This window comes from Gymnogyps californianus, chromosome 20, assembly GCF_018139145.2.
Source record: "Gymnogyps californianus isolate 813 chromosome 20, ASM1813914v2, whole genome shotgun sequence".
Lineage (NCBI taxonomy): Eukaryota > Metazoa > Chordata > Aves > Accipitriformes > Cathartidae > Gymnogyps > Gymnogyps californianus.
The window spans coordinates 3,658,417-3,861,659 of NC_059490.1; the positions used below are offsets into that span (position 1 = coordinate 3,658,417).

At 42.6% G+C, this 203,243-nt stretch overlaps 1 protein-coding gene across 2 annotated transcripts; it reads right to left on the minus strand.

The window, feature by feature from the left end:
• Window positions 1-293: 293 nt before the first annotated feature.
• Window positions 294-190,049, minus strand: SPNS2 (SPNS lysolipid transporter 2, sphingosine-1-phosphate). Of its 2 annotated transcripts, XM_050908904.1 has the most exons (14): window positions 189,885-190,049; window positions 189,621-189,803; window positions 102,592-102,657; window positions 74,002-74,138; window positions 53,098-53,249; window positions 50,788-50,854; window positions 48,019-48,161; window positions 46,689-46,841; window positions 44,896-45,085; window positions 37,899-37,964; window positions 30,264-30,362; window positions 18,833-18,996; window positions 2,545-2,591; window positions 294-627 (listed from the first exon to the last, which is right to left on the minus strand). In XM_050908904.1, the coding sequence occupies exons 2-13, from the start codon at window positions 189,733-189,735 to the stop codon at window positions 2,549-2,551; spliced, it is 1,395 nt and encodes a 464-aa protein (XP_050764861.1). In that variant the 5' UTR covers window positions 189,736-189,803; window positions 189,885-190,049; the 3' UTR covers window positions 294-627; window positions 2,545-2,548. The 2 variants fall into 2 exon arrangements, with proteins under 2 accessions (XP_050764861.1, XP_050764860.1); XM_050908903.1 differs by lacking the exons at window positions 189,621-189,803; window positions 189,885-190,049 and adding an exon at window positions 140,024-140,318.
• Window positions 190,050-203,243: the final 13,194 nt, after the last annotated feature.

The following is a 203,243-nucleotide window of genomic DNA, read 5'->3' on the forward strand; positions in this document are numbered from 1 at the left end:
CGTTATTCATCATCTGGTATGGTTGCACAGGCAGCTCCAGATTTTAAATGTTTAAATAAAAACTGTTTATCTAAATATATATATATATATATCTTTCATCTAATGTCTTCAGCAGAGATAAAGCATCTTATGACATATTTAAATAAAAAATAATAATCTGAATTGAGCCTTCAGTGTTAAAGAAAAGGTGATGTACAGAATAGGTCCCCAACTAGTGCAGTCTCTGGGTGTGGGAGTGCTGGCGGAACAGCAGCATTCAATAGGACGTAAGTTGCCCTACAAACGATGCGGACTTCGTTGGCTACAACTAAAACCATATACACAATCTACAGTCACTCACTTGGGTAGCGCATTTTGGGTCCAGTGGGCAGTTGCTTTCGATGCTCAGAGGAACCTGTGAACGTCCTTATGCTCAAGAAGTTCTTGTGTTCCAGGCTGCTCTGCTCATCTCCTGGTGCCTGACCCCACAGGCTGGAGTGGTGCGATTGATTTGGTGCTGGGTAAACCCTTCCAGGGTGGTGTGGAAATGAAGCATCCACCGGTTTCCAGTACGGAAGGGCTTCGAGCTTGAGATTGGTGTGGTGATGGTGGGAGCAGGAGTCCACATGTCGTTTCCTTCACTGGCAACTGCAAACAGGGAAGAGAAGGTGGTGGTTAACGGGGCAGTCGCAGGAATGGATTGGTAATGGTGAAGGCACGCACCCCAGATTTGTGGCAGAGGCCAGCTAAGAGACCCCTTGCCTCCGTGCAAGTTGGAGGCTAGCAAAGCTTGACCGGTGTGGAGACAGGACTTCAGGATGTACTGTAGGCTTTCGGAATGGGAAACACAAATACACTGTGATCCAGGCACAACCTGCTCAAGGAGGTGAACCAGCAGCAGGTTTAGACTCCTGTCCATAGTGTTTAAGGGCATTGACCACGTCTTGTTTATGTCAGTTGTGTAGGTACAGCTCTTCATGATGTGGGTTGAAACAGCTCAGCAGACAACAGGGTTAATTTTTGCTAGACTGTTTTTAACCCCATCCGTTTACTAAAGAAAACAGGTACTGCCTCTTGCCTGAAATTGTCATTTTCAAAACTGCTGTCCTTTGGAGAGCCCGGTTCAGGCGGTCAGTCCAGCATGCACATCCCCAACAGCAGAGCTCAGCTATCAGCCTTGCTGCTAACGAGGTAGAGCAGATACTGGCTTTCTCCCACCATGCTGGTGGTACACACTTGCTTTAAAGAGCAACATCAGCACATCTGTTGGCGGTGAGATACCACTTGTGCATGCTGTGGCGTATCTAAGCGGCCAGCAGCTTTCCTAGATTGAGTGGAAAGGATAACCAGTTCTCTCGCTGCAGGATTTCCTGTGCGAGGCTCTGTGCTCCATGTTATGCAGGAAATTGCCCCTGACCTTAAAAATCAGTGGCTGCTGGGTTATTGTAAAATTCTCTATAATGATGGCCTGGTTTCTTTCAACCTGTATAAAACTGGACCAAAAGAGAAGGAAGTACAGTGAAAAACCTAGGTGTGCACAGGACGCAAGTGTTCAGTGTTTTATAAGGCAAGTCTCAGCAACACCACTTAATAGTTCCTCCCAGATTTTTTGAGGCTTTTTAAAAAGAAAAACAAACAACTTTGTCTAAAAGCTACTGATAAATAATAATAACGTGTGAGTCCACATCCATCCCAGAGACTGCACGGTACAGGCAGGCCTATCATATCCTTAGCCTATAGCAGAATATACTCCCCTCTGTGGAAATAACACATCTGCTCTACTAGAGATTGTATTAAATCTTTTCCCCCAAAAGGCCGTTCTTAAGTGTGTTATTGAGTTCTGATTTTATGATCAGTCTTTCAATGCATTTAATTTATGGGAAAGAAATCTCCTCTTCAAAAACTTGCTTTAATTAATTTTGGCTACAGTAAAATGCTGGGAAGTGTTTATCAATCATTGCAGCTCTGAGCTGCAGTGCTGTGACTGTTGGTGAGTGATAAGAATAGCATGAACACAAGGGAGAAGAAAGGGCAGCGGGAGTGGGACTCTCCCTCTGGCTCGCTGCCGAGGCCTCGGCTCTGTCGCCCTGGATCAAGGGTTGCAGTGGGGACAGTCCTAGCAACAACATGCAAGTTCATGCGCTGCTAGAAAACATTTTGCTGCCGAAAATTTGCAATATGCTAGGAACAGTCATTTGATAGCGAGCAGATGTTGGACCAAGAGCAATGCAGCAGCAGGTTTTATGAACGCAAGATGCGTTCTAAGTTCTGGGCTCGGACAATCACACCTGCTGCTGGTCAAGTCAACAGGGGTTGCACGGTCTTCTCTGCTCGAAGAAGGGAGCACCAGGTTTCTGGAAGCAACTCAATACAACAAAGGACACTTGAGTTGACCCCTGGTTTCCCCGTTCTTGATTTGTGCCGATTTGGGTTGAGGGTAGCAAAGGTGCAGACCGTGGCTGTCTAAGGTTAACTTCCTTCCAATTTATAAGGAAAGAAATGGGTTGACAGGGGTTTTAGAGCGGATGGGTAGCTTGAAACCAACTGCTGGTTTGGGTCACTCACCGTCTCAGACTTTCACAGAGGCTGGTGGCATCACAAGTTGATTCACCCTGGTGAAGGGAAAACAAGAGTGACAGGTGAGAGCTGCAATTAGTGAAGAAACAGGCTCCTAAAAACCTACCAGCCTATTAAAGCCAGGTTCCTGTTGCCTAACAGTTTCTAAAGAGATAGGACATTAATAACTGTCCTGCACAATGGTAGAAAGCTGAAACCCTTTCACGCAGTGGCGTCTGATAGCAATTCTGACAATTGCTGGAACATGCCAAGTAACATTGCTGACGCTAATTGACAAGGATTTGGGAAGGTCCCAAAGGCATTCACACGTAGCAATTGTTTCCCTAAGCCACTAGCAAGACTGTTTATACAGTGGCTGTTGAATGGTGTCCTTCAGACTGACAGCATAAATGTAAACAGTCACCACTGACAAAAATTAAATTTAGAAAAAAGGAGCTGTCTTTCACTTTTCAGCTCCTGAAGACCTCCTGCTGTTCCAGACAACTGCTCCCAAGTGATGGATGGAGTCCAGCGGGGACTGCAGTGTCACCAGGCAGAAGCTGTTCTTGGCAACGTGCTGTCCTGCACCTCCTGCTACTGCGGGCAGCGAGGGGAACAGCTCCTGTTCGCTCTGTGGGGTGCCCAGGGAAAAGGCAGCAATAGTTTTACAAAGTTCATCCCTTAGACCTGCTCCTTCTCCTTGCAGTATGTGCCCTGTGCAGTTCAGCCTTCCTTGTCACCAGCTCTCCCGCTGCAGCAGATCACCTCTCCTTTCTCTCCCCCACGCTGTTCATGCCTTCCCAGACTGTGGTTACTCAGGGACGGGAGCAAGCTCCTTAGGTAGCGTTAAGCTCAGCAGGGCCCCTGTGTGGACTGTAAGAAAGACAAGTCACCCTCGGACTCTAAGACCTTTGGGACTTGCTTTCTATCTCATCTGGGATGCTCGCTGACCTCAGTGAGAACTCCCGGATTCTTACGACACTGGAAAACCCCCGCCTCCCCTAAGGACCTGGCTTGACGTCGCCCCGTTTGAGTGCTTTTACCCAAATGCACTCTAGCTGTACTTGGCCAACAGGAGAATAAATCTGAGTCACAAAGTAAGAGTCTTCTCATACCATTTGGCTGTGCTAACTTAAAATAACAAATAAACTGGAACAGCAGTATTTTATACCTTAAAGGATTGCAGCAGGATTTTGCCATCACCTGCAAAAGCCCAGCTTCTTTCTGAATCAGTGAAAAACTTGGGCAGATTTACAGGGAAGATCACAGAACCCATCAGTGCCTGAGGTCCTGCCAGGTAAGAACTTCTCAGTGAAACATCATTTTCCTTTGGAAAATGCTGATTCATTAAAACTCATCTGTGGCTTTTCACCAGACTTCATACCTGACCCAGGTATGACTCTTTTTCGCTGAAAAGGTATGATGCTGGATTCAGACAAGTGTTCCAGGATAAAAATTAACCAGTGGTTAGGGGACACCTTCCAAGAAATCTCTGCATCAGAAATTGGCCCAGTTCAGCCTACAGCCCTTAACTGCACACCGACCTCTCAGAAAATTTGTCTCCAAGATGCACAGAAGCCTCTGTGCCTTTTCTGCCTTTCCAGGCTATAAATTAAAATATTTTTGATGCAGGAGCTGATCCAAGTTTCTGCGTAGAATTACCATTCTTGGTAACCCTACTGCATTGGACATTACATGGTACTGAACATTGTTGTCGTGGTTTAGGCCCAGCCGGCAACAAAGCACCACGCAGCCGCTCGCTCGCTCGCTCCTCCCCGCCAGGTAGGATGGGGAGGAGAAAATACAGCAAAAAAAGCTCGTGGGTCCAGACAAGGGCAGGGAGGGATCACTCGCCACTTATGGTCCCAGGCAAAACAGACTCGATTTGGGGGAAAAATAAACCAATTTAATTTGTTAACCAAATCTGAGTAGGATGATGAGAAATAGAACCATATCTTAAAATCACACCTTCCCCCTGCCCCTCCTTTCTTCCCGGGCTCAGCTTTGCTCCCGATACCTCTGCCTCCTTCCCCGCAGTGGCACAGGGGATGGGGGCTGCGGTCAGCTCATCACACGTTGTCTCTGCCGCTCCTTCCTCCTCAGGGGGAGAACTCCTCACACTCTTCCCCTGCTCCAGCGTGGGGTCCCTCCCACGGCAGACAGTCCTCCACGGACTTCTCCAATGTGAGTCCTTCCCACGGGCTGCAGTTCTTTGTGAACTGCTCCAGCGTGGGCTTTACCACGGAGTCACGGCCTTTTCTGGGCCCAGCCACCTGCTCCAGCGTGGGGTCCTCCACGGGCTGCAGGGGAATCTCTGCTCCACTGTTAAACCTCCATGGGCTGCAGGGGGACAGCCTGCCCTCTCACCACGGGCTGCAGGGGAATCTCTGCTCCCCCGCACCTCCTCCCTCACCTTCTGCACTGACCTCGGGGTCTGCATGGTTGTTCCTCTCACATCCCACTCCTCTCCTCACTGTAGCTCCTCCTCTTCTTCTCCCATCTTCTTCTTCCTCCCCTCCTCTTTTTTTACTGTTGCTCTTCTTCTTCCTCCTCCTCCTCCATCTTACTCTCTCCCTCAGGAGTCTTTTTCCCCTTCTTAAATACATTATCACAGCGGCGCAACCACCGTCGCTGATGGGCTCGGCCTTGGCCAGCGGCGGGTCCGGGTTGGAGCCGGGGAAGCTTCTAGCGGCTTCTCACAGGAGCCACCCCTGAGGCCCTTCCCTCGCTACACAAACCCAGCACAGTTGTAACTGTGCTTTAACTATCAGAATATATCAGAGACATAAAATGTATTGCCTTGTAATGCTACAGTCAGCTTCAGAAGTAGGAAGTAAACTATGAGATGTTATGAAGCTATCACAGAATACTAAAACTCCAGACGTTTGAATGCACTGTAATGTTGTTTGAAAGTCATGTCCCTTAACACGTAATTCATTCCACATTTTTACAAGATACAGAATATATACCAAAAAAGTTAGTTTTGCCATTACTTTGTCTTTAGCACAGAGAACCCACCTGCATTGCTGACAGATGAACCGTAAATACACACACAACTTTCCTTCTTATATTAGTTATAGGCCAGCCTCCTATGGGGTAAAATGTACCTCCCACATAAGTACTTATGCTGTCCCCTAGTCATGAGAGTTACTCGTTCTTTGCATTTTAACACGTTTCTCTCAACTTCTGCTTTATCTCTGTTTTACAGATGGGAACAGAGGCCTAGAGGGGCCTGAAATGCATTTAGAAGATTTCACGGGAAATTAGACCCCAAATGCCTTGAGAACCTGCTGGGGAGAGAAGTGACTTTCAGGGATCATGCAGGAAGCCAGTGGGCAGGAGAGAACTGAAAGAGTCTCCCAAATTTCGGACAGTGCAGCCTTCATTCTCTCTGAAGCACTGTGTTGTAGACAGCGGTCGCTGGCTTATGCACAGCCTGAGTTCAGGGAGACTCAGCTTACAGGTGGCAGCAGGTCAGCTGTGAATATTTTTTTTTTTTTAAAGCAAAACCACAAATAATAAATTTTAGATTCTCTTAGGTGGTAAAATGTAGTACATGGACTTAAGCTAACAAGCTCAAGAGCATCTAAATCCCTGTTTAAGTCCCACTTGCCTTTCTAATAACGATAATCCCACACTGAATAGATTGTCGCTTCCGATTTGGTGATATCCGCTGACTAAACATTGGTTCCTAAATTGTTCTATTTTCTCTGCAGTGTTTTCTCAAGATTGTGAATGTTTTCATTCCTTGAAGAGAGCAGGGTGGGAACCACTCTGTTGTTTCCTGAGGGGGAGGAAACTTACCCAAATTGCCTTTCAAGAACAGAAGCTGCACAACTGTTTTGGTTGTTTTTACGGGCTCCTCCAGCAGTTAAAAATGTGGCTGACTCCTTCTAACCCCATCATTTCCTCTCTTGTCAAACCTAAATACTTCTCCTAGATCCTATCAAACCATTTCCATGTAGTGTGACAGCATCTATAATTCTGAAGTATTTATAAGACTGTCTGTTTAATATTAAACTACATGCTCTAGAGCTGTTAAATATTTATACTATGTAAAATGGATCTAATTTCACAGCACCTCAGCCGGTTAGAGAACTGCATAAGAAAAAGAAGACAAGTTTAAGGTAACAGATGAGTAGCCAGGATCTTTTACAGGTCAGCTATACTCTATTTCAGGAACTGTGCCAAGATGATTCTCCAAATGCTCTGTCCCTTTCAGTCTAGCTGGTCACCAAGCCAACAGATAATGGAGATCGCAGTTTGTAATACAGCCAGCGCTGCTGTACAGTTCCCGGCACAATCTGGGCCCTGTGACGCCTTTGAAAGAGTTTTTGCTGCCCACATCCAATCCAAGAATGCTCTGCTCCACCCTGTGCCAGCAAGAATAAAAGCCAGATCTCCCTTCTCACCTGCAGCTCCATCTGCTCCAACAATTTAGGGTGAAGTTGTGAGAAGCAGTGGCAGGACGTATGTCCCACTGACTTTCCATAACATACAGGCTACTGAATGTTTGAGCTCCACTCAAGCAAGTACCAGGACGTCAAGAAGGAAAACATGCTTTAGTATGTGCAGCACCGTCATGCACAAGACTCCAAGAGAAAGGCTGTGCTTATATAAAGCTTTTGTGAATGCTGCCAACACCGTTTAATGTTAAGTTTCAGACATAACTTAAACAACACACATATTTCAGTATCCTCCAGCTTTCTGAAAGCCCTGTTTTCTTGCTATCTAAACAAGTCAGGCTCTGGCTTTTGTAACAGAAGCATATTAGGAAATAACGTCTTAATTTTTACAGCCTGCTGTACTTGACATCACTTAACTTTTACAACCAACAATAAAATGCTTTCGTGGGGTCCTTCTGGCCTGCAAATAACTCATTTTTTGACTAGCAGGAGCTCATTCAGCAGACGAGAGTATTGGGGCTACAGGGGCAGCTAGATCACTGGACTTAGCAGCAACTCCTGCCCGTGATTAAGTATCCTTCTCCTTCCTTCATTTCACTGGAGAGAATTCTGTGTTTCTGAAGTACCATGCAATATGCTATAAAGTGCCTGTTTGAAGCAGCGCTTTAGGAAGGGATACGAGCATAACAGTCACTAATGGCACCCTTCAGCAGATTCCTCCCTGTCTGAACTTTCTCAGACGTTGCTGGGGGGGTAGACCTTTCCAAAAGGCCTTGTGAACATGCTGAAATCAGAAATTTTAGGTGATGAAATGTTTACATGGACAGACATCCTTGAAAGGTAATGGGACTTTATGGCCTTAAATCTATGAAAAACAAATCTCTTTTTCAAATACAGCTAGTTAAAGGGGTTTTTTTTTGGCATCAAAGCATTAGAGCCAATGACACACTCCGCCGGTGTATCAGCGATGATTAGCAGCCCAGGCAGGTGCAGCATTCTGCAAACCCAGCTACTGAAACTCATCAGTAGCATTCAAATCTAATGTTGCTGTCTGAACCCGTGCAAGAAAAACAGAGGCTGAGGATTATCATTTGTAGCTCCACACCTCTGTGACTTTCAGATGTAAGAGTGAATTTTATCGACTGATAAACACAGGAAGTTACTTGCACACAAGGTTAGCTCATGCTATTGTTATCACTGTATTCCTGCAGATAACCGACAAAATAGTTATGGGGAAGAAGAGCTGGGGCAGCCTTCCACATTGGATTTCTGGATCTCCAAATGCACACAAACTCAGGTCCATCAGGTAAGTTAAAATCCTAGGGTAGAAGAAATGCTGTCGGTGTGGTCTCCCTGAGACTTACAAGAGGACAAGTGTAGTTGCAGCTGGAAGGAGGAAAGAGATCCCTAAGGCAGAGGAGCATAAAGTGGGCTTAGGCACAGGGAAAGTCCTCTCTCTGCACAATAACTGCCTCCTAATTTACCAGCTGTGGTTCAGAAAGGGAGAATTGTCAGGAAAGGGTATGTTTCCCATACAGGGATCGCTTCATCCACCATCTTGTTACTGCAGGGATCAATTGCCTTAAAGAAATCCTTGCTGAAGCCAATTGCCAAAACACATTAACATTTTAGTAAACAAAAGAGGGAAATGGACACAAGTTTACAGACCATCCCACTCAGGTTTTGCATCACTGACTGCCTACTGTCAACACCCTCATAAACAGAGTCAGCTTCAAGAGGATATAAAGCTTATTGCAGTTGGCCTGCCAGCAATACAAACAGGTAACACAGGACCAGGAAACACCTTAAAAACACAACCAACCACCCCTCATCCGTTATCACACCTCATTCGTACTCTACGCAGACCCCACTGCTTTGTCTCAGTGGTATTTCAGCACACAGGGATTTATAGCTGCATTTCACTGGGATTTTGTCACATTTCCCTTGAGGACTTTGAATCAGTCAAACTCCATTAAAAAAACCCCGAGTTTTATCTAGTAATGCACCATGCCAACAGCACCACACATGTGGGCACGGAGTTCATGCAAAGATTTCTGCCCCCGAAACAAATCAAAGTCCATGGCTATTCTGCTTTCTCTTATTATTTTGCTCACTGCAGAAGCCAAACCCAGCTGTCTTATCTACTGCAGAGTTCTCTTTCAGCTTGGCTCTCTACCACACTTGTGAGCGTAACATACTGGTCCCAACAACGCACCACCTTTTTGCCAGACGCTTTACGAAGAGCAAAACCAGCAGGCTGGAGACCCCACTTCAAGTGTGTACCTTTTATGCCCTTCGTTATTCAGAGTTTTTAATCAAGCAGTGCAGAATGTAAATGTACTAGCCATTACTGTCCTCCAGTAACTAAGTACAGTTGCTGTTTTCACCTGCAGTTGGAAGGAGATGGCTTTGATGCCCCACTCTACAACAGAGTTCTCCTGGGATGCTGAACAAACTGCTAGGTGTGCTTGTGCCTCCATCTCCTCCCTAAAAAAATGGCTGCAGAACATTAAACCTTAGTACAGCCTATTACCTTCTGTGCAGGGTATAAGAACAGCCAAATCAAGGATTGCTTCCAGACAGCATGTCCTGTTTTAACTGAACTCAAGCTATTTTGATAGTTAAGTCAGTAACTTTGGGAAAAGACACGATTAACAACATGCATTACTGCAGAAACTCAGTGCTTTGATTTAAAAGGCTCCTAGTATGCTGCGGCTGAAAGCAATGACTGAAAGTGAAGATGCATGAAAAGGTGAGCAATAATAATACATCAACCTAGAAAGATCCCAGTGAGTGGTACAGGGACAGGACTGGCCCAGCTAAAAACAGTCTATGCGCTGACCTTCCTGATGCATCATAACAGGTTCATCCAGCCTCCCAGGAACAGGCTCTGTTTGATGAAGCTGAGGTCAGTTTGCTACGGGAAAAGGATGCTAAGCAGAATGCTAACAAAATTTAACAAAGAATCAGGCATAGGAGTAGCTTGCATTGGAGTAGGAAACCATTGCTTAATTTAGCTCTGCTGCCTGCTTGTGCTCACCCATTTCTACCCAGAGAGGAAGCCTGGGGCTTGTGTAAATCTGAAGCACTCCAAACCAAGGCTCAAACAGGACTTGGTTGTGCGCAGCCCTCCTGGCGGCCACGGGCATAGAGTTGCCCTTCCCTCTGGAGACAGGAACGGTGGATCAGGCTGTACGGAGCAGCAGCGCTCTCGGGGAGGCAGCCCGACGGCGGGAGCTTCGTGCTGGTGATGACAGGTGCTCCGCCAGCTGCGCTAAAGAAATGAATTGGCTTAAATCCCCTTTTCTTCCTGCACGTCAGTGGGTTTAGCGAACAGAATATGATAATCATGTACAGCGAATACATTTCTTTCTCTCTATTCGGTACAGCCCCTTAAAGCTGCGCAGACTATGTTAGTATTTTCCATCTGTTCATTTAATCTAGGTGCTGAGCATATTTGCCTCCAGAGGAAGAAACACAGGTCAGCTTCTATTTTTCCTCTTTCGCAGATCCTGACAGAGGAGAAAACTGGCATAAAGAAAAAATCAATAACCTTTCCTTCTCTTTTTCCAGGCAGCTGTGACAGAACAGATGTGAAGACGAGCGGTTAACAGCACTCATTAGGGTATCAAGGACTTGGATGGAAATGAACTCCAGAGATAAGTCTGCCTTACTGCTCTGCAGTGGTACGCTAATGTGGACTCCTGAAGTTAGCGAAGATGTGGGTCTCTGCAGCCCTCAAAACTTTGTGCCTGAGTCTGTCCCTGTATGTGTAATTCTGCCAGATATTGATGGGCTCAGAATTAAGGTGGTGGGATTTTTAGTGCCATGTACCCAAGATGTGGGCAACATCATATTCTTATATCCACTGAAATAAGGGAGGAAGGAGGAAGTGGAGGGTCTTGCTTTTTTCTTGGCCTGATTGAATGGGAAAGGGGGTAAAACATGACATAAAAAGCAGGTATGATCTAATTAAATCTTTAAACGGAAAATCCTGTAGAACTTCCTGATGCCACCTGATTAGAAACATACTTCTTACCCTCCAGAATAACTGCCGCATGATACAGCTCTTTTCACCAACCTCTAAGCTACCAGGTATGGGGAACCGTCCTTCTGTTTTGCTCTGCTGTAACAGCCTGGGCAAGCCCTGTCTGGCACGTGGTAGTGGTCTGGCAGCAACTGTAGGAATGATCAAGCCTTAAGACACTTAAGACATCCTTATTAAAGGACTGGAAGTAATACTCCAACAGCTTTGTCCCTGTTTCACTAAAAGATGCCATTCAGGCCAAGGACCCAACTACAAGTAAATTACTCTAACACACCTACAGTCACAGCTTGCTGAAAATCTGCCTTGCAGATTTCTCCACATGAAGAGGTCATCTACTGTTGGTAAAAGTCAATACCTTTGTAAGATGCTCTGTGACCGTGACAGGCTTCAGGAAACAGACTAACAGGGCTGAATTTTTCATGATTTTTTTCTATTTCCTTCTGTCAGAAAGGGTTTCTGGCTTGGAAGGCTGCCTTCTGTTCAGTGCTCCAGTCACCTGCGTGGAATCTGATCAGATTTCGTATCTCTGCCAGGGCAGCCCTAGCAAAGAAACTGTCTTAGCAAGAGTTTAAAATATCCTCCTGCGTGATAAAGTCCCTCCATGCCAAGAACTGTCCTTTGCAATGACAATGCAAATTGACATATTTAATCCATTGTAAGCATATGATTTAAGTGCCCCTTGTACCTTGTGGGCAAGTGCTTTCAATCCTGTTTTACAGCTGATGAGCATTTTAGGGACAGCATCTGAATTCTTGAAGGTCGCAGCAGAGTCGGTAGCCAAGACAGCAGTAGGACTCCAAGTAGTTCTTGATCTGGCGCTGCTCTTGGACAAGTAAGCTTTGCCTTCCTATAACTTCAGGCACATGGAGAAATTCCATTCTTGCTGTAGAACAGCACTTAAGTAGCTAGGAATAGTCTAGGAATATTGTTTTCCTTTCTCCGTGGCACAGGAGATTAACCTCAAAAGGTCAGTATATGTGGGGAATTGATGGGCTTGGAGAACCACGAAGTTCTGCCTGCAGCCTCTTCTGCGGCTTGCAGTTAGCAAGAGCTATGCCAACACCAGCTGGCTCAATCCTTCTGCCTGTACTTAAGCAAAGCTCCTGCTGCCAACAATTAACGTGAACAGCATATTTCAAATGCCATGAGCGTTTTGTGTAAGGACCACAATTGAGCTCAAAATGTCTGTGAACAACCAAACTGACCTTTGACATCTTCCTACCTAACCTGCAGGAAATCCGCAAGTTGACTAAAGCAACAGAACAAATCAGTATTTTTGTCTATATGAGACCATATTTTCCATCTGCATGAAACCAGCAGCTCCCAACTGAAGAAGCAAACCAGCATTTAAAATTCAGCCAGTCCCAAGCCGTTACATTCTTATATTTGCTAGCTCCATTTATGGAGTTACAAACATGGCTAGTAAACAGGGCAGGAAAAAACAAGCTCTACAAGCAGGCTTTTTCCACCAATAATAAAACTACTTACATTTTCACCACCTCTTCCCTTCGTATTCTCAACTCTTTGATTCCATATAAACCGTCTAATAGCCTACTCTCAGCTGCAGTCTATGCGTCTTTATCATGCCACTCTTGGATATTCAGAACACACTCCTTGCCTCTCTTCTACCATCATCACAGATCCTCTGCATCCTAATCTGGCTTTTTGCTGTAAATTCACATGCCTTCAAAGGCCAAGGACATCTTATCTGGGCTAAAAAAGCATTGTGAGTTTATATCACTGTAGGAAATGTTTAATTATTGGTCTTTTTTTGTAAAGTAAAAAACAAACAAAGCAATCATATTATTCCCCCTAAATAGCTGAATATCAGCAGAGAGTGAACTGTTCCTCAAATATCCCTTTATGGGAGTTGTTAAAATCCACTTGCTGGCCCTGAAATCCTCAAATCCAAACTCTGCTTCAATGCAACACTGAGACGTCTCTCTAAAGTAAGTGGCCAGCCTCCTTAAAAAAACCCTTGCAATACATCTTAAAATATTTCATAGAAGAAATATTCTTTTTAGTAATGCAGACTACCAGAATGGAACATGCTCAGTTATCAGTCTAGCACGCCAGTTTAATACCTGTGACACTATTAATGGAGGGGACTCTATCCTTTGCTGGCAACAACATGAGGTCATCTGACGGGTCCTTTCTGTCTCTAACTGCTGCCACAGAAAAATCAGAGAAAAAGAGGGTTGACAACTCTGCGAGTCCTTCCCCTGCCCCACATAATAGAATCTGCAAAGCAAAAATAAGGTCAGACACTTTCAAATTGCTGCAATAGGAGAACTGGGAGATCATTTTATATCTAGTTCTAGAAAAGGCTAAAAATAAGCCTGATGTGAAGCAGAAGAGAGAGTCTGAAAATGGATTATTCTCATTTTTCCTGTAATGTAATTTGCAGATGTGCCATGTTTAAGACAGCAGAAAAGGTGTATGGACGAGGGATTGTTCTTTTTGTGGCTTGCACTATCTAGTCTGTAATGAGTATTTTCTTTCTAGTGTTTGTACCCACCACATTCAAAATGAAATGTTAATCAGCACTGCTACTCAGCAAGAGTTTCCACACCTGATCAAAGGTGTTAAGAGTCATTTTTTTTCTTATTAAATGTTTAATTTTAATTTTAGGAAAGAAGAAAAACCTACTAGAGCTGTTTAAATAATGTGATTCTTGTCATGTAAACAAATGGGTGAACCATTTAGGCTTACAGGTCTCTGAAGTGCTGAGTGGTAACTAGTTAAATACTTAAATTCTTTTGTTCCGACCAGCTGCATCAGTGCAGCTATTTATTCCTGTTCGTGTCTGCACCAGGGATACACACTGCAGTTGCATCCTGCTGCCTGATCTGCATTGCTGTATCTTTGGCGAAAATATCCAGCATATATCATGCAGGATGCAGAGAGGGACTGAACAATTATAAAACTTGGATATCCATCCAGAGCATCTTTCTGTACCTCTGGAAGGATATGGGAAAAACCAGAAAACCTCATGCTTCCAGGTATAAAAACAGGGAATTAAATTTAAAAAAAAATTTAAAAAAAAAAAAAAATCCTTTGTGGGGTAGACTATCCGACACCTGCACAGGGTGGTGTTTCTCAGGAAAAATCTAGGTGAGTTTGGGTTTTCCCTCAGCACCAACCGGGAGTGGCCGTTGTTGGAGACAGGACTGCAGAACCGCCCTGTGCCTGCTGCCGGGCATCGGTGGTCCTACAGGTCCCTGCCGCTGCGGAGCCGGAGGGTCGCTGCTCAGCAAAGCTCCAGATGCTTAACGCTCACGCTGACTGCCCAGAAAAGAATCATGTTACCCGCTAATTACATTACAGTGATTTATATGCCCTGGCACCCAGAAGTTGTCACAGCTTGAGGAAAGGACATTTTTTTTTTTTCCTTTTCATAATAAAAAGAGCACGTTCTTCCCAATTACTGGTGAAGCCATTGCTTCTAATAAGTACCAGTGTAGGCATTTCTTCTGCAGCTCTCTAAGGTGAAGCTTTGTTTTTTCAAGTTATCTGCATTATGAGTGAGGAAGAGGACACAGACAGACCACAGACACAATTCTCAGCAGTGCTGAGCTTTTACTTCCAACGAGTGAAGTACCTGAAGTACTCCTGACCTCTGAAAGTTGCCTTCTGGCTGACAGGTATCAGTGACGGAGCTGGTGAATAAAAGTAAGGTCATCAGATTTCTGATCCGTTTCTGTAGGGCTCTGCCATGGCAAGACTGTACGTCTTCCAGAGGATCTCAAAGTATAGCTTGGGTCTCACAAATTTGCATTAAGCAGATAAGAGAAATACAGTACAGAGTGCAGTCACGTTTGGAAATAAAATATGACTGCTTTAACCCTCCACTGCAGTAGCACAGAACAGGAAAGGAGCAACAGTATAGTCAAGTGAAATCACAGCAGGAATTGTAGTTGAGTGGCTTAAAAAAGAACTGAAGTATTTATTATTACTGGTGCATAAGAGCTCTTACAGAAACCATTCTTAACCATTTTCTCTCATCACTTTGGAAGGGTGGGATTAAATTTGTGTTATAAAAATTGCACCAAAAATGATTGGCTTATATTACAGTGATATACTGTATCGTGTTCTCTGCTAGTCCTAAATTTACTAAAAGCCTCTTTAAGCTGTCAGACTTCTGAAGCAGTATGAAAATAGTTATAAAAGAATCGTGATTTAAAAAAAAAAAAAAAGAATTGCTGTATAAGGAAATTTTTCTCATGAGTGTTTTTGTAAGAGGGGCAGACTTACTGACTGGAATTCCTGTGCTAAAAAAGTGATCTACAAAATATGCCAGGAATTGTGGCAATGATAAAAGTAGTGTAAAAAAAGTCACGAGGCACTGAAAGCCTGGAAATTCTGTTTTTGAAAGGAAGTGTGGTGGAAACTGGAGGAAGCTTTACAGGAAAGAGAGGTTGCTATCCTGATACTCTGTCCTGCCTGGAAGAATAAATTATCTCTGAGCAAAAGCCCAGAGACCATTACACAAAAGAACAAACAAACAAAAAAATCCTAGCAACAAAACCCTGAACTACTTTTCACAGAAGCATGGAAATTAAAGCAGGGAAAGCTTAATTTCCATAGGCAGAGCTGCAGAGAGCAGCGTTACACTTCTTCGCTTCCGTATTAGTTCATTAGAGAGGTCTGCGACATCTGCCCTGCGTGCCCTGACCCTACTGGTGATGAATGGGTTTAATCTCTGGCGTGTGACACCAGCGTTTGTGATTCCTGCAGGTTAATTGATTTCTTTTGGCAAAGCACATGTCCAAGTCCTGTTGTCTGAGCAGCATGACTGACTGCAGAGGGAAAACAAGGCATCTTGAAAAAGAAATTCTCCGATACCCAGCAAGTAATAGGTAGGATACACGGGAGGACTGGCCAGGCAGAAAGCCATCCTTGCCAAAGGTGCGCAATGCCAAGTGCAGATGGCCTGTCAGATAGGTGGGAGCTGGACGTCGGATTTGGAGTCCAGCATGGAGTTTTAAGCTGCTAATAGCAAAATGCTCTGTTGTCTTTTCGCTCACAGGCAAGCATGCAGCTAGTAACAAACAAATCCTCCCCCATAAATTCTTCTGAGGAGACCACTGAACCTGTCAGCAACGGCAGACGGGACCCAACCGACAGCACAGACACCACTGCACATGGCAGGGAGAGAAGCCTTGCTCCGCAGTTGCCAACCTTATTAAAGATACTGTCTTACCGTTCAGTAATGTGTCAAATTTGAATTAAGCTGCACTTCTCCAGGAATCTGACTGTAGGATGCCAGGGTATTTTTAACGTGGGAGTGGGCATATCCCAGAGGCAGTGCACTAGAAGTCATTTGAGAGAGATTATTTTGTTAACCATTATTTATGACAACTGTTCTCCCTCTGTATCTGAGCCAGTTTGTAACATGAAAGATCCGTGGCTGAATAATATAAAATTAATAAACAAATGTGAATCAGACAGACCAGGAAAGGGAAGGATGCTGAAAGAGAGAGAGCAACAAAACCAGGCCTGAAGCCTGAATATGTTTCTTCAAAAAGTGGACCAGTGACTGGCTGGGAAGCTGGTATGCTTTGGACACGAACAGAGTACAACCGTATCGGCTCAAGCTAGACAGCAACAGACAGAAATAAACGCTTTTATGCAGGAGAAAGCAGAGCTGTGGGATGTGATCTCCCTCCCACAGTAACACTACTGCAAAGCTGGTGTTTTGGTGCACTGTAAAACAATCCTGTAAAACACACCAGCGCTGGCACCCAAGCACAGTCAACCAGTTAGGAACCAGCCTGTGACCTGCAGTGCCTCCTGAGAAAGCCCTCTTCCTTGAGAACTCCACTGGAGCTGTGATACCGGCTGGATACCACAGTGCATTGCCCAGTATAAAGGTCCAGGTGGGGTTAGACATGCTGGTAAAGATGGGAGTGACCTGGAATTCATCCGTACCTGAATACTGAAATCCTCCTTCACCACCTGAGATGCTGTCATGCCATGCTGGCAACACACGTGGTGCAAAGGGACACATACCTCCACCGTAATTACAAGTACGTGGTGCAAAGGGACACATACCTCCACCGTAATTACAAGTACGTGGAACAAGCGCTCTCCCCTCTGAGTACAGTGAAGACAAACACAGAAGTTTTCCTAAGAAGAGGTCGGGGCCCTGAGCAAAGGCTAACGCTATGGCTACACGAGGGGGATTTCATCTGCTGCGCTGTATCACTACCCTGTCACCAAATAGAACTTTTGGCTCCTCGCAGCAAAAAAAGCCACCCTGAGCACCTAGAAATTTACGTTCAGCTCGCCATGTCCCCAAGGGATCACTACTTTTACTTGCATGTACAGCTTATGTGCACAATTACAGAAATAGGACTGGAAGGCAGCCAGAGAGCAGTTCCCATCTTCCTGCCTCAAGACCGAGCCAGGGAGGCCTTCAGAAACACAGGACAGCTTTCATGTCTTCTCCAAATAATCTGCTGCAGCATTTACCTCTTTTTTCTCTTAGGAAGTTGTTCCTAACATCTAATCTCCCAATTTCACTTCTTGCAATTTAAAGCCCTTATATGCAGATAACAAACCAGGCGCACAGCAGTCATGTCACATCTCCAAAGCCACAGTGAAGTTCAACTGTGCAGGACTTAACCTCCTTACAAGATACATAATGAGGTCTTGTTTTTTCCCCAATGTTTAAACATCTCATTATAGGGGGAATGCATATATCTGAAGGCACCAGGAGGCAGAAAACCTTTCCTTTCTCTGGTATTTGTGCGTGTTAGTAAAAGGAAGGTAGAACTGCTCTTACAGGGCCACAGCACCATCTGTGGCACTGCTTCCTAATCTCTTGCATCCATCTGATATGATAGAGTGAGCCAGAAAGTATCTCCCAAACTGTTCATGCACTTACATCAACCTCCAAGTACCGTATTTTCCTTCTAGTTGTACTATGTCTAGTGACAGTGATATGCCAGGCCCTTCTCCTTAAGGTATAGCAAGGTATACTCTGCTCTCTTTGTCTGCAGAATTACGACAGGCTGTTAACGTCTGCATTGTATGTCTGCATGTCTCCCATTCTCCCAGTGGGAGAAAGGCAAAGGCAACTGATAGTCCACACCAGACTAGTCACCTACCCCCATATTCAGCATGACATTATACACAGATACTCTTATTTTTTGACAATTATGAGAAAGAGACTAACCCCAGAAGTTTGTATGTCATGTGGAAGCGTCTTCTGAATTACTGTGGTTGCCAACCGTGAGGTGGTCCGAATCGGTTTCTTTACTGAAAAACAGTAGCTTTTTTTTTACAAGCTGCAATAAGGGACTGGGAAAGACTATCTTTATTACAGCGACCCTTGAGCACGTATGTCCCCACACACAGCTTTCTTCCTTCTTGCCTGACATTCCTGTGTATTGGAGGTAGTGAGCGGGGCACAGGGGGCTGAGATGGGACTGTGGGCTCAACGTTGACCACCAAGCTCTGTAAAGTATCTCTTGCTCTTCACCTAGCAGTCCACCGGTTCCAGCACACAGCGAACCCTCACCACAGATGGCCTGGGCTGTGGCATGCTCACGCAAGGGTAAAAGGGGCCTGTGACCTCAAATACTGTGCTCCCCTCCAGGCCGTATGGCCAACAACCGAGATCCACCGGAGCAGAAGCATGTAAAGGATGCCCAGCCAGCATGACCCAAGCCCCTGTGCTTCGTGCAGCCTCATGCACTCTGCTGAGCCGAGGTTCTTAACACAGAACCCGACATCCTTTACCTGGAAGGACCAAGGCCCCGGGAACAGTACAAGCATAACGTTCAAGAGAGAAAACAGGCTGCGGTACCTCCCCATTTGCAATTGCCAGGTTACTCACTGTTGTTCAGCTTTGGCTCGGTCACTTAGGAAGAAGAGGGCTGTGGCCAGGAAAAACATCCCTCCTAGGACAACGACAAACGGGCAGAGCATGAGTGCATACCCCAAGCTGAGGAACTCCCAGACTGGGGACTCCTTTGTGCTTTGTCGTATCAGGTCTGAGATCTAGGAGAGATGGGCAAAAAAATTAGTCACTTAGATGAAAAAGAGACACAATCATGGTGAAGGAACACGATCCCCTAAACAACTACCCACTGAACATGTGCATGAGGTTTAAAATGGAACAGTGTGCTCAGTAAAAGCTGAATGTCCCTTGCATGCTTCAGCCTTCCACATGCCACTCTGGAGCCTGGGCAACTTCTGCTGTGAGCAGCTTGGCAGGGGTTCTCCTCTCCCTGTCGCTCTTCTGGCCTCATCTATTATTCTTCCCACAGCCCTCTCCAGCTTCTCCCTGGCTGCTGCAGTGACTGCATCCGTGGGTGTCTAACCTTGCTGTACTGACCAAGCCTCCTGGGGTGCCGGCAGGACCACACCAGCGTTGCTCGGTGGGTGAGGGAGTGATCCATCTTCTGCAATTTCTATCAAGTCCTGCTTACTCCTACACCTTACCAACCTTTCAGCAAAAGCAGGTATTAAATTCCATTTCTGTGTATTGAGTGGGAAGGGGGAAATGTTTTTCACAGAACAAAAAAACAGAGATCCCATCTGATTTTCAGAAATAGAACTTGAACATGTTTTTTTTTTATCCCTATGTCTGAGGTATGGGCCTCATTCCCTCTTCTAACCTCCTAAGCTTGCTGCACTTTGTGTAATTGTGTGCAAGATGTGACTGTGCCCCCCAGGCTGAGACAAGGTCTGTTGCATAGCGGCTGCGCTCACACCGAAGAACCGCGCACCACCGAGTTTATGGGCTAAGGCAACCTGCATCTTCTGACAGCCAAAAAGCATAATTATATGAAAGTGAACACAAGTTTGCACTTACATGAAGGAGCAGTGACATGCAATGGCAGTATTTAGTTCATTATGAAAAGCTTTTGCTAAAACTCAGTAATATTTAATGACTGTCTGTAGCTAAAACAATCACATTTTCATATTTAGTGTCCAGCAAACAACTTCACTCTCCATAAATCCAACAGAATGGTAGCAGCAGTAGGGGTGAGTCTCAAGGCATTGGGTATTTAAACGTCCAGTTCTGTTTTTATCTGTGTTTGTTGGGCAGAAATACTGGCTTATACCAAAAGACTGCAGGGAATTTGCAGCATAAAATCCTACTGCTGTGCACACACGCAAATCGGTTCCAGAAACAGTCAAAGCTTGTGCAGCAACTTCTAAACTGCTACATTACTGCTAATGAAAAAGGTGGCGGCAGACACAAACTACAAGCAAAATCTGACATTCAAGGCTTAAATCTTGACAATCAAGTGAGGAAATGTCACACGCAGGAGAAATCACCAATTCACAGCCCTGCAGCCAGCGTATAGCGACCTGGAAGGTAAACGTGTGTGAAGAGATGCCTCAGCAGAGGCCAAGCACAACAGAAGGTCACAGAAGGACGACACTCGTGGGGACTCAAATGAACAGGTCGCAGAGTGTGCTTTAGCAGGGAGACTCTGGAGCACTGGTGGTCTCAGTGCCCTAACATCCGTCTTGCAGCTCAGCCTGGCTCCTGCTAGAATGAAGGAAAGGAGGAGCGGCCAGCCTGATGCTGGAGGTGAAACCACTGCACACAGAAGAGCAGAGGACTGTCTTTCAGGGTGGAGCATTCTCAAGTAGAGAGGAGTGAATAAACACTGGAAGAGTGTATCTACAGAAAGAATTGAAGGTTTTTAGCCAGACTTCTCTGTTTTATTCCCTGCCCTAGAAAGGAGGAGGAGAAAATTTCAGTGCTTGGAATATAGCTAAGGAAGTGTTCCTGTCCTCTCAGAGAGAACTTTATTCACAGTGTATAACACACACAAGGAAAAACAAGAGTGTTATGGACAAGTCTTATGCGAGAAATGATGGCTAAAAAAGTCCTTAGACTGAAGGCAAATAACAGTGGCTATTAGTCTGAGAAAGTTCTTAAAAAATAGCAATGAGACTTGAATGTGAAAAGAATGCACCCACAGGAAATTAGCAGAACATGCACTGCACCCAGAAGACAGGGACATCAGCTGGTAATTTATTACCTCTTGTATCCAGACACCTTAATTCCCAACATTTCCCTTACTCTTCATTATGAACCAAAATTTGGCACTGAATCAGCCCCTTTGTGTGCAATAGCCAGAATTGAGGCTATTCTAAAATAGAAATTTAGAAATTCTAAACCACTTTTCATTTTTGGGAATAGATACAATTATCCTCCAAAAGGACCAGACAATAAATCACTCAACAAATTGACATGATAAATCAGCAGTAGAGGATGAAAAACCAAGCACGCGCTCCCGATTGCTTTCTCTTATGGATGACGTGACAGTCTAGGCTAAAACCAGCTTTGAAAACGTAAAGTCTCCCAACAAATAAAACTCCCAGTGCAGCTTGCCCCACACCTTCCCTTCTAAGGCATCGTGTTGACCTTTTACACCACCAAATCATGTTAATATTGAATCTGCTACCTTTTTCATTTTTACCCCAACATATTCTGTAAGTGCACATTTTAGAAAAAGCAGTGTTTCCTCCCATCCAAGGTATAATTCTTCCCACCAAGCCAGCCGGGCTTTCTCATCTAGGTTTCATATAATCCCCTCACCCACGTCTGCATCTCTTAACTCTAGAACTTTATCAGGGCCCACATATATGTTTTTGCTGTTAACTTAACAGTCACTACTCCCTGTTGTTTTGTTCCACTCAGTTACAAGCCACCTGCTAAGACTGGAACTTTGGCATCTCCTCTCAAGAGGACACAGGACATAATTACAGACTTGGGCTCCAAGAACAACATACTGTTTGCCAAATGGTCTGCTCTGTATTGCCCATTTTTGGCTTTCCAAACTCCCTGCAATGATAGCATCCTGAGTTGTCTGTCTGTGATTTGGCAAGACCCAATCTAGCATCATCTTTGGTGTCTTCTCTCTATCATGATTAATAAAAAGTGGGAGTTGCATGCACAGTCAGTGCCAGTTCTTCAGCATGGAGTCACGTGTGGGATTCCTTTCTTTGTTCTGCCAATTGGTAGGTGGCAAAAAACTTCAAAACATTTACCCAAAACGTGGGGGTGGAAAATCAATAATGCTGCTGCTTTGCAGTCTAATCAAAAGTCTGTGATAACATCCTAACTATGAAAGTTCACGTCTTCTTTTCCCTCACTGTGTAACAGATCTCAGACCAAGAGGAATGACTTTGCTAAATAAACTTCAGCTCATGGCATTTTTACAACAGAATACAAATGGCATGTATTCAGCCGGTGGCAGCCAACTGGATGGAGTCCAGCTAGAAAAAATGCCCACTTTCCGGAGAACGAACAGTACAGCTGCAGCGGGCATGATCCAAAACCCCAAAATCTCTGTTTGTGTCTCAATCTGAGCGCAGAAGACAATGAAGGAAAAAGGGAAACATCATTACCTTTCTTGGGAAGCATGTGCTGTGTGTTTTTGAACGCTGGACAGACTATTGATGTAATAAAAGCTCAGGTGGGCTGAAGCCCTAGAAAGATGGCTTGCTTCTGTGTTCCTGTCCCTCCTGAACACCATGAGCGGTTAAATTAAACAGATTTACTAATTAGACAGTGTAATGGTAACATCTTTGAAATCATCATTTCATCTACTCTGTCTCATTGCTGAGTCGAACATCTCAATTCCTCTGCAATTGCTTGGTTTTCTAAATTTCTGACATTGCCTCTTGGGCACAAATCTTGCTACATAAAAGGATATTTCCACTGCAGTATCTGGCACAAATACCTGATTTTCATGATTACAAATTTGATACAAGCCAGGGTCTCCCTGGCTCCTCTCTTCAGTACAGTTCCTTAACACAGTATTCCCTGTAACCCCACAGTGGTTTGGGGTTCACCCACTCTGAATTCAGAGATGCATGTGAAAGGTTTCTGTGATTTTTTTTTTTTTTTTAAATCTAATATGAATGCAAATGAAGACTGGAAACCAAAAATAAGGGATTTTATAAAGTAAAAGTAAACAATTTTCTGGGCCTGTGGGGGAGCACAAGCATTTATACTGTGCTAAATGGCATGAGAAAAAGATGAAGTAAACCTGACTATTTTATGATATTCGTTCAGAAAACTGCAGAAAGGTAAAAGCAATTACAGTCTAAGAGTTATTTCAATTTTAACCTTGGCGTGTTTGGATGTTGGAGCAAAAAAAAAGCGAAACGTCCTGTTAATCTTAATTGTGTCCTTTTGAGATGGCAAACAAATTTAATACTTGGCTGGTGACAATATCAATATCCTGCATTAGTGCGTGGTACCTGAGTTTGCCCCAGCAATACCCATAGCAAGGATTCCTCCCCTGGGGCAGGCTCATCTGTTTATGCCCTTGTACCCCCTCCCAGGATCACCAGGCTGTGTTAAACAAGTGGTGCTTCCTTGAAAAGGCTGCAGTAATTTAAAAGACTCAATCAAGGGTTCTGCTTGCAGTGCTAGCAAATGGACTTTGTACGTGTCTCGGTGTTAGAGCAACATTTGCTTCCAGACAGCATTTGCCCTGGAGAGGGCTGAAAGTCTATTTCCTTCATGTCATTACCTGCCTTTCTCTCCAGGTCTGGCCTGCCCAGGGATTTTCTAAGTGAACACTGGACTTTCTCCTGTCCCAGCAGGAGATGCCTTGTACCATGGGGAATGTGGAATTGAGGAACACGGCTACGTGATGGGGCAGAGGTACTTAAATGTGTAGGGATGGGGGGTGCCCACTTACATGTGGCACAGGAGCACAGTTTGGGAGCACACCCTTTAGCAGCATCCCTGTCCCCCATCTCTCCTTGCAGCACAGGTCCCTTTCCCTGGTGGTATATCCCCGGAGAAGGAAGTCATTCCCCCATGTTGCAGAAATTGGACACCTCGTTCTGAAAGGTGCTCAGCACCATGAAAACTCTGTGTCCGTATTGGGAGTGTACAGGGTCCTTGGCAGCTCAGAGAAAGAAGCCACTTACTTAATGAGATTTTTAGTGCGCAGGAGTGACACAGCAGCTGGGACAGAGCTTGAAATACTTGAGTGAAACAACGATAGCTCTGGATTTCTGGGCTTTCTTTAATAAGATACTTTTACATACTTTAAACGTCCGTTTATCAAAAATACTGAGAACCTGCACTTCTAACCAAAGTCATGGGAAATGACAGGTGCACAGCAGCTCTGGAAAAAAAACCAGAACAGGCTGTGAACCCTTGGCAAAGAGCGTTTTATATATGGGAAGTCATTTGGTTTTTTAGGGCAGATTTAAATCTTGTCTGTTGCTGAGTCATCAGAAGGGGGAAGCTTGTTAGGTCGTTGCAATGAGGAGATAAATCCTATGTGGATTGGTCTCCAGGTGCTTATTTCTCCCCTTTTCTTGCAGCTGACAGCCATGTCAAAGATTTGGCCTTTCCGTGCACTATGAGAAAGGCTTTTAATTACTCAGCTCAGCCAGGACCAGAGAAATCCTCAACTTAAAGTTACTGCTTGAAGAAACAGATAATAAGGCTGAGGGGCTGGGGGCTCTCACAGTATTTCCCTGACACATGTACATCAGATGTTGGACTGCAAGGGCAAGTCCCATTTTACCCACCACAATCTGGGTCATATGCAAGCACGAATGTGGGGGAAGATCTCCACAGGAGGAGTGATACCGTTAGCCCTACAGAACACCAGTCAAGCAGCTGGCACATGGTAAAGAAAAAACAATAAAAAACATAAATGTGTATCACATTTCACCACTATCTCCATCAGGTGATGGGAGATGCTGCCTATACACACTCATATATACTATATATATTAGAACATGTAACATGCTGCAAAAGGCAACAAGACAGAGACCTCCGTTCCATCCTTAATCCTGCAACAGCAGTGGAATATCTCCTGATAGTCCATAAAACAGAGAGTGATGCTAGGAGAATAATTTGCACATTTTTGTTACAGGATATGCTTGCCTTTTTGAACTCAAGTTCATTTCACACCCTGCTTTGGCAGAAGAGACAGTCACATAATGGGCCACGTTTGAGGAATGGCTGCACAGGTCAGGGACAAAACACCCAGACTGCAGCATCACATCGCAACCATCCACTTTATTCCACCACCCTGCTTTTAAGTCAGACAGCAGTGGATTTGAGCCCCAGCAGGCTGTGGCCTGTTTTAATCTAGCAAACTAAACTGGAAAAAATGTTATTCCAGAGTAAGCATGTCCACAGATCTACTCTGAAGTAGCCATAGCATTTTAAACCATAAAATATGAATTTTAAACCATAATACATGAATTCCACTTCCTCAGGCAGGCAAGTCTTTACATATAGAACTACTTTCTATACATATATATATTTACTTGGATGGGTAAACACCTTTGAAACCAAATCAACAAAAAGGCTGTCTCAAACTGGGACAAGAAGGCTGTGAAATCTACACCTCCGGTTATAACTTTCATTAAAGTAGTATCTTAACTGCTGCATTTACTACAGTTTTCCCTGAGTTGCTGATCTGCCTTCCCTGATACTCTGCACCAGTGATAATTAACACTGTTCTGCTAACTACTTGCTAAAGGAAGGTCATTAGCATTCTTGCTGTTTAAGTAGCTCATTAGATCTACTTTATCAACCTACTCACATAAGAAAGTTGGGGAAGGGCAAAAAATGATAGACTTATTCTTAAAATCTTTCCAGGTAATACTAGGAGCGGCACAAAACCCCTTCAAAACAGAACAGCTCAGATTTGCTTACATTTAATTACAAGGTCACTCACACTCAGACCTCTTTTTCGAAAGGAGACTGTTCAAAGAGAAGGTGCCCGTTCAGACACTCGTGATCGCTGCTGCCAGGTGAACCAGCGTGCCTGGGCACCCCAAACCGACACGGCGTTCAGTCACGGGGTCTGCCAAGGGGAAGGTGTCAGAGACCCAGCAATTCGGGTAATGCTGCCGTTTGCATAATTAGAGATGGACAGATGGGGGGGGAGAGCTTTTGCACGACCCTCCGCGCGCAGATGAGTGATCGGGGTCCCCCCTCTCACAGAGCCTAGTTGCCAGACTGTGGCATAGTGTCCTGACGCTGCTTGGCTGGAGTGGCTGGAGGTTGTGTCCCTCAGGGAGAACTGAAGGAGCAGCAGCCAAGGAGGTCAGGGCAGGTGGGAACCACCACCAGTGGAGTACAGGGAGTAGCTTTTAGCCCATCAAAAGGTGCTGGTGGAGGAGAGCTGATCTCTGGCACTTTAAAACGCCATCCTCACACACTGATGTTGCCAGGTGACAAGCAGGTACAGACAGGTTTCAATCCCTAGACTTGATGGACGGTTGCACAGGGCAGATGAGAAAGAATTTAATAAAGCAGACAGCTAACAGGAGAGCCAACAGCACCAGAGCAGCAAGGACAGCGTGTGCCCACAACAGCAATTTCCCTGGCACACACAGAGAGAGCAAAGCCTGCAGTAGGTGCCCGTTTCTCACCACAGCCAGGGCTAGATGCAAGGCAAGGATGGAAGAGGAAAGCCCTGCTGTGCTCAGATAGGAAGCAAATGACAGACTCAGAGGAAGGAAAGAAAAAGTACCAAGGCACAGCCCCAAAAGAAAAAAATCACTGCCTGTACTTGCTTTTCCTCAAGCAAAAGAGTACGTCAGCGAGCGGAGGGAGACGGCTGTTTGTGTGAAGGAACAATGTAAACCCTGAGTAGGGAAGACAGGTTCATGCATGCACGTGCACAGATGAACACAGAAGTGCAGACTCACTGGCACTTCTTACCGTTATTTAATTTTAAAGGGCAACAAAGATATAACCAGAATTAGTAATACAAAGAGCTGGAGCTATGATGCAGCCTGAGAAGAGTTAACTGTATTTCACATCCTGCTGCTAGCTACCTCCACTCAGCTCTTGGGAGTCTGAAATGCTGTCTAGGTATTAGGGCACAGGAAGAGCAGTTAGAAGACCTTTCTCTGATACTCAACATGAGTGGTGGGATTTGGGGTATTTCTCTTAACTGTTCTGTGCTTCAGCAACTGTGTCTGCATAGTGGGGCCTTTCACAGAGGGAAAAGTACTAGAGATATTTGGGTGTAATGCACTGAACGGGTGAAATTTCTCACTGACTACCTCAAGAATAAAGCATTCAGTTATACTCCAAGTTGTTACACAGGAATTATTTAAATTCTGCAGGTTATCACAAAGGTCCTGAAAAAGTTACCGTTATCTAGGAATAAAAACTGTCTCATCTAATGAAATACCGCAGCAATGCCTGTTCTTATTTGTGAATGAACAGGCAGCACTGATTTATAGTAATTGATCTCAGTGCTTGGCAGGCAGTAAAACCTTACACAAATTACAGCTGCCACCCTAAAACTGCATTTGCATAACTTCTTTGTAAGTCAATCTTAAGCCTTTTTACCATAATAAAAGTTATCAATATTTAAAGAGACATGAAAAATAACCATACATACATGCTTCCTTCCACTTAGCTTTTAAATACTAATGTATATTTAGTGCTTTGGGTGATTGTAAGGAACTGCGGGACGTTACAGAAGAATCTGAGTCTGACCTTCAACTCTTACGGCACACCACAGAGCAAGGGAGCAACCGCACACGTGAGGCTGCAGCTGTTAAGCGCACATGTTACGTTCCACATGAGGATTATAAGATCAATACAACATTTATTGGTATCCAGCAAACAGAGACAACTGCCTGCGACAGCTTAGTCCTACAAGGACACCAGTATCTGATTTCTTTATTAAGAGCACTGCTAGAGGGAATCTCACTACGAGCTCACCAAAACTATGTAAGATTCCAGCCATATTTGATCAAAACACTGCTCATTTAGTGAGGGAGCTTCAGGCGGATTTTGTAAGCAGTCAGAAGAAATGGCAGATCTTCAGGATCTCAGATGAACCCTGAGTGATCAGGAGGCTGAGTTTCACCCATTCTGAGCATACCTGTCACTGCAGTTCATTTGATTTATCCTGCCTTCTGCCTCTCTCTTTCAAGACCTACACCCTGCTCTTGGTCTGCTTCGTGGTAACTCTGGAGTAACAGCAGTGTGAGCTGATGTCCTCAGGCTGGGGATTTGCAGAAGGACTATGGGAACTGGGTTCCCAAATTTCCCTTAAAGCCAACAGGAATAGGTTGCTTAGCTCCCATAGACTACCTTGAAAATCCTAGTCATAATCCAAGCCACTTCTGTAACCTGCCCAAGTGAGATTTCAATCCTGCACGAAGGTCTCCATCCTACAACGCAGCTGGACAATTCCAATGACAAACACGTGCAGTTTTTAACAATCCAGTTGATTGCTTGTCCTAGCTCTGATGGAGAAGTTGGCTGTTTGTCCTTTCACTTTAAATAGTATTTGTTTTTCTGCGTTATGTGAAGCAGCTGACCTTTAAGTCATGGTAGCACAGGGAGCATGAGTCAGCCAAGCCAGGCCAGAGGCTACAGAAATGAATGCTGGTGCCTTCCATGACATGAGTGCTTCACTCCTGCTCTCCTGCCACAGAGCCTTGTACTTGAGCAGTCTCCTCCCAAATGAGAACTGCCCAACAAGTACAGCATTAGAAAAGAGTAATTCAAAATCATAACTAATGTTTTCCCAGTCTAAAGAAAGCCTAAGGCAGCTATTAAATTGGGGTTGAGCATATTTCAGGCAGGCAGCCTTAAATAACTCACAACTTGCTTGATCTCTGAATACCAGAAGGGCAAGGCACATTATTTTCTACAACCAAAGTCCTTTTTTTTAATCTGTGACACTAAAGAGCCCTAGGCAACTTTCAAGATTAATTGCAGTCATTCAGGGTCCTCGCCATTCCTCCCGGACATCCCTCTTACGTAAGAAAAAGAATGAACATGCAGCAGAGTCACCTGAGACAGCCTTGCCTGCATCTCAGACCCTGCCTCTCATCACTGGCGCCTGCCTTCAAAGCACGCCGGCCTGCTTATTTCGTTCTCCTACTTGACATTCCCCATGTCGCCTGCCCTGCACAAAGCAGTCTCTTCCAGTGATTCCTTTGTTCTTGCCACTTTCAGATAATTTCTAAAGTAAGATTTCTCCCTGGGTGCCCAGAACATTGAAGTAAATAAAGAGTAAGCCAAATTGTACATATTTATTCTCTTGAGACACTTCTCATTTCTTTGGTCCATTCAGCCTGATCTGTATCTGTCTCTTCATGTATGCTTCAGAGGGCTACAGAGCAACTATGTCATTTTTGGGAGCTGGCATTCGAAAGTAAATATTTATGTATATTTAAATCTATATACACAAAATTAAATATATATAAATAAATATGTATAGATACACACACCAGTGTCTATGGGATGAATAGCTAAGAAATGACGGTTTAAAAAAAAAAAAAAAGTCCACAGCACCCAGCAGCTGTGTCACACAGCAGTACCAAGCTGGAAGAGCACATCAGAGTTCTGTCTCTCGGGTGATGGGACTAGCGAAGATCCCAGTGACATCACTGGAAAACTGCAGCGCCTTCAACACAACATGAGCAGTGCCACTTAGGGCTTTACATGGAAGCTACTAGATTTTATAAATGGTGATCTGTGTTCTCTGAAACTTAATGCATCAAACTACAGAAGGGTGCAAGGGAAAGAAATTACCCCAGTATATCTAGATTTCTTTTCCTCATTAAATTTCCCAGGCCTTATATTTTCAACTGTGATGTTCTCTGATTGCCAAGTTTTGGAGCAGGGTCTTTTGTTTTGCTCTGCACTAGGATAATGGTGGCATAATAAGGGAGATCTCCAGTCAGACCAAGGCCAACAACTGCAACAGTAATAGAAAGGAATACCACTAATAAAAAACCAAAGCATACACACCAGAAAGGAATACTAATAAAACCCCCAAAACATACACACCCATCCCGCCATGGATTTTACACCATCATTTATTATCATACAAGGCAAGTTCAAAATATCAGCAGGTCAGAACAGCTGCATGTTGCTACCCATAAATAGATATTTGGTTTCTGAGACCAGATTAACAGTTAAACACGCACACACGACTCTGTTCCAATCTAATTTCTAATGGACCTATGTCCACACCACAGAAGTAACTGCTCTCCCTTTACAGGGCTGTCTATAAGCTTTACAAGTGCCCTAGGCTAAAAAGATTTAGAAGCTCACTTCTCGTGCCCAAGTGGTCCTTCCAGGTTTGAATTGGAGCCCACCGATAACATAAGCACGTAAAAAAGTTGCATTGCACTGCACCGCTTCCCATTCTGCTGATAAATACAGGCCTTCCTTCCCTAGCATGGTTTAACTTGGCATTTTAGATAAGCAGTTAGTAAACAAAAACAAACATGGGCACGCAACCCTGCCAAAACCTGCTGTGAGCACTTACAAATCCAATCAGATAAGGACTGCCAGCATCTCCCAGGAGGTGTGAAGTGAAACTCTGCAAGGCCACTGCGGTTGCACGGCGTGTTGGAATGACCACATACTGCAAAGAAGAAGGGGAAAGAAAAAAAAAATACGTAAGGAAACTGAAGTAGGAACCTGTCCAGCTGTCTTGTACTGCTCAGTTTATACCCAGGTCAGGACAAAGTAAACAAGCTCCCCAGATGTCGGTGGCAGACACAGCCACTGTCCGGTCCACGGGTGGCTCAAGCAACTGGGGAGCTCAGCTACCCTTCCTGGCTTTCTAGTACTCCTGATGGGAGGTGTTGAGGGAAGGAAGCTCTGTCCGGTCTGCACTCCTCTCAGCAGCACTGAATGCGTGAGTTTGACTAACAGCTTTGCCCACGAGACACTTTGCTATTGCTCCTCAGCCTGTATTTTGCTCGGCTGATGGGGAGAGCGAAGTTTGAGGTTGCCTGCAGCACATAACCTGCTCAGCACCACCAGCCTTCCAAACGAGGACTTTGCTGTAGCCTGGGATATTGCATTTTTTCCATAATAAAGATATCATTTTGTTTCCTAAACCATAAGCAATTCACATCAGTATGAAAGGTCATACATCCTCCCTCCCATTCCATCTCTAGCCACTTTATATTTTTCTCAAAAATTTGCAATTCCACTTGTGAAAAGTGACAAAGACACATTAGGAAAATTTTCCATAGCCAAGATATTGTAGTTTGGTCTCCACTCCTCTAATAGGACATGACACCCTCAGCCAGGTCATGCAGAATCAGTCTGCCTACACAGGATCAGTGAAAGATATAAATTACTTCCCCATTAAGGGACCAGAGCTCACAGAAAACAGAGCCCGAACCATGGAAGGGGATGAAAGATTAAAAAAGAAAAAAACCCAACAAACCCCCATCCTGTGGAATGACCTTAATTTTATAATACACATTTAGAAGCAGAAAAAAGTAATTGTCCCCTGCATAAAACTTGTGAAAGAAGCTGGCTAAGAACATCTGCATCAAGTCCACATATCCCAGTTTATAAATTGATCCTGTCTTGATTTAAAGGCTGTAAGTAATGAAGAATTCAACAGGTCTCTATATCCAAGTGAGCTTTGTTTCCACTTCTAAGCACTGAATCTTGTTCTGCCTTTTTCTGTTGCTGTGAAGAGCTATCTACCCTGCCAGAAATGACTCTCTTGTTTAGCTGTTTGTAGACCATGATCCCTTTTACTTGTCTGCTTTCTCTCTAATGGGCTGCCTTTAGTCTTTCTTTAGAAGGCATGCCTTCCCAGACTTCAACTCTTTCTTGCAATCCTTTCCTGAAGTAATTTATTAATTAAATGTGACATTTCAGGACTGGCATATCCCCAGCTAGCGATGCACAGAGATCAATTTACCTTAGCTGACTGAGGTAGGGAGAACTCACTGCTCAACAGCGACATATCACAGGGCACAGGATCTGAAGCACTGTTTCAGTGCTTTAACAGCTCCTCTTAGGGAAGGGGAGTTGCCCTGTCTGCAGTGGAAAGAGTTAGCCATAAAAAAAGGAAAGAAAAGAAAGAGCGTTGAGAAAATCCACACTAGAACTGATGCCTATTTAGAATGATCATCTCATTCCAAGCATAGACAATTAGGAACAATGGGCAAAATTAGATTAAATGCTTTTCCTTAGGGTTTTACCATGTGCTTTCAGAATGACCTGCCAGTTCTTTCATTACCAGTTTGACAAAGCTGCAAATGCACGCTGCTAATGCACTTTGATGTCACATATTAAACGGGTACCCTGTTAAACTCCTGTTGTGCAAGAGAAGAGCAAAAGATGATCAGATCCACAGCAGCCACCTGGCTACGGGTTAAACACTGTCCTCCTTTTGCATCCAGGAGCTCAAAACAGACTTGAAGGCTCACAGAAATCCCAAGAGGAAAATAAGGTCTAGATTTTTTCTGTCTAGACACAGAAACGAACTGAAGGTCACACTGTGAAACAGTAGGAGAGCCACAGAATTCATTACCATTCCCCAAAGATGCAGGGTAATGGGTGCAACCTGGATAGATTAGACAGAAGAAAAGAAAAGAAAAGAAAAGAAAAGAAAAGAAAAGAAAAGAAAAAAAAAAAGAGTTATTGTTGTTCTTCCCACCTGGCCCCAGTTCACACAGGTGCAATGGAGAAGCATTCTGCAAGAGCTGTTTGAGAAAGGGCATCTGAGAAGATAAAGTGAAATTCTGCCTATTTCAAGAGTCTAGAGTTGTGTGAAACAGGGAATTTTAAACTTATGTTAAAATATTTTTCTTTCTATAAAGTTTATGTTAACAAATCTGGAGAAGAAAGCCTGCCTGGCTCTATAGTCTATCCATTTTCTTAGCAAAATGACAAAGGAAATGGCAAATTTATTAAAAACATACCATTTTCAGGGAGTGGCAGTGAATTGGTGCCAACCGGAGAAAGAAATTTGAATGATACCTGCATCACATGTGTGTGTGCATATATGTATTTATAAACATGAATACACACACATATATTAAACATAATTTTGCATGCATATCTGTATTATGCATACATATAGTTTTGCAAGTAGCAACAGAATTTCCAGCAAGTTTTCAGTTTGCCTAGCTACAGAAGTTATTGACGGTTGAAACCATCAATATGGTTTGGCACTATAAAGTAAATTTAGTCTGGAATTCAAGTGACAAACACCCCCCGCCCCCCAAACCAAAAACCCAACATGTGGCAAGCAAATGAACATGAGATTTTTCCTCCTCCTCTAAAGAGATATTGGAAAGAAAAAAAGGCTTAAACCAGCATCTCCAAAACACCAAAAAATACTCCACCCTATCCCTACTTAAAAAGCATTTTATTCTGATGGAGAGGAAGTAGTTGGTAGCAAACATTATCTACTGTTCTAGGAAGACAGCAGTAAATTACAGCTCTAAATGGGCATTTTGATACTAAAATAGACCTAAATTCAAACCATACATGGCCTGGTTTGAACATTCCACAGAAACTGGAGGTGGGAGAGCCACAGCAGCCGAGGCGGAAGTCCGTGGGATCATCCCGGCTCATCTCTGACTCCAGGTTCAGAGGCAGGCAGCAGAGAGGATGGGCAGGGAGGCTGACCAAGCAGCTTTGGCAAACCTCTGCTCTTTAAATAGAGGTTCAGAAAGGCCGTGGTTTACTGCTGACATCCCCTTCCTGTAGTGAAACCAGCAGGATGAGTTGGTCTGAAATGAGTTAACCAGGAAAGCCAAGGAGAGATCACCCTTCTCCCAGTAAAAGGCCACGTGCCAAAGAGGTAAGTTCTGATGTTTATGGCTAATCTTTTGATAGAAAACTCTACTCTCTAAAACACTTTGCTACCCTTTCTGGGTCAGGCAGTAATCTTCAGGACAATGCATACCGGCCTCTTTCAGCACCAAAGGCAAAGAAAACACACGCTAACCCCCTTCTAGCCACTGCCAGAGCCTGGAAATAGTCCAGGCGTCCCCGTTGTAACTCCTGTTCACAAAAGGGAAAGGCTGCGATGCAGAGAAAGCAGCCCGAGAGAGACCCTCCACTCAAGCTAGGCAGACACTGTCTAAAAAAATACGTCTACATGAAGTAAAAGGAGGCTGACCTGGTCTCCACATCACAGCACAACATGGAGCAGTACAGTTCCATCTGCAGCCCTTGGCCCACAGAAGAACTGCAGAGACGCCCTTTGGCACCTCCTTCCCGGTCAGAGCTGTGCTCAAGTGTTTGAAGTGGGCTGTGTACCTTCATTCCAAGGCACTCCTCACCCTGCCTTAAAATCTGAACTACAGCACTCAGATTACTGATGTGCGGAGGCACACTGAGAGAAGCAACAATGAGAACTTCTGGAAATGCTATTTATCTTCGGCTGTAAAAATAGGGCAGTATTTTATACTACATAAATAATTGTTTGTTATTTATGGGGAGGGTAATCAGAACAAAAGCAACATTCCTCCGTGCCTACGGCACAGCTGAGCACCAGTCTATGCCTGTTTCAAGCCTAAAGGAAGACTTTGACTCTACAGCAAAACATTAAAGCAGCTCCTCCATGGCAGCTCATGACCATTTAAAAAGAACTAATGTTTTAAAAGAAAAAAGAAATATGCAGAGCATTTTTTTTTCATGAGTGTCAGGACTTTGCATAAACTGGAGGATGGCTTTTCTCAGCAAAGACCTAAAGAGATTGTGGTGGCAATAGCTGAGGCCCTTTAAATTGCCTACTGGCTCTTACACAGAAATGCCACCAAGCCTCTGTCCATCATCTTTATTTTTGAGATGTGCTATGGAGGAAAAACCCCACTATTAGGACCAGATTCCACAAAGTCCCAAGCACTCAGCATGTCTCAGAATGTTACACACTTGCCTGCTGCACTGAAGCTCATTCATTATTGCTGTTACAAGGCAGTTTTAATGCTACTTTGGGGTTCTGGCAATTTTGAGGCCAATTTGCAGAGATGGCTGATAAAATCTGTTTCATAATTAGCATGCTCCATAAGAAACATCCCCGCCTTCCCTAAGCACCATCTGAGCATGTGCCTGGGAGGAGATTTGCAGAGTTGTGCTCAGGAGAATAAGGCCTGTTTTGTACAAATTTGCATTTGGAACAAATATCAGCCTTTTAAAATCTCAGGCAGTACCTTCTGCAGTGCTGACAGTTTATCAAACCTAGCACTCAGCACCTTTTACTGCAGACAATTTGAGGAGCTGCACACCAACCGTTACACTGGCAAGAACAGGAGATGCAATGGAAGCACGAAGCTATGAAGAGCCAACAATTAAATTTGAAGATAATAAGTAAACATCCTTGTTTTGCCAAGGAAATCAAACTTGCAAAACCTCTGAAGATGCTTACCAACTTGCCCAATAGGGTTCTTAAGCAGTCATGAGATCTGTAAATCTTGGGAGAGCTATGATAAATCATTTGGGATGCAGTTTCCAAAAAGCCTCACTTCTGGCATAATGAAATCAATGGGAACAGTGTTCAGCCAGTACTGAGAGCTTTTTATCCATGAAAACAGGATAATATTTATGTATCTGATGAAAGTGTTGTTAAGCTTACACTAATAATGCTTTTAAACTCCTTACCAGCCTCAGGCAAGAACAGGCACACTTCTGATTACACCAAATAAACAGTAATCAGTAGAAATTAATTTGCCAAACATTTAAAGCACATCTCGCTAAAGCATATCCACACCTTTCTCTGGCTAGGACTTCTTATAAAGCTGTCTGTCAAACATGGTTATAACCCTGGCTCTCACCTATTGTCCGACTAAACATCCTCTCAAACCCCTTGTGTAATATGAATGCACTTCAGACCATCTGCTTACAGGCTTGCATTGATCTACGTGGATGTTTACATTTATTTGTATAGCACTTTTACAGGTCTACTCGTAATGATAAGGCATTACGCTGAGCATTATATATGACACTCAGTTCATTTTTCTAAACAGACAAGAGAACAGCTAGCTTAAGAGTTGGCATCAATTACCAAAATCCAATTTTTAACATGGTTTTAGTTTCTTTCCCGTGTTTTGCCCATTGGAACTAAGAAATTATTTCCAATTATTTCCAATCATTTCTTATGGAGTTCTTTTGCACTAAAGCAACATAAATAACTGCAAATGCATCCCTACAAAATGCAACTGACTGTAGGATGCTGGTAAGACAGATGGCAAACCCTATAAAAGCTATTAAAAAGCTACAGGATACTGAAGTCACATTGAAATCAACACAAAAAATCTCAGTAATTAAAATGGGACAATGATAGCATCCTTAGTACACTTGATATAACAAAGTAGTTGGTTGAAAAATGTCTTTTGGGGTTAGCTTGAGACAACGTAGGTCATGTTTCAGCTCTCTCTCTGGCACAGATTTTCTGGAGGACCTTGAACACGTCCGACAGGTACCCTCCCTCCAGCTGCGCTATGTTGGCAGCAGAGACGGCTACCTCAGCTGCTCTCTGAGAGTACTGCTGGAGGACTGCAGATGTGCTCCATGGCCAAGCCCTTACCCGTTTCAGCCAGCGCTAGTGAGGATATAAAAGATCTGTTATTTACGCCCATCAGCTAATTCTGACCAGAAAGAGTTGGGAGTGCTCCTGGGAGCATCACAGCCAAAGGCAGGATGCGACAGGAAGCTCTGGCAGGAGGCAGTAATGAGCAACTACAAATATTGTAGTAGAATTTCTTCCTCAACACAGCTGTCTGTAGACTGCACATCTGTCTAAGTGTTGAGATACCACTTAGTGAACGGCCACAGCAGCCTTGAACTCAGCACAAGCTCCAAAACCCATGTAAGTACAGAGTAACCACCCGTTCAGCCCATGCAGAGCTCTATCACACTAAAGCTAGACTGGTAGGAGGAACGAACCTCGGTAATTAAAAGCTATGTAATGCTACTGAAGTACACTGATAACCTTTGTTTCTCTGTGCTTTATTCACATCTGAGAGAAGTGGAATTAACCACCCCACCTCCCAAAGCGTTCTCTGCACAAATGAGTTAAAGATTGAAAGTTCATCAGGCAACACAGTTATGGCAACTACAGAGCTACCTTAAAGTAGAAACACGACCTTGAACTTAAATCATAAACAGAACTTAAGCAGAAGCTTGAAGTTCTTTGCTGAATCAATATATCAACACCATTATCTTTATATCTAGGAATACTGAGCCAGATTGTTTTCTCGTTGATGTTTGCATAAGCAACAAATACAAGTCAAGGGAGTTTTCTATTGATGCCAGACTGATTATGTTTTTAGTTCTGTCAACAAGCTGCCAAAAGACCTCGGGCAAGTCCTGTAATGGCTCTGTGCCTTAGTTTCTTTCTTTTTCATACAATAAGCAAGGAGTAACCTCCCTCACAATGGGATTTCAACATACAGTATGTTTGATAGGCTCTGTACGTCTCTGATGGAAGCATCTACAAAACATGCAAGGCTCTCTAACAAACGTCCAGACTATTTCATACGAAAATCTAGCTGCTGAGGTCAGCTTTCTGATTTGAAAGACTTAAAAAGCTCTATGGTGGAGAAAGAATGGAAAATGAAGGACATGAGGTGAAAAGTCCCTGACAGTTTCCTCTTGGACAAGGTGGACATAGTCCAAAAATTCTTTATACTTTCTTTTCCTCTCTCCTCTCCCAGAGGTGGTTTTCTATTGTGTATGTGTTGAATGGTAGGTTTGCTGGAGTTAAGCCAAAGAGAGAGGTAGATGGCTGCCTTTGTGGTCAGAGGAAGGAGGGAGGGAAGGATTTCCTATTGCAGAACAAAGCTGAGTTATTGATAACAAAATCCACTAATGTGCTGACTTAGGAAATGCTGGCCGATTTCTTTGCTTGTAAGGTTTTGCACAAATACTTAAAATTTGGAGAAACTATTTGAATTCAGTAATGGTGTCCTTTCTGAACATCTCCTCTCCTGGTGCTCAGAACAAAGGACAAGAAGAATGTTTTTTTCTTTCTCTCTCTCTCACTTTCCTTTTCAGCAAGTAAAAAAAAAAAAAAATAGAATAGGCTGAAGTAGGGGCTAGGCATTTGGAAGAAATTGTGAACTTCAGGTTGTTCTTGCAAGCTGACAAACTGCTCTGGCCCCCAAAAGAGAAAGATGCTGTTCCAAAGTACACTCACCATTAGTATGTCTGCTGTGATAGCCCAGTTTGAAAACAGAAGAGTTTCTCCGATAAAAATGCAAATCTGTTGTAACAAAACACACAGAAACGAGAATATTTATTCATTTGACATTCAAAGGAAAAATAACCTGTCACAAACTTTCCTTTGTTGCTTATTTGTCTCAAACCTACAGAATACACTCCTTGTTACTATTGTGGTTTATCCTGAATATTAGAAAACTATAGACTTTTATCAGAGCTCTAGAGGGTTGGCCTGCAACTTCGTTAGTGTAAACTGTTTATGATCCACAGAGCAGCTAAACAAAAGGCTGACACATTTGGTTACAGAAGAACATGAGAAGCCAGCAAGAAGAGACAGCCCTGGGCTTCCATACTTGCATCATTCTGTTCCAAAAAGCCAGTTAAAAAAGGCAAGAAGGCCACAACTCCCCAAAACACAGTCATTTTCATCACCAGGAATCAAGTTATGTGTTAAGCTCTGTAGCAAACCAAATTAGGTTCTCTACCCACTATGTGCAAGATCCCTTCCCTCCTCTGATAGCATATTGCTGTCCTTTTTGAGGGGGACATAGGTCTAGGCACTGTAACAACTCAACCATTACATTGGTAATATCTACGTACAGTCAAGACAAGACTTAAGTATGGGTTTTGCAACATTGGTGTCTTACGGTGAAATACAACTCTCGACTGTGGAGACGGTCAACAAGATACATTAAAAGCCCTGTGTATGTAGTGGGATGAGACCTTCTTTTTGTGGTTGTGTGGTATGAACAGTCATCACATATCCTTTCCACCTCTGGCACTCCCTCCTCACTTACTCCCATCTCATACTGCCTTCTCAGTTGTGCTGGTACAACGGAGCCAAGCAGGGATTCAGAGCAGGAAACTGAGATGGGGCAAAGAATCTTTTGTTGGGGGGAAGCAGGGGAAGAGGGGCTTGTTTTGCTTGTTTTTAACCCAAATCAGTTCTCTGGTGCAGTGCAGTTCACTAAACGGTTCTACAAACAGTTGTAGCAGTTGAAGAACTGGAAATGATCAAGAGGAAAAATGAATTTAACCTGGTCTCATCATTAAATGTTCATCAGACTGAGTCCAATGGAGCAAGGGTGGCACAGCTTCAGGAGGAACAGTGCCTCCATCAAAAAGCTTTTTACTCATATTTCAATCATGAACCTTTTGCTTTTATACTGTATGTTAACAATTTAGCTAAGAAATGCAGGTTCAATAGGATAAAAAAACAAGGGTAGAAAATCTTCCACACACACGTTTCCCTCTTCCTTTTTGTATTATGAAGAGCAGAACACATAGACGAAAAGCTCCTTAAATAACCAGACTTGTAAAAACCAGCTCCCCCATTTCCCACCAGTAAGAAGGCAAGCAAAACTCCCTTAATCTCCCCCAAAAGGTTGCTTTTTGCCCAGCTAACCCATTTCTTTTTGTGGCATCTAGAGAGAAAACATTACTCCTGGAATCCCTATTGGTAGTTGGGAATAACAGCTATGGAGACTTGGATTCTGATAGTTGAAGATTCCCCTTTCAATTGCCTTATGTTCAGTTTTTGCTATGCTGAATAGGCTCCAACTCATTAATGAAACAAAGCTGGCGAGAAATACACAGTACACTTTGCTCTGAGGAAACATTCAGATGGATGTCGTTTTGTGGTGTTCTTGTGAGCTTTGACAGGCTGACGGTCACGGCCACTGCCCCGGTCCCCGATGCTTGCACAGGCGCAGTCTGGGGTGGGAGGAGGAACTGCAAGATTGGCAGCTATGGCATGATGTGACCACTGCAATTGTCTTTCCCACACACTGGTTGAGATTGCCTAAACCCCTCAGACCATCATGTCACTGCCAGGAATAGTTTGCTTTATTTAGCAAGTCTTATGCATTGACCTGCAGAAAACTTCCTCTATTTGTTTCTAAAATTGTCTTTGTTGCCCATTCTCCCTCCCTATCCCCTCTTTCTGTGACTGGATCTGCTTCCTCTGTGATGGTGTCTGAGCCAGTCATTATGGCCCAGCTGCTCAGCTAGGAAATCTCCTCTTGCCGTTTTCCCACTGTCCACTGGTCTGCCTTGAACTTGGCTCTCACTGGAAATGACAACTGACAAGCTAAGAATCACAGAGCCAATGACTCAAGGTGCTGACAGGAGTTGAAGCCATGTGTCATGTAGCAAGGGCATACCGGAGCCCCAGGTGGGCTCTCAGGACCTGCTCCGAAATCTGTCCTACTACAGCTTTGCAGCTGCACTGTACCAGCTACTAAGAAGAAAATTAACTCTATCCCAGCCGAAACCAGGACAGGTTCTGTGGCTGGATAGATTAAATTGAGCTTGGGGAAGATGTAATCACACTTCTGAATGCAGCATCGACATGCCCTGCCTGTTCATACAGTATTGCAAACAGGCAACTGCTTGCCTTAAGGTTATATGAATTACATACACATAATACACGTATGAATTGTTACACGCAGCAAGTAAAACTTGCCCCCTTCTGCAGGAATTCAGCACAAGTCCTATAAATAAATCACTGAAATGCTACAAACTTCAGAGCGCACCAGTTTTGAATTGTTGAATGTGTATTTCACCCAACATGTTTTCATGAAACACGTGCTTAATATGTGGGTACTGGTAAAAGGAAAAGAGGAACAAGAGGAAGATCAAAAAGTAGGACAAAAGATACTGACATTAAAAAAAGTCTGTCCTTCAGCTGCTAATGGGGATTTATAAAAATGAGTTCATCCACTGCAAAGGGCATATGAGGATATGTGGCATTTCTGCTGGAGAGAGACTCTAGGGATGCTTACTGCAAATAGGGCAGCCTCCAGAACAGATCAATAGCTCCTGAAATGGTCACGGTTTTGACTCCTCACACACTTTTCGAAGCCTCATTTTACACGGAGATTTCAGCTCTACAGATATATCCTCTTCTGAATCCAGCTGTGTTGTATAATATCTCACCATCTCCATTTGGTGTCGAGCTGCTCACCTGTGATGAGCTGACAGAAGTTATGTCCCCCTCAAGTCTTTCTGTTTATGTGATCAGTTAGCAAATTCTGATTCCCAAAAATTATAAACAAAGTAGGTTTCAGAGTGGTCACACCAGCAGCCCTCACAGCAAGATCTAAGCAGGTTATAAACTCCTTCCACGGCTATTTGCAAACTGCATATCTGCCTACATCTTCATTATTTGTATTTCTCTCTGAAATGGTGGGTAAGACTCCCACATGTACTCTTGAGTTTGAAGCAAGTCTAACTCCACCTCAGTGTTGGGCAATATCAATGCCTCAGAAGCCGGTAAGTCACCAAAACCATGTCAACAGAAAGTCCTTGGAGCTGAGACTGAGATGCTGTAAAAGCTCTATGGCGAGGTTTTACCCTGGGATTTGCTGTTTCTGCAAGATCATAAAATGTCTTTGAGGAATTGAAATAGATGTTGAAATTGAGGTACAACAGGAACTTGGAACAGTGTCAAAAGGAAGGCCAAGCAAAGCATCTCTCTCCAGTCATTTGGAGATTTAAACTAGCGTAAAATCTGCTGTTGAAATGTCTGAGTAGTGCGATACAATGATGCCATACAGCTAATGGGTTTCAAGAGAGGTCTGAAACCAAACATTTCAAAGAGTACGTATTTCAGAAAGAGTGGGACCTAAAGATATGCAAATTGCTGTTTTAAGGAGCTGGACTACAAAACACATATCCACACGCTGCAAGGAAAACAGAATAAGAACTGCTTGGACTATACAGCCAAGCAAGATAGTAAAAGATAGAAATACAAGTGTCTGGGCAGCTAAGTGATATAGAATGCTGTTTTATTCCACCTTTCCAGCCACTTCCACCACTGCCAATAACTTACTGGATTAGTATGAAAAGACTGGATGGAAAAAAGAAGTCTGTCTACCTGCTCCAGGTAGGAGTGGCTGCTACAGAACTGCAATAGCAGCTGCCCTCAGGGACCAAAACCACCTGCAAGACAGGACTGAGCAGGGGAGAAAAAGTACGCACATTCAGGGGAGGAAGAGAGCAGACAGTTGACAGCCTGTAAGGGACAAGGTGATCATGCTAATGGATATGCAGGTCTTTTCCAAAACAAACAAAACCCCCAAAGCCACGAAATTAAAAAGCAAGGGCTCTGCTGATTCTTGCTGGAGTGCTGAACACTTCATTTAAGCTGATGCCAGTATCGCTTGACATTAAAAACTCTCGACTGTTAAGCAGAGCAGGGAGAGAGACGGTGATGTGGTGGCCACCACAGCTCAGTATGAGAGAACACCATCTCATGGGGACCCATCTACATGCTTGGAAGTGATAATTTTAAGGCTCTGACCCAACGAGGGGTCCAAAAACAGTAACGCTTCAATTTTAGCCCGGTGTGATCAATGACAGAAGTCTAAGGACAGTCACAATACAGAAGGTCTGCAAACACCACCACGTTGGGGAACAGACCAGAACATTGCTTTTGCCTTTCACAGTCATACAGAACTCAAGGATACTGTTTCAAGATGAGAGCCAGGACACAGCTGTCCAGGAAGCTATCAGAGATGAGAAAATCCACCCATAAATTTTACTCTATTCTTTCCGGAACAAGCTATTATGATGGATTTTGAGATAAGGAAGGTAACCTAGTCCATCATGCTGTCTACCATATGTAGGTGTTCCAACTCCAGAGCCAGAGAACAGTCTCTCCTTCATTTTGGACCAATGAGACTTAAAACAGAGAGCAATGAGAGACTCCTACACCATGCAACCTTGCAAGACAGGTCTCCTAGTGAAATACAGGGGATTTAAACACTCTGGAAGTCTGTAAGAGTGCAATAGCATTGAATGGCATGGGAAAACAAGGGCTCGTGTTTGAAACTTGCCTTGAAAAGGCAATTCAACTGATATACAGCACCACCACGATAATACCTTGTGTTATGAGACACTGGCAGCTCGAACATAGACCTGTTCTCTCAACGGGGTTAGCACCTATAACGCCAAACAGCAACAGCAACAGCTGTTGTGTCATTGGTTTCTGTTTATATTAATTTATAGTGGATGGCTTGGCCACAGATCATCTAACTCCAGGTCATTTACAAATATTAATGATCTAAGCTACCCTGACCCTTTGTAAATTAAGAATCCTTATTTTTGCAGGGGCAAAACAAAGTTAAATAACTTGCCGACTGTCACATGTGGAATCTATAGAGTTCAGATCTCCGATTCCCCAATCAGCACATTAACTAGACTCTTAATCTGCTTTCTGTGCATCAGGTTTCCAGCAGCAGAGAGAGCGTATTTAGGGCTACAGAGAGGCAGTGTTACCCACAACAAATGTATGCTTCAGCCTAACAGCATCAGCAAATAGGCTTATATTCCTCATACCTCCTCCATATGCAGATATAACTTCCTTTGCAAATCATTGACTCTATTAGATTTACTGTTCATGCATAATAAAATAAATTGTTTCTAAGATTGGTTAAACACTACCATCTATATTTATATATTTACACAATGCAGAATAGTCACATGGCTATTAAAAAAAAAAGGAAAAAAGATGAAAATGAAACCAATAACCACCTTTTCTTGCAAAATTTTTTAAAACAGTATTTCCAGCTTAGAAAGGGAGGACTCTCTGCATAAAGAGACTAAACACCACAAATGAACATGTCTGTCATCAGGTCTGAGAAAGGAGAAAATCACAGGTCTGGCTGCACATAGAGGTGGAGGGGAGGGGCAGGTGGAGGGATGTGACAGATCTCTGCACTCAGAGATGGCTGACAATGAAAGGAGGGTTAATGCTTCGCCAGCCAGTAACACCCTCTTACACGTTGTCCGAGGTGATCATTTTTTCTGCTGAATCAAAGATTAGTTCTAGACCATGCCACAAACCAGAGGACTGAATCTCCTTCTGACACGTTCTAAATGGCCAGAGTAGGCATTCTTGGGTCTGTCTTAATGCTTTTAAACTTTCACTCTTTCTTCTTGTGTTTCCCCATAACGAGGGCAGCTATTGAAATACTCAGAAAATAACCATGGCTAGGCTAGTGCTAGAAATACAGAGAAACAAGGAACCACAGATTGGTTGGCTGGTGAATTGTAAATGAATTCTCCTTGCTGGGTGGAGTGTGCACTGCTGTGTGGAAGCTAAGGGTGGGCTTTCAGAAATTATCCCACTGCTCCAACCATCTCATGCTTTCCCTTCAAAAACTTCTCACAGGTCCCAGGCTTCTCTCTATTACATTGAAAGGGAACCTGGGACCTGTCCAGTGTACTGGATTTCTACTCTCTACTGAAAGCAAGATTCTAGTCTCAGGCTGGATTATTATACTTGAGTTTTTTCTTTTCCCTTCAGTCTATTTGTCTAGATCTATCTGATGTCTTTTTATATACTTTGATTATAAACACTCAGGGAGGGGCCATATTTTAATGTGCATTTGTGCAGCATCAAGTATTGTGGGTTCCTGGGCTATGACTAGGACTTTCAGGTGCTTCGGTAATACAGATAACAACAAATTGAAATTACATGGCAATTAATATTGGTCTGCAGCAAGCTACCTAGTTATGGAAATTAATGGTACTTACAGGTAGCCAAAAGCATGCCCACAGACAAATTATACTGTAATTATAATTTGGTATCACTGCAGCTACAATACCCTTATTGCAAGGGAAGCGGCCAATTTTCCTGTACCAAAACATTAGGCAAGAGCAATAGAGGTATGGATAGAGGTATAGATAGAACAACCCAAAGGCAGGGAACTGTGGGTTTCCATGCACGCGCTAAATCCCCAGCTCTGAATTCTGATGACAGTTAGTAAGCAGAGATAAGCAGTTGAGATATCATTTTCCCTCCAGGCGCATCTAGATAGTGCCAAAATGCCGAGGGGCAAAATGAAGGACATTCAGAAGGGGAAAAGCAAGACCAACATCTCAGGCTTCCTGCAGGGGATGATGCACGTAGTCTTCTAAGAAGTTTGGTACAGAGAGTGAGACTGGCATATGCAAAGGATTATACTTACATAGGCTCCCACAATGCTGCTCTTGGCAGCAACGAAGATCAGACAGATGAAGATGGCTGATCCTAGCATGCCAACAGCACAGACAAGAGGATCAGCTCGCTGGGTTTTTAACCGGCACCATTTGGTTGCCCCTGCCCCTGTGATTACACCCAGGAAACCAGTGAAGCATGTGATTGCTCCGAAGATCAAGCTATTAAAAAAAAAAAAAAAGAAAAAAAGAGACAAGTTTGTTTTTTAGACTTTTTCCCAAAAATGGGCATGGTCTTTGAACAAATTATTAGGGTAAACTGACTAATGGAAATCTGCACATTGGCTTTGCAAATTTAAAATAAAACAAATGAGCTCCCCTGCTGAGTGCTTGTGATTTTAGCACTCTTCCCCTGCAATTAAGAAAAACACAGCATATGAAATTCAGCCTTGTACACAGGCATTGATCAACGTGCAAAGGGCTCATACTGCTTCTTTGTGTGGAACTGAGCTGCCTATAAAGTGCATTGTACAGCTAATTATGTATGCACAAAACTAAGTAATAACCTGCACATTGATCATGTAAGGGGAAATCATGGACAGAACAGGCACTAGGAAGCTTAAGGGAAAGGAAACCTAACAAGACTCTAAATACCAGTGACTTTCAACATACTTTGACTTTCTAAGTCCTTTCAGACCACTTCAAAGAAGCCTTCTTTTGCTGTTAGGTTACACATTTGAAATGTGTTAATTTAAATTTAAAGAGCCAGGAGCTGTCAAGGATTCTCCGTATTGTATGTGCAGGACTTGGATTACAGAGTCTTTGGCAGCTACATTACAGTAGCTCCAGGGCAGCTCAAAATATAGGTGACATCAAGGAGTGGAAAACTTCTCTTTGTAAACAGCAGATGGGCAGTCAGACTGGAGCTGTATTTTCTGCTCACTGCATTTTTGCAGAATAGATGGAGACTGCCCGCTGGGCGCTCTAGTTGATGGTACTCCAAACCACTAAGTAGTTTACTTGAGATCGGATTGTGTCAGCTAGAGCAAGAAGGTTTTCCTAATGTTATTTTTCCCTCACAAGCTAAAAAGCAAAAGAGCTGACAAAAGGCAGTTTTTTATATCTTTTATTCACCTGGAGAAATGCTTTTTTAGCATTTTATGTTTTGTGCCATCATGGTAAAGCACAAAACGATGAATTACTTTTCATAGCTTATGTGCTGCAAGTGATATTATATAACTGGGACTGAAAAACCAAACCACTGTATAACATCAAGCACTCCAGACCAAAGTGTCCCAGATCTCTGCACCATTCTTCAGCAAAACTCAGCATACACAGTAGTATACAGAGCAATGAAATACAGTGAAGTCCTCCCTCACGCAGAAACAAAAGCCTTCAGGGTTAGTCCCTGCAGCCTTTAGGGGAACTAGTCCACCCTCTGAATTCTAGCCACCACTGTGGCTGCCCAACCTGCCAGCTTATTCTGCTGCTATCACAGATAAGTATGGGTCTTAAGAAACCAAATTCTCAGCTCTCCAAACATCCTCTAAGACAAAGACAAAAGTCTCTTTTCTACTTCTGTAGCATGGCCTGGGAACTACGACAGAGCTGAGGTCATTGCTTCTCCCTTGGTTTGACTTCATGCAATGAAGAAGAGAAATAAAACCTAGTTTACAATCCCAGCATTTCCTATCATTGTTGCAAAGACCTAGAGGAAATTACAGACATTCTAGTAACCTGACTCCGTGGGATTTGCCTGTTTCCTCTGGTAAATAAGCCCCTACCCCCTTCTCCCCTCTTTAAAGCAGCGGACTATGAATCTCACCTATCTTTGGTGCCGCAGGGCTGTGAGCTGCAGGTCTCTGCTGTCTTCTGCACGACCTGTGCTCTATGAAGGTAGAGGGGGATCCACATGCCAAGTGCCCCTGTGGCAAAGGAGACAGCTGAGGTGGCCAACGATGAGAACACGTAGCTGCGGCTGTGGAGACGCAAGAGGCAAAACCAAGAGAAGGTTTAGTGGGACAAGTGAAAAAGCAGGAGCCCCAGGACAGGAGCCAGCGCTTCCCCCATACTCGCCACCTCCCTTTGCCAAGGGGCAGAGATAATACAAGGTACAAAGCAATGGAGAATAAGAGGCATGGAATACTTCTTCATACGTGATGCTCCATTGATAATAATGTATTTAACTCTTCAGAGGTGCTTCATAGCGACCATTTTTCATGGGACCGTTTCAGAAGACAATCAGTACTTAGTCACTAAGACATGCTGTGTGAATTACAGGGCTTTCACTGTAATATCACCTGTTTACCTGGATGACCAGTTTCACTTCTCCCTCCCCATCCATGCCACCATATGATTACTACTTGGATAAACTACCAAAATAAGTAATATAGAAATATCGATAAATTAACCATCATCACTTTTCATAGTCCTTTGATACTGGATGACAATACCAGGAAGGCATTCTAGTCAGCAGTTCTAAAAATGAAGGACACCACAAGTTTCCCGTCAGAATTCCGATGTAACGCTGAATTCACAAGTGCAAGTATTTGCATATTCACAGGCAAGCTTTCTGGAAGCAAGTACAGCTGCTTAAAACACTCGTGAGCATGCGATCTTTTATGCACATATACAAGCACCCAAGCACATTCAGTGCTCGTGCATTCAGTCACATGTGGCTGTATAAACATATATATTTAAACCTGCCATGTAGTGCAAGCTTTCGTGTATTTTCTCCTCTTAAATTGCTCTGGCATTTAACTCTCTTTTTTCCCCTCAGCAGAGTAGCTCTTTCAAGGAAGAAAAAAGATCTAAGCGTCTGAACAACAGTAGCACAACAATTAATACAGGAACACAGCAATTTCTACACTTCAAAAGCCTTGATTTGTCTGAAGTATGAGCCAAATAAAGCAGACTCTCTCTTAGATCTCAATCTTGGAAAGGTTACAGCAAAAGTTGGAATCCATCATTGTCACTGCAGTCGGTACCTCGTGAAAATGTAACTGTGATTTTCTTTCCTAGGTCCACAAACTAAGCTTCCTGCAACTCCCTGCATGTTGTCACTTTCCACTCTCACAGTACTAAGAAGTACAGGCCACTGGATGTTCCAATTAAGCATTAGAGGCAAAGCATGCTTTTTACTAGAGTGCTCTTACTTTCTAATCAGTGCTTTCATGTCTCTTAGCCATGAGGTCCGAGCCTTCAGCTGTCCCCCAAGTTGTTCAACATTTCCTCTTTTAGCAGCAGGTACAAATATCAAGATGAGTGTCCCTGTTATCACTCCCAGGAGTGGAGATACCTGCAAGAAAGGAACAGGGAATTAGCACAGGAGTCAGCAGGGTTTGCTTTGACTAGTCAATAAGAAGCAGATTACATTAGTTTCGTTTCAGCAACTCGATTCTTTACAGCTAGCCAGAATCTGTAAGCACACTGAGGCATCTGCTCCTTTCCTTCCTCCCTGTCATTCCCTGGACTCTCTTATCTCACTCTGGAAGTATGCAGCTTTGAGAATACTCTGATTAAGGCAGTCCATTTCTTTGTGTTATCAAAGTACCAAGATTCACCTAAATGCGGTTCTTCAGTGATGTTTAACTCTTCGGAAACCTACTCCCAGCTGGGCTAAGAGTCCAACTAGTTTCTGGGAGAGTGCAGAAGCCTTTTAAAGGCATTGAGGCCAGGTGAAAGATTTCTGGATGTAGGGAGCATGCTGGCTTTGAAAATCCTTGCTTGACATGCATCCCTCTTCCAGCTAACCCACAATGGCTTCTCATATTTAGGCAGCTTCCTCAGATTACCTCAGTGTACAGCAGACCAAGAAACATTGAAAATTCAGGCTGGAAGATAGGAAAACACCACATTCAAGGGTTAGGTTTCCCAGTTTCCAATCCTTTCTCCCAATCACTAGATAAAAATACAAAGATCTCACAGTGTTTTGCAAGCTACAAACATGATTCTTGTTTTGACACTGAAATTCCATCATTGTCAGAATGGAAAATAGCTCCGTTAGGAAAATAGGAACACGGATTTTCACTGAACTATCATCTCTTCTATATATGCTGTTTTAAAAATAAATTCCTGTTCCAAAAAAATATGCTTCCAATAATAACCTGAGAACGGCCTTTACACATAGAGCAGTGTTTCACGTCCAAAGACGACAAACCCAGAATTCTTCTAGGGAAGGGAAGACAAAAATATTTCAGAATTGGAAAGTCAGGAAAATCCCTCATCCAGGGATAAATGAAGCCTGATACAGTATCCTTATTACAGTTGAACACAAGACACAGCACTGGTAAAAAAAAAAAAATAAAAATGGAAATGCTGGGATTTTCTAGGGCCATATAATTTAAAGTCTCTTTGATTTTTATCTAAAGGCTTAATCCCCCAACAGGACAATATCCATTAATACTCAGTAATGCTCCAATGAAACACTGACTTTACTGCTAGACCCAGAGACAAAGCTGCCACTTGCCAATGTGCCCTTCTGTTTTCTTCAGCCCACTGAAGTACAGATTATTCCTGACCTCTCCTGGATTTGGAGACCACAGGAGATCACAGAGGGAAGCATCACCTAGGGGAATCTTTCACATCTTGCAAGAGCATAATAATTGCCACAGGGACGGAGGCTGCTTTACACTGATGTCTGGAAGCTTTCAACATGCTGTTTGACTACAAAAACTACGCAATGCTGTCCAAAGCAACCATCATAGAAGTCTGCAGCTTGTCAGATTCCCCATGATTTTGCACAGTCAGGGAATCATGCATCAATGTATCATTTATAGTGGAAATCATGACCCCATAAGGGGTACAGTCTTGCAGATAGCCTGGATTTCTCAGGACAACTATGGAGACTTCATCTGAAGAGAAAGATGCTCGTGAGGATTTCTTTGCACAAATTAATCATTTGGGTTTTCTAGATAGAAACACAAGAGCGCTCAAATGTATCAACCTCATTAAAGCCTACTGACCAGGAGAAGGAGCTTTGGGGTTTCTTATTCCTTGTGCTGGCCTCTGCTCAAAAGTTAATTCTACCCTTAAAGTATTTCTGCTACTGAATGAGGTAGCCATCCTCTTGGTGTGAAGCTGTAGGCTATTAAACTTTTCATTTCAGGTTCACAGCTGGAAACTACTCTCCACTCTCCTAGCTGCAGATGAACTGTTCACGGTGATTTTCCTGGCTTTGCTGGACAGGGAGGGAATGGCCTGTGTCACAGAATGGCACATTTGCTTGAGATGGGAACCCACGTATTTCATCACCTGCTGTTATAAATCGTGTTGGCCTGAGCTTCATGAGATTCATTGTCTTCATGAAGTGCCAGAGCCAGAGAATGCACCTCACGGGGGCTCATGCCACCCAGACTGCCAAAGGTCAGAAAGCAGTTCTGCTGGGCCACTTCCTCTCAGCTCTTTCAAGACATCTTTGTGTGCAGGATCTGTTTGTGTGTATGTGATTGGAGTGTATTATCTTTTCAACACATTTATCAAGGTCCCAAGAGGTTAAAATAGAAGGAAACTGACTGTCTCAGGGCAGAAAAACAAGCGGAAACTGGAACAAAGTGTTTTTTCCTCAAAGCAGGAAGCCATTCTCAGAGTTTCTTGACAGCAGGGGACTGAAAGACCGTGGAGTTGATTTAAGGCCAATGCCTCGTCTTCCCATCCCATCAAGAAATCATGGTTGACTGATAATACAGTGATTGGAAAATTCTTGCTCCCAGTCAGGGAAAAAAACAAGTACAATGAGCCAAAACCACATACCTTTCCCATTTGCTTAAAGAATGCATCTGCTATGCACCTAATATCCATAGATGTAATTACCAATCCTTTACCTTCTATATATAATAACAGGTTGAGGAATTGTGTGATAGAACTCTTCCTAACACTGATCAACCGATGCAACTGTTATTAAGATGTTATTAAGAGTGGCTTACCCGCAACGCCCAGCGCCAGTCTCCTGCAACCTGCTTCACACTTGACCCAGTGATGTATCCCAAGCCACTGCAAGAAATACAAAGATGAGAGTCACTCAGAGCTTTAACAGAGTACCACAGTCATAGCTGTTCTTAAACAAAGACAAAAAGAGGCACAATCAATTGTGTGTCCTAGGCTCTCTTCTCCTGCAGGAAGAAACATGGGGGATGAAGTGGATGGTGGCTAATATGTAACCCTTCCCAGCACTGTTGATCTAAAAATGCTCGAATCTGATGGAAATTTGGACACTGATCTCAAGTTTATAGCTGACCTTTCAATCTACAGCAGATGGAAACAAAGCCTCAAAAAGAATTTATTCCATAATTTAATTCTACATCAGGCCTTTCTGTGCACTAATATGAATACTTAACAATATTATGTTCAAGCTCCCAGTTAAGAAGCGCCCTTCAAGGACACACCATATTCCATCATTAAATTTTTTTCTTGTCATTTAATAGTATTTGGTTCTAATTACCCATGAAGACACCATTTTCCATAAGCTTGTAAGAAAACCTAAGAAGAATATGCAAGACAGTCTGACGGGAGAACATCAGACCCGAAGCTTGGAAATCCCCTCTGAAGATAAAGGAGCAACAGGACCTTCAGCCCCATGCTAAGAATTACACTGTGGTAACAGAAGGTGGCTCACAAGAGACTAGATAAAGGTGAACGTAGCCATGCTTCTCTCAAAGTGAACTGAATGGATGTGAATATCCTTTTTTCAAAACTGCTGCATTTGTTGCTGAGATTGCCTTGGCTAAAAGTTGCCAGAACTGCTGCGGGGCAGCTGGCAGCCATCACACGTCTTTATTGAAGTGTCTGCTAAGCTTTGGAGGTTGCCATCTATTGGGCTTTTTACAGAGACGGGCCCCAAAATCAAACCGTGGATCCACACCTCTGTTGGATATTGATCTAATTAAGTCCCAGAATCAAGCTCAACAGGATATTTGTCATTTCTTGCTAGCCATAGTTCACTGAATTCTCAATGTAAATACTTGGCATCCTTGGCCCTCTTGGGAAAATATTCTTTTCACCAGTTAAGGACTTGGCTATCTCTTTTTCCTCAAGAGCAAAGGGATGTTTGTGAGTTTCATCTCAGGGATAAGTGCTCTAACTTCTAAAACGCACCACCCTAAACCAGTTGTTTTTCCCTGAGTTGGGGAGGATTAAACTGCTGCCCATGTTTTCCCTGCTGGAAATGAACCCATGATGCCACTTTTGCACAGGATGTTGTCCAACTCTGGGAATCGGTATGCAAACTATGTCAACACACCCTGCCTACAACCTCACAATAGAGGGTCAGCCATTATTTAAAAAAAAAAAAAAAAAAAAAAAAAAATCACAGACTCCCTCCTGTCCCAACAATCAGATACTGCATTGGGTTGATAAGGGAACTCAACCGAAAGAAAGTGCCAGAGGAAATAATTACTCCAGATCTGAGTCTGCCTCTTACTTTCATCAGGCATCTATGGGCTTGGCTGTCCTCCACTTCTCTGCATTAAGACTAAGTGTGAACGATCATTACAGTTTCTCTCTTCAGCCTTGTTGTCTACACTAGACTTCACAATTTCTACTAACTGCTGTTTCAGTGGCAATAGCACTAAAATGGACTGGCCACTGCTATTGCAGCTACCAAGTCATCTAAGATTGGCTTAGCCGCATTTTCCAAACTTAGTCAGATTGGCCAAATTCAAGGTTGGGCAGAATTTGAGCTTAAACTAAAATTATTTTTTAAAGTCCAAATTTCAAATTGTGTATGTTATATAGCATATTCCTCTTGAAACCTCTGATATTTAGACTGTCACATAGAAGCAGGTACCCATTTGCTCACTTCTGAAAACTCAGCCCAGTGTCTTAACAGATTTTGATTTCACAGTAACCTGAAAGACACTGCCTAAAGAAGGCCTAGACCTCACATGAACTGAAGCAACGATTCAGAGAACCAATATAACATTATTCAAAACAATAGTATAATTTAATAATGTTGGGAAAAAAAAAAGTCAGCTAAAATATTTTGATTCCATTTCCACCCCATTGCTGTAAAAAAAAAAAAATCCTTCCCACCAATTCCCAAAAGTCACACATGAACCAGTAACAGGGCTAGAAAAAGAATCCAATTCCTGCAACTAATTAGTCACTGCTCACAGTATTTTCCTGCCTAAACCATTCCAACCAAAGACAGAAGAATTATCATTAGCAATTTAAGCTCTGTGTGAGCTTACTTTAAGAGAAAAGCCAAAACCAGATGAAAGAAGCATTATGTCACTTACCTGCCAAGAGGAATTGCAAAGTAGAAAACAGACAGCATAAGGGTCCTTGTGTTTTTGGTGAAAAGGTCTCCTATGATGGTTGGTGCAATAGTGGAGTAACTTGCTTCACCGATGCCAACGAAACCTCGTGAGAGCACAAGAAGCCAGAAATACTGAGACAAGAAATAAAAACACGTTAGCAGGTCTCCTTTTGTCTTTTTTAATTCAGGATGGACAACAGTGAAATCTGCGCAAACAGGGGAAGATAAACCCACGTGACTGGAAAGCGATCCCCTTGTATGCATTTATTTTTTAAAACCTCAAACTCGTTTCATTTGTCTTCTGCTGGGAGAAAAGGGACTATATTTTTTGTGAAGACTTATAGGCATGAAAGAAAAGCAATAATAATAATACGTGTTTACTCAGTGACACTCACGAAGATATTTCTAATACAGGCAGAAGACCCTCAGTTTATTCTCAGGATGCAGCTCGCTCTTGCTAAGCCCAAGGGCCAGCAACATTGCACTGACAGAGGAAGGTTTGGGGAGGCGGGTGAGTAACAAATCCTGCTCTGGGATCCAGAAAAAGCAATACCTGCTGAGCACAGTCCCAACCTCCCCAGCATGCCAAGGGACAAGTTAAGACTGGTGAAATCCTAAAGGCTCTTCAAAGCTGTGAAAAAGTTGAACCTGCAATCCCCCAAACTCTAAATTTTTTCCTTCATTAGAAGCTACGGAATAAGGGAAGTTTTTCAAAGGTGTTAAGCACCTATCTCACTCCGCTTTCCTTGAAAGAAAGCATAAATCTCCCCCTCACAACAGGAAGGCAGAGTAAGCCAACACTGAACAGTTCTGAAAAACCTCAGGTTACAATCTGAGCTGAGATGCACGGTCACAAAGAGAGAAGACTTGAGCTTTACTGTGAACCATAGGGACATCAGTGTGCTCAGGAAGGAGCACCACCAGGTGAACGATTCAGAGCCACACAAGGCAACGGCACGGGTTGCAAAAGGCATTAAGCTGCCCAGAGAATTACATGCCTTTCTGAGTAAAGGGCAATCCAACAGAACAAGGAGATGGACTTCACGTTCAGCACAACACAGCCTAAAATGGACGAAAAGGAGTTGTTCATCTAATAGAATTTTCTTCATGGCCCATTTCCCTGTTTCAGCCAACACTTTCGTAAACTGCAAGGACCTGATTTTCAAGCCGACCTCTTTCACTACACTTGCAGTTTTCTGGGTGCTGCTGTGTGAAGGCATAAGGCACAATACTTTGATGCCTAAATACCTGACACATGAGCACAATAGAGTTCTCAGACATCTAAGCAGGTTGAGCTACACCCAGAAGTAATTGCAGGTGCGGAAATTAAACAGTCAATTGCAGAAAACTGTAAGCACAGGGAAATCTATTTCTACAAATGTAACCTCTACAAATCCTCAATTTACTGTTATTATTCTATAGATCATTTGTGAGAAGAACAACAGGGATTATGATATATCCTTAAACACAAAAGTGCTTTGAGAACAATGAGCAATTACTGATTCCCCTTCTTCAGATGGGAAGAAGTTTACAGGGAAGTGACTGACTTTGTGCCATACAGCAAAGCTAAGCCAGAGTACAGGGCTCTCATTCACAAATATGGAAAATGCCGTGCAGACACCAAGCCACGTGCCTCAGTCATAAATATATCCATCAGCAGACAAAAATCTACCACTGACATGTCTTCATTGTTTTCCTCACTGTAATCCCTTGGTTGAAAAGAATTTCTTGAGGGTTCCTATAGTCACACAAAACATACTTTTGCGCACTCTTCACTTCCTCTTATTTTGAAATAAATTCTGCACCAATACCTATTTTCTGAGTGTATACAAGTTCCTTGTTTGCTGGCAGGGCGTTTGCAGTGTTGCTATCACTCCTGTATCTCCCATAAGCTGCACATACATAACAGACACGTGGGTGTATGCAGAAAGGGCAATACTGTGACTCAAGCAATTTAATTTATGCCAATTACCCAATGCTAAACCACTCCACTGCAGAAATATGCTGACAATCATTGGTGCACAGGTAACCAATGTATTTGGACTGAGCAACAGTATTTATAACATGCTGAATGACTTAGTCATGCAGAATTAGAAAGCAGGGGAACTGGAGGCTGATTTTGGTTTCTTAAGAGGTTCAGATCTGGATCACAGAGAGGGTGACAGGCAAAATAGCCATCTGCCAGACCTGGAATGAGTGTGTAGACAGTGCTAGTTACACCTGTAGAATGACAAGTTTGCAAATGCACTGGATGTTCCTCAAATTTGAAATACCTACATAAGAATGACACAAGTTTGTGCTCACCAGCCAGTATCACTCCCAGTGAATGCAACGGACAGGAATTTCCTCCAAATAGTGCTGTTACAAGGTACCTCTTACAAGCCTTGTGTAAAGCAGGAAAACTGTACAAGTTTTCCTATTGTGGTAAAGAGTGACTCGGTTCCATCAATACCATTGAATCAGAGTCCCAATACAATGAAATCATCTGCAACAAGTAACACATTCATTCTTCTCCCCCAGTGCCTCCTCGAATCCTCCTCCCTGGCTTATCCCATGCTTACACACTCCAAATATCTGTTTAATATTTCAACTATGTTCTCTGAAGCAGTGGTATCCAAATTGAAGTAATGAGATTCTGACTTCAGTTGGCAATAAAAGCAGCCTTATAAAAGCATAATCCACATAAAGACATGAATGGTATTGCCTTTCTGAGATGATATATTCAAGACTACAGACAATGCAACTATTTAGGTATAACGTCTAGGCAAAACATACAAAAGTCTAAAACAATATCAGGTAATTATTTATAATCAGCTCTAGGTTGTGCCTGGTTTTAGAGCTTTATATCTAGGATTAAAGAGCTAATGCCTCTTCTTATCCTGCTGAAAGATCTCTTCTGAATCTTTGGCTAGCATGCATTCTATTGGAACCTATACAATAAAACTATGCAGTAATTTGTTACAGTCAGCTAGAACCCCCAATCTTCCATCTCTAATCACAGTCAGTCGAAACTTATGTTTTTGTCATCTCTGAACAGGGACAGCTGGGTACCTCCCCGAGACAAAAAGTGGTCCTTTCCGAGAGAGGCCTAATCTTTTCATTTTTCATATAGGAAGAAAAAAATACAAACAACAAAACAACTCCAAAATTCTTATGCTGCTACTCATTTTGACCTCAGACATACCATGAACCACTTAGAAACTGGTCCCAAAATCACTGTGTGTGCAATACAGGCAACTGCTATTTTTTGTGTGTGCATTTATATACACATACACCCATATGCACACCTCTCTCTGAGTATATGCAAACATGACAACCAACATAAACAAATGGGAAAGTCAGGTATTACCCACACAGAGGAAGCATCATTCTCCTCCACAGCTGTAGCCGGACACTTCTACCATCTTCTCTGCACTAGATTTTCCCCCCAAGTGCTTCTTCCTCTTTGTCCTGCCCCAGGATTCTCAGCAGTTTAGTGAGACAAAAAGGGCTGACACCAGCCAAAGTCTTCTCTGTGTTATCTGCGCTTAAAAGCAGTACAGGCAGATAAGACTTTTAACTGAATTTCACTGTTCCCCAAGCAGAAATTGATATCTATTAAAGAAGCTTATTCCTTTCTACATTACTTTGGAGCTCTTCTGTAATTTGTTCATCTGTGCAAATAGTTCTCACTCTGGCAGGAAAATTGAAAACATCTGAGTCAGCTCTCGGCACCTGAGCTTATTTCTTTTCCATAGGTTAAGCCCAGCAACCTCAAGACTTCAATGTCTTTTTGTCTGGGTCAGTGCTTGCAACTAAAGTTTTTTGAAACAAAGAGCTATTGCAGCAAACCATTTATGTCTTTAATTTTGGTTAGCAGTCACGTCAAGGATGTCTGCACCTCCACGAGAGCTGCCAACATCTCCTGGTCTGTAGAGATGCAATGGTTTTCTTCAAATGACTGTATGGCAGAAATCCCTCTCCTTGCCTCTGCTTCAGCCTGCAGTGCTACAGAGACTATCACAGCCACAGCCACGCTGCAGCAGAGCTCCTAGGCGCCCACTTGAATGTGGACAGCTGGAGAGGGGTTATCATAGGAACACCTGAACCATACAATGCGACTGCTGTGAGCTCTGGGGGCAATTTAGGATGCAAAGGTGCTCCAAGTCCCTTTCTCCAACTTGTATGCACCACAAAGGGGCTGATGAGACACAAGCCAGGGAAGATTCCAGTATACAACAAACCATCAACATATGGAAAGAATGGTGGCTGACAGAGACCCAGAACTGCCACAGTCTTCCTGGGAACTTCCCTTCAAGAGATGCCATCACCAGAAACTAGTGCACAGAGAAAGCACTCATATGTATGTATGTGAGGTAGGTAAGGTCAATGGACCTGCTCTCTTCTTCCCATCTCCTAATTATATGGAAGGACAAACACGCTCTAGCTCTAAAGCTGAAGAATTTACCACTTTGTGATTTGAAGACTAACAACCCAAACAAAAAAAGAAACCCAATCCCCCAAAATAGGTATGAGTTTTGGAAGGGATACAAATCCTTATGCCTCAGGGAATGTTCCAATCGCTAATAGAAATACTCTACCTACTAATTCCTAAATTTCTTAAACTATCAGCAAACCGTGGTCAACAACAGTGATAGATCATGGGGTCAGATGGACCTGGTCTGATTACTGTTGCCAATGACACTACCCACTAGAAGCTCTAAGTGTGACACAATCCTTCCAGAATTTTCATCTGAAAAAAGCTTTCATGATTTGAGTTAAATATTTATAATTTGCCAAAAGATAGTTCAAGTATTTTCTCTGCAAAGTATGACATGGTTTATATTCACATTTTCATACCGACTTTACTCTCAATCTCATGCACACATAAATGTTTGATGGCCTAGGACACGTGACTAGCTTTAATCATGTTTGGACAAACCTCCTAATTATACATTTATCCTAGTTGTATAGACCATTGAGTGAGTAATACATGTTTTAATAGGTCTAATTACAGCTTTAACTTCTTTCTCTTTTTTTAATTAGTTAACAAAAGGAATTAAGCCACAGTTCCCTAAAAGATTAGCTGTCAGTGATAAACCTGTAATCTGTCAAATATGTGTACAACTCTGAACAACCAGATTTAATGTCTAAAGAATCATATGATCCTTAAGCTTCGGTTATTTGCATTTGAATGTGGAATAGCTTGTAAGGGTCTCATAAAAGAAGCTGAATACATGCTTCTTTCAGATTAGGGACACACGTACCGATGAGATCACACAGATATAGCCAACCTAGTACAAATTACTAGTTTGTGTGCTGTGTGTGCACAGCACCAGTGCAAGCCATGGTTTGAACTGATGTTGCTGGTCTAAAAGAAGAATCTTTTATACTGCTACAGCAACTGCACCTGCACCTTTTCCTATATGAGGATATTGAGTTAACCTCCTACGGATTCTACTTTTAGCTTCTGTAAAAGAGGGCTCAGCACCGTGAAATTCTATATTTGAACTGCTGAGGTTTGAATATGGCTGAGGTTTGCCATATTTTCCTTCTTTTATTCTATAAACATTATGCAACAAACAAGGATAGAATCAGGGTTTGCATCCTTGGAAAGAAGATGTGTATAAAGCCATTCCTGCCACTAGGCAGCTAGGACTGCCGCACAAAGCCTGAAATACATGTGTGTGGAATGACAATAAACTAAGGAGAAACCATTGGGATTGATTTAATTTCCCTGAGTTTCTAGAGCAAACTCAGTTGAACTATACTGCAGTTACACTCTTGTATTTCTACAGCTGGCAGAGTCTTGCACTGACAACATCCAGGGTACCACAGCAGTCACAAGTGATCAGTCAGATCAACTGAAGATAGATAAATGTGATACACTGTAGGAGTCAGCTGACCAAAGTAAAACCCACAGGGCTCAAATGCATCCTCAAGGGCTGCACAACAGTGGTCCCTTTTGACAGCTACACTCATGTGCGAGCATTTGCCTTTCCCGAGCAGAACCTGTATTTTCTGGCCAGGCAAACACCACTTCCTCTTGCACTCCATTAAGTTTTCCCAGTCGTATCAGTACTTTGCAGGGATCTAAGTGGTTGGAGATGACACACCACACCCTTCACCGCAGGTACGGCAAAGATGTACCATTAACCATGATGCAAACCAAACCAGGAACATGTTTCTGAGTATCGGTATTGTGACTAAGAGCATTGGCTCCTGTAAACTCACAGTTCAAATTCGAGCTCATTAGCTGAGAGTCACTAGAAGAGCTGAGCAATGGAATGGCATTACAAATGCAGGTGACATATCTGCTTAAATGCTAAACACTCCATTTCTCTTAGCCCTCCCTGTAATGATGGGGTCACCTTTAAGAACCTGAAAGTTTCCAAGTCAAACAGGGACACTGACATATCATGAAAGACAAGATGACATTAAATGATGATGTTCATGTTTTAAATTCCATCCTGTCTCTGGATGGATGCCAAAGGCTACAGCAGAACAGATAAGCCTAAATACATCTTCCACCTCTGTGTACCCCTAAAGCTTTACAAATTTTGAATACATATAACCAAGGCACCTGGCTTCCATTGGTGCATACAAGTCCTGGGTCCACACACTTGATAGGAATGGTGTGTCAAGTCTAGATACGGACCACAAAGTCACATACCCTACCTTCTCAAATGTGAATGGTTCAAACTCTCCTTTAATAAAAGCAGAATAAATATTGTAAAGAGCTAGAGAGGGGTTACATATTTCGTACTGGTGAATTGTTCCATGCCAGTTTCGAAGAACATGTCTTCCTGTGAAGTCCAGCCTAGACTTTTAAGTAACTGAATATTCATGCCAAATTTTGGCCATTTGGTATCTTACTGTCTGGGAGATCTTTGTGCAGGAACAAAGGAAGATGAGTATCTACCTTTATCTACAAGTAACCTTAACTAATCCCTCATGGAGATTGCCAGGAGAGAGACCAAAATACAAAATAAGATGGGGGCAGAACTGTTTACTGTGATGTTTTGTTGGTCAGTACTTTTCTCCCCCATTAATAGGTGGGGTAAGCATTGTTTTCACAGTTTCCTACAACCAAAAGGAGTTGATTATGTTTAGTCTCTGGGTGGCATACATAGCGACTAGCCAGGGTACGTGCTTGTGTGGAGTCTGCTTGGCGACAGGTTGATGAGTTATCAGCTCTGATGCAATGCTGTGAGCTATCACTATTTTATCTGTTTTCTGTAGAGATACAAGTGCACTTAGAGGTTCATGCTACAGTTATCTGTCTGATAAATGTAACTATAAACTACCCTTCTCACCTCCAACAAGATGTTTTCCCTTATCAGACGTGAGTCATGCTGGCAGGGTAGCCTGGGGGAGATTCACTGCAGTTGCTGGTTCTTTTGCCGTTTGGCCCACTGCAGAGACGTGATTGGGTTGAGAGTCCTCTTTTCTTCCCTCATTGTGTGTGTCATCACTTACCCATAACCACTTTTCACTTCCCACCTCTTTACAATCACAACTGCCTTTGAAGTCACTACTGCACACAACATTTCCCGTAACTTCTATCACTACTGGATTTAAGTTCTACAGTTTCCTCCCTTCAGATTGAACTCTTGATGCCAAGCCCATCTTTCATCACCATTTTCAAACTGCTCTTCTCCTTTGCATGCATGTCACAGAATCAGAGAGTAGTTGAGATTGGAAGGGACCTCTGGAGATAGTCTAGTTCAAGCCCCCTGCTCAAAGCGGGGTCAACTACAACAGGTTGCTCAAGACTATGTCCAGTTGAGTTTTGAATATCTCCAAGGATGGGGAAGCCACAACCTCGCTGGACAACCTGTTCCAGTATTTGCCCATTGTCACAGTAAAAATGTTTCTTCTTATGTTTAAATGGAATTTCCTGTATTTTAGTTTGTGCCTGTTGCCTCATCTTTTCAATGGGCACCATTGAGAAGAGTCTGGCTCCATCATTACTGCCTCCTTTCAGGTATTGATATACATTGAAGCAATATTACAGGCTCTCTAGGGATAGAAGCACAGTTCGAGAGTGAGGATGCCACTTTAGCAAAGGTAAGCTATTCAAAATCTCAGTTAAATCCATAGGGCAGACACCATCTCATCTACTGTGTCTCTGTTGCATTCACCCTAAACAGGTTTTTCTTCACTTGGCTTCCCTGAAGCCTGCCGGGGCATGGGAATTATACAAGTTTAAGTACTTGTGTCCAATGAAGAACACTTCTCTTACCCAAAGGTCTTCCCTGAACTCTGACGGGCAGGTCACTAACATTGCAGTGAAAATGCCCTGGGCCTTCCTTCAAGTAGTCACACATTTTATTCACACGTTCACATTCATTTTATTCACACATGCTTATTATATGCTGGCTAGAGGTTATAAACGTGTTACAGATGAGACCATTACACCACACCAAGATTTAATAGCAAGCTACTGAGTTATTGAAACCTTAGTACACTTGATTAATCATTTGGTCAAGGGTCAATGTATCAACCCTTTGCAATTAGGATGGACTTATACTATAGCTCCTAAAGCAGGTCTGATTCTTCTACAGCATCCATTTACACTCTGTCAAACACTTCAAAACTTCAGCTCATTTGGATGCATTAAGTGTCCCACCAATTCTGAGCTCTGAGCACCTCACCTTTGAACAATTCCCTTTTGGGAAAATTCAGCTGGTATTCAGAGCCTCACAAGGAGAAGAGAGACTACAGCAAGTAGAAAGAGAACAAAACATATATTTAAATATAGAAATTAGCAAGGGAGATGAAGCAAAGTCCACTCACCTTTCCTTTGATTGTCTCTAGTATTTGTTAATGGCTTTAGTTCTCCCAGGTGACCTGTTCAGGCACACTTAATTGAATGTGGAAAGTTTATTTGGAAATGTACTCAAGATTCTGGCTGATTAAAGCGTCCTTATTTTATGAGATTTATATTATTATTTAGTACATAAAAATAACCAATAAAGACTGTAAGATATTCCTTTTTCACTCCTCACACCCTTCAATCAGCAACTAAAGTGTTTAACAACTGGATACCTACAGATAGGCTCTAAAGTGAAGCACCTAATTAAGCACTCTGGAGAAAAAAACAAAAACAAAACCACCCTGGAAGTAGCAAGACTCCCACAGCGCTTCCCAGAGTCAGCAGGGAGCTGCTGTGTGCCTCGCAGGTACAAAAATCAGGGCCAAGATTTTCTTAGCTACTTGCAAATTTGGAATGTGAAATTCCCTTTCAACATTAAAATTGCAGCGTCTGAAATCCAAGTTCCCATCGCTGCCTTCCCTTCAAACCTGTGGCAGCTGTGAGAGACTCTTCTATTACTTTTCAGTCATTTTTGAGTAGCACAAAAAAAAAAAAAAAAGAAAAGAAAAAAAAAGAGTAAGCCCAATTCCCATTCTCCTTCCAATTAGGTAATGTAATTACAAGACACTGGGCGATGAAGCAGCACCACTGGGTCCTGACAATAGCCTCAGTTAAGACAAAGCAGCACTTCAGCATAGCACCTTACTAATTGAAGGGCTTTTCATCTGATTGACCTGCCTGTGGTAAAAATATTATGTGACACTCAAATGGTGGGATTTATGTTCTTCTCGGTTTAGTCTCTTGGTCATTAATATTGCATTAATGACAGGAGTCTGGAATGTAATTGGAAGAAATGTAACAGATTAGCTTGCTTATTCACCAGAACACCATCCAGCGGAATGCTACGTGAATAGCTACTTATAAAATAGACCTTAAAGAAAAAGGCTGATGTTTTCAAATAAATCATAGGGATCATAAAGAGCCCCATGTTACCAGTGCCTGCTAGAACATTGAGTTAAAGCACTTCTTTTCATCCTTGTGGCTCTGGTGTAAGACACAGAGGAGTCCGTAGCATTTCACATGGCTGAAATAGTGGTCATTTATCTGTGTTACAAAACCATTACATGCAGCTCGGCCAGAATGTATCTTCCAAAACTGTTCCTCTGAGAACTTTAATAGTTCTGGGTCGGAAACAAACTGTTGCTTTTTGTTCCAGATCTGTCAGGCGGGACACACTTATCAGCACTTGCAACAGGTATCTCTGGTATTAGGCCCTATCACCATTCCCTTCCTGAGACGTGCAAAGACAACCATAACATAATCACAAAACTAGGGATTGGGAGAACTACAATGTATTTTTGCAACTGTGGAAACAATGCAAGGTTCTTGACACACAAAAGTTTTCAAATACTAACAGCTGGAATATGGCCTGGCGTACACAAAACTATAGAATATTCACAGGCAGTAACAGGCTGCTGTGTTCCAGCCAGAGATGAGTCACAAGCGAAGACTGAATCCAAGCAACCCAGCTATAAACAGATACCAGATTTTTCAAAACAAATAGTTACAGGCATTGATACATAACACTAACAACATCTCCACCTTCAGTGACATCTATAGAAATGCGTGAGATCTAACCACATTAACCCGATGGACTGTCTCGGCTCAAACACTCTTTGGTTTGGACCAATTCTTAAACCAAAATTTAGTCAAATCCAACAGACGGGTCTGGTTCTTGGAGAGTACAACCCCATGTTCCTATCTCTGAAACAATTGCAGAAACTATGATTTCTCAGCACCCCTTGAAAAAAGCATCAGCCAACTGACTGAGACATCCAAGTGTGAATGTTTTGCCCTAACTATATGCATTTTCAAGGGTAGAACAAGTTTTGAGAGTCCATGAAAGACACATTTTAATGGAATGCCTCAAGGTTTAAATGAAATTACCACAAAGTTATAGTGCCGGCAACTTTACCTATACTGCTGGTCCCGCTGATTCTTGGCATATTTTACTTCGCATATGCTAAAAATTTAAGTACACCAGCAGGTCAGACCTTTTAGGCAACTTTGCTGAAAAACCATCCGAATCATTCCAAACTTTGAAATTTTTTCTTCCCGCTTTCTGTTTTCACGCTTCTCTGGCTTGCTGACTCAATCAAGATCCAGAAGCACCCAAGCACCGTGAGAAAGGCTGACCTTGCAGTATGTTTGGCCTACCTCTGAGAGATGTCCCATTTTTAGCATCAGATTTCCAGAGAGAAACTGATGCATCTACCAATTCCTTCTAACCTAGCAGCTTCTTCTTATTCACGATCTTCTCTGAACAATTGTTATATTGCTAGTTGAAGCGTAATTAATCGGCAAGGTTTTGTCATGCTGTAGCTTCATTTCATTCTCTAAATCCAGCCTATCTGACAAAATCACAATCCTATTTAACTATATTAAATGCATTTGCAGGTTTTGTCACTATCTTCTCATGAGACTTCTTCAATCATGTTTTCAGACATGATGATCAGCACTGTTCCCAGGGATTTCCAGCTCAAAATCTATTACATGGGTTTGAGATTAGTACTCTAATTCAATGTTATCTGCAAATATCACTGCAAATGCAGTGTTTTGTGTAGCATGTGAATTTTATGCATTTAAAAGAAATGTCAACACTTCAAAAGACCAATTTAGCTCCTGGTACTATAAGACATTTCCCATCTTCACACTATTTGCACGTTACTCAGAACACAATAGTCCTTTTTTCAGCCTTTATGCATGACCCAGGAGGCCACAGATTGTGTGTGCCATTGAAGAAGCACTTACACGTCCTATAGAATGACTGATGCTTTTGTATCAGGAGGCAACCAAGAGCTCAAGCAAAGAAAGGCTCAAATCCATACTTTTGCACCTGAACACAAGCCAGAGGCTGAATAACACTTTCCCTCTCTCCTGCATCCTGTTTTTCAGGACAACATGCACAACCTTCAAGAACCACCAAGGCCCTGCTAATACAAAGTTTAAATTTGTTTCCAGGCCTCCTAATGAGCCTAAAACTGGGTTGAATGAATTGTTTTCTTTGTCTGTGAGGCATCATTAACCAACCTCTCCTGAAGCATCATGCTTCTTTCCAAGTCATAAGCCTCAAGAACACAAACCATAAGCTGCCTCATTTATATCCATGCTAAGTGTGTGTCAGCTTACATCCTTAAACAAATGGTAACATTTCTCCAGACCCATATTTGAACATCCCAGTGAAGCATGATGGGACACGTTCTGCTCCACCAACTTGGCATCCTCTCGTTACCCTCAATACACAATTACCTGGGAAGGTTATTTCCAAAGGAACAGGATCACACCAACCCAGACTTCCCCACTGCTGAAGCACAGCATGCAACAGTGGAGCACTGCATCAGGAATGGCTTGTGTTCCTCAGCTCGCAACTACTACTGCAAGGGTCACGTTAAGCTGATAGGAAATTTTATAATTCCTTACTCTACATTTTAACATTTGCTTGGAAACTTACACGCAGCACTACTATTTTTTTTCCTTCTTTTTTTTTAATTCCCTTTTTTTTTTCCCCCTAGCTGATTCAATCCCGGTCTATTTAAGGAGCAATTTCCCTTTCTTCCTTTCCTGGAATGTTTTGAATGAGGCTGAGCTTAAGATGCTGTAATAATTATTTATAAAGCATAATGCTAAAGCATTGTAGAGACTTCCAATAAGACAGGGTTGAAGCAATAAGACATCCTTTTCGTGTTCCATCAGCATGTTCTGGGGTTAGGCCTCTGCTGCAGTATGACAAGCAGAATATACATTTTAATAGACAACACAAGAAGAAGGAATGCTTCCAAGACACACACAGCCTGGCAATGAAATAAATATGCCTGCTTCCCTCTGCCGCCTCAGCAAATAACTGACCCAGGTGAGATTTCCTCCTCAGGCACAATAAAAGCCGGACAGGTGGGATGATAGTTACAGGCAGGCATTGCTTCCAAACCATCCATTAACTGACACAGCGGCTGAACTTTCCTACTCTTCAACCTAGAGACTATAAATTCAGGTTTCTGCATAAAAATGGGACAAAGCTGTAAAGGTCTTTGGCCTGTAAAGGTCTTTCATGCCAGCACCACGGTCCCCAGCTGTTGTCTCTAGGCATTGTCATGATCCGATGAAACAGCATCAAATGTAAGCGTATTAATTTAAAAAGATGTAGGGTCTGACTCAGTTCCCACAAAGACACACAAAAGGTTCCCACAGGCTTCCAAAGGAGGGGCTGAATCAGAACCACAATCACAGATCCTATGATAATGATTTCAACATCTTCCAGTAACCTAGATAACCAACGGTTCTCTAAAAAAAGGATAGGCAATTACAGGGAGCCCTCACTGAGACCCACTGCAAATTAGCATTAAGCCTCAAGTCTATTTCTTGATAGTCTCCCAGCACAAACCTCTGTCCACCTGCTCTAGAAAATGCCTGAGCTCTGAGGAGCAGTTCTGACATTTCAGTGCAAATTCCTGCCTTCATTTTAATGAACCGGCAATAGAAGCCTCTGCAGCAGCATGCGTCAGTTCTGGTGAGTTATGACATTCAGCAAGAGAAACACCTTTTCTTCTTTCAGCATCCACAGTGTTTGATTCAGATATTGCATGATTTCAGACCGATTAATGACCCAAAAGTAGGCAGCAGAGGGCAGGAGGCACACTTATGAACATAACAGCACACGATTGGGGTGATTTGAGAAGTTTGAAGGGGAGGTGGTGCCAGACTGACCCTACTGGGGAAGGTGGGACTTGGGGGTGTAATCTTGATTGCTCTTGGGTCCCGGAGGGGAGAGCAGAACCGATCCTGTTCCAGACACACTGCAGACAGGAAATGCAATGTATGGTAGAGATATTCCTTATGATAGGTTCTTGAAGTTCATTTTTCTCATCACATGAATAAGCTTTCTGAGTAAGCTTTGGAACTATACTGTGTCTCTCTCCTGGCAGCCATCACCAGCTGTGTTTTCAATAACTCTTCCCAAATGCTTTACAGATACATAGATGCAGATACTGGAGGGAAAAAACCAACACTCAGAGCAGAAAATACAACACTTCAATTTCTGCTAACACCTACGAAAAGCCTCCTCCTCTCACAGATTGGCTTTTTGGGGCTGATGCTCTGAGAACACCCTAATCTATTTTTCATTTATAGTTTCCCTTGGAAGAGGGACAGGTAGACAGGGACAAAGTAGAAATATAAAGCACCTAGGAGACAAACACATGACAGTAATTCTGCACTCTATTTCAGCAAGCTGCAACTATTTCATCTATATAAATCTTTTCCCATCTGTTCTGTCCTAGGTCAGCAAAATCTGAGGGAACAATGAGGACCCAAGATTCAAGAGTTCGAATTATTACACTTGTCTATGTAAGAGAAGATGTTGCTCTTACACGAAAACAGTTTCCCATACAGTATTTGGTATCAGCTGTGCTGAAGATGCTAGCAGACTTGACAGATGCCCAGAATACCTTAAGACCAGCGAAGCCAAGGCTTCGTTATTGAAGGAATAAGAAATAGCGTGTTTTTTTCCTACAGTATGCCTCACATAATCCATGTTACAAAAAATGCAAGATAGTAAAACTTATAACTTGCTGTAAATAGCAGTGGGAAGGAGCAGCAGGTGCCTTCTTGCTGGAGAGAGTCTGAGAAATGGTGCCTTTCAATTCCCATAGAAACTCTCATACTTCCTTGTCCAGGGAGCATGGATTTTGTTATGTCTTGACCTAGTCCTAGCTAGAGCTGGAGAGTCAAGTAGCCATGAAAACACAGAGGGAGTTTCTCGCAGCAGAACTGCTGCAGGAACCTGACAACTCCTACCTCCCAAGAGCTGCAGCTTTGGAGATCTCAACCCCATCTCCAGCAGCCATACAGGTGTAGGTACATATAACCAGACTTGAGGTAGGTTCATCTCTTCTCCTGATGGGCAATGCCATCACCAGCACATTGCAGTGCAAGTAAGCCTTTTGCATAGCAGGCTGCTGAGAGGGGAAGTAGGTCTAAAGGGGGCTGTGGGAATTATCTTTCTTCAAACCATCTGCTTTCAGACATACGGGAGAGGGAAAGTGAGGCAGAATCAGTCCGTAAAGAATTTCACTCTGCGGTGTAAAGCGGAGATGAGAGCCCTTACCCTTTCCTTCTCTTCTGGGACTTCAGAGCCACCTAAATCCAGCACAGCATCCTCCCTCACCTGGCACCCACTGATCCCCGGCCCCCCCAGCACAGCAGCTCTCCTGTGGTGAGGAGGGAGCCCTGATAGCTGGGGAGAAGAAGAGACGTATAGATTGCTATGTCTCATCTTAACAGAGCAGAGGCAAAGCAGGAGTAGGTTACAGCTACCAGGTAGTGCAGCAGGGCACTATACCAGCATTACATGTACGGCCATAATAGTAGCACTTAGTCATTTGAGTGTTGACACCGCTGGCAGACAGAATATCAACACCACTGTAGTACATTACCCACCCTAATCTCTTCCTCTGTGATAAGAGAGTACGCAGTGCGCTATATTTTTCCTGAGCAGTCTAGCAAAAGGGCAAGCGTGCAGAAATCCAAATGTCAACAGCATATGCTCATCTGTAGGGTTCCAGTACCACATTAAACGCTGGCAAAATACACCAGAGCCAACTAACAGCCTTTGTCCATGAACACGCAGTGTTAGTTCCAGCACCGATTTCTGTAACAGCCACATGAACTGTCAGGAATTGCATGTGAGGGAAGGGATTGAATGGATGTGCAGCAGACTTCACAAAGTTGCTGGGAGAATCTCTTTCGCCTTCTTTCTAAAAGAGAGTTCTGCTCAAAAATAATAGGATGGAACAGTGGGATATAAACATTCCAGTAATTCATGGTGACTTCAAAGATAACACTCAGTACCCTTCTTACATACAAAAGGATGGCTTGGGGCTTTTAGTTTTGTTTGTTTCTGTTTTTCATATTGTGGATTTATCTCACACAGTGGAAGCAAAGGAACAGAAGCTGTATGTTTTATAATACAACTTCTGCCAGAGCACGTAAGACTAAAGGCTTTTTTTTTTCCTTGGAGTGAATCATCGTGTGTAGGGGGTGGCGTTGGTTTATGTTTATGTTTTTTAAAATTAACCCAGCTAACCATTTGTTCCATACTGCACATAATTTGTTGCTTCTCTTTTAGCACTCCTTGAAAGACAAGCTTTGGAAATAAATAAACATCTGGCAAGTCTGAAAGACAGGACTTTAGCAAGCACTGCAGGCTAACTGGAATTCCACAGTGGACTATTTGCTTCCTCTTTCAGAGATAAATCAAAAGGAGAGGAAAAGAAAAAGAACACTAATAGAAATACCTATCCAGATTAACTTGCAGTGGGAGCAAAAAGGTTTTATCATGTTAGCTATATCAACATTTAAGCAGAAATATTTACCAAGAACTGGAGGATTCAAAAGCACATTCCTGGTTTACCTTGTTAATTCTTGCTTTTCCATTTCCAAACTTTCTACCATCTGCAACTCTGATGTCTCCCAGCAAAGCCACATTACCACAGCCTGGTCTGGTTGATTATTAGGTACAGTTGGTCTCCCAGCCTAGTGGAGCCTAACTACTTAGCAGAATACTTTGCTCATCTGTAAAACAGCATCCCTTTTACACAGAAATATGCTTTATTCAAGATATTTACATGGGAAATAGCAGTATTTCACAAGACTGGAGAACCACCTGCAACTTTCCACCTCCAAGCTCTTTCTTGCTTTAAGATACTGGTATCTGCCCACGAGGGAGAGGGGTCCTGATCTCTCAGAAGTTTGTGCTAAGAGGGGTAGGAAGGCTAGCACCAAAAGCAAGGTTTCATCTAAGACAAATTTCTGGCCAAAGTAGTCAGCTGTGAGAACTATTATTATGACTAATAGATGTGGATATCTAAGCAGCCAGAAACAAACTCTCAGCACGTGGCCTGATCACTCCTGATAACCAAGTTGCTTCACATGAAACTGTTCAGAAAGAGAGAAATGGTGCAATTGGGATTACAGACTCTTTCCACTGACATCCTGGAATACAAACCAGCTCAAGATGATCAGTCACAACACAGGCAATCAGGCACTATGCTCATCAAAATGCTATCCAGAGAAAAAACTTGTTACTTATTAAATCAGAGTTTATATTGATACAGAGGAAGACAGACATATATTTAGCTTTTTGTGTGGATGGAAATCCATCTTGGTAAAGAAACTCCATGAAGATTGCGTGCTCAGTGCATTTCTTTGTGATATGACTCTATACTGCACAGCAGCTCACTTATTTTTTGCTGATTCATTACGGAGCATGAACCAACAACCAGCAAGTGTCTTCTCCAAATGCTTGCCAAAAGCCAAAAACAACACAAGAAAGGGTTTTGCAGGTGAAAGTACCAAAATTTGTGTACCTGCAGGTGCAGAACTGATTAAAAGGCATGCATAAAGGGAGGTGATTTCTAAGCAGGTGTTTGTACTTACAAAATACAAATCAAGATATATACATACTTTATTGAAGTTTCTATAAATGGAGTTAATCTAGAGATATGTCTAAATATGTACTAACTTTAATTTTAGATTAATGAACAGGTTTGTTAATGGTTTTTTTTATGCAACTTTTATTTTAGGAAGTGCTAAACAGTGTTATAGAGCAGAAATGTGCAAGTACCAGAGACAAAGTAGAGGAGGACTCATTTCTTATTTTTCTATAGAGAAATTGTGCACTAATACAAATTATCAAATCACATTATTTGACAGAATAAAAAGTGACCATTTCAACATTATCTCAGTCTTGTTACTTCTGACGATTTTCTTTCGTTAAATTTATCATTAGCTATTTTTATCCATGAAACCAGGTATATTTATGGAATTACTCTCTGATATGGTATTTATTCGGGTTTCTTATTTTGATTTGTTTTAAATGTAATTTAAGACCTCATGAACAGTAACCAAACATTTAAGTATCTAGTTGTCCTGTTTCTATTTTGCTATGCATGGAATTCATGCGTTGGTGTCTTCTGTAACTATCACCTCCTATATACTCTGGAACTATCCTTAAATTTCGGTCTGATTTTCTTTTTTCCTTGTGAGAGCCTATTATTTAGTTATTTAGTAGCTACTAGCAGATGAAAGATTCATTCTTCATTTATTTGACGGTCATTATTCCATGTTAAAAGCCCAAAGATATTTGGTAATAAATAACTAAGGATATTTTAGTAAGTGGTTACAAACCTTAATGCAGTGCTCTCTAGCAACTACATGTCTGCATGGCATATATATCCAATTCCCTGTTTTATCTGCCAGTTTTCAGTCACTATCTTTTTAACCCAAACAACATGAAATAGCATTTAGATAGTATCTTAGATGAACTGCTTCATTGTGCTCCAATCCTTTTTTCCAGATCAAAATCCATCTCTCTCAGGTAGTTTCTCACTCCATGTCCGTTTCTTGCCACATGAGTATTTCTTTATCGAACAACTTGACAGTAGGACAGGCAAGAATTAACGTGTCCTTTTCTGTATACTTGTCTGCACAATAAATTACAAATAATCTAGATATTCACTCAAATGCTAGCATTTTGATTGTTTTCCTTTAAGTGTTGAAATTTTAGCCAGGAACTAATATTACCAACACACTGCCAAAAACCTTTTCAAATTGAGTGCCTTCAGAGTCCACCAGCTCTGTAGCTGCTTTCTGCCTTTGTTAAGCTGCCTCTTTCCATTTACACTCCAAATTTGAACTATGCGGACGTGTACTCCATTTAATTACACAATGATAGCATGCATGAAGCACTAGACACTGTCAAAATTTGAAGAAAGGCAATCCCTGAAGACACAGTTTGCTATTTCTACTGAATGGCTATTTCATATTTCAGCTCCTAGCCTTCCTCCCCGACAAACACACATACTGTCTTACAAGAAAGAAAGAAAGAAATGTTGAGAGAAGAGCCAGTGTTTTGCTCCTCAAATGAATCCTAGAAGACAAAGCTCAAGAAAAATGGCCTAGTTAGTCACTGCATAAAGAAAAAGCTGCATCAGCTCTTCTCTGACCCTTCTTCTCATTAGCACTTCAGGAATTCACCTTGTTCAATGTGGCATGTCTTCCCAATTAGAAATCAGGCCTCCAAAAAGGATACCAAAGTGGTAGGGATACTATGTGAAGTTGGGATTATTCTTATGACCTTGCTCAACTGCTGCAGCCACTGGGTAGAGCACATCCATACAGCAGCTGCAAAATCTTCCATAATCTCGTGGAGTCAATGACAAGAGCTGGGCATGAGACCACTGGCTTAATAGATAAGTAGAGTTCTGGTAGAGTTGAGGATCGCAGTAAAATCAGGACAGGGGAGTTTTCTCAGTATTGGGTTGTTTTTTGTCCAAGGTCGTAGTTTGGGTCCAGAGTTAGTACTGAGGCAAATCCAGGAGGAGTTAACACAGGTCTGGCTATTTTGATCTTGTCTCTCTTGTGACTTCCAAAACATTGGGGTTTGGATTCCAAACATAATCCAGCTTTATAAACATTATTCTCCCTTTCTTTGGCTAACAATATGCCACTTCCACTCTGAGCTCCTGTATACTAATGACCATATATATTAATCTCTGAACTACTTCAGCTAATAAGCCCAAAATCCTTAAACTGAAAATCAACTCTGAAAACATAGATTACATCAGTTCCAGTGTTCCACTACTTGCAACTACGGGACTAGGTCCATTGCAGAGAGACCAATGAGAACCTGAGCATGAATGTGTGTTCATAACATGAGAAGTGTTTATAAGCAGGTAATTGGTTCCTTCATAAAACGCTTCCCTCTTTGGGCTCTGATCACAGCTGCTTTTGCAGAATGTTATGGGAGAGATTTAAAAAAAGGGAAACCGAAAAAGCCTCTTCATTTTAGACGGGAGATGTTCTTTCTCTGGAAAGGATGCTTCCTGGCCAATTATAAACCAGAACAATTTACTCAGTTAAGGGCTTCTACATTTGGCCATATGCATTTTTCTTTAGAAACGCAGCAACAATCAATCCAACACGAAAGCCAGACAGACATGTGACTGCCACTGCCCGCTTTAGGTGGAAATTCTCTTTTATTAGAAACAGCAAAGCATGTGGGTGGGCAGGAGGGAGCAGGGCGGAGAGGTTTAGTCCCTGGTTGTCATTCTTTAGGCGTGACCACAATGCTGCAATCTCTGGAACGCAGCTGGACAGAATGAGGAATGCCCCTGCCTCCCATGGGGAAATCAGTCTGATGATGCCAGGAGCTGTGATTTGTCTCTCCAGGAATGTTGCCACCTGCAGCAATTTAACCTCCTCTATAATATGATTTAAACAAGAGGATATTTTTCCCCAGAAACTGCCAGATCATTGCTTCCTCCAAGTGCCTCTGACAGGCAAGAAAATTAATGCAATGAGGAGTCCTCAAAATGGGGTACTGTGGTTGTCCTGAAAGCAGGTGGGGGATGCTGTGCATAGCTTGACAAAATTAAGTGAGCCTGACAACTCCATCATCAGTTCCCCAGACATATCCATCAGCTAGCACTACAGGAGCTGAAACTATGTCTAATCTCTATGCTATCATGCACCCTCACTGCCTGTGTTGGACAGGAAACAAAGCGCATGCGTAAAACCACTGCTGGACGCATTTCGTCATTCCACATACCACAAGCAGACTTCCCAATGAACTCTAATGGCTTCTGTTACGTATCAGAAGACAAGAGAACCACTATATAGCCATGGATTTTTTTTTCCCCAAGTCTTTTGTAAAGCCTTTTAAAGTTTCTTTAGGATCTCCCTCAAAACAAAGCCCTTATGTCAACAGAAACTCTTGCTTTGATATGCTTCACCTGTTATTTTTTACGAATGTGCATGATCAAAGAATAACAGCTTTCACAGCTAAGAAAACACAGTTACACAGATCACACTTCACCCACAAAAGGTCAGATAACGCAACATGCTCTATCTCAAATACACACCAGAGGGATACGTTCCCCTTGAGCACACTGCGATGGGGAGCGGGGAGTTTTTTAGGAACATATTGTCCATCTTTTCAGGACACCCTGCAAAGCGCCTTTGCAAAGATCTTACCTGTTCAGTGATGAAGGAGCTTGAAAAAGTGACAGCTGACCAAAAGAAGATCCCGCAGCTGAGAATGATCTTTCTGTTGAAACGGTCACCAAGGTAACCAAAGATAGGCGCCGCAACCATGAAACTACAGATGAAAACTGCAAAGGAGAGAAAAAGGAAAGAAACGTTTAATAAACATCAGGCCAAGAACATGAAAACTAATTTTCTGCAAGCCAAATCCTCTAGAGAGCAGTTCCATTTAATTAGACATTCTGCAGCCCTGACTTACAAAGTTGCGCAGTCTGATAGGCTTTCAGAAGTCAGTGTTTCATTAATCAAACAGATTTTTCATTCCCAGAGAAACTTCAGACCAATGAACTCGTGTTACATGTGAAAGCACCAGCCCCTCACAGTCCGCTGTGAGCTCAGAATCTGGGGATGGGCAAAACCAGCACAGAATAAATTAAGAGCTTCCACCTAAATGTCACTGAGAAGGTGAAGTGGAGGTTGGAAGGAGTTTCGAGCAAACAGAAAGCAAGCCAAGGGCTCCTTGTTGGCTCTTGCAGCAGAGACCAGAGAGAAATAGGCCACAGAAACTGAAGTTCTTTCATTTTTCCTAGCAGTATTTTAAGGCAACCATGAAACAGTGAGGAAAAACAGTAAACACTACTATCATCCTACTGGCACCAGCCCTGTAGTTAGACAGAAAACTCCTGTCTCCTCATTAGGTCCTTTCACCAGTACTGAACTTGTATTTAAACCCATCACTGAGCAACAATTTCACTGAAAGAAAGAGTTTTAACCTACAAAGCCCTAACAGGCCAGGAGTGTCCTCTTCTGAAAGACTACAAGTTCACCTTTCCCCTTTGCTTCCCCTCCAAAAAAACCCAAAGCATTAACCCAAGACCTTCTGTCATGTAGGAATGAGGCTCTTGATAGAATAACCTCTGCAAAATCTCCTCAACTTCAGAGTTCTCTCCTCCAGCCTAGCTCAAAACAATCTGGCCAGTGACACCACTGAAAACACTTGAAATGAGGCACTCACACCATATTCACGATTAATTTGGAACTTGGCAGAAATTGCCAGGTTTTAAGCTGATTTATACCTGGCTTTTGTCTTTCCACATTAGAGATTTGTAGGAGAGCAACTACATTGATTTTACTGCCGCGTAGTATGAACTTTTTGACTTCCACTGACTGTCTTGGGTTCAGCAAACCCAGAAGGATTTGGGTGGGACACTAGAATACCTGGAGATCCCTCTTTAGTCATAGAGTTATGACTCTCATTAATTATTGGGTAGTTCTTGGAAGGCGGGGTGGGCTTTTGGCATTGTCTAACCCCAGCCGTCTACTTTTAATTGTATAAAAGGGGGTGGGGGGGATAGAATAGGAAAAAAAAGGCAAGAGCAAAGGACACAAACCCCTTTGATTGGAATCCGTGCATAAAATTAAAGTGGTTAAGACCCAAATTATGAATCTTTCAGGGATGATGATATACGATAGCTCAAAAACATGCAGAACGCTGAACTATGAAATGATCTAAATGTCTCTTCTGTTTTAGTATATTAAGATGTCAAAGCTGCTTTATAAATAATACATACCCATTTGCATCTGTATTTTGTGAGCCATGATTGTGTGTATATCAACTTTGCACTGTGATATTTGATCAGAATAACAGATTGACTCTTTTTACATTTACAGTAAAATAAATGGAGATAATACAGAAATGTTAAGACATGAAAAGAAGCACATGCAACATTATATCACACATATTTCAATCGTAATGTTATGAACAATGTTGCTGTTAAGCTAGCACGTAAACCCTATTGACAGACAGAACGCTCAGTCCCTGCATCTATCCCAAAATCCTTGCGCAAACAAAACCTGTTGAATAAAACTACGAGCACTTACGCAGTGTTTTCATCTCTTGTGTTTTACAGAGAAACGACGCAGTTAGTCTGAAACCCAGCTTAGCACTCTATCCCCAGGAAACCAGTCCCCACGTGAGACTGCGGGGCTGGTACCTTTTAGGAAGACCAGGCAGCGCTGCTGCCCCTTCCCTGTAGCACACACACTGCCGGTGCAGAGCCCAGCTTTGCCAGACAGGGCTGTTGCATGTCTCCGGCACAGGTCTCTGCTCACGCAGGCTCCCACCTCCCGCTCCGCTGGTGCACGCAATGCTTGGGGTAGCCCAAGAGCCCCACCGTTCTGCTGACCCAGGTTCCCTGCTTAGTCACAGGACAGGGTCTCCCGGGGTAAATAAATGCTTTCTTTCCTACACAGAGGCATTTTGTCATGCTCACCCACCCCTGCAGCACAGTCCAGCTCCCTGAGCTGCACATCCCTGAAACCCTTGATCTCCAGTGAACTCAGCTCTAGTAGACCAGAAGTGGCTTACAAATCTCTACTCTGCAAGGGTACATCTGCCCTGGCCCCAGTCCAAAAAGGCACTTAAGCACACGCTTATATTAAGCACTTTAGAGTCAGCAATTCCATGATTAAGTGCTTTCCTGAATTAACACCAAAGTGCTTGGCACCTTGCAAAGCTGGTGCGGCAACCTGGCACGAAGGATATGTGACTGTTTATTGGGAATGAGAAGCAGAAAATGACTGACGCGTACACAGCAGTGTGCCCATTGCAATTTGACCTTACCCTTGGAAGGACATGGAAATTCATTCATCTCAGAATCAGATATTCTGCTGTTTTTATGATGTCAAAAGACATGAAGCTAAAAAAGCTTCCAAGGCAAAATTAGAAACATCCAAGTCATCATCCCACCATTTCAAATATCGAATAACCTGATTAATTCAACTTTGAGACATGGAGGTTGTGATCCAAAATTCACATTAATCAGTGGGATTATTTGCTTCGACGACCTCTGGAGCATAAATGCAAAGTTTAATTCTGGAATTTGGGCAAAAGCAGGCAAAAAGCACAAACCTCCTCTTTCCAATAAAACAAACGAAAAAAAGATCACCCAATGCCTTTCCAACAACATACATCTTGCTGTTACTCAAATCTCTGGAGAATTTATTTTTGGAAGGTTCTGAGCTGAGCTGTGAGCTTTGTCACCGGTAAGCAGCTGACTTGACAGCTCCACGAGGTGTAAAACGAAAGGACAACAGAAAGTAATAAATAATAGGTAATGGAACACAGCTGTCATAATAATAAATGCAATTTATATCAGAGTATTTATGACCCAAATATGCATCAGAGCATTGATTGACTCAAATAAATGCAGAATATGATGGCTGTGTGGTCTGTCAAAAGGATCTGCCTGTTACAGGCATTTCCCATGAATCAATTTTTGCAATTACGCCTGCAAATGACAGACGAGACTCCAGAACAACAGACTGGGTTGGCAGAATAGAGGTGAATGAATCTAGGGCATGTTACCAGGTGGGATGGAAACCCCAGTTCCTCTAGACCTGGAGTTGAGGTTCTGCGACAACTAAACACCATGATCTTATCCAGAAGACAGAAAACTGCAAGCACGTTCAGTTGGAGAGACGGGCAGCAGAAACATGATTAATTTGTAGAGAAAGATGGCCACAGCATAAGGCAGAGGGATGAATTCCAGTAAAGGAGCCTGGCACTTGCGCCAGCATCTTCCTGCCTGGCTCCTCTCCCCTCTTCCACAGCATTTTCCGCTCCTTGCACTCCCCCACTCCCCAATTAATACCGAAGTGACACCACAGCAGCTGCAGCTTTGGCTCAGCCCACTGCCACAAATCTTTTATATTAGGAGAGCGCTGTGACAGAGGCTGGCATTTCATTTGCCTCTTCCAAATCAACAGCTCCTCTTCCCATTTACACTTAAAGCCATCTCAGAATATTACGAACTCTTGAGAAAACATACAGTGCAAGCCAGGGCAGCGTTAGAAATCCATTGGGATTTGGGATGAGCTACTGAAAAGGTAGTGATCGCGTTCGGAACAGCTGTAGGCAGGTACAGCTATGTCAGTCGCCATTATGTATGCCATACAGCTAATTTCTCTTGGTAAATGATCTCCAACAGGGCCAGCAGAAGTGGCTCAGTCCCAGCACTGGGTGGAGCCGAGATATATTTCTGCAGGAGCAAATTATCATGTAAGCAAAGGATGAATAAACAGACACATAATGAATGCCATCCCAGGAGGGAGGCTCTTTTAAGTACAGGTATTTTCAAAAGGAGATCACATTTGTCTTTATACCTCCCTTTGTGGCTTAGCCGCTGAAATGCCGACTGTGGTGAGAAAGCAGGAAGAGTATAATTGCCGAAACAGGATGGCTTGGTGTCTATTTCTGCCTCTGAATGCCTGTCCCACCCTGTACAGGTGCACAAGCACCTTCCCAGCCAGCACTGCCCAGCTTTTTCTGTGCACGGCTGGAATTACAAAAATGTGCAGCATAAAAAAAACCCGTAAAAATCTTACACTTCCCTCCCTCTCCTCTGCCCAAAATACCCACCAGAGAAGGAAAGCATCCTCCCCAGCCTCTATTGCCTACTTCATGTACTGTAGCTTCAGTCATCTTTCAGGGATTATGGCCAGGGAGCTGCCATTCAGCCCATACTTTCCTCTCTCAAGAGCTGTCTGTGGACCCAGTGGAAAAGTCAACCCCCAGCCAGTGGAAGCAAAGGAGATGAGGGGAGAGGGAGAAACCGTAGACTTTATATTTAACAGTCACAAAAAGCTCCTGCCTACTGGAACTAGACTTCATTGCTCCCATTTTTCTCTTCTTTCCCTCCAAACAAAAATTTACCAGCTTGACTCTACAACTGTTCCCTGAAACAGCTCTGACCCATCAGCCTTCCACCCCTTGATTCCAAAGACACCGTTGCCTCTCTCGCACTTGCTCTTTTCTTACGGGGACTGATCAACCCTTTGTGTCTCAGAGAGGGGCTTCTCCTGCCAGCGGGTTGTCCATGTAGTATAACCAAGAAGGAAGAGAGGCATTGACAGAGAGGCACACGCAGAGGCTGCATTTCCTCAGTTACTGGAAGGTTGAGAGGATCACAGGCACCTCCAAGAAAAGATCCCTTCTTTCAGTTTTGACTTCAAGCACACAGGGTTTATTTTTTCCTATCAGGAATAATGCTAGAAAGGTTCAGGTAAAAATAGCTCGCTCTCTCTACGCAGGGATGCTCAACAAGAAAAAAACCAGTGGCTATCTTTGAGCTCTGAGTCAGCATGAAACCGTATATACACATCTAATTGAGTGCTGACAATGTGTTTGGCTCTGTGGAAGGCAAACCCAGACAGCCTCTGCCTCAAGGGACTGGCAATCCACTTAGACACAGCAAAGAACTATGTGCTGTGAGGTTGTTAATATTTTCCCAACAACAAATTTCCAAACAATGAGAACACCTAAACACCCAGCTCGCTCTGGATGGGATAATTTACAGGTGTGTACAAGCACAATCCTGCTCTTTCTGCATGAGACACTGCCCTGCTGGGATTTGTTTGAGCCACTTCTACTCCAGGGACTTTCGGTCCTGAATGCACGTGTTTCTCAAGCTGCTTACGGGACCAGCTGCCATCTACCTGCAATGGTGAATAAAGACTCTGCCAACAGCCCAACCAGCCCCTCTGATTCAAAGACATGTTTTTGCAATGCTTCTTTTTTTATTTTCTTTTTCATTATAGTTTTATGCTATAATACTACTACTCAGCACATACATACACAGCACATTTAATCACAGTGAGGCTTGGGACAATTTCGAAAGGAAGTTATCACTAATTTCTGCTTCAGGGCTAAGGAAGTTAAGACACAGGAAAGTGACCTGCCCAGGATGAACTACAGAAATCTTGAACCCATGCAGGTCTTCCAGCTTCAGCAGTGCCCTGTTTACAGGACCATATCTATGCTAAAGGTATTTTTGAAGATCTACAATCACAATTAAAAGTGAATTTTTTCTTACAGCACCATACAAGCCAAGCAAGAACGAAGATCCTTTCATGCTACTTAACCATTAAACCTGATAGAGTTCAGACACAACATGGTGATGTGACCAAGGTAAAAGTGATACCTGACTACGGGGCAATCCAAGGCCCTGGGAAATCTCGGCAATGTGACTTAAAACATTCATTCTTTGATGGAGATGAATTCTTACAATACAATTGCTTGTACAAAATATCACCCTTCAAATTATCATTACCACAAACTCTACTATAGGTCCGCTGTTACATCACTCTCTGCATGGACTTTGTTTTACTTCATTTCTAATTCAACACCAAACAGATGGATCGTGTTACTGCATTTTGCCAAGTGCAAAACACAAGATCACTGGGTTCTAGGCTATCATGCAGACTAGAAGTTTCTGACAAGTGTGAGGAGCTTTGAAACACACCATCAGTTCCGTATGTCGTGCAAAGCTGTCATATACTGACAGCATCGAACACAGGAGCATTTAAAAAAAAAAAGGCTTGAGAACACACCAAATCAATTGGACTTAAGTATACAAATGTTTGGTTTGGACATGGCCTGAAATGCTCTCCCAGAACAGACCACAGTACAAGACGAAATAGAGAATTCCATAACTGCCTCATTCCTGTGTGCTTGTGTCCCCTGCAAATTAATGAGGAGAAAAGCAGTGCTTTAAAAGGTGTGGACCTAATTACTCACACGGTTTGCATTTCTCTAGTATCTCTCTGTTTGGCAGTACACTCTAGATTGCATTTCCCTCACTGCAGATGCCACTCATCAGTATTCAAGCTCCAATTTTGTCTTCTCCGTAGGGAGCATGTTGCACCATGAGATGCCAGTTTTTTCCTTAGAGCAAACTGATATAAAATATAAACAACATGTTTAGGATGACTATATACACACACAGTTGACATACACATTTACATTGAGAAGGCGGCTGCTGTATGATACCACTCAATTTCATTTGCTGTGACAGGGTCAGAACTCAGTTACAAAAACACACTTACAAAGACAGACAAGGCCTGAATACAGCTTTCCTGGCAAGTTCATGATTGACTCAACAATACATAAGATGCAGCCCCAGAATAATTCAGTACTGATAATTCCACCCCTTCTCCTCACTGCAGAATCCAGATTTTTCCAAGAGTTAGCCCTTATATTCCCAGCAAAGGATATCCTGAAGGCTTGCTTTGTTTACCTTGGCCAACAAGAATAATTGCTTCAGTGGGAATTGCTGGGAAATCCACTCCTTGGAAACAGAAAATCAGATAAGAATAGCCAGAAAACCAGTCCAGTAACATACCGAGCTTTTTTCGCCACCTGAGCTTTGAGCGGAACTGTGTTGGGCAAAGAGCAACCACTATGGTCAAATGTAAGTAACTGCTGTCAAAACTGCCATAGATAGTACAGTGTATCAGTGATCCATACAGTGGTGAGTATGTGACGTTATGGATGCGAGAGAGTGAAGGCTAAAAAAGGAAACAAGCCTTACACATGAGTATTGTTGCCCACAGACTGGCAAAGACTAGAGTCCAATGGCCATGGCAGTTCCTTACATTGAGTAGGCTTACAGACAAAATCATTCAAATACAAATCAAACCATGAAACATTCAACTCAACAAATCCATCTGCAAGTACTGCTGCATGTCCAGTAATGGAAGTAAAACCACAGCTATAAGACATGAACTACTGTCATTCTGGTCTTCTAAAGAGCCCATTTTAAGGGCTGTTCAGAGGATATAGGACAGTTTGATCACCACCAGTGAGAGGTGACTATAACCAGTGAGCTGTCAACTGCTGACTCTGGCACTGCTACTGGTGGGCTGAGACAGGCACGTGCCTGCAGCCAGCAGTGTTATTGCTCATAACCAGAAGACAGAGAGAGACCCAGAAATGACCAGGTACAATGCACTGCAGAGAACACGAGCTCTGCCCTAATATATACTGCCTCCCATATAAACTTAAAAGAAAGACAATGTCTCCAGCCTACTTTCTATAGACCTAAGCCAGTATTTCTATAAAACTGATCACTCTACAGGCCTCGTTTCTATGGTCCCTAGCATACCAGTACTCCCTAAAGAATAGTAATGATGCTCCTCTCACTTAGGGCTTCACAAATACTGCTATGACGTTTCAAAGTTTGAAATCAGCCTTGGCTTCCTGATTGAGGCAATCAGCGTCTTAGAGGCAAGGCAAAAATGGCTTTGAATTAAAAGCCAAAATCTAAAACAGCACTCAAATTTTTCACTTTTTAAAAAAATTAATTTCCAGTATTATGTCAATTGAAGCTACATTTAAAGATTCAGCTGTTCATATCTGGCTTATCGCTAAAGCAATTAAGTAGAAGGTTATTCACAGTTATTATTTCACAACCATTTTCCGCATCCACTGAGGTCCAATTCTATCATGCTGTACTTCAAAATTTTTTATCTAAGTGTACGGTGGAAAAGCTAGCATTTTACTGTGCTGTTCAGTCTCTCTGGATGTCCAGCAAATTTACTTGGAGCAGGAGCTAACTTGCTACTAGATTAAATTTTGAGCAGCTGTACACAGACAACATAATTTAAAAAGAAAAGAGGAAAAACCCAAACCCACCTTCTGCTTTTCACTTTGGGAATTACAGTGATTACATTACCATTGTTTTAAAGGGATTTGGGCAACCTGAACATCAATAAACCAGTTACTGTGTTCCTAGAGATGTGCTTCATAATACAATGCTGCAGGCAGCAATCCAAAGGAACGGTTCCAGCGTACAGCTTACAGTCCACCGCTTCCCTTGCGCCTAAACTGGTGCTTGCCTGACCCTGCAGTGAGCTGATTCGGGGAGACCAGCAGATAGCCAGCCCTGATGAACATCTTTTGCAATGAAAGAAATAGTGTATTTGCTAGCAGAATGTCTTCTGTGGCTACAAAGTGTGTTTGATTGGGGGATTAAATTTACACATGAGAACATTTGAGGAGGAGCAGACACCACCTCTCCCCACCAATTAAAAAAAAAAAAAAAAATCTTCACATCTGGGTCAGTTCCACAATCTGGGTCATCACTTGGCGGACGAAAAGAGGGGGCAGGAACAGGAGGCTGTGGCAGAGTTTGCTTTCCATGGCAGTGCCATACAAAAGGCATGCAAATTACTGCCGAAGACAGCATTAGATTGCTGACACTTACCAGCAGAACCCTGAGAATGAGCTTGTCTGTCAGTGTTTAAACTCTGCTTTTGCATTTCTTACCATTCGGAAATGAATGATTAAATAAGTCAAGGCCACTTTTGTTTTATAGCCACTTCCACTTTGAGTTGTTTTTCTTGCAAAATGCTTTTAGTGTGGTTTGATTTAGACTCCTGACCAAAGTTGATGGAAGGACTCCCACTTGATTCAGTGGGTATTAGAGCTGAGTTTTTTGTTTAGATATAACTGCTTATGAATCCTCAATGGCAGCAGAGATCAGAAGCTCTCTACCAGTAAACACATTTTAGTACTTGTAAGTTTACTGCATCCCTGTAACATAAAAGGTTATTACTGGGAAAAGTAGAGAGAGCATCAAAAAGAATTGTCAAAAGGATGAAACAGGTCCTTTTACAGTAAAACATTAAACATACTGGAAAAGGAACAATGGATGTGGGATATAGAAGAGATCTAGCACCATGAGTAGCATGGAAAAGGGGAAAACTGAATCACCTCCTCTCTTAGAAGACTAACCAGGTGGCATCAAATAAGACTGGCAGCTGCAAAATTCAAATCAAAGGAGATATTTCATGCACAAAACTTAACTAAACACTGGGATTTTATCACAGGAGGCTATGGGAGCTCAGAGTTTATGTTATTTCAAAACAGGATTGGACAAACTCCTGGATGAATACTAATTTAAGGACTGTTAAAGATAACTCCTCTGGTTCAGAAAGTCCTCAGCTATCCAGTTGATAGGATATACCAGGGAACTATCACCATAATCTTGTCCTGTTCTTCCCCCCCCCCCCCCCCCCCCCCCCCCCCCCCCCCCCCTATATATGTGCTATTGATCACAACCAAAGACTGAATAATATACTAAAAGGAATTCTGGTCTGGACTGGTACAACTATTCCCATGTTACTCTGAAAAAAAAAAAAATTAGGAAGACAAAATTGCATCTGCATCATTTCTGCCAGCTTGATTAGGTAACGGCTTATTAACATGTTATTGAGTTGCACCTAAAATTATTTCTGAAAGCTGGAACGTGGTTCACAGTTACATTCCTAAAACCACAAGTGACTTTGACCCTGCACATGCACACTCACAGGGTAAAGTAATGAAATACCCAGTCAGTTAACAGAAGCTTTGTCCCCTCACAATTTCTTCTCCAATTGACTTAACTGGCTCTGACTGTTTGAGAACTTTGCCAGTTAACAGAGTGGAGCGAAAGAGGGCATCATCCCTTCCTGGCTGCAGCCTCGGTGCTCACACAATGCGTGACACGGGTCAGTTTGCCATTGTGCAATCAGTTGCAGGAAAACTTCATTAACTTAGCTAGCCAATTAGGATGGATTTGTATCCATTGTGGTCAATCCTGAATTAGACGTGAGATCCCAGAGGTACAGAGATTGGTCAATGGCTTTGCAGCACTGCAACATCACGTGTAACACTGCTACAAGATTGGTTTTGCCTCAACACGACTAAAATACACCTAAAACAATCTTAGCTGCTGTTATAGAAACAGCCAGTAATCACTCCTAGCACTCATGAAAGTCTGCATCTGAAAGAATAGCAGGTTTGCTTTTCCCTTTCTGTGCAGTTTTCCGGGACGTTCTGCACACGTGCCATCCATTTGAGATCTTCAAATAAAGCTCCAGGAGGGAGGAGGGCTGCTCTCATTTTCCAGGAGGATGAAGCACCCGTACTGTCCTGGTTTCGGCTAGGACAGGGTTGATTTTCTTCCTGGTGGCTGGTATAGTGCTGTGTTTTGGATTTGGTGGGAGGATAGTGTTGATGGCACACTGATGTTTTTGGTCGTGGCTAAGTAGTGTTTATACTGGGTCAGGGATTTTTCAGCTTCTCATGCCCAGCTGGCAAGAGGGCTGGAGGGGCACAAGAGGCTGGGAGGGGACACCGCCGGGGCAGCTGGCCCGGGCTGGCCAGGGAGCTATTCCATACCATATGACATCATGCCCAGTATATAAACTGGGGGAGCTGGCTGGGGGGGCGGATCGCGGCTCAGGAACTAACTGGGCATCGGTCAACGAGTGGTGAGCAATTGCATTGTGCACCACTTGCTTTGTATAGTTTAATTCTTTTAGTATTACTATTGTCATATTATTATTATAATTATCATTGTTTTTCATTCCTTTCTGTCCTATTAAACTGTCTTTATCTCAACTCACGAGGTTTTTTTCCTGATTCTCTCCCCCATCCCAGGGGTGGGGGGGAGTGAGCGAGCGGCTGCGTGGTGTTTAGCTGCCGGCTGGGGTTAAACCACGACATATACCCAGGGCTCAGGGCTAGAGAAAGTTGTCTTAAGAAAAGCATTTAAATAACTATAAACCCAGAGGATTTTTATTTTATTCTATTCCCTTCCTCTACTTGAGATCTTTCTTTTTCCATTGCAATTATGATACCAGGCACACACTATAACCGCATTCACAGAAGCCTTTGGAAACAAAGGTGAGATCTTCTAAAAGAACCAGTCAGACTCGCCCTTGTGCCAGTACTAGAGCTTGTGCGGCCATCTGGAGAGCAAAATGAGGGAACTGTCGAGGACTGAAAACTAAACTTGTCTCTTTTCTGGCAGGGTCCCTGATCTATGGCACAGCAGTGCAAGTGCCAGGCAGGCAGTATAAGCAGGTGGCCAGAAGCACGGCAGTTTCCTTAGGGCAGGAACACTTATGTGCACCTTTGCCCACAAAGCCTTTTCAACCACAGCGTGCACTTAAACACACCAAGAAATGACAGCCTAAAGCTGATAATGCAGAATAATCTAAATCCCTTCATCCTTGAAATCTGCATTGAGTACCATGAATTAGATTTAACTAGCAATAAAATACTTTAAATCTGTTATTCTCTTAATAGAATGCTACATCATTTGTATCTGGTGTAAAGAGAAATAATGTTCCTTGTTTCCAATTTGAGACGGAGGGGGAAGACTGTTTTCATCCTAAAATGAAGTTTACCATCCTTCTTTACAACTGCACCACTACTCCTGCATCCTACCTCAATGAACATTTTAATTTCAAATAATTAACTAGTGTGCAATAGGAGTTTTTCTGTCAAAGAGAAATCAATCTCAAAACCTACTTCCTGCAGCAACAGAGAACAGGAGGGAGAGGAGACACTTTGAAAGTACAGTGTATTACTAACAAATTCTTTGCTACGTGTAATTTACCAACAGCAGCAGCTTCCTAATAAAAACAATGCAATAGGAAGTGCTTCCCCTTCTCTTTAGAGTGGGAGCAAGAGCTTCTCGTGCCACAGTACTCAGGGAAACTTGCTAAAAGAAATGTTCATCTGACATATTCTTATCCTAGAGCTTTTGTCAGACTTCAGGTTTGTTTGGGTTTGTTTTTAAAAGGAAGTTCACAAATAAATGAGTATTCCACAGTAGGAATGCCTTGCTAATGTCTACACATGAGTTTCTAATAGCTGCTGGTTGCGTTTACAAAGCAGGAGAAACCCTGCAGTGACCAAACATATACTTCATAAATATGCCATACAAACAGCTAGAGCACAGTACAGTTAACTCAGTTACAGTTCCATTACAGGGCGAGGGATTCGGGGAAGGCCGGTGCACAGATGCTGGTTTTGCTAGTAGTCTTGGCCAGAGAGAGACCCTCAGCCATCGCCTTCCACCAGGGCCGCAAGCTCGGGGTGGATTTTGCAGCTATCAGTCCTGAGGGCTGTGCCGGTGGGAACTGAGGGGATGCTGAGAGTGACAAGGAAAAGCAACATCAAAGCCTTGCAAATCCACACGGCTCTGCTTTGGGAACAGGGGGGACACAGTTCTTTGCTGGCATTCTCCCCAGGCAGCCAGTGGGACTGATTGATTTCTTTTTAGTTATTATTACATACAATTCGTTAGGGGGCTGTTGTACCATCTATAGTGGGCTTGGCAAAACACATGCTCCCTCTTTTGAAGCAAAAATAGCCGTACTCTCATTTTAATTATGCAATTGGCTATCAACTAACACAGCACTGACAGCCTCCTTACAAACATTTTCTACTCTGGCCAGAACAGAGGTATGAAATGAGACTTTGCTCTCAAGCTTTTAATGTCTGTCACTGACATCCACCAAAGTTGTCCTACTGCAAGTTAAAACTGAAGACATATCTGTAGATTCCATGTTCCAGAAATTGCTCCGGAAAGCATATAAACACAGGGCAAATGGACAGGAAACGCTCTGGGGTTAACGAGAGACCTCCAGCGCACCCCAGATCCTGCTTCGGTGTTATCACCGAAGTGCAGGAGCAGAGCACCAATGTCTGGACAGGGAAGGACAAGGAATCATATCCACAACATGCGTTTGTACACGTGCAAATAAGTGTGTCAGGGTTTGGTAAGTAAACTCCTTTCACACCATTCTTCTGCAAAATTGTTACCTTTCCAATTCCAGCCATACATCTTCAAGAGTGCTTTTAGCAGACCAGGAAAATGGCATCTTTTAAAATCAATAAAACCTCAATAACTAAGAAAAGTATCAATCTGAAGGGAAAACTGCTGATTCATCTCTGCGAATTGTAGCTAACTTCCTTCACAGAGGTCAGTTCAGATCTTTCTAAATTTCTAAACAGACTAACTTCACCCTGGTCATATGCTGCCTGCCTCTAGTTATCTGGAGAAAGGCAAACATTTGTCAGATCAAACTGAATTTTAAGGGATGAAAATATATTACCTCTCATCACAAGAACTTTAAGAGGACATCTGAAATACCTGATTTTTATTCACTTGCTATAAGATGCAGGCAGCACCAACAAGGGGTATTGCTCTTAAAATCCTGCCATCTGCAGCCTTATGCTAATTCACTTTTTTAGGAATAGAAATCACCGTGGAATGGGAATATGCTAAAATCCACAGAAGATATGGATGCTAAAGCAATTGTGGGTAATTGCTTTTGTTTTATGCTAATCCAACAGCCTGGGATTGTCTTATTTTCCTCAAAGTTTTTCCTCCAACTTTACCCCCTCCCAGGGATCTTAGTGTTTGATATAGATAGCGTCATATTTATTTGTGGAGGAAGCATATAAATTTTTTAACTCTGCCCACCAAACCTTTACTTCTAAAAAGCTGCTTGCTGGTCACAGAGGGAATTTCAGTATTTTGTCCTGCTCAATTGCCTGCTTTTTTCTGAGTTGTCTGTAAAATACAATAGTGTCTTGTGCAATGACAGCTCTTGCTGTATAAGCTACCACCCATCAGCGACTGGACCAAAACCACACTATTTTTACAGAGGAAATTTCTATAGTGCTGACTGGGTTTCAATTCAAAGCAGCAACGCAGAAGGAGAGAAAAGCATCTCTCGATAGAATCTCACAGTTTCTCCTTAACAGCAGTGTCCATCCTTCTGCCTAAGGCATTGGCAGCATATAAATAATAACAAGTCCCCCAATAAAAGATCTTTCATGTAACCTCAGGAGACCACTTCATAAGAACATGAGAACAATGGCAACAGATCAGAAAACCATGTAGTCTTGCATCCTGTCTGTGACAGTGAGAGCAATCAGATCCTTCCGAGGAAAGTACACAAAATTCTTATACAGGCAGCTGAATTACTCAGATGCTGGCTTAAAACCCCCCACGAATTATAATGTCTTATCCACATAAAGATCTGGTCTTTTAAGCTCTGGCCCTGACAACACTCCTTGTGGCATTCATTTCCACAAGCAAACTGTTCACTGATAAGTTTTTGGAGTGCTTTCCAGCAAACTGACCTATACCGATTGTTTCTGCATTATGAGGAAGACATAAGGAAAACACACACCCTACCTTTTCAAGATGTTCATTACTTTATGTGCTTTTACTTTACCCCCCTCCTTATTTTTAAGAGCGAGCAAATTAATAATACAGATTATCTTTAAAACTAGTCCCGTAAGAAGGAAGTGAAGGGCATGCATGTGAAGACAAAATGTGAGTACGCACAGGGGCCGGGGCGGGCTGGCTGGATTGGACTAGACAAGTTGGCCAAGAGTGTCGTGTGTGTAAATGCACTTGCTGTCTAGTTTCATTGTGAGTCACAGATTCTCTAAAAGGCAAGGAAGGAACCATCTGCGCTCTCACTTACCCTGTACCCTGAACTAATTCTCATGTTTTATTACCCGAGTCATTACACTTGCATAGTCACAGACGCTGCGTGTTCAGACAAAAACAATTCACCAGTAGCTGCAAGGGCCAGGAAATAAAATGCCGAACCACTAACCTAGGCTGGTTAACAGTACAGTGCAGGTCAGGGAGGAGTCTGGATGTGCCAGACAGCAAGATCTACCTCTGGCAGAAAACAAGGCTCTAGCCCCTCAGCAGTTATCATGCTGCCTTCTCTTGCTGTTAAATACATCAGGTAACTCCTCCTATGCTTCTCTTAGGGACTGTCATCTAAACTACGAGAGGCTTTCCAGACAACCACCAAACCCCAACCTCCTAACAAGATCCATGAGCGAGCCAGAGAAGTTAAGAACATGATCTTACGATATCCAGAATACCCTCAACTCCCACAGCTTTGCGTGTCCAGCACGCTTTAGAGGGAGTCTCATCATCATTTAAGAAGCAGTGGTCTGAGCACAGGATAGGGGCCATAAATACTTCCTATCCAATTCCACATGATGCCCACCAGCACTTAAACAACTCTCTGCCAGGGTACAGAGCCACAGGCTTATCCATCCACTTTTTCAAATGCCAGCAACATTTCAATAGGCTTTTGTACCAGAAAGTAAATACAAAGAAACATTGCTATCAACTGCAATTTGCAATCACGTATTGACTAGTAGGACAAGAGAGCTGAACAAACAGCAGGCCACAAATAAACACCTACAATGACAAGCAGTCTTCATCCTACAATGAAGAGGGATCACAGAGTATGTAAGGAAGCCTCTCTCACAATTGTAAGTGGCTAGTGCTATTCGAGAGAAATTATTCGCTGATTCAATTTTGCTGGCAGTATTTAGAAATGCTTTTGGCTCTTGCTGTTATAAATGGCAATTTAGACAAAGAGCAAGTCTTTCAGAGTGGCTGAGTGGCCTTCAAAAAGGGATAAACTAATTTAAGGAAATTGTTGAAATACTGACGTATCCCAATGTTTAATTTGCCATGGTTTGTAAAAGGAAAAGGATCATAACTGCACTGGAGAATGAATCGGGTCTCTGTGTGTCTTACAGTTGTTATTTCTAAGATTATCACCCACATGAATTTCCGAAGTGCCATCCCTGACTTGCAAAAACACTTCAATACCAAGTTGAACTGCAGCTCCAGGAGTGAGCTTTGCAACTAAACTTGCATCTGTGGATAAAAGAACATGACCTCTGTAAAAGATCCCAGGTTAACAGTAGTTTCAATAGCCATGGTGCATGACTGGACCCTGTTCTAAGTAATCCCTCATTTTAAATTTCTTCCGACTAATATCTTTCTGGTAGAATGAGTACTAGTGGAAAACAACATACTGAAATGAATACTGCAATGCGCAAGGCTTGCAAATGCAATGCCTTCGTGCATCATCAATTACATTAATGGAAAAAAGGAAAGACAGTATTTGGTGAACCCAGGGATTGTTAACATATTAAAAAAGCCCATTTCAATCAGGCCTAAATATGTAGAAGGTGAGACTGATGACTGACCAGTGGCCCATCCGAAGTCAGTTTGTGTTCAGTGCCTATTCCATTCCACTCCCTAGAGACCACGCCGTCATAAATGTCCCAAGATGCCAGCTGAGCTTCATTATTAGCAGTCCTAGAGCGCTGAAAACTGAACCCTGGGGGAAAACTTGTCATGGTGTTGCCAGCAGTTTATTTGTCTGGTGACTTGACAATGGAGTCTAGTTTCTGGACTATGAATCCATAAAGAACAAGTTCAATAAGTACAAACCAGGAAAATTAACATGCCGTTTATACACAATGCAAACATTTTCTCAGCTCAGTGTGTCATATGCTGTATTGTCCAAGTCATTGGAAGGTATAACATGAGCAGCTGGTAGGAATATCTCACTGGGGAGCTTTTAGTGAAAATTCAACATCCATTGTATAATATCCTGTATTATTACCTTTGCTGCCATAAAACATCCTCAGTGAAAACAAGGGCAACTTTGGACAACTTGCTTTTCAGGAAAGTCTGTTCTCTTGCTCTGCATTTTTTTCCAGAGATATTTTCTTCTAATATTTTCTCTTTGTCTTGCCACCCTCCCCCCCAAATATGACATATTTTGTATCATACTTGCTAATAATTTGCCATATTATTACATCCATGGGTTTCAAAGCAGTTAGCAAACAGCATGATTGCTATGTTAGCCAAAAAGCTGGAAGCAACTGAAGACTCTGGATGGGTAAAACAGAAATGAAACCACCTGCAATTCTTGGGTGGTGATGCCAGCTGACAGAGGCAGGGCACTGTGCAGACCCACACCGCAATGGAGCATGAAGACCTCACCCATCAGCAGGTTAGATACACATTTGTGGATTTAGCCTCACTGGTCTTGTGAGGAGCTGGAAGGTCGTGTTTCCAAAGCTCAACTCTGTTTCCCTTCACATACCCAAACCTGAACGTCCCTTGTGAACAACAGGTTTTACACTAATGACTAATGGCCCAGGACACGGGACAGCACAAGAGCCAGAGCAGGGCACTAGTCTACTAGACTAGTCTACTAGATTCCACTTATTATTGTACCTACATCTAAACCATCTGTCCCTTGACAGTGACTCTGTAGCCAACAAACTCCAAGTACCTTCAGCATAATAGCCAACTTGCAAGGCTGGTGTTTTGACAGATCGTGACAGATACTAGGGAAGCTAAACATCTTGCAGAAGTAGGTTTCTGTATAAGAAGATCTCATCCCATTTTATAAGAAATGCAACAGAATAACCCTTCAAGACAGATCTTCTTTCTAGGCCCACATGACTAAGCAAAAGCAAGCACATAGCTGATGACAGTTTCAGCATCATGACCTATAACAACATAGTAGTACCTTAGATTTATACGTTCCAGCAGTGCTCCTGTGAGCCCCTGCTTGGGGGACATCATATGGGCAGCATTTTGATGGTGGAAGATGTCAATTTAAAAACAAAACGGGGGATGGGGGGGACCAAAACAGCAAAAATTATGAGACATTTTCATGTTCCTGTTGTGTAATTTTACCTTCAAGAAGATTGATAAAGGACATGGAGTTATCTAGTCAAACACTTGCATGGTTCTCACCATAATAACTCTTTACATCAGCCCTCCTGAACTAATATCTATTTTTAGTATCGGGTTTTTAAAGGATCCTCAACTCAATCACTAATTTTGAGCTTGCAATTTACCCTGTGAGCAATTTTGCTGGTGGAATTAATGCCACTTAACTACTTTGATTTGCAGGGACAATTAGTAAGTTAAGCATTTATATATCCTAAACTACACCTGTAAAATGGAAGGCTGCTTTTAAAAACAGCCCATATGCTTAAATTGAATGCAACTCAGTTCAATGACACATGGATCTCTAAAGTACCCTGCACATTCCAGAGTAAGCAAAAAAAAAACCTTACTTTTTTTTTTTTTGTGGCAAAGTTATTCTTTAACTCACCCATCTTTCTTACATGACCCATTCTAGTCACAAAGGGTCTCATGAAAGAGTACCTTTCTTTGTCAGACTTCGTCAATGATTTCTAGTGCTTGAAAGGTGTGACCAAGGGAACTAAGGCAATTTTATTGTTATTTATATTGCCAGGTAGGTTGGACAAAACCACAGGATGCTGAACATACAAGCACGGAGCTGATAGCTAACACCATCAATTGCTGTGGTGACCAGGACCACTCAAATCCCAGGGTGGGTAGAGGCAAGGATAAAACCAGTAACTGTGATTAAGGTGGAATTAAAAACAAAGAATTCGGAACATGTTTCAAACATCCTTCAAGGAAAACAAAACAAAACAAAACAAAACCAACTCCCCCCAAAAACACCAGACAGACAAATCTTATCGTGAAAATTTCACTCAGCCAAAACTCTTAACAGGGTCAGTTTTAAAAAGCACTTCATCACAGGCTTACAGGGTAGGTGATTGCCTTGCCTCTACAAACCGATGATCCAGAGAAGAAAGGGAACAGGGAAAAGAGCCACAGAAGAGAGCACTTTGGCCAGTGCCATCAGCAGAATTGTAAAAAGAAATCAAAGCTCAAACTGCTTTACCTGTACTGCCTCCCTAATTCACTTCCAAGTCTACCCCAATAGTAATTTATTGTAACCATCCATTTAAAATTAGTGTAGTTCCAAATAAGCAAGTTAAAGTTATTATAAATTCTTAGTTCTTTAAGGCAACTCTTGGCAGGAAAGGTATATTACTATTAATGCTCTCCCTTCAACACTACTGTCCCACACAAGAGAATAAATTAAGAGTTGCTACATCTCCAATTCAGCTCATCTACAAAGAGCAAGGAGAATGATGCAGTAGGAGAATATGTAAAATAAATCTTGCTTCTGTAAACATTAGTGGATGAAAAGGTTGGAAGGAGGAAATGGTTAAAACTGTCCAAATGTTTAATTAGGAATAACCTGATGTATAACTCAGTGGGGGAATAAAAGAGGTCAGAACCGAACTTCCCCTGGAAACATCCTTTCCAATGAAAACCAAAGCACTTTTTTGCTTGCAGCAGCAAAGAACACAAGAATGTGTGTGAACCCCTCCTCCTACTATTCATCCCATCAGATAACTGTTTGTTTTTCAGCTGAGATTTAAAAACCTAAGCCATCCTCAGTCATTTGACTAAAACTTGAAAACAACTGAAGAGAGTTTTAGCAAAAAATGTTTATGTACATTTACATTTTTTGTGAGAACTAACATTGAATTGGGGTAAGTGATGGACTACGGTCAGTAATATTTTCCCTCCAAAACCAGGTTCCCTGCATAATCTAAGCAGAAAATTGGTCTTTGCTCTATAACCTTACATCAGGATACAGGAAAAATCCTGGAATATGTGCAAGTATTGGGGGTAAGGGGAGTGCACTGGGAGATTTCTTTTGAATTGGTGCAACAATACACCATTCATGCAATTCAGACTTACTTGTGTTAATTGGAATCTAGTTCTGCAGGCCGGTAACACTACCAAATACCATGAGGAATGTTCACTTTTACATAACTGATGCCCTGTGTTGTGGTTTAACCCCAACCAGCAACTAAGCACCACGCAGCTGCTCACTCCTCCCTGCTCCCAGTGGGATAGGGAGGAGGGTCGGGAAAAAAAGTAAAACTTGTGGGTTGAGGTAAGAGCAGTTTAATAACGAAAGTAAAATAAAATATAATACTAACAATAATAATAATAAAAATACAATAATAATTGTAATGAAAAGGAATATAACAAAAAAAAGAGAAATAAAACCCAAGAAAAGACAAGTGATGCACAATGCAGTTGCTCACCACCCACTGACCGATGCCTGAGCAGCGATCCGCTCCTCCCAGCAAACTCCCCCCAGTTTATATACTGAGCATGACGTTCTATGGTATGGAATATCCCTTTGGCTAGTTCAGGTCAGCTGCCCTGGCCGTGCTCCCTCCCAGCTCCTTGCACACCTGCTTGCTGGCAGAGCAGGGGAAACTGAAAAATCCTTAACTTAGGATAAGCGCTACTTAGCAACAACTAAACCATGAGTGCGTTATCAACATTATTCTCACACTAAATCCAAAACACACTGTACCAGCTACTAAGAAGAAAATTAACTCTATCCCAGCCAAAACCAGGACACCCTGGAATTCATTTTCAAAGCCAGGTATATGTCTACAAATGAGTCGCTCCTCCTCAAGTGCGTATGGGTCTATACATGGAATCACTGCAGCCCGTACTGAAATGTAGTTGCTTCTGCCTGGAACACACCACCTGTTTCAGCAGCTTGTAACAGTTAAAGCCTATGGTTCCCAAAATTGTGTTCCACAAAGCGACAGTAAGTTTTTTGCAGCCAGCCACACAGCAATATTACTTTTATAGTGGTCTGATGATAAATCACTATAAAAATTTGATTGTACGGATGCAGAGTGGTCTGGTACACAGCCCAAAAGGTTTGAGCACTGGTTTGGAGGAAAAGCCACCTGGAACTCAAGACAGGACACATTAGAGAAGCAAAATGATCATATGGGCCGGTCTAGGACCCCAACATTCCCACTACTACAAAAACACCCTGGTACTTCCAGAGTCTACCAAATGCCTGCAGTATTACAACAACTAACAGCAATGCTCTTGCTTCATTGCAAGACAGTACCTTCAGTGCTCCAGAGCTCCTTCACACTCTGTCAAGGCTATTTGGTTTACCCAAATGATCTCTCTCTCAAATCAGACACCTCCTCCAACAGCAATGCTTCCAACCATACTGTATTAACTTCGAAATCTCCCAGCGGGCACAGACCAAGCCTGACCTCTTTATCACCTGATCTCAGATCCCTGTTTGAATATAGCTGCTTACATTTTTTACAACACAGTATGTTGTCCTGCAGAACTGTAGGTCTGTTCTCGAAGAAAACGAGAGCTCTTCAGGTGTGGGAAGCAAGACAAAACCAAAACAATCTTAAAATAAATCTTTTAAGAAAGAACACTTATGGCTCCCCTGGGATGAAGCACATTAAATATACAAAATGTACTATAAAAGTTAGTTCTATTTTCTCGCTCCCAGTTCATAGAAGACCCTGATCCAACTTCCCTTAAAGTCAAGGCAAAAAAACTTCCCCTCTGGGCTAACACTTACCTTTAAATTGGGCCCAATATGTATCAGTAGCAACTGTATGCACAGATCTAGATCAGGGTACAGAGAAGAAATACAGGGCTCCTTCTGATTTAGACCATATACAAACACCCCTCTGCTCACCACACTTGAAAATTAAACTTAGAGGCTCAGTGAAAAGCAAGAATTAAAGCTAAGCAGGTTTTCCACTTACTACCAAAAGCTTTTAGTGTGACTGCCGAGGGGGAGGGAAAAAAGCACACGAGTCATGAGGTACTGAATATAAGTACACACCTCTCTTCCAGCAACTGGTAGCCATTAGATGTCTAATAACGGCATTAAAATAACTGTTAATGTAACTCAAATGTTCATCTCCCTCTTTCAAAATTCCAAATATGGTGTTAATGAAAAAAGCAAAGGCGACAAGACTAGCCCTTCTGAACTATTTGTGCATGAAACATGCAATACAGTGCAGATGCCTGCTACGTAAGATTGCATAGCTGGTATTAAGAGGAAGTTGTTGTTTAAAAGAATTACACAATACCAACAAAAATCCCATCTTCCACCGTAAAGAGCTTGAATGAAATTCTGAGGTTTTAGGAACATGTGTAGGGGGAGATGGACAGGCTATGTTAAAAACTGTTAGGACTCTGGGTGGAATGATAACTACTTCTCTAAAATCTGTGGGAAATCTTTCCCCTCATTATTATAATAAATTACAGAAGTGAACGCAACATTGGCAAGAGGTGCTTGAACTACAGCCTGAGGGAAAATAGGCCAATATCTACTTACAGAACAGACATGCCACAGGCAGCACAAGTGCAAGTTTCTCTTGCAACAACCAGCCCAAGTACCTGCCCTGTCTGAAAGTCCAATAGTTAGGACAAACCTTCCTTCTGCAAAGCGGGAAGACAGGATGGGAAAATGAATTGTTATGTTGTGCTAATGGCCATGCAGTATCATAAAATCAAGATATTCATGAAGACAAGCCAGTCTGGAGAGTTTCCCTGTTCTAGTAGCCTGCACTCACTTGCTGACACGTACAATAAAAAGACAAAGTGCAACACTGGCTCAAGCATTTACCTCTTATCAGCAGGAGACAAGGACATCTTCCCCTCCCTTCCCTGCCCCTTCTCCCCCACCAAAGATTATTTACTTTGCAATCTAGGGCTGTCTAGTGAGAGTGCACACGGTAAACAGCATTTTTATAGTTTGGTCCTTGGTGTATGGGGGACTGGGCTAGGGCACAAACACATTTTCCTATAACCTGCTCACTGATTCGAGAAAATACTTTCATTCTTGATTGCAGAAGGATTTCCAAACAGGCTTAACTGCTTTCATGAATCAGACTCTCAGATTGCCATGACTTCTTAGCGTATCAGATACCATTCTAGCACACAGGAAAAAAGGACTGTCGGAACTTGTAAAGGACTTATGCAGGAAATAATCAGGCTCTGGACTATCTCAACTCACTCCACCTTGATAAGTAAAAGACCTACCCTTGTCACAACACTAATCGAGCAACACTGAACGCAGAGCCCTACTTTTTCACCTTTATTGCTTAAACTGGAGCTGTCCTATACAAACTGTTTAATCCCTAGATCAGCAGCATGCTACAGAAGGCTGGAGAAGTTCAGAAAACATGGTACAAAATCAGGCATGGAGGGGGAAATGAGGAAAAAGGTTTTGCTCATTGTTGATACGACTTAGAGGATCTCCTTCTGGCAGAAAGAGAGCTCTACCTTGTCCTGGTATTCAGAGCCCCAGATTGCCAGAGAAGTAACCTGGATTTAAGAATGTTTAGCACGGTTGGGGGAAGGGAAGATGACAGTGGCATGACCTGCTCTGGGTAGGACATGGTGGTCCAAACCATTTGCAGTCATGAATCAAGAAGAGCAACTACAAAGCATTCTGTCTCGCCTTCTGGATTGGACACCTGAGATACCAGGGCCTTGGGATGTGCTCTGGTGTAAGAAGTCATTCACTCAAAAGGAAAGCTCATGAATTTTAAATAGAAAACAGGAAAGTGTCCAGAATATAAGTTCCTCTGTTCTAGCAAGAAGAACAGTTAAGCAGGTGCAGTAGGAAGTGAAAGATGAAGATCTGATTCAGTTATGCATAGCACAGATGAGGAGCAAGACAGTATCTATTCAGGTAGAAGCAGGTGGTAGAAAAGAAACATGCGGCACCTGCAACTCGTAATATACACATATTCAATGTTAGCATCCAGAGGAGGCGGTCTCTGTGTGGAATAAATAAAAAATGTTAGAGCAGTATAAGCTGTCATCATAAGCCAGTGACAAGAAGATGGGAGTCAAAGGGAGTTGAAAGAAAAACCTTCAATTTAGCAAGTCTGATTTATCCCATCATTGCACTCCACTATTTCAAATCCCCTACTCACTGCACTTGCTTATAGCTCAGTTGGTACAACCATAGCACACCAGAGCTGCTAACATATTTGCAAGGTTGCAAGATAGTGCAAGGTTACACTAGGTCAGCTCAAGAGGTAGGGGAACTCGGGTAGGTAAAGGTTTCACTTTTCAAATGAACAGAGGTTTTAGTTGGAATTGACCCTTACAGGAAAAATGAGCCCACAACAAGACTTAAGAAAGTACCTGGCATTGCTAGGCTTCCTGGGAAACCAGGGGCTGAGAGGCATTTGGGAGAATGCCCATCTCTCTCCACGTGAGAAGAGACAAGTTCTTTCAGAGCCCCAGTTACCTATGATTATTCACCTTTAATGAGTCCTTCCAGATCTCTTGCTTCCTTACATTTCCTTGCTTCTGACTTTATGGTATAAACTTTTTGTTACTACGGTTTCCTCTAATGACACCCCTATGCTCTTTCTGAAGACAAACACTTTTCCCCTCTGCATTTCAATGGAATCCTTGCCATACCCTCCCTTTGATGCATCACCGTTTCTGCTTGCAGAAGTCCCCGCTGTTTTATGTGCCTTCCCCTGAGCTTGAGCTGCCTAGGCTAGAAGATTAAGGTACCCATTAACATGGACCAAATCTCTGGGTCTAAGCATTAACCTAGTTGAATACTGCGTGTTCAGGAACTGGACCGCAGTTCTATTCTGGCTCTGCCTCAGACCCGCTGTGTGACTTTGGGCAGGTCATTTCTCCCACCTGGCTTTCTTAGCTTCCTCATCTGTAGAAAAGGGCAAGCCTCATTATCCCTCCCTATAAAAAACATCCTGAGATCTACAGAAGATAAACTGTACTGAGAGCCAGGCACTATTATTATTAGAGCTCTGGTGTGCTAAATAGACACTAGCAAGAGACACAAAAGCAAAATAAATCCAAGGGCAAGGAAAGCAGACAGAGCGATAAAGCACAAAAATTGAAGAAAGAAGGGGAAAAAATCTAGTGAAAACCAGAGTACAGCACTGGTGGTCTAAGTATATATGGAAGGACAACACTATTTTGAAGCAGTTCTACAAATCCAGTTGTCCATCTTCTCAGCCTGTGTTTTTAGAGGCCTGTAGTCTTGGTGAGTCCAAACTGCTGCTCCTACCTAACTCCACACATGGGAAAGATTTTTTGTATGGCTTGGCTTATAAATGTATCGACTGACTACAGCTGTACAGCTCAAGTAGGCAAGGAGATGCTCTATCGCCTTTTGAAATCAGCCAGGATTGTCTTTTCTCCAGCTGGGAAAAGCAACCAGTAAGAAATGAAAAGCACAACAAAGCTTGGATGCAGACCCGTAGGACAGTTAAGTGAACTTAACTAATATTTGTATAACTGCGTATGTAGTGCCTTAAAAAGGAAGATCAGCACAGAATTACAGCATCATCAAGAGATAAGTGGGGCTCTGGAATCAACATAGTTATATGCCTGTTATTCTACAATGCTACTGAGCAAGCAGGAATTGCTGTCCATCTGTCAGTGTGTCCTTTGCTGTCACAGGATCCTTGCTGCAGAGACTACCACGTTCTGCTCCTTTCCATTATGGATGAGGCTGTAGTGTCCCTGTGATTTTGCTGTACAGGGAATTACAGTGCCCCTCTAACCAGTTTTCATTATATCTCTTAGGCAAAGAGCGGCTTGTACCTTGGGATTAATACAAAAGAAGACAAAAATTCAAATTCTGTCTTTGCAATTCCTAAGAAACCAGTCACCTTTGCTTTCCAGAGAGCAGCAGAAGCTGAGAGTGTATGAATTGGCTTTTGAATGTTTGGAGTGAGAGAGCTATGAGATTGGCTGTGCCTGCAAAGAATGGGTTATGGTATGAATGCAGGGTCATACATTGCCTTTGGTGGATTTCTTTTCCCCTTGCTGTTTGAGTTTTCAGTACCATCTCTTCCTAAAACTGCATGCAGCCTTGTTTCTCAGTTAAAAGGATTTTCTTTATTATTTTTTAAAGCCTGTTTGATGAGTGATATGAACTGCCAGTGAATACTACATTTCACTCCCCCTCATTAACATTGTAAATTAATTTAGGACTCATCTAGATGCAGGATTAACAACTTGAGGACTAATCCACTCTTTATTCCGAGGACATATTCAGGATGAGCAGTCTTTTGTCTCACATCACTCAATTAGTTAGCAGGACCATCTCTTGGGAATAAAATATTTCTGTCTCTCTGCTTGCAAAGGAAACGTTCAAGGTTAAGGCAGAGGTCTGGGAGACATCAGTCCTGGTCCCAGCTCTACTGTAGGCTTCCTCTGCAACCTTGGTCAAATGCTTTTACACTCTGCATCCATCGTCCCCAATTTGCACATCTAGAGAGGTCAGACTTAGAGAACAGGCAAAAGATTAGAAGTAGTGTTTATGGTGGTTTAGGCTAGCATGTTTTATTTCACCAGGGTTAAGGGTGCATGGGCCGTGGGCCAGCTGCCAACACAGAAACTTGGTAAGCTGAAGTAATACATTTAATAAGTTTTCAGTTATGTGCCCCTACCCTTACTTATGTGAAATGGTGTTTTATTTTGCGAGAACTCTTTTCCTGTGATGGTATTGTGATTAATACATTATTATCTATATTGCAGGGGCAAAGTCAAGCCCTCCGTTTTCAGATCAGCAAAAAAAACGAGAGAAAAATGTTGCTTTTCTTAAAGCAACAGCTATCACTTACAAAAGTCATGACACACTCGGCAGCAATCTTGCAATATCTCAGTGATGCTATTTTCAGATGCCCTGTATGTTTGCTAGAGAAATCAATAACATTTCTTGCAATTAAGAAATGAAATGCTCTGTTGGAGCTTAGCTCTTGCTTGCTGTCACTAAATCATCTGCAGAAGGATTTCATCCACTGAGAGGAATGAAGATTAAATATATGCTTTGGCAAGTGTCGTTTTCCACCAGAATATTTTCTCGAAGGCACTTTGTGTCTAATGATACATTGAGGACCTGTTCCTCTGAGTACAATAAATAAATATAAATAATTGCTGTAGAAAAGAGCCTGACGGACAACCAGTGCCACTTTGGGCATAACTGATTGATGCTACTTACAATCAGTAACACTTGTAAAGCTCAGGCCTTCTGTTCTGGACACGTGCTGCACACATCAGCTTAGCTGAACTCTGCCATCCCACAAGGAGAGCATTTTTAAAGCCCTAATACAAACTGTTATTAATTGTGTGTATTGCAACATTACCAAGAAGCTGTAACCACAGATGAGGACCCTGCTGTGCCATGGGTTGCAGAAAATAAAAAGGAGGAGATACTGCAGTGGTTCACACAGTTGAAATCGAAGGCCAAATCACAGAGCTCCAGAACATTCTCACCTCTAGTGTGACCATAAAGAATGAATGATTTTATACTCTTTATTGTTGGCTACAGTTTCATGGACAAGCTCCTGACAGGCATTTGGTATCCACTGTGATAGTGTAAGAAAAAAAAGCATGGAAAAAAAAAATGTCTTTCTGGCACACTATTTCTAATCTTAATTGAATTCTAATTTTTTCAGAGGTATAATTGTTCCAGTGTGGTTCCCTCAGACAGATGCAGTGACGAGACAACAACAGCACCACAAATCTGTGACTCCAACTAATAGTTCTGTAGGAAGTTTCCAAACCAGACTGTTTCTCTCCTTAAAATACTGCATTTGCTCTCTGGCTAGTCCTTTCAACTTTCCATAAAGATCAAATGTACTGTCATAACTACATGAGACTGCTACTCAATGTCATCAAATCCAGCCCATTGACAAAGGCACTCCTCTAAACCACCTCAGGACTAGAGGCCAGAAAAGCTGGGTTTGTCCTTGGGTTGTGCAGCTCTGTCTGCAGATGTCTGCAACATTCAAATGTCTGCTACGTTAGAAGGGCATCACAACTGCAATAATCCTTCTTCCTTAAACACAAGGAGGGAAATGTCTGAAGCTAACAGCACCAAAATCATAGGGATATTGTTAATCCATGAGTTAGCATGAATGGAATGATTGTTAGCCTTTCCTGCAGTTTTCATCCTTAGGTACTTGTCCTGACAAGTTTTACATTTTCATGCCACACTGTACTCCCAATTACTGTACGTTCAGCAGATTCTCTGTAGAGCACATGAAGGGCATCATACATCACACTTATTACCAACCTACAGAGAGTTAAGAGAAGTGAGAACAACAGGATCCTGCTGTTGGTTTATCATGAGTTTTCTGATCTAGGGGAAGTAGCCGTCTCCTATTTGAATTTAGTTGTCATAAATAATATTAGGTTTGTTTGCTTTTGGCCCATTCTGCACTCAAGTCATTCTGAGCCCTGATCTCCTGCCCACCAGCAAATCAAAACCAAAAAAACCCTCATCTTCACAGTAAGAGTATATTTCACAGCCCATGTGCCCAAGGGCCATGACTGAAGAAATCTGAAAGCACTCTTCTGAGAAGAGGAAGGTTACAAAAACCAGTGAGAAAACAAATACTCTTACCTGTCTGTAACAAGCCAGCCCCGCTGTCTTTGACTCCAAAGTGCTGCTGGATGTCTAGTAACACACCTACAAGGAAAACAGAGAGAAAAAACTCAGTGTCTTCAGCCTTTGAAAAGCATACAGCTCAAGCCTTTTGTGAAGCATCAGCAAGTTTCAAATTCCAGTAGTTTAGACACATAACTTCTCAAGTTTGCACATTGGCTTCTTTTCTATACATGCACACTCAATGATTTTGGGCTACTTCAGTAACAGCAGAGGTAGGTAGATATAACTTCATGCAAAGAGTTTGGGAATGAAATCCTCATGCATGAGAAACTGGTCTTTCCTTTCTACTTAAATAAGATCAGGGTTTTCTTTTTGTTTGTTTTCTGCAGAATCCAGATCCCTTCTGTTATTTTACAGAAATACAGGGAAACTGATTCTGTGCCTTAGGTGATTCAAATGGTTCAACAGGACAAATTGAATCCAAGACAAGTTTTAATAAATCTCTGTTGGGAGGAGATATGACATATTGATAGGAGCAATGATGGAAGTTTTCACATTTAACTAGTTCGGGGGGGTTCTCATTTCCAAAACAAATGCAGAAAATAAATTTAAAATAGCTTAGTAAAGGTGGGTAAGTGACCAAAGGCTTAGCTTTAAAGCAACTACAAGCAGAACCAAAACCAACCTTCTCTCTTCCCTGAACCCCCAATATATTAATTGGCATAAGCAAAATTAACAGGCTTTGTAGTATTTACATAGTCAGCTAGATTTAGCACCTGGGTATCAAACATACAAATACATGTAATGATGTCAGGTACATATGAACAGGCATGCTTTTGTAACCAACTAGCCAACGGGGAAAACCCACAGGAGAGCTTGTATAACTCATCTTGGAGGACACACGTTTGCCAAGCTGTAGATGGTCCAGTTGTGTCAGATACAGATCCATAGGCCTGAATGTTTGTCTATGGTCTAAACAAACTGCACTCTGACTTCTTGGGTCTGGAACAGAGACAGTAGCTCTCTTAATATCTGGGACTTCCTTATTTAGGCTACTGTCTTCCCCAAAACTGAGGATATGCAAGTTTCTTTTTTTAAAAACGAGAAACACCATTCTCCAACTATACTGAACATCTATGAAAGTTCACCTCCTGTTCAAAATTTGATCTGAGGCTTTATCCAAAGTGATTCTGCTCATCACTGCAGGTCACGGGAATCAACTAAGCACCAACCTGAACTCATAAATATCTTAGCTTTTGGGACTGCCAGGATCACACTAAATGACAAACACAGAGACATAAAAGACCCAGAGATAACTATTCCCGGAAGACACGGGACAGTGCCAAGAAAACAGACATAAATTAAAGGTACTAAAGGAAAAAAAAGATACAGAGAAGGAAGGAAAAAGCAAGAAAGCTCATTTGTCCTATTCCGTATCACTTGTACATCACCAGTTACTCAGGGCAGCATTCAGGCTGGCTTTAGACTACCAATATCTGCCCAGTAACATTAATTCAACCTCCTACAACAATCCCCACTTCTGTACTCTCTCTATCAGACTGTTTAGCCCCAAGCAGAGAAGGCTAGAGGTGGGGAAGGGTGTGAATCTTATCAATGCGTATCAATGCCTGATAGGAGAGAGGGTAAAAAAGACCGAGCCAGGCTCTTCACACTGGTGCCCAGTGAAAAGAGGCAAAGGGCACAAACTGAAATCCAGGAAATTCCATGTAAACATAAGAAAAAACATTTTTACTGTGAGCATGGTCAAACACTGGAACAGGTTGTCCAGAGAGGTTGTGGATTCCCCATCCCTGGAGATATTCAGACTCCAACAGGACACGGTCCTGAGCAACCTGCTCTAGCTGACCCTGCTTTTAGCAGGGGGCTTGGACTAGGTGATCTCCAGAGGTTGCTTCCAACCTCAATTATTCTGTGATTCTATAATTTTCTGAAGTATTAAGTGCCTGATTACATCCAGCCTGACACAGCGTTCCCCTGGCCTTTCTTTTCCTTTGGAGCATTGCTGTCTACTATAATTCCAACAGGAACTTCTTAGCTTCCTCCTGGATGGCAGATTTACCTCCATTTTCAAAATGCCCTGGCATTTCTTGGCTGTCCTTCCCTCATTTGCTCCATTAATAACTGAGATATCATTATCCAGGCAATATCTGATGAACAAAAATAAATTTTGCATTTGCCTAGCAAAACCCTCTGTGGCTTAGATGACTTACATACTCCCCTTGGTGTCCCACCCTTTCACAAAAAAACGGTTCTCTTGCAACACAACCTAGAAACCTTACTTAGCTTAACCAGCTCTGAACACCTTCAATTTGTGCTCCATTATTGGTTGGTCTCAGACTGCCCACATCATGTGAAGCTCAGCAAGTCAGAACGACTTGTGGGTACTACAATCCCAATTTTATAGAAGATAAACCCATCAACATTCTCAAGAAGAACGTGGAAGAAGGGATGAAATACCAAATACAATGTTTTCTTATGTTCTCCTATCGTCACTCAGTTGTGCTACACAGAAATGAAATACCCTACTAACTCCCTGCAGCTGAGCCCCAGACACTCCAGCTGGAGAAGCCAAGTCAGAGGGATCCAAGCTCTCCTTACTTTTACAGAGACATTCAATACAAGACTTAATCCGCGCAGGTACATCACTGGGTGGTCAAAGTGATGCCCATTCACCTCCTGATCCATGGGCAAATGGCTTCCTGGTGGATGCCATGCTCCTGTTCAGCCCATCAGCTTGCAGCTTCTTTTATTTCAGTAACAAAGGGCTAAGTTTTGCACCCACCTTTCTTTCAGGATGGGGCTACAACTCCCACTGACATGACGATAGATTTTCATTTTAATAATTAAAGTCTATGAAATAGGCTACAAGTACATTACCTAAAGGCTGCGAAGAAAAACAAAGCAGTGAAATACTAAACCAGGGACACTGCAACTGTACTGCTCCCAGCAAACGCTCTAATTAGGATGGCAGCTGATGAAAAAATGTATTCTGAAGCTGGTGCAGACAGACTACCTTGATGTCGGTTTCATGGTAGAAACCTCTGGGCTGAAGTGATCACCAAGCAGGATTCATACCTTCTAAACTAGCAGGTGCACAAGGGTCAAGAGCACCTGTACAAAAAGCAGAACAGCACAACCTGCTGTCCTGCCACAGGATACCAAAGGGACTGATTCAGGGATGGGAAAAGGGAGATGAAGAGCTGTAGTCCTGCCTTATTAAAACTGTCTGAGGAGGTAGATCCTTTGAGCAGAGGGGTTGGACTAGATTATCTCCACAGGTCCCTTCCTGTCTCAACTACTCTGGGATTCTGTGCTCCTAATCCCATGATGGAATACACATGCACGCCCCGAGCTCCCTCCACCACCCTGAAAGGCGCCTGCCCTGCCTACAGCAACATATTCCCAGCCATGCCAGAATGCCAAAGAGGCACATTAAACCACCAAAAGTTATGAGGAGCGGGAGTCTGTGATGTGATGGAAAACATAGCCTCAGAAAGAAGATTTTTTTGGATTTGCATCAGAAACCAGAACAGCAAGTGCAAGGGATTATAATGGTACCTACACAGTAAAGCAGAGGAGGTCTTCCAGTTCATTACAAAGAAATTATCCGCCCAGTGACAATGGCTTTACCGTTCTACAGTGCTTTTTTCCACGAGAGATCATAAAGTGTTCTACAAGCTTGAACGACTGTAGCCACAAAGGAAATACATTTAGGACACTGAAGTGCAGCCACCTTGGATTAAGCCTACAACTTTATTCTGGTGGTGGAGAGGGAAGTGGATTCTGTGGACAGTCAATGCAACAGGACAATATAGAACCACAACTGTAAGTCCTGTGTGAGCTTGGAAGAAGGTCTCAGATGATTAAGAGAGATCTGCATGTCTAATTGGCATGGATTTCCTACTCCAAGTCTATTTTATATTCTCTTTGGACTACAGGTGTTTTGATATGGGATTTAGAGCATTAAATTAGAGGCAGCAGCAAGCAGATGATGCAACACATCTGTGAAGTGATAGGAGTTTCTCTCTGCTGTGGGAGTTTTCCTGCTCAGCACACTCACATGGGAAGACACTCCTCCTCTCTTAAATTTGCTCAGCTCTGCTTCCACCTTACCATGGCAATGACTCACCCCAAACTTTAATAAGATTTAGGGATACAATTAAGCAATGATAGACCAGGGAAGAATACAGGAAAATGATAGAGCTTTTGACTTTCCCTTCTGCTTCTAGATGATTGGAAGGCAGAGATAGCTGGAGCCAGGCTCCAGACAATGATCATGTTGCTTGTAGAGATGTGCTCCCAGGTGTCTCACAACACCTGATGCAATCCAAGAAAGGGAAGACGCCACATGTGGCTGACAAGGCCTTTCTTGGGTTAAGGTTCATACCTACGTCCCAGGAGGATCTTAAAACAGCCATGAGCAGCTAACAGGCACCACTCTTCCTGAGACAGCCTCTCAGCAGGGCTGATGGCCATTGGGGATGTCTTTATGATTACACGGCACACGTTAGTGCTATCACCTATTATCTCCTAAGCACATTCGGCATTCTCAGGACTGAACAAACACACAGGAAACATGGTGCCAACCTTCCAAAGCATCTCACCAGCTGAACCAGACACTGTTAATGCTGATGTAGAGCTTGGAACTCAATGAGATGAAACACGGGCAGCACCTAGCCAGGAGTGCTGATCAAGATGGGCGCAGAGACAGGACTTACTGGGAAACCCAGACAGAGGAATGACTAGTTACTTCAGCCCTATCTAGGTTACTTTACTAGGCCTGCCACGCTAGTGTCTAAGTACCTGACAAAGACACCAAGGCAGTTATCGGATTTTTGCGGGCACTGGGCATGAAGAGGACTTTTAAGAGGAATTTGGAGAATAAAAGGTCTTTGGGCGTGCAGTGTTAGATAGGGAGGGAATGTCAAGTAAATGGGGAAGAGGAACGTGGCTGACCTCATCCACTCACAGTGTCAGAGGGTTTCTAGGATCTAGTGCAGGATCCAGAGTACTGTTGCCATTTTTAATGGCCATTTCACAAACAGTGACTATAAAAGACCTGATTCTGAGGCTTTTGGAATGCAGGTCCACATTTAATGGCCTAAGTTATCTCTGATTTAGGGGCAATGCTTTAGGAAAGGCGAATTTTCCTGGAAGTGTGCAGTTCAGGCTACAAACAGGGGGGTGGGTGGTACAGATCATGCATGAGGCAGGCTGCTTGCCTAGATAGGCTTTGTGTTCCTGACCAGAGCTACAACAAAACAAAAGTTGCAGGACTGGAAGGTCATCTGATATGGGGTAAAAAGATGCTCTGAACAGAAGGTCATCTTAGTACAGATGTTTCTTGTGTTAACCATCATTTACAGAACTACTCCATAGCAGATCTAGTGTGCAGAGTGCCTTGGTTATCCTTTATATTTAAAAGAAACATGGGCTCTTCACCTAACTACTGCTACCTGAATATATGAACAAAGAGTCGCCATGGTAAGAAACAGCGTTCATAAGCTAAGCCACAATGAAATCACAATTTCAAAGCAAACAGACATTAGAGCTTCCCTGGGAGAGCCCCATTTTCCACTCACCAAAACAAAACATCATGATTTGATTTCAAACTGCTTCCAAGGCAGGTGCAAAATACAGAGTTAGCCTGTGCACAGAGTGCAAAGCTACAGAAACAAAGCCACAGGTTTTCAGCTCACCAAGCCTTGCATCAGTAATGCCAATGCACATTCTTTAAACACTGCGTGTGTGCTGCAATACCACTGGCCAACGTAACTACTTAATTAAAAAGCATATGCAATTTTAAAGGTATCTTTTAATGGGGAAAAATTATGGTGCTTGAAAGGAACCAGCACACAGCTTTCCACACGATGCAGGCTGGGCACTGACTGCAATCTTGTGTGCCCCCAGCACCCTCTCTCCTGCCCCACTGCAGCCCTGGACTTGCACCTCTCTTTGGGGAAGCCTCAAAGGAGGCGGAGGAGAACCCAGACACACACTGTCTTGGCTCCCAAAGAGCCAGAGCAGACTCTGTACCAATAAGTCTTTTTCCTCCATTACCTGTCACTACCTACCTCTCCTCCTTATGAATGCATTTTCCTTCCCAGGCTATGCTCCCTGGTTCTTCCAGGACCAGCTCCTGCAGGTGGAGGTAACCAAGCAGGGATAGCCAAGCCCTGGCCTCTGAGCCATTAAAGGCACAAGCCACCTTCCTACCATCAGGCTCTTCCTCATGCCTGCAGCCATATTCAACCTGCTTCAAATAATGCATTAAGGAGGCATAGGAGTGGTGTACACACCTGTCTGTTCAGAGACATGTGAAAAGATTAGGTGGAGAGAAGTTTATTCTGAGGTCTCTGTGATTGTATCTTCACTGCAACCCCAAGGTGTGACTGCATTTCACACACAGATCCCTAAGCTTCAAACGAGCTGGCTTCAGCTCAGCCACCCACTAGCTATTAAACACCAGCTTCACAATTTGGACCCTATTTAAATACTCAGCTGCAGAAAACCACCATGGTGGCCCTGCTGATATTTGTACTTCAAGATAAATTCCCACTGCTACCAGAACTAGCAAGTCTAGAACTAAAACACCGTACCACCTTCTTTGGATTGCCATGAAGCATTCCGTGTCTTACATGCAAAAAGAAGCAGGCCTGCTCTTTAAGTATTGATAAATCAGTGGTGACGTCTTGCTTGAAAACATTGACAGGAGCTTCCTTAGGACATACACACTGACTTTCCTTCTGCAAAACTAATTTCCACTGTTGTATGACATGACAATATGCATTGGTGAAATAGTCTTTGGTTTTGAAATAGTGTTGCAGGATTAAAAAGAAACAAACAAAACAAAACCAGCAACGAGACAAATCAAAACAAGGGTTTCCTAAGATCAGCTCACACTGGCATGCAAGAAACTTGTGACCTAGAAAGCATTGAAAAGAAACTGCCAACACCCACAGCGCCATGTTCAGAAAGGGGTTTCCCTGAGTAATAAAGCAAAGCACTGCGAGGCACAGCACAGCAGTTCAAGCCGAAGATCAGAACGAGCCAGGGTCTCAGCGCCCAGCACTGCAGTCATTCACAGGCCGTGAAACAGCTGCTTAAAAATCTGCTAACAAAACCCCAGAGCAGGTAAGTGTGAGAGTTCAAAGCCTTCACAGACACTGATAGCCTCCCACTACCTGCACATACAGAAAGGTGACGGGGTGAAGGCTCGTCTCAGAAGACTGTGTTTGAAATGGAGAGCAAACCCATAAGGGCATACAGCTGTAGCTCTAACACACAAGAGGACTTGCTGTTTACCCTGAGTAGTATTTTCAGTGGGCTTTCATTAGGATAGGTGCTGTACACTCTGCCAAGCACACTACTGCTTGGGAAACGAAATAAAAATTTCTGTCTGCTTTGTAGTGACATTCCTATTCTGAATCGAAAACCAATGTTATCCTCAGAGACTTGCACCACCTGTCACACCCACTTTTTCCATTCAATGTTTTTATCATTATTATAATATCAGTGGGGAAGTATCTGAGCTATTCATTCATTCCCAAAGGCTATTGGCTTACCTGCACGGCATGTAACAAGTAATTAAGCATTAGGAAAAAAAAACCAAGGAATGCAATTAACCAAAGGCTTGGAGAAGAAAATATATTAAAAAACAACTTCTCCCTGTCTCTCTGGCAGGGGCTAGGTAGTAATAAATGATGGTTCCTCTAACATAGCTCAAACTCCCCTGTAATGTTGTATGCAAAGCCTTTACACAAAATTGCCTGCAAGAGTGGGAGGAGATAAAAAAAGTCCATCAGGTGTAGAATCAATTAGCACAAGGCATCATTAACACAGGGTCAGGGCGTCTAGGGAACGCAGTGCAGGACAGCTAGTCCTGCTCAGATTAAAAAAAATCAAAACAAAACAAATAGGAATTTGAATGCAACCATGGCTGCCAAATGCTGGGTGCCTCACTGGCAAAACCACACCCTAATCAAATCCTTCATCTCCCTAATTACAGTGTAGGTCTGTTCCCAGGACTATGGCTGGGAAGGAAGCCCTTGTCAAATGGGGAGCATGGGATACTCGGCCAACATGAGCCCAAGAGCTTAAATAAATTCCAAAACATGGAAGATTTTCCGTTTATGATCCAATGCAACAACAGTTCTCACCAGTAAAACTGCAAAATGACATGGGTCAAATCTGAGACTAAGCTCACAGTGTCACTTTGCTCTCCTTTCCACCCCTGCCATACGGCTCCCTACGAGATCCTTTATTTCACCCCTGCCTCATCTCACTTTGAGTCTCCTGCCTTAGCCTATCTTAAACAGGCTTGCAATTCCCACAAGCCAAGGGAAGACTTCAATTAGAGATAAATGACGTGATTTGGCTAAAAGGACAGGCTAAAATGAATTGGCACCTAGACCTGAACTTAAAACCAAACTTACTCATTGAGACTTGGAAAGATTCCTTTATGTGGAATGGTAAAAATCAGAAGCTGTTACAACTTTAAACAACCAACAGAAACATAAGTAGTAGCTAAGGTTTATATTAGCCATCCGAAATGACAGGAATCATTAACAGCTTTCAGATGAAGGTGGCCAGGCCTTTCTCCCATACCCAGCATCTCTATCTCAGGACTCAATTCAGACCCTCTTTCTAGTTTTTAACCCGCACAAACTAAGCAAGGCACGCTTTGCACTGCAATACCTCTGCTCTAACACAGAACGAAACACAATCTTTACTGAGGGAAAAGGCTACTCTTTTGACATTTTCAATCTAATCAGCAGCCTTAACAGATTTTCAGATCAAAGAGCAGAGCCTCAAAAAATAAGAACATTATTATTTCACTTATTCAAATCTTAGAAAATTCAGAGACTCCCCCCATTCATACTCTCCTTATGCGTGCTATGGTAGAAAAAAGTGGGCCTGCCACCAAAAGCTCTAGTTGTCTTCTGGCTTTCTAATCTTTACAGAAGACTAACAAGTCTAGCTAATTCATGCAATGACACATATCTCAGAGACTTTGTATATGAACTAATTAAAATAAATAAAAACGGTATAGATAATGATAGAGCAAATCAAGTGCATATGAATTCAGCCAGTGACTCACCACTCCCTTGTTTTCCTTATTGGAAAACTTGGCGTATCACCATACCGGAGTGACAATGAGTCAGGAAACTGGCATGAGCCACAAATTGCAAGGAAATTAAAATAAGCATCTACAAAATCTCTTTTGGGAGACATTTTGGAGATTTTTGCTGGCTTTGTACAGATGTGGCTATGGACTTCACAGCTCTATTCTCATGGTTTCTGGCCAGACAAAATCAACAAAGGAAAGTCATTTACAAGTTCTTCTAGAGACAATACATAATGATTAGGCTCTTATTCTCAGAATCAATTTGATGCCTTTACTTTTACCTCTTCTTGCTTATATTTTAACCAAATACATTTGAAGCATACTACCATATCCTACTGAATGCTCAATATCACCTTATCTAGTAAATACGCGGATACTACTCGCTTAGAACCAGCCAAAGTACATGCAAATATTTTAACAGTACTAAACTGAGAACTAATGGCGTGCATGACATGAGGCTAACAGTTCTCAACCTAATTCTGTGCAAGCGTAACCTCTAGCCAGTCACTTTGTTGCCTGCCTCGTTGACTGGTCCCTGCAGACCATGAGAACTTGCACTGTTATCTTCCAACACGGCCCCTGTCGGACTCGAGATTTTCAGGCAGGTTGGGAAGAGGAAGCCCACCAAAAAGCCTGTGCTATCAGGTGTACCTTCTATGTACAAGCAGCTATGTCTCTGGGGCTGTCACTAGATCACATTTCACCAAAAAACATTCAATTCAAAATGTTAAACTAAAAAAATTATTTAGAGAGAAATAAAAAATGCAGATTTCAAGGCTGTGAAGGCTAATGGAAGAAAGTCTCTACGTTCTCTAATGTCAGACTCTAGCGAGTGAGGAATTTTTATCCACTGCCTCCCCTTTTTCAGCCACACACGCTTTTGTGACACAGAAGACTAAGATATGAGTGAACAACTGGGGTAATTGGCGACTGATGATTTACAGCAGATGACAGCTAATTTCTCCAGTTAAGATTTCTATCAAATCTGTAGAAATATGCACTCAGATTGGACATACTTCCAAGTGACTGCATCTCATTTCTCATTTGCATTTTGCTTCTGCTTAGCAATGCCTTGAAGCTATTTTGGAACATCACAAGCTGTCCAGGGCACGCTAGTATACTTGTATGTAATTGTAAGGAGCTTTCTATTCTTTTTTACTACAAAGAATGTTTTATAAAATGCAGGGGAGATGCCAGATCCAGAGATACCGGGTACAGAGTGGTCTGCAGAAGAACAGCAGCCAGGTGGTAAAGCAGCCCGGCAGGGAATGTCAGGCACATTCCAGGCAGGTTTCTGCTGCCTGGAACTGCCAGTTTCTCCGTCAAAGCACGACATGTCTACTGTCATGGTCCTGGGCTAATCAAGAGTTCTGGTAATCAGCTTCATGTCAGGATGGGGGTATATGAGCACATCTCCAGCGCTCCTGCCAAGCTGCATACTGATTTTAAAAAGTGGCTCTGCAATGTTAATGTCCACTACACAAATCTCCCTCGGGGACCTAGATCTGGATAGGATCATGAGGCTTTAAGTGCAAAAGCAGGAAGAGCTGGAATTGCCTCTAGCATATCCTCCACAGATTAAAACCTGGATAAAACTGTGATGCAAACTTGGTGGTGCAGCCCACTTCTAAGATGACAAGAAATCTGTAAAAAAACCCCAAAGCCCTACTATTTCAAGTAGCTACCTAAATCTTCTTGTTTTAACTTCCAGATGAAAAAGCTTTTGGCTGCAGATAAAAATACCTACCCTAACTTTAGTAATCCTGCAATGGCCTTCACTGTTAAATATATGCTTTAAACATCTCTGAGACACCGCTGCTGAACATGGCAAGTAGGTTTATGAGTCCGTCAACCTGCCTAAAGAAAGGAGGATAAAGCTACTCCAAGGCCACCCTTGCACACTGCTCCCTTTCATCCACCTGTTTTCCCTGTTCTCTCTCGAGCACCATAACCAGCACTTTCTGGGTCTCCTCACCCATCTCCTGATCTGGAGGGCACTATGATCTGTACAGCAGCTTCTCATACCCCTCGTATTCCCTTCCTCCTTCCCTCTCCCCATTCTTGTATTCTCTTGGGGAACTCTCCCATCACAAGTGCATCGATCTACGCAAGAATCCTACTACATGTATGATGTAAATAAATCAAAAGGTCCTGTTTAGAGGAGCTTTTTTCATATCCTCACATGACCCGAGGGAGACATTTTTCCCTGCCAGTGAGGCTTGTGGGTATATTACCACACACTGCCAACATAGGCTCCTGGAACCCTCTTGTGTTTTCTTCCATAACTATTTAAAGCAGCCACTGCAGTCCTCTAATCACAGGCATTTTTTTATCTGTGTATGAGTGGAAATGCCCTTCTGTCATTGCCCACCCCAACATCTCCCACTGACTGAAAATACCTTTCCCTGAGCACAAAGCAATGTGACACTCCTCCTCTGCGCACATACGTGCACACACACGTGTGTGCATGCACCTCCCACAGAAATGCATTAAGCATTTGTATTTCATTCTGGGTCCTGGTCAAGCTGCGCTAGGAAACGATCAAGCATGGTGCCCAACTGTTGACGGCTGCATTAGTTATTCTAAGCAACATGTCTTTAAATTCATCTAGCTGACAAGGCAAGTGGCTTTGTACAGTTAATTAGCAAGGCACACAGGTATTCAAAGAAGATCGGTGTGGGGCTCAAAAGCTTGTTAAGGAACCCAGGGCTTACCCACAGCAGTATTAGGGAAAAAAGAAAAGAAACCAGCTTTGGAGTTATCACAGGAGATACTTAAATGCATCAGTCTAACTTCTTAAATATGACCTATTAAAGAATTTACTGTGTTCTACAATAGCTCTATAGCTGATATAGCAGTAAAATCTGTGTGTAAAACCTTATACCTGCACGAGGTTGTGTACTTAGATGAGAACAGAGTGCACTAAAATAAGCATGACAGCTAGGGCTTCTCTATAATTGGAAGGGGTCATTGGTGTAGCCATGAGACTACAGTGATACCAGGAAATCCTCATAGCACAAACAGGGCTTGCCCTGTTTTATTTATAGAGTGTTTTACTCAGTGCAAGTTGTAGCAATTTCTGAAGCTAAAACACCCTCCACAGCAACATTTTTGGTTTTTGCCTAGCTGCATTGCCACAGGACCTCTGTGAGAAGGGCTATGGTAACAGGACAGTGATGCACACTCCTAAATGACACACCCACGTTAGCAAAACCTGAATTCAACCCAGGCTTAAGGGACAGGACTGCTCTGTTCCCAATCCTGACACTACATCACTATTTGACCTTGGGTAAGTTATTTGATCATGCAGAATTTCATAGTCTGCATTAGCCTAATGAAGATAATAACAATAATCATGTGTGTCACAGATACAGTAGGGCTTGGTTATTATGTTCTTGTGAAGTGCCTAGAAGAGCCCCAGATGAAAGGGAAATTAGGAGAAGGAAGATTAATTATAAGACGTGCATCCCAAATAAAAAACAGACAGGAACATTTTTGTTGTTGCTGTTATTAGGAAAGAGAGTCTCTCTGATTTAGGGCAGCTTTTATTTCTATGTTTGTAAAGCAGACCCATTTTAACCACTTTCCATGTTCAAACTTTATTTGTAGATTGTGGGTAGGTGATAAAGGCTGCTGAGCCTCTGATATTGCAAACATAAAGGCCTTTGATCAAAAGTCTGATTTCACAGTAACTGGCATCTGTGATATGACAAAGCTGACAGGCCTGCCTGTGTTTTAACTGTTGCAAGGCAAAACAAGGAATCAAAAATCTACTGCCACTCTGAAGAAAAGACTAGGATCGAAGAAAAGGAAACATTTCCTGTGGATAAACACACCATAGTGAGCATAGCCACCAGTGAGAAATGTTGCAATGAAATTATATTAACAAGCACCTGGGAATTTAACAAGACTTGTGCAAATGGAAACGTCTCTTCTATAGTGCTTTTTATCTAGGAAGTACTAAGCATTTATCATTTAGGTCAGTATCATTACCTGTTTTAAACATGGGGAAAGGGACACAGTGAGACATATGGCGATACATCTGAGCTCACGTATAATTGAGCAGCACAGCCCAGAAAGAGACTCAAGCTCCCTGCTTTTTCCCCAAGCCTCAGCCTGGACTGCTATCCACTGCAGTAGGCTTCCTCCTTTGCCAAAGATGAACCCTAGTTCTTCCTGCAGCATGCTAGGAGTGTTAGATGCCATACTTAAATTCAACATCATCCAGCGACAAATGCAGTTCTAACTCTAACTTCATTGCATGAATTTCAAAGTGATACCAAATTCCATGAACTATCCCTCAGGGCATTCAGTAATGAATTTCTTAAAAAATAGATGAGTACAGGAACCTGGGAAAAAGATTAATAATTGTACATTCTTTCCAGGACACAGAAAAACGTTTCCTTCACCTTGCACAGAAAGTTTTCTGTTTTTAAAAAAAAACAGGGTGATATTGAACCCTTCATTTCTCAAGAGTCAGATTTTTTAAAAATTGCTGTCAGCGAGTCACCTATACTTTAATTTGTGATAATTAACAATGCAGTAGAAGAAAAAAAGGACGTAGCCTCCACTTGTTTCAGGAGACACTGCAATACAGCTAGCTAAAGAAGGAGTTTGCGTTTCCCCCCTTTACTATGAACAGTAAAAGGCTCTAATTTGTTAAGCTTCTGCTCGTGAAATGTGCATTAATTCTGTAATGACAGGTGCACCTCAGAGTCAGGACAGCTAATCACAAGATCAAGAGTTAACCACAGCACATAGCTCATAGAAGCCCACATCTTTTTCAAAGAAAGGCTTGGCAAGGTCCCACAAGCCAGTTCACAGCAAGTTTATAGCAGAAAGTTATTTCCTAAAAGCAGAACTAATGATCCCTGTTTTCCTATGGCTTTATGTCTAGAGACAGCATTCTCCAAGCTTTTTCAGAGGTGGCGGATGTTCAAGATCTTTTGCCTTTGCGGTTTCTTTCACATCTAATAAACATTAAGCTCATGTTACAGGGCCTCCCTCATTTCCCTGGCTCCAAATTTCTATGAAACCTCTAGCAGCATTGTATCTTTGAGAAGTCTTCCTTCTAGAAGTCTTCCTTCTTCAAGTGCGGCCAAAATTGGCCAACAGATTAAAACAGTAAGGGGTGAGGGGAATAAAGAATAACCTAGAAAGAGACTGGCTTACAAAATACCCTGTTTAAAAGAAACTGCTTCCATTGCAATTCATGTCTTCATTTACTGGAATTGCTGAAGTTCTTTTATTTTGGTCATAGTGGCCACATTTCATTCCAGAGAGACTTTCCTGTCTCAGAACAACTATATGTATTACAGATCTGAAGCCAGCCATAGTGGCTTTTCCTCTCTATACAGAAACAAAGCAGCAGCATTACTCCACTGTATCTATAGTCAGAAATGCATGCATTATCCCATGTCAGTTACAACTCTCACTTCTGTTAATCAACGTTATCAGTCTTTTAGTAAGATAAAACACCAAGCAAAATTTCTTGCAATGATGTTTAATAACCTGAAGTTTCATAGCCGGCCAATAAAACATGACTTTTGGGATGGACAGTCCCTAACTCTCATTCCTTATCTCAGGATGTTTTTACATGTGAAGTGGAAAACTGTTAAATCTTCAGAGATAATCAAGTTTGGACACAGGTGCTGCACATAAGGGACTATCACTGAAATAATCCCTCCCTACCCACACCCTACTTTTGCATAGAAGTTTCTAAACAGCTGAAGAGATGGGGTCAGGAAGAAAATGCTTGGCCACCAAACTTGTACAGAACATAAAAGGCAGAGCTCCCTTTGAAGAAACAGCCTGTTGGGGTCCTGTGAATGTGCTTTCTCACTGAATAGAGAAGAAAAATAAAAGATCCATTTTAAAATTAAAAGGCAACCCAGTCCTCAATCTGAACAGTAATCCACGCTCTTTGGTCGTGCACTTCAGTCACTGGTATTAAAGGTACTTCTTTTAGGACACACGTCAATCCTTTTGATCATTTATTCTTGATTTAGATGTTGAGCAGAAAATAAAGCATCTTAGTTGTATTCCCATTAGAACGCTGCATAATATAGAGGGGATGAAATTAAAAAAGCAGTGCCAGTCTGAGGCAAAGGGGAAAAAAAAAACCCTCAGTGCTGTCTGATTATTGAAAGTAACTCACAAAAGTATTGTGAAGTGCCTGTGCGGTCAGTAAATTTAAAGTAAATGAGGATTCAGGAAGTACTGCAAACTCTGAGCACCACAATCGGTGCTATCAGATAAAGTGATTCTCAGATAAAAGAAACTCGTCAAGCTTTCTGCTGTGGGGGCATACATGTTGCAGGTGGAGAGCAGGCTTAAGATCTTGCATAAGCGTGTCGTGCCCAAAAGCCTCTATTCCTTCTGCTCATGACATTGGCCGGAACCATGCTTGACTCCAAGTACCCACATGGTGTGCAAGATATTTGCTGGGAAGCTGGGCTGTAGAGCACCTGCTGACCACGGCTTATGTCAATCCCTCAGTGCTCAACCAAGAGAAGTTTGGTCTGCATAGAAGCGCAGAACACCCCACAGTACGGATATAGCTCACCACCGAACATGTTTTAGCATATATAGATGGTAGGTAAATCCACAAGGACCTGACAAGATAGATATGCGAGCTACCATAGCACAAAGAACTTTATTTTCAAACAGGCAAATGCCAAGCTAGCGAAGGCGCTTTCAAGTCAGTCCAACAGCCAGACATGAATGCCACCCAAACACCAGCAGATAGCTCTGTGCAGGTCTGAACAGGCACGCCAGGTGTTCCCAGGAGGTACGCGCTTTACCAAGAGAGCTGCAGCATTCCTCACCAACCTCCACACCGGAATGGTTTTCAGATGGGGTCCCAGAAGTCATTTACTCTGTAAGCTATTCCCCGCAAGGTATTGGGGATGATGGAAATGAAAACAAGAGAAAATTAATCTTTTCATTAATTTAGAAAGATGCAACTCATGACTCATAGCAAGCTTGTATAAATAAATGGCATTGTTTAAATCTTATTTGTAATTATACTCAAGCCAGAGACTTTCAGAGCTGCACTGAGAATATGGCTTCCAACTGTCTAATTTATTGTTATTTTAAGCAGGTACTGTATGCCCAAATTCCCTTGGCAGATTATATCTCAGCTTAAGTGTTTTGCTAGAGGTAATTTTCACGTGTTCATGACAGCAGCAGTGAGAGGAAGGAAATCAAACAAAAGAGAATTCCATCTATGCTGTCCAATTTCTTCCTCTCTCTGTGGCAAGCTGAAAGACTTGTGCACAGCTGCAAAGCTGTACACTGGCTGTGCTCTGCCTGGTTTGGCACTGAAGAGAAAGTGGAAGTGAGGAAGGACCAAATGCAACTGGTTTGGGAAAGCAAACAAACCAGCAGGCTTTCTTTACCTGCCATGCACTTCTTAGAAATATGAAAAACTGCTCTTTGTGCTACTTCTGCTCACTATATTAGCCACCTGTTCATTACAACAATGGTAATTAATAAGGAACAAAAACTCAGAAGTAGAACACCTTGAAAGTCTTGTTCATACTTCTTCATCAGACTCCTGCAGTCCCCAACCACAGACTTAAATGTCATAAGGACGAAAAACGTATAGAAAACTAGAAGTTACTGAGGGGAAAATCATTTGTGCTAATGCATATATAAATCTGGAACACCAATCTGCCTAGTAAATGAGTCTTATTAACACCTCGCTTGAAATACCCCAGGCATGCTTAGAAGGCACCTGGTGATCCTCAAGGAAATTGATGCAGTTTTGAGGAACTGTCACATAGCTGGTTGTTCTTGAAAAGTTGGACAGAGAACAAAAATGGTTGGAGAAGTGCCTATCACGTATCTACTGCTTTTTAATACCTATCGCAGTGCTGCAGTGTTGCGTGAAATCTAAGTCACGTAGCAAATACATGGAAAATTAGCAGCATCCTAATATATATCACTGCTAATAGCCAGCAGGATCATAGTCACCCATTTATTCGCTACAGAAGTTGAGTTGGGAAAGAGTTACCATCTGTCCTTTTCCCAAGGCACTGTTTTAACCAAGAGAGATTTCTACATGAAAGTATAACCAAATCCTAAAATGCGGTATCTACTAGGACTGTAAGATATATATATTCAGAAAAAATTGTTCCCTAAATCAGTTTAACTTTTTTTTTCTGCTGCTACAATATCTGGACTGCTCCTCCCTCAATTAAGAAACTTGCCTTTCATGTCAACTCAAATTCCCATGCAATGGATTTGATTTTGGTTTCGTCTCCTGCTCATTTTGCTCCCACTTTATGATGGAACTGACGGTGAGGAATTAGAACTGCTCCATGCACACTAGAACTGAACCCAAATATAGTGGTTTTTCCTTCTGTGTTCCGAAACACGATCAGCAGTTTGACTTTTATATGACCATTATTTAAAAATACACACATAACCCTGTCCAATCTTGAACTGACTTCACATTTCTTTCTTTACTTAGCTGCATTCCTATTGAGTGTCTGCTACAGGTAAGAAAACACAACTTGGTATCTGAAATGGCAGAGACTGAGAGAAATCTCTTGCAATTACTTTTAAATGACCTGTAATTTCAGAGAACACCATTAATTCGTCTCCTTGCAGGTGGGGTCACAAACTGCTGCTCCCTATCTTCTGATGCTCTAAGGGCCCAGGGAAGGACTGCAGATATTTGGGGACAACCAAAGATATTAGAAGATGCAGGTGTTAGAAATGACAAAGACATTTGTCAAATGCAGACATACTCCATCCCACTCCTACCTTCTTTTTTGTGTAATTTCCTAGTTTTTATATTGTTATTAATGCCACTTTTGGGGGGTGAGGAGAAAAAACAAATATTCACCTCAGGCACACCACCCTAGGATACTGCAAAAAGAAAAGACTGCCTAAAACATCTATAGACATAAGGATCCTGCTGTGTGCTAGAGGCATAATACATCTCCAGTCAGCTAAACTGTGCAACAGAGAAGTGAAGAAAAACTGCAGAAATTGCTTTGAAAACAAAAACAAAAAACTGTTTTCCTAGAGCCATCATCAGGTTTGCTTGTCAGATCAGACGCCTTTTTTTTGTGCTCCATTCAAATGCAAAGAAAATGCTTGAAGAAAATTGCTAGTTCTGATATTTACACCCTTCACATACGCAGCTGGAGTGAGATTTCTGCTGTGGTGGAGCAACAGCATCAACAAAATAGTCTAAACCTAATGGCAGTCATACTGCAAGAACTATTTAAACATATGTGCAAAAGATTTCTTGATTCCCTACTACATACCCTCTAATAAGCTTTATGCTTATATAATTTTTAAGTACTTATTTTTACAGCAAGTTTTAGGGAAATGGGCCAATTCAGGGTAAAGATTATGGTCTTGAAAGTAGGACTGAAGGGAGGAGCTTAATAAAGGTAGACAGAAGTCATGAGAAACCTCCCCACTTCAGCAAGGAAAGCAGAAGCTTCACAGAAGCTCCACAGAAGGCAAATCTTTTTGGAGTCACCAGCAGACATTTGTCTTGTTTTAGCTTCCCGTCTGACAACAGCATACACTGTGCCTCATGCTGCGGCTTTTTAAAGAAACACTTACAGAATCAGTCCTAACTTTTTAAGAAGTAGGATTTAAGAACTGCCATCTCCTGTGGAGTTTGTTTACCCTTGCGATATTTGGCACTCTCCTTAAAACAGCTGTTACTGCAGTTACTGAATTCTTTAAGACTAAACTCTACAAAACCGCATGGTTGTGCAGAAAATCCCCAAAACAGAAAAAAAACAGGCTCCAAACTCAGCATACAACTCAATCACACCCAAAAAGTACTTATTTCTAAGCTGCATGGCAAACTTGAAAGGCCTGCTCATTATTGTGGCCATAGTTGTGCAATTATTATCTGTAGGGTGTAAGTTCCCATCAGACACCACCATACTCCTTTTATTTATTTTCTGCAAACAGAACAATGATGATTCCTAACACAAAAAGCTTGCTCAGACATAAGACAAGGCCACAGGTTAAGAGAGACAAATGAAAGGAGAATGCAAGAAAACAACACATCGTTCCTGTCCCTCTGACAGGTATCCTGATAGGATGAGAGGAAACAGCCTCAAGTTGTGCCAGGGGAGGTTTAGATTGGACATTAGGAAAAATTTCTTCACCGAAAGGGTTGCCAAGCATTGGACCAGGCTGCCCAGGGAAGGGGTTGAGTCACCATCCCTGGAGGTATTTAAAAGACGTGTAGATGTGGCGCTTAGGGACATGGTTTAGTGGTGGACTTGGCAGTGTTAGGTTTATGGTTGGACTCGATCTTAAGGGTCTTTTCCAACCTAAATGATTCTATGATTCTATCCTGACCAAGTCAACACCCTCTTTTTCACGTAACTGCTGCAAAACAAGCCCTGCACCTGTACAACTAGGAGTAAATAAAATCCTGTGCCTTTTGCCTTGCTACCAAAATATTACTATGGCTATCTGGCCTGTTAAAGGACAAATTATTTGTCTGGGGTTTTACCCTCACAAAAATTTAATTGTTTTATCTTTCTTATCTGACCAGCACAATGTCCCAGTACCTTGCTTATCAGCTGCTTATTCCCACCTACCTGCCCTGCCCTGACCCACTTGCTGCTGCTCCCCAAGTCACCTGCCAAAGCAACTACTTGTGTGGCCATGCCCACAGTTAGAGGGGGAGCAAAAGCACCTGGAAGGGAAAGGGGAGGGAAAGGGGAATGTGTCTTTTTGCTTTACTTTCTCCTCCCTGCAGAAAACAATAACTGATTTGTCTTATAAGACAAAATTAACAATGCTACTGCCTACAAATATTCAAGTAAGCCTTCAGAAATGACCAAACACGTTATTTCAGCAGAAGCACATCCTAATCCTCGCCTCCATTGCTCCAGCTAGATACTGACTAGTTCCAGAGCCTCCTAAAGTGTTTTGAGTTGCATCAATTTCCTCTTCAAGTCCTTCATACTAATTGATATGCTCTGAATTACATCATCAATTTCTGTCAGAGTACAGGTATTCAAATGCCATCCATCATCATATTTTTACTTAAAAGCCCTTACCCTCTTTCTCCCTTTTGCACACATGCTCACTCTCTCTCAGCATAACGCAGGGAAAGCTTCATGTTTTAACACACACTAACATCAGCTGCAAACAAGAGGTGTGAAAGGAAATTAGGTATGCAAGTCAACTCATTCACAAATTAACTGCTTATTCATTTGCAGGAGCATGGTGCTTTGCCACACTGGAAAGCACTTGCCAAACAAGAGGTAGCTAGGGGAGCATCAGTGTTTTTGCAGCAGCTTGAAAACAACTGGAGCAGGTAGATGAAAAGATACCTTTGTTTCTCTGAGAAGCCATTTCAGGATCGACCTCTTCTAGTTGCTGTTCTCAGTTTCCAAACACAAGGCAGACATCAGCATCATCACCAACATTATGATATTAATAATAAACAACTAAGAGGACCACTGTGAGTATTGATTATTTGTGAGGAGTTCTAATATGCTAGACAGTCCTGCTGTGCTAGGTGGGAGCGCAGAGCTAGAGAGGCTGTGCCCAGTTATCCAAGAGCACACAGCAGGTCTGCAGGATGGTCACTCTGGAACACGGGCCATCTGTGTTTCTCATGTGTTCCTGCTGAAGTCCCCCTGAGGTGACTGAACCTCCTCCCTATCCTCTTTTTGCTGTCCTGCTTCCAGCACCACTTACAGGGATGCAGCAGGGTTAAAGAGCACAGTGACTTCTGCAATAGCATCCAGTCTTGTGGACCTTAGGACTCTGCAGTAATATAAACAGCAATACTTCATGGCAGTGTCCAAAACCTAGCTTGAGCTCTCTGTTCCTTCTTCCATTTATCCTTTCTAACACAGGAAAATAAAGTAGCAAAATCTTGATCTCAGTTGTACAGTATAAACACTCTGCAACTGCCCTATATTCACACTAACATGAAGAGACTTCAGCCCAGCTATTTTGCTTATAAACTTCACATTACTCAACTTTGATCAAGATATGAATATCATTTCCTTTCTGAAACTTTTCAACCCAAAATAAACATTCCTCCTTCACAATCAAACATTTTTATACAAACCCACTACTAACATTTCACAGCATGTTTGAAAAATAAATGGTTGCAGCCTATCAAGTAAAGCATTTTGCTTAAATTACACACTCTTCTTTCATAAAATTACAGAATGTGGTTTTGCCTTCTCGCCGTACCAGGGACGGCACAGAAGTGCACTGCAGCACTGTTACTGCTGCTGCTGCACCACATATGCATCCTGCAAACTGCTTAGGCCCAGTCTCCTGCTTCATATTAAACAACATAGAACCCCATTAATTTGTTCAGAAGCAGAGATAACAATGGTCAGCCTTATTGGTTGAGGGCTGCCAACAGCAGAGATCCCTATTATACGTAAGGAAAGGCTAGTGAAGGAATTAGCACATGTAGGTATGGCACAGGTGATCCATGTGCTAAGCAGAGAGCTCTGTTCTCCCGACCGTCTTCATTGTTACTCGTCTGCACAGAACACAGCATGACAGTGTCCTTCATTGCAATTCCTAACTGTAAATGGAAATAATACGTAATTAGCGTACAACCAAAAAGCCTTCCTCAAGCATTTCAGATTTAAGAAGCATCCATGACTACTTTAGTAAGCATCAAAACTCCCCTAAATTTTAGAGCTGAGCAGAAAAGTAAAAATATCTGGAGCTTAAAGTATCTTTGTACTTCAAGACTGGCCTCCATCCACAGGTTAGGTTACATCATAAGCCCTCGAAGATCTGAATAGTTTGGTTAATTGTATTTACTTGTCATGTCCTCTTACCTGAGAAATCCATACTAAGGCTATGAGTATAGTAACGGTTATAATAACAACAGGAGATGCCCAGAGGGTAAAACTGATGTAAAAAGCCAACAACAAAGAATCAGGTTTAATTTCTCAGGGCTCCTCAAAAACAACAACAATAAAAAAACACCAAGATGAAACCCAACTGAAATTACGAAAACCAGATGAAAGCGCAACTCAGATCCATCTCTCCTTTCACCTCAGCATTTCAAGTTTTCAGACTTTATAATAAATGATATATTCTTTCAGTTTATGACATAACAATTAAACATACGGCCTAAAATGAGAGACTGGTGCTAGCTGAAACTCAAAGCATGTAGCTAGTGATTTCAAACCAGCCAAAGACTCATAGCAGTATCTGACCCTTCTGCTAGCTGACAGGAATTAAAGAGCAGAGCACATTATTTGGGAGACTCTTGGATTTTCCATAGCAAACACCTCAGAATTTTTCCTGCAATGTGAGCTCTTGATCTCACATTTTGAAGTGTCCTAGAAGAGGACAGCCTGGTTCTCCAGCACATCCTTCTGCTGGACGGTTACACGGCTGCCAAAGAACACAAACTTCTCTCTACAGCCAGCATGCAATCCAAGCGCCTTCATTACACATACAGCAGGCACCTTCAGCACCCCAGCACCCTGTTCATCATCACTGCCTTCTCAGGGCTTTCTGTTACAGCACAACAGACAGCTTCTCAGTCCTCCCTGAGAGGCAAGCGTCTCCACCTAGATTGAACAGAAAAAGACCATGCTGAGGAGTTTAAAACATTCAAAATTCCAGCTCAGAAAGAGAGAGCTGCCAGTGGCCAACATTTCTAAGGGCAAAATTACAGCATGTGGGAATTACAGATCTGCAGACAAACCAGCAATTTGTGAGGAATTCAAGTCACCAGAAGCGACAAATTAGGACCACAATGCTAACAAAATTAGACACAGTCTCCTTTTAACCTCATCTCTATTTTTAAGGGCTTTTTTTTTTTTTAAGGTTTTGTATTTGTTTTATTGTTAAAGTTTCCATGAAATTGGGCTGAGAGCAACTGTTTAGGAACGAAGTTTCCCCGTAATTTACTCTCATTACCTTAGGATGTGTGAAATTATGCCTGTGCCTGTACAAGGAGGTTTCTCTCAGCCATTTAACAGAGTGACAGAGTCACTCACACCAGCAAAGATAAAACTCAGTAGCAACATGAAAATTTCCATAATCTTTGCAAATACGCTGCTTGACAGGAAGCTGTCAGCTGTAGGATTTTTTTTTTTTTTCCCTGTGAGGTTCCCTTGCATTCTTCAGTCTCCTCTCCACTTGGGGACACTGCTACAGTCAAAAGCAGCTCTTTCCCAATGTGACTCTTGCTCATCTACATGTCAATAGACTGAACTATGGAAAAACAAAACAAGATCCAAGCCAACTTCCACCCCCCTCCACTCAGTAACAATAAAATCACACAACAGCATCTTTAAAACCGTGCCTGTTCATTTTGATAATTACTCTAACAGTCCACCTAAGCATGGCCTCTCAGCCCCCTGTCTCCAAAGGAGAAACCAAAACCTGAAGGAGAAGGAGGAAACGGCTCATCTGCTGAATACAATGTTCGGAAATGTGAGGTGAACATTCCTCACTAAAGCAAGATGAATGTTCCCACTCAAGCACAAAGAAAGGGTTCATATTTCATATATTTTCCATTGTTTGAGCTTGCTTGTACATAAGTAACTACATTTAGCAATCACCAATTGGAGATATTTAGCAGCTAAAAAGATTAATGTTTTTAACAGTGCAATAGCAGAAGAAACAAGGCAGGCTGCACCCTGTTCAGTTCCACCAACGTTCTCCAATTCTGACAGAGATCCACCCTTCCGTGGGTACAGTTACCTCTGTAACACCCACCAGTGAGATGTGCAACATCCACTGCCCAAATGAAAACATTGCACCAAAATTATCCACAGTGAGGGGGGCTGCAGCAACGAACCCCAAAGGAAGCCAAATGCCACAGTTTGGTGCTTAGTCTAAGCAGGGGTCTTGGAAAGCTCCACTGCACAATGCTGTCTCAATGATTTTCAATGATAGAAAGAGAGTTGATACAAAGTCTGTGTGAAACCAAAGAATTCTGGATTGAAAGAAGTGAATACTTAGAAGTGTAAAATTTTTAAATGAGATGGCTTCATGACATAAGGAAATATCCTGCAGGTAGTGATGGAGGCAGTGGTTTCAAACTTCCGTATTGAAAAAGTGTTGGTTTGACTCGAAGGGGTTCGTCAGACAGTGAAAAGCATGGTGGAAGGACTTGTGCGGAGTAGGCAGACCTGGCAAGTCTCACAGCCCGACGGCCTTTTCACACTCGCATGCCGCTGCGCCTCGATCCTACTCAACAAAGTGCAGCTGCTAAGGCAGGCGTGTCTGGCACGTAGGGTCCTGCGTGGGGAAAAGGCAGCAGCTCTGTACCCCAGAGAAGGCCCAATGCCCAGAAGATCTGAACAGAAACACCAAGAGTGGCTTTACCAACCTACAGTGGGTTTCAAATAGAAGTCTGCAGTGTTCCACAAGTGACTGCTACTGTTTCAAATGACCCAGCATCCTTGCACCATTATCACTTGACACCAATTGCTGGTGATTTGGGTTGCTGCCTTTCTTTATGTATTTAACAGAAACCTCATAACACTGCCCTTTCTAGCTTTCGTTACATGCTCTGAAAGCACTCTTCAACTGGACCCTGTAAAAATATAATGCAGAGTGTTTATGGACAAAGACAAGCTTTAGAAGACTGGCAAGGAATTAAGTGTCCTTAAAACTATTAACTGAGATAGGAGGAACAGGGAACACTTATCAGCACAAGCTGCTGGCACACAAGGTCATATCAGCAGCCAGCAACGGCAGGTGCAAATGATGAGATCTGTGTGCAAATTCTAGAGGGACAGCTTTCTAACAGAGGAGCTCTTCTCCACTGGGGCTGGTGCCACTGTTTAATTTGATTACAGACAAGTGAGAGCCTGGGGGAGGGAGAGAAGGAAAGAAAAAGAGGGAGGACCCTCTAAGCACCCATTCTGAACTTAAAGGGCGCATGCAGCTGCAGCCTCAGCAGCAGGGGTACCGAACAGTGGTCCACAGCAAAATTACAGGGGGATCAGACAGCTGACATGGCATGATCCTTTGGTAGACAAAAAATTACTTGCTTTCCCCTCAGCAAACCACATGCCACATAGCAATTTTGACTGGAAAGATGCTATCCCAGATTTAAAGGGAAACAAATCTGCTAAAAGAAATACATCACAGAGCAGGAGAGTCTGGAAGCTCTGTGTGAACACAACACCACACACACAGACTGACACTTCATCCATAACACTTGCAGGTGCTACACTCTTTCAGCTTACCACCAACCAAGTCTTTTACTACCTGGCTTTTTAAGGGCTGCCAAGAGACTCTTTTCTAACCATAACTTGTAACCTAAAAGTACCCAAAGTGTGCTCTTGCTTCCCTCTTGCCCTAAAATCTTACAGAAGCACCCTGCGACTGTTTCTTTAAAAGACAGAACACTTCAGTGTCTATTGCATTCTGGGTTAAAAGGGAAAAAAACCCAAAACAAAAAAAACCCACCAGAGTCTAGGATCAGGTCCTCCAGACTAAGGCCAAGAATATCACTAAGGAAGAAAATTGCTCTTGTTGAGATATTTAGGTACAATATTTTTTTAAATCTACCTTAAAATTGTCATGACACTACCTACCAGAGTCTAAATTATACTTTCAAAATTATATGTATTAATATCTAAACTGTGTAATTATAAAGGAGCAGATATATTTTAGAAACATCATACTTATAAACCTATTTTTTAAAATAGTAACTTCCTGCATGACTGTAAGATCTGTATTTTAGGTCTCCTCTCTTTACTACTCAATACTAGCAGAGGCAACTGGAGTCCACATGTTCGAATGGAAGCTGCAAACAGTGATCTTCTATATTATGCCAATAGCATTGATAAAAAAAAAAAAGAAAAAGCAAACCTTACTCCTGCAGAACAAAACCCTGCAGAACCCCTGAAAACAGTGGAAAAACTGTGCTGCTAATAAATTTTCTTCTTACCAGCTTCTTCCACTAAAGCCAAACTCATGCAAGCAAACAGTTTTATGTCTTTGTTTTAATCTACCAAGAAAACTGAAGCGCTGAAAAATACTGGTTTTGCCAGCCAAAAGTCTGATTAATGAAAGGTACAAACAGCTTAATTATCAGATCAGTGATTTAAATCTACTAACTAGTGATGTCCACACTATGACTGATCCTACCTGTTGTTTTCTGGCAGTCTCTGCACAGAGACCAGAGGCTGAATGTCTGCAACTATCTAGACAAACCGAACTTTCCCACTGCTGGGCTTGTTCTGTGTGCACAAATCTCTTGCTACAGATAGCAACTGCATAGGAAATCTCTCCCACTCAAGATTGAAGCAGTTTGTACTTCAGTTGCACAAGTCTTCAAGGGAATAAAACCAAACATCGTCAGGTTACAAAGTCCAGTAATTCCTAAATGGGGATGAACATATTTCCTATTCACATAGAAAATGTGAAGGGATGGTATAACAGAGCTTGACTGAATATTTAAATCAAGACGGTTAAATCCTGATTCAGATTGTATTGCATGTGCTTACAGATAGAAACCTCTATCCAGCCACTCACATAACTTGTGTTTTTATTCAAACATTAGCTCTACTGCTAATTTATTCTTGTTAAGTAAAGTGGCTTTCAGCAATGCAAGTGATTTAAATGTACACTTGCGAGGCAAATGTAAGCTTGCAATGATGTACAGAGTTTGACATTTATACCGTTATATATTTTTTGAACATAATATGACTACAGAAGCATTACTAATTTTGAGTCACTTCCAAATGAGAAAAAGAAATTTAACAAGAACAATGAAATGCAGAGCAAAAGTGATTTACCTCTCTCTTCTTCAGCTACTGTTGCAATCCCTCTTGATCCACAGTCAAAAAACCCGATAATTTTGGTAGCTTTGTAATAACTTAAAGTAACACCTACTGCACCTTGAATAGCTGCCAAAAATGTGCCTTAATGTTACATGCATCTTAGCACACCTTTAAGGACAAAGGTAATTTTAACCCTACTCAGAAAAGTGTTTTAGTTTTTAAGAGCTTTACTGAAGCATGACATGAGACACTAAGAACGTCTGGAAGGGCACTACGCAGCAACTCAACAAATGTGTTTTCACTAGAAATAAGCTCCAAGAAGCGTAGCTGTTCTCCCTGCACTGCATCTGTAACTTTTGAGACATACAGGTTCAGAAAGATGCCCCACTTCTCCAGTGCCCCCAACCCCAGCGACTTAAGAGTATGACCCAAAACTTACTTAAGTAGTGAAAGGTCTACCCAATTTCATGGGTGTTAAAGCACATCTAAAACAGTGCACTAGCTTCTAAAACTGGTCACACATCTAAGCTTAGAAAATAACTGCGAGCAATATCCTTTTATGCCAAGCTGGAATTTGACAACATGTAAGAGGTGCAAATTATGACTACCTAAAAATACATGTTTCATGAAGGAAATAGCAAGTGACCCTAAATTTGAGCAGTTCTACCAAGACTCTGCTATAACGAAATAGGCAAAAGAAGCAAAATCATTAATTTTATTGCTTTTTCGGCACTTCTGTACAGTTCAAAGTACACCACAGAGCCGGCAAGCACACAGCAGTACGTGCTAGGAAAGCTCATGAGCATCCAGCACCTGCATACATATAAAAAGTAGATTAAATGAACACAGAGGTAAATGAAATAAAGTTGGTTATTCCCTCGACAGCTAAGAAATCCTGTTGGGGAGAAAGGCAGGGAGGAAAGGGCAGAAGGTACACTCGCTGTGTGGAGTACTAGTGGGTGAGTGCCTAACCTTTGGCCAGAATTAGCACCCAACAACCTCACGTTCTGACCAGTGACTCAAGGTTTTTCATTAGGGATTGTGTAATTGTTTATGCAGTCTGTATGCAAGCACAGATGAACAAAAACACCAGGACTCCTCTCATTTAGAGAGGGAAAAAAAAAATTATCTCCCTTGCCTTAATACCAGTTGGGAATAAAACACACGCACGCTTTTTAGTGCCCCAAACACCGTAGCTTAATTGATCATCAGAAGCTCAGGAATCTCAGCACATTGTTGGTTTCTAGTCATTGATTTTTTGTCTATAACAACACTTCAGTATTTTCCATATCTTGTTATAGGAAAGTCATCATCGAGAGATCAATGTTTGCACTTCCAAGTGCTATTACTCAGGTACCTTGTTTGGTACTTATGAGTTACAAATTCCTCAAAAATGGCAAATGAAAAGTCAAGTCTCATCTCCTAATACATTACATCGCTTTTTGTCCTCCCCCTTTCTCGTCCCCGCCAGAGAAGGAACTAACACATCCAAGACGGAGCTGATCAGGAACTGTCAGTTTTAATCAGAGCACTGTAGGTGTCAGTCACCAGTGGCCGTTGGGTATTTTGTTTCCTGAATATATTAAAGATTATCCTGAAAGTTAGTCAGCATTTCTGGCTGCTAGACGGAAATAACAAGACTATTATAAATGTTTTAACATTAGTATAGCTGCAGCAGTATTTGAGTTCTAACAGCTTAACACACAAACACAATGACCACTCTTTATGAGCCACACTGGTGCATTAGAAATCATTTTTCCTTATTGCATAGTTTGTTTACTAACTTACACAGTCAGCATTTATTAACAGTGTTGCAATTCTATATTAATTATTATTTAGCACTGACAGTATGCCTGGAACTGCACAAAATTAGTCCCTGCCCCAAAGTGCTTAAGCAGCCCTGATTCAGTGTCCCATAACCAATATTTCATACACCAACCTGCTCAATTACTAAAGCCTGGATAGCAGTGTAACTTGGTCAGCTGATGTCACATCAAATTATTTAACTTGTGCTGCTCGGGACAGCCAAGCCACAGTGGGTCTAGCTGGGATAAAGTTTACAAGCACAAGCCTGTTGGAGAAAACCACCCAACACTAAAAGGCAATGTAAAAATAAGAATCCAGTATCTTACGCAAAAAAAAAAAAAAAAAAAAATCCTGTCATAGTCTCACATTTTCAAATGAAAAGTCTCACTGAAGGGGTATACAGCAAGAGAACACAGTGGTTTGTAAACTTCCCAAACTGCACACCTTGTAGCAAAAGTGTGCTAAAGCAACTATATAAGCCAGCATAAATGCAAAACATCCAAGGTCATCACTACCACACAGGCACAAATCATGAAATAGAGGTGACAGGCAGAAAGAAGTGAAAATTGCAAATCAACAACAGGGCAAGACCCCCCCTTTCAGATCTGTACTGCTTTGTTGGCATACTCTCCCAAAGGATCACTTTTCTGAAACGAGAATATGCAGAGAGAGCAGATCATCAAATCATAGGACAGCCATATGAATCAAAGTTAACCTTTGGGTAGGTTTAATTCAAGCCCTGCAGGCTTCATGCAGACAGAAGTCCTGTCAGTTCACCCACTCTTGTTTTCCATGTTGCCAAGAACACAGGGCTCACGTTCTAAGACAATAATGACATGTTTCTAATACAAATAAAGAAAATGGGAAGCTATGAAACAAATAATTAACTGTGTTTTGTTATTTACATAATTATTGGCAGAAGCCTGAACAAGGAGTAAAATGGATTACTGCAATTTTGGTTCAATGCAGCCTTAAAATAAAAAACATCATCACATGCCAAGGCTGAAAGGATTTTCATTCCAGCATGTGGTTCTCATTCTGCCAGCCAAGCTCCAAGCTACTACTGCAGCTATTCTCCATCTAAACCCTCATCTTTTCCCTCTGCTGTTCTGTTCAGCCACTGCAGTTGCTGGCCACCAGCAGAAGCATTGGAAAGGTATTTAAAAAAAAAAAAAAAAAAAAAAAAGGCCTGTAGGAGATAATATTGTTCACCAGCAACATAACCCTGGCATGTTCATATTGCTGAAACCTGAATTTAGGTCTGGCAAGGCATAAAGCTGAGTTTTTCTTCTGTATTTCTCTCCCTTCTCTTCAGCTAAAATTGCTCTATGATTTCAGTTGTGGTAGAAGATCAACAGTTCTGGAGAAGGATGATTGATATTTATTCCCTCAAAAACAGAAGTACAGAATAGTTGGGAGCAGCTACATTGGTCTCACGACATGCTTCATTGCTGTCTAGAAGGATCAGCCTGACAGCAGAACTCAATGCCTTACTCTGTCATTTTATATTTTGAGAGATAACACGGTGGTTCCCAGCCATGTCTTGTGTGGAGGCTTTCATGAAACACACAGCATCATGAAGAGCAGAAAGAGACCACCAGAAAGTCCTGAATAGCTCATTCAAGAGCCTTCCAAAAGAAACCTTCAGCCACCCCTGACTGGCAACAGGTCCAAAGGAATGACCTCAGAAGTGAAGGATTCTACATCCCTTCAGTCATCCAGGATCCCTGAAGTTCTCACTTTCCTGATTATTTATACTGTTGTAAAACCAGAAGCACAGAAATTAGCGTTCCCTCCCTTTTACTTCCTTTCCCTGCAACCCTACAGAAATAGCTGGGTTACATAAGACAGAAACACCCACAAAATAACAATGAAAACAGATGTGTCAAAAAAAGAAAAAATGCGTATGAGATGCCTGCTGTGCGTGCCAATTCTAAGTAGTCGTCCAGTCTTTGAATAGCGTGGTGAACTACTTTAATTGTACCAAACTCCAAGGGAGGTTCTAGTAGTTAAGAGCTCAGAACTAAGGGTTTAGGGGTTTGTTGTTTGTTTGTTGGGGTTTTTTTATTTTGCCTGTACCTGTCTCAGATTTGCTTCTTGACTTTCAGACCAAGAATTTCAGACCAGTTCACCAAAAATGCAATTTTCAAGAGAGGTCCATGCCAAGTTCTGTACTCAAACTTCTCTGGAAACCACCAGGAGTTGTTCACCTCACTTATACCTCTCTGGGCTCTGAGCCCAAGCCCATTTTGCTGAACTCCCATTAACTTCCATGGCCCCTTAGGCACTTCACAGGTCCCTTATAGAATTCATTTTGAACGTACATTATTTTTTTCTAGAACACTCATCACCCTACATCCGTAGTGCCAATTTCCAGAAAACCCTCTCAGCCAGCAGAAGGGCATCATCCTCCATCATCCATTTCCAACAGACATCTTCACGCTTTCTCCTGTGGTGCTCATCACGTTTGGTAGACGCTGTCTGTAAACACTTGCTGAAAGCTACCGTTGTCTTCCCTCAAATCTCTCCTCACTCTTTGGCTATGCTGCCTACCAAATAAGTCACATCTGCTAATCTCCTAGGGCCCCTTACGCTAACCAATACTGTCTCTTGTCTCCTTCAGACTCTCCCATCCATGGCCTACAGCTCTCTGATATCTCTTGATATACATGGATTATAAGTACCTTGGGTGCACCATCTGATTCAGTAGAAGCTGCACAATGATGTCTTGGTCTATAATACACATAAAGCAATGATGATGCAAACAAGCAACTCAGCAAGAGTTCTGATCTCTGAATTTCCTAATTTCTATCTGTAAAATAAAATTACGGTTTCCCATTGAATCTCCTGAATAGGTACCGTGAGCCTTTATTAAGTTATAAGGAACCTCAAGACCTTTACAAACTTTACCTGATTCGGGCGACACGTTATAACACCTTTCAATCACAAGTTCCTCAGCACTTGAAAGCCCAAGCAAGAGCTATGGGATTTCATATTAGGGGAGAAGTCACCAGCTTTTAACAACATCTATTGAACTTAGTAGCCCACGATGCTACCTAATTGGCAGCTTATTTGCTTCTGATGTACAGTCTACCAGAAGCAATAAAGAATAAATGTATAATAATAGGAACAACTAAAACAAGCTGCCTGGTGGAATTTAACCCTATTACAGCTTGGCATGGTATTTGAAAAGTCCTGAAGGAATGATTACAGAATTCCCACACTTTTGACCAGAGAAGCTTTTCCACACAGCTTCTGATATTGACAGTCTCAGAGATCAAGGGACTAGTAAGATCATCACATTATTCTTAAGAACACACTTAATATTTATGAGGATCTTAACTCCATGTAATAAAAGCCACATTCACTGACTGTGATGACTTGGATGCTTTGGGGATAAAATTAATCAACATGCATGAAAGAGGATCTCAGAGTCAAACAGGAAAATCTGCACATAATAACAAAGATAGTTACTATCTGGCAAACTTACATCACAAGGAAGAAAAATACTATGATTAAACATAGTAAGACTTCACTTGAAATGTAAAATACTCTGGAACAAATCCTGCCAACTCGCATAAGAACCGGCAAACAGGAAGCAGCTGACTATGCAATAAAGCCCATCACACAGGGAAAACACGACGTTAGAGAACTAGATGCTACTACACAGTCCTTGTCATTGTGCTGCAGAGTGCCTTCTGTTGCCTGCTTTTGAAGTGCATGAGGTTCAGTCCTTCTAGCTTCTGCTCACAGTGCAGTACTTCTTGAATTTTGAGCCAGGTACAGGTACCTATTGTCCAAGCAAAACCTTGTCCTCCTTTTGCAAATTCTCACATACGTGAGCTAGTGGCACTGCTGGCTCAAGTAGGGTTCTGTCAATATTCTTTTCTAACATTTTCCAACATTACACTCCTTCCACAGCTGAGTCCTAGGTTGAGATTAGCTCAACAAGAGACAAAAAATGAAGAGCTTGCACTGCCTCTTAATGGTTTCCTCCCTGAAACTATAAGCACTGAGCATAGTCTTGCTACGATGGGGATAAGGGGCTGTCTTTGTCCCATTACATACATGAGTTCTCAGACTGCATGAAGGTCATTCAGTATCAAACATGCTATGAGGTAATATATTACTATCACAAATGTGAGCTCACAAGTAAAAAGAAGCAGTTTTGGCTTATAACCTCTTGAACGTCTTTGCACTTGAGAGTTAGTGTTGAACCTTTCCTAACCCTTCAGTTGTAGCTCGTACTACATATTTTTAAACTTGACTTTCAACTTTCCATAATCATTTGCATGTATGTATCTTCAAAGAATGGTATTTGATTTGCAACTGTGTTGTAATGAGAGGCTAATTAACACAAATATGGTTATTAGCAAGTTACAGACATTTACAGGACAAAAACAGCAAACCAAAGCCTATGGCATACTGTGTCACAGGGACAGAGAACCTCAAGGATGAACTAATACCACCCAAGACTCTGCCACTAACTACATTACCACAGGCAAATCGCCGACACTCTACAACTCTGTTTCCCCTTCTGTAGTGGGATAGTAAGACTCGTTTACTTTACTGGGTAGTTCTCCAGCTTAATTAAATCATTACCTTTAAATTAAAGGCACTACAGAAAGGCCAGGAAGTAGCGTCTGAATTAGAAGGTGGAGGTGACACCCTAATGAAGCAAGACTATTTTCATTGTCAACAGCAGGCATAGTAAAAGGTCATCCATGGCATAATTGTGAAACCACATTCCAAGCTTCTGAAGGTTAGATGACTTTTCCCAAAATTTCATTAAGGAAGAAGGTATGTCCCAGCATCACCAGATGGCTGAAATGCTGTAGTTTCACGGGTAATCTACAAGGGTTTCATTACTGCTAGTTTTCCCTTTTCCTTACTCTTTGCTTTCCTAATAGCAGCAAAATATCACGGCTCTTGAAAGAATGCTTTTTCCACAGGCAACTGTTTTCAGTATGATCAAAGACCTATTAAGAAAATTGCAGAGGATCATTTCCCTTCAAGTCAGTAATGTTCAGCACAGAGTTTTCAATCTTTTCTTTAGAAGAGCCACAGTAGAGGCACTCCCACTTTTTGTCTGGGACAGCTTCTCCCAAATATCATTATATTTTAACATCCCCTATACACACTGGAAATTTCCAACTCTGCATAAACATAAGGACATTATTGAAACATCCACTACTACTGTGCAGGCTTTTTATTTTTAAAGTATTGGAAGAAACTTATTCTTAAACCGTATGAAGCAGGCCAGTCCTCAGTGGAGGCCCAGTTTCATCATGCATTCCCAAAAGAGCTGCAACTTTGTGTCAGGTGTGAAGCTGTATATGTCCTGTGTCTCAGGAACTGCACTCAAGTTCTGGCATGGAACGTCCCAGGTACCAAAAGGCACATCCCATCCTAAACTCATGTAGTCCATACTGGGAAGTCATTAAACCAAAACTAAGGAAACAGACAGCTACTTCCTTGTTTGTTGCACCTGAAAAAAGATTACCCAAGAACAACTCATTATCCACAATGTCTTTGTATCCAGAGTGTAAACATCAAGACATACCACATTTGCTGTTTACTTTTTAGCAATGCAAAAGCATTTGCTTTCTACTTTTAGGAGCAAGATGTGCTATAGGAGAGGTCAGCCTAGTTCTTTCTATTACATAAGATCTCCTTGCATTGACTGGATGCATCTATATCTAGCTTCTCTGTGGTTATGTTAGAAAATAGTGGAAGATACCCAGGGAATTACATTTGCAACAAAGAACTCCATATATGATCTTTTTTCCTAGTGACTAAATATATACTTGCATATACTTACACATATACACTAAATATATACTTGCTTTTTTTATACTTGCATTTGTGACCAGGAAGACGAAAATTATTGCAACCAAGTTTTCAAGTAAGATAGAAGATGTACTTGTAGTATTGTGCCCATACCACTGGATTCTCTGTTTGCTTATGCCTGTCTGTCAGCTGCCTGCTAATCACTTTTGAGTCCACTGACCTGCTTTTGACTAAATTTGACAGCAGGAAGAAGTCCCAAAGCTCCCAACACTTTCATTTTAAAAAAATGGTTGGGTAGAGGAGAGATTCTTATAAAACAAGAAGAGAAAGGTTAATGACAAAGGTCAACTCTTATTTGACATCAGAGAACCCACAAGAGGGATCACCCTAGAGACACAAATCCTCAGGAACCAGTTTCCATTGGTATTGGTGCTCTTCTAACGCTTGTTTCAAATAGAGCTGGAACGAGAAATTAATTCCAGTTCTCACAACAGTTCACTGGCCTTAGGTAAATCATAACTTCTGATGCTACTTCCCCTGCCATAACGTGGCTAGTGTTAAACTCCCTTATTACGTTGCTGCAACAATTCATATTTGAAAGGTACTTTGAAGGTCTGAAGAGTTGTATTCACTAATTATTACCTGTCTTGAGACATGAGCTGAATATTCAAAGCGCTAGCTTGATTCATATGCAAGTGCACGTCACATAAGCATGTGGTATGCACTAAGACTCAAAATATAAAAGCAAAGATTGCTTTTAGACAAGACTTTATAATAAAGTCAGTTTTGAGCTCAAAACACGTCATTTTTATTACCACAACTCTTCTGTTAGACTGGATTTAAATTATTCCTTGTTTTGGATTAGCACTTTATAAAACACCAGTTTGAAAAGTAAATACCAATTGACAGAAGACAAAAAGATCATGCAAAATTTCATTCTGTCCCCAAAGGAGAGTCTGATGTCTGAGATCTTATATCTTTGATATCAAGCTGAATGCTAACAGATAAGTTCCACAGGGCAATTATCGAGCACTGTAAAACCAGAGCTTATCTTAGAAATACTGGCAATCATAGCGTTGGGACTGGCAATACTACATCACAGTAGGCAGGCATTTTTATCCTCTGTTTGGTCAGGCACTTTCCAGCCTTCCCAGAAACGAAGATGCTTCTCCCTTCCTCTGCCAGAGAATCCCACGCCTTCTGTTCTTGCAGGCAGAAAAATCAGATGACAAAGGTCTTGGTGAAAGTACTACAGCAAATAGGTGAATAAGACAGTGATTTAAAAACAAAAAGTGTGCACAAGTGGGGGGATAGCTTCCTGATAAGGAAGCTTACCACAAAGCACCATTTTCCTTTAATGCATGGAAAAACTCTCTACTAGAGAGATTCCTATTTGAGGGTGAGGGAGCAAACTACAATTTCCTTCAGTAATAACAGATCAGCCTTGTATCTTCAAGCTTCCTCCTGTAACACACTGACTACCAAGCGAGTACTCAATACTTCCCAATACTAGCCTTTACATTTCCTGAAGGAGCAAGCCCTGTCTAAAATTAATAATAAAAAAGACACAGCAGTGTCAGCTAAATTTTCGTTCTAATTCTCCCCATCTCCCTACTCCAGACAAAACAAAGCCAACCTGGCCAACTTATTCTGACAATAGTGACTAGATTTATGTCCCTTGCACACTATTACTGCCCTACAAACATATATTATTTTAATGTAGTATAAACAAATATCTGATTTGTTTAACAGCACATTGAGTCCTAGTGATTAAAATATGTATATGCATAGAGCAAAATTTATACATGCACAAACCCCTTTATAAGCTCTGAAGATAAAATTATCAGTATTGCCAAACACAGAATATGTATTATATTTTAATTACATGAGACAGTTGAATACCGACAAGCCTAATTCATTTCTAATTAGAAAAAGTTCAGTAATCATCTTCTTCCCTGCTGTTACTGCCTGACAAGAATAAATGAGGAGTCCCCTCCAGGGACTGTACAGTAAACATCCTAACACACATTTGTTTCAGAGCTGAGCTTCATAGTAGTAGTAATCACTGAGGCACATAGTACAGCTGGTAAAACACATCCGTCAGGGAGTGCACGATTTTAAAATGTTTACCTCAAGAAAACAGACGCTTTGCAAAGTGCAATGCAGCTGCCTTGCTGCTCCTTCTGCGTATCGCTCCGCTGCCAGCCAGCCAGCAGAAACTATCAGGCAGCTCTGTTGTCACCTACTTGTGAGTTCTGCAGAGAAGGGACCCTCCTTGGCAAAGGACTGAAGGACAGCCTGGTTTTTCAGGCTGGAGGGACTCGACAGAAACAAAGCAAAGGTGATTTGCTTCAGTGCGATTTTCACCCACAGAAACAAAAGTGATCGCATTCCTCTATTATTTCCCCCGTTTCACAGCAGACTGTATGTATCTGCCAGCAGCTGCACCTGTCACCCACAGCATCTATACTATTCATAAGATCAATAACGCTTCTCCCATCAGCCCACAAAATCACATAAAGTAACCTCCGCGTTTCCCAGCGCTACCCGGCACCAGTCCTCTCTGAAAAAAACCCCACCAAACATTTACTCCGCCATCGAGCCGAGACGAACAAAGGACACCTCCTTTTATTTTCGATAAAATTCGGACAAACTGGAGAACAATACCGGAGGGTCCGCACAATGGGCACCCGCCGCAGCCGGCCACACCGCATCCCTCACGACTTACTCCAGCGCAGGCACGGCGAACCGGAGCCCCCGGCCCGGCTCGGTGGGCGAGCCCCGCTGCCCGCCCCCCCCCAACCCCCCCCGCTCCCGGGGCAGCCCTACCGGGCGGGCGGCGGCGGGGACGGAGGCGGCTGCACCGCGCCCGGGCAGAGCCTGGCCCCGCGGCGGCAGGGGATGCCTCCCGCCCCGGCGGGCCCGGGCGCCCCTCACGGGGAGGGACGCCGAGGGGTGCCCTCACCTGCCACCGTGTACCGGTCCAGGTAGTTGAGCACGTTGCCCACGCTGAGGATGCCGGCGGCCGCCACCCGGGCCCGGCCGAGGCTCGGCGCCTTGTGGCGGGCGGCCGGGCGCTCGGGGTGCTTGCCGACCGCCGGCGGGTTCATCCTGCCCGACAGGGTCTGCACCTCGCCCTCGGCGCCCCGGCCGCAGCAGCCCCGCTCGCCGTCCTCCTCCTCCTCCTCGTCGCCGGCTCGGAGCCGCCCGCCGCAGCCCGGGCTGCTGCCGGAGGAGCCGTCGCTTTCCAGGCACATCATGGGCTGCGGGAGGCAACCGCGGCGCGCGGGAGCCCGCGCGGAGTGACCGCCGCCGCCGCGCGCTCAGCGCCGCATCCCGCGGCCGCCCCAGCCGCCTGCCCGCGGGACCGGCCGCCGCCGCCGCCTCTGACAGCTGCCCGGGCCGGGGCGGGGCCCGGCGCAGGCTCCGCCCCCGCCCCCGCGCGCCCCGTCCCGCCTCAGCGGCCGCGCGCAGCCGCGCGCGCCCCGCCCCAACGGCCGCCCCGCGCCCCGGCGGGAAGGGAGTCCCCTCAGCGCGGCCCTGGGGGCCGGCCGCGGCCCCGCTCCTGCGGGAGAGCCAACGTGGTGGGGCTAAGTCACCAGTGCCCTTGGTCCGGCTTTGTTATTCTACAGCGCTGCACAGCGGGCTTAGAACGCGTTGAGCGGCAGAGTTGTGTAGTTAGCTGGCAAAAGAAATACCGAACAAAAAGAAGGACTGAAGCAATACTGCCTTGTATCCAACAGTAAACTCCACGTGGGCCACGGAGGCCCACCCTCTGATCTGGTTTTAGGAACAAATCCGTACAGACACCTTGCCTACTTCCAACCCCCAGAACTGTCTACAGTCACACAAAGGCTGCTGTCAGGGAAGGGACGATGTTGTGAGGCAGGGTGAGGGCACGCCGGAATGTGCTACCAGCCTCGCAGCTTCCTGCTCGGCCCCAGACGATTTCCCTATTGCACAGAAGTTGCTTCAGGAACAATGTGCATCTTCAAAGGAAGTAAAATTGCTCCAGAGTTCCCCCCACTGAAAACAGTTTCATCCCGCTCTCTATAAAGTTCCACCTTTGAGTTAAGAACGGCCAAGAGAAATTTCATTTCAAAAGGAGAAGTCTTCAAAGAGATAAAAGCGTTCACAACCAGAGTGGCTCCAGCCTGTCCTACCTGTAGTAAAACTACAAAAGCTAACTAAAAACAGAGAAATAAAATGACTGCTCGAGAGCTCGCATGCACTTGTCCAAGAACAGTAGCTTACGATTTCAGACTTCTCTCAGTTTGATCTTACCTATGAAACTGTGTCATGATTAAAGCCTTTGTCTCCAGGATACACATTTAAACAAACTCCCCTCCCTGCCTCCCCGTCACCGACCTCCGAGGAAACCGGAGTTACTCACAGCACAATGTGGTGTGTGTGTGCTCAACATACCTGCCTTTGTCACACCCTTTCCTCAGAGCCCGCACCGATGACACCAGGGCTGGACTATGCGAGTAATCTGGTGAGATACTGCAAAAGGAACCCCCAGGATGCTGCCGGTGAAAAGGGCACTTTCTGGTGAGTCAGCGTGCAATTCAGGGCTGTTTGAGCAACGCGCCGTTGAGGAAAGGAGCAAGCACCGTTTCTGATGACGCACGACACTCCCACATAATGGTAAGTGGCGTTTTTATCTTGAATAGGTCTGCACAGATGTTCCAGAGCTAGTTTCGGTAACAGAAACAACATAGCTGGATTAACATAGGATAATGTTCTGGTTGACTTGTCGAAGTCTAGGGAATCATTTTTCACTCTATAGCAGCATCTGCAGTTCAGATGCGACTGACTATATGGTAAAGGTTATAGTAAGAAAACTGCTTCTTCACATTCCCACTAATTTCAGAATTCAAGTGGTGTACATAATGTGGTCAAGTGACAGCATGCACCCAGAATATTATATAGCCCAAGAGGGAAAAAAAAAAACAGGGTAGAATTAAACAGAAAAAGGAAAGAGAGGAAAGAGAGGAAAGAAGGGGGGGGGGGGAAGAGGAGTGAAATGGCTTCACAAAGACCACATAGCTTGCCCAGCAGCGGAGGCAAAACTCGTGCGTTAAGTTAGACATACCAGGCACTAAACACAGCTGAACTACAGGTTCAAGGAGTTCCACAGAGACCAGCCAAAGTAACCAGGAGCCCTCAAATGTGTATGGTCTGCTCAAAAGTCTAGTCCACTCTTTCTTCACTGTTTGGGCTACCCCTGGGCTTTGCACGCAGAAAACAATGTTCAGAAGATGTTAATGAGATTAAAAGGTAAGGCAAAATTAAAGACCTTAGTCTTATGGGACAAATGGTTCCCGTGAAAGCAACTAAAAAAGCACAGTTTTCTTAAGAAACAGAAGTTTAATTGAATTTATTTCTTTTCATTTGTAACCAATACCAAGCACACAAACACAGCTTACTGCACGTTAAAATAGCTGCCTAAAAAGGCTGGGGAGTGACTTCTCCAAATCTCCCTCAATCCAGCAAATCCCCAAGAAAAGAGAAACCAGCCCAAATACCAACTTAATATTAAAGGTCAACATATATGCTCCGAAGTTCGGGCAGGCTTCTGATGGCCATTGAACACAGAGCAATGCAGGATGAAGCTGAAGGGGCTTGCAAGAGCATCCTTTTATTTGTGACACAGAGAGGAGTTTCAGATCAGAGACATCTACAGATGCAGCAGAGAGAGGCATTGGTTAGGCAGTTACTTACATGGACATGCACGGTCTTACAGCCAACCCTAACACCTTCAGCTGTATGTGGAAACTCACAGACAAACAGAGCAGATGCCAGTGCATCCATGTCATGAGATTTATGTAAAGGAAAAGCAGAGGGAACTGGAAAAAATGCGATGGAATTGGCTTTACTGGCAGGATGATTCATATGACTGAACTGCTAAAATCACTGGTTACTACCTCTTAAGAGGAACAGAATAGGTTCTAGCTTAGAGACATTGCTGGGTTTTGCTGTTACAGGTTGTTGAGAGGCAATTTGATTACAGTGTGCAAGTTCTATCATGGGGAGAAAAACGCCAGTTCTAAGAGCTCTAATCAAGTGGGAAAAGGCATAGCAAGAACCAGAACAACGGCTGAGAGCTGGAGTTAGAAAAATCTAATGAATCATCTGGTTCACATTTGTTACAGAGTGATTATCCTCTGGAACAAAATGCTAAAGAAGGGATGTATTCTCTATCCCTTTATGTCCTTGGATCCAGGTTGACTGCCTTTCTAGAAAGGGCATTCCTGAACTCAAACATGAGCTATTGCACTCCATGCAGACAACTAGCTGTAATTTGATGATATAGGAGTCAGGCTAGATGGGTTAAAGTCCCAACCCTGAAGATATGAGTTCTTGCTCTGCTTACCAAGCATGCAACATTTTCTGCACCTACTTCAGTCGCTAGATTGATCAGAGCATAGCCCCTAGGAAAGCACATTACACCAACCTAACCTTGACATGGTGATTGCAAAACAGTAGTGTTCTTGTAGCCCAGGTGATAAAGATGGACAGCATCTTTCTAGAAACTGGTGATACTGTGTTCTGTCTAAAAGCTAGGAAGCTCCCTCACACTGGGAACACTACCAAGAGGTGTGTAGATACAACTAAAAGCAAGTCTAGCTCATCCTTCTGCCTCTTCCTGATTATGCATGTCATCTCTGCTCCAGAATGAGCTCTGGCCAGTTTCTGTAGATTCCAGCTAACAGATATTAGCTAGGGATAAGAGAATCAGCAGCCTTTCCGCAGACAAGTAATGTAGCCTTAGGCATGTCTCTAAAAGCACCTCAGCCCATACCACCTCACTGTCTTGTCCCAGTGGCCTCAAACACAGATATGCTGTCTGGATGAGACCAAGTGAAACCATGCACAAGTCCTTAACCATGCTCTGCTGAAAGGTACTTGCAGACGTCTTGCTGAGTGTTCAACGAGGAAAAGAACAAATTTACTTGTTAGTAGCCCTGCTCTCTCCCAGCGCAGTCAACAGAGTTTATCCCTTCAGGGATTATTTTCTTCCTTTCGTTATTTTGTTAGTATCTTAAAAGCTTGAAAATGTTTATTTTATCCTAGTCTGCACTTATTGATTTTTCCCCATCTCCAGAGTTCTAGAGGTGGTCAGTATGAGCAAAAGCACTTCTGTTTGACAACAGCTATAATTTACCTTTGAGGAAACAAAACCACAATATTAACTATGGTGACGCAGCCCAGTAGCTGGTCCATGGGCGAGACCTGGCCTATAGGAAGTTTATGACCAGCCTGCCACCTTCTCCCCCAAGGGCCGATGGCTGATCCTCTGGTGCTAGGTGCCAGCAACTGCCTTCTCTCTCACCTCCTTCCCCCTTGCCAGCTGTTGCTGTGAGGGAAAGGGAGGAAGGGACTGTTTGCAGAGGGGAATGGTGGGTTGGACCACCCGTGGAAGGCAAAACCCAGACCTGAGCCCTGTTGATAACCAGGTTGGACGTTACCTAATCTAAGCAGTTACTACAGCCTGAGGAACTAGACCATCAAGAGGACATGACATTGCTGTTTTGGAAATAATGAAAATTACAAGAAAATGCCTTTCCATCTCTAGCCCAGCTAGAGATTTTTCTTGGAAAAATCACTTTTTGTACTTCCAAAAGTCACAATAATCTCTAATACACAACTGTCAAAGGACTGGCGTCTCCCTGAAGTAATGCTTTACCAAAATGTACACCAGTCTAGCCACCACTGTTATCAGGAGCAGTAACTGCCTACAATAGTCTAACATGTTAGACTGTAAATAATTATGACTCAAAATGACTTTTGTCCTTTTCCCATGTTTTGCTTAATCTGGTTCAAAATCAGGACTCAAACACAGGGACACACAGAGTGTCTCACTTAAGAAAAATAAAGCTACACAGAACACCAAACTACAGGATCATAAACCCCAGATTTTAGGTTATCCAGATATAAGCCTTAACCTGACCAAATTTTATGAAAGGTCATATCGTCAGGTGGTCATCAAGGCTACAAGAGCCTGCAAGAGCAGGACAATGACAGAACTCTCCCTAGCCCTACCCATTGTTGGACTTCAAACAGATTGCAGCTCTGCAAGAACAACCACCCTGCAATTACACACCTACATTCCCCATTATGCCCACTGTATCTCCGGGCTTCTTTTTTCTTCAGAAACTTCTTAGCTGAATTAACTTGTTACTAACAATTGATATTACGCATTTACAAGCTCATCCAGCTCAGAGGTTTCTTGTGTGAGGTGCTGTACCAGGGAGACCTGCTGAGCATCGAGCAGGTCTTCCAAACCAGCGAAGGGGGATACACATTAGCATATACCTCCACGTTTTCCAGCAGTCACTCTCTCAAACAGGCTCTCTACCTTAAACTACCTAGAGAGACCAGCCTCTTAATTTAGCTGTTTAAGGTATGTGTTCAACACTCAGTGATGTGAATAACCCCCTGGTTACTGTCCTTTTCCCTCCACACTCATATATGACATGTCTCGCTGAGGAGAGCTTTGGGCACTGGTGTGCCGAAACCTGTTTGTGCAGGGTGCCATATGCACACAGCAACGCGGCCAGACCATGTCACCTTCAGAACAATTTCATTAAGCAGAGAAGAGATGAACAGTGTCCTGAGATGCACAGAAGTTTGAAAAGCTCTCAGAAGGCAGGTTAGGCTTAATCTCAATGTTGAAAGTGTAGTGGTGTTTTAATTCCTTGAGTTCAACAGAAACATGATGGAGGCAGAGGCAGTGAGTCAAAGGAAAAAATCCATGAACAGAAGCTGGCATCCCAAGGCCCAGTGCCTTTCTGACCCTTGTGCTGTAGTGCTTGAAATGATAAATTGGATGCAGAAGCAGCTGTATTTCCATGAAAACATTTAGCTTTTGCAACAATACGAGCAGCTGCTCTCACCCTCCCCTACAATCCTACATAAGTGCCTGAATATTTGTTTGTGAATTTTTCAGTTACATTTGTATAGCATTCCAACCAGCCTGACATATAATATCTCATGCCAACCAAAACCAAAAAAACCCTCCAAACAACCCCAAAACACCCTCCCCTCCCCACACCCAACAAGAAGAAACACATGCAAACCCCAAACCAAAAATCTATAGGCATAGCAGACTGCTCAGAATCACAGTATCCAGAGGCAGTTGGTACAGCAGGCAAACACCATCGCTGTCCTTCGCAATTTCTTGGTGAATGGCCTTCGATGTTCCAGACTATTGAATGTAGTGATCCATCTCCAAAAGTACTGACCTTCATTATACTCAGAGGAGTCTCAATGCTCCAAATAAACGGAGTTTGTGGTCTCACCTCAGGTCCCAACGGGGACTACAATTACTAGTATGCCACATTTTTGGCAAGTTTTGTCCCATATTTGAATGAAGGGTATTGAGCCTGAACTACTGCCTGCTCCCACTAGAGGAGTCAGATTCTGCAGATGATAACACGCATATTTGCTGTTAGCGTCCCTCTTCTCAGAACAGCTGAATACTTGAGGTCTGATTAACTAGCATTTAAGAATCCAGTGTGGAATGGATAGTTACAGAAATAGTAACTTGCACTACCCCAGCATTTTAGGAAGGGACTGCCAGGTCCATGTGGGAGCAGAGGAATCCCAAAACAATAAGTACAGGCCCAACAGTTACCAATTTATAAACAGCTTCCTGGCATCTTACAAAAGGGCTCAAGCCATGAGAAGGGGATCCTTACAAAAACAACATTAACAGAAACGGTTCCACTGTTTGTTTTTGCCCACATGAGGGCAGATAAAAGATGAGGTCACACAAAGTGGAACAGGCTGAAACTGTACAGCTCTAACTGCATGGTTTTCTCAGTCAAGTTGATGTAACTCATTTCAAGACCAAATTTCCTCGAGCAACTTTGAAAATTCCAGCTTAATGCTAGCAGCTGTAATTAGGGCTGAGCATCCATTGTCCCAGACATTGTCCCCAAAATTACAATCCCAGTCTCATAACCTCATGTGATTTATGTTAATACATCGTCAGGGTCACTTGAATTTATAGCACTCCAAGTGGGCTGAAGCATTTGCAGTTAAAAAAACATCTATAGCCTCAGCACCTGAAGGGCCAATCTGTGCTTTCAGAAGAGGGGTTTATTTTATTTCACATTTAGTAATTTTCTTGCCTTTTCAGCATTTATAGTGAAGCCATTTGGTTTATAAGAAGATATTGGGGATGCACTCATCTGGACTAACAGCAATTACATCCTTGAACTGAATGATTGCCTACAATTATATGGGACAGGATTTGACAACTAGGTATATAGGATGGAAGGAACCAGCTATTGTTCTTAGTGGTGCAACAGTTTCAAGCTCTGAAGTCCACACTGGTGACTAGTCCACTTGATCAAACAAAACAGAACATGCAGGGCGTGCTTCACTAGTGGATTGCCCTGCCCAGCTTGTAAAGAGACCAAGAACATTGGTCAAAGAGCTCTTTGTATATCACAGCAAATTCTATACCATGAGCATAAAAAAAAAGAAAAAAAAAAAAGAAGAAAAAAAGGCAAAGTCATTTTTCAGAGCCAAAGCACTACTCTAAAATTAGAAAGCTGAGCTAGGTTTCTACCCAAGGTAATGGTGGTTACAGGTACTAGTGAGATTCTTTGAAGGGATCACAGTTTGAATGTAGTCAAGATAGGGAATTTAAGAGCAATTTGAAGGAGAACATCCGGATTATTCTGAGATCACTCATGTCTTAAAAAGAAAGAGGAAGAAGGAGGTTCTCAATCCACTGCCTAGGTAAAGTAGCATGGAGTAGGTAGATTTGAACTTAAGCTTATCTTTTACGGGATGGGGAGCTAAGGGAGAGAAAAAAAAAAATCAGTGAGATAGATGCAGAGTAAAGGGACATGTGCTGCCAGTTACAAAGTTAACTGCAACTCTGTAAATTATTAGCAACTACTATTTCTTAGTTCAAGCAATCTTGTGTCCTAATCAGAGAAGTTTTAAATTAGGCTTCATTTTCAACACAAAAGGGAACTGATCACATAACTAAATGTTAGTTGTGATTCATGTAGGCGTGCTTACACCTGGATCATCTTTCTCATACGCAAACAGGATATAGCCAGTGAGTTGTTACCTGACCGGTGTATAGTGCTTGGTGTTTTAACAGGGACTGTTTCACAAAGCTGAAACAATCATGAGTCCAATTAGTCAAGAGAAAAGTTAGAGAATGATAACAATCTAGGAAGCCACTCATTTACTGAGAAAGAGGCTATAAAAACCACACTATTACCATAAAAAGGACAAATTTTTATAAATTGGAATCTAGAAATAAAACAAATTGATAATGAAGCAAAAGGACACAGAATATTCTGTAAGCAATATTTTCATTTTCAAGTCTATTTTAACATAAGAGTAGTGTTGACAGTATACTACCTCATCATTAGATAAAAGGGTAGAGCTGTCAACAACAGACTGGTGCAGTCTGAAGCTACTAAGGCCTAGACGCTTTTAAGTCAGAACTTCAGAGATGGTTAAAGGATGAGGGCTCTGTGGTCTGCTGACATGAGACTTGCTGATAACTGTTAACACAGAGAACTTCCAGGAGCCTGGAAGGATGCTCATGTTGTACCAATATTTTATAAACATAAATATAGGCCTGCCAGCCTGGCATCAGTCCTGAGTAAAATGATGTAAGGGCTGACATGGGACTCGATAAATAGAGAAACAGGGGGATCATATAATTAGTACCAATGAACAAAAGTTTATTAAAAGGTCGAACTTGCCAAATTAATTTGATTTTTATTTTAATGGGATCAAAAGTTTGTTTGCCTACTGAAAGGTAGCCATGTCAGTGTAATGGACTTTTCCACAACACTTAACTTGGTCTCATGTGACATGCTGATTAGGGATCCACAATAGTTCAGACTTACTGTGACACATGAATTGAATTAAACTTGGCTGTATAACAAGCCACAAAATATAATTATAAGCGGATATATTACTAAGCATATTTCTGAAGGAGTCTCTCAGGAACTTTAGCTCTGTTTGTTTTAATACATTGTCAGTGACAAGGAACAAAGCAGTCAACAACCACGTTTCCAATGCTATAGCATTTAGTAAATAAGGACAGCAGAGCTTACTGCTGGAATGATATAGATTGCTTCGCAAGTTGGAATAATACGTTTTAATGTCTAGGAACACAGACCATAGATCTTACAGGACAAAGGATTTTACTCTGGAAAGCAGTCACTTTGGAAAGGCGACCAGGCTGACAGTAAAAAGCCAATTAAACACGAGTTCCCAGTGCAGTGCCGTAGGCAAAAGGGCTATGAACACCACAGGAACCTGGAGTAGGAAGCAAGTGATATCACCTTTCAATTGTGGTGTCACATCTACTTCTGACAGCAAGTACAGTTTTGTGGACTACCAGTCAAGAAGGCTCTTGATAAATAGAAGAGCACTCAGGAAACAGCTGCAAGAAAGATGAAGGGGCTGGGAATGATGTTTTATAATAACAGATTCAAGAAGCACAAATGGGTTCAGATTCTTAGGCCAAGGGCTGATTTGCACAGGTTTTTGTGCATATACATAGGAAAACATTCAATTGTTACAGAGTCATCTGTGTGACAAAACTGTAAAAAAGCCCCTACTAGCTAGAGTGTGAAGCTACATAGATACAAACAACAAACAAGATGCATGTTTATTAATAAATGAGGATAATGAGCTGGACCAATTCACCAGCAATTGTAGCTGTTCTACTTTACCAAAAATTATTCAAGTCAAAATTAGATATTTTTCTAAAACCTGTGTACTTCAAACAGGAAATAATTTACAGAAGTCTATAGCTATAACATACAGGCTATCGGATTAAATAGTCAGAAAAGGTCCCATCTGCTCTGATAATCTGTTTTTAAATACAGTCAAACTCAAATGTATATACACATATGCCTATACAGGTATATATACATACACACATATACACACACATACATATAAAAATAAGAATAAAACTTAGGGCAAGTGTTTCTGTTTGTTCAAATGCGTTTTTTTCTTTGCAAAGGGCGAAAAAAAGAGGCTTTAACTACAGTGGCAATTGGTGCTACCGAAGCGCCTAAATGACAACTGTTCTTATCACTTGTCTATTTCTATGCTCATTGCAGCAAAACATAATGAACCACAATTGATATATGGCAAGAGGGCAAGTTTTATAAGCTTTGCTAAATAACAGAGAATTACAAAGTCAGAACAAAGCTAGAGGGCATTGCTTAAGTGCTTAATTCTCAGGAACACAACAAACTTCTTGGGACTACTGTTTCCAACTAGCTCTTTTTAGCAGCTAATTGTTCTAAGATACATACGTCAGCATAACAACTGTTTGTTTGAGCTGCCGGAGCTGATCGTCTCCGACCTCATCCTGAAATGTAACCTGCAGCAAGACCAGCATGCAGCTCTTCTTACATCCAATCACGTAACCATACAAGCCAAGGCAAAAGAAACAAGGTAATATTATGTCTACAAGTGTAGCACTGGAAACTTGTCACTCTCCTGCTGTTCAGGGCTAGCTGCCTGGACACCTGCAACAGAGCCCTACTTTTCTTCAAAGCGCCAGATCCTGGACACAGCTAAGGTAATGAAGCCTCCAACAGGTCAGTTCTTGCTACATCCCAGTTTACTAAAAAACCTTGGCTGTAGACAGAGCCTCTCTCTCTCTCAAAAAAAAAAAAAAAAAAGAGCACTAAGCATTCATTAGCAGACTTCTTCACTGTAAAGAGGGCTGGGCTGCATATTGGAAAAACCCACTCCAGCAGGAAGAATATTGTAAGGTCTCCAACCTGCATCATTTCCTAAAATGACTCAAGCAGCAATATTCACACAGATGTATCCTATGCCTTATTTTATGAATTCCATACATTCACCAGTATCACTGTAAAGAACATTAAAAATAAAACCTTTGCAAGTGAGGTCCGTGTCTTGCAGTTGAGGATCTGGTTGAATGCAACTGTAACTCACATTTTCCTGCCATTCATAAGCTGCACAAACTGCCATCAGCAGTTCCTTTAATTGAATTAGAGCCTGGTTGTAGAATCAGGAAATGTCTTTTCTACTCCGAGGGGAAGAGAACGTAAAGGGAGAGGCTGGCACATGTTCTTTCAGAATACATACGTTCAACATTGATTCACAGGCAGATCTGAAAGCATTGTAGCAAAATGTGTATTGGCCAGAAAGTTGTCCAGTTATCCCAAAAACCAGAGATGAGTGGCATTTGGTAAACACTGATGGAGATAACCAGACTCCACCTTAATGCTGCTCCTAAAAAAAGAGTTCAGTTCCCAGCCACCTAGAAAAAATTATTATCTCTTGATGGCACCTGGTGCTTTTAATGTCAACTAGTTCAGTTGTATCTGCATTATCCTCTCCATAAAACATGGGGCTGGTAAGGCCTTCCAGACCTCCATTTTCTAAAATAAGTTTCTTCTCCCCACAGCTCCAATTTGGAGACTCTTTTAAGCCTCCCTGTTCTGAAGATTATAAATTTTTGTCTTGTTTCCAGACTAAGTTCATTCCTGGCCCAGTCATACCCTTTTGCTCTTTGACTAATGCTATCCTTTGGTTTAAATATGTTTCTCTTCCTGTTGTTCATTCTGTAGCTTATTTATAGATGGAATCTTGTCCCTCACAGGGTGGACTCTTTCCTTCTCTCATAAAACGGGTTCCTAGGATGACTGGGAAATGGATAACCTTTTTCTGCACTTGTTTCAGAGCTAAGAACCTGATGCAAAACTCTAGGTGAGATTTCATTCCTGCTTTGTACAATGCATTAGTACCCCCTTATCCTTTCCCGATTACTAGAACTGCAATTGCATTTTTCCCACCTGGCAGGTCAGCTCCATCCTTTGACTGGCCCTTACATCTATTCTTCTCCCTCATCCGATTGCGCCTAGATGTTGTGTATAGCAGAAATCCTTGTTGATCTGTAGGTTCATAATCATGCATTTTGTCTTGCTGAATTTTATCCATTTCCATTACATTTTAAAATTCTCCATAAATGTAAACCAATACAAATGTTGAATAAGATCACATGTATTGTTAGGAACATCATTACTCACTACCCTCATCTCATTTCAATGCTGCCTGTTTTTGTCGCCTCTTCTCCACCTATATGGTCCTATTCTCAAAGGGCAGATTTGTTCAAACACTTCCTGCTGCTATATTCCAGTTCTTTCAGTATGCTGGAGTGGAGAGTCCTGTACTCAGGAGAGATCCTGATAATATTTGTACAACAGCTGGCAAAGAAATTCCAGACCTTTTCCATATTCTAGTATGTTGGTTTCCCTAATCAGTTTTCCCTTTGAAACAGAAAATCTGAATCGCAAACCTACTTTTGTTTATTCCTTTCATTTAATTTAAATAGAATCAATTTATGATCACCCAAGCTAGGATAATGTTTTTCAGCAACTTCTTTATCATATCCTTAACACTTGCAAGAATCATTTTTGAAGTCATATCATCTCTTGTTGATTCAGGCACATTTTGATGAGAAAAATCTTTTAGATATTATATCCAGGACTGTCTGACCTTACATTTAATAGCATTTGCTCTCCAGTCTATTATCTAGGAGGTTTGTCTTCGTATGCTAGTTCCCAGTAATCTATGGCTCTTTAATAACGCTACAAAGATTTTATGCAGATATGATTCTAATAAAAAGAGCACCTTCTAGCACCAACCTGGTAGAACCTTTTATCCATGCTGTCCCCTTCTGGTTCCTTACAGCCTGTCTTGTCATTAGCACAAGACAGAAAGGGGAGCAGTTGTCATACCTGGAATTTTCTGGATAATGCAGATGGATTTCAGAGAAGTAATTTACACAACATCCAGGTTGCAAGGAAGATCGAGAAGTTTGAAATTGCACCATAAAGCCAACCTTTTATGCTAGAAAAAACAAATAACACTGCGCCTGCCATTAGTTCTGTTTACAGGAGCATTAGACTGCGCCACAGCCAGACAACAGCTAGAAGGTAATAGCTGTGAAAGCTTATTTTATTATCGCTGTTGATCCCATCCACAAAACATTTTCTACCATTATGAAAAATAGGCTCAGCGATACCCTCGAATCTGAATCTTCAGCTTTTGCTTATAGAAGCAAAACTAAGGCCTCAGAAATATTACTGTTGAAAAAAGCTGCCAGATCTTTCTCTCTGAAGAAACCACAACTTGTTGAACTGCGAAGTCCTTCACAATACACAAGCCACAGCACTTTTATCACCACGAAGTAGCTGGCCCTTGATACCACATGAATGTGCTGTGGGTTTTCTTTTCCATATAAGTATTTTTAGCATTTGGGCTTTCCTTGATTTTTGGTGGACTGAACTCCCTGAGGAATGGGTGGTGAAACACAATGAACTTTCTCACATCTGAGCACCATGGGCATAGCCCTGTCCTCCTACACATCCAGCCCATGGAAAAGTGTGCCATAAAAACAACCTAATTAAGTAACCGACTGCTTAAAAGGCAGCTTTCCTTCCTAGCACTTTGGAAACATCCTCCTCCCACACAAACATGGTAGAGTTGATTTACAGCTTGTTTGGATCATACAGGTAGGAGCTGATCTGCTTTTGTCAGTTATCACTGAGAAGGTGAGAAGAACTAGTTTTATGGGAGGCAAAACCCGAGCTGACTCCAGGCCATAAGAATGCCCTGCTCCATCTAACCAGCTCACCGGAGAGGTGTGGTTTTGGCACAGCATTGGGAAAAATTATACCAGATAAATAAATGCAGTTCTGACAGACTCCATTGCTGTCCCTGGACAAGCCACTTCACTTCCTTTCTTCCTCCATCCACAAGTCACCAAGTAAAAGTAAAGTGTCCCTGAAGAGATAAGAAAGTAATACCACTTTGGTGGAAACATGGTAAAAAAATGAGGCTAGCCAAATGAGTGCAGGCCTTTGCACAGATAAACCCACAGAAGGCTCACTTGCTCACAGTCAGCTTTAAAAAAAAAATTCGTAGTGTCCCGTACAAGGCCCATACAAATATCTATAGGTTATACCTGTACAACTTTCTCATACTGACAATCTCCAGCTTATCCATGAGCATTTCCAAGGGGAACTCGATGTCTGTAGTCATCTTTGAAGTGATGCAGAAATACTCAAACGTCCAGACGGTCCAAATAAGTTTCTAGGTGAGTAGAGAGTTACTCTCTGCTGAGCTCTGGTTAGTCTGAGCAGCTGGAAAGCAAGTGACTAGGAAAGCTGTCACCACCAACCCACGTGGCAGGTGTTCCCCAGATAAGTGGTAATGGCTGTGGAGCCATCCCAGTGGCATTTTGCTTCCTTACATTGGAAATCCAAGGCTAGGGGACAACTTCTTCCAGAATCATCATCTAGGTTTGTAGATGTGGAAAGAAGGGATCCCTTCACAAAGGGCTTACCAGCAACCTGACTTGTCCTTCTGGTCTTTAATAGTGGCAAAGAGCTCCAGGTCGGGTGTTCTGCAATTGGAAGGTATTTACCCATCACGTGTCAGGCCTCAAACAAACAGATATATCTAGCACCAGCTGTGAGCCTATTTATTGCAAGGATCCTAAAAGCAGGAAGGTGAAAAAAACAAAAGAAACAGAGAAAGAGTAGCCAGCCCTCAAGGAGCTACCAGAACTCATTGCACTGCAAGACCTAGCATAAGGCTGTCAAATACAGCAGCCAGTCACTGACAGGTTCCGTGACAGCCTCCAGACAAGCCACTGTCAGCCTGTCCTTGCTAGCATCTAGAAGAGAGAATTCCCTCTGAACCCGCTCTCCACAGGCTGTTGCCCACCTGTTGCGGCATCAGCTTTGATAAAGCACAGAACATATGGGCGTCTTGCAGGGCACAGCCGCCAGCCCACACTCCTTGTACCTTTGGGTGCAACACTCCTTTAGTCAAGGCCTTTCACATTGACATCTTTACTTTTATTTTTCTGGTTTCTTTTGAAAAGAATTATTTCTGTGTGAGGGGAGAGGCAGGGTCTGCGTAGTGGAGAGGGCCTGAATCCTTTACCTTTGGGTGCAGCATGCTTCTTGTGGCACTACGATGACACAGTCTGCTCTGTGGGGAGGCGCTTGTTTCAAAGCACTGTGGGTGAGTCAAAGCAGGCTGCTTCCATGGTACTTGTTGCAAGGACAAAACATTTTATAGCTGCAGATTTACATACAGGGGCAGAGAAGTAGCCAGGAGTTTTAGTTAAAGTGTTTGAATATAAGATGTTTGATAAAAGAAACCGCAGCGTAGTCTCACAAAGTTTTGGATGAAGCAGTAACCTCTCAGGAAGTTAACCAGGACAGCTACTCCGGGGTCCTAATGGAGGAGTGCCATCGCCATGGCATGCGAAGGAAGGTGCAGCGTCCCGCCCAGCGGGCGTTGGAGCTATAACAAGCCCTGGAGCACAAACGTTTCTGTCATTGTGGGATTTTTACCTCACTGAGCAATCTGGTAGCGCTTCCAGTTTCTTGAAATTGCCGTGTTGAGACATCCACCTAATTTTCTATGCTCCTCCTGTAACTGAGTTCATACTGCAAGCCTGGAAATAGAGATAGACTCCACCAGGTCCGTGCTGCCCAGGGTTAAGTCTTCTCACACCTCCCAGTATGCACATTACCAGAAAGCACAAGAACGTGCTCCCATTTCCTAGCGGCAGCAGGACTTCAGCATAGCTTGCAAAACACTTTGCAAGTCTCTGATGGCAGGTGCAATAGAAACATTATTTACTACTATATTTTCCTGGCGGCTTTCCTAGATGTTCCTTGGAGCAGATGGAGAACGAGCAGCACTAACACTGAAGCTGTGGATGCAATCATTCGCACATGCCTAATACTCCTCTGAGTAGCAATCACTTCTTTCAGTATGGAAAAGTGTGCTTACCATTGGCACTACAACAGCCAGAGTCCTTCCCTTACACAGCAACCCAGAAGATACTATTCACAAGTGCTCCCCTAGGCAGTTAGGAAGGGGCTTGTTGCTGCCACGAGCTGTAAGAGACCAGGGCTGAGAATTACAGCAAAGGAGCAGTGATGAGGAAAAATATGTGAAGTATTTTCCTCCACCCCCAGGGAACAGGTCACAATCCTATTACCATGAAGCGGGGGGAAGAAGGCTTTGAGTATTGTAATCAAACAACCTTGTGGGAACAAGGAAATACTCTGTTTCTTGCAGAATAGTGTGAGCAACCAGATGCATTAGAAATCCCAAATCCTCAGCACACATGACTCACCTTAAAATCCCCTCCGATACTTCCTCACCTTTCATTTCACAGCCCCTAACAGGCAGCGAGAGCACGTGCCCTGTACGTGAGCCAGAGATGCAGTTTGCTCACCCTGGGAGGTCAGCAGCAGGTGCAGAGCATACCTTCATGGGGAATGCTTCTCTGGGTGTAACCGTACAGTGCCCTGCATGGCTATGCTCAACCTGGAACACAAGTAAGGCTTTCCTGGATTAGACCAAATTTCTTGTAAAAAGTGACAGAACAAATAGAAGGGGAAAAAAATACTCAAAGCAATTTGAAAATATTCGTATAGTGAAGACTGTTGTTAACCAGCTCAGTCACAGCAATTTAAATGCATATCCTGGTGTATGCTGGCATTCCTCTCCCACGTGGACAGGGTTCCCGAAGCTAATACTCTGCAGTATTCCTGTACCCACTGATTTTGTTGTGGCCATCCCAGCCAGGCGGGCAAGCAGAATACCAGTCACTTGCATTTGAGCCTCATTGCTTGGCTCTAAGGACAATGGTGGGAATAAAACACCTGTCTCAGCCTTGAAAAAGGCCAGCGCAAGATCTGTTCATGTTCTCTGCTTCCCTTCCCCCTTGGCCTCCCTCCAGCCTTTGAAGAAGCAGCTGCAGGTAGCAAACTGTCCTTCTGCAGGGAGGCGTGGGCCAGGGCATTGCCCAGCTCCTGCGTTCCCGTGTGACCGCATCACCGTGTCTGCTCCTTCAGAGGGCAGGCAGCTCCCTCTCCTGGCGGATGGCCATCTGCCACCTTCAGCTCGCCTATGGACGCGGTTGCGTGAGGACCAAGTTCCCCAGTCCCCTGTCTTATGCCCATGGGAGCTCATCTGGCAAGCGCAGACTGATTTCTCTGCATATAACCAACATGCTCCAGACGAAAAGCAAAAATAAAAAACAATAGAAGAGAGCGTCTGGTAAATGTCTTTCATCTATGTCAGATAGCCTTCACCCTGCAGTTGAACCTCAGGCCAGGTTAGTTTGCAGATATTTCTAGGTGAAGGAAATGCTTGGAGATGAAAGTGGTTGTGAGTTATCTGCATTTCAGTCAGCCCCAGTGGATGGTGGGGCCCCACTCTTCTCCCCCATACCACCTCTCCCCCATACGGTGAAAAAGAATCACTGCCACATGATGCTTCACGTGAATTAGGAAAACACAACATGCAGTAGAAATCCTCACATGACAGATGAGGGTCTGTGGCACAGAGCAATTAGATGACTTGCTAAAGGTCTCACTGTAAGTCTGTAGCAAAGCCAAGGACTGAATAAAGATGTCAAATGCCAGTAACACTCCTGTGCTTTCCCCAGGGGACTATCTAAAAATCAAGGCTATCAAAATTCACCTAGATGATACAGGCATGGAAAAAAATACCTTCCCTGCCAAATTCTATCCTTACCTCCATTTTTCAGAAGGTATCCCTGTCCATTCCTCCTCTGACCTCTAGTGGTTTAGGCTCTGTCCGAAGTAGAAGAGTGACTAAGCTGAAGTGAAAGTGACTGTACTAGTTCTGGCCCAGTAAAATGCAGTCTTTCTCTAGTGAAAACAAGTGTATAAACAGAAACTGAATCCTAACAGCCTCCAAGTGACATTTGGAACATTGTAGAGTTTGAACTAGACAAGCCTGGTTTGTTTTTACTATTTGTAAGCCTGTTTCTGCAGAAAGCAAAGGTTTTTCAGAGGAAATATTAACCTTGGTTTAAGCCCTTCCTAAGCTCAAGCATTTGCAGGTTTCTAAGGAATCGGTCTGTTCCTCTTGCAGACTAAACATGGGAGGGGGAAGAATTCAGGAGGTGCCTACAAACCCGGATAATACAGGGATATCAGAACTTGGGACAGTCTCCTCAGAGACATGCACCAGCATAGTGGTAGCCAATTAAAACAATCATGTTCCTGTAACCCAGATGTGTTTGCCTATAAAATATCCTTGCACGGGTGAATGGACAAAAACATATCATGCTTTAGTTTTGAGCTTTCTGGGTGGAGAGTGCCATAGATACACAAAATAGTGTTTGGCACTGCATTAAGTGTGTAGGATACTTTATGAAGAAATAAGGCTTGAACCAGAACGTGCCTGATATCCAGTTTCTTTAATGAATTAATGCACTGCTTGTAAAGACAACTACAAGGTCATTGTGCCTTAGCTCTAATTGCTATATGACACAAATATGGATATGCCAACAGAAAGCCAGGAGCTACTAAAGGAATGTACACATTTCCAAAAGGAGGATATGCCCCCATCTAATTGAACTTACCATTATAATTTGGGCCAAAGCCTCCTCTTCCATTTCATGTCTACATCTCAAAAAAACCCCCAACCAACCAAAAAAAAAAAGCCACAACAAAAAAACCAAGGAAAAGAACATATTCCACCTTCTATCCCTTTCTATACATTTGCCTCTGCAAACAGAGCCCAGACAAAGGAAGAAGTCTGGCTCACCTATCCAGATAACTTGGAAATAGTCAAAATATGCTTTTAGCTGCATCATATTCTCCTATTGCCTTGGTCTTCAGGCCATTCAGGGAGTGACTGCCACTGCTCTGTAAGGGATCCAATGCACACCTAGCCCTATATGCTAAATAATTGATACTCAACATGTTTACAAATTGAATTTTCCTTCTGCTGTCTCTATGTATTTCACTTATTGATGATGAGGGACCTCACCGGGCTGTTAAGTACTGAAACCTCACCCCGGCAGCTGACCTTGACAGCCTGCACTATGAGGAGCAGGGGAACACCTCCCACAATAAGTCTTACAGGAATATTGGAATTGCTCCCACTGGTGACGCTGCCTCAAACGTCGTGCTATATGGTCCCTGCCAGAACAGGGGACTAGTAGTCCAGGAGCCTGCTTTAGGTACTAAAGTGCTGTACCTTTGACAAAATACACCATTTCCTATCCAGTTTCCTTGGCAGCCTCATTTCAGGGTAAAGAACAATGAGGATACTTACCCTCTTCTAATTGGAAGATGGCAAGCGCTTTATATATGCTGCTGTATGCACTGGTAAGTGCTGTTTCTCTCCTGGGAGTGCTTCCTGTATGCCTGCTGTGGTCATTTAGATGGATGAAGGCGTAACCTCGTTTTTTGGAGCTGATAGATAGATAGATGAGCTTCCATTCACCTACATCAGCCTCTGAGCTCTATCTTCTCTTCAGGCTAGTGCCAGAATGAGAAGGCTGTTAGGTTATAGATAGCTAGCTTCTCTTTTAGTTAACAGAACCGGAAAAAAAAAAAAAAAAATTGCTTAGAGACAACCCAGCTTTTTTCATTTCTATTTTCCAGCAGAAAACTAAACCAAAACAAAATTTCAGTAGAACACATTTAAAAACTTGTTAAAGCTAGGTAAATTTCTCCACTACGCATTGTTTTCAAATGAAAAGTGTTTTCCGGCCAAAACCAAAAGTTCAGCAAAACTCAGACCTGCATTTTGAGGAAACAAGATATTTTCAGAGTATGCAACAGGAGTGTGATACTACTTGAGGGTTACATGAAGACACAGCATACTGCACACTAATTAATTTGTCTTAACATATCACACTAAGATATAATAAGGGTAGAGCATTTACAGCAGCATCTCCAAGTTTTCTCTGAATGTAAGGCCCCATTCTGCTGAGAACCAATAGTTACACTTCAGTTATTTTTGGATCAGTATGTTACCAACCATCTCAACAGATCAGGCAGAGCAAACAGAAGCATCTAGAAAAAGCAGTATGAGCAGATCTGGAATTCAAACTCAGTCCAATATGTAGTTCAGTGCCATATGAAACACTAGTATTTATGCTTTTTTGTAGCTTAGGAGACCTGTAGTGACCCTCAGTCTTCTGCATGAACAGGTATCTCCCCTCTAGTTATAGCAGGGGCACAAAGGTCTTTGGACCTAAGGAAAGAAAACATTAAAATCGTAAGATAAATGTAGCTTGCTATATTTGAAGCACCAGAAGGTCTCTGACTGGGTTACTGGCCTTGTGAGAGTAACTTTTGCTTCTCGCAGAAACACTTGCATGCCTAGCCTCCATTACCAGTGTTTTGGGGTAAAACCACAAGTGATGCTCTTACCCAAGCTCTCCTGTTTTTCCTCCCCTTCTGCCAATGCCAGCAGAGACTGCTCATTGCTCTCTCTGCTCCATTAGCTAAAGCAGTCGTTGCAAGACGAACAGGGACGTGGGAAAGATTATGGCAGAAATCGACTCTGCTTTTTCTAACCAGGAATAGTTCCAGGTGGTCAATGGCTCATAATTTGCTATTGACTTAGAAATGGATTTCCCATAATCTCCTTGTACAGAGGATGCAGTAAAAAAGCAAGAGAAAGGTGGGCAAAGGAGCCTGGAAAAGATGTTTTATTGCTCAGTAAGAGGCAAAGCAGGTCTTCCCTGTTATTTTTAACTCCAAGGACCTGCTCTCCTTCCCAGCTTCAAGTTTGGAGTTTCAGCCAAAAAACAGATCCCAGACTACCTTCAGAGCCCTTACAGGTGATGTCTAAAACATTAGGATAGCAGCAGGAGTCTTTGCATGCACTTGTCAGTAGTGCTAAGAATAAAACCATTTGCAGGAACAAGGATCCGTTTTGTGAACGGAAAGAGAGCAAAAATTTTCACCTAACTTTCTTTTCAACCAGTCTTTCAAACTCTCTCTGTTCCTGGCATCACACAATATTCCTTAAAGCAAGGAGAAATTATCTTCCACTATAAAATACATTTTCTGATATCAGAATAAAAGAGACACGGGTGGAAGCTGATGCAACAGCCATTCAGTTTGCTTTGAACTGCACATTAGTCACATACCTGCAGAACATCCAAGTGTCATACAGGACTTGGCAGGTACAATTTAACATCAGATATGTAAAAAAAATCATCCAAGCTACAGGCAGAGGGGTTGGGTGCATGGAGGAATACAAAGTGTTCCAGCTTTACTACAGAAATTCTGCTACCTATTAGAAATAGAAAAGTCACTTAAACTATTAGCTTTACAGCAATGCTTTTTTATTATTCTGCCTTCATCCATGATTGTTCCCAGAAGAGATTGCTATTTTCAACTTTCTTCTACCTAACCCATTCAGATAGGTAAGAGCAACCTTATTCTCCTAAAAGCTAAAATTTCTTCCACACAAGTTGATCCTCAGCCCAGGTTTGCAGGAGTGGAAGCACAGCCAGATCCTTCCGGGCATTTCCAGCTGACATTGTTCAGATCTGTCTGTATGTTGTGACTATCCTGTAACTTACTTTCCCTAGCTCTTGGATTCTGATGTACAAAAATTGCCAAATGCCCATCAGTCCCCGTTCCCCCTCAGACAAGCCCCCCTGCATCACGTGCAGAAACCCTGATAGCCACTTGCTGTTCCTAAAACATCTTATTCCTGCCCTAGTTTGTTATTGCAGCGCTGTTCTTGGCCATATGTGCCTTTTGAAAGGGACAAGACGACTCACAGTTAGGGCTGAGTGAGATTTTCACATGCTTTCAGTTTTGTTTTCTTGTCTGCTAATTTTTTGCTCAAGATACTGCTTTGAGGCAATTAAAATCATTTATTTGGGTTAAAAGTAACATCAATTATTTATATGGTTTTTTACATATCCTTGGCTTGAGTGAGGGACGGATAGAATTGTCACCACTCTAAGACCCACTCACAGTTTAGCAGCTGACATATGGCCCGGCTGCCTGCATCCAGTCCCCTGCCATGAGGGCAGACAACCCTGCACTAGACGTTCAGTCCAGAGGGATCCACAGTACTCATGTCACGCACCCCTCCAAGGCAGGCCCAAAATTTGACAAGGCCACAATTGTCATGTGTCACAAAGGCCACAGAAAAGGTCAGGTCACTGCAAGTGTCTTTGGTCCCTGAGAGGGCATTGTTGAATAAGGAGTGCCCTGACAGTCCTAGGAAATTGCCATGCTATAGGGGAGACATAAGCCTCAACAGTACCAGTTAACAGGAACATCAAAATTTGTTCCTAACCTGAAATCGATAATCAGTTTAACCTTGAATACGACAGAACACATCATCCATACCTAAAAGATTTTAGCATCACTCACAGCAGTAGCCTTTGCAAGAGGTTTATGGTGGGGTCTGTACACATTTAACTAGCCAGCAGATACCTTGATTTCACAAAGAGGATCCATAGAATTAGATCAGTTAATGCTGCCAATAACATTTCTCTGCAACAAATTACCAGAGACCCAGACACTGATCCAATCACCACATCTACGAAAAGACTCCCACTGGCCTCATTCTTTAAAGTCAGACAGGTTCCCTGAGACTTTAGCATGGGATTTTTCTAAATGCACCTAATGGGAGCACATATCAGTCATTAATGCTTTAGAAAATACCACTTCTCACAGGCCATTGCATTTTGTTACTAGACCTCATTTTCTTGCTGTTATTTACACGGGCTTCATTACCTTAGCTGCTGTCCAGCTCATGCTCTTGGATGTACTTAACCTCAGAAACACTCAGTGACATTGGTGTCCCCATTTTAGCAGGGAGGGCCCAAGGCATAATGACTATGTCTCTGCTGTATTGGGGAAGGAGTGAGGAAGGTTGTGGCAGAGTAGGGCTTCTCCGAGTCCTATGCAAATGACTGCCTTTAACTTTCTGCCGTAATTCCTTAAAAAAAAAAAAAAAAAGTCTTGGAGGAGAGCCTACCGAGTCCATTGAGGAGTTTTTCAGGAAGAGATTGCTGTCAGCTTGGGTGTCATTGTGGGGATACTGCTGTCTCTTCAACATGTACAGTTCGTCAGCACAGAAACATAGGAGACCAAAACCAACAGCCAGAATTAAGAATGTAGAGACAATTTCCTCCTCACTTTTCATACTCCTGGGGAGTTCTTGTTCAGATCTATTTTGACATGATTGCTTTGGGGTTTAATGCTAATAAGGATAAATTTAATTGCAATCTTGCTATTCCCTCTGAAATCATAAGGGATACATGTAAATAATTTGAAGGGAATAATCTTTTTCACTGCACTTTCCCATAAAGGAAACCAATGAGGGAAGAACCATCCATACATTGGTGTTGATAAGACATCCTCCAGAGAGGTGTTCACTTTATACCAGAAGGCACTGGATTAGATTGCATCCTCAGTAGTGTTAATTTACATGCAAGGCTCCCAAAGACTGGATTTGGGAAGTCTTCCAGCAAATGAATAGATTCCCTGCAGTCACTTCAAAGTGGTACACAGTGATTATTTTTCTTTCTCTTTCCCTGTTTTGATGAGACTGGGGTTACTCTAGGTATGCTGCCAATTCCCATTCATTTATCTTTTTACCATCTGCTTCTGGTAACTTTTGTGTGTGCCTGACACTTTGGATTTTTATTATCCATAGTTAGAGCAACTATCTGGGAGTCTCTCCCTGTCTATTCTCCCCTCTCTTTCTTCCAGTCCTGAGCAAGCTGTAGTGGAAAAGGAGAGAAAAGAAGAATGATCCTGTTATTCACAAGATGCCTTGACTTAGCATCTCTTACTTAATAGAATCTGCATCAACACATCATGATATACTATAGCATCAGTTATTAACATATCATGGTTGTATTTCAACAAGTTTCCCTGTTCATTAAGTATTTTTTATTAACCCTCAATTTTGTTGCTAACAGCCATAGTCCACAATCTTTCCACAACAAGTGGAACTTCTTCACGTTTACAGGAAGAGGCATAGAGTGGTATCATCATCATCGTCAAGACAGAGGAGACCTAAAGAAATCTTTCTTTTTTAAAGGACCCCAGCCACGGTATCTTTGAGACAGAAGTCAACTCCATGGCATGATTTTCTGCATTATGAAGGCATGGCTACAAGGACCCATAGAGAGACACCTTCCTAGATCAAATTAGCCCAGCAGAAAAAGTATAATAGAAAAAAATGTGTGAGGTGAAACAGGGCTGCTGGATCCACACAAGTGAGGAGGGGGAAGAAAAAAAAAAAAAAAAAAAGGTTGGGATATCCCAGTCACAGATGGAACACTGGCCACTGAGGGTGACATCGCAGGCAGTGCATGTTTGGCAGCTTTGTTTTAACACTTTGGATAGAGTCCACAGAGCTGCTCATATCTTTGTGCTGGCTGGAAGAAAGAGGCCCCAGTAAAGCAGCAGGCCAGGGCCAGTAAGAGGTACCAAGGGTGAACTCTTTGAAAAATAAACGCAAAATAAATATATGAAAAGCTTCTTCCTATATGTAATCTTACTGCCAGAGTGTTAATAGAGCAGAGTTAGCCCGCTGAGTGTCTGGTCTTTAGCTGGCAGTCCAGGCACCAAGCTGCTCCATCTGCTCACAGAGTGAAGGAGCACTCCAAGCCAGAGCAAGAAAAGCCTCTCAGATTCAGATCTGATGGAACTTCAGCAAGACCTTAGGGTCACTGCAGTGTTTTAAGTTCTGGAGAAGCTGCTGATCATGCCACAACAGACAGCTTCATCCTTCAACAAAACCCATGTGCAGACAGCCAGTGGAGCTGTTACATTTCTTAAAAAAAAAAAAAAAAAAAGGAAAAAGGTATAGCTGCATTTACTGGTTGAAAACAGCCCACAAGGCAATTCAACTCTAGCTTGCCTTCACTTGAAGTCTGCGAGGATGTTCTCACCCCACTAAAGATAAATAGAAACATTGCCATTGCAGAGCTTTACTCTGAAAACCAAGTCTGCAAAGGGATGCTAGTAGAACAGTAGATTTCTCATGGCATTTTGTTTTGATAACCTTTGTCTACTTAGTGACAGATATGACAGCTCTTCCTCAAGCTTTCACATAATAATGCATAAATGTAAGAGTAAAGTTTACTGTTCATTATGGATTTTTGGTTTGGTTTTTTTAAACAACACTGCTTACAAAGCTACTTCAATCAAAGCCAATTGGAAGCTGTGAAGTGCATGCATTTAACTCAGAAAGCATAGCTAGTATTGCAGGGCTCTTAATTCATTTGTGGGAAGTTATGGTGAGGATGCAACGTATCTTTTTAGGTGACAACGATACCCTACCCTCAATAGCCACAAGCATTCCAGACTTCCAAATCCCTCACCACTGCCCAGCAATATGATTCTCTTAGCATTAAGTACTGACATCGATGCAGTTTTGCTATAAAGAGAATAGCACAACCTACACAGCAAGCAAATTGTTGATCTTTCTTAAGAAAATCCTGCAAGTGTAATAAATGACGGTTAATTAGATGGCTAGAGGGAAGGCACAAGTAGTAGTCTGCACTGGGAGAAGAGAACAGAATTCCTACCTGGGACAGGGAATAAGAGAACAGTATGAGGACAGTTGTTGTCTTTTTGCTATTCTAATGGAAGGGAGGAGTGGGCAGTTGCCTGGCCATTTTACTGAGTTGCAGGGGAAAAAGGTCAGGGAAGAGAAGCTGCCTGGCAGACTACAGGTCTAGACACTGTGCTGAGTTTAGGTGTGGTTCCATGGTTAGCAGTACACCTCTGCACTTAACAGGAGGAGAAGTGAATTAGTAGAGAAGTAGAAAGGGAAGACATAGTTTGCCCTGAAGGCTAAGGCAGCAACTATCCTCTTTTGCCATACAAGAACCACAGAGGCTGGCAAGAGTGCCACTCACAGGCACAATGCAAAGATTTACAGAATACATGCTGTGGGAGCTAATCAGGGTTTTGCTAAAATATGTATGTGCACTAAATAAAATATCAAGTGATATAAATACATCTCTGTCCCAATTCATTCTGCTCTGTCAGGAAAGCACAACAGTCTATATAGCTTCACAAGGGCTTTCTTCTGCATGACACTGAACTTCAGTCCTCAGCTGTTTTACTCCTGACAGCTACATGACAAGAGTGTTCTGCTGACAGATACCGATCATGTTAGGTGTTTCCCCACACATCTGTCCCCATTAAAGTCCTAGGAGTGCTTCTGAGATTATACTCTTTTGCAGTTCTTTGCTTTTAAATGGGCCATTATGAGCCAAATGTGCAAGCTCTAACTTTAAAAATCCCTTCAATTCTCTGGTTTCCATGCAATAGGACTTATAAAAACAGCGTAACAGATTTGCATGGCGGGTTTTTAGTTAGGTCTCTTACCAGGTGAAGGTCAATACACATTAAGTAACAGCAGGTGCAAATGTCAAAGTGCTCCATTGCTCCGTTCACCTTCGTACAAAGGCTTATGCCATCTCAGTCCCCATACAACACAAGTGGGATTCACCACTCCTATGCACTTTCTAAATCAAGTCTGACAGGCAGCTGCCAAGAGCCACAAGCTACTGACATTTCACATCAGCTCCCTTTTAAGTCCCCGCTTGTAAGCAGGGGGGAAAAAGCAAGGCTAAACCAACTCTTACAGGTCCCCTCAGGCACAGCCACCATGTACCCAGCCTTTCGGTGACTTCCCCCACAGTGCTGCCTCCTTCTTTGGCCTCGTAGGGCACTTGCTAGGTGTCTGGGAGCGGCGCTCTCTCACACAGCCAGGGAAGCAGGGTGCTGCCAGACAGAAGGCAGACGAGCGCTAATACATCCTCCCTTGCAGAAAGCTATCTTTGCCCTTTCCCCAAGACTGAAGGCATTTTGGGTTAACAGTTCACTTCCACCAGGATCCTTCAGGATTTTTCAAACAAAGGTTATTTTAGGGTTCTAAGACATCAATTATCGTTTAGTTTCTTTTATGCTGACTGAAAAGATCTAGGCAGAACTGCACCCCCCAGCACACACTGTCCTCTCTCCCTGATACTTGTGCCGCCTTTGGCACGTGAGTTTCCAGCAGAGTCCAGACCACCTCTGACATGATGTTCTCCTAGCACTGTGTACCAGCTATCACTTAGGACCAGCAGGCTGCTACCCGCACAGAGTGAAGCTTAGGCATCTTTTCTTAGCACATTGGGGCAGATGGGTAGCTTTTGATCACTTTCACATATGCTCTATCCTCATGAAGCACACCCCAAAGTGGCTGTCCTTGCAGGAGGAGGGGAAAGGAGCTGAGTTCAGATTAAGCTGACTTTGCTCTTTCTTGATAGAAATAGCTGTCAGGGTCCATTTATGATTTATGAGCAGCATCAGTTTTACTATATGAAGGATTAAAGCCCATAAGATCAATAATATATGGAGACACAAACCCCATTGAAAATGGGTCAGTGTTTGTGGGACTAATAGTACATCTGGTAGAAAGAACATCACTCTCAAGCTAATATGTTATTTTTCTGTAACTCCACTTGGTTATTTTGGACAATACAGTGCCAGTCCTTAAATATCTGCATAAGTGTCATTCACAGGGAGAAGTGGCTGTTCTGATTCACTTTGTCTGCACTGTCATCTGTACTTCTCCAAGGCAGAAATGTGATGCAGAAGCTGAACATTGACTCTAGGCTCTATCTAAACTGTAAGTTTCAGATTGGAAAAATACGAAAAAGGCTTTTAAGTAGTTAGGAAGTCATTTTGTTGCATGGTGCCCATGCAGTTTTACATATGGATGAATGAGTAGATGAAGGCAAAAGCAAATCCTGTAAGACGCCAGGCAAAATCTCATGGATCTGACCATTTACCAAAACAGAGGATGATACAGCCAGGGCCTTTTTTCCCAGTGTTCAAAACTGGTAATGTCAGAACATTCTTGACAGAAGTATTCACCCCCTGAGCTTGCTTGGTATTTTTGATGTTACAGGGTCCTGTTCTCCTCTTCAGTAATCCAGCTGGCCTCAGCAGAACTTCACTAACAGCAAATTTGGCCCTCTGTATTTAACTGCAGATTCTCTGTTCTTCCTCTCATGCCCGGTCCCAAGGGCAATAACTGGTGTTTTTGTTAAGCATCTTTTGATCTTATGATTTGACTCTCACAGCTACAGCTTTATGAAACTGCAATTTATCTGGTTTTCCAACCCTTCCAATATAGGGGCATATTACAGTGTTTCACCTGATGTTTACTGCCAAACGTTATCCTTTTTAACGGTGGCTTTTGAGGGACTGATGAAGTCTAAGTTATTTGATGTTGACCGACATGAAAGTGAGCTTCCCAGTGTAATCAGAGGAGTGCCCACATACATCATGAAGTTCAGAGGCGGAAGGATTCAGATACAGCTTTTCTGTGTCAGAACTGGGATTCTCAAGGTATCTCCAAATCTTTTGAGTTCAAGTTCAGTTTGTGAAACCTCCAGAGTGCGATGGAAGAAGAGAGTTGTTCATATTTCTTTTTGTATTAGTACTTAGATAAGAAAATGTAGCAGGACTTAGTCACTTTGCCTCTCGATGCTCAAAGGGAAGCCATTTGCTGAATAAGAAAATGTAAGCTTTCTGTAGTCTATTTTCATAGAAGAATCAAAATGTAAGGAAAAAAAGTCAAATGAATTAGAGGGATGAATACCTTTCTGAACTTTTTTTTAAATCTAGACAAAAGCCTAACAAAAAAAAAAAATCAGTCCTCCCCATCAGTGAAATACAGGGAAGCAGTGATCTCTCTAATCTCTCTACGATTATCCTACACAACTCCTACATACCACGTGGAAACATGCATGTCTAGTTGTCCCCAGCCTGCCAGATTCTTTCAGTTTTCTGAAAGTAATGCTCAGTCATCCGTGCCACTGGAACAGGCTTGCTAACCTCAGCTCATTTGGGAAGAAACCCTGTTAATGAATCAGAGTGGAAGGGAACCAATCTGTGCAATACTGAGCCGTGCTTCATTTGAGAGTCTGTCATGGCACTGTCAGCACAACTGCCATACCAATTAGGTAACAACAGGAGCGTCCAGGTTATGCCTGGCAGAGATGGCTGAAGAACCCATACACAGGGCATTGCACTGTGTACTGAAGTGCTGAACCCGGCTCCACGTGTTTAAAGAGGCTTGCTGGCCACGCATCCAACCCCTTTGGCTGCACACAGCGTTGTGTTCATGCATCCCACACTCATTTCCACCTGTAATCCAGACCAAGTGCACTGTTAGATGTGTAACAGGAGGCAATCGCCTGCCTTGTCCCCCCACACCCCCAAAGGAGCAAAGTCTCCATGCCACTATGCTTCATGCGAGCAGGAATATAGTTGTGCAGGTTGCCCAGCTCCAAAGCACACGAAGAACAAATACCTCTGGCCACCTTCATCCTTACATCCCAGTACCCGAGAAGAAAAGAAAGCTGCATGAACATTTGACATCTGTTCTCAAAGATTCATGCAAAATAACTCCTGCTTGTAGTAAATCAGCTTTGCATGGCTCTTGTACACTCAGGCTGGGCAAGTATTACATTTGCATGAAGTACATCTATCTCCAAAGCGGATCATTGCCCTTCACATCACAGTTATCACTTGCTGCACTGACAATAGCTTGAATATTTCTTCTAGACTGTGAAGCCTCCTCATTTTGTTCAACTCTCCTGCTAAATAAATTGCAAAGAGAAGAACCTTTTGCTTTGATTTCTCCACAGATATGAGGCTGAACTGTTTTCATTATTGTCACTAAATTACAGAGCCCTGTAAAGTGGCTGCCATCCTTCAAAGCATGGAGACAAATTCTGTACTGACTTTACTATCCAAATAAATTCCTTTCAGCTGTTACTCATTCTAGCTAAATCAAAGTTAGGGTAGAAACACCCACCCAGACTGTCATCTGGGCTCAGCTGCTGGGAGTATGCCAAACCTGCAGCCAAACTCATTGACGCTCTGCTGTCAAAGAAACTGCAAAGGGTGTAAGGCAACCCAGAGTCCAACCCAAAACATTTCCTAGGCGGATGCATAAACCTTGAGTTTCAGTGACCGAATCGCCCATGGCGAACGCCATGCTAACAGCATAGGAGCATTACTACTCCTGCAGCTTTAAGGCTATGGGAAAGAAATGGTACATTCAGCCTGCAGGAACTGTTGAAGGCCTTGTACTCTGAACTCACAGATGCGTACCGTTACTGAACGGCACCTGGGCAAGGACAGCAAAAGGTTAAGAAATCCTGCTACCATTGGAATCAATGTTACCAATGATTTTCATAGATGCTGATGCTGAATGTTTTGAAGATGTCACACTCCTCCATGCCCATTTAGACCAGTTGGAAGGGTATTTTATTTCTTTGCACTATTGTCCCTAAACACCTGAACTGAGAGCCACAATCCGCATTATATAAATGAAAAAGGTGCCTAGTGTTCATCAGTACTGACTCAAGTTGGCTTTTAGTGGAGACGTAGATGTAAAGCTCACCATCAGCTAGAATGTCTGCTGCCTGATTGAGTCCTCTTCGGAGCACAAGTCTGAGCTACGAGGCTAATTTCTGAAGCCACTGAGAGGATTTTATCCGGGGTCTATTAGCCATTGTAGCAGCAGGAAGTACATTACCATGGAACAACTCGCAAGAAAATAGCTTAGATTTACAGTGCAACTGAACAAACTGGGAAATTAAGTAGCCCCCAGTGTAGCCCGAGTAAGCTCCTTGTAACAGGAAGCAAGACTGAGTGAAAACTAAGCAGGAATGTCTCCAGGAAGGCGTGTGTGTGTGTGTCATTTTCTTAGAGATTTAATATCTATTTAATATTAAGACTTGTACATTTTATCCAAATTTTTACCATAATCCTACGGGTATACAACAAATATGCTTTGACTCACTATACACATGGATAGAAATATAAATCCATTTGCAACTAATATTGTGCAGATACAGGAAATTACATTCCTGTATGTGAGCAATTCTTTACCAAAATATTTATGTGCGTGCTGTTGTTCATATGTGTCTTTACTACTGTGAAATACTAAGTCTACAATACACACAGAAACATCATCATGTGTGTGGATCACAGTCCTGCACTGTCATGATGACATGATGCTAAATGCTCGTATTGTGTTGAAAACTCAGTGAAGTGAGAGGTCTGGTTTACATACTTCTAGAGCAAAAACCAACAGGGGAAAAAGGGGGAGAGGGGGAAAGAGACACCCATAAGCTTTACTGTAGCAGTCAAGATAAAATAAAAAAAAAAATCAAGGGAAAGATATCAAGTGTGTACAGCATTGTGCACTAAAGATTGCATTACATGGTTGAGCAAATACAGTGCAATACTCCCAAGAGCTCTTCACCCTTCCTGTAGTGCAATCCACATCCTTGAATAACGTTCAGATATAGCTCCCCTGCGTATGTCTGCAAGGGAGAAAGCAGCTGGGAGGCAAACCCTTTGTCCTGTGCAGGAGCTACCTATATTGTAACACCGTTGGCAAGGTGAAGCATGATGGGGAGCTGCTGCTCCCAGCCCATACAGGCAGGGGAAGCCTGTGCATGTTGATTTCCTTTTCCACCTCACAGAGCTCACTGGTAACTCCTAAACTAGCGCAGATCTGGAAATAGCCTGCACTAGCAAGAGAGCCAGCATTGCTTACCTCTATTTGCAGCAAAGGACTCGGGATGATTAAACCACAGCATGATCCCTGCTCTGCCTCCAGGACAGCAAAACTGGCACCTTTTACCTCGGGCTGGACATCCTAACACAGCTCTGCAAGACTGTCTGAGGAACCTCCCTGCACATATCATCCCCAATGGCATCTTTAACAATCATTTACAGGCCGAAGGGGAAAAAGTATTCCACATTTGTCTCTTATACAGCATAACTGGCTTGTCCATTTTGGGAAAAAGCTAAATGATATTTTACTGCCATGCTTCCCCTCCCCATGTTTTGAATTTCCACATACATTCACAGATCTCAATCGCAGAATGACTGCACTATACCAAAACTCAGAGGCTTTTTGAACTAGTCCTAAAGTATTAGTTCTGCTCATGTCTGAGGTATAAGGCTAACAAAACCCAAACCCCCAAAACCAACAAAACTCCCCACCAAAATTTAAGTGAAGAAAAATCAGCACTACTTCACTACTCGCTAGTATTGCGCGGTAATTACTAGATTGCTGCACAGTACCAGGACAAGATTTGAGGGAGCCTGGATACTTCTCTCAGGTCAGAGGTGATGGGGTATATTAGCTTTGTCAGGTTTTTCTTATCTAAGAACTGGAGTGTGCCCGTCTAGAAGGGAAGGATGACCCGACTTACACACTTACGTTAGAACATTTTGTTCACCTCTCACAGGTCACAGAACAGTACGAGTCCAGCATCCCCATAAAGCCCACCTCTTTAAGTGTCTGGCTTTAGCCATCCAAGTTTCAAAGTGGCAACCTATACTGAGAATGTGTGAAGAGTTGAGCACTTCCATTTTTCTCTTACTCAGAACCATATACTGGAACAGTTTTACAGTCATAACCAAAGATATCAATCAATGGCCAGTTAATTTATGCATTTAACTCAAAGACTTGACCTGGAGATGGCAGGAAGACATGTACATTCTGCCTCAATTTCTGGAGAAAAGCCATTCCAATACCTTAGCACATAAACAATGATCTAGAAAACAAGTCTTTCTACTGTATAACATCCAAGTTTTTGGGGCTGCAGCTATGAAAAAATATCCACCGGGACTAAGCAGACTGACTAAAATCCAGGTTCTGACTAGACCGGGTGTATATAACCGAAATGCCTCACTGCGACGGAATAATCCCTTGACTTCTTGCTATAAGGAAAAGTGTGGACCCAATGTCTCTCTATAAAAAGGAAGCCTGGAAACTGTGTGCAAACTTGCTCTGTCTCTTTGTTAGATGAGAGATACCCCATAGGGCCAGGGAAACCAGTCAATAACACATGGTGTTTGTTCACTCAAAATCAATGTTCTGCCATCAGTGATGAAGGCATCCTCCATAGGAAGCTACAACTTCAAAGCAACTAATGGCATGAGTGGAAACCACAGTAAGTGTGTGTTTGATTGTCAAAGAGGTCACATAAAGGTCCTCCGATGCTCCCCTTCATACGACAGCGAGTTTGTGGAGAGATGCAAGTTGAGGGATGATGTAGTATCACACCTGCTTTAGTTCGGATTTTTTTTTCCCCAGTGTCTCTGCATTTCTAAAGCCAAGTTCTATAAATGAGCAAGTTTTTACTGTTCCTATTACATTTTGATTTGCATACAAACCATTACAAACAAAACCATTACAAGCTATTTACATACATAATATATGAAATTCCTCCATTGCATCTTCATGACCTTGACTGTTATCTGTCCTGCTTCTGTTACATAATCTGAATTTGTAAAGCCATATTTTTCATGCTCCAACTATTTTGCCCTGCCTAATCCTAAAGTATCTTATTTTCAGTAATGCATCTGGGGTCCCAACATGTAATTGACATGCGCTTTCGAGACAAATTTACCCAAGGCAAAACTGAAAATGCCGATTTGCACATCACGTAGCATCTCATCTGTAGTGCCAGGTCCATAACAAAGTTAAATACAATAGAGACATTTCTTTTCCAAGTCTGTGTTCCAAAACTCACTGCACTCACTGCTCCAATTCTGAGTTCTGTGCAAGGGAGCAAGCAAAACCTACACAATTATCCTCTTGAAATAGGCTCATTTATATTAAGAGCAAATGAAAGTACATCTGAGATGAGCATCCTTAGTCGGACAGAAGAACAATGTCTCTGCGTATTGGTAGTAAGACTAGTTGTTAAAAGAACACTGGTTTGTAATACGGTTCTTTATGAAAAAACTTACTGCAAATGCTGCTTAAATATGTTGACCCCTTAAAGGCAGTTGCTGACTTTATAATTACAGTTCAGATTGGTAATATATTGTGTTTAGCCTTCTGGGAAATACTCAGGAACAGAAATCTAATTGAAATTTTATGTCTTCTTACTGTACGTTCCTTGTGCCTTCCATTAGGAAAGCTTCAGTTCCAAGAAAACCTGGGGTGCCTTAGGGTGAAATCCTGCTATGTCTCTGATGTTACAGTCCCGTAGAAAAGGGTCTTGCAATGCACACGCACAGCTAAGCTGACTATAGTGAAGCTGAAAGGCAGTTTACTTTGGTACGAAAGAAAATGCTTCTTTACATCATCTAACTTACCTAGGGAAGTCAGGGTGGCAAAAGATTTAACAGGCATTAAGGAAAAACAGTAGATCTATATAGGCAAAAATAAATTCTTCACGAGATAACCAGAACAGTGTCTAGGTGAGACAAACCTGCCATAGTTCTCCTTTTCATTGGGGCAAAATGAATCTCTTTTGCAGAAGAGCTGAGCAAGTCTGTTCACCCCTTAGGGTTACCTCACCGATGGAAGCATTCTGCTGAAAATTCTGGCCTTTTGTTTGGATCCTATCCAAACTTGCATCCCTTCTTATGCTTCATAAGCTGCTCCAGCAGGGAGTGTAGGAAGAACATCCACGTCTGTCACTAGGGCATAACAATCTCTTGGAGAAATCATACTTCGGGTGGAGTTACAGAATGGACTGTATTCCCATGCCATCCTGTAACGATCTGTAGTGATGCAAATACCTTACACATGCACGGCTGCATCCTCACAAGACTAGTGAAGAATATTGCAACTTTATGTGTAGAGAAGTCCCAGATATCCTTTAGCAGAACTCCCCTGTGTCTCTACTGGGATTGTTTCACTTAAAATGTGATACACCCAACGGTCTCCTGCCTTGCCTCCACCAATTATGACCCACCAGGGACGCCAAAATTAAGAGCAGCAGTAAACAGACAAAGAACAGAAAGCACAATTCAAAGAAATGCCCCTATCACATCACAAAGGTTTTATTCTCATCTCATTCTAATGCTTTGTTGGAAATCACATAACTCCCTCATCACAAGGAAGACAGAGGCCTTGGTCAGGACTCAGATGATTGCTCCTTAGACATGGTTCACATTACAGTAATGCTCAGTCAATAAAAGTCTGAAATGCCTGTGTGTCACAACATTTAGCCAGTCAGATGAATGATATATTTAATAGCGTGATCCTATTAGGAGGCAGTAAGGACTAAGTTACAAATAAATACAATGGGAGGGAGTTTTTCCTGCAGCAAAAAAATCACTTCAGATTGCAATTCTAGACATAATGCAAGTATTCTCAAATGCTCAGTATTGCTCGTGATGGCAAAGTATTTACACATGGCAGATGAGAAGCAGCTGGAAGGGAATGACTTGGCTGCTCACAGGCTTTGCAAATCAGGGCACTGGTACAAAACGAGGCGACTTCACTGTCTTACCAAAACCTGGCTGCAGTCAGACCTCCCAAGCAAGGGATTCCCAGTGAAAGGCATTGCTGGAGTCAATGGGATGCATCTTGAAAACTATGCAGAATGAAAGCACGTCAGCTCCTATTGCTCTGCAGGCTATTGTCCCATTGCAACCTCTTCAATCCTGTAACCTCCAGGGGTTGTAGTACAAGGAAACGCAGCAGTAGCTCAGCTTAGCATCCTTATGAAAATACTTACTGTTTATGTATTCTTTCCCCCTTCAGATCTTCAAGTGCTTTCGCACATTAGCATTGCAACTCATCTTATGTATGGCCAAACCACAGATCTTTGTTTTCTGGCCAAAGTCACACACCCAGTTCCCTGTCCCCTGGTACAATTTGGGTATCTTCCTCTTGCTCAAATGCTACACACATGGCACACGGCAAGAAAACCGCTGAAACATTTCACCTGGAAACATGGAGGATACCCAGATATAGGCCTTCCTTTTCACAATTTGGAGCAGCACAATTCCAAAGAGAGAACCCTTCCTACAGGACTGCTGGTAAGAAAGCTTGAGCAAATCAGCCTCGGACACATCCTATCCAGGGTACAAGACACATTTCTGACAGAAGCTCTCAAAACCACATTGTTTAATATCAGAAAATGAAGCTTTATTTAAGTCTTTTTCCATTGGTCTCTCCCTGTGAGACTTTGTCCTGGGTCTCAGGGCACTGCCTATTAGGAGAGCATTCAAGCATTGCAAAAATCACTGAGAAAACACAGCAGGAACTCCTTGGACCACATCTTTCAGATGTTTAAAACAACCTAGTTATAGCATGGAATCAAATATTCACTGTGCCCTGGAAGGATGCGTAGGGTCACATTAAAACATCAATAGGACAGTCGCTCTGTCATTTAAGTAATTACTTCATTTCTCTTGCTACTGTCTGGAAAACAAATCCTTCAGCAATGATGGACCTAAACTTTGCGCTTTATCAGTCAGGACTTTAATTCTGTTGTTTTCTCGCTCAGACTTTACCTTGCTGCTCTACATATCATAGCCAAGGTTTATCCCAGAGGTCACTGCATTTTTAATCAGCATTTCAAAATCTCTGCGAATGGAAAACACTGCATAAAGTGTCAGGGCTTTTTTTCTGTTGGGTTTTTTTTTTTTTTTTTTTTTTAAATGAACTGCTATTCTGTTTCTTTAATAGGTTTAGTTCTCACCAGTGCCCAATTCTTACTGATTTCTTAGGTCTAATTAGTCAGTATTCAAATGTGCCATGCATTAATTTGGACACTGCTCAAATCCCACACAGATTTCATATGAAAATGGATTATTTGAATTTTAAACACAGTCTGTTCCACCAATTCTGACATATTAAGCAAGCTCACAAGCCATTAAAGCCATAAAATGCCAGTTGACCTAACAACCTGCAACGGCAGGGAATGAAGAAAGCTATTTACTTTGTTAACTGATGCTCAGAAGCAAGAGCTACATGCACAGGCTGATTCTGTACCCTTTGTTTTCTCCAAGATTTGGGTGAAGTCCAGGTGCTAGACTACTGGAGTCTCTGCACAGAACCGTTGGCCATTCCAACACAGAAGCAGAGCCTCGAGATTCCCCAGTGCCAGAAAGCACTCCAGCCTTCTCAGGCTACAGCCACAGAATACAAATCATCCTGCCTGCTTCACCTTTTTAATATGATAATTAAGTCATTTTAGCTAATGGGCTTTAAATACGTCTTTTAGGGTAGTCTAGACAACTCATGGAGACTACTCCTTAGCATTGTCTTCAGAGCAAGGAGGTACCTTTTCTATTTCTGTGCCAGTTGGTGTTGGAGAAAAGGCGCAGGCTGATCAGAGCTCAACGTAACCAGTTAAAGCCAAACATAAAGCCCCACTCCTCCTCTCACTGATGCTAGCTGCAGTCAAGTTTACCAAGGTTTTGCCTCCGCTAGGATTTCTACGCTTAGAAAATTAAAATTCTCTTTTTTGAGGTGAAGGAACAGTCACATACGCCAGCCTTTCAAGGTTCACCCATTGCCTCTGGCGCATAAATCTATGGACATTAGCTTGTCTAGACTAGGAATGTATGGGGTGGTAGCTAGACTATTGACGTTAGCATAGGAAAAGAAAAGTGCATTTTAACACATGCATTAAAGTATGCTCTACCCCTGCTAATGCATTTTAGCAATCTAGCACAGACACTGCCTCTTGAGTCAGTCTAGACAAGGCCATAGAGACTCTTCGGAATCTGGGGTGAGCACTCGACGTTCGTTCCCCAGAATTGCAATAGCTTTATTTTAATTCAGCACGATAGCACCTTCCAAACACAGCAACCTGCGAAATAAATGTTTCGGGGTTCATATCATAGCCCGACTCCTTTGGCAACACTCCCTCCTCCAAATAAGTGCACAAATTATAGGAGAAAAGTAAATCCACCCAAATGATGGCAACAATCCGGGACAAGAATGATTAGTAAAATGACCTTAAGGTGAAAAAAAAACATAAACAACACAGGACTGCTAAGATCTTGGTAAATAATAAGCCCTGTAATTCCACCTCTGAAGCTTCCATAAGGCAGCAATATTCAGAAAGGTGATAGGATCCTCAAATTATGCAATAGTAAATGAAAGGGAAACTATTTCAGCTCTGATTGTCTCTCCACAGAGTATCAGGAAAAAGCAAAGGAAAACCTCAGAGAAAAGTAGGGTTGTTTTGTCTTGAGACATAACTGACTTGGTAGTTCTTTTCAAAATGAACGTGGGACCAGGTAGAGAAGGGGGCTTGGCAAAGCATCCACAACACGTTTCACAACACTGCCCCGGCAACAGGATCAGTTCCATATATCAGCATGGCATGAAAACTGATTAACTTCTTTAGGTCCTATGGACCCAGAGATGAGCAAATAAAGGGTTTCTTCTTTACTTCAATAGCAGAATTGCACATACATATGAATTTGGGGGGTGGGAGAGAGAAATTTCAGGGTGGGGAGGTGGAGAGAGAGATTTGCTTTGAGATAAGCAAGCAGACAAGTTTTTCCAGGTGCACAGAAAAAAGCCCTTAGCTTTTGACCAAAGAGCATCTCTCTAGCCCGAATGAAGTATTTTACTTTGCCTTTACAATATGTAAGACTTAAAAAAATTAAGACTGATATTTTTTCCATTTCAAACTTTACATTTCCTAAGTGAAGGTCAGTTTTTCAACTCGAAATCTTAAAGCAAAATGCTTTGGTATTTTAAAAGTGCTGTCCTTTTTCCTTTTGTCATTTTTAGCTAAAATTATTTGCAAACTGCTTCACTCTTTCCTCAGTAAATTTGAAAGACAGCGTAGCTGGTCAGGCATTTAGTGCTGAGCACAGCAATGGTGTTCTTATTGCAACTGTGCCCAGGATTAAGGCACATTGTAGTATGGACACATCCTTAGTAATCATGTCTGATACCATTTCTTAAGCTGTCAAGGACTACCTAGTATCAACACTCTATATCCTAGGAGCCCCTTGCAATTCCTGGTTTGGTCTGTCTTAAATCTTCTGGTCAGCACAACAGGATTAAGAAGCCTGTACATAAGAGGAATGACAGAACGGCTAAAGCTCCCTATGTTTGAGCGCATCTCATTGTGTCTTTACTGTCCAGGTTTTTTCCGCAACAACTGTCCCTCCAGCATAGTCTTTATCTGGATATAATTAAGCTGGTAAGTGGCAAAGAAGAAACTGAAGAGCTCTGTCTGATCACGGCAGTGGAGATTAAACAAAAGCCGTTGTATAGCAGGCGACTGAATTTTCTTTGCACAGGTGCCAGCTGTGAACACTTCACCAATGCCCGATTTCTGTACGCAAGGAGTGAAGACATTCTCTCAAGGGTTTGGTAATTTTTTTCCAAGAAACGGACAGTGACGAGACAGCAGAGACATCGCTTTGTTGTGCAGTTCCCTGCCAACTCCAAGTAGCTTTGCACTGCGGCGTTGACCCAGAAGATGACCGCTCAAGGGAGCAAATCACCAAGTCACGGTGCCTTCTGGAGCATCGCGTTCACTCATCTGCGTGCTACTGAGGCACAAGCCACAGCTTTCCTCTCAGCGCTGTCTGAGCTGCTCCAGGGTCGATTTCCCCATGAACTGTAGGAAAATACACACCTTTCTGGGCAGAAGGAAAGAGATTTGTGAGAACTCCTTAGGAGACTATGAAATGATTTAATCATTTCTCCTGCAAAGTGGAAGGATACCAACCTTCATGATACCAGCATTTTGGCACTTGCCATGCCCTTAGTATGCCAGCCAGTTTGGGCTGAAATCACCTCTTTTAGCTCACCTGATAGCTGAATGGGAAAGGGACTGCACCCTTGTAGGGGCACGCTTATGCACCAAAGGCAATAGTTGTAAGCAACTGGTCAAGCAGCTTCTATAGCTCGTTGGATGGACACCTTGATGGCGATGGTCTGATCCACACATTCTCTCTGCTGCTGCTGTTTGCAAACACCTGATTGCTGTGGCGCCAACTTATCTGTGGCTGAGGAGCAGCTCATCAGAATCATAAGCACAAGACAGAGCTTCAAAAATACTGATTTTTTTCCCTTCACTCTCTGCATATTAATGAAGCATTTGGGAATGCTGATATCATAAGCAGAAGGAAAAAATCTTTCCCTTCAGAACAATCACAGCGGGAACCATCTATGTCTCCCTACGAGAAGAATTGCTTTTATGTTATGCTTAATGACTGAGCAACCACACAAGCAATGCAACAGGCAAGAGTCATCTGTTGAGATAACAAGCAACAATCTCCACGCTTTTAGATTCTCCACATCTCAGACACTTGCTAGCTTTCATACTGTTCCCAGTGCTGCAGAGGCTCTGCCTCTCAATGTGTTCACCATCCCAACCCCCATCTGGTAAGCCTGTGGGAAGCAAAGACAGAAGGTGAATTTGACTGTCACTCGCTGGGATAAATCAGCGCCAAAATGAGTCTAGAGTTTAGATTTCTAAACTGCTTTCTCAGTGTTCACCAAAACCTACTTTGCAAGCAAGACTTGCCAAGGCTTCAAATCTTAACCAAACTAATCAATAAAAATGATAAAATCAGAAGAAATAGAAACTGAAGAAATTTTTTAAAGCGCAAAGCTGTTCTACCACACAGGCAGATGAGGCCACATGTATAAGAAATACGCTTTGCTGTCTGAATGGAAAAAATGATGAAGTAATGGGAAATGTTTTGCAATGGAAGATCAAGTTTCTGTTACCCTTACCATTCATAGGTCAAAATCATCGAAACTCACTAAAGCAATAAGGAAAGAGATGCACCTATGCTACTAGAGAATGAAAGATGAAGACAAAGAAATAAAAATAGAGGTGGAGAGGCCTTTGACATTACTCAGGAGAGAAAGGCTTTCTTTCATGGATTTAAATTAAAACTGTGCAAGGAAAGCACTTTGCTGGTAAGAAAGATGGATGGCTGTCATTAGCATGAATAAGCTTGTCTGACACATTTTGTCTGCAACCCTTCGCTGTAACGGGGAAGGCAGAACCTTGCCAGATTGTTGTGGCTAAAAAAAAAAAAAATCACCAGAATAATGGTGAAATGAAGTCACTGAAAAAATATTTTTTTTTTTTTTTTATCCATTTACCATACTGCTATTAAGGATTAAACTCGAATACATACTTCCTTTTTAGAAACAGGAAAAAGGTTCTTTTTGCCTGACTTAATGTATTGGGGTTGTGTGGCAAGGTTTTGGTAGCAGGGGGGCTACAGGGGTGGCTCCTATGGCCAACACAGCCAATGCCAGCCGGCTCCAAAGTCAGACCCGCCGCTGGCCAAGGCCGAGCCCATCAGCAACGGTGGTAGTGCCGCTGGGATAACAGATTTAAGAAAGGGGGGGGGGGGGGGATGGAACCCTGCAATTGCAGCCAGAGAGAGGAGAGAGAATATGTGAGAGGAAGAACCCTGCAGACACCAAGGTCAGGGAAGAAGGAGGGGGAGGAGGTGCTCCAGGCGCCGGAGCAGAGATTCCCCTGCAGCCCGTGGGGAAGAGCATGGTGAGGCAGGCTGTCCCCCTGCAGCCCATGGAGGTCCACGGTGGAGCAGATCTCCACCCGCAGCCCGTGGAGGACCCCACGCCGGAGCAGGGGGATGCCCGAAGGAGGCTGGGACCCCGTGGGAAGCCCGCGCTGGAGCAGGCTCCTGGCAGGAGCTGTGGCCCCGTGCAGAGAGGAGCCCAGGCTGGAGCAGGTTTGCTGGCAGGGCTTGTGACCCCGCGGGGGACCCACGCTGGAGCAGTCTGTTCCTGAGGGACTGCACCCCGTGGAAGGGACCCACGCTGGAGCAGTTCGTGAAGAACTGCAGCCTGTGGGAAGGACTCACATTGGAGAAGTTCGTGGAGGACTGTCTCCCGTGGGAGGGACCCCACGCTGGAGCAGGGGAAGAGTGTGAGGAGCCCTCCCCCTGCGGAGGAAGGAGCGGCAGAGACAACGTGTGATGAGCTGACCGCAACCCCCATTCCCCGTCCCCCTGCGCTGCTGGGGGGAGGAGGCAGAGAATTTGGGAGCGAAGTTGAGCCCGGGAAGAAGGGAGCGGTGGGAGGAAGGTGTTTTTAAGATATGGTTTTATTTCTCATTATCCTACTCTGATCTGACTAGTAATAAATTAAATTAATTTTTTTCCCCCCAAGTCGAGTCTGTTTTGCCCATGACGGTACTTGCTGAGAGATCTCTCCCTGTCCTTATCTCGACCCACGAGCCTTTCGTCGTATTTTCTTTCCCCCTGTCCAGCTGAGGAGGGGACTGATAGAGCGGCTTTGGTGGGCGCCTGGTGTCCAGCCAGGGTCACCCCACCACACCTACAAAGGAAATAAGGCCTATGCAATTGTGATCCATGCATCTATTAGTATCTGTGCCCTCTGCTGCCAGAATTACTCAAATCTCTGCCAAGAGGTTAGCAATTTCATCCTAGCAAAGTAGAAGATCTGCCTCTGGATGATGAAACTGGAAATAGTAACCAAAGAATACCTTATGAAGTGCAACTCTAAATTACATTTTCCAACACAGCAAAATGTTTGTTCCTACCTCTGGTTTTGGAGCCAGCTTGATTAGGATTCTGAGGCACGCATGGGTCTGGCAGCCAGGAATATGCAAGTACCTACAAAGCAGCAATGGACAGTTTGTGGGCTGGTTTGTTTGGGGTTTCTTGGGGTTGGGGGGGAAGTAGCAAGAGGAAAGAAGTGGGTGGCTTGTTTTCTCCATACATTTACGTAGCAGTTAAGCACTATGAACTTGCTCAGTCAGCATTTGGTATTTGGTACCAGTTATAGGAGTGTTTTGTCTCCTAAGACTGCTGCACAAGCGTGCCCATTTTGGAGTATGGACTGCCTCAGTTAGCAGGCAGGGAACAACAGGCACTGATGCTCGCAACAGGACTACTTGAAACTAGAATTTACCACTAGAACTAGGGCTTATGGAAGGTCAAACCCAATCCATCAACAGTGGAAAACCATTTAAAATGAGAAACAAATTTCAACTGCAGTTGGAGTAGCAGAAAACAGCATATTTGCAAAACAACTTTACATTCAGCATGGTATTTTGTCCAATAAATTTGATGCCAATGAAGGGCATCTGATGTCTCTGATCCATTTTGCTTCCACACTGGAACTGCAGAGCAGGCAAAAACAGAACTAGTTTTGGGTGCACACCTGACCAGGTAAATAAGACTTCCCTGCACTTTCCATGACCTTCTCAATCTTTGGACTCCACCATGGCTGCTGACTAAGCGTGCCAGCTACTGCCAGGGGTTGAACAGTCAGGTACTAGAAGGATTTGCACTCTCAAGGTAGTTGCTTCTCTCTTCCATAACAAAAGCAGCTTTATTTCACAACCTTAGCACAGGCGCACATTTGCCTAGCAATCCAGACTGGATCTAGCACCGTATCCTGTATGCGACGATACAGCATTCCATTGCCAAAACACCCCCAAACCCTTCAAGTGTTATTAATGATGAGCGAAGCGCTAAACTTCGTGTTCTCAGTTGTTAAACGCTTTAGGCAGATACTGTATCGCGCTAGAGATGAGAGTATATTTAACTTGTACCAGGCCACATCTTTCCCCTAGTTGCAAGGCAAGGTGTACGATAGAGACATACAGCACAGATTGGTTTTGTTTGCTGGCTGACAGTGTGATATAATGTGAGTTTACATCAGTGTGGTGCAATCCTGGCAGTACAGCCTTTCCCACAGAGAAGAGAGCAGAGGCAGGCTCAGATAAGCACATGTCAGAAGGGAACAGGAGGTATTTCCACCTAACTTTGTTCTTTAAATGTGTTTGAAGAAGATATAAATACTCAGTGCTCCGGAGAAGGGGAGAGTGACCCTCCCTCCTATGACTAGGTTGGCTACTCATTAGTCAGCAGGCAGCCCTCCAACGCACACTGGTACATCTTGAGCTTTCAGCTGTGCCGTCTGCTTCATTTATATTTTATTCCGTTCCCTTCAGGACAGCACTCTATCTTACTCCCTCTGAAAACAACCTGCACGCGATGAGCACAACCGCTTGGTAAAGGCCTAAGTCCAACAGTGCAGGCCAACAAGTACCATCTGCTGGGGAGCGAGAAGCACCCAAAGAGAGGAGCTTGCCTGGAGAAGTGTCCTGACATTCAATATCAAAGCCTCACGCAAACCCCTGGGGCTCACAAACACAGATTCATAGGAAGGCAGAAGTTTAACAGTAACGGGAGAAAAAGCTCAGGAGTATCTAGATGTTCCAGCACACTGGAAGTCATAAAGATCAAAGAAAACACTTGCTATGTGCGAGAGGAAGTGTTACTTAGCCCAGCTCTTTTCTGAAACTAAAGTCAATTGTCACTGTTAGCATGACAAATTAATAGCTACTTTAGATTGATAATACTTCTAAAGGTCTCAAATTTTCCAAGGGTGATAGGGAAAAATATACCACCCTCCAAACCCATCACAGAGGGTTTGCAGTTAGAGATCCTTTAAAGGTCATTTTCCAGAGAGCTCAATATTCCCTATGCCACACTACTGAAAATACCTGGCACGTATTTAGGGTAATGGAAAAGACATCTTCATAACACTGATGCTACATGCAACTGCTACACTCTCGATAACAAAGCTCCTCCACCTTCCTGTGAGAACGCAGGGAGCAGATGTCAGAAGGCTTGTAAATAGCAAAACAGGTCAGACCTATAGGCTACTGAAGTCCTGATGCTTAAGAGAAGAAAAGCTGCAGTAGGTAGTTATTAGATAATGCAGCCCTAGAAAAAGGTGTGGTTTTTTCTCCAAACTGCAATTAGAGGGGTAGACATATTGTGAAGAGCTCTTTCTCCTAAATTGCTATTAACTGTATTAAAAATGACATGAGTGTGCCTGGACAGGCAGTATTCAAGGCACTTGCGCACAGGATTCCTTCTATGCAATCAGCGTGAACTGGAGGTACAGTAAGCTCATGAGGCAATACATGCTGTATCAGACAGGTATGGATTTCTTCTTGATAAGAGTAAAAGAGCACACACATTCCACAAAGAAGAAAGTCTCTTGTTAACTATTTAGATAACTCCTTCTGGTGGCGCAGGGGATAACGTATTAAATCTTGTGCTGGTGGTTCTACATACACTAGGGATTTGACCATCTGTTTTTAACTCCTTTTATTCTACTTAAAAAAAATAAGACCACTCCAACAGTCAGTAGCATTTGCCTCTAAGCAGGGATGCAGCACCATTAACTACGTAGGAATTCAGCTTCGCAAGTGTCAAGATTTGCATGTTTGCTTCCATCCTGACCTGAAATAAAACAAAGGCTTTTCAATACCAACAAAGCAGCCTCAACCCAAAGTAGCCACTTAGCTACTAGCTAGGGTACTAGACAGAAAATCCTGGTTCAAACTCGTGCTATTTCTCTTCTTGACCATAGATTTGACCCTAGATCCACTTTAGGCAGGGGTTGAGACTAGCTTTCACCCATGAGTTAATCTCAGAAACTTAAAAAAAAATTAAAAAAAAAAGTTTTGGTTAAATCCAAAAGACAAATCCACAAGACTGATGTGCTGAACTGTGCTCTACAATGTCAGACCTTCCCTTCCTGAGCAGAGCTTCTGAATATCATTGAAGATTCCTGAAATCTAATTTTTCTTTTTTTTTTTTTTTAAATTACTCAGATGTTGTCCGGGAAATAACATTTAAAGCTGATGTCAGACAATGGAATTGTTTGGACTGCTTCAGAAGCAGCCTCATGGAGTAGCGTCCAACGTTTTGCCGGTAAGCAGTAATAGGTATTACACGAGAGCTCAGGATAGAAATCAGCTCTCTTTCATGTGATCTCATTTCCCTGATGAACAAAACCCTTATTTAACAAAGCATTGCAGTTGGTTCAATCCTGCAGCAGCACTACTGACTTACTGTGTAAAGAGAAGCTGCTGCAGAGAGAACAAGTCAATTAAAGAAAAAGGAAGTTGCACTGCAATCTTTCAGAGAGATTGTATGATCACAACAAAGTTAAATCAAGAGATTAATCCAATTCTCATTTGCACTGTTTGCCAACAGAAGCTTATGCATGACATGGAACAGTCTCTTCACTTTTTAACCAAAATTTGGAATGCAAATTTAATTTTTATTTTCTCTTTTGAGAGATCAGTCTAGCATTAGAGGAAGACTGCAAAAGTAACTGTTCCAGTTGTTGATTCACTGCTATTACCCTTTCACTAGTGGTATCCTGAGGCACCAACTTGGGTTAGATACCCTTCAGCGCCAGGTACTGGGTGCACTCCTATAAACAAGACAGTGCTACTTCTCTGCCTCCCAAAATAGCTTATACTTCACCAACAGAGAGGCCATCAGTTATCTTTGTGTGTGCTGGGGATCACTGCAAGACATTCCAGCTCCCTTCACCAGCCAGAGGTTTGACGGCAGCAGTGAATTTTTAGCAAGTAATAGAGAAAGCTGAATAAACAACACACCCCGGAGAGCACTTTCACTGTGGCCATAACTCTTTGCACATACAGCAGTTAGAGTGCACCCAGACTCATCTGAGATTGCTCAGTGCTGTCCTCACGCAGCTTGTTTCAAATTGTTTATGGAGTTCAAAGAAAAGTCTGATGAGTAAAAAGCAGTCTAGACATTGACAGCTCAATCAGAACATGCTTTGCATGGTGTGAACTTAGCAAGATAGGTACCAGCACCCTCCACCCCAACCTGAATTAATATGCCATCGCAGCCTGCAGTCAGGTAAGGATGCCTAACTCATTTCAAGAGCCATCAGCTGAACAGAAGGCACGCTTGTTTTGCCCTGGTTTTGAAACCAATGCAAATGTGACCAGTAGGGAGTTGTCAAATCTCCAATACTTAATTTATGGCACTATGATAAGAGTCAAAATTGAGCTGGATCCAGGGCAAAGCAATTCAAAACATGACTGGGGAATGGTCCTACTTGCATCTGCCTCAGGCGCCTCTATCTGCTACAGAAACACGTTAGCGTTATCCCTGCAGGATTCAGAGGACAAGCAACCCACCTCAGCAATGCATGATTAGAGCCTCTGAAGTCACAAAAGCTACATGAATGCTAAAGGCAATCTTTTCGTTCATCCTGATGGCATTCACGGCAGGGATTGTTGTGAGAAACACAAATGAGATGAGCATCGGTGTAGTGACAGAGCTTGTAACAGAGTCTAATGGCTTTACATCACCTACCTGCTACGGAAACAGCTCTACTACCTGTATTCACTGCCTGGTAATAGCAGTGATTTTCAGTCTTTTTTTTTTTTTTAATCTACACAATTGTTAAAATTCACTTTTCAGCATTTACCTGACATAAATTTTAGGAGAAGCTTGGGTTTGTTGCAACCATATAGCTTACATGAAGATTAAAGATGGCAGTGGAGAGGCAATGAGGTCTAGCAATGGTGCCGTGGCCTCCTGTTAGGTACGAAATGATCTTTCCGTTCAATATGCTGAACAATGTGTAGAACATTGATGTAGGTCGTCCATGGCAGAACCAAAAAATGGAAATCCATTTCTGGTAATTCTGTCTGGAGAGGACCTGCCTTACATAAACCGTAAGAGACTCCACAGCTGAAGTCCTTTCTACCAAAGCAGCGTATCAGACCTCTTTGCAAACTCTAGGCAGGTGTAATGCCTCTGAACAGGAAGCATAATCTTTCTCCAGTAGGCAAGAAGAACACAATAAACTTGGTAGCTTGTCTTAAAAAAGATCCAGGAATCCTGGATTCTAGTGCATTTCCCCAGCCAGCCAGCAACATCTTCTGTCCTGTTGTTAAAAGACAGCACGTATAGAGCAGCGTGCATCAGCTGGCGTATGGGTGAATTATTGTGGAAAAGCTGGCTTCCAGTCCTTTTTCAAGATGAAGTAGAAAACAGCGTAATCTCCAGTTATCTGTTATTATTCATTATTAGAGAAAGAAGGGTCTTACAGTGATAGCTTGCATAGCGAGACATACACAAAAGTGAAGCAGCTGTCATACCACAGCTATTTCATCTTGTTCTCTTCAACCTGCTCTGCCAGTTAATGCAGTCAGCAGAAGCAGTGCATGTACCAGCCACTTCATGCCGTTCCACAATGGGAGAGTACATACAAGCTGCTTGCGTAGCTTCTCCGGCCTTTTTGCCCGGTTGCACAGGGGACCCAGAGCTTAGGGAGCTGGGAAGTGTCCTGTTTTCTTTGTATGTAATCCGGCATGTAACTTTGTACATAAACCTGACCTTCAAGGACCTTGCTGTCACTCGTAAGCAAAAGCATTTTGATGTGTGTGTGCTTTGTTACAGAAAGTTATGCTCAGAGCAAGTCCCTGGTAAATCACATGGGGAAAAAAAAAATTATCTCCATGAGAAGAGATGCCCAAACCACCACAACCAGCCCTTCAATTATTAGAAACGTACTTCAGGGAGGAAACAGAGTTAAACAAAGGCTGCAGCATATGTAGCGTGCAATGCTTTCTGTTGCGCGATGTATTCTCATTTAGATGATGTCACTTACAACACAAGTTAAACAAGATGTTACAGAAAATGGGCTTGTCAGCCAAACAAGGATTTCAGGCAATATCCTAATTCTTGAACACAGCCTATTGACAGTGATCTACATATGACAGGAAAGCTCCCTAGCAGATGGGAAACTGGCAGGCTGTTTTGATAGCTGTAGTCCAAGGAAGATTGCCACTGAAAACTCTGACAGTTCTATAGCAGCATAGACAAACTAAATAGGCAAACTGTAAATATAATTAAAAGGACTCGAGGGATTGGTTATCGAGGGAGAACTAGAAGGGTTTGAAAGGTATATGTGGAAATATTTAGGCTAACACACAGGAGTTGTATGACAACATTAAAATACGAGAATGATGAGTATCAGGAAAAGAATAAATTTGTGGCGAAATCCACAAGGCTGTTTACTAAAGCTACAGATACACTTAACTAAGATAATGAAAAGCTATAAGCAGACATGACATTTAAGGAAAAAAGATTACAGGAAACAATCTGGCATCAGCAAAGAATAAGTGATCCAATATAGTTTTCATGGCTAAGTCTTACAAAGGAGACACTGCACACCACAGGTACAACATGCACATGTACACACACAGTTGCTCTCTCGCCACACTTACTCGGTTTCTACATTTTTAGGTCTCTTGGTTCAGCACCGGTATTGTCATTTCTCATACGATATTAGGACTTGTCTTCTCAGAGTCAACATTTAGTTTTGTCTGTCAGAAATACATACTCAAACCTCCATATGTGCCAGCGGTAGAAAGAGGCCTAGAGCAGCCTGCTCTTGAAGGTGAGACAACGCGTGGCAGCACAGGTATCGGTATGCCCGAGCAGGCAGCCCTCGCACAGCGCAGCAGCCGTGGTTTGACACCCATTCCAGATGAATGGGTCAGCGCAGCGGGTGCTCAGGGTGCTCTGCAAAACCGAAGGGGGTGAGAAGGCCCATTCGGACAGCCACGTACAGGTGGGGATGTTGTCAGTCAAAGTAGATGACAAAAAATGCTCTGCACAGAGTTTACTCTTTTAGCCGACAAATGGCAAACCGATTGTGTGTCCATTCAAGGTGCATATTAATTTTCCTCTTCATTATACTACTCATTAGGTATTACTTTTACACTAGGCACAAAGAGAACATAACTGAGAGTAACAGTGCTGTCTGACGCCAAGCCCCTCTGCCTAAAGGAAAGCTCCCCTGAGACCCCTGCAAGCAATGACAAAGAGAGCATCCAGTTTGATGGGGGACAGAAACCAGTAACACTCCTGGGGGTATGGAGGTTATACATGAACCAGTGCACTCTTCTTGCATAAACGCCAGTAAGGTCACCTCCCAAACACATGACACACAGTTGTACGTTTTATCTTCAGTTTTTGTATTCAAGATAGTCACAGGCCAACAACTCAAAGCATAGTTAACAAACAAAAACTTACCAACAGCACCGCTAGGATTCCCTTCTGTAGCCAGCAGTCTTCTTGTAGCTAGAGAGATACGTTTCCTGAAGGATGCTTTATTTTTCTTCCCTCCCAGGACTGTTCTTTGTTCCATAATGCTTCTTACACCTTCTATCTCATGCAGCTGGCTGAGAGCTTGAAGCTGTTTGACTTTCTATTTCTCTATGGATACAGAAATCTGTCTTAATACTTCAGGGTTTTTTTGGTATATCTAAAGCCAGCCTTGAGCATCCCAACACATACCTGTTGCTGGAGACTCTAGCTAGTGATATCCTGAGCATGATAAACCAGAAATGCTTCCTAAACAAAGCAGCATTAGCTGCATTAAAGTATTTGTCATTTACAATAAAACATTTACTGCTAAGGGAGACATACAAACAGAAAATAACTGAGAAGCCTAACTAAAAACCTATGAGTTCTTACAAGACTTAGAAGACTACCTGTACTTGGGACAAGACTGAGAGAAGTTTGCAGTGGTCTAATTTAAAATGAGAGAACACGTGGTTGCTATTAAAGGAGTAATCAGCATAACTAAAGTCACCTGTAACATTTAGAGCCTTTGTAAACTAGAAAATAAGGATGTCTGAGCGCCATGTACCTGTATAAATCATTAGCAAAGTTAATATCTGACAGATTGTGTGTTTGATAAAATTCTAAAACAGGAGTAATGCAAGTGCAACATAAAGTGATTGATGAAGGTACACTAAATATGGGCAAAGTACATAGCCCAAGATATAACTTACAAGTATGTAAAATATGGAACTTATGTGTTAAAAGCTACACATCTGGTTTCAGCAGTTTTCCTGCAAAGAGATCAATGTTGAATACCCATTCCTGCTACTCCCCTGCTAAATCAGAGATTAGGATTCTGAAACGGTTAGGGTGTGGATGTTAGTAACAGGAGTTTAACATCCCTCTTCTGGTTTCTGCTCTACAAACATAATGTAACTTTATTAATTTTCATGGAACTTTTTGGAGGTGAAATGTAATTAAATGACATATTTAACTGCATTGTCTAGACGCACTCTGAATGACTGTTTTAAAGAGAGGTATTGTAATAAATGCACTGCTACCCTTGAGTTTGTCTCTCAGTGGGAGCTTCTCAGTGACATAGAAAATGTAGAGTTGCCACGTCAGCCGTGCTAGGCCAGGAGTTAAACCAGGACTTTATCACACAGGTGAGTAATTCCTACACTGGAGAGAGACAGACAGTCAGACAGACTCACACAGTGATGTTAAAATAACACCACCCTTAGCTTGCTAGCAGTGTGTAGCTATTTCACTCCCTTATAGCCAGTTTAGTGTCTTCTCTGTAAAAGCAGGTGGATACATTTTTCCTTTGTCTCTTATCAGTACGAGTCTGTTCACCACAGAGCAGATCAAGACTCTTATTTTTTAAACCAGTGTGTTCAGTGAACACTCTCTGCTGGGCTGGGCAAGTCTCCCTGCATGCGTGACTGTTTATTCCTGACAGACTGAGACACCCTCCAGCCACCTGTGGAAATGAATCTTCATTCATATTTCATCTTTCCACTTCAGTAATTCCCTTTCTACTTCAGGTCACCATATATATTTTTAAAAGTAATCAACACGTGTCCTTTACTGCATGTTTTATCCTGTAATACAGAAAATGGGCTTGTTGCCACTGAAGCTCTACAAAAATACTTCTAAAGCTGATTTGCACTAGATTAGATTTTTTAGAAGCAGGAGCTGTGTCTGGCCAACAGACACTTTTCTGTGTTCCCTATGTCCCTTCTGCTGTCACAGAAAGACAGATGGCCCTTCGGAGCACCATGTAAAACTCAAGTAAGAGTATGCTTCTCTCAAGCTCCAACTGTTTGGAAGCAACGGTCAAGACTCAGTTCCCTCCGCCTCCCACCCAATTAATAAGCGACCAGATTTTCCAAACTACTCTGCACAGCATATCCATCCCGTAGGAATGCTGGCCAAAAGCGTAACAATCTCAGCTGAAGATACAAAACATTTTGGAAAACTCAGCGTGTCCTTAGGTAGCTCCTAGGAATTGTGCAATGAGTTTTCCAGTGGTTAAATCTGTGTACTCCTCATGTGTCAGACTCATTTAAAGTGAGATCTTGCACCTTGTCCGGCCAGACCATGACAATATAACACAATTCAATGTTAGTCTCAAATTGTACATCATTGCTGTGTATCAGCATTTTTTTGCAGATATTAACAAAAAATCTTGCTTTCACTGAAATTTTGGCAGCATCTTCAATCAGGGGAGACACAGGAGTAATTTTATCAGATCAGACCAGCGAAAAACTAATATCTTGCCTCCATCAGGGACCAGCCGGGGTTACTTCAGGAAAAAATGCAAGAAACTGTATAGGGTTTAAAACTACTGTCTAATCTTATAATAAAACAGTTCCCTAAGAAACTTTAAAGTAGCTGTTGTTCACCTTATGGATTTTTTTTCGTGTTGCCCACCAAAAACCTTTGGAAATGTTTCTTTGTAGTTAACTCCCAGTACTGCTGGTACATAGGAAGGCATCCAGTGGTCTTCTCTTTTGGTTTTATTTTGGTCGTGGGAAATGCTTTGCTTCAAGAAGTCTTATGATAGTTTCGGACAACAGAGTTCCACAAGCCAATTGTGCAAGGACAAAATAAACAGCTTGGATTTTAACTTCACAGCCTTCTGTGATTTCATCCTCTCATGAGTCCTTGCTCTTTTACTATGAAAGAGGGTGGGTGAAGCCTGTAAAACACGTCATCTTTGTTGAGCTAGAGCAGCCAAGTTTTAGAGACTCTTTCTCTATGAGGCACTGCATCAATGCAGCCCTTTCACTCTTGCCTGATTTGTCTCCTCTTCAGAGCAAGTGCTCGCAACCATTCAGGAACTACCTCTTCTGAATAATTTTGGCATTTGAGTGGTGCACACAAATTTGCCACTTGCCATATCTTGGGTGGGGGGGTACAGATGTGTCTTACTGCTACAGCTATTCCACTGGCTCAAGTCCATCTATCTTCTTAGTACTGTATTTTGTGTATATATATATGTTAAGCATCAGACTGCAATGTTTTATGTACCCATAAAATTACAATGCAACCAGTAACAGACACTTATTAAACAACGCCCCGATTTTATAAACAGACCTAAATCGTCTCCAAACTTACCATGCCATTTTAAAAAGGAGTGTCACAGACATCATACTTTTTAAAAGACAAACACAGCCCGGGGTTATCGCAAGGTGTGAAGCAAGACAATGTTTGGATAGCAATTATAACATTCTTCACTGTTACATATAAATATCAGAGGAATACAAATTACTTTGATCTAAGGAAAAGGCAGTGCAGTATTCCAGGTAGAGTTTAGCAGAAATTTATTTCATGAAAAGCTTCATTAGCCTGAGTCGTTTTACATCACATTAGCTTCAGATGCTCTGGTTTAGCATATGTTCACTTTCTTCCACTCTTACATTCCTTCCTCATCTGTCAAATCCTTCCTGAACACTTTTTCTATACACCATCATTAGCTTCCATCACCACCTGTTGCACACTACACCATTAAAAGATGCTGATTCAGAAAACACTTCATCTGGCACTAAAGATACCCTCTCAGAGGAAGGCTGAAAGCAGGATTCATCTTGGCTACAGAAAATTCATTTTTCTAAAATTTAAATTTACATACCATGCTAGACAGAATGCCCTTTCACATCCGTCATGATACAGGATCTAGTCAACAAAAGTTGGTGAAACGTCCACATCCCCTAGTTACAGAGATCACTGCGCTCACGAGACAGAGGCCATCAAGTCTTTGTCCTGGTATTCCTATGTGAAAGCCAATAGCTTTCTGCCTAACTAGAGTACATCTTTTGATCAGACATCTGGCAGCCCCTTGTCACCTTTTTGTGGATCCCTGCTATCTGCCTCTAATCCTATCATCTCTCCTTTGATTTTCCCATCTTCAGCTTTCTTTTTGTTACAGTCCTGGCTTTGTGTGCCATTTCCTACTTTTAAGTTACGGCACTAAGCATGTTTCAATTCCTGCCAATTAAAACTGCAGAGCAGTGAGCCCTCCTGAGGGAACTCACCTGTTTTCTGCTGGGTTCGGCTGTAAGAGCTGAGCATTTGAAAGCTTTACTTTAGTCTCTGTGAAGGTCTGATCTTGAAGATGGCACTCTCTGTTGGCCCTTTGCTGACCCACATCCCCTGCTCTGGTGGCTGTTACTTCAAAGCCTTTCAGAACAGTCTTCTCCCCAACTCCACTCTGAGCAAAGGCAGGAAGTAAATACGGTGAGGCGGTCTCACGGAGCAATCTGTGTGGAAGAGGTGTGTGGCTTCGCTCACTCCCCTGCGAGGCTGGTAGGCTTCAGGTTCCCTCGGTGGCTGTTTTGTACATTCAGAATTGTCAGAACAAACTTTTTTTTTTTTTTTTTAAAAGATGAGAAAGAGAAACCGAAGAAATCTGGAGGGAAGTCAGCACTTAAATGCTATGAAATAACCATGGCTTAGGTACTCCATCTTAACCCATTGCGGGACACTTTTCTAGTTCAAAAAGGAATAGCAAGATAATTGAAATCTCACCTGCTCTGGCAACACTATCAGTGAATACCATTGGGAACATTTTTAATTAGCATTTTAATTATCAGCATCTACTTTGGAGCCCTCTTAAAATCTTTCTAAACAGATCTGTGCAAAGAGCATCTTACTACTACGTGAAAATGCAAGGCTGGATCATAGTTTCTTTGGGTTTCCATCCCTACCAATGCATCAGTCAATTTGCTGCAGCGAATGGGCAGTAACGCTCAGTTACTCTTCTAATCTACGTTAGGACTAGTGCTGTAAATCCAAGGGCAAAACTGCAAGGGACAAGCCTAAAGGACACGGTAAACCCATCTGTGGTTGCTGCAACAATGTGAGCTCTGGATACTCATCAGAGGGAAGCACTAAGCACTGGCAGGGAACGTACCAGCCTAAGAGTTAAGACAGTCAAGTTCAAATCCCAGCTGTACCTTGACTAATACACTTCTCTGGGCTTTATTGCCATTAAAAAACCCCAGATGACACTGATCCATCTTAGTGAAATACTACTCAGTTGGGGGTTTTTTGGCTAGTTACAAGTGAACTGAGTGTTATTCTTCCCTCTTTCCCATTTCATTCTTTTTTAAACAGACATGATCTCATGAGATGGGAGAAAACTACAATACTGGTGCCAAAGTCCTCTTGTCGGTCTCTTCAGAAGCCGAGAGAACTACTGGCACTAGCCCAGGAAAAGCAACAAAGAACAGTACAAGTTTGGATAGCAGCTAGACTTGCAAACCTAAGAGCAATGCAAAGTAAACCAAACACGAAATAGAATGATGATTGGCAGAGATATGATGACTGTACCGCTGGAAATGAAAGTGCTATGAATAATTAGCCACCTCTGACCCAAGAAAACATTGACTTCATTTGCAGCACAAAACTGATTGCAGATGGTATTGGGGAGGAGAATCAAGCTATTCACTGTGCTTTCCCCTCATCAGAAAAATTCATTTCCTCTCTACTGTTGAGCAATGAAATATACCTGATTGGATCTGCTGAGACGACTTCACATTGAAGATTTGGAATGAAGAACTAAAGAGCCCATGGGGTGATGCTAAAGGTAATCCTATTAAAACAGTGGGCTAGAGGGGAAGATGCACATATATCTCCTATTTCAATAAAGAATTAAAATAAATCCCTTAAAGGAACAAATTTATTTGAACATTTCTTTGAAATCCTAGTGTCATTGTTGCCGAATGGGATGCTGGATATCAGTGCACGAACGAGGACATTTCTCATTCCCTACTGCTGCTCCTGTTCGGTCTCATTACCGCTCACTTCTTCCTACACTGCCAGCTGCTTCCTGCCTTCCTACTCCACTGCTTTCCCCGCACGCCTGCCAGCCCTCTCTCCATCTGACTCACGTTCTTGCCGAGTGCCAGTTCTTGTCCAGCCTTGTCTGCTGATAGGTCTCACCTTCACACGGATGACAGCTTCATTGTGGGCTCTCAGCACACCCTGGCCACTGTAATACGCTTCCTGTAGCCATGACTCCAAGGCTTAAGAGAGAGAAAAAAGCAAAGAGACATTCTCACAGTAGGCTGATACCTGTCTCCTGTGTGCTCTTGTCAACACCTTTACCTCTCCTCAGCTGACATCAGAAGAGTGAGGCATCTCAGACTGGAAAGAAGCCTGAAGATAAAGAATAACATTATCCCTCATTATCCCTTGCCACAGCCTTCGGCTAGTGGTGGATAGGATGGAGCAAAGCCTGACTGGGAAGAAAATACAAACAGCTCAAACTGACTGTCTCTCTGGCAATCTCCCTTGCCTTCAGCATGTACAACGTGTTTGACATATGCAGGTACTTGTTGGAAATCAGATATTACAGCCCCTCTGTTGAATGCTGCCTCAGAACAAATGAGTTTTAACACTGGCTTTCCAGGACCATTAGAAATAAAGTCGAAAGGCTAGGAGGAGAAGGAGGCATTTGGATCCTTTTCTTGCACCTCTGCAGCGTTGTTGAAGGGCAGACATTTCTCACGTCGGGCAGAAAAACAGGCACCTTAAAGTAGGCAGCTCAGCTTTTGTTTTAAGGCAAGTTTGCAACGCTCAAGAAGCTAAATGTACTTGCTTGTAAAGAAGTCTGCCCTGGAATTGTTGGGATCACAAAAAAGCCAGTCACTTGTCGAAGCAGACCCATCCTGTGGCCACACCTCTTCTCTAGGCAGTTACAAGCTCCCTACTAGATCTCTCTCTTCACTTAAACAAGCTATTCTTTTTTGGTTAAACATTTGCTTTTTATGGAACATCAACAAATGTAAGTCTCTCCCCTTTCCTCCCATACCTTGCCCTTAAAAAAAGATACAAGTTCCTTAATAAAGTTGGCAAGTCCAGGCAACCCCAGCAAGCATGAAAGTTTTCTTCTCCCCCAGACACAGATAGCTGACTTCCTTCAAAGCCACCGATGTCCATGCTTCAGTCCTGTTGTTTCTGTCAGTCTCACCCTTTGCCGTAGCACTTCGAGCCTCTGGTAAAGTGCAGTGAGGAACATTAGTCATCACACTAAATCAGGAGACACAGACCCCCTAAGACAAGCTGACAGTGTTTAACAATACAAACTAAATTTACAGGAGAAAGCAGCTGGTATGAAAATAACTGCATCTGCTTCACTACCAACGTTCTCCCACTTGCCTGTGCTTAGCGGAGATGATGATGAATCACATTTAATCACATGCTATTAGAGGAGGATCAGACCACACAGTGTGACCAGGTTAATAGGTTGGAGATACGCATATCTGATGCCCAATTAAAACAATTTTAAAAATAGAACTGCAATTTTCTTTAGGAGCTATGCCTCCTCACTTTACAGGTCAGGCAAGCAGCTCTGTCTTCCATGACTTCCAGGCCAACAAAGGGCCAAAGAAAAATAATTCCCTTGCTCAGGGGCTTACCATGCAATTCCCATTGAATTATCCTAGGTTACCCAGATTAATTGGAAGGACGACTAAGAGAGACTGCTGGCTTGCAGAGGCTTTTGTGGTAAAAATCAGATCATGAACATAACTTTCTAGGATAAGATATTACTCAAACACTATCTAGCTGCCATTAACCATCCTCTAGATGAACCATCTCTAGTCATTCCTAATACGAAACCCAGACTAATATGTTTACTGTAAAAAGAACTGGATTGCTTAACCAGCATTTTTCATCAATCACCTCTCCTCTTCACCTCTATGCTCATACCCACGTACCTCTCTTACGTCATAGCACAAGGCTGTCTCCTGCAATGCTCTTAAAAATCAGAGGTGGGGAGTCTGTTCCTTGATACTGTGATCCGCATTTTATTCCACTACCAGATGAATCCACAGTTATCCAAATGGGTTGAAGAAACATGTTTTCACCTGGTTTTACTGAGGAAATATTCTCAGCAAGAACTCAGGTGTCCTTTTTCACTTCATGTCATCTTTCACTACAGCTCTGTCTGCTCCCAGCTCTGATATACCAGTTCCAGTGACATCTCCTCAGCGGTGGGTTGTCAATACACACAAAGAACAAGTTCATTCACTGCAAATATAAACTATAAAGGCAAAAAGCTATGAAGAAGTTAACAGTTGCAATATCTACCAGACTGAAGATGAAGTACTCGCAGACCTGCATTTCTTTAAGTGATGTTTTCATTTAGCAGGATAGAGATATTCCTGAAAAAAATGCCTACAACCAAGATCTTAAAAATTAGGTGCCTAAGATTAGGCTCCTAAACCCATAATTAAGTCTTTAAGTAAATGGCCTCATTTTCTTGAGTGTTGAACACACTGCCGCTCAGACCGCCTTCATAAGGAACAGAGGGATGCAAGGCTTTTTGAAAAAAAGGAATGAAGAAAGAAAAGAGTCAGGCCACTTGCTAGGGTACATTATGGTGGAATTAAATAGCTAGCTTGAAGTCAGTACTTTCAAAAATGGTTACCTTCATCCTTTTTACATCCGTTTCAAGCCTACTGCCCAACACATTAAATACTGAAAAGAAAATTATACCTGCATATATGAATGCATGAATTTACCTTTCAATTTTATTTAAAAGCATTTTTCATAATAATATAGAAAAATATTAACTGTAGAAAAAACTCCACCACAGTATATGAGCAGATAAAGTCAGATCTTCGTACCACAATGTGAGCCAAGTCCTGTACAGGTCAGATTTGTTCCTTGTGTAGAATCCTGATTTTACGGAGACAGTGTACATTTCTCGAGCCCTGCCCTAGCTCCATTGGCCGGGTTAGGCCTACTGGGATTCAGTCATACCAAATCTGTACACATTCAACGGTGCATTTACAAAGGACCTTTCTACAATGGGATTTGACAGCACTTACATTAATCTCTCAAAATTACAGCCATTTTATTACTGCAGGATACGTAGTCAATTTACATACTACTAACAAAACCATTATGAAAACGTTAAATTACACAAAGCGAGATCAACACAATTTTGGTCAGCTATACAGCATTAGGATCAAGAGTCTTTTCATATCAACCTTTGTTTCCCTTAGAAACAAAAAGCTTTCTAAGAACCTTTCCAAGGCTTTATTGGATTACAATGAGGATAATTATAGAACTGAGATGAACCCAGTGGCTCTCTTGTAATGGAATACAGCCAGTTCCAGCTACTTGAATGCCAGCACAACTTGGCAGGGACCCACAGACGTTGTTCTTTCATCGCTTTTTTTTTGCCTATCTCAAGGGAGGCAGTGACTTCTCTCCAGGTCCCAGGCACCCTCACAGGCAGCAGTAACTAGCAGTATTGCGGGCAGGGTAGGAGAACCCAGTACTCGAAGGAGGCCTGAAGGGTGAACAATGTTTGCAAAACAGCAGAAGGATCTCTGAAGAAAACTTTTGCCATAAAGGTTTTGGGATAATGGAGGATTTTTTAGGTTTCTTAGTTATTTCAGAATTTATTTCAACAGACACTGCATCTGCATTTTAACGTGAGGAGGGGAAGGTAAAAAAGCAGAGATGATGGATCTACTGCTAAGAAAAAACTAATGTCAGCTACAGCATAAATTTGGCTGACCTGGCCTCTCTCTACTCATATGATGCTATTGTCAGGTGGACAGTGTCTACTTCTTTTAGCTTACTTTCCAAACAGGAATCAGTTAATTATTCTACAGATTCTAAACTAAGAGGCCATCTATACCTAATGATAAAGGCACTAGGGGAATCTCCAGTCACTAGACGATGGAGGGAGTACAAGGGAAGACAAGCGCAGGGGAGATGTGCAAGACAGAATTCAGCCAATTATTCTGCAATAGAATAGTAGGGGGGAAACTGCCAATTTTTCATTGATGGACTAGTGACACAGGCCACCTATGAAGGTGCTAAAGTCTTCTTCAGTGGAAGTTAGGAATGAGTTAGCAAAAAAGCAGCCATCAGGGTTGGTACTGTCATAACTGATCCAGGCTCAGCACAGGTGCCTCAGAATGACAGCAGCAACCCTGAGCCTTTTTTCCAAAGCTAAATGATGCTTTTGACACCCATGGCTACGTCAGTAGCATTATAAAGGATCACAGCTGTTCTGCAAAATATTTTGCAAAAGACAATTCAGCTGCACAAGTAATTAGGGCAAAGAGGAATAAAACACAAGATCTTCTTAGGAGAGAGCAGCCTAGACAGAATATATCAATCTGTAGCCTGGAAAGCTGCAGTCTGCCATCTGCACGCCTTCAGCCACAGTACAGAAAGATTTCTTAGGTGTTGCGAAACCCCTTTCAGGAGCAGTGCACAGGGCTACTTGTTTGGCAAGGAGAGCGGGAGGGAGAGAAGCAGTTACATGAAACGTCTTTGACAATTAAAATTCTGCTGATAGCAATCTCACACAACATCACTGGTGGAAGGAATCACTCTGGAGAAGCAGTTATACACCATGGTACTGATGTATCTTAGACATGTCCTGCCCACTTGATGCCTTTACAGGCGTTTAGCAGAAGCTAGAAATAATCACGACTCTGAAGGCAATTTTTATGCCAAGCAGAGTTCTAAAACTTGTTTAAAAAAATATCCACATAAACAGCACTAAAGGTCAGTACCAATCACCTGTCCCTGCCTTGGGGAATGAAGGAAGGGGAGGAAAAGATCAAAATCATTACCTGAGTGGACTTACAAACACCTTTTGGAGCTGTTCCAAAGTGCCTCTTTCTTACCCACTATTTTGGTTGGAAAGAGCAAAGAAGAAATGTTAAGGTAGGAGGAGAATACATGAACAGTTACAGAAAATACAAGTTCTGTCAACTTGTTCGATTGCCGTTCATTTGATGCAAGGGACACAGATTCCAAGCAGCTTGAACGCTGCAGAGCAAACTATCTCAATAACCAGCAGCTTCCAGCAGCAGCTCTTTCCAATCTAGATAGAGCAGCAAATTTAACAACTTCTTTAAGCTTTCCACTTTTTTCTTACTTCTACTCAGTTGGAACCATAGAAAACAACTGGTGTTTCAACTGATGCCTAAAGAGAACTTTTGTTCCTTCACTGGCCGTGTGGCAGGACTCGGTGACTTTCTCTAACAGAGGTTTTTGATGGCATGCAAAAAGTATGTCTTAAATAGCTACAATGCACAACAGCCCCCTCCAGCACTAAGAAACTGTTGTGTTAAACCCTCAGTGCAGAATTTGGTGCCACCTGCGAAGAACCAAATTCAAGACATGCAGAAAATTTTAAGAAATTCTACTCCTTTTACATATCCTAGTGAGGAAGTTTTATCTTTATTAAAGACACAGGGCCAAACAGATGATGGAAACAGTTTCCCTGCTTTGGAGGCAGAGCCTCCCAGGGCTGCTTCACACAGGCACTGCACCTTCACACGACCTCTAAGTCAGCAGCTCTCAGCAAGACAGAGGACAGTGCAGCTCCAGGGAGCTCAGAGCATCCAACCTCTTGGCTTGGATGTTAGTCTTGCTAAAATGCAGGACAAAATTTAACAAAAATGAAAGTCCTCTCCCCTTACATTACAAAGAAAAGAGAGGAGCATTTGAAAAGATGGAATTGAACTAGTCAGCATGATCCTGCTAATTTCTAGGCACTGACTTTCACAAAGGAGATAAGAGTAGGAGTAGGAATGAGTTTGTCACGGACTTCATGTACCATCTACGGAACAGCATTTGGCATCTCTTGCTCATATGTCAAATGCGTGCCTCTGCAGTATTCCAGATACAGTCTCTGATTCCATTTTTCTTGTAAGAAGAATTTAATGCTGTCTTAACAAAAGTGATAATTAGATCATCTGTTTACAGGGCAAATCATGAACATACCGATAGAGAAGTACTATCAAGCTGCTTAAATCCTACCATAGCTGAATAATGGGAAAAATGATTCTGAAGATCTTGGCCTGTCTGCCTGAGTTTCAAGGAATCAGCTGTGGTGTTGGGGGCATCTGGTTTGCAGCCGTCAATGATTTTAGCAATTGCAAACTTTATCTCTAGAGTTTGGCAACAGAGGTAGAATCTTGTGATTCTATTACTGATCCTGAGAGCTCTGTAAATCCAAGCTCAACACCTTTCATAGTATCAGGTTACCTTATAAAATGAATTCTTTACCAAACCCAAATCATTAGCTAATACCAATATCCCCAGACAATTTCAGAATTAGGCTGTACATAATATACATGTCTATATATTGTGTACAAGAGACTTGAAGCACAATGCAAAACTTTATGGCTTATATGCAGCTTCTGACAAATTCTGATAAAATACTAAGGAAGGATCTGGCACTGTTTTCACCAGCAAATATCATAGAATTAAACAAAATCAAAATAATTTTATGGGCTCAAATACTGATATGCACTTGTCACAGAACTCTTCCATCAGTTTCTGAGCACAGTGATGTAACAGTAAATGGTACCCAGTGAAGGTACTGCAGTACAATATATTGTCTTGGTGAATTTCACCTCATCTCAGAATTCAACTTTTTGACAAAGTAGCAGTTTGCAGAGCTATGTGGATATCATCAAACAGCACACGTGGTACAGTAACAGTGTGCCAGATGAATCTCAGGCTCTTGCAAGTCCAACCTCAAGTGTGCAGTGAGTTGAGAAGGCCTTAAAGAACGTTTTTAGGCCTCCCAAATTCCTCCTACAATGAGGCATTGGTGCAAAGTGAATTGTTTTCCCTCTAGCTGGAAGACAAATGCTACAAATTTCACCAGGTCTGCCGAATATAAGCAAGAGGTTTCGATCCAAACATTGCTACCAGGTAGCTTAAAAAATAGCCTGAAAACTGTTAAAACAAGCACTTAGGACCTCTACAAGCTGATGCATCCATAGCCAATAGTAAAAATCCCTTGTTGGACATGGGTTCTCTGGCACCAGATGAATTTCCAAAAAGTCAGTGGTATAACAGCTTTGGCTAGTTTTTACAACCAGAAAAAGTTGCTCAGTCTTTCAGAATACCAACTTTTACTTTAAAGACAATTATTACACTCTTACTGAGTATCACAAAAAAGTTTCTCTATTATTTCCCATAATGGCATAAGCTCTGGCCAAATTTCACTACCTGGATTTAAGTCAGGTTTCAGAACAGATTTTTTAAAAATGAGGGAGAGAGAGGGAGAAACAAAAAACAGCAGTTGCTGAGTTACGCTATTTATAATGACATTAGATATTCACAGTCATTACAATAATATTGTGCTTTATGATCTTTATGATTTACTGGGAGAATCAGGCAAGATTCATAATACTTCACAATTCACTTGCTAACATCTTCCTCAGGCTTTGGCTTTAAGATGCTGCTGGGAACTACACCACGTCAAACAATGAAAGCTGGCCACACTAATCATGTCCTGGTTGGCACCTGGCATCATAGTGTGACAACAGATAACGCAGCCAAAGTCTTATGCACTTTAGAGATAAGAGCTCAAATGGGTAGTTATATTTAAGTGGGTTTACAGCTACTACTGTTCACTCATGAGCAGAGATACTTACCCAAGGCCTGAGGATACCCTGAAGAGCCTCAAAGGATCAGAAAGAGGCCATTAACATATTACATATAAAATGATCACAACCCTCCACTCTTGAATCTGACACTGACTTTGATAATTTCTGCTTCTCTTGGTCATTTCAGACAACTGAAAAC

Excerpts from the sequence above, each read along its gene's own strand:
- SPNS2 (XM_050908903.1), bottom strand. The coding sequence starts at position 140,318 with ATGATGTGCCTGGAAAGCGACGGCTCCTCCGGCAGCAGCCCGGGCTGC. Across the intron at positions 53,250-74,001 it reads GCTCCTTCATCACTGAACAG|TATTTCTGGCTTCTTGTGCT; the intron begins GTAAGATCTTTG and ends TTCTTGTCTCAG. Across the intron at positions 18,997-30,263 it reads GTCCTTATCTGATTGGATTT|ATCTCAGACCTGATACGACA; the intron begins GTAAGTGCTCAC and ends CATCTCTCCTAG.